At 40.4% G+C, this 288,358-nt stretch overlaps 2 protein-coding genes and 4 long non-coding RNA genes across 8 annotated transcripts; 3 read left to right on the top strand and 3 right to left on the bottom strand.

Annotated features, from left to right (window-relative positions):
• Nucleotides 1-109,415: 109,415 nt before the first annotated feature.
• Nucleotides 109,416-147,667, bottom strand: GATA6 (GATA binding protein 6). Of its 2 annotated transcripts, none has more exons than XM_063299176.1 (7): nucleotides 147,548-147,667; nucleotides 145,013-145,993; nucleotides 133,090-133,256; nucleotides 125,895-126,020; nucleotides 123,415-123,502; nucleotides 123,223-123,332; nucleotides 109,416-111,075 (listed from the first exon to the last, which is right to left on the bottom strand). In XM_063299176.1, exons 2-7 carry the CDS (start codon nucleotides 145,926-145,928, stop codon nucleotides 110,905-110,907), a joined length of 1,578 nt encoding a protein of 525 aa, XP_063155246.1. In that variant the 5' UTR covers nucleotides 145,929-145,993; nucleotides 147,548-147,667; the 3' UTR covers nucleotides 109,416-110,904. The 2 variants fall into 2 exon arrangements, with proteins under 2 accessions (XP_063155246.1, XP_063155247.1); XM_063299177.1 differs by lacking the exon at nucleotides 147,548-147,667 and adding an exon at nucleotides 146,578-146,640.
• Nucleotides 147,668-147,950: 283 nt separating this feature from the next.
• LOC134494175 (uncharacterized) lies at nucleotides 147,951-206,839 on the top strand. 2 transcript variants are annotated; one of them, XR_010067645.1, is made up of 4 exons: nucleotides 203,528-204,572; nucleotides 205,433-205,601; nucleotides 206,037-206,102; nucleotides 206,423-206,839. It is a non-coding gene; the product is annotated as an uncharacterized LOC134494175 (long non-coding RNA). The 2 variants fall into 2 exon arrangements; XR_010067646.1 differs by lacking the exons at nucleotides 206,037-206,102; nucleotides 206,423-206,839 and adding an exon at nucleotides 147,951-148,749 and having other exon boundaries at nucleotides 204,435-204,572; nucleotides 205,433-205,934.
• Nucleotides 159,327-161,085, bottom strand: LOC134494981 (uncharacterized). Its single transcript, XR_010067738.1, has 2 exons — nucleotides 160,924-161,085; nucleotides 159,327-159,484 (listed from the first exon to the last, which is right to left on the bottom strand). It is a non-coding gene; the product is annotated as an uncharacterized LOC134494981 (long non-coding RNA).
• Nucleotides 206,840-211,187: 4,348 nt separating the features above from the next.
• Nucleotides 211,188-229,573, top strand: LOC134494980 (uncharacterized). Its single transcript, XR_010067737.1, has 3 exons — nucleotides 211,188-212,924; nucleotides 222,126-222,305; nucleotides 229,503-229,573. It is a non-coding gene; the product is annotated as an uncharacterized LOC134494980 (long non-coding RNA).
• Nucleotides 229,574-237,702: 8,129 nt separating this feature from the next.
• MIB1 (MIB E3 ubiquitin protein ligase 1) lies at nucleotides 237,703-287,919 on the bottom strand. The gene is made up of 21 exons (XM_063299175.1): nucleotides 287,329-287,919; nucleotides 283,346-283,517; nucleotides 283,016-283,145; nucleotides 281,536-281,640; nucleotides 279,098-279,164; nucleotides 277,948-278,152; nucleotides 274,717-274,900; nucleotides 273,856-274,000; nucleotides 271,309-271,442; nucleotides 270,475-270,582; nucleotides 269,199-269,396; nucleotides 265,804-265,955; nucleotides 251,635-251,767; nucleotides 248,248-248,334; nucleotides 247,124-247,285; nucleotides 246,541-246,722; nucleotides 245,541-245,733; nucleotides 243,485-243,563; nucleotides 243,132-243,245; nucleotides 241,483-241,583; nucleotides 237,703-240,336 (listed from the first exon to the last, which is right to left on the bottom strand). Exons 1-21 carry the CDS (start codon nucleotides 287,555-287,557, stop codon nucleotides 240,196-240,198), a joined length of 3,021 nt encoding a protein of 1,006 aa, XP_063155245.1. The 5' UTR covers nucleotides 287,558-287,919; the 3' UTR covers nucleotides 237,703-240,195.
• LOC134494173 (uncharacterized) lies at nucleotides 253,774-260,741 on the top strand. The gene is made up of 3 exons (XR_010067644.1): nucleotides 253,774-254,026; nucleotides 254,318-254,417; nucleotides 260,268-260,741. It is a non-coding gene; the product is annotated as an uncharacterized LOC134494173 (long non-coding RNA).
• Nucleotides 287,920-288,358: the final 439 nt, after the last annotated feature.

Raw genomic sequence — 288,358 nt, 5'->3', positions numbered from 1 at the left:
TGGCTGTAATAGTTGGTAATGAAACTCCCACATCCTCTGCTCTTCCTTGGTTATGAATAATAAAACAGAATGTGTGATGTGACATTATCATATCTTTCCATATCTGCACTGCGTGCAATTGGCTGAAAGGCAGAAAAACTCTCTACATAGTGATGTGACAGTGGTCTTCAGATATTCTGTGGCAAACTGACACCTGCTGACTTCAGCTGAAATTGAGGTAGGGTCAGTCTCTCTCCACCTCTCTATGTTTAGACAATATTCTCTTGAACCTGAGCCTTCTATTCTTTTTATTCTAGATTCTCAGAAAATGGAGAAGGAAGGGCTGCTGTGATTCTCCTCAATGCATCTTATATACTTCTCTTCTAATGAGAAGCTTTGCTCTTATTCTGTATGAAAAAAATACCTGAGATTCATTATTTGCTGAGTTAAATATTATGGAGTAGTTGAATGGCTCTTCATGTCTCGTTCCAGCTATCAACTTTTATTGTAGGTGGGATGTTCCTGGAAAAGAAAAAGTTTCCCGAAGGGAGTAAGCGGAATCCATTGGCTTACTCATCAGTGAGTCAATGTTTGATGGGAGTAGCTTAGGGTGCCTGGCACCAGCTGAAGCAGGAAGGCTAGCCAACAACAATGCCTTTACAGTCAAATTTCATGATCGGTTTAACAGCAGACTGTAAATAATGAAGGGACTTTTTTTCTATTGGGCTGGAAACTGTATATGAGTAAACAGCAAGAATGGCAAAAGGTCCTATTTTGCAAATAGGCAGGGGCATATCCTCAGCTTCTTTTGCACATTTTCATGTAAAATAATCCATGCCAAAAAAGTTTACTACCTTATAATTTTATCTTGCTGTGCTCAGTACTATACATGCCTGTATACATTTGTGTGGTGTGGTTGTCTCCCCCTCCCTCCCTCCCTCCCTTTCAACAGCCCACAGGAGAGATGAAGTAGCAAGACACCTAAAATACATGCCGTAGGGTTGGCTATTCCATCAGCAAGTTCAATTTTGTTGTTGTTGTTTTATGAATTTTGCAAAGTAGTACACATTGTAGCTTGTTTAATATAATCTCCATTCTTTTCTAAAATCTCTCCTTAGCAAAGGGGTCTCTAGACTTCTCGGGCCAGATGGATACATTTGAAATCTTGGATCGAGCATTCTTTTTTTTTTTAATATAATTTTTATTAAGAATTTTGATTAAAATAGTATAAGCTAATACAAACTAAACTTAGAGAAAGAGAAGAGAATAGAAAAAAAGAATAAAAAGTGCAGGAAAAAAAGAGAAGAAAAAGAAAAGAAAGAATATAATAAAGAAAAAGAAAAGAAATATATAAAGAAGTGACTCCCAACCTTCATCCCAAGAAGTATAAACAAATTAGTAACTCTTCACCCCTATAAGTTTACAAACAGATATCTCTTCATCCCATATCCCATCTCTTTTCTATAAACATTTCCATAAAACATCAACTTTTCAGCAAAAAGGTCAGCAAAAAGTCCATAAAGGGTTGCCAAAACTTTGCAAAAAAATATCTTATTTTATCCTCAATCAAATAAATTAACTTTATATTCCTCCCTTTTACTTCTAACAGTCTTAATCTTTAATTCAATCAAATGTTGTCATAGGATTTGATTTCTCTTCAATTCTTCTTTATCCCATTGCACAGATTTCTTCAAAGCTTTAACAAGCCTCCTTTGTAGATCCAATAAGAAAACATTTTCCAGGTCATTCTCTTGGTTTATCATTTGTATTTCCCTTTTAATTTTTAAAACTTCAGCCAGTTTCTTTTGCATATCCAGTAAAGCATCCCTTTCCAAATCATTCTCTTGGCCTGTCATTTGTAGTTCCACTTTTGGTACATTCTCTGCCTTGTTAGATAAATTTGTTCCACAAATGTCATTCCTTCATTAACGTCTTTTGGACACAGACTATCCATAGAAGCAGACATCATTACGGACAGTGTAGATATTGAAGTTACTAATTTCTGGCTCCATTCTTCAAAGATCTCCTTTAATGTTTCTGATGTTATAACGTTTCCTGTCATTTTGTAAGTCCCAATATTAACTGACTTCAAGAACAGACTTGTATTTTTTTTCTTTCTGCTTAGCATCTTTAGTCCCCTCTAGGGTCCAGTTTCTAAAATCATAAAATAACTTATCTTTGTTATGATTTACAATAGCCAGATAGCCAAAATAAGCCTGTTTCCCATGAGAAGCTATTTATTTTTCATAGTTAGTTCCAAAATCTGACAGTAAAAGTCGATATTCTAAATTTATCTGGACCCTTAATCCATACATAACTTTCTTAGATCAAAATGTTATTTAGGTTTTTGCTGTTTACTTCAAATTCTTTATGCTTATAATTAATTTTTCTTTTGTTCAGAGTTGAAGATAAACTTACCTAATCACTTTTCAAACTTCTTGTTCTGAAGGTCTCTAATAGCTTTAAGATGGTTAATAGGCAATTTCTGAAAGTGATTAGAAAGTGAAGCTTGTGAACTTAGTGTCCTTTACTGCGCCTCAGAGATGTCCTCTGTTTGCCATACCTCCCCTGGAATTTGGAATCTCACAAAATGCTGCCACGGGGAGGTGGCTAACAAGAAAACAACTATTTACCAGTTAGGCATTCTTCTAAGAAAGCAGAGGGAAATAAAGTTTATGCATGAAGCAGCTGCTATACTAGCAGCATGCTCACTTTCTATTTAATTCTTAAGTGTGTGTGTGTCTATTCATATGAAATCTAGCAGGTATCAAGGGAGGCATTTGTGGGCACACTTGGACCTATAAGCACCATGTTAGAGATTCAGGGCTTAGCAGGCATCCAGAAATCATAATGAAGGGCCCAGAGAGTATCAATTGGGATGACCATTTTTTTTTTTTGAGTGGGTATATCTACTTGGGAAGCAACAATTGCTGATAGCTTTCCAGAATACACCAGGAGTATATGTGGGACATTTAGGTTTGCTGCAATTTCCTACTTAGGAAATTCAGATTACATAAAATGACTTGAAGACTGTACAACAGAGAAAAATAAATTGAAACCTTATGCAGCTACAGTTAATACTAGACCAATTGCAGGTAGAAATAGTGGAAATTGAAGAAAAGGTGGTTCCAACTGTGGCTAGCCTCAAAAAATTACTCAGGGTCAGATCTTACTATTTAGATGGGAGACTTCTTGGAAATACCACAATTGTAGGCTAGAGTAGAAAATAATAAAAACAAATCTGGAAGAAGGCAATGGCAAACCAATATCGTTGCCGCGAAAAATACATGGACATGTTCATGAAGTCACTGGGAGTGGAGGTTGATTCAGACTACTTTTTATCTTTTTTTAAAATAGCAGTGCCAACTGCTGATCTTGGGCTAATCATAGTTGACATTTGTGGAGTGGTTTCAAAGTTGAAAGCATTTCATGATATTATTTAGTTGAGATCTTTACAACCAGAATGTAAGGTAAGTCAGTATTATTATAGCGCCTACTGCAGATGGAAGATGGAAATCAATAAGGTTGCCTAAGGTTACTTAGGGATTATTTTTGCACAGTATGTTTTAGCTAGTTACTGAATTAACCCATTTTCTGGGTTTCACAATATATTCAAGTATAAACTAACCAAATGGGCTGGGGATACACAACACTAAGACCCCTCCCCCAGATTAAAATTAATCAAGATCACCCATTGTACGAATGCAACCACTAAATCTTTAACTGGCTGTGTTAAGTGTATTGTGTAAACCTAGCTAGTAAGTTCAGAGTATAGGCATGTTTGACACCCAAAGCTTCTTGATTTATAGCTCGATCCCTTATCAATCTGGAAGATTTAAGGATTTCTTTAGGACAAGGGTGGGCAGTCTTTTTCATCCTGGGAGGCTTGCACATATTAAAAAAGGTGTTCCCCCCCCTCTCATTTGGGGGGGATATGTACTGGATGATAGGGTGACACTACCAGGGGATAGAACCAAAATTTCTCGACTTAAAACTTCATTTATTTTTTGCTAAAATAGTAAACAATCCCACTTAAAACACTGAACATTGGCCTTTTTGCTATCAAATGTTAGGACTGTGAAATGCATAAATATAACATATATTTATAAATATAAAAATATAGTTGTGATTTTTAATTCTGGGCAAGCTAAGAGAAGGAGAATGGTCACCTTTTATTTTTAGAATTTATGTCTTTTATTTTTAGAATTTTGATCTAGCCCAGTGGTTCCAAGGACGCTGAGAGTGTAACACTTAAAATGATTGAGAAACAGTGTGTTCCATATCCATAGAGACTGTTTGGTGTTAAAAATTATTTGGAGAGCAAAGGCTTGCACTTGGCTAAGGAAAACAAAACTTGACAGGGGCAAATATCTATCATTCACTCCTGGTGACATTTTAAAGTAGCCAAGAATTAGCGAATTGAAAAAATAGGTATGGAAGGCTGTTGTAAAAAGTCAGCATAAGAGATTTAAGGCCTAGCAGCTGATATGTGAGAGAATGGAATAGAAGACAGTAGGTGATATACAGGGAAGGGGAAGTGGAACAGCTGGGAATGAAATATTAGATACATATCTGAGCATCTTCCTCCCTAAAATGTTTAAGAGAATTCAGACAATGAGCCTTTTGAATACTTTTGGCAGTTAGACTGAATTGGCATGACTTGTATCAAACTTTAAGGGTGCTGTATGGTCTTGGCATGTCATATCCCCAGAGTGTACTTACTCTACCTGTAAACTGGAAATATTGCTAATCTATTAATATGGGGCTGGGCAATCCAGTAGCATTGGGGGCTGAGGGCGCTGAGGGCTGCAGAGGGGATGTGATCTATTTACACTTCTGGGGCAGGTTTGAGAGTGTTTTGAAGGCTTTTTTTGTTTTTAATTTCCATAATTCAGGGCAGGGTTTCTTAACCAGGGTCCCCTGGAAACCTAGGGTTCTGCCAGAGGTCACTAGGAATTCCCTGGGAGATCACAATTTATTTAAAAAATTATTTCAAATTCAGGCAACTTCACATTAAACAGATAAGTTTTATTGTTTATTTTTAGTTTAAGAACACTGTTAATGCATATATACAGGCCTACCCATGAAACGAATATAATAATTTTGTAACTTCTAGCCTATATTTGAGCCTGGATGAGCAGGGGTTCCCCGAGCCCTGAAAAATATTTCAAGGTTTCCTCCACAGTCAAAAGGTTGAGAGAGGCTGGTTCAGGGCTTACACTACAATCCTCATGCACTTCCCACCTCAAAATGGCAGGAAACTGGGCCACCAGAGTTTTAGCAGAGATGGCCAGAGAAGAATGTGAGGGCTGCACTTTGCAGGTTGCCCACTCCTGCATTAAGACAGAGAGAGACAGACAGACAGACAAACATGGGAAAATAAAAACCACTTTGTCAAAAATATCGGCTATGTCTCAAGAGGGAAAGAACATCACCTTTAAGGCTAATGTTAGAATGAGGTGAGGAATATATGGGAAAAGGAGTTCCTTCAGATATCCCCCCATATACCCCCTGAAAATCTTATGTGGGGCCCTCTTTCTCCATCTAAAGCTCACCAATTATAAAATGGTAAGTTTTAAGTAAAAAAAAAGTAATTTGTTAACTGCATTAATTGTAGTTATTTTATTTCAGTTTGGATTTGACCAACTTAGCCCTGCCTATGTGCCTACTTTCTGAAATGCCTGTCACCCCAAAACCAAGTGCTCTCAGCCAAAAAAGGTTGCATCTCCCAAGGGTGTAACTTATGAGTTGTAAGCAGCATATCATTCTGTGCTTCCTGAATAGCTCTCAGTTTTGAGTACTTCGAGCAAACATCTTTAGACATTGTCCAGCTTTGTGGTTCATGTTATCAACTCATATGCTACTATGACCATTTTGGCATTTGGGCAGCTATTGGCCATGTTGCAGTTGTAGTCAACAAGCCATTCAATTGAAGTTGTGAATTTTCCAGGCTTGATCCAAAACAAGTGGATTGTGGAGAGCAGCCTAAAATAAACCTAATGCATCATGTCCCAGCAATGCCTGTTGTGGAAAAAAAAAAAGCCTTCTGACTCCAGCTTTAGTATCATAGGCGGAGAAAATGTGGTCTGTTCTACATCGCTTGTCAAAGCTGCTTGTCTACTACAAAAGCATATTGTTCCATTAAATATAATGTTAGACGCTGAAATTCAGGATCTGGGCTGTATCACACAATAGACAGAACTGAACTGAACAGATCACTAGTGCTCACATTAAGCTTTTCTGAAGGAGAGAAAAAAATCCTTTTAAAACATGTAAGTGAGAAATATGGTATTTCTTTTCTTTCTCTTTTTTAAGAAAAAGGCAAATTTCAGTATTACATGGCTGATGTAATATATTGCTACTAAGGCAAATGCATTCAAATGCCTTCCCAAGTTGACCTAAATCACAGCTGTTTTGTTCAAAGTGATCAATTACATCTGTGTATTGATCAAATACCATAAGTGTTACTTTTCTTCTGTAGTCAACAAGACTCCTGGACGTAGATGATCCATTGTTCCCTGTAATTCGATTGAACTGTTCTTTTATGATGTAATATAGCAGTGTTTCTCAACCTTGCTGGGGAATTCTGAGAGTTAAAGCCTATACTTCTTAAAGTTGCCAAGGTTAAGAAATGCTGTGATACAGGATAGCCCACAGGGCTGAAGCTTTACAAACAAACAAACAAACAAACAAACAGTCACATAGATACAAACGATGGAAGAATGGGGCAGTAAGAAAGCACACTCTATTTGCTTAATTTTGAATCCCCATTAAAGGATACCCTTTACTGTCAAGCCACTAAAATTTGGGGTGTGGTCTGGCCTTTGGACAGTTGATAGTTGCTGTAAGCCAGTTTGAAATGAAGTTGGTCTAGCTGGCAATCTGGCATGTGCAAGTAGATAGGGCAGCAGTTCTGCATGCTTCCAGACACCTCTCTTTGTGCCCATCCTGTCTCACCTGACCTTTGAAAAATTTCTTTCAATAAAAACAGAGAGGAAGGTGCAGAACAAAGCACCAGGCTTTCAACTTACTTAATTGCAGGACCACCTTGGCTCCACAGGATCCCACAAGGGTAGGAGAGACCACCCTGGGATCTCATTTGTCTTTTGGTAATGGGTGTTTTGTGCCTAGCAAGGCACCTTGGCAGCTATCTTTTAAATAGGCAACTCCCTTCCCTCCAAAAGCATTTCACAAATACATCTACCACTTGCTCTCACAGGTTCAGATGTACCCAGAGATATTGTTGAACCCTAAGAATGAGACATAGAATTTTTTTCCCATGAACTTAGAAATATACGCTGCAGTAGTCACTAATTTTTAGTGCCAAAACTTGAAATTTGAAGAGAATAAGAATATCTCCCCATTAAATTTAGTTAAAAATTACCAGAAATCTGTTTTCTGAGCTTCATATTAGCTCCTTTGCAGGGGCATCTGTAGGGAAGGTCAAAAAAGTCCAGACGGTGGCTGCGACAGTACGATTAAAATCCTGGCCCTTTTTACAGGTGTTACTGTCCATTAAGAAAAGGGCAGGGGTTTTGACTGCACAGTTGTAGCCACCATCTTGACTTTTTTGACCCTCCCTGTGTGCCCCCCTCCCGCTCATTAGTGGTGCTACAATACTTGGAATGAAAAAGAAATGAGATCATAATTGGATGTGGGGCGCTCCAATGCAACATGACAACATGACAGTGCCAATTTTTTGTTCGGCACAAGTTTCAAAGAGCGCTATAACCTTTGAGCCTCAATTGTAACGAAATGCTACGCAGGGCCTGTATGACAAATGGCTTTGGGGATTAGCAGCAGGCTGTGGGAGAATAACCTCATGACATATTTTGTTTTCAGTTCAACGTTTATCTTTTTTTTTTTTTTGGTCTCTGAATTAGTTTCTATAAAACCGGCAAGCCTTGAGAAGGACTTGTGGAGCTCTTCAATAAAAAAGTCACTTTAATGTTATATGATAACACTGAACAGACCCCAGACACGCCATTCTCTTATCTTAGATATACACGCAACACAACTCAGGCAAAGTAGAGGAGCTAATGCATCTGTAACACTAGGTAACAGTAGCACCAGTAGCATATTAGTATAGTAATTGTTCTTGCATGTGGAATATCTGAAGATGTCTTTTATTGAATTCGGTTTGTTTAACAGAGTTAAACTCTGGAGATATGAATCTCATTTACAAGATGATGTTGGCAAGGAAGTTGATCATTACAAGAATACATAGGAGATAAGGATGAAACTAAAAGTGAACGATCTACTTATATTATACGTGCATCTTTTCATCTCAACACAGTTGAAGTGGATTAATGGATTGTTCACATGTTATAAGGCAGTACTGAATACCTTGTTATATATTTCACAGGGGTAAATATTCTTTACTTGCTTAAGATTTTTTTTTAATGATCAGGTCTTTTCAGGGATAGTAAATACATTTATATAACCAACCAGATTAGACATCTATATTCCTCTTTTTTCCCTATAGCATGGAATATTCTTATACTTCTTTTCTGCGGTGGTATTTCTTATAATAGGAATGTGAGCAACAAGTGTACGATTGTATGTTATATTTTATTGTAATGACCCACAAATATTATGAGCATTTGGATCCTTATTTATCAAGATGTTTACATTTAACCTTATACTTAGCAATTTGCTGCTCATCTTTGGAATCTTCACTTCATTCATCAATCCAAATTCTCTACCAGCAGAATTCTAGCTCCATTTGATCTAATGCTAATGTGATTATTTGCAGTATAGCCTAGCGACTGAGGTATGGACTGCTTGAAAATCAGTAATATCACTGAAATTTTAATACTTCAGAAAGTGGGGAGGGGAGAGGGATGCTAGAATGAATGCTGGCTGCCTTTTATACTTCACTGTTTTTTAACTTATCATAGAATTTTTAAGGAACCCTGGGGTATTTGGAAAAGTATGGGAATTTTTTTTTTATATTACCCATATTATAAAACTATTTATCTCTTCAGTTATCTTTGGATACATTACTTAGCTTAGGAAAGAAAAAGTGACATGCTGAGTGCAGCTGTACTTGATTTTTCGAAGTGCAGTGTTGCATAGTATTAAAAAGTCTAAAAAGTGAACTCAAAAGGGTATTGTATGTTAATGTTTTCTTTGCATTACATACTCTTCTAACACATTAATTGCATTCTTTGAACATTACAATATGCTTAGAGTCTAAGACTAAGACTGGGGGTAAAAATAAAGTAAAAATGTCCTTGAATTGAGAACAACTCTTGATGAGTACACCCACACAATTATGCGAGGGAGTTTGAAAGTGATCTGTTGCTACCTTTCTCCAAAATGTTTTTCATCATTCTAACCTAACTTATAGCTCAGGGATTCTATTGTGGCCTGCTATCCATTGATAAAACTGTGTGGCAGTGCCCCTGGAGTGTACAAACTCACAGGAGCATCACAGGGTATTTAAAATTTTTGCATTGGTGAAGCTTTTGAGACATCCATGTGCAGCATCGTATCTTTGCAAATCTGGGTTTTTGCAAAGATATGACACTGCAGATGGATATGATGTTGCAAAATATTTTATCACTGTTGCTGTGATAAAAAGCAAGCAGTGCATGAAAATCAGTATGGATCAGGAAATTAGTGGGTGGTGGTATCCATCTGATTCCAAGATTTGAGAAGGGCAGTGCACAATGGTGCTCACATCCCATTAGTAAGTAATTATCGCTATTGAAGAATTAAATAAAATATTTTCTTTCAATTTATGTGTACTATTTTTTTCAAATGGCTCCTAAGTTGTTAGGACATAAACACTTATTAAGTTGTTTGGACCTAACTACTTAATAAATGGAACTATTAGATATTTCTTTTGGCATAGGGGTGCTGTGAAAAAATTACTGAGTCACTAGAGGCACCATGAACTGAAAAAATTTAGGAACCTTTGAGCTACTGATAGTTTGATTATGTGCCATTGGGTCAGTGTCAACTCTTAGCAACCACATAGATTTTATCCATGACAATCTGTTCCTAACCTGCTCCTTCAGGTCTTCCAACGTTGCATCCATTGTCAGTGTAACTGGGTCCATCCACCTTGTTGCTAGTCACCTTCTTCTCATTCCTTCCACCTTTCCCAGCATCGCAGCCTTCTCCAGAGAGTTACAGTAGGTCTTCTCTCGATGTGTCCAAAGTAGGATACTTTTAGCCTACTTTGGTCATTTGTGCCTCAAATGAGAACTTTGGGTTGATTTATTCAATGATTCATTTGTTTTCTTGGCTGTCCATGGTATTCCACTGGAGTTGGGCAGCTCTAACAAATTTGAATACATGAACTAATAAAAATAAAACATTCTCAGGAGTTTTCTTCAATACCAAATTCCAAAAGCATCAATACTCCTTCTATCCTGCTTCTTCAAAGTCCATTCTGAGCTACACCCAATCCTATCTAGCTTCCATGCCTAACAGTGTTGCTCAGGTGATTCTCCTTAGTGAGATAATACTGGGGGAAAGAAGTTCAAATCTTCAAAATTAAGTTCATTTCCTCTGTCTAACCTACCTTGCTGTAGGGGAAGCTCTAAGGAAAAAAAGCATCTAAATTTTGCCTAGCTTCATAGATTCACATGAGAGTGAGAGGTACTGCTTCTGCTTTGCTAATCGAATTGGCTTTAATCATTAGCAGTAATCTAAAAGAGTCCCCTTTTGGGGAGATGGGCAGTGATAGAAATTTGAAAAATAAATAATAAATAATAAAATCAAATCAAATCATCCTGTGGATTGATAGTCCCTGAATGGCTTGCAAAGAACAAACTTTCTAATTCCATAGTTCTGACATTATCAGGCTTTCCTATTGGGAAGCATCCTTAAAACTTCTGGATAGTGTTTTAAAAAATGTCAAGATGCACTGCCTGTTTTCATAAGAATGCCCTGCATATTTATATTACCCTCATTTTTTCTCTCAAGCTGACTTTCTGCCTGACTTTGGTATTATTATGATATGACATAAAATTTTGAAGAAGATATTAACAACAACAATGACCAAGTCCTAGATAAACATACTGTCATAGGCTTACATTAGAAAGTGATTTTGGTATCAATGAAATCATTTTTCTGTGCCAGCATGGCTGAAATATAATCCCAACACGTAGAGAGGTTGGTTAAAGGGTGTGCTCACCTAAAATTTTATGCTCCCAATTTTGTTGACTGCCAAAGTCTGAAGGTCGTTGTAACGGTGCCAATATTAATCTGCTGAAGTCTGGCATGTGTTTGAAATACTCATAATTTCCCATCATAGCTCTAGCTATGCATTATAATGTGGATATGCCTCCAGAAGTTATGTCAGGACAGGGCAAGGATGAGCATCTGAAGGTGGATGGAGATGTGTGTCCAGATGGAAACTGGCTCCCTCCTAAGAACTGCCCTCCTGTAATGGGAGCCAACCTGTGAGGTCGTGTGACTGGGAGAGTTACAGTACAGCAGGGGTTTAGGGCAGACAAAGTGCATGATATAAACTCTGTATATTCAAGGAATTTAACAGGGCAATTAATGAGGACTATGCGGGATAAAAGGTTCGTCAGCTGACTCTTAGAACCTTAGAGGAATGCAGGCATAACTAGGAAAAGTGGCTGCCACAGAGAAACTTTACTGAAATGTAATTCTTGATTTTTTTCAGTAGAGGGTGCTATGAGCTTTAGCTAAACTTCTCCAGAGTCTGGTATCTTTCTTATTATTAAGCAGAATCCCTTTAGAAGTAGCATTTTTTTCCTTCTCACCCATTTCCCCTCCCCCTCTGTCTCTCTCACACACACCCAACAAACATTCATAAACCTTCCCCCTAAAGCACATATATTATTACAATAAACCTCTGGTACCTTTATTTTTTTAATTGGAGAAAGCTCTATCTTCTGCACATTTTTTAAAACTATGCAGCTGCTCAAGGTGTAGGATTTTTGTCAGAAAGAAAAGGATCTGTAGAACCTCACAGAGTAATTCTGATCATTCTGTTAGAGCTTTCCCAGCAGCAAATGTACTGTAACCGTCAACTTTCTGGTACTGAAAGCAGTGCAGATATGGAGAAAGAATAACCTGCTTCATTTATGGAGATTATACACCAGTAGCTTCCAGCATCCCACCTCCCACAGGCAATTGATGACAGTGACTAGGGCTGCCAGATGGATTGCCAAAAATCTAGATGCCCCTAGAGGAAACCACAGAGGTAGCATTTTCTGTATCTCTTGCTCTTTGCGGTACTAAAGAATGGGCTTATGCAGTAAGCCAGTGAAGCACAGTACTGAACCGAGTGCCGGGTTGCTGGCGACCCCTTTTCTTCTCTAACTTTAGGCTATAATTATTTATCTCAAAAAGTGATACTGGCCAGCTGAAAATTCTCACCACCAAGGACAAAGGCCCGTTTTCTTATTGTTTCTTGGGTGTATGGATATTTATTAAAGGAGTATCATGAAGATGGATAATCCAATTGGCTAAGCAGGCTAGGAGAAAAATTTCTCTTGCACCATAAAAAGTTTGTTAAGGTACATAAAATATTCAGAATACAACTGCAGAGCTGCAGCATGCACTTCCATGGATGGTCAAGGCAGATAATCAAATTGGCCAGAAGGACCAGGGCATGAAGAGGCACATTCCACATTTATTGCCTTTGGCCAGGCAAGAATGACCATCAGACTTGTTTCATTTCTCAGGTGTGAGGGATGAATGCGGAAAGATTCTGGTGCTAAGAGATGGGTGAGCAAAAAAGCTTTTTATTACTTTTTGGAACTGGAGACAAGCTGAAAAACTTTAGCCCAATTCTCATATTCTGCAGCACATGTAAGAGTATAGTTTGGTATGGCATGCCTTGGTTCCCATCTTTTAAGCAGTGCTGCCTTATGGGACCCAAAAGGTGTGCCTTCTCTGTAACAGTGTCTGTCCTTTAGAACATCTTCCTGGAGGTTCAACAGCCCCAACCCTGCCTTCCTTCAAGTGAACCATGGAGATCTGGCTGTTTCTCCAGGCTTTGGGCTGGGGTGTATTCCCTTCTATGGCATTGGTTTTGTTAATGGTCAATTAGTGTATGTCTGCCCACCCCCACCCCCCCATTATAGCCATCTTTTATTTTATTTTATTATTTCTGGTGTTTTACTATATTACACTGAGTTGCTGTTTTTAATTCTGTACTTTGCCCATAGTCAGTGATGAGTTGGGAGGCCTTAAAAATCTAAATTATAAATAAACAAATTCCCCCCAAAATTGCTTAAAATATAAGCAGTTTTAGAAACAATTTGCTAATTTACGATCATAATAAAGCCTGATTATATAATGAAATGTCATTCCTCCACCCCCCCGCTCTCTCTCATCCATCTATCTATCCATCCAGGTTAAAAAGTCAAGATGGTGGTTGCAACTACATGATCAAAACCTGCTCCTTTTTTACAAGCATTGTGGCCACCAACAGACACCTCTGCTATCTCTCTGTCTCTGTCTCTCTCTCTCTCTCTACCTACCTACCTACCTACCTTCTCTCTCTCTCAATAGTTGATATACACTATTATATTGGTGGAAAAAAAATCTTCCTTACAATATAATACTTATATTTATGTCTGCTTTCAGATGCTCAGAACCTAGAACAAACCAAGCAAAAGGAATGTGAAGATATTCCACTGGTTTTGCCTTGATGGACTTTTTTTGTAGAAAAAAGAAAGCTGAAGATAATTGGAATCATCAGAAATAAAAAAAACTTCATTATGTATATATTGATAAATATTTGGTGAAAATGGTTGCTCTGTATCTCCACATTGTGCAATCATTTGTACATGTCAAAAGGCTAAAGTTAAAATTAACTTATGAACAAGATGTCAGCTCCAAGTTCACCTGATTTGAATAGGACATTATTCCTTATTTTCTGATGAATGTTGCACACAACAGAGTACACATGTGAGTGGGGAAAATTATTTGTTGATCCAATTTACTGGTCAAATTCAGTAAATCAGAAGGCCAGAAGTAATCAGGTATTTAATTCTTCATCCATGTAAAGGAGATCTTGTGTGCATAATGGCAACACAACAGGGTCTAAACGACGTCCTTGAAACGTGAAAGCCAGCAAAAATTGTGTCTGACCTCTGGTGCTTATCAAGGTTGCCTTCAATGCCATTTGTTATTTTGTATTGGCTTGGGATTTCACTTTCGTAATAAAACAGCAATACGTGCCTATATTAACTGTTTAAGAAGTACATGGTAAAAGTAGAAGTCTATCATTTATGGGAACAGTTGACATGATTCCATTTAGCAAAAACCACTGTTTCTGATTAGCAAATACCACATAAATCATACCCTTGCCCATCCTCCATAACCTCCAGTCATCATGGCCTTCATTATCAGCTGTCTAACAAATATTGGGGGAAGAAGCATAGTGCAAAGAAAACAGGTGATAAAAGACTGCAAAATAATGACTCTTCTTCTCTGATGATCCTTGATCTAGCAGAAGCCACCTCCATGTTTCATTTGTCTTTTACTCTGATTACTACAAGCTAATTCTGCACCCCTAAAAATTGTTTTATGGATTGTCTACTCTGGATCTCCCCAATTCCTGTTTGACTGAAGGCTAAACTTCATGCTGTGCAGATGGGTGTCTGAACTCTGAAAGTCACAGAGTCGCTGCACAGAACAGAGCTGCTGCTTGATTTGAGAGGAGGAAAACGACAAGCACTCTTTGAATTCCTGGGACACAGACATCGGCCAGAGGAGGAGGGAGATTTTGATTAGGAAAACAATGTGTGTGTTGAGCAGGGTAAAAATTAAACACCCATTACCCTCCACTGCTGAGAGAGACAGAGAGAAGTCCCTACAAAAAAAAATTGGGAAATCTATTCCTGATCTAAGAATTATCTCCTGAATGACATGTTGTTTGGCCTTAATCATTTGAGGTAACTAGATGCTTAGATCATGCAGCATATTTAACTCTTCTTAAAATGTGTAAAATCAGATTGACCCTGACTGTGCCTGTGTGTGTGACTGTGAGTTTTACAGATAAATCAGCCTAATGGTTATATCAATTTTCTTCAACCTGAGACCTTTTAGATATTGGGCTATGGAATTTGGATTATGAAAATTGAAATTCTGCACATCTGGGGAACACCAGATTGGGGAAAGCTGATTTATATGTAGCAAATCCCTAAAAGAGAAATGTACACATCCATAAACATACAAAACAAAGCAAAAATGGTAGGGAGTACTTCAGATGGAGGGTTATAACTGTCCTAAGCCGTAAACATTGTGCAGTTTTGCCTTTTCCTTTTAAATGCATTATTTGTGGTAAGAAAAAAGACAGAAGAGTCTGTGGGCAAACACAGGAAGTTTCCAAAGACAATGACTTCTTTTCCTCTCCACATGAATTTCCATTACTGAGGGAGGGGAATTGCTCAATAGTAGTCTGAGAGTACAAGATCATAATTAAAAAAACACAAAACTATTACACTTGCTTAGAAGTATTAACAGGAGAAAGATCTGCTTGCATGTTGTCCACATGAAGAATAGAAGGCAACGGGAGGAAGGGGACGGATACTTCCCATGTCCTAGATTGTCGGACCTAAAATCTTAGCACTGGAATGGATGATCCCACTTCCTGCAAAAGTTCCAGAGATTAAAAAAAAAACCCTACATAGATGTCACTCAGCCTCTGCCAGAAAATCCACTAGCCTATTTGTTGCTCTGTGAATTGATACCTATACAGGAGATTGCAGTTCTAGAGAGTTAGAAACTTGGTAGTTAGTAAGTTGCTCTTCATTGAGGATATTGCTGGAAGAAAATAGGTTCCCCCCTCTAGAGTGCCCTTGTTTTATAGGGAAATCCTGAAACCATAACTTTCATCTTCTTAAAATGGAAAATGTCAGAGTTTTCCCCAAAACAGGAAACATCTCCCTTATTCTTTCCTGTTCTGAACTTTGTAACTTAATTCCCTTGTGGCTAAAACAGCAGATCACTTTTTAAAACCAGTTTCTTCAGCACAAATAAATGTACAGAATTTGACATTTTTAGCCATTAAGCATAATTTGAAATAACTTGTATTCCAATCAAGAAGTCCAAGAATGACGGTTTGGAGCTTTGCTGCTGAGTGACTAATGCATTTCATAAGTTTCCAGTTTAACTGAAAGAACAACACAACTCAGACCACTTTCACTTCAACCCCTTTAGATTACTTATTTCTTCGAACACCAGAGAACTACTTCAGAGAGCTACTTTTCACCTTGTCCAAGATGGACCTGTGGGGACATTATAAAAATATTCCTCTACATCAGCACTGGGGATGGCTCTGGAAAGTCCCTAAGCCCCACACTCCCCTGTTGCTGTCTTTGCAAGGAATCTCAGATGACATTCATCTATCCCATTCTGAAGAAATACCCTGGCAGAGAGTATGAAGCATTATCTATTGCTTCTTCTGTCTGACCAGGACTCTGATGCATCTTCTCTGGTTGCTTGGTTCTGTGCCTCTATTTGTTCTATTCATTCCACATATGACTGCTGAATAGTACTAATTTTGGGGATCACCACTATTATTTGTATTATTATTGTTATGTTATTTTATTGTATTTTATGCTTACTTCTATTTATAGTTTTTAGGTATATATGTTTTTATCTATCTATCTATCTATCTATCTATCTATCTATCTATCTATCTATCTATCTATCTGATATGCATATTTGATGCGCAGTGTGTTTTCTGGCTCTAAGGCCATAATAAAGATCACTACTGAGGGAACCTTTTTCACCCTCCTTTCTAGTGTCTGAAGCAGGGTTTCTCAACCAGGGTTCCATGGAACCCTGGGGTTCCGCAAGAGGTCACTAGGGGTTCCCTGGGAGATCATGATTTATTTTAAAAATATTTCAAATATGAATTAAAGAGATAAGTTGCATTCTTTACTTTTAGTTTAAGAACACTGTTAATGCACATATACAGGCCTACCCAAGAAACGAATATAATAATTTTGTAACTTCTGGCCTATATTTGAGCCTGAATGTACAGGGGTTCCCCAAGGCCTAAAAATTATTTCAAGGGTTCCTCCAGGGTCAAAAAGTTGAGAAAGGCTGAAGTGATAAATGAGGAGAGAAGCTTCCTGAGGTAAACTGCACATAGGCATTTAGACTTCAGGCCGTGTTTTTAGAATGGAAAATAAAGTTAAATGATTGCAATGGGAAATTTGTACTGTGTATTCTAAAGCCTAGCAAAATGAGCCATAAAGTCTCTGGCTTTCTACTTCCTGTTTTGTTTGTAGATGCCTCTGTATCATATGAGAACAAAGAAGGTTTTTCACAAAATTATTCAAATTTCCTTTCTTCATAATTGGATCTTATAGTTAGCAACTTTTGCCCATGAACTGTAATTGTATAGAGCTCAGTTTTCTTTTTCTCTTGTAAATTGCACATATTCTCTGCATTATTAAGTTACAATTTTAGGAAATACATTAACTGGGTATTTAAACTGACATACATTATGCTAATTTTTCCAGTAAACTCTAACTTCAGAATTCACACCAACATTTCTCTGTAACTGATTTTATTGGTTGTGATGCACATGCTGTGTGCTGTATGGTTAATGCTATTCATGTCCATGGAGATTCTTCACTATAAAACGCTGATAATGAAACAACAGTGATGATAAAACAGGCTTCATTATAGCTGAGCTCTCTTACAAATGCTGCTAGAATGTACATTATGTAGTCTTCTTTAGCACTGTTATAACCAACTGGTAGTTTAATAGTTCATTCTAGCACTTCTACTGATTTTATATTAATGCATGCAGAACAGGTCTGCCTATCATAAAGAGAGAGAAAAAAATGCACAGGATTATCAAGCACAGCTTACTGGGAATACATTCTGTTTAAGCCCCATGAAAAAGAAATACATATTATTTTGGGTAAACAATGAAATATTGGCTCTGTATTATCTAGTTCTGCCTGAATCGGCCCTTAACTTAATACTCAGCAGCAGTAGGAAAATAAATATAAGCTAGGAGCAGACATTATAATTAATTTTAATAATAGGTTGAATTAATTGCATTTAAATTTATATTGATTTTCATGCTGATTAAAAACTGTTCATGCTTTTGGGCTTCTGAGTGGGTCATCTACCATGTCATGAGTGCCGTTGAGCTAAAGTCATCAGCGCAATGGCACTCATGACAATGACAAGGAAATAAGTGAAGGGGCACAAGTTAAGTAGCCATCAACCCACAACGACTAACGGCTAACAGACAATAGCTAAACTAATCACGGAGCCACCCAAGCCATCAGCGACAATACAACGGGGATCGCCCAGCTGAAAGCAATCAGCAGAAGAATGGAAACCTGAGGATGGGCGATCCTGGAAACCCTCAACCAATGGCAGGGCAACGCATGGGACAAAGGGGGGTGACGTGACCGTGAGCGAGGGGGCGCTGACCGGCGCGGGGTATTTAAACCCCGCACCGGCGCGCTCCTGTCACTCTCAGCTTTTTTCTACCAACGTTGTACCTAACCTGAAATAAACCAGAACCTGCTTTGCAAACCAGCGTCTGAATGTTATTCAGAGGTAGGCAGCGCATGACATAAAGCTGAGAGTCATAAACTCAGCCTCGCCGAGCCCCACCGGACGACAACGAGCCGAGGGAGGAGTAGACGGCGAGAAGACCAGCAAGATGAGGCCGGAACGGCGCGGGCAAGGAGGGCGAGCCGCGCGGCAAGAGACAGAGGAGGACCGACCGAGGCCAGAGGCACCGCGGACTCCCGGAGCCATGGACGCCCACCCCACCCGACCCGAGCCTCAGCTCCAACCCCAAGGGGAGATGGCGACGGAGGCAACCCGACCGCGGGAGGGAGCAGCACGACTTCCGAAACCAGCGGAGGACCCCGCGCCCCACATCGCACCCCAGCAACGGGCGTGGAGCGACAGCCCCACGGTGCTCAACACGGAGGAGGACGACGGAGACACCCATCAGACGGAGGAGGAAGCGGACCCGCGGCGGAGGGACGATGAACCCCACCGGCAACCCACCCCCGAGGACGCGCCAACGGAACCGGCCCCAGCGGCGGCGCGGGCTGTGGACGAGGAGGCACGAGCTGAACTCGCGGCCATGCGGGCTCAGCTGACGGAACTCCGGACCATGCTCCAGGCGCTTATGCCCCCCACGCCACCCAACGACGTCCCCGCACAAGCCCACACCCCGAGCGAAGCACCGAACCCACACGGGCCAGCGGAGAGCCAGCAGACGGCACAGGCGGCCGACACCACACCCCAGGAAGCGAGAGGCGGGGCCGCACAAAACGCCCGGGCCCCAAAGGACTTCCCCATCTTCTTCGATGGGACCCCCTCAAAACTCTCGTTTTTCATCACCAACGCTAGGGAGTTCATGGGGAGGCACGGACACTCCTATGACTCCGAGGCCGACAAGATCGCCGCCGTGGCGATCAAACTCCAAGACAGGGCGGCGGACTGGTACGTCCAACTGTACGAGTCCAGCTCCCCCGCCCTCGCCACCTTCCCTGCTTTCATCAAAGAGATGAAAAACTACTTCGAAGACCCCCTAGCTAAAGTACGGGCGAAAAGCGCACTCCAGAGACTTAAACAGGGCACACGCACGGTCCCTGACTACGCCCTGGAGTTCAAAGCCCTCGCGGGAAAGGTCTGCGACTGGTCTGAGACCACCCTGCTGGAAATCTTCAAAAGGGGGCTCAACCGCGACGTTCTCCAATGGGCCCTCTACCGCGACGACCCAGAAACGTTACACGGGTGGATCCACCTCGCGGGGAGAGCCGAACACGCGCACCGCACCTTCCTTATGACAACCACGGAAGACACAAACTATGTCGGGAAAAAGGTACCCGCACCACACGGGGGGATGGCCGGCCCCATATACCCAAAAAAGAGGTTCAACCGGGAGCCCTGCGGGAGGTGTGGCAAATTAGGGCACAAGACGGCGGATTGCTTCGCCAACCGACCGCCGACCAGCGCGCCCAAGCCCGCCCCGAAAATTAGCCCCAAACCACCCAACCCGGGGCCGCCCCCTCACCGCCGAATGACCGTGGCCACAGCGACACCGGAAGAGGGCTGGGACGCGTACTGGGGGGAAGAGGACAATACCGACCCCGACCAGCCGGCGGGAAATGCTCCCCGCCTGCTCTGAGACGCGTGGCAAGGCAGGCGGTGGGACAGCAACGCGGACCACCTCAACGAAACGACAAAAGCTCCGTAATATTGGCAGCAATCCAACTCTCTGCCGGCAACGGAGCCACCACGGCCGCGGCACTAGTGGACTCGGGGTGCTCAAAAAACCTCATCCACCCCGACCTAGTTGCCAAACTCGACCTCCGCTGCTTCCCCCTCCCCACGCCGCTGGCATTCCACCAGCTGGATGGCTCTACAGCGGGAGGGAAACCAGCCACGCTACAAACCGAGCCGGTCACCCTGCAAATGGGCACTCACACCGAGCGCACATCGTTCGTAGTCACGCCCATCGGACGGCCCATTGCAGTCCTGGGGATGCCATGGCTCGCGAAAAACAACCCGCGGATCAACTGGGCGACCCGCACCTTCACATTCGGCGACGGCGAGTATCGAGCACCAGCACCAGCTGGCAAAAGCAACCCCACGGTAGGACGAGCGGAGGCGACCACACAAGACAACGCCGCTACCACAGCAGACCTACCAGAACAATACGCCGACTTCTCCGAGGTCTTCGGAGAGGCAGAGGCAGACCAACTACCCCCCCACCGCAAGACGGATTGCCGGATCGACCTACTGCCCGACGTCCCCCTACCTAGACCAAAGATCTATTCGATGACCCCGAAGGAGATGGCAACCCTCCGGGAGTTCATCGATAAAAACCTAGACAGGGGATTCATAGAGCCAGCATGCTCACCGGTCGGAGCCCCCGTCTTATTCCGGGAGAAGAAAGACGGGACCCTACGGCTCTGCACCGACTACCGGGGCCTAAACGCGGCTTCCCTGTCCAACAAATACCCCTTACCCCTGGTAAAGGACATGCTCGCCCACCTCTCCACGGGCAAAGTCTTTTCCAAATTGGACCTTCGCGAAGCGTACTATCGCATCCGAATCAGGGAGGGGGACGAATGGAAGACGGCGTTTAACTGCCCCCTAGGCGCCTTCCAGTACAAGGTACTGCCCTTCGGACTCGCGGGGGCCCCTGGGGTGTTCATGCAGCTCATCAATGAGGTACTGCATGAACATCTGTTTAAAGGGGTCCTGGTCTACATCGACGACGTCCTCATTTACACAAAAACACACGAGGAACACGTAACCTTAGTCAGGCAAGTCCTCGACAAGCTCAGAAGGGCGCAGCTCTACGCAAAGCCTACAAAGTGCGAGTTTCACAAAGAGCGCCTAGACTATTTGGGGTATCGAATCTCCGGGGACGGCATCGAAATGGACCCCGCAAAAGTCGAAGCGGTGCTAAACTGGGAGCGGCCCCGCAACAGACGGCAACTACAGAGCTTCCTGGGATTCGCGAATTTCTACAGGTCCTTCGCCCGGGGGTTCGCTGAGATAGCCCTCCCCTTAACGGACCTCCTCAAAACCAAAGGGGTGGGGGACACCCGACGCGCCAAGAACCCAGGCACAGTGCTGAATTGGACTCCCGCGTGCCAGACCGCATTCGACAAGCTGAAAGCGCTGTTCACGACGGAGCCAATCCTCGCACACCCGGACCCAGAACGGCCGTTCGTGGTCCAAGCCGACGCCTCAGACTTCTCCCTGGGAGCCATCCTGCTACAAAAAGACTCCACGGGGCTCCTGAAACCATGCGCCTACCTGTCAAGGAAGTTCTCCGAGACAGAGAGGCGATGGCACGTCTGGGAGAAAGAAGCCTTCGCGGTGAAATCGGCACTAGAGACATGGCGTCACCTACTCGAGGGAGCCACCCAACCATTCGAGGTCTGGACGGACCACCGGAACCTCGAGGCCCTACGAACGCCTAGACGCCTTAGCCCAAAACAGGTCCGATGGGCCCAATTCTTCAGCCGCTTTGATTTCCAGCTGAAGTTCATGCCGGGCAAGAAGAACTTCCTGGCCGACGCCCTCTCCCGGCTGCCCCAAGACGAAGAGCCCGCCCCAGACACCATTGGGACGGTCCTATCCGCCTCGCAACTGGGAATGGCCGTGACCACCCGAAGCGGCGCACGGAGGCAACTCGACGCTACGGCGCAGCCGACGGCGGGACAACCGGCGACGGAAAGAAGCCAACCGCAACTACCAGGGGGAATGCGCACGGACCTCGCCGCCGCCCTCAAAACCGACCCCTGGTTCCTGGCAAACCCCGACAAGGTAACGATGGCGCAAGACCTGGCATGGGGGGAAGGCAGAATCTACGTCCCGGACTCGCAACGCCAGGCGATCTTGCATAGGTCACACGACGCCAAGCAAGCGGGACACTTTGGGTTCCTCAAGACCCTACACCTAACACGGCGCCAATTCTGGTGGCCCGCGCTCAGGCGAGACGTAAAAACCTACGTGGCGTCCTGCCCAACGTGCGCTAGGGCCAAACGGGCACCAGGCAAACCCGCGGGGCTATTGCAACGAGTGGCAGAACCCTCCCGCCCATGGGAGGAAATCTCTATGGATTTTATAGTGGACCTCCCACCCAGCCAGAAGAAAACGGCCATTTGGGTGGTGAAGGACTACTTCTCAAAGCAGGCCCACTTCATCCCCTGCACGTCGGTCCCATCCTCACAACAACTAGCCAAACTCTTCCTCATCCACGTGTACAGGCTACACGGATGTCCCGCACGTGTGGTGACCGACAGGGGCACACAGTTCACCTCCAAATTCTGGCGGGCCTTCCTGAAGCTGACGGGGACCCAACAGGCCCTATCTACGGCTTGGCATCCGCAGACGGACGGAGCCACTGAGGTTCTTAATGCCACCTTAGAGCAATTTATACGATCATATACGAACTACCACCAAGACGACTGGGCTGAACTGCTCCCGTTCGCCGAAGTCGCATACAACAACGCCGTCCACACGAGCACGGGGAAAACCCCGTTCGAAGTAGTCTCGGGGCGCGACTTTGTCCCCATACCGGAGCTACCTCAACCCCCGGAACCCCAGGTGGACGCCAGCGACTGGGGACGGAAGATCGCGGAAGCATGGCCAGTAATCACGGCGGCGCTAAAGGAGGCACAGGCTGCTTACAAAGAGCAGGCCGACAAGCACCGGCGCCAACAACCGCCGTTCCAGGCGGGAGATATGGCCTATCTCTCCACCAAGTTCCTAAAGTCAACCCAACCCTCGAAAAAACTGGGGCCTAAGTACATCGGGCCGTTCCGAGTCACGCAAATAGTGAACCCGGTAGCAATACGCCTGGACCTGCCACACAACCTCCGGAGACTCCACCCGGTGTTCCATACCAGCCTCCTAAAACCGGCAACCACCTCCCGATGGCACCCAAGCACGCCACAGCCCGCACCGCTAATGATCGACGGGCAACACCACTTCGAGATCAGGGACATCCTCGACTCCCGCAAGCAACGAGGAACTCTACACTATCTGGTCAGGTGGAAACACTTCCCCCACCCGGAATGGGTGGCGGCGCACAACGTTAACGCGCCTGACCTGACCAGAGCATTTCACCGGGCATACCCCGACAAACCGCAACCAAGGTCAGCAAATCCAACCCCCCCCCCGCAGGCCCCCCCCGCCTCCCGTGCCCCAAGGGAAAGGGCCCCCCCCAAGCCCGCGACTTGGGTGGACCTTCCCCCCCCCGGGACTCACTCCCCCCGCCCCGGGCCCACGGGGTGGTGACAAACGATCGCCAGCACCCTCCCCCCGCCCCCCCGGCCGCGGGGGAGTGGCAAGCAAGTCAACAGGGCAACCTGGGGGCAACGCCCAGGAGACACAACAAAGGCGACGCACTCTAAATAAGAAAAGAAGGGCCCTACCTGGAGCTGAGCAGCACCCGACCAGCCACGCCTCTCGCCTCGCCGAACTGAGCCAAACAAACAGGGTGTGGTTGGAGCATGCGCACGCCAGGTCAGAACCCGAGCATGCGCACCATGGACACACCCTGGGAAGGCACGTGGTAGAGGGAGGAGCAAAGGGAGGGGCGACAACTACTCCGGCGGGAACTTTGAAAAAAAAAAAAAAAAAAAAAATGTGGCGCTTTGACAGCTCCACGGGGAAAACCCAGAAACCCGAGGGAGAACACTATTCGGAAAGGGGGCAGTATGTCATGAGTGCCGTTGAGCTAAAGTCATCAGCGCAATGGCACTCATGACAATGACAAGGAAATAAGTGAAGGGGCACAAGTTAAGTAGCCATCAACCCACAACGACTAACGGCTAACAGACAATAGCTAAACTAATCACGGAGCCACCCAAGCCATCAGCGACAATACAACGGGGATCGCCCAGCTGAAAGCAATCAGCAGAAGAATGGAAACCTGAGGATGGGCGATCCTGGAAACCCTCAACCAATGGCAGGGCAACGCATGGGACAAAGGGGGGTGACGTGACCGTGAGCGAGGGGGCGCTGACCGGCGCGGGGTATTTAAACCCCGCACCGGCGCGCTCCTGTCACTCTCAGCTTTTTTCTACCAACGTTGTACCTAACCTGAAATAAACCAGAACCTGCTTTGCAAACCAGCGTCTGAATGTTATTCAGAGGTAGGCAGCGCATGACATACCATGAGTTTCTTCTGGATAAGATGCCTGGATTGAGTGTTGGAAGTACAGTATTGTGTTGCAATGATCCTACCCTGACCTAGATGGCTATTCCAGAAGGTGATGCTGATGGGTTATTCTTTAATTCCTTGGCGGTCGTGCTATGGGTTTCCTATGGAAAAATGGGAGTTTACCGTATCACTCTTTAATATCAGTATGAAGTAGTGAGGCAGGTTATGTGGAAAAGTGGACAGAGACATTAGTGTGATTTGGATAATACTCAATTGTTCATTGTTTTTACAAAATTAGGTGAAGTTGTAGGTGTTCTGAATCTGTGCATTAGGGTGATAATGGATGGAATGAAGGCCTAAACAACCTTCTCCAACTTAGGTACCCTGTAGATGTGTAGATCAACTCCCAGAATTCTCAGCAATCAGCATGTAGAGTAGGGAATTCTGGCATGGCACTCAAATTATAGAATTCTGACCTAAAACCTCTGTTTCAGAGTTTGGAATATTCTATCTTTAACTGTGTTGAAGGAGGCTATACTGAATTGGAACTCTATTTTATTGATTGATTGATTGATTGGGACTCCTCCTATAAACACTGCTGCTACCAACTTTGAAGACTTCACTATTACATTAGACTTCCCGTATATAGAGTACATCCCACAGAACCAGAGCTTGCCTGTCCCTAGTTCAGGATAATAAATGGAGTTCCAATTCAGTACAGCCTCCTTCAATACAGTTAAATATAGAAATACTAAATACTATATTAATAGTATTTAATATAAAACTTATCAAGCAAGATTGTCTCTGTAAGCTCCAAGTTATATTTGTCCCTAAAGTATTCCTAAAATAAATATCCAGAAACAAACACAGGAAAAATAGATTATGTGATAAACCCATGCTTCTGACATGTATTCTGGAGTCAGTAAGGTACCAATTTGTGTAAGAGAGAAGATGGTGGGCTCCAGAATCCCATTTATGTTGAGGATATCAAAAAACCTCATATTTGTGATGTAACTCTGGGTTTAAGGTTAAATGATCTAGTGGAGGTCTGCGAAGTCTGAGCTGGATAAATCACTCTTCCAGATTTAGGAGATTGTTGGTGCTTTTAGGTGAAGGGATTTTTCCATATCAGTGAAATATATAAAGCAGCTACTCTGTCTTTTCCTCCTGGAAAGGGAATTTGCTCTCCCATGTCGGCTCCTAGAAAGCTGACCATCAGCTCTAACTCTGGGTTTGCATGATTATAGGGGAAGATTGTGTCACTGTTAAATTAAGCAATGGAAATTAAAATACGTTGTTACATTTGAAAAGATTAGGTGACTTTATGGATGCACTGTAAATTATTGAGTGTCTTTTATATTATGGCAAGTATAAATCCAACAAACAAACAAACACTGGACAGTATCCCCTTCTATTGTATAATGCTGACAGCAAATCAGTACCATAGAGGTCAAAATACTGCAAGGGAAATAAAATGTGTTTTTTCCCACATGTTGTTTTGCTCATGCCACATGGACCCCTTCTGTGTTGAGAATCCCCCCCCCATATTTGATATATGTAGCATCATAACCTAAGTTAGGCTCCCTCCTTGGGGTTCAAAGTTTGTGCTCCCACGTTGGCCAGCTCTAACTAAGAAATGCATTTGGAAAATACTGAAGATGAACACAAAGAACTGAAAAGGAAGTTTGGTTTTTCAGCAACCTGGGGATAATTTGTAAATGGAAAGCTGCTCAAGAAGTATGTTGCATTTGCCTCTAGTAGTCAGATTCTCATAATTGCAATAATCTTCAAAAATGCAGTTTTCAACTCAAGTATCAATACATGATTTCAAATCTAAATTAAAAGTAAGACTTCCCTTTCTTGTTGGTAATACTATCTTTTTTCCCCCTGGAATAGAAATTAAGGATGGTTTCTCCTCTGTCATTTATTATAGTGGTATTTTTGCGAGGAGCCCCAAACAACCTAACCTAAGCAGGCTTTAAATCCATGATGCCAAACCTAAGACTAATTTGCACCATCCTGACATTATAAAGTGAGGTTTGGATAATCCTTGCTGATAATCAGTTCCAGCTTAATCTCCCCATACACACAACAGATCCATTTTTTGTTTTGTTTTTACAAGGGCATCCTGGGATCATCCTGAAATGTGGTTCTGTGAGTCCCAGATATGATCCTGAAATTAGGCCAAGTCAAAGAACTAACTAACTAACTAACTAACTAACTAACTAACTAACTAAATGACACAGTTTAAATGAGCAACAGGGTGGTTAAATCAGTGAGGGCAATTAGTTTTAGTTCATTTCTAGGCAATACCATGGAGGCCCTCAGCCCTATTAATCCAGAATACGAACGTGTGTGCGTGCACACGGATGGACATTACTTTGCTTGCCTCCCTCTGCGTAATTAATGTAGCCCTACAAAGCCTGCTTAACGGAATGCCCGCTCTGGCTGCCACAGGAATACTAATGGGAGAATAAAAATGAGGCATGGAGTGAGAACTCTCTATCTTAATGCCAGAGGCAGCTTGTTCCCTCCCTGCCTTCTTTCGCAGTGCCCCCAGGGATGAGCCTGACAGAAGGATAGGCAAAATGCTGGGCTCAACAGTGCACAGCTAGCAACGAGGTCTGTTGTGGCTCAGAGTAAGTCTCCTTGGCGGTGTTTGTTGTTGTTCGGATGGTGCAGGGAACTTGGCAGAAGCGGAGCAGCCTGTTTCCCACTTGGTCCAATAGTCAGGAAAATCTCACAGCCTGTGGAGGAGACAGGCTGACTGAAAGGGCCAGCCAGCTCCACTGCAGATAAGTTAATGTACACAGAGTGGACATAAATTACCACGACCCTCAGCAGCAGGACATTGGCCAGGGCCTGTCAGAGAGAGGACAAACGTCGGCAAGCTGTGTGTCTCCCTGACATTTACCTCTAGATAGAGCTGCGTGTTGCCCTACAAGGAAGGACCTCTCGGAGCCAGAGTTTCCTTGAAAACAGCTGCGTGTCCCTGACACCTACAAGCTAATGCAATTTTAATAAGGGGAATTAATAGAGGGCACTGACTGTTTTTCCAAGCTATTTGCATGGAGGCAGCAAGCATGTTCCCCCACTTTGTGACATTATTGACAATTCCACTATGTGTCTTTATCTGAAGCCCATTTTTCCTTCTCTTCCTCTCCAGAGATCATATTTTCTTTTCATCTCCACCCACAGACCCTGTCCTATGCTTTATGTTTACACAGTGACATTGGAAATGAAAGTTTTTTAATATGTAGAAATTAATAAATCCCAAATTAAAATCAGGCAATAACCTTGATGCGTGGCCGGTTTATAGTTTGCTCTGAGTTATGAAGCATATTTCTGGGTTACCACGATGTCCTAACAGCCAGGAAACACGCTGAGACAAGGAACTGGTCTCTAATGTTTATTGCTAGTACATAACAGGAATCCTAACAAACTGAAGAAGTGTGGGAAAACCCAGACATATAAACCCCAAAGGTTAAGGCGGTCCCGATCTGTGTCTCTTTGAATGGCTGACCAATTCCTCAGTGCTACGCATGCGCTTAACAGTCTGGATGGGAGCCCCCTGCTCGCCATCCTTACTCATGACACACGAGCTGCATAGTCAATATGCTATGCTGGTTCAGTTGTACAGTACATTGCTAGTTGTCGCTATTGTTTTTAATAAATCATTCTGCCTGAGTTGTATTTATCTAGAAAGGCTAGTAAAGGAATGGAACGCTGACCGAGAAACGGCCTACATCATTATCTTTACCTGACTTGTAGATAGCCTGGTGCAATCTAAACTTTACAGAACATCAGTGCAACTGCAGAGCAATTCACAAATAGTCCAGTGACCCTAAAAGCAAAGGATGCTTCCTGGAGCCACATTTCCTAAACATATTGATAATAACTTTCACTGGTTTCAGCATCTGATGCAGAATGAAAGAAATCAAAAGCTCTACAGGTTCTAGTATATATAGCATGTAATGATTGCTCTGTTCTTTTTGGAAGATGATTGCAGAAACCTGTGAAAGAATAAGCCATCAAAAATCCAGATAATGTAAAGATACCTAAGCACCCACTGAAGCAGATTTGTTGCAAATTCAAGTATCTGAATGTAAGGGTGGGAATCACTGTATGCGTACTTATTACATCAGCTTTTCCCAACCCAGTACCTTCACACATGGTATCCTGACCCAGTACCTTCAGACCACTCCCATCAGTCCCACTCAGCACAGCCATTAGTTGTGCTGGCAGGGGATGACAACTATACTTCAATTTAGTTGGAGGGCATACCTGGTTAGGATTTATACATAACCCTGAGTGCTTTTCCCCACTGATGCATTGAAGTGCTATCCACCAATCCCTGAGTCAATCAAAACTATACCAGAATGAAATATGCTAACCTCATTGGTGATTCTTATCCTGCTTCTATTAGTTCTGTCACCAGTGACCATCTGTCACCTAACTTCCCACCAAGGTGATGATGGATCAGTTTAATACATCTTGAGGCTGACCTTGTTGAAATTGGGAGAAAATGCTACTTTAATACTGATCCAGTTAAGGATGATGCAAGCCTGTCTCACACATGGGCTGGAGGTGAGATGAAAGGACACAGCAGGAAAAGAAAGGTGTTGCCAGGGTATATTTGTGCCATGGTTGGGGAAAAGCTGCTTAGTGACAACTGATTTGAAAACCATTTTAGCAAATTAATGTTCCAGTGTTCTGTGTTTAAACAGGGTTTTCCCCCAACTTGTTAATAATTAACTCATTGCAAAGTTATTGTTATCAAATCTATCACTGAAGGTCATGGAGAGAATAAAACACATATCTAAAATGTAATAAATGACACAGCCATAGCTTACCTCAATGAGACTGTCACACCTTAACACTATTTCAAGATTTCTTTGTTTTCTGGCAGTGTAAGCAAATGGAGCAAAGCTGTTCCTTTGGCGCCAGGTAGTGAAATGCAAGAAGGAAAGTGAACCTCAAATGACCCTTTGTGTTGCACATGCACTCCAACTACATTAGGAAGCCTTTTGTTCTAATATTTAGACAATGACCAGAAACAAACGTATAAGGTTATCATTCAAAGGAACAAATCAACTCTTTTATGAAACTTGGTGGGGCTTGTTAATCTCCATAGGGTAATTTATGGGCAAGGCTTTTCTACATTTTCTGTTTTGGTTTGATTTTGGAGTTGCATTGTGTATAGTCTCTACTATTCCAGTTTTGCAGTTGTGCCAACATATTCCTTCAAGGTCATGTACACAGACCAGGTATGCCAGTATCACAAACTTTTTATGATAGGGTTTAGGCAGGCAATTTTTAAAATACTAATAAAAGACATGCTCCTGGGCAAATGCTCCTAGTGCTAAGAGTCAAAAGACAATATGCGGTATTTAGGCTTAATGGATTTATTTTTATTTTTCCTGGTAAGAAATGCTGAGAAAAATTGACATACCAAATTCTTCCCAATGAGCTCATAGTTGAGCAGGACCAGTCTTTCAGGCGTACATCCAACACTTTTGTCAGTGGACCAGGGGATAATGTATATACAGCAGAGATTCCAGAAGGAGACATATTTCTATCCCTTCCAAGAACTAAAAGTGCTTTCTTAGCCAAATATTAAAGTTGTTGCTTTTCATTGCACAACCTCTAGTGGCCAAAACCTGTAAAATCCTGTGAAAATAGAGTGCCCTTAGTTTGGGTCACAGTCATTCATGTGTCCCTGTTCCATTTTAAGTTTTCTCATCGAACATCACAGAACGCATTTGTTTCTGATTACAGGACGCAATGTAATAGCTAGCACTGCAGCCTTTTCCCCACTATTGAGTAAAATCACTATCCATCCTCCATGTGTCAGCAAAAAAAAAAAAAGCCAGCATAAAATTTCTGTCCCTGTCACAAATCTCTATCCCTATAAAATTCTGTTGTCCTGATTTGTGAGTGTACCCACTATCATAAGTGATGGGATTGATAGGTTTTCTCTTCTGGCTTTGTGGCTATCCCTCTTTGGCACATTGCCAGAGAAAACATTCACTGATCAGGGCACTACAGCACAGAGGGGATGGACGGGTTTAATGTTGTTGTGCAATTCCAGACTCAGCAAGAGCTTCTGTAGGCGGGTTTATCAATCTTTTCACCATCTGGTCATTCCTCAGCATCAAAACAATCTGAATAAAGAAATTGCCTCAGAATGGGAGGACAATCCTGCCCTGTTTGTGCAACTCACTATGGCAGTGTTTCTCAACCTTGGCAACTTTAAAATGTGTGGACTTCAACTCCCAGAATTCCCCAGCCAGCATGGCTGGCTGCGGAAGTCTGGGAGTTGAAGTACAGACATTTTAAAGTTGTCAAGGTTGAGAAACACTGCACTAGGGCCTGTAGGCCTGGATAATTGAAACTAAACCTCAAAAAAACCAAGATTATGACAACCAGCTTGACTGATAACTGGCAAATAGAGGGAGAAAATGTAGAAGCAGTGAAAGACTTTGTATTTTTAGGTGCAAAGATTACTGCAGATGCTGACTGCAGTCAGGAAATCAGAAGATGCTTAATCCTTGGGAGAAGAGCAATGACAAATCTCGATAAAATAGTTAAGAGCAGAGACATCACACTGACAACAAAGGTCCGCATAGTTAAAGCAATGGTGTTCCCCGTAGTAACATATGGCTGCGAGAGCTGGACCATAAGGAAGGCTGAGAGAAGGAAGATAGATGCTTTTGAACTGTGGTGTTGGAGGAAAATTCTGAGAGTGCCTTGGACTGCCAGAAGATCAAACCAGTCCATCCTCCAGGAAATAAAGCCAGACTGCTCACTTGAGGAAACGATATTAAAGGCCAAACTGAAATACTTTGGCCACATCATGAGAAGACAGGACACCCTAGAGAAGATGCTGATGCTAGGGAGAGTGGAGGGCAAAAGGAAGAGGGGCCGACCAAGGGCAAGATGGATAGATGATATTCTAGAAGTGATGGACTCGTCCCTGGGGGAGCTGGGGATGTTGACGACCAACAGGAAGCTCTGGCGTGGGCTGGTCCATGACTTCACGAAGAGTCGGAAGCGACCAAACGAATAAACAACACAAGCTTCTTAACATCCCTGCCTTTTAGTTCACCAGGGAAGTGAAAGAAATTGACAAATACAGGAAACTGGTAAATAGTCAACAGAAGCCTAATTTGACAGCATATATTGTTCTCAGGACTCTGCAATGAGGAAATGCAAGATTGCCCCTTCCTCAGGGAAGATAAAGACCTCCTGCTTCATAGTTGTTCAAGTATGATCCCTCTTCTTCCCCAGATAAAATATTGGAGGCCTGCTCTGCTGTCCTATATTTCATTGGAAGCCCAGAGAAAAGTTTTTTTTAAAAAAAAAAAAGTGGGAGGAGATGACAAGCATGAAACAAACTTAGAAAATATAGCGCTAATGAAGAGTACTGGGAGAGAAATGGTTGTGGCAAATGCTGGCTATTGGACAGACGAAGAGGCATGCCTGTGCCTCCAAATATTCCCCAAACAAATCTCTGATTATACCCACTATTGATCATCTTATCTTGCCTCTATGATAATAGGTAGCAAAGCATCACAGATTTTCTACACACTGAAGCTGTGGTGAGACAGTGTTAGCTTAAGGAGAAAAGACACCTTTATTTAAGTGTCACAAAATGATGATTTATGACTGTTTAACTTAAGGGCAGGGGATGAAATGAGGACAATAATGTGCGATCAAGGGGGAAAACTGGGGTTGTGAGGATTATCAGGGTAGTGCCTTGATAAACTGCCAAAGGAGGCAGGGCTTGAGACTTACCTGATATATAGTCTCTTGATAAGGGAAAACACATTGGGAGGGGGTGGTCATAAATATTGAGCAATTATTTTTCTTAGAAGACTAACATCATCACTCTGTGCAGATATTCATATTAGATATCAATAAACAGTCTGAAGCATTTAAGATAAAATCAATGAATGGAAAAGATGGGCATGGGATAGCTGTTGAGAATATCTCCCTCCTACAGTTTTATGCCTTCAAAGGTGTAAAATCATTTTCAGAGGAGCCTATGAGTTACCTTCCTTCTGGAAAATTCAAAGGCTCAAAATACAAGTAGATGCTAGTTTGCAATCAGCTCTGATTTCTGCCTAGCATTAATGACTGAACAAGGCAAAGTCCTATGTTGTTGTTATCAGAAAACATCAACGCCGCTGAATACTATTCTAGAGAAATTCCTAGTTTTCAAGATCAAGCTTAGAGGCAGCAACACCATAAACAATCTACACAAAATAGACTTTTCATCAGCACTGGAGTTTCCCCTCATGCTTTCCTAGTGACTGAGCAGATAGAAGGTAACCGTGGAAGAAGAAAACAAGACTTTAGCTAATTTGCTCAGTTTGATTGGAAATAATAAAGCTCAGAACCAAAAGGACCTTCAAGTTGATTTGACTGGCTGAATCTGATTCTTGTGAGCAATGGAGCAGATCAAAAATATCTGTTAAAAGGCACACCCAGACCCTATAGTTTGGTAGGTACATGGCCATTTGCAAACTGTAGCCTAAATGTCTAACTACCTGTACATACCTGATGCCAAGAACCAGGTATGTTGCCTAAGACAGCCTGAAAGCTGTATTAGGTTCACCCTAATACAGTAGTCTCTTTCCAGTGGTGAAGTAGTTAGTCATTTATACATGACTCAGAAACTCTCTGACTGGTGAGAAACAGATTGTTATTTTTAAACATTTATAGGACTCATAAATGCTTTCCAGTCCTTATCTGTGCAACAACAGTTATTGTTCTCACTGTTCAGATAAGAGACAGAAAAACTGAGTCAGTGGCTTGCTTAAGGCCATTCAGGGAGTCCTTGACTGGAGATATCTCCATGCTTTGTACAACTGATTGCTGAAAAGGCACCAGTTTTTTGCCACTGTTTCTTGTGGCATAAACTGCTTTCACGCCTTGGGCTAAGATACAAAGCACAATGACAATGGTTCGGTTCAGACAACATGATAAGCCAAATCAAACAAGCCATAATATGGGAATGCAGTATGTGGTCACAGGGAACTTATATTTCCCACCACAGTTTAAAGAGCTGGTGGTTAATTTTAAAATACTAAATCAGTGGTGTACACCTTTTGGTGCCCAGGGTCATTTTCACCTCAGTGGGGCAGGAAACTGCTATCAAATTTCAGCAATCCAACCTTGAAATTTTTCTACACAGTCAAGGGGGTTATTGAGGGTGCAGAAAAGAGGGTTGGGGAATATAGATTGCCTACCCTATCTTAATTGGTTTAAGCCCCATTTACAAAAAAGAAGACCTGGGTCACCTTAACATCTGAAGCTTTTCTGCCTGTTTCAAGAGTGACAGAGTGACAATCAATCAGGACATAAAAATTCTCTTTCAAGTTATAATTCAGTGTGAATTTTAGATCTTTGCTCCACATATTCTCCCATTGATCAAGCATGATATTGTATCCAAAATTCTTTGCCCATTTAATCATACAATCTTTAACATAATTATTTTCCATATTCATTTTCAATAAAAGTTTGTACATCTTAGCAATAACATGCTCATCATTAGTACACAAATCCAGTTCAAACTGAGTTTTCTCATTTGCAAAATTATAAATCTTCTTATCCAAATTAAATCTTTCTGTCAATTGAGCATAAATAAACCAGTGGCAAGTATAACCTTCCACTTCCACTTCTTCTCTTGTTTTTAGTTTGGGTTCTCCTTCAACAAAAGTCAGTAATTTAGCACAAGTCAACCATGTTGGTTTCACTATCATCTCTCTTCTGAAAAAGGCTTCTTGGGGTGACAACTATAAAGGAAGTTTAGGAGACAATCCTGCTTTATATCTATTCCAAACTCTCAATATGGCACCCCTAATAAAATTATTTTAAAAATCTATGTTAACCTTATACTACAAACAGCCATGCCACCCAAATCTCAAATAATGACCTTCCAGCTCCAATAACTTCTTGTTTCTCAAAGTCACCTGCAACCACCATTTTGACTTTTGATGTACCCCCTCATGAATGCCTCTGCTTCTAGAAACAATACATCTTAGATGATGGAAGTCATCAGGAGGTGGTTCATTCTGCATTATCAAGGGAGCTACAGAAAAGATCTCTTCTTATGTCCTGATTGATTGTCACTCTGTCACTCTTGACAGCAGCAAGACTTGTATGTACAAAGGTGGAAGGACTTACAAACTCCTACAGTGGAAGAATGAATGGTGAAATTAATGGGATTGGCAGAGATGGCAAAATTGACTACATTGATTAAAGAGAATAATTTGTCTAACTTTGTTTCTACTTGGAAACCACTTTTGGACTTTTTGCTTGAAACCGAAAAAAATGAAGTTTTGATTTTGGGATTTGACGATTAAGACTGAATAGGAATATAGAAATGTGTACTATAGTTAAAAATAGAGTAAGAGGTTAACGTATTTTTATGTTTTTATCTGTACTGAAGAAGGTCGGAAGTCACTCTTTTTTCTATGCCTCTTTCTTTTTATTTCTGGACTTTTAAATTTGTTCTTTTTGACCCCTACCCTCTGGATATCCATTCAGAATGCACTTGATCATCATGCTAAAAAGGGTTTTTGTTTTTTAAAGATGACTAATTCTGGTTATTTGAAAACTATTTTTCTATACTGTCACTATATCGTTTTATTATCTTTATTTTAATCTTTTAATCTTTTATAATTGTTTGTAATGTTCATGTTATTATGAGCTCACTAATATTCCTAAGGAATATGCAGTGGAGGTGAAGAATAGATTTAAGGGACTGGACTTAGTAGATAGGGTCCCGGAAGAACTATGGACAGAAGTTTGCAACATTGTTCAGGAGGCAGCAACAAAATACATCCCAAAGAAAGAGAAAACCAAGAAGGCAAAATGGCTGTCTGCTGAGACACTAGAAGTAGCCCAAGAAAGAAGGAAAGCAAAAGGCAACAGCGACAGGAGGAGATATGCCCAATTAAATGCAAAATTCCAGAGGTTAGCAGAAGAGATAGGGAATTATTTTTAAACAAGCAATGCGCGGAAGTGGAAGAAGACAATAGAATAGGAAGGACAAGAGACCTCTTCCAGAAAATTAGAAACATCAGAGGTAAATTCCAGGCAAAAATGGATATGATCAAAAACAAAGATGGCAAGGACCTAACAGAAGAAGCAGAGATCAAGAAAAGGTGGTAAGAATATATGGAAGACCTGTATAGGAAGGATAACAATATTGGGAATAGCTTTGACGGTGTGGTCAGTGAGCTAGAGCCAGACATCCTGAAGAGTGAGGTTGAATGGGCCTTGAGAAGCATTGCTAATAACAAGGCAGCAGGAGATGACAGTATTCCAGCTGAATTGTTCAAAATCTTGTGAGATGATGCTGTCATGGTAATGCATGCTACATGCAAGCAAATTTGGAAAACACAAGAATGCCATCAGACTGGATCTGATGGTGGCAAGAAAGTGGTAGGCCCAAGTTATTGCAGAAGTATTCTTTTCATCAACTCTTCTGGGGTGGCAAAAAAAGGATTAAAACAAATGAAGTAAAGTTGAAGAGTGGGCAGTATAGCCTAACAGGCAACAGATTAAAGCTTATCAGTTAGGACCAGGCTTTTATGCCTTGGGCACTAAGTAGAAATAGGTTTATTTCAATGTGCTTTGACTGCATTTTTAAAGTAAAATTCTTTCCTAAAGCTAGATGTCAATAATTTATTTTATTTGTGTCTAGTATATTAGAAGTCACTGCAGAAATATAAGTTTTATAATGTCAAAAATATAATGGTCTCCTTTGTAACCATAAGAGGCACAATAATACACTTCCCTGATGATGGAAGCACTTTTGAAAGGGTCAGGCAGTCTGTGTTTTACAGAGACAAATGAAGCTATGGTACAGTCGCTGACTCTCATGATTTGAAAAATGAAATTTTGGATGCAATCCCACCTTCTAGCTTTATGCCTGTCAGGAATAGGATCTATTAGTTTTTAAAAGAAATAATAATAAGAGTAAGCAGCCAAGGAGAGCCGTGTGAATTGGCTTTCAATCAATGTTTTGTGTTTCTTCTGCTACTACTAGTTTTTATAGTATTTGCTTAATAAAAGAAGTGAGATTTTTCCATTTCCAACTCCCTTTTGCCTTCTACTTTTTCATGGGTTGAGGTTATGAACCTCTTGTGGCTTTCCTTTTCTGCTAGTGGACTATGCCCAAACAATAATCCAGATCTCCCATGGGATGGTGTTCCTCAGTAAAAGAAGAGAAAAGAAAAAAATGAATGCCAGCAATATTTTAGTTTCTATATGTCTTCAAGTGTGTCACAAATGATTTTTAAATGAAGTAGAAAATCCTCAAATCTATAATAGGGCAATATCTGTATTAGGCTAAGTACTTTTGGCCTTATGGCTATAATAAAGATTGATTATTGATTGGGCTGAGCAAAATGATATAAAATAGTATGTTCTGAATTAAACATGTAGGAGTCAAGGTCTTAAGATAGAACATGGAAAGGAATAGGAGGAGATGAGATTAAACCTCATGAGGTGCTATTTCAGGTTCTGTTTGTACCTAGATCTCATACTGTCAAGAAGCTTATGATTGATTCCTCCACCCTCAATATTTGAAAATAAAATCATCTATTGCTACCCAGATCTATCTACACTTAGGCAAAATGTTGGTAACAGAACTAAAGAGGAACTAAATCATTTTGTTTTCATTAACACAGCTGGATATGAATTTTTGGTAGTATAGTAAGTTTAAAAAAGTATTTTGCTTATGGGAATTAAAACTTCCTGGGCTCTTTTATTCAGCACAGTATGATCAATAGGAGCCAGTAAGAATAACACTCACTGTAGACAGTTGAACTTTACTGTAGTAACTTCCTTAGAAATGAGCTCCATGATTTTCAAATCAGATAACATTTTGGTTCCTTGTTATAACGATTTATACCATAATATTTACTTTGGCTTTCTGCTCATCAATGATTCAGCCTCATCAAAATACTTTGATGACATTTAGAAAGGGAATATAAAACACGGGAAGCAACATCTTGCTTATTATTGTTGTTGTTGTTGTTGTTGTTGTTGTTACTTTCCCCCCCCAAAGGGTCTTAGTGATGATGCAAGAATTCTTTGGCTTATCAGAATGATTCCTTTTAATTAGTGAAAGTGAGATGGCTAAATTCCTAAACTGGATGATTTTTTCTTAGTCATCATCTGAGTAGATACTCCGCAGAATATCCTCAAACTGAAATCTATGGTAGTACAGCATCTCTACACAGCCTGGTTGGATGAGTACTGATGAATGAATTGTGGCCAGAACAAGTCAATGATTGTATACTGCAGTCATGCTTGCTTACACGATTGAAATGTTTTCATTTTTGTGGCTGGTTATGACCCATTGTATTCTTGTTTACTTCACATACCATATGATATATATCATCTCATATATCACATATCATGCAGATATTCCTGTACTGACAGTTTTACCCCAGCTCCATGTATTTCTAGACAATATCCTACAAGGAAATAACAGTGCTGATAATGAGTAAGTATGCAAAATGGAGTATGCAAAATGGGGGCAGAGTAGGCAAAATGGTGCTGCCTCTCCCCCAGTTAATAAGTAGAACGTACAACCACCCAAAAACCCTTGCTGGCTGAAACAGCAGAAAAACTGTAATGCACTCATTTGGGACAGAAACAACAACAACAACAACAACAACAACAACAACAACAACAACAATGAAACAGCTGACAAAATCCAGGTCTCATTCTCATTTTTAGGAGAACACAGGGCCAGGTTTAGTGTGCTTTCAAAGCTTTTAATAACAGTCTAGCAGTCTTCTGGGAGAGAGATAAAACTCATGTACATGAGGAGGCTGCATAATGTCTAGTCAAGTATTCTGTGGGCAGAAGCCTCTTTGGTAGCCCAAGCCAAAATGAACACTGCTCAGTTGGGGGGGTGGACATGCTTGCACAGCCTAAAATGGCCAATAGGAACTAGACAGACTCCAGATCCTAACCATGTCATCAGCAATACTGTCAATGAGGTATTGCAGAACGTGTGTGAAGAAGATGGAAAACACTATCTTAACACTGGAACAGCTAAATATGACTTGAAGCTGCCTGTGCACTGGGCTCGGGATGAGTTGAAGGCAACATCATGAAGGCAAGTCTTTTAAAAATGGTCAGTGAGGCATCTTCATGCTGTGGTTAGCAGGATGTGAGATGAAACTTTAGTTGCAGAAGATGGTCTAGGATGAATGACTTAACATATTTTTGCAATTATTCCTGTGTTTGTCAAACAAGCTTCTTTATGTAAAAAGGAGACACAAAATACAACTACTTAAAAAATTGTCCTTAAAATCTGATTGTTATTCAGATCCATTGAATGTGACACTAGTTCACTCTGTATCTACTTAACTCTGTATCTACTTAACGTTTATGCATAATGTTATAGATTCTGTTTCATTTGGCCCATATTAAAATATAATGTCAAAAGGAAAGAATGCCCTCTTGAAAACAGTATTAGATATTTTATCTGCTGGCATATTAAAGAGTCCCTGTAGCAAAGGCCTGCATTAACTTTCATGTTCACAGTTGTATGAAAGCAAAATCTTAACCTATCTTCACTGTTCCTTTCTGTACATATCATCAAAGCATTTTGCTTAGGCCAAGTCACTGAAGAGTGGAAAGCCAAAGTAAACATTGCTGTTTAAGTTACTAGGGCAAAGGGACCAAAATTTTATCCAAAATTATAAAGTTCTGTTCCAAAGAGTTTAGGGTAAAAGGTTTCCACATTTTATGGAATTGGCTCACGTATCAGTTTTGATTATGTTGGTTATTTATTCCTTATTTAAACATAATTTATTCTGTCAGACTATGTACAGTTGATGTTTATAATAAGGAAAACTTAAAGCTTCATGTCATGTGAAAGTTCTATTTCTTACATGTTTTTAAGGGAGTAATCCTATGGCCTCTATAACATCAACCAAGAGTACATATGATATGTTGGAGTTCACCCTCCAAGGTCAAAGAGATACTTCCTCCCTCAGAGGGGGACATCCAACATCAGATTGTCCTCTCAACCTCCTGCCGGACTAAAATCAGTTCTTTATAAGGTTGGGAAAGGTTGATCACTGGACACCCCACAAAGAAGTATGGCAAGAATCTTCACTCCTCTGGCTGTCTGCCATTCTGCTATACACAAAATTTCCTCATAGCTTCTCTGCAAGGAACTACTGGACTTTATAGTTTAGAGCAAAGACAGATAAGGGAAGACTTTTTTTTAAATTTTATTTTCTATCCCACTTTTATTATTTTTATAAATAACTCAAGGCGGGGAACATACTCCTCCTCTTTTCCCCACAACAGCAACCCTGTGAGGTGAGTTGCGCTGAGAGAGAGTGACTGGCCCAAGGTCACCCAGCCAGCTTTCATGCCTAAGGCAGGACTAGAACTCTCAGTCTCCTGGTTTCTAGCCCATTGCCTTAACCACTAGACCAAACTGGCTCTCATGATGTGTGGTATGGAAAATGCAGTAGAGAAATTTTACTACCTTCTCCCAATTTAACACAGGGAGTCATCCCTTGAAATTAAATGTGAGGAGACACAGGACCAATAATAATAAATCCTTACCAAAGGCATAGCTAACTGCAGTTTTACTGCCACATGATGTGGTGATGGGCATGAGTTCAGATATTTTAAAAGGGGACCAGAGAAATTCACAGAGGATCAAGCTATTAATGGTTCTGCGTGTTGATTCACATGTGCCAAACAAAGGTGCCAAACATTGTATAATATCTGCTGGGGAGCAACAGTGGAAGAAAGGTATCTATCTCCTGCCCATTTAATGCATCAGGTTAGCTGCTGTATGCCATAGAATAGTGGATAAGGACAGATCCAGCAGGACACTTCTTATATTCTTGTATAGGGAAATTAATTAGCAACAGAAAATAGAACAGGCAGATGGTGCTCTTCTTTCTTTCTAGTCTGTTATTCATAGTCTGTTATTATATTAGCAAGTAAGAAATTAAGAAATAGCTCCCCAAAATGCTTTATCTGAATAAAGACTCTTCCTGCAGATGCCACTGGATCTTTTCCATGTATGTTCTTCCACTGAGGTGAAACCTTTTTCCCAAAGAGACATGAAGAAATACAGTATCTCTGTTAGGTGAGAAATATGTTTGTTGTCAGAGGTTTATTTGGATCTTGTTTCTTTCCATAAAAAGGAGCATGCATGTGGCTGCAGCACATCCTAAAAATAAGTACTGTATGTTATTTAAATGTAGATAAGGGAAACTTTCAGGGTCATCTGCGGGAGGGGAGTGAGCAGAATAAAAAAAGTGAGGTGTGACTGCATGAGTGTAGCTCCCTACTTTTTATGTGTGTTGCAATGCATGTTAAAAAAGGTGGGGCTTTGATTGCACTGTTGTGACCACTATTGTTCCTTTTTTTCACCACCACTCACCCACCCCTGCACAGATGCCCCTGAACACTCTGCATTATTTGTTAAGGGAGGTTTTTTAAGCAGTTCCTTATAAAAAGTTTGAGACCTCTCAAACTTCGAAAACAATTTCATCATTTCCATCCATGGTTCTTTTTTTTGGCTTCAAGTCATTATATAAGTTAACCTAAAACTGAAACATAGCAGTTCATGATATAAAGATGAGGTTGAATTATATTTTTAAAATACAGAATTTAACATTTTATGAAGATCTCACTTTTGAGCTTGGAGTTCAGTAAATTGATTTATTCCACATAGCTGGAAAGAAATTTACACTCCTGAAGTTCAGGAGTATATTCAAGAAATATGTTCCCTACCAGTTTTGAAATGATATTTCAAAAATGAGAAGATGTACCAATACATTTATATATGATCTAGCTGTAATATGTTAAAGGATTGAGGTAGTTCTGTATGAATATTATATGGATCCCTCCCCCCTCCCTTCCTTTTCTGCTTCAGTTCACTTTAATACATAATAATAAATTATTGACTATCTAATCACTATTTTTCCTTCTGTTTATTATACTTGAGTTTGTCTAGTTCATCCAAAAGGTTAAAAATATTAAAAACTTTAAAAAATTATAAAGCATGAGAAATGCTTATCAGGGCTGGAAACCATTTTTATATAAGAATAGCTACAGGGGGAAATTTCATTGCAATCAAAATACTAGATCACCGTTAAAGCTGGTTTCATTTAGACAATACCATCTGACTACTGCGCAAGAGCTGTATTAGTACAGCATGTGTATTTGTAAATTATTGGAAACTAATAAAGAAACACTTTTGTTTTCTATGCTCCTTTTTGTAATCACACTCATGTAGTGTGTAAAAATAGCACTATGGTGTGTGGCTCCAATCCAGTAAGCAGTAATTGAATTGTGTGCTTTCTTTGCAACCCAAGATGGCTGAGAGTTATCTATTCCCATCCACAAGGTTCCATGCAGAAACAAATTTTATTGAAAGGCATCCTTGGGAAGTTTCAGAACTAATTTATGGTTTAGTCCATGAAGTTCAGTTGGACTTGCTTTCAGTTAAGTGTTTATAAAACTGCAGATGTTAGCTTACTATCTACTATTTTAAAAGTCATGCATACCTCTGGATCGTATTCTGCATCTGATCTGTGCTTGGTTAGGACCCAGGAGTGGAAAACAATCTATAGGTAGAATACTGCTTTTGTGTACATATTTCTCATGCTGAATTGTGTTTTTATATTTTAAAACTGTTGTAGCTTTCTTTTCCAGACTTAAAATGAGCCAGGCTGTTTGTGTTCAAAAGCACATAGAGCTGACAAAGCCAAAAGATTAATATGATTTCTTTAAATAAGAAATTAGGATTGGCAATTCACATCAAGAGAGGGCATGCATTCTTCATAACTTTCATTTGCAGTGACAGCATGAGAGGAGAGAGGCACAGAGAAGGAACGGGGTGTGTGTGGGGGGGGGGGGGGAGAGCAGAATACAATATACAGGAGCCTAGGCTGAAACATCATTTGTCACAGGAAGAAGGCTTGGCACTATCCAGCCACTTTGCAGGGTAGTGTCTCCAATAAAAGTTGGCTGCATTTTCTCAGAACCTGTCTTTTGAGACTCAGTGGCTGCTTTTCTTCCCACAGATTTGATTACACTAATTGCACACTCAAAAAAAAAATACTGGAGATCAGGAGACGATGTAAAATGTTAGAAATCAGTGGCCTTTGTTTTTATCTGCATGTGGTTGTCTTTTGTCCCAACTGCAGTTTGAGCCAGCTCAGAAATGTTTTATAGTACACCTACTTGAGATATTATTTTATGGATGTTAAGGATTTTTTAAAAAAAATAAAAAATAAGGGAATACAAAATTGGCATTATTTGTATCTTTTACATTTGATCTTCCTTTTTAACCTCTTTTTTACCTTTAAAAGTAATTTGACTTTCTCTTCTCGTGGAGAGCAGTTCATATAACCTCCTTTCTTCAAGCATCTAAGGATTCATTTTCAGCACCCGAATGGATCTAGAGATACTTTGTATGACTTGACATTATCCATGACTTCTTCAGTGACATAAACAATTATTTTAAATTTAACAGTTAAAAAAATGTTGCTTTCATAAAAGCTTGCTTTCCACAATTATCTAGCCATAACCTTCCTGTGGCTAATAGCACAATTTTATGCAACAGAGGTAAAGGTCATTGCTCAAGGTAGTTGTGAAATAAGATTGGCAGTATACAGACTTATTCAGATATAACTTTCTTCCAGATGAAAACATCTAAGGGTTAGCACCTGAATGAGGTAGTATTAATTTGTTCTTAGTCAGAATAGCTTTGCCATTGTAGCTTTGGAATAGCGTAGTTCTTTAAAGTTCTGTTTCTCATAGAGTTGGGATTTGGGTGGGTGGGGGACCTGGGTTTCTAAAGGCAATTATATATTTCTCCTACTGGAAACAAGTAGCTGATTTAAGTTATTTATTTGTCACTTCTAAATAGATGTTGGTTTAAATCAAATGTTCCTAACCTCTTCCTTCCAGGAGCCAGCATCATGACCCATGTGGGCACCATACCATACATGTCACCCCACTAGATGGTCAGCTGATGGCTTACTTAAAGCTATGTCTAAAATCTTCCCACCACAGCTGGGATAAAGTAGGAATAGCATTTACCATATGACCAAAAAAACTGGGATCATAGCATTTGTAGTTGCCTGCTTGTCCACAATGTCATATATTTTCCTTGCACTGATGGGCTTCAGCCTGACATTATTTTGCTCCAGTTGATTCCAGTACAATTTCTCACAGTACTGTTTGGATGACAATTTTTAAGGTGGGGTTGCACATTCTTTTACACACCAACATCTGGTTCTGGTTTTATTTTTAAATATATGGCTCTTCATAGCATTTATATAGTTGCATAAGATAAGGAGCTAAAAGTAATGATTTATTTGGACACATCTGTTGGAATCTCACACCAGAAAACTGTCCCTCCAGTGCTAAAATGTGCATTTGAAAAGAAGTGTCCCTTGGCATCAACGGATGTTTCCTCTGAAAAGCAAAATGCAGCTTCATAAAGGGCTCATTATTCTCCTCATCTTCCTCTTCCTCTTCCTCTCCCTCCTCCTCCTGCCATTCTATCTGAAGGCCACTCAAGTAAGAAGTCCCACTTCCCTTTTCCACAAAGTTTACAATTGCAGCTACTATTTAGCTATTCAAAGTGCAAACAATTCATGTAATTCATCTCCATACTACTAAAACTCTCAGTGTTTATTTGTTTGTAACCTTCAATTGGGCAAAATGGTGCATCATAGGACAACAATTTTTGAATCAATGTACCTCAAATGGGCTAACTTAAATAATGCATCCAAAATCCAGGACCCATTACTCCCATGGGATTGAAATTTGGCAAAGTTGTGGCCGCTTCAGTGCCACTGTGCCTTCCTATTATACTTCCCAGAAACCCATAGGCTGCATAGCAGAAGGGAAGATGGGAGGGGTGCATCCCTGCCCTATTTCCTGCATCCCTCTGGCCCCTGCACCAATCATCTGGTGGCAAGGCCCAACAGGCAAGCATTGATTGACTGCTTTGGAACTGAGGCTGAAATTTGAAATCTCTTAATGGAGGTAGGTGGCAAGGGAAGGACAAGGGAGCACCTTGGATGCCTGCTGGTGAGGTGATGCTGGCTAGGGGGTGCCGGTGGTCAATGGGTGAGCCCTCTTCCTCCATGGAGGGAGGGAGGGAACCCTTGGGGACATGCTAGAATGGGGAGTGGAAGTGTGGTTTTCCTCGTAGTCCTTGGCTCCCTTTGTTCCCCCTCCCCCTAGCAAAGTGGCAGGCAGTTCTGTGGGTCAGCCAAGGAGCAGGAAGAGTGATTTCCAATGCTCACTGCCAGCTTCCCACAAGCAAAGTCAATGGGGAAGCCAGCTGGAAGTTGGAAGTTGCTCCTACTCCCCCTGCTTTTTTGCCTGCCTGTGGTCATTCTGTTTCTCTCTTTAGGTAAGGAAAAATCTCTGAAAGGATGACCCAACGGGTCACGGGTTGTCTAGTATCCTAGTTAATTTGCCCCTATGTAGGCATTCTACATATGGATAGAACCAATATACATAAAGGGAGAGAGGGGATTGGGCACTCTTTCCACCTTCTCCACCACCTATCTTGTCACATTCCACAAGATATAGGCAGATACCCATGGCAGGAAGCTTTTTCTATTCTTCATTCTGTCACTTCAGGGCACTGCTATATTATTATTGACATTAAAGGACCTAAAAAGTTTAGGAGTGTGGAGATAGCGATAGCCTTGAAAAAGGTATGCAGCAGCCATTAGGAAAACATCAACTTAACCTGGAAAGACAGGAGTGAGTGAGGAAGAAGCTCAAGGTTGCCCTGCCTTGATTCTCTTTGGTATAAGAAGGAGGGAGAGAGGGAGGGAGGAAGAGAGAAACTCTGTTAGCCTTTCAAGATTCTTTATTATACCCTATAACAATAATGTAGAGTTGCAATAGTTTGTGCAGTGTCTGTTTCCTGACCTGAAGGGCTGATACTAAGTACTTGTTGGAATCCCTCTCCCAATAGATGCCAGCCTGGCCTTGAGCCTAGAAGTGAAGGATTCACAAGAGCCACAGGATTCCAGCTTTGAAATGGCCTGCCTTTGAACACGGGTCAGAAGCATCATGGGTTTTGCCACATGCCCTAAATTGCTATTCTTTCCCATTGTTTTGACCCAATTTGAAATATTGGCAGTTGATGCAGATTTTAAATAAGTTTTGAGTACAATTTTAATGGTTGTTATTTTATAAATTAGCAATTTTATAAATCTCAGCTTTTAAATTTTTTATTTTTAATCTTGCAGATTTATCTGGGATCATTTGAGGAAGGGTGATCTAGCAATTAATTAATATCAGTTAATTAAGACTAATAATTAATATTACTTAAACTCATAAAGCTCATAAAGTTCCTCACTTGATTTGAAACCTAAGAAAATCTGAATAGACAAATAGAAAAAGTTCCATTCTGTCAAAGTGATGTCTCCAAAATGTGGTGATGGGTCCAAAGACTTGTCATTCCTCTTGACTTGATTTTACATACACACTTTTACTCCTAGCATAAGCAACAAAGAGTCTTGTGGTAACATAAAGACTAACTAATTTAATTATATCGAAAGTTTTTATGAATAATACAGTTCATTGGATGATACAGTGTTTACTGAATGTTCACGAATACTGAATTGGTTAGTTTTTAAGATGGCCATACAGTATCACTTCTCGTATTTGTGCCACCGGCTTACCACTTACTACCTACATTTCTGGAAACGGTTATTCCCAGTATTCCATACACATGCAATAATATATTGCAATGCACTCACTAATCCTACCAGAAGCTCAGGAACACAGCCTATTTTCAATGGTTGATTCAATTATCTCAGTTTGTTTTACAGAAGCAGGAAAAAATAGTGAGAGGCTTAAATTCTCTCTACTTTTCAGAGAAATGAACATACAGTATAAACTAAGGAATGATTAAGTGAATGAATGCATGAACTGGAGGTGGATAAATGATGTGGTTTACATGGGGATTTCCATAAAACCAACAGTAGATGACAACTCATGCAGAATGAATACATACCAGACAAGAGATGCAATATCTGCTATTGACTTAAGCATCCAAAGACTAGGGTGTGAAGTTGTGGGTGGGTCAGCCAATTATGAATGGGTTTGCTATTGAATATATGCAGTTGTTATTATTATTTAATTTATTATTCTTCAAATGCTTATGTGGGCTGTATTCTCATTCAGAAGAATCTGTAAGAGGGTCTTACATCATTTATATAAACTACAGTATATACAAGAATATAATAAAGCAATGGTACAATCACACCACCAAAACAAATGAAACCACTGAGCTGCATAAATACTTCAAGGCAGCTACAAATTGTTGAGTCTTCTGAATTGGCAGGGTCTTCATTTGCTGTGAAGGACCAAGCCAAGAGCTCTAGTACCTGGGCATTACTACAGATAGTTTTGTCTCATGTAGCCATTCACCACCGCACCAAAAACAGAGGAATACCTTCAAATATTCAATAGTGTGTTTATCTGTGCACATTCACAAGAGCTTCAACAAAAATCTGAAATATTTACTAAAAACTTGTACATACAGGGACATGATTCTAGTTTCCATGTTTGACTGTAGCTTAGCTCATAGTGAAGACCAAGGACATATAAGAAAAGCAGTATATTATTTTCCTGTTAACCCAAATCCATTTCTCTCCCCATATTTTTCTCTTTCTCCTTTGCTGAATTTTAGGTTGTATATCCCTACTGTACTCTGAAAAGCATCTGACATATTACTATGAGCAAACAGTGATAATAAGGATATCTGGATAAGGCATACTGTACATTAAGTACAAATTTGTAATAACCAGTTTTTAGTAGAAGAAGACTTAGACCACCTTAATACAGATACCTAAAAAGAGGTTTAGTTACCAGAAAATGAAGATAGGTTGAATTAAATTATTTAACTAGGTTTGGATCTTTTAATAATTAGTGACATGCACCATTTGCAGAGGCTTAAATTGATTAATGGAATAGCATGGGTAGTTTGATCAGTTTGCTCTCCTTTTCTTCCAGAGGATATCCATGATCCAGAGCCAGAAAACACAAGATAAAAAGGATTTCAATGGATCTACTCCACAAAACATGTCAGTATTCAAGCCTCAATTCTGACATATCTTTCTGAGTAAGGAAAAAAAACCTCCACAAATGAGAGGGGAACCAAAAGATAAATGTATATACACATTGAGATTAAGATGATTTTCTTTGAACAGGTATTTGGGAGCGGGGAACATTCTTCTTATGAAATGTCACCAGGCAATCTTTCATAAATATTTAAAGCAATGTTAGAGTCTTTGGAATACCAAAGTTCTCTACTCCATCAGTCTTCCCATTTGCCAATAATTCCTGACACACTCTAAAACCAACCCACATTTTGTTTACACCATTCTTAGTATCTTCAGATTTCAATACTTTTAGCATGTGTGGAAATAGAAATCAATAACTCTAGATCTTACAGAGAACACCTCAAGCAACCATGCTTGTACTTTGTCAGTCTGGCCTAGTCAATAATTGTCATCTCAGCCAATCAGCACTGTTTCAGCAGAACAGCCCTGAATGTAGTGCCCCCAGAGCTGCCAGTGCTCCATGAATTAAGAAGCTCCTCTTCATCTTCCTTTCAAAAAGGAGGAAGATGGGGAGGTGTGGGGGGTGGTGAGAAAGTAGGTTTGTAGCATCACACCCTTTTTGTGATGCTTGTAGTACAGTGTCCATGAAATTGTCCCAGTGTATTTCTGAACATTTTTTCTGATAGTTTGCAGAACAATCCTAGTGATAAGCTACTCTGTGTCATGAAGATCATTTTTGAAGAAAAAACCCACTTAATAAATTCCCTGAGAAGCCTCAAAAGTGTTCAGGTCATTATGGCACCAGATCTCCACTGCAGAATAGATTTGTAAAAATGCCATTCTAGTAAGCCATATGAAGTTTGACATGGCAACAAACCATGGGTTAATATCATGCCAACAAAACTGCAGTCAAGGCATTTCCTGAATAGCAAAGATCATGGCAGCAAGTAACCAAATTGAATTAAATGAAATGCTAACAAGAAGTTGAGAAGGATGGGGTTGTGATTGGCAAACCTTCAAGCACAACTTGATAGATCATGAAATTAATCTATTTCTGAAGTGTGTCAGAAAGAATGCAAAAAATATTTTTTAATGTTTGTTTGTTTATAATTTCAATTTCTAAGGCCGCTCACTCAGTAATAACTTTCTAAAGGTGGAGAGACACCACAGCTTTTGGAAATTAGTCTGCATTTCTGCTTATTAAAAGACAGTGTTGTGAGACTGATAAAGGTTAGTGCTGCCCCAAATGTGGGGAAATATCATCTGGAAGTTGTTGTTGTTTATTCGTTTAGTCGCTTCCGACTCTTCGTGACTTCATGGACCAGCCCACGCCAGAGCTTCCTGTCGGTTGTCAACACCCCCAGCTCCCTCAGGGACGAGTCCGTCACCTCTAGAATATCATCCATCCACCTTGCCCTTGGTCGGCCCCTCTTCCTTTTGCCCTCCACTCTCCCGAGCATCAGCATCTTCTCCAGGGTGTCCTGTCTTCTCATGATGTGGCCAAAGTATTTCAGTTTTGCCTTTAATATCATTCCCTCAAGTGAGCAGTCTGGCTTTATTTCCTGGAGGATGGACTGGTTTGATCTTCGTGCAGTCCAAGGCACTCTCAGAATTTTCCTCCAACACCACAGTTCAAAAGCATCGATCTTCCTTCGCTCAGCCTTCCTTATGGTCCAGCTCTCGCAGCCATATGTTACTACAGGGAACACCATTGCTTTAACTATGCGGGCCTTTGTTGTCAGTGTGATGTCTCTGCTCTTAACTATTTTATCGAGATTTGTCATTGCTCTTCTCCCAAGGATTAAGCGTCTTCTGATTTCCTGACTGCAGTCAGCATCTGCAGTAATCTTCGCACCTAGGAATACAAAGTCTTTCACTGCTTCTACATTTTCTCCCTCTATTTGCCAGTTATCAATCAAGCTGGTTGCCATAATCTTGGTTTTTTTGAGGTTTAGCTGCAAACCAGCTTTTGCACTTTCTTCTTTCACCTTCATCATAAGGCTCCTCAGTTCCTCTTCGCTTTCAGCCATCAAAGTGGTATCATCTGCATATCTGAGATTGTTAATGTTTCTTCCAGAGATTTTAACTCCAGCCTTGGATTCCTCAAGGCCAGCTTGTCGCATGATGTGTTCTGCATACAAGTTGAATAGGTAGGGTGAGAGTATACAGCCCTGCCGTACTCCTTTCCCAATCGTAAACCAGTCTGTTGTTCCGTGATCTGTTCTTACTGTTGCTACTTGGTCGTTATACAGATTCTTCAGGAGGCATACAAGATGACTTGGTATCCCCATACCACTAAGAACTTGCCACAATTTGTTATGGTCCACACAGTCAAAGGCTTTAGAATAGTCAATAAAACAGAAATAGATGTTTTTCTGAAACTCCCTGGCTTTTTCCATTATCCAGCGGATATTGGCAATTTGGTCTCTAGTTCCTCTGCCTTTTCTAAACCCAGCTTGTACATCTGGCAATTCTCGCTCCATGAACTGCTGAAGTCTACCTTGCAGGATCTTGAGCATTACCTTACTGGCATGTGAAATGAGTGCCACTGTTCGATAGTTTGAACATTCTTTAGTGTTTCCCTTTTTTGGTATGGGGATATAAGTTGATTTTTTCCAATCTGATGGCCATTCTTGTGTTTTCCAAATTTGCTGGCATATAGCATGCATTACCTTGACAGCATCATCTTGCAAGATTTTGAACAGTTGTTTAACATAACCAGTCCTAACAACAACAACAACAACAACAACAACACCTTAAGGCACAATTTGGCTTTGTATGCACTATACACTGAACCACAAGCTAGCACCCACATTTTAGTTTAGCATGTTGTGGGAATCCACACACAATTCAGTGCACAGTTAAACCCATAACATTTGATTAATGAAATAAACCCTATTTTGTTTAACTATCGGTAAGCATGTTGGCTAACATCACCACTGAATCTGAGTGGATTAATGCAATACGTTACAGCAGATTTTCCTACCCATTTAATCAAAATATTACAAGATTTTTACTTTTCACTTATATATTTTGTATTGTACTGATAGTATATTGATTTTGAATATTGGCCCACAATGTATGGCATGATAAGCAATCTACACATATTTTGAACACATATATGACCTTAAAAAAGTATTTTAATGTCCTTAGAACACTTTCCCAGACTGCTGTTCTAGGACTTCAACATCTATCATCTACTGTCCACTCTAGGTAGAGATTATGGGACTTTGAGTCCACCATATAAGGAGGGCACTAGTTTAGAATTGTTTGTCTTCCAATATCACAGAGTTGAAGACTGCTCCGATTGTGACATAGTACATTGTTTTGTGTATAGAATACTTGATATATTTCTCTTTATTAGGCTCACATACAGTAAATATATACATGAATGTCAGCTTCATGTAGAAAAACAATCAGAGGAAGTCGTTCAAAGAGCCATTCCTCCCCTTTCCCTGTGACCTGTTTTTTTAAAATCAGCCGCAAAGATCAAGAAGTGTCAGAAGATTAAGATTTTCCATCCTCGAGGCATTGTGTGCGCATTAGCAGAATTGCTCTATTTTGTCCATGATTCGTTTTTAATTTCAAGATAGATAGGTGTGACAGACAGAGGAAGAGCTATAGAATGGGAAGTAGGAGAGAGATCGTGAGACAGGAAGGGTGTTGGTTTTGAAACTGTTGGAGATGAAGTTAAATGCGGCTTTTCTAATAGATCTCTAACATCAATCTTAGGCTGTTTTTTTTTAAAGCAAGCTGTCTGAAATTTATCTTTAAAATCTTTGAAACTCCTGTTTCATAAAAGAAGTTTATTATGATGGCTGTCATTTGATTATTATTATATTGGTACATTAAAATAAAATCATGTTCAGACTAATAGGGACAAACTAGAGTAGAAGAATTGGGGGTGGGGGTGGGGGAAGAACTACTAACCCTGATTTCTGAACTGTCCTCACAGTTAACTGCCAAGTAATAAAATGAAAAAGTCCAACCTAGCTAGTTACCTGTTTAAATAGGATCTTAAATTTCAGATCATATGTCAAATTAATTTGAGAAAAAATGGACTCCTGGTTAGTGAGGTATGCTCTTTTGCTCTCTATTTTGAGAACTATAAAATAACATTGTACTAACAATCTGAGCAGTTAAAATTTCTTATAGAATCTGACTTATCCAGTCAATCAGTCCATTCCATTTCTGATGTCAGGAGTCTAATCAGCAAAAAACTGTTACTTGGTGGTTGAACCCATCTTCTCAAGGATACTAAACTTGGAGGAGTTGGTAGTAAAATTTTCAAGCCAGTTATGAACGCAGTTCATATTTAACTAGATTGCTAATCATGGAAAACTTAGTCAAATGCTTTGCTGAAATCAGCATCAGTATGTCTATACAGAGAGCCAGTTTGTTGTACAGGTAGTCCTCATTCAGCAACCACAATTGGGACTGGCAACTCGGTTGTTAAGTGAAGCCATGCTAAGTAAAACCACACCTGTGCTTATGATCTTACTTCAGCTTTCCTTTGCTTTACAAACCTGTGAAGGTTGTAAATATGACGATTGGTCGTAAAGTTACTTTTTTGTCTTTGTCATAACTGCAAATGGTCAATAACTGTCATGTTCCCCGTTGCAAGGCATATGTGCATCACAACGGGGAACATGCACATTAGGTAAGAGGAAGGGATAAGCATAATCCCTAAATCACTCAAGCACCCATAATCCAGAAGGGAACCCCCAACACAATAGATAAGCCCTTCGGACCAAACTTAGCACCCATCAAAAGGCAAGGGGAACGCCTTCCCATTTCCCCCGGGGATGCATTCACACCTCCCTCATGCATGCATATCCACAGAGAAATGCCCAACATAATGGGAGCACCCATCAGGCAGTAATTAACGCCTATCAGAAGATCAGGGAAACACCTTCAGAGGACGCACCCGGTCCGGACGAAGACAGGGAGACAAAGGAGATCGCCGGGATCGCCCATCAGCTGACGCATCGAGGTCTCAAGCACCCATCCGGTCCTGGCCCGAGGGTGGAGAAGCACGACGTCCGCCAGCAAAGTATAAACAGGGCACCCTGTCACCACATAAGGACTCCCGTCTTTCTCTTTGCACGCACACCGTTCAAATAAAACCAGAAATCCTTAGACCTTCTAAGTGAGTCTGAGTCTTATTCTGAGCGTGGCTGCCCTGACAATAACACTGACTTGAAGCACACACTCACGTGTCTATACAGCATTCTTACAATATCAGCAAGTTGTCCAATGAAAAATTAAGATAAGATTTGTCTAACAAAACTTGTATCTGACAAATCCATCCTGATTTCTAGTAGTTATCAAATTGCTTTCAAGGTGCTTATAGATCACTTTGCAGTTTCCAAGAACCTGTTTCCTACACTTTGAAGACAGATATATTTGCCTTTCTCTAGTCATATTGAACTTTTCCCATTCTCCAAGGTTTCACAAAGACAATTTGTATTCATAAAAGTTCAACCATCATTAAGTTCCTTTACTACTCTAAGATTCAAATAATCTGATCATGGAGATTTAAGCTAATTCAGAGTTAATACTCCCTGCCTGTGTTTTCATTAATCTCAAGCTTCAGTCCTGCTCTTCCATTTCGTTTTTCACAAGATAACTTTGAGCCAATCCCTCTCTTCAGCCCAACCTACTTTACAGGAGTATTATTGTAGGGGAAAATGGAGGAGGGAGCTGCCTTGAGTTCCTGGAGGAAAGGTAGACTATAAATCTAATAAACAACCAACCAACCAAATACATACATAAATAAATACAATTGCCTGGTGGAACACATATCTTCTCTTATTGGAGAAGACTGCAGGCAAAGTAGGAGTCAAGTATCTCTGCCTTTACTTTGTTACTTTGTTAGCATTTTGCTATCTTCACTGAGCAACTATTATACTGATTTTCCCCCTTTCTTTTATATTCAATATATCTCAATAAGTTCTTTTGGTTGTTTTCAACATCCTTATCTACCTCAGCCATTTTTGAAGTTAACCTTTCTGACAACATCTCTACATTTCTGGAATACCTCTCTGAACACTTCCTTCTGTATAGATGAACAGTGATCTGGATTTGAAGGGGAAAACGTTATTTGGGCACATCATTCCTGTTTATACCTCCTTAAATCAAACATGATGTGAATGTCCCTCACACATGTGGAATCACTGTTTTCCCTTCTGCAAAGCCCAACAATATATGCTCTTTTTTAATTTCAGATTTTCATTAACGCTTTTATGCAACTATAGTAGTTCTTCTGTTGTCTTCCATTTTTCATTCTCCTTGCAATTTAATATCTCCATTTTAAGAATCCCTAAACATTTTGAGCTTCTTGTCACACATGTTTCTTTTGCTCTGGAAGTTAATGGCAAGTACTAGAACTATAAGGGGTGGAACATATGCTAAGAATATTTGGTTTAGAATCAGTGTATGGAATATCCAAACAGGTATACCTTCTACTGCACTCACATGTCAGGTCATATTTAATAAGTACTTCACTGTCAGGACCATATTTTATCCATTATAACAATACAGATTTTGATGGAACCAAATGACTTGTCTTGAAAGATTCAGCTCAGAGGACATAGAAATTAATGATAGATTTATGGATCCTTGTGAAAATGTTGGATGTTTGCATGGATAACCTTTAAAACAATGCCATGTAGAGGACTGTGTGTATATTCTTTTTTTTAAAGCCACTTTCTTGTATTACGTAGGTAAGTACAACATGAAGATCAAAAACAATCCAGTTATTCAGCATCAATGAGGCATTGCATCCTCTGAGTTCTGGAGTTCATTCTCCCTTTCCATCACAAAGTCAGTGTGTATTGTTCAGTCTCTCTTTCACTGTGCTTTAAAGAACTCTCTGTTTGGATTTGGATCAACAGGCTATCATTAATTTTAATAGCTCTCCTTGGTATAATGTCATTCTCCTTATCTCTCCCTTTTCTTCTTTCCTTTGACTCTGCCTTTGAACATTAATCTGTTCTGTAGCAATTACTATATTCCCACTTGGGTCTGATCTTTGTGTTTGTGTTGCCTGAGCCTAAACTCGATTGCAGATTCCTTCTAAGACAGTGATTTTTGTATCTGGAATGCCAAAAACAAAACTCTACCAAGTTTAGGGAATGTTTAGATCTGGCATGCTAGAGTAAATCCAAAAGCTTTGATGTAGGCTTGAATTTTCAGAGATTCTGTGCAAGTATGCAGAAGTACACACAGTATCCACAATTAGAGACCTCTCTGTATACTCATGTTCTTGTGTCTACAGACTTTCCAGTTAATTTTAGTAGAAAGAGCAAATATTGTGCAATTAATATGCAAATACATTTGCATCATATAGGAAGCTATCATATACTGAAGCAGGTTATTGGTTCTTCTAGATTAGTTTTGCCTTCACTAGGGATGGGAAATGCTGTCTAGATGTTATTGGCTTTCACTACCACTAGCCCGGTCAGGACAGCCAATGCCAAAGAATCGAGGGAATTACTCGGCATTAAATTGCCAGTCCTGACATGTATTCATTTGTATTTTATAATTGGTATTTACTTTGGGATGAAAAGAATATGTTTCCTAATCTGAGCTAAATTTTCTTAATCTTTCTGTATGTCCAGTTTTTCATAACAAGCAATTATAGATGTTTATACTTTACATGCTTAATTTTGAGAATTCTTTTCCATTTCAAAATTCCCTCTTTTCAAAGAAAGGGAAGAAATGTTTTCTGGGATGCATCGTTTTTCATCAGAAATGTTTAGCGGTAATACAGATATTTGGCAGTATTTGGGATGTTGAATTAAGGCATGCCCAAACCTAAATATCTGGTTTAAATATGCTGGGATAATGGGAACGCATACGTAAACAATTCAGCTTAGCCTATAGCAAAGGTAGACAGCTTGCAGCTCTCTAATCACAACTGCTAAAAATCAGTAGCAAGGCTTCCCATCATTTTCAGGCAAAAAACACATAGATTTTTCTTAGAGTTAGCTCTAAAGAGTCTACCCTATCAAGAGGAAAAAATTAAAACAGGAAATCAAAGTGCCACTGATATATTTGACATGGTTCTGCCTGTTTTGCATTATAGTTCAGCCATACCTACCCTCCTATGTTAAGCCTCCAATGTTGCCTGTCTCTGGCTATAGTTCTTAGATCCTGATGCCATGCCTGGCTCATGAAATCACTATAGCAGGCTCTAATGCAGCTGTAGTGCCAATAACAGAAGCCCAGACTGCAGTCAAAATATCAGGCTCATAAAGCACAAAATCACCTTGCACTGCTCCTCAGTGGTGTGATGGCAATGCTGTGATTGCATTAATAACATGAAACTGTCTGCCTTATTTATTTAGGAAATCATTGCCTGGTTATTGATATGACAGCCTAGCGCTCTGTTGGAGATGTTAACAAATCAGCATGCCTCATCAACATATAGATGAGTTGATCTCATGATGCAATTCTCTATGTGCAAGGAAGCTGTTTGTTGCCACTCCCACTTCCTCTCTCTCTCTTCCTCCTTCTTCTACCAACTGAGGAGGCAGCAAGCATGCTGCTCTCTCCCCCTCCATTATGGTCACATGCTTGGGCCATTTTCTGCATGCAGCTCTTAGCAGCTATGAGGGCTAAGAGTTCGTTAAGTTTAGGGAACAGAGGAAACAAAGAATCTTCATTTTTCCACTGAAGATGGATGTAACTGAACCAAGAATAAAATCAGTAGGACTCTTTTTACTTTTAAACCTACTTTGTCTAAGTGTGTGATTCTTTATGCTTGGGAGGGCTGAGTGTGTAAGATCAATAATCTGTATTTCTCTGACGTGCTCATTAAATCTATTTAAGATAATATTCTTTTTTGTGCACAGCTTCTCTGCTGTGTTAAGCTCTGCTCCATTCAGTGGTCCTAGCTGTCCACTAATGGCTTCACACTCAAGATCTAGAAGAATAAATCCAGCTGGTTGATGGCAATCCCAGGGAAGTCCATTTTCTCTGTCATTTGTAAAGGAGAGGGAAAGCAGCTGGCTATAAAGGAGTAAACAGAAAGGCTTTCCCTTTTCATTGGTGCAATCATTCTAACATCTAGGCTGGGACTACTATGCGCCACAGGGACAGGAAGGGAGAAATAGCTTTATGGAAGCAACCACTTGTATTTGTAGTTTCAATGTCAACACGCTGTGCCAAACCCCTCTCTCATTTTCTGAGAACCTGAGAAGAAATGCTCCAGTGCAGGAGATTTTAACTTTGGGAGCTCATGGATCTGTTTGAAAATGTGAAAAATGTCAGAGTGCCACAATAAATTTTTGTAATGGAAGGAGCACCACCTTTCTCCTTTTGTCTATAGGTATATATGTGAGTTGGATGAGTGGGAGAAGGAGGTAGGGATTTTATTACTCTTTCTTACCCCTCCTGTGTTTCCCCTCTGGCATGATGTTCTCTCATTCTTTCATATCACTTCCACATTAAGATTCTACATCTGTTCAAAAGCTCTGCAGCTCTGTGATGTCACCTGTGAGGGCTAAGCTGATTTCTCTCCAGGTCATTTTTGGTGTATTTGAAATCACACTTTTTCTTTTTTTTTGTTTTGTTTTTGGTATGTCTGCAGCTCTGTGAAGCTTACAGGCAGTCCATTTCCCCATCTACAGAAAGGTGTGCCTCCCCCACCTCCCAGAATTTGGATTTTAGATCTTTCAAGGGGGAAAGTGGCTTAACAGTTTTGCAGCTTTCCCTCAGGAATTTCTGGATTTTTTTTTAATATGACCAAACAAATCCATAGTTCGTAAAGTAAGGATGTGGCTGGGGAAAAATGTGCAAACAATTTATTTTATTCTTTTTGTGTGGAGCACAGTTGACGGATGGCTGGCTGGATGGCTGGCTGGCTGGCTGGAGATAGATGATGGATGGATGGATGGATGGATGGATGGATGGATGGATGGATGGATAGATAGATAGATAGATAGATAGATAGATAGATAGATAGATTACTACAGGACATGCAACAGCTTGGAATGGGGCAATAATGCCTGCTCCTGGTTCTCTGGAAGCCACAGCTCACTTGGAGATGATTATAGTCACTAGCAGGGGATAGGGAGAAGGATTTTTATTCATTTGAAATGGAAGATGGTAGGTGCCTCAATAGGCACTGAGGAAGATCTTCAGAAGCAGCACAATTCTAGCCTATAGTATCTTTCATCAGTGGGCTATCCAACCATCCATCCATCTGAAATCTTGAGTGGAACAATTTCCTAAGGCCAGCAGCTGATTGCAAAATGTTAATTGTTATAACCATAGTTCAGAATTCGCTGTCCCTTGCCTCTAGTGTGGATGTCCCATCTCAGAGAATCCATTGTGTAGCATAAATCATATTCCATTCATGGGAAAATTCAGACTCCTATCTGTTTGTTTCAAGTTGCTGAAAAGAAAACCATCTTCTTTTTTTTTCTTTTTTGTTTTTCAGCTTCCAGAGCAGATTGTTCCTACGAAGGGAGCAAAATCATTGAAGGAAATCACATCACCAGTGAAGGGAGCGCCAGCTCCTTTATGGTATTCTTCTCGTCCTGTTTTTGGAGCCAATGGTCTGTCATTCTTCGAATAAACAAGCACCTTATCACTTCATAAACATTTATTTAACCCTATTCACCTGGGTTTTACCAGCTAAGAAAAGTGCTTGATGGGGGTTAGGCCTTTAGGCCTTAGCCTCCTGTTTTCTCTTCTTTATTCTGCTCTGCTTATTACACAGAAAAGCTTTGGATGGAGCTACTGAATTTCACGCAGCTGAAGGAGGGCATTTCCATGCCTTTCTCATAGGTCCTTAATCAGAGACACCCAGCTTCCCAGAAAACATCTTGCTGGTTCTCTCTCCTTGCTGAGGGGCAGGAAATGGCAAGACAGCTGTCGGCATTTCTTCTTTTAACTGATGAGGCAGGACCCAGAATGCAGTTCCAAAGAGTATGTGCACATATATACTCTACACAAATGCACAGACCAATATTCTTTGAGTCTGATATCATCAGAAAATGGAACTGGTTAAGCATGTCCATTTCCTTAGCTCCCACAATATCCATTTTTCTCTCTGTGGACTTGTTTTATTTTTCTTTCATGGTGTTTCTCCCACACAATGAGGCCAATTTTTGTTCAAGACAAAGGAAACATAAACAGACACAGATCTGGAGTTAGCTCATGGCCTGAAGTCAGAAGGCTTTCAGTGGGAGGGGAGGGAGTGAAAGGCGTGCTTGGTCATTGATGCATTTTAACTATTCAACATCTGATTTTGACTGAGTGCCTCTTCTTAAAGGCTGCCACCCTAACGATGCTGCCTTCAAAGCACACCCCCACAATGAAATCAATAGATCTCATCCAAATAATTTAGGGAAACTTCATTAAACCAGAGGGATTTAAAAATCTGTTTGCTTTGGATTATGCTGTAAGCCTTTAAACACATGATAACTTTTACTCTATTTTGTATTTTTTGGCAACCCTTATAAAAGCAGTAGAAGTAACTGCTATCTTAAAAAAAGGAATTTTTTTAAAAAAAATCTCACTTCTTTTCCTTCATTGTTCTTTTTCTGTTGACATCATCTTCCCTGGCAATCATACATGAAATCTTAGTTTTATTTTTTATTCCTCCTGCTCCTTCATTTCAAATGATCAAACAATTTAATAATAATTTAAACTAATTTTTTTTCTTAAAAGTGTATGGGTAATGACCCACCAAGATGTATCCTGTACTTCAGCTCCTAGCAATCCTCTCCAGCATGACCAAAAAGGAGGGATGCTGGGAAATGCAGTTAAGCGACATCTGGGATGGCCACAGCTTACTCATTCCAACATCTGGTCCAATCAGAGTGCACTGATTGTAGTGGCAGACAACTAATTTCTGATTCCTTAAGCTCAATTAGACTTTTGCCTGATATTTTACAGCCTGTTTTTTCAGTGTACTCATTTTTTTCCTTCGTTCCAGTAATTATGATTTCGTATGGAAAAGTCATGGGCATTGGGGCTGACTTAGTTACAGAATCAATTCTGCAACCTTTCTTCCTCATCTTCACCTTTCAGGCTGGGCATGGGGCCCTATGAAACTATAAACAGTGGGAGAGCTTTGCTGCAGCAGTAATCAAAAAGCACATCAGCTCTTGAGAATTGGGAGAAAAGAGGAAGTCTACAAGAGAAGAGGCTGCAAAGATAGTGTTAAAAAACTCTTCCTCTATTCTGATTTAAGGAAAGTGGGCATGCACATATGCACATGTATTAATCAACATTTTAAAGACTGCTTGAGAATTAGGACTCATTGTAAACCTACTTCCCACTTCAGATGCTGTGCAACAATACAAAGCAGCATGTGAAACAGAGTTGCACTAAAAAGTGATTTAGTTCCTCCACTTATGCAGTCTTAAAAGTTCTCTCCACATCTCTGACAACTGTCACACTTTACCAGTGGAATACGATAAGGAAAGAACTCAGCACAAACCATACTTTACAGTATTCACTAACATCTCTCTACCAAGAAGCAGCCAGGTTGTCCAAAAGTACTAGCAAGTGATGCTTCTGGAACAAAAGGGCTTGAAATACAGTATATACTACATCCAAATTTCATCAGACTTCATTATTATCTTTGTAATTTGTTTCACGATATTTGGAAAGTAGGGTTGGCCCTATCATTAGTCAAAACAGCAGGTTTAAGCAGTACAGACTAGGACAGGGGGCAGAATGGGCTGAAGCTGCCCCCTTCCAAAATGAGGAGGAGCCTGGTAGCACCTTCTCCAAGTATCAAATTTTATTAAAAGGCATACATTTTTCTGAGCTGCAGCTCACTTCATCAAACACATAGAATGGCTAGATTGATGTAGGATTTAAACTGGGGTGAACTGAGGGGAAGGGGGAAGGTAGGTTGCAAATGCAGGTTAGATGTGAGATAGATTATAAGTACGTTAACAATTATTTGTAATGTGTTAAAGGCCAGTTAGAGCCAGTTTGGTGTAGTGGTTAAGGCATCAGGCTAGAAACTGGGAGACCATGAGTTCTAGTCCCATCTTAGGCATGAAGCCAGCTGGGTGACCTTGGGCCAGTCCCTCTCTCAGCCCTATGAAAGAGGCAGTGGCAAACCACTTCTGAAATCTTGCCAAGAAAACTGCAGGGACTAGTCCAGGCAGTTGCCAAGAGTCAATACTGACATGAAGGCACACACACACACACACACAAAGTGTTAAAAACCCATTGTTTGTTGAGACCTTTTGAGATTGCCTGAAATATTTTGATGTGTGTGAATTTATCAATCTCTTGTTCAATGGTGTTAAAATCTCGTTTTTCCACTTTGTGGTCTGCAGATGTTTACTTTGCTCCCACATCCACACCAACAGCACTACTACAGGCCCCAACAAGTAACACACAAGATCAGAGAGGCCTTCACATGTTCTTCCTCTAATGGGATACATGCCATAATCTGCCAGCAATGCCCTTCTGGATTCAACATAGGATAAATGGGACAAACAGTGTGAAAATGAAATAACAGACAGAAAATTGACATCAGGACTCAAACAAGGACAATGTAAAATCAAAGCATTTCAACCTCCCAGGATACTCTATTGTAGACCTCCAAATGACCATCTGGGGGAAAAAAAACAAGACTAACAGCACCATGGAGCAAGAGATTGCTGTATTTCAAAAAGCTTCAGGCAATCTCAAATGGTCTCAGCAAACATAATGGTTTTTAATACACTACAATTTTTAATTAATACAATACTTGTACTCTAACGTGATTCAACCACGCCATGAATGATGATGTCCGAGGATGACTGGGAGTTGTGCCAGTTGTGGCAAAACTGCGGGAAGGAAGGCTTAGATGGGATGGACACATCATACGCAGCAAAGAAGACTCGGTGGCAAGAACAGCCATGCTCTTGGACCCTGGTGGCCAGCGGCCCCATGGTAGACCCAAGAAATGGAGGATGGACCACATTAAGGAGGACATGGAATGCATGAATGTCACCCCTGAAGATGCCTTGGATCGAGCCAAATGGAGATGGATATGCTGACAAGCAGACCCTGCCATAGCGCGGGAAAAATGCTAAGAAGACAGTACTTGTACTCTGTCTCACATGTAACCTGCATCTGTATATACATCCTACCTTCTGCCCCCCTACCTCATCCCAATTTAAACCCTACTTTGGTGTAGCCACTCTTTGCATCTGATGAAGTGAGCTGTAACTCACAAAAGGTTATGCCTTTCAATAAAAAAATTAGTTGGAACAGTTATTACCAGACTTCTTCTGATTTTTTGTTACCATAGACCAGTGTTTCTCAACCTTGGCAAGTTTAAGAAGTGTGGACTTCAATTCCCAGAATTCTCCAGCCAGCATGGCTGGCTGGAGAATGCTGGGAGATGAAGTCCACACTTCTTAAACTTGCCAAGGTTGAGAAACACTGCCATAGACCAACATTGGTCTCCTCCTACACTGCCTTCTAACATCTTGGAAGAACTGCTTCCTTTCCCCTACAGAAGGATGCCTGAAGGGAGGAAGGCAGGCAAGAGTCCCTCAGAAACCTGCTCTTTTGTCTTTCTTCCCACCCCACAGAGCCACTGTGGGAAGGATCCTAGATGTTTCTTTGTTTGCTTGTTTTTAAAGATTCTTACTACATTTTTATTTATAATTATTTATATTGGTTGGAAAAGTTTTGGGAGGATTGTAAAGGCAGGGTATGCTGCAAATAGTAATAAATAAATATAAATAATTATCTCTAAGACATGCCTCTCTTCCCCGCTGCCTATGGGCATTGCTTTGAGGGTATCCTTGATATTAGATACTATAAAATGGCAACAAGCTTCTTATACTGATGTTCCCCATGGCCTCTTCCTAATACATTGCCCTGAGGATCAATATGGCATCCATCTGGCTTTTAGCTGGAGGGTGAATAGCAGCTCTGGGAAAGAGCTATGTGGAAGGATCTGTATGGGGAGAAGGTGCAACAGGAGTGGCTGCAGTGGGAAGATGGGCAGAAGGGGGGCATCTCCTTCCCCTCATGCAGGTTCTCTTAAGCCACCCCTGTGATCAACTTTCTTTTTCCATTTCTTCTCCATCGGCTGAAACTCTGTCCAAGATAATGTGGAATTCGTAATTCATGTTGATTCTACTTTTAAAAGCAAGACAAGCAATTCAGAGATCCAAATTTAGAGGAAAAAATGAAGAAATACAGAAGGATGAATAAATAAGCAAGCCAGATAGAAGTAGGTCTGTGATGCAAATAAACATCCCAATGCAGGCATATCCCATAAAATGAAAACAGTATTCAGTATCAAGCTTGTTCCAGCAAGGGAATCCTCACACTGTAGCTGTCCCATTGGGAGAAACAGCTGAAGGGCACTGCGTCCTGCTTATAAGGGCAGCCTGCCAACCTTTTTCAAGAATGTGTGTCTCCCTATTTTTCCTTGACAATAAAATAATAATTTGGCAGAGCCGGTAAAGAAGATAGTAAATCAATACCAGATTGCAGACCTCGTTGAGAAACTCAACCAATTTGTCAAGGAGTGTCAGTTAGCTATGTGAACTGAACCTGGATAGAAGCTTCTGTACTTGCTGAATGCTTGGCTTTAGAACATGAAGGAGACAAATTAGTAATATGCAGGAGGGGATAGCCAGTATTAGCCCACTTTGTACAGTTGTAATAGCCTTATGTGGATCTAATAATACCTGGTAGTCAGTGAGGCAGAACTGATCCTCAGTAAGGTTGAATGGCTAAATAGCAGCAACTACCATGTTACGGGATTATAGTATGAAGGTGGCAAAGTAGTAATGCTTTGGCTTGGGAAAGGGACAGTGTAGTTGTACAGCACATGCTTTTTATGCAAAAGTCACAAGTTTAATACAAGGCACGTCCAGGCGAAATATTAGTTCAGTGTTGACAATACTAGCTTACATAGACTAGACCAGTGTTTCTCAGCCTTGGCAACTTTAAGAGGGATGGACTTCATGGCTGGCTGGGGAATTCTGGGAGTTTAAGTCCACCCATCTTAAAGTTGTCAAGGTTGAGAAACACTGGGATTAGACAAATCAGGAAAGGAGGAAGGGGAAACAAAATAAGTCTTGTTAGAATTCAGCATAATATAAGGATGGAGAAGTGAGGCAGAACACTCAATGTTTGTGTAGGTGTTGTAAACTTTCTAACATTGATTCCTTTATTCAATACTTCTCTTGTATACTACTGCTCCTTTAAAAAGTGCAACACAGCTTGTGTGGGTCTACTTAGAAGTTAACCAGACTTAAGGCTATTTAGTGCCCAGATTATTTGCTTAGGATGCCAGTAACTAGTTGCAGGGATAGGCAACTTTTCAAGCAGTGGATGCCAACAAACTTTCTTCCACAATGATGCAGGTGTCCCCACCCCCCAAATATTTTTTAAAAAATGGCCGAATTTCAGGTAAGAATGCTGAAATTATGAGATTTCAACCATCTCATCCCAGATTTGACACAGAATCAAACAAGAAAACAATCTGACTAAATTCACCTTTGTCTTTAGCATTTAACTTTAGACCTGAGCAACAAATATTAAGTTGCATTTTGTGGGATTACGTATCTTAAAATGTATTCTCAGTGTTTACTTTTCCTTCTACTTTCCTTCTAGCTTCTCTCCTACTTATCAGATTAAGAAAAAAGCACAATTTCTATTTTTAGAATGATGCTTGCATCTAGAACCAATATGGTTAAATAAGTCAGGCACCTGCAGCTTTCAAAAATATTTGTATTGACTTCCATAATATTTTAATGATCAATGTATCAATTACATAACTTACTCCAGATAGCAATCATTATTAATATTAATATCCATTCTAATTTTAAAAATCTATCTATACTTAATTTTGCATTGAGTATAGATTATTTAAAAATTTACACTGCAAAATATCCTTTTCAGGTTTAATACATCCATCATAATTTCTTCAACTTCAGAAATATGTTTAATAATTAAGAGCAAGTTCTCATTTAACATCAAGCATAATCAGCCTAGGCAGATCATTCAGGCAACACTAACAAGCTATTAACCTAATCATATCACCTGAATTCCACAGTATTTAATTTCTTCCAGTAAAGTGCAGTTTCAGTTCTGGCTGGGTATATTTTTAAAACAAACAATTCTCACTGGAATTATTTATTTATTTAATAAATTTATTCACTGCCCATCTCTCCCTCACAGGGGGACTCTGGGCAGTTTACATTTTTAGCATTAGACAAAACTTCTTACATTTTAATCAGTTATTTGAATATTTATATTCAATATAAATTTATATTCTGTACAATTATGTACACTTTTTGCCTTTGGTTATATCTAAATATTTTGAGACACAAATTCGTAGGTGCTCTATCTTTAAATGTTGAGTTCTATTTCTGAATATTTTGTGAACTGTGAAGATTGCTTGGAAGTTGCAAATTGTGTGAATTTTTGCAGCGGACATTCTGTAAATATTAAGGTTATAAATTGTAATTAGCTTAATATGTAAACTAATCCATCTTATTCATTCTGAATGAACAAGCAGTAGGGCCCAGTGTGATAAAAGGTAGCCTCAAGCTACGCCTTCATGTAGTTTTCTTGGCACTAGTATAGAAATAGATTGTCATTGCTTTCATTGGGGATTTTTCTTTACTTCACAGTTTTTCCTTTGTCTCTGGTATTTCCTGGTGGACTCCCATCCAAGAATTACCCAGGTCTGACCCTGCTTATCTTTCTGAGGTCAGTAGGTTGGGGGTGTAAGCTTTAATTAGTTGGATAAAAGTTGTCACTGTATAGAAAGAAACAGGAGCTCAATGGGGCTGATGACCCTGAGAGTCTTAATCAGCATATTTGGTTGGCTTTGGAGTATATGTTGCTTCTGGCCTTTTATTATTAATGGGAATAGAAAAGGAAATATTTTAAATGGTTCAACAGTAAGTAACAGCTCCTGCCCATTGTACTCTAGTTCACATCTTCTTCAACTGAAAGAATTTGCACTGAGATTTAGATAATAAAAGAGGGTGAATATTTAGTTTATTTCATTTGATTTCTATCCTGAGCTTTCTCTAGGACAGCCAGCAAGCTGGCTGGGGAATTCTGGGAGTTGAAGTCCACACATCTTAAAGTTGCTAAGGTTGAGAAACGCTGCTCTAGGGAGCTCAAGGCAGGGATACAGCATTTTGTCCAGCAATTTTACCCTTATGGCAACAGCCCCCGAGGTTGATTGGACTGAAGGATAGCATCTGGCCCAAAGTCATCTTGTGGGGGTAGACTTGAACACCATCTCTCCTGCCCACTAAAGCACATTGGCCCTCCATATCGTTGATTAATTACATGTTTGGGTTCAGTTTTCTGGCCGTGCGTTATCAACACATAATCAAGTTACTTATGGCTACCATGAGCTTTTCTTTGCAGAATTCAGAACCATCCGGAATCTATCAGAACATACCTCCCTGGCAATCACAGCTACGGATGGACGTTGTATTCACTCCCATCCCACACAAAGATGGGGTAGAAGTGACCAGAAATGTAATCTCTGATGAGGCCACAGCCTGCTTAACCACAGTTTTCCCACTCATCCCCAGCCTGAATTTATTCCAAGTGAAACTGCAATGAATCATCCTAAAAGAATATGGCCTTTTTTGTCTCTGCTTCAACTTGGTCTCACTTGTGGAGGATGGAGTCATTTTATTTTCTCGAACTATTAAAAAGTGCTGTGAACAGGCTTGGGAACCATGAGCATTAGGGAATATTTTCAGAGGGAGCCAAGTTTCTTCAAGACAAAAAAGAAGAAAGAAGAAGAAAGTAGGGCTCTACAGGGCAATGGTAACACAAACTCTCACTCACTCACACCCTCTCTCTCACATTAGCAGGATTTTTTTTCTTATCTAAAAGTCTGATAACAAATATTTATAAATGGTGGGCTGAGCTGCTTCTCTTTCATTTTAACCTGAAACAACTTGACTGCTCTCTGTGGAACGAATCTTGTTGCTTCTAAGATCAGAAGCTGGTCTTTCTCACTCGCCGTTCACTCTCGACAAGAAATATCCTTTTGCATTTCCTGTTCTTTTACAGAAATGCCCCTGTCTGGTGTTCAAATTAGGCTCTCCAAACTCAGTTGGGCATCTAACCGTTTCTGGCTTCTTTTTTGAAAAGCATTCTGGGATGGAAGGAATAGGCTATCAGGACGAGGGGAAAAGGAGAGTAGCTTAATATAAAACTTCCTGCCTTCCACTAAGTCCCAGGTTGGGTTCTCTGGCAGTCACAGGCATTTATAGCACAGCCAGCCAACTAAATCTTGATGGCAAGTGATGGAACTTTACTTGCTCTGGGGGTTGCTCTTATCACAACACATTAATCGGGTAAATTAGCTCCCTCTCCACCCTTTGCAGCTTTCACCACCTTGGGATGAAACAAGGCATGTGGAAATTTTGTAAGGTAGGTATCCTGCACCTTCAGAGACATGCTGCATGCATCACTTGCTTGGCTACTTTGTGTCCCTTTGGATCACCAGGGAGATACACAGGACGTGTTTTCCCACTTCTAGGTCATATACAGATGGGTAATGCCTTCATGGGAGCATAGTGATTAACTTCACTGGAGAGAAAACTCATAACTTACTATGTACACAGAACTGTCTGAGTATAGAAGAATCCCCATTCAGACCCCCATGCGGTTCTCCTTAATGCTGTTTGAGTAAACCCAGCTCAATCCACATGACAGCTATGCATAGAAGAGTTTTACCATGCATGGAAGAGTTCCTCATGCCCCTCAGCCAAGCATATGGCGGACATCCACAAAACCATTGCAAGGAGTGGAAAGCGTCCGTGCCCCGTATCCCAACCTATCTGCTTGATCATCAGGAAACAAAAGCCCAGAATGTATATCCTTTAACTGAGCAGGTATATAGGTTCATTAACTACTACAAGATGAAACCTGATAGCCACGCTATGATTTTAGCATTCATTTAAAACTCTCTTTAATAGGCCTCCAAGAACATAATCCTGCTAAACATAAGCTCCCTTAAGGCTACAGACACATGCCTTGCTTGGATCTAGATGATTAGATTATTGCAACATATGTGGGGCTACCTTTGATATATGTCTGAAAACAAGGGCAAAAGTACAAAACCAGCAGCTAATGTGGTATGCAGATCATAGTACATCAATATTGCAAAAGGAGGGGATATTTACACATGGAATTTGCATACTGTAAAGGAAAAAATGAGAATTATACAAGACATCTGTTACTCTTTCTAATAGGCTTCCAGTTTGTTTCTTGCTTTGAGTTTTGAATTCCTCAACAGGGTAGGAATGGATATTTCAAGAACTGCTTCTTCCTATATGAATTTACTCAAGAACTTCGATCAAAGGAGGACAATGTTTGCTTGGCTAGAAGGCCACACTTAAACTGCAGCAGTTAGGGCAAAGATGCAACACAGGCCTCTGTCATACAGGTGGGCGGAATTAGGATTCTTTCTTTCTTTCTTTCTTTCTTTCTTTCTTTCTTTCTTTCTTTCTTTCTTTCTTTCTTTCTTTCTCTCCTATTGTTAAATCTGGTTTAGCATGTACACTACACTTTTTGAAAGTCTCTCATCTCACTTGATGGGAAAGTATGCTATTGTTTTTCAGCAACTGCACTATCAAAAATTGATGACATGATCCAAGATGGCTCAAATCACAAAAGAGGATTCAGGGACCACAATAGCCAAGGAGCCATGGGTTGCCAACACTGACAGTAGGTATCGAAGTGAGGCCATGATGTATGTCCTGCATTTACCTTGGGGAGAAAAAACTTGGCTTTCTTGGACATGCTGCCCACACAGAGGAATTCTTAAATGACTCAAAGTGAGTTTTACATTCTCTGCACCTAGGAAGCAAGTGCAGATGCTACTCTTCTGATTTGCATTTGAAATGCTAGCCCTTTCGTATCTTGCTTTAAAAAAAAACTGATTAGCACTACTATCATACTGCATGCATCACTTGCTTGGCTACTTTGTGTCCCTTTGGATCATCAGGGAGATACACAGGATGTGTTTTCCTACTTCTGGGTCATATACAGATGGGTAATGCCTTCATGGGAGCATAGTGATTAACTTCACTGGAGAGAAAACTCATAACTTACTATGTACACAGAACTGTCTGAGTATAGAAGAATCCCCATTCAGATCCCAATGCGGTTCTCCTTAATGCTGTTCGAGTAAACCCAATTTTCCCTCAGAATTTGTCTTTGGGGAATGTTGACAAAAGAAGTACGATCTCAGAAGGCATTCAGCACTGGAATCTAGTTGCTTGAGCCAGGAGACAGTTTTCTTCTGAACAGGCATTTCTTCATCAGAGAGGAAACTCTTGGAATCATAGAATCTTGGGGTTGGAAGGACCTTAGAGGTCTTCTGGTCCAACCCCCTGCCCAGTGCAGGAACCTCAGACCATCCTGGACAAACAGCTGTCCAGTCTTTTCTTGATCTGGCAAATCGTGTGTTCCATAAAAGTTTTTCCATCAGGGAAAAACAACAATAGCAATAACAATAACAACTTTGCTTTCTTGGTTAAAATTCACGCCTAAGAAATCAATGTGGAAAAATAGAAAGGTTCGGGGTGGGGTGGGGTGGGGTGGGGTGGGGGGAGAGGGTAGCAGGTGAGGAAAACAAAACATGAAGCAATATAATGTATCTGGTTTTTGTTTTAAATGTAAGGCAAGAATAGTACACTTGAAAACTAGAAAGCTATGTGTGTTTATTATGTACATGACTAACAGATTAACATATGTCCACACACTCCAAATTGTAGTGTGCTTTATGTACATGCTTTGTTTTAATAGGTAAAGTAAACTCACATGATTTTTTTAAAAAGCAAATTCTATAGGGCGGATATCTCTTTCTCTTTTTCAGCTTAACGTAGATGATGTATTTTGGATGACATGGTTTTCATTCTCCGTTTGCGGGAAGAAAAGACCAAGCATGTAGTCATTAAGTGAACTACCTCACCCTCCATATTCTGTCTGGCCTGTTGTACCAGATATCCAAGTTATGTACACAATAACTTCCTTCAAGGGGCCATATGGCATTGTGTGATTTCCCCCCCCCTTTCTATATTATATTGTTGATAAGGAAAGACCATCCATGTGTTTTACTTAATGTGGAAATAAGCAACTTTTGCAATGTTCAAATTGGTCCTAAGTGTATCTTCTACTCAAAATAACCCATTACCTCATTACTGAGACATTAAGCTAAATCATATTCTGAGCAAATAGGCCTTGCTTATTTTGAAAATTATTTGGATTCTTGATTGTATTATTGTTCTAAGAAGAATGCTAGAATTCTTTTTTCCTAGCAAAGCCATGTCTCAGCAGGTCTGACTTTGTTTGATTTCAGAAGCTAAGCAAGGTTGGCCCTGGCTAATAGGAGGATGGTAGAATACCTGGGAATTCTCATCCTGTTAAATAGACTTGGGAGTTCTGTAATACTGCCAAGAAAAACTGCAATGATGCTGTCACCAGGCATGAGCTTGATTCGAAGGACTCAAACCTTCACATGTTTTGTCTAACTATGTTGTAGTGGGAACTATTGAACTGAGCTTAATATGAGTCTTCTTTCATATTTTGTTATCTCAACCCAGTTGTTACTTTTATTACCTTATTCCTGCATCTGTCATGTTGTGTCATCATATTAACTCTGGGAATTTGATTGCATATGTTTAAAGATAATCTGTGCTCCCTCTGCTGGTCTTAAAGATACAGGAAGTATAACAACAAAAAAATCAACACCATAAACAGAGTACATTAATTTACCAGAAAGTGGACTAGTACATTTGCTTTTAGAGAAAATAAGTTTGTGAAGAGGAATTTGTAAGGACCATCAATTGCACCTGAACTGCCAGGAAAACATGTAGCTTCAAAAGACTGTCAATTAATAATAATAATAATAATAATAATAATAATAATAATAATAGCAGCAGCATTAAATTAAGATGTGAAAACATAACATACTTTGACTTGGTGTAATTAAAATAGATTTGGATTTTTTGCTGAAAGGCCAGCATGAGAACTGCTGGCTGTATGACTTGGAGAATACTAAATATATTTAATGGTGGGATTTAAATGTATTCAACAGAGGGAAGGGAGATTTTATGTCATCCAAAGCTGGGACTTTAATCAGAGCACATCAACCAGAGAAGTCTTCTCTGAGTAACTTGATGTTTATAGCCAAAAGTTTGCCTGAAATTTTTGTTTCTCTCTTCTTTTTTCACATGCCATGACTCAGTGTCTTCAACGTCAACTCCTCCCCACCACACACACAAATTTTGACTTCATTTGCCTTCCTGACTGATCAAAAATCTAGAAGAAAAGCACTCTCATCAGAACTGTCTGCCAGGTATGGTAAAAAAAAAAAAAGTCAGGATGGCAGCCAGATGCATATGACACACATAAAAAAATGGATGGAATTTTGGTGGCACCATCATAACTGCCACCTTGACTTTCATGACCATACCCTGAGGACACCCCTGTCTCTCATGCTGTGCTGTGTAGCACCCTTTGGGTTTCTCTAATAACAGTACAGTATTCCCATTTTATGAATGGACAGCAGGATAGGAAAAGTATTGACACATTTGAACTTTGGTCTTGGAGAAGACTTCTGAGAATTCCTTGGGCAGCTAAGAAAACAAACCAATGGATCATCAAACAAATCAACCCAGAGTTCTCACCTGAGGCACAAATAACCAGGCTCAAATTATTCTACTTCAGACACATTATGTGAAGACCTAGCTCTCTGGAAAAGGCTATACTGCTGGGAAAGGTAGAAGGAAAGAGTAGAAGAGGACAACCAGCCACAAGGTGGATGGACTCAGTTACAGTGCTGATGATTGCACCATTGGGAGACCTGAAAGAACAGACTAGGGATAGATCATCATGGAGAAAATCCTTCTATGTGGTTGCTAGGAGTTGAAAATGACTTGATGGCACATAATCAATCAATCAATCATATTATGGAATGTGGAACTTACTTTCTAAAGATTCATATGAAGTACATATGAATAGTATGGTTCTGCAGTTTGTATACTTCATATGGTTCATAGTTGAGTATTTCTATCTCTGACCCTTGAGATATGATTGTGTGACTGTGACAAAACCCCTATCTGTTCCTCTAATTTTGTAGCTTGACAGAGGCTTGCCTGTGTTTATCTCCCTGTACACATGCAAGATCACCAAATGTGGATTGCTAACTGCTCAACACCCTTTCAGCTCTTCTATCACACTCATAAGCTGAATGTTTTTATTATTCTTATGAGTGTGGTGACATAAGCGCTATGACCTACAGTGATGCTGTGTACCCACAGCTCCACTGGGAGCTAAGCATTCTCAGAGAATCAGACCATATTTATGTACTAGATGCTTAAATACCATGCTGGGTGCTTGACTGAAGGGAGCCAGCTTGAACCTTTTAGCTAAACACTTCCCCCATTCCCAGGCATCTGAACTATTTCCACTTTCAAGTGGACCACTTTCTCTTGACACTTGTATCATTTGGCACCAAGCACCAGTGGCACTAGAATGCATCTTCTGCACTTGGTTCCAAAAAGCCAGTGAGAATGCCCTGAAGTTGCAACCCAAAAGATGGGCCAATCTCTTCCGTCTTCCCCTCCCCCCTCCCCCTCCTCCAAGTATGCAGTGGGTGTGTATTTTCAAGGAGTGTGTGTGTTTTGGATGAGGGAGAGCATCAGCTGCCTGGTATCAGTGCTCTGGCTCCGGCTGGGCGGGATAGAGTCTGAGCAGAGCCAGGCTCGGGAGGGTCAAGTACAGGTTGCTGAGCAGGAAAAAGGCAGGGGGAAGGGGGGCTTGGGTCACTCCTTTCTGCCTTTCATTTTTCCCCCCTTCCCGTCTTGCACAGTGAAGGGAATGTTGGGTCTATTCCATCAGTGTGGTATGTCTGTATAAACATCATTAGCCTGTATGCACTGACATGTCGTAGATTTTCATTTCTTCTTACAAATTGCTGCTCTCCACAATAAAAATACCAGTTGTATTAGATGGGATATGATGGGGGTGGGGAGGAAGATGGAGATGTTTATTCTTGCTCCCTTTGATCTCGAGAAGAGCTGGGCGCTGACTGAAGCCACTAAACACTGCAGTGACAAAGGAGAACATGTCACCAGGCAGGTTGGGCATTTTTTTCACATCAGTATGCCAAACAGTGGGTCCTGTTTTGAAGACAGGTAGGAGGTATGGCAGATTGATTCATAGCAGGGTCTTAGGAATTATGTAATAAATTATTTAGGGCTAGGCTCAGTCTGGCAGCTGAAAGCAAAGTTGGATCCCATTTGCCTTGTTTCATCAATCCTCCTCCATATAATCCTAATTTAGGTAATAAGTTTAACTAATGGCTCTACTTTCTCAGGAACATCCACTTCTTGGAAGAACTTTGGGCTCTTTATCCTGGGCAGTTGTTAAGATTTCTGTAAATATTTCAGCATTTTCAGGGGAAGGTATGTTAGGGCTTGTCTCCTTGGGAACTTCATATGGTACAGCAGCTTCTCCAACATGGTTCAACGCACAACGTGTATGATCACAAATCACATCATCCTCTGTGGGGAAAAATAGTTCAACTGTTCTGGAGGGCCCAATTTAGGAAGATTATGTGACATAAATAAGTATATAACAACAATGCTGATAGTTAGAATCACTATGTCTTAGAAGGAGACATTATTCCAGCAATTTAAGGCGATAGTTTCCATTTTCAAACCTATAATGCTTCAAAAATGGTTTTAAAATCCTTTCATTTAGACTTCCATAGAAAAGAGAATAGAACAACACACCCACCAGTCTTCTTCCAGGAAGCCTGGAGCATTGGTTGACCAGTTCAGTAGCAAAATCCTTCCTCCCACACATTACAGCTATTAATCATTGAAGGCCTCTGTACGCAATGTGTGAAATGACAATGCTAGGATTACAGAATGAAGGGGAAATGGAAGGGGATTCTTTAAACAATCCTTCATGACAGTGACAGATCATTAATGTAGAAGTGCTGGAAAGAATTATTGTCCCTTATATTAATTGGGATGTACATGTATTTTTCTCTGTGTGGAAGAGCTGGAGGATCATAATCTGCTGTGGCTTCCCAAGTGTGAGCATACATCATTTGTCCTCACGTCTCAAGATCTGAATATAGGCTTCACAATACTTTGTTCTCTGCAAGGAAGCTTGAGAGTAATCTACTAAGTGGAGTTTCTCTATTAAATTAAAATTTGGCCTACACTCAAAGGCACAAAGACATATAAGCAAACAATTAAGCATAGTTCACGGTAAAATAAATTGCACACATGTTTTTGTGCTTGTGTAACATAATGAAATTTTTAGCTTTATAGAATCAGCAATATCTTACTTATACTAAATAATCTGTACACGGTTAAACTTTATGTTTTATATCACTAGCTGTATCTCACTCATCACCTGACTTACTCTTTCACATACAGGAATTTGTAATTACTGTGTGATTTTGAAGTTATGTTTATGCATTTCAGTTCTTTCTGCTTTGATTTATAATTGAATCTCTCTACAATGTTTCACCAGGATGTATTCATGTGAAGAAAGAGTCATATGAACTGAGTTTTCAAGGAATACAGCTGTTTCTTCTCAAGGGCAGAGGCAACTCCTTAATTACTTGAACTGAAAATATTCTGGTTCTTGGGCTATAAAAATAAAATGTTCATGTAAAACATTGTTTGAAATGTTCTTAGGAAATTTGAAGAGTATTGTGTGGCATAATTCTTGCATCAGACTTCTCCTTGGAATCACCATGCCCGGTTTTCATACCATTTGGTGTGCAGTGAAAGACAATGGTGAGTCTCAAATAATTGCCTCAGGGAAGATGCAATCAGTGCAGACCTGGCCATTGGCCTTGTCATGGTCTTTGAATCAGGATGAGCCTCCACAGCTTCTCAGAAATCTAAGGATACAAAATCTAAGAATCCTAGGGTACAAGGGTACAGAGCAGACCACACCATTGATTTGGTTAATGCATATCTGGTTTAAGTTGGCTTGCTGAGACAACAGTCTACAGTTGCCATAGCCAGAGAAAGCTCTAGTCAATAGGTTCATTTGAAGCTGTCCAATGCCCTCTTGAGAAATCTTCTGTATAAGACTTCTGCCTTGACTTTATTTATTTATTTTATTTATTTTCTATCCCGCCTTTATTATTTTTATAAATATGTACCTACCTTAACTGTATTTACCTACTTGATCTTATCCTGTCTGCTATGTTCAATTTATATCAACAATTTTCCTTGTCCTGATTTAAGTTTGTTAGACACTATCCGCTTCTCCTGAAAGCCACAGTGAGTAGTGAAAACCTTAGGTAATAAAACTAGGTGATAGAACATCCAACAATAATTTTTACCAACTTATCTGTGACATTTAATTGTTCACTTTCCAAACAATTAAAAAAACTGTTGTTTTAAATGAAATAAACAAAGGAAAAGAGCAATTAAGTATTCAGTTGCCAGCAATTAGCCTCTGATCTCCAACTCATGCAGACAATCTAGAAGGATTCCATGGTCCATGGTACTGAAGACAACCTAAAGATCTAAAAGGACCCAGGGGGGTGCATTACCCCCATATAGGTCCCAGTAAAGATAATTGACTAGAGAGACCAATGCCATCTCTGTCCTTTGCCCCAGCCTGAACCCTGCCTGAAAGAGGTCCAGATAATTCACTTCCTCTAAGGTACTCTGTAGGTGAATTCCTTTGACCTACTCAAAAATCTTCCCTAAAGGTTTACTCTCCAGTACAAACAGTTGTGTGACCATTTGAAATCAGGACTACTGCAGGGACAAAAGATTTAAACCCCTCTACCCAGCATGCCAGAACCCCTGTCCTCATCAGGCACTCCACAATAAGACGAACAATATCACCTGTAGTTCAGCTTTCACTCATCTCATGACAATTTGTGAGCTATTTCTGCAAATGTGAATTGTGTGTTGTTCAGCTTTGCCTATTACTGTGGCATTACAAGAGGCAAAAAGAACTGACTGGTGCCTCCTCTTCCCATTTGCTTAACCAGCATTAACTCTGCCGTTTGCCTTGTCTTCATTTTCACTTTTTCTGACTTCAGAAGCTCTGTAGCAATTTCTTTTGTTGATGAGATGCCAAATTTACCAAGTTTTGACTGCTCATTTTCCACAGAATTTCATTCAGCCCTCCTCCTCCCCCTGTTCTTTTCTTCCTTTTATCTTTGTTTTTATTAATGTGCTTATCCCTTGACACTGTTTGCTGGAACAAGTACAACAACGTCGCAATGTTTCCCAGTGGTTACAAAGTGCTAGTCTCAGAATGAATATGGCTCAGCAAGACATCTTATGTCACTCTTGCTTATATAGGTGTGAGTACGTGTGTGTGTGTGTGTGTGTCTTAAGTGTAACATAAAGGAAGTTCATTATGTTGGGTTTATAGATAAGACATTTCTTACCTGGATCATAAGCAGCAGACGAGGATATTATATCTTCTTTCCCGAAGCAAAATATCCTGCCTGCTGGAAATAAAAGAAACATCATGCTCTGAGCCTGCTAGAAATTGGAGATTTTTTAGAGATTCTGCCTAGAGGTAGTGCTAATTACAGTACATTTCCCACTACTCCTTCACTATCCCTTTTCAGTCTGAATAACTTTTCCTATATTTATGTTATCTCAATGCTTCTAAAAAATAAAATGCATTTTATTTGCCCCACTGGCAATTGCTTGTAAATATTTAGTTGGTTTTAATATAAATTGTATATTTGTGTGCACTTTTATATCTATCACTGATCTGTATAAAAGCTAACACTGAGCTTGGCCTTTCCCTATGCCCCTACCCCAGAATACCTATACATGCATGTTGTAAGTCCATGCCTGAATGAAATATGCATTTTCTGGGTCCAGGTCTGGACACAACAGGGGTGTCTTGGCCTGGGCATGGGCCAGCTGAAGTCCACGCATAGAATATTTTACACATCCTTGATCTATTCCCCAACTCTGTACTCTGGTAAATGCAGTCTGGGACAGAATGCATTCCATAATAGTTCAACATGGATTGCAGTCTTAAGCACCCTTAAATCTTGTTCAGTTCTTCCAAATTAAAGAGGATTAACAATGGGCTGGAAGAGAGCAATACTGGGAAATTGTCTTCTTCAATCTGGTAGCCTGCAGATGTGTTGGAATTACATCTCCCCAATTTGATAGCCAGAACTTGTGAAGCCTTTAATGTTTTGCCACCACAGATCTACTTAGTGGGTATTTCATAATCACGTAGCTTACATTTTCCAATTGGAAATAAGAAATAAATCAATTAATGCTAATCAGCCAGCTTGAAATCGAGTCAGACCATTTGTCTATCTAGCCACTGTTGCCTACTCTGACTAACAATGTCTTTGCCAAGATCCCAGTCATTGCAGTCCTACTATCTGGGACTGTTCCTTCGAGCATGGAGTGACACAGGGTTCCCTTGCCCAGGAAAAGGGGCTATGTTTCTTTCCAAAGTGCTTGCATGGGGCGTGGCTCCTCAAACGGGAAACGGCATAAAGATCAGAAAGCAGAAAAGGAAGGAGATGCACACAAGAAGAGTACTGCCTCTTAGGCCAAGGGTCAGTCAAGTCCAGCTTTCTGAATCACACAGGCAACCAGAGGCAATCAGAACAGGGGAGAGTCTTCCACTGTGGCTCTCTAGAACAAAAAAATGAAATAGCAGCAGATGGATTTGTTGTGCATTACATTAATACCCTTATCTTATGTACACCGACAAAGACTAAACCCCACTGAATTCAGTGGGACTTCTAAGTAAATACGTATGGGCCTCAGTTCTCCACATTTTAGTGTAGGCTTCTGAACTTGGATATGTATGGGCGGGTGTGTATTAAAACTTTTGGCAGCTTAAAACTTAGAAACTTCAGCAAAACATTTAAACTTTTAAACTCTGAACCCATTTGAACTATGTTTGATTTATGAATTATTAAACGTGGCACTAGAATTGGCTGTCTTCTCTTTTCAGCTACAAGACATTTGAGTTTAAAAGCTGTAGGCTTAAGAAAATCACTGTGTATGTTGAGGTGGGAGTGGGGAATAGAAGACTGACCAAGCCAAGAGGCATTGCTCCTATCTGTTTGGCAAAATCTCAGGAAAATACTAAGAAAGAAGTGTAGGTTAAAGGGATGAAGACAGACAGAGAGAGACAGAGAAGTTCACTCTTATAAAGGAGGTGGATAAATAGACACCATAGGTGGGTGGTATGGAGCATGGGCTTTACACATACATGTTCCAAGTATCTCAAACTACATTCAGCCCAAGCTCTTTTTTGTGTATTTCCAGCCATTGCCTAATGAAAGAGGGGGGTTTTCTTTAAAGCTTTAGCAATCTTTCTCCTCATAATTTCTGCTGAGAGTCTTTAGGTTGGGGTGAGACAGAAATGTGGACACTCAACCAACCAACCAACCAACCAACCAACCAACCAACCAACTCCCAAATGCATTCAGCATCTTCCATACATTTCAATTTCTCTTTTGTCTGGCATTCCAGATTTCACTTGCCCCAGCAGGCAAAGGACTTAAGCGGTACAAAGTCCATCTGTTAAATATATATATTTTTAAAAGACTGCCATAACTAAAGCCATGTAATCAGTGCAGGGCAATCACAGTTTCAAACAAAGGTCATGTGAGCTTTTTGAAACGTGTGCATAGCAGTTAATGTCTCACTTAATAATCACAGAATGTGTTTTTAACAGTATATTATTTTATTTGTTGAAAGCATTCAAAATCAGCAAGTCGTTAGAACCAGCGCTAAATCTGGTTGGATTAATAGTTAACATTTATCAGTATTAGCACTAAATACTATAGCTTTTGGCCAGAAAAGATTTCTTCAGGTGTAGTCAAATGTACTCAAAATACTTAGTCCTCTGTTTCAAACTTGGTAACATGTTGAAAATGTCACATACTGGCAAAACAATCATTTCATAGATAAAATAAGTGAAAATACATTTGGGGCCATTCAGGGAATAAAACTGAGATTTAAAACTCATTTACTAAACCAGATTGACTTTGGAGAGCTTCACTTCTCAGCAAACTTGTTTGCATTATAATTGCTTTAATGCTATGCTCAGATCCATCCTTTCATTTTATGCAAAATGTATTGTAACAAATTACGGTGAATCAGGATACAGTCAGACATATTGTTTGGATACATTCATTGCACTCCAGTATCATTTGATTATTGTTGTGGCACTTAGCTTGGTGTGTGGACAGGGCAGGATACAAAACATAGCTTATTTTAAGACAGTACAGGTAGTCCTCACTTACCAGCCGCAGTACGGACCGGCAACTCCATCACTAAGCAGCACAGTTGTTCTGGTTCTAGCTATTCCTGGTTGTGGGCCACAACTAATTTCCTGTGAATCAGTGTAAAAATAAAATCTTGAACATGAGCTTGACTCCTCATGATTTCATTAATACAGTACATCCACAGAGATCTCTTGGGAACAATATGGAAGTGGTTTGTCACTGCCTTCTTCCAGAATGACTTTCAGGCTAGCCTAAAACTCTGCAGTTCCCTGGAAATTTCCTTTCCAAGCACTAATCAGATCCAACCCTGCTCAACTTCCTCCACCCCACTCCCTCCACACAGCAATCCCATTTATGCAAAGTAATGTTTACTCGTCAGTTCTGATGTTTGAAAATCATTATTCTGGCCTTCTTGTAAACCCTTTTGTCTAAACAGGACTTGTTTTTATTCTGCATTCCCATTTCCCTACTGTAAAGTTGCTTACAATATGGTGTATGAGCTGTGCCGATGTGGGTTCATAAACACTGAAGATACTAGGATGCTAAAGTGGTACCCCACAGCATGAAAGTTAGGACAATGCCCATTTAAATTAGCCGGCCACCAGATGGAGCTCTAGCTACCCACAAGAAATGTCAGCACAAGGAAGCCCAAGCAAGACCAGTTACCTCCCACTGACTTACTTAGAGTACAGTGCAACTACTTTATCCTTGAAATCATTGTAGGAGGAAAGTTAGTCTCTAGCAGTCCAAAATCAGAAGGAGTCTAGCAGTACCTTTTCAAAACAACAAATTTTATTAAAAGGCCCAAAACTGTGTCTTTTAGTAAAATGGTTAGCCTGAAAAGGTGCTACCATTCTTGTGAAACCTAAAATGGCTTAACTGAGCTAGGTTACTTGGTACAGTTTGCAAAAATCTGGCTGATCTCAATATATACAAGAAATATCAAGACCAAAAACTTAGTTGAATATTCTAAGACATCTTTCCTTAGAAAATGTCAGTGTCTGCTCCTAGGGGCTTATCACAAACACTCACACACACACACACAGACTTAAATACTTGGTTGGTTCTTGACTTTTTGACACACACACACACACACACACACACACACTTCTTTTATTGTTGTTATTTTCATGGTACTGCAGCTAACTGGAATTGGCCATCTCTCTTATAAGGTAGTTTCAGATTTGTTTGAAAAGGGATCTCCCCAATTTGGTACTGTACTACCCAGTGCATCAGCTGGGCAGGAAGGAAAAAGGCAGAGGTCTCCTGCTGCTATTAGCACTGCAGACATGAATGAGGGACTTACTTAAAACTGCTTCGGAAAAGAAGATATAATTTGGCCTTCTTCCAACATCTGCATATAGATCCCTGTGCATACCTGCGGTGCATGCGCATATGAATGTGTGAATGCCAGGCTTCCAGCAGATACCTGTTTAAGCTATTTTCAGAGGGCTCTAAGGGGAAATCTTTCTGCTGCTATTGCTAATCATTAGGCAGGAGGAACTGACAGCCACAGGCTGGAAGAAGAAAAACTTGAAATGTGTTGTCACTGAAGAAGGAAACAGAAGATGAAGAGGACCTTTGCAAAGGAAAAGGGGAGGGAAGGATTCAAGGTTTGTTTGCTTGTTTTTTAATCTCCTGAAAACCTGGCTTCAGTGGAATGGAGGGGGAAAGTTGCTGCTTTTGAAGTTTGGATAGGCAAAATGCTGTTCTTTTATCTCCAGCATGCATTTTTTTCACTCTGCTCACATCTCCAACAGTTTGTGACTTCTGACTGATTATTTAACACACAAGGTGTCCCAAGCTGAAAACAATTGTTCAACCTCAGACTGAATCTTTACACTTAATTTTTTAATTCACCAGTTAGACCAGTAGCAATAGAAATGGAGATTACTACACAATTTGGCATAACAATAGCTCATCTCTGCTAACAGGCACGTTTCAATGGACGGATTCCCATCAAGTGGGATTCTTCATGCTCAGCCTTTGCTTCTTGGAGCCTCCTATGATTCTGACTGTCAGATTCTATTCTCTGCAATGAACTGCATGTACTTGAAGACCTGAAACATCTAGTAGATCTTTTGTCTTTGGTGATCCAGTAATCTTGGCCAAGCCAAATAATCCCCAGACCACAGAGTATACGCATATGAAAACTACAAATACTGCAGAGGATTATTTCCATTCATCCAATTCATTTGGCATTATTCACACAGAATGAAAGAGAACATTACTTAGTTTCCTTGGCACTGGAGAATTCTTCAGGTCCTGGCAGGCAGGATTTTTGCTGGAATTTGGAGTTATTTCACTGGAATTTGGGGCTATTTGGGTAGTGGTGGTGGTATGGGGTAAAAATCTAGATGTATTAAGCCTTTGTTTATCTTAAAAGTGTTAAACAAAGAAGATAAAAACTAATGCAAACTAATAAAAAGTAAGAAAGAAAAAAAAGAAAGAAAGAAATCAAAGAGGAAGCTAAAAGTGCAAGAAAGGGGAAAAAAGTAAAAGAAAAATAGAAAAGAAAGAAAAAGATAACAAAGTGACTTCTGATCTTCTTTACAGCAGTTATAAGTACAATTATAAATTTACCTCTTTCTCTAAAGTTACACTCCTGCCAACCTAGCAGTTCAAAAACATGCAAATGTGAGTAGATTAATAGGTACCGCTTCGGCGGGCAGGTAACAGTGTTCCGTTTAGTCATGCTGGCCACATGACCACGGAAGTGTCTACAGACAAACGCTGGCTCTTCGGCTTTGAAGTGGAGATGAGCACCGCCCCCTAGAGTCGGACACGACTGGACTTAATGTCAAGGGAAACCTTTACCTTTACCTACTAAAGTTACAACATGTCTCTCTTTCTATAATCTATCCTATCTAATCATCAAAACCATAAATCATAAGTTCATTTTTTCTGTTTTCCTCAAAAAGTCCATGGGGTTTGCATTCACACATATATTGTCTTTTCTCTAATCAAAGAAATCAATTTGGCCATCTCAATGAGTTCCATCATCTGCACCAACCATTCCTCCATTGTAGTTATTGCTGATTCTTTCCATCTTTGGGCATACAATAATCTCACTGCAGTTATCATGTACAAAAACAAAGTCCCATAACTTTTTTTTCAACTGTTTGTCCATCAGTCCCAAAAGAAAGATCTCTGGTTTCAACTGTATATTAATCTTTAAAATCTTCTGAATCAATGTATGTATTTGAATCCAAAATTTTCTAATTTTTTTTACTTGTCCACCAAGCATGATAAAACGTCGTTTCTTGTTGTACACAGTTCCAACGTGTATTTGAAGTGCCTTTATACATTCTAGACAATATCTCTGATGATATATAGCAACAGTACATCATTTTGTAAAAATTCTGTTTAAGATTATAACACAGTTATAAATTTCAATCCTTTCAACCCCATTGTTCCATCTGTGTATTATAACCAAAATTTGTAGTCCACTTTATCATACTTTCACTTCTTCTGTTTCAAATTTCAGTAGAAGTTTATACATTTTAGCAATTACACATTCATCATTTGTACATAATTCCATTTCAAACTCTGTCTTACAATGTTTAAAACCATAAACTCTTGTCTACTTTAAATCTAACAACTGTATATAAGAAAACAATTGGCAGCTATGTCCCTCTGCTATTGGTTCTTCTCTTGATTTTATTTTGTATTCCTCTTGACAAAATTCTAGTAACTCATGATAAGTTTACCCATTTGTATTTGCCTGTTGTTTCTTATCTATAAAATTCTTTTTGTGCTGAGAGCCACAAAGGTGTTTTCAGGCATAACCTGGATTTGTATCTATTCCGTATTCTCAATATAGCATGTCTAACATAATGATTTTTAAAATCCACATCAACCTTGACTTTGCTGTACCACAAATATCCATGCCACTCAAATCTCATATTATGTCCTTCTAACTCCAAAAGCCTTCAATTTCTCAGCAACACCCACTCTTTCATCCAAACCAAACAGAAAGCTGCAAAATACAATTTCAAATCAAGTAAACCCAATCCTGCTCTTTCTTTTACATCTTTTAACACCTTGAATGTAACTTGTGTTTTTTCCTCCTGCCACACAAATTTAGGTACAGTATATCCTTTTGCCACTGTTTAAATGGTGCATCAGTTGTCAAAACAGATATTGGCTGGAACAAAAACCTCATTCTAGGCAGAACATTCATTTTTATCACAGAAATTCTCCCCAGCAATGACAATTGTAGTTTCTCCCATCTTAACATATCTTTTTAACTTCATTCCATATCTTAACATAATTATTTTGAAATAACTACAGTTCATATTTGTCATAGTTTAACCCAGATATTTTACCTTCTTCTCAACCTTAAAGCCCGTTTTATTCATCGATTCTGTTTGATCTTCTATTTTCATGTTTTTTATTAACATTTTCATCTTCTGTTTGTTGATCTTAAAACCTGCCAATGCACCATTAGCAGTTTTTAAGATGTATTAATCCTACTATGGGTTATTTTATAGCTTTTTAATTTTGGTTCCACTAAAAATCCAGAGTTACGCTTTTGTTGTTTGGTGCTTCGTTGCTTGCATCTTTAGTTTAATTTCTGTTTACCTGGCACAAATAAATATTTATTTTGTTGCTTAGAAATTATGATATGATAGAAGGAAGAAACACCATTGCTTTAGGCCAAGGGTGGGTAAGTTCTTAGTCTTTTTTTCTTTCTTTTTTTTAGATTATTTGCACGAGTTGCTTGTGATTTGAGATCCAATTATAGTATAAGAAAGCTCATCACATTTATATTTTAACTCCAAAAAAGAACTCAGCTACATACTCTCTTGCTTTATTACGATGAAACACATTGGCGGGCCTGCAGGATTCAAATGAAACTTACAGTAGTAAACTCTGAAATAATAAAATCAGCCCAACCTGAGAATTGTTTAAGTTGGCATGGTCTCATTCATTACCAGCATTTCCTTTAAACAGGGCTGTGGATTGAACAGTAAATTATCACCATCCCTCCAATTTTGGTTTTACCAATCTATTTGTCTATTCCTAGGAGACACAAGCACTGCCTTGGCATTTTCTAGAACTGATTAAACCCTATCTCTATAGGAACTACTTGGTGCTACTTTGCATTGATGGATATGGGGTAAGGACAGGCCTGCTAATCAGATATGGAATTTCCCAAAGTCTAGTTTTCAGCAACTGCAATATTATGCAAGAAAGTTGGGGCAGTAGCAATATAACACAACTCCTCTGTAGCTGCCTCTGCCCTGTGGAACACCCTTCCTCTGAGATCTGGCAGGCCCCTACCCTCTTGGCCTCCCGGAAGGCCTTCAAGAGCTGGATCTTTTGGCAGGCAGTAGGGTAGAAGGAGGCTGGAGAGCAGCAAGGTGGAATGCTGATGTGTGGGAGAGTGTTGCTTTGGAGCACCAGGATTTTTTACTGTGGTTGTCTGGTTTGGTTTGGTTTGGTTTTTGATGTTTTTATTGTTTTGTGAACCATCCAGGATTGTGGTTCATAATATGGATGGCTGTGTAAGTCAAACAAACAAACAAACAAACAAACCAATAAATAGCTTCTATCTGTCATTCCATTCACTGTCCCTTTTGTAGTTTACTTCAGACAATTTCAGCGAGTGAATGAATAAATGAATGAAATTTTATATAAATTCTAATGCCATTTTGGCTAACACACATCAACTCTCACACACCTAAACATCAGGTATAGAGGAAATTATGATAACATGCAGGGGATTGGTAGCAGATCAAATAGATCTGAGTACTGTTATCTCTTCTCCCATTTTGTCATTGTTATTTTATTGTTTATAAGAATAACAGAAAAAAGAAGTAACTACATGAATATTCATCTCACAGTTACTCCATCATTCTCACATACAGTACATGTCCATAACATGTTGTAGAATTAATTTGTTTCCATTTAAGCCAATTTATTTCACTTTAAAAAGGGAAAAATAAATAGAAGATGAACCAACTAGAAGCAGGTTGAATTTTTAAATAGTTTTCCAGTTGAGATTCCTTGCAATATATTACTTATTCAGATATTGTATGGAAACATAGATACGTTCTTCAGATCACTGGTGAATTCAGAGAGACTTGGTATCCTTCACTCCATGCAATATCAACTTTTGCACTTTTAAGAGCAATATTGATTTTCTTTTCCCACCTTCTGTTCTGCATGCCCTGCATCAGATGCATCAGAAGTGTTAGTGAAGGGAGGAGGTAACAATCACTATGACACTGCAGTGTTTGGAACTGTACTGTTGTCTGGGAATATTAAGAGTTATCCTAACATATTGTAGGACCCCAGCCTGTGGAAGCCAACTTTCTAGTAATACTCCAAAAGGAATTATTTGTTTGTAGACATCCCGATCATTTGGATGATTCATTTCAAGTTCACAGAGCTTGCAAATGTGAAAATGTTGCCTGAGATGTGCTATGTGCTCACTAATTTCTCCTTTTGTTTCGTTTTAGACTTATTTTTGGAATTCTCCAAAACTAAACAAACAGACCAGGGAAATGCTGAAGCTCAGAATACAACTCAAAAGATCTTTAAAACTAATTTAATGTGAGGAATAGAACAACTTTAAAACAATGCTTTCAGTTGAGTGATAACATGATAAAGATGGAAGTGCTAAGGGAAAAAAAGATGGACACCAGAAAATGAAGACACAGCAGTAAATTAAAAGGCTTTAACCATTCTAGTAAAACATTTTTCATCACTGCTTCCTTCCCTTATGGCAACGTTATAAAAGAACCTCTGTTCTTTTCATTTTGACTTTTAAAGATGTATTTTATTACAGATCAATGCTTCTGGCATCGTATTAATTGTGGAAATGCTGGTGTGTGACTGCTTAAAAAATTAGATGCCACTTTGATGCCATTGAAATTGTGTGCTAAATAAGCCTCCTGAGAAACCTTGGGACTAATCATTTGGCAAGGAAGATACTTGAAACATTGATAATTTGCAACAAAAAATAAATATGCTGCCTGGCAGCTAAACGAGGTGATAGTAGAAACATGGTATTTTTCCAAAATGCTGTGTTTATAATAGTGGCTTAGTCAAATTCATTAACTTTGGCAGAACTCTGGGTGCAGGACTGAGTGTGCGTATACAAGTGAAGCTAAGAATATCCTTAATACTTCAGCCACATGCCTGTTCTCAGCATTTAAGAAATGTATTCAGCAGCTTCAGGAAAATAGAGGCAGGTTTCCAACACGGGACATTTATTACTCTGTCAGTATGTTGATACAGAAAAGTTTATCAAAACTGTGTTTGGGTTCTGTATTTTTACTACACACTCATTGTTGCTAGAAAAACGACACTATCCCCTCTACACCTTTGCTAACACAAGAACATAAAAGGGGGTCTTGGAGATTATTGGGAGTGTAATTACATGAGGATGAACAGTTTGTATGGGATATATAGCAGTCAGTTATAGCAGTCACAGTCAACTTGGTCAGTTAAGAGAAAAACCTATATTCATGTTTTAGGATTAACAAAGGTGTCACAAAGAACTGCTGGAGAACTCAGATGCTTACATCCTCTTTTGCACTCGTTTTGGTTTGTCCTAATAAAGATTTTACTTAATGGTGAACTCTGGACTTCTTGGACTGTATTTGTACCATCACTAAAGTGAAATGGTATTATTCCCTGTTTCACAAGCTGTTGTTTTGTGTATGTTTAAAATACTTGTTTTATTTATTTAGAGGCTAAGTACACACGACTCATTTAGGGAACACCGAAGAATCTCTTTAAAGAAAATAACATCATCATCATCATCATCTACAGAACTGTTGATCCACCTTTTCTGTATATTTCCCAAGTTAAACCTAATTTTGAGATAGGTATGTTTTCCCACTCCAGAACATAATTTAATATGTCATTCTCCAAGGTTTTTAATGCAAGTATTATAGTCAATAGCTCTGTTTGTACAGCATGATTTAACCTTGGCTTCTTTCTCATAGCCAAGTTAAAGTGTGATCCATCTCTCCTTGAGCCAGAAGAAGATCACTCTGATATAATATTTGCTCTCCCATGAGCAATCCCATTCTGGCCATTAACACAATGCTGGCAAATTATACTATCCTTATTTACAGAGCATAGAGCATTTTATAAGCAGGAAATAAATGCTGAATCCTCTGTTTCCTTGTCTTTCCATCAAAAGTCACCAGACAGTGGAAAAACATCCACCAATTCTTCTCCTTAACATGGGTTAGGGCTGGGGAAGAGGCAAGTTTTGACAGATGGCTAGACTGCTGGTTTAGCATTGATCAAACTTGTTCTAGCTTGGCATTCAGAGCTGATGGTTGAGCTTCCTTTGGACAGGGGTATAGTGCTATGGCAGACTGGTATCAACTGATAGTCAGGCTCCTTGAGTACATGGGTTTACAGTACTGCTATTCTGGAACAGAGCTAAACACATGTTCAAAAGCAGCCCAAACAACAGTTAGAGGTGCAGAGAAAGTTGCACTGTGAAGAAGCAGGGAGAGATCTTTAAACCAAAGTGTACCTGTGGCTGTCGTGTCTTAAACAAATGATATTCAGAGTCATGCTGCCTTCTATTCATTGATTACCACCTCCTCCTCCACACATAGATTGCATCCACATTACAAACTTCTCAGTAGGAATTTGTTAGTTTCAGTTTAGTTATAACTACTGGGAATGATGGGGCAGAGGGAAGTTATTTGCATGCAGGTGGGACTACATATACTGGAGGCAGGTAAAGCCAGTAATTAATGAAGTCAAAGGTCATAACAGGCAAACATACTTCAGGAAGGCAAGGGATGAAAAAAACCTTTAAAAACAAGAGCACAAAATGGACTGAAAAGTGGAAAGAAAGGGAAAAAATGGGTATCATTTGGGAAATAGATTGTGAGATGCTATGGCCTTACAAAAACTCAACAATTGCTTTCCCCGTCCATTCAAAACCCAAGTTTAAATTCTTAAAGGAGACAGCCTGTTTTCTAGAGCTTGCTGTTTCTCTCAGATTTTTGTAAGGATTTGGTGAGCACAGGAAGAATTCAAAACCAACACCAAGTACACTTATTGGCTGTGGGCATCCTGAAAGCTTGTCCTGCTCAGAATACCTGGATCTTAATTAGCCTGCAGAGAAATGATCAGATACTGCTGCTACCTAGATTATTTCTACTGAGGATGTCTTAGCGTGGAAGAAGGAAGGAAGGAGAAGACCCACCAGCTTGGTCCCACCCACCCCAGTTGATTAGCACTAATCAAGGTTGAGAGGCACAAAGGCAAGTTCAGGGAGACCAGCACTGAAGATTGCACTTCTCTCTGGAGACAGAATGAGTAATGGGCTCTGCTGGGACTCCCTATGTAAGATATTATCCCAATTTTACTTACTAGTAGCAATCCTGAGAACCCACCAAGACCTTCCAGATTGATTTTATATTTCTGAAAAAGAAAGATCATTATGCAAATATGTACCTTTTTAGGACCCACACAAAATGCTTGTTGCTGGAAATGTTTGTTGAAGGTCCATGAACACAGGAGAAAAATCAGTTGGAGTGCAGTTTCACATATGTACAGATAAATCCCCAATCTGGGATAGGGATGGTCATCTACAAGACTATAATCAATCTGTGATTCCCAAAGCATTTAACTTTTGGTGACCTTATCACATTTAATTAGGTACTTTTAAATGTTTCAAATTGCTTGGCTCATAAAGGAAAGAAGAACCATGTTTTTCAATTGCACTTATCTTTCTCTTCATTCTAGCTTGAGTGTTTTACACAGAAGGCAATAGTCGACCTCTTCCATGATGCTGCCAAGAAAACTGTGTGAATGCAATCCCCAGGAGCCAAGCTCAGTCCAAGTGTTTGTTTGTTTCTGACATTTCTATGCTACTCTACTTCCAGATGGCTCCTATATCTTATCTATTTGAACTCAGGAATTGAGATGCTATATTAATTATTATATCTATTTACTTTTAGTGAAAGTGAAAGCAAATGGTAGTAAAAACATATCAATTGGTATCTCTAATTGGAGATGCTGCATTATGGAACCTGATCATTTAAATACCTAGAGCATTCCAACCTGCCATCCTCCAGTTATTGGACTACAATTCCCATCATCCTGAGGCAACATTTCCAGTGGGTGGTGAGATTATTGGAACCATCTGGAAGGATGCAAGTTATGGAAGGATGGTGTGAAAAAAGAAGGAATCCATTCATGTAGCAAAACCAATTCCTTTCTCCAACATTGTTTGAAGAACTGGGTAGCTATGATAATAACTTCATTTATATTTCTTATTTAGAACAGATACCTTTAAATCTACTGGGCATTGTAGGCAATGCAGGTTGAACATAAGGTAAGTATGTACAAAAAAGGAAGCAAAGAAACAAAAAAATGATGCTCAGAAATATGGCTTGCTCAGAACAGAATAATGAAGTTACCCAATTGTGAGAAGACATGCTTCAACTTGTACACAAGATTGCTCCTTGTCCTCTGATAGCTATCAGGAGACAGGATGGAACATATTCTATCAGTTGGTTACTACTTAGCTTCAAGGCTCAGTATGAGGTGTGGATGCTTTCTTTTGAAGTTCCCTGTGGCCAGGAAGACATATAACTCCAGATCTGCCATTTTCCTCCCCAGCCCTTACATTCTTCAGGTTGGGCCCTGTTCTCTATCCCTTCCCTTGCCCAGCTTTTTCTTTTCCTAAGGCCCTGTTCCTGAGGCTGTAGGATGAACTCTCTGATGAGGTTTGGAATGGTTTTTGTTTCTTCTTTGAGCTTCTCAAAGGCAGTGAGGAACCCCAGTCATAAAAGGAATGCAACAGCTGTGAAAAAATATAGAGGAGGAGAAAACTCCAAGAGTACCAGCTGAGTAGATACAGTTCAGCGAAGAAGATGCCATTAAGTCCCAATATTGTTGTAAGACTAGTGTTTCTTAATCAAGGGATGAGTTTTAATTTGCAAGGCTAGTTGGGCCTTAAGTCACATGTGTTACTTTCTATGCAGGCAGCAGCACTATTGAAGGTGCAGTAAGAGGGAGGCCATGGAGGCAACAGTTCTTACAGTGACATCCTTCCTTCTGTCTCAAGGATAGGGAGAAAGCACATCAACATGGCTGTGTGGATAAGCTCTTGGTTGTGATGCCTCTTCTCCTGGCAGTTAAGCAGGGCATTGTTCTATAATCAGCTTCATTGCACCTATGTTCTTCAGAGGAGAGAATCAAAATATCATTTGCATTAGTTTCCATACAAAGGTAGCAGTTCAAATTATGTCTTCCATGTCCACAACTTTAATGACTGAATAGTGGAACCAGGCTCATCTCTCTCTCTCTCAATCTCTTTCTCCCTCCATACCCACACCCACAATTATTCATTACCATATGATGAAAATTGGTCAGATTAGTGAAGTCAAGGGAACTGTGGGGAGATGCCTAGCTAGGCTAGAGAAAGGGCCAACTCTATATATTAGCAACTTCCTTCCTCTCAGGATAGTACTCCCTCCTGTATATAGAGTTTTGTTGAAAGAATCTATCAGGTGATCCCACTGTGGTGAAGGACAAAGGAAGGAAAAGACTGCAAAGAGTCATTTTGTACACACTCAGAGGCAAAGAGGAAGTGCTAATAGCTTTGAACCGTTAATGTTCTCGCCTCTGTTAACTGTTAACAGAGAAGAAGACGTATGTGAGAATTGACTGCGCGTGGGAATTCCTGCAGTTCTGAAAACTCCCAGAGAAGTTAGTTCTACAGGAGCTTCTCACCTGACTGGATGTTCTGTAATTGAAGGCAGGGTTGTGTACATGTGAAGCAGATTAGCATAGCTTGTCCCTTTCTTCAACCATTTCTGTGATTCTACCTCTGGAAGTGCAGTCATGGTCACAGAGATGTTTGCTAACTCTGTCAGGGACATCCTGGCTCAGAGCAACCATATAGGCTGAACATACATGGAACTTCTTTCCGTATATGAGGCATTGTGTTGGTGGCTGTTTTCCAAAATGCAAGTGACAAACAGTATAGCCTATCTGTAATCTTTATAATGTCAGCATTAGAAACATCCTTGCTAATTGTGGGAGAAGTAGGAGGTACTAGAACAATCATGGATTTCTGACAATCAGTAATTTTATAGTTGTTGACTCTAGTTGTTGCCATGTTTGTGTATGTGTATGCACAAGCATCTAAAAGTCTGAACCATGATTTTGTTATCCCTGCATATTTTAATATGGGTTTTTTTCTTTTAAAAAATTATGTCAATCCCTTCCTGCTCACCATTCCCTTGTGGTAAACAGGGGAGTCCATACTTCATTCTCTTTCCTCCCTCCCTCCCTCCCTCCCTCCCTCTCCCTCTCTTTCTCCCTTCCTCTCTCTGCGCTTGACCCATTCTTTAGCCAATTTCATAAGCAGGATGTCATTCTAATCAGGAAAACCTCTGCCTACTCCATCAGGATGGCTACAGAACCCTTGCTAAGGGTTCCCACCTACCAGGAGGTGCATCAGGAGGGACCCTGATGATGGCATTCTCTGCAGAGGCACCCCTCTTATAGAACCACCTGCCCCTGAAGTAAAGTTAACCCCACTTTTAAGGCCTACTGGAAAATGGTATAGATCTGGCCTTTGAGAAACTGGTTGTGAGCCATTGACTTTAAAATTAGCTTTCATATATAGCTTGAGATAGTAATTCAGTAAGTAGGTAAATAATCTGTTTCATAATCTGTTCTAGTCAGTTTCACTGAACCAAAAGAAAACTTTCTGATTTCATTTCCCCAACCCCCCTTCTTCCATATAAGTAGCAGGATTCCACAAAGTAAGAAAAGTTATACTACAGTTCTGAAACACATTACACTTGACAGCACATGCCACAAAGTTCTGACAAAATAGAAGATCAGTGAGAAAGAGAATACATTGTTATGAAAAAATGGCATCAGGAGAACTGGTTGGAGCTTACACCCGGTGTTGGATGAGTAAGGCAGTTGCCACAATGATAAGGTCAAACATTTGTGTATTTTTGACAGGACCCCTGTACACAGTATACAGTTGTATGTGAGAATTTATTCCAGCCTACAATGGATCTAATGCTCCAGTCAAGATATACAGTACAGTACCTAAACTATAAATTGGCAACTAAGATTAATTCCTGGACTTCAAATTTCTGATTGTTTTTTATGGGCATGAATTCACAAGGTAATTTATTCTACCTCAAAGATACAGAGTTTCAGAGTTCTTCCAATGGCGACTTTTGATAGAAGTCATATTGCCAAACCAGGACTGGAGCAGGTCATGGTTAGTATTACTATTACCATGGGAGTGGAAGGTAGCATAGGAAAGAGATGTGATTACCTTCTTGTCTGGAGCTATTGTGGTGGGTCATCTCTACCAGCCCTTGGTAATTTGCATGAGAAGCAAGTTGCAAGGCATGGCTCATAGTTGAAGGCAACACTCCTTGTGGAATGCAGATGTTCAGCCCATCAGCAAACTGATCTTGTGAAAAGTGTCCTCAGGCCTAACATATTTCACAGTGAACGTATGTTGCTAATGATTGAGCTCCATCTGCTTATCCCCAGATTATCAAGATGCAGATCTACAAGAAGAGACATGGACTGTAATAGGAAGACCAAGACTGTGAGAGTCTGGCAATATGAGACTTTATGTCTGGCATTGCTTGAGAAGAAGGAAGTCTGACTTCCTCTCTTAAACACAAGAAAACATATGTGTACAACTAAAGAAAACATTTGTCATTCACAAGGACCTCTTTCGCTTCTTTAAGCTGATATGCAGTAAATATTTTAAAACATGGGTAACAGAGTAATCATTTTAAGAAAATTTGAGAAGCGGGGAGAGGAAAAGTGCCACTTTCCTTAACTGATCTTGGCCAATTCATCTGAAAATATATTTCTGACGTTTCTGGGAAATGAAGGAAGTGAACCAGTTTTAGGCCTGACCGATAAAGTCATGTTCATGTCCCTTTCTGTCCTGGGTGATATTCTGGGATATAGTGTAGAAACAACTTACACAGTTTGCATTATATCTCAAGTAGAAGTCACTAGTTATTCTTTTGCTTTCAGGTTTCCTTGTGAGAAAATACATTTCTCGTGGAAAAAGAACTTGGTTCCCTATAACGTTTAGGAGAATATACAGACATGAACAGGCAAAATATATCTTGCTTCCTAGGGAGTAGATCCAATGAAAATCTGTGGTGTCTCTTCTGGCTCGGAAGAGCTCCAAACAATATCTTTTAATTGGTAAGACCCCAGCCTCCTCCAGCAGAGCTATTCCAGAGACCAGCAGAATATGCTGTTTCTACTCTATAAGTCATTCTTTTTCTAATTTAATTATGAATCAGTTATGATATCTTGACTGCACATTTTGAACAATCATAAAACCTAATGTTGAGCAATAGCAAAAAATATTGACTGCAAAACTAGAGCCCTTAAAGGTTACCAAAGAATCTTAATGAGAAATTAGAAGAAAGAAGAAAAAATGGAGAGACAGAGAACAAACAAACCTAATGTCCATCATGTGGACTTTGATTGCCAAAGGGAGACTGGGAAATACTGTTTCATAGGTGGGACAGCACTTCTGTCCCACAAAGAGCCCTTGGGATTTGCCACTCTGCTAGTGGACATCTCTGCTCTGTAGATGTCTGGCTAAGAATGTTTGCCAGCAGTGAAGAGAAGAAATATTGAATGAACTACCATTCACAGAGAGGGGCTGACCAAGGGCAAGGTGGATGGATGATATTCTAGAGGTGATGGATTCGTCCCTGGGGGAGCTGGGGGTGTTGACGACCGACAGGAAGCTCTGGTGTGGGCTGGTCCATGAAGTCACGAAGAGTCGGAAGCGACTAAACGAATAAACAACAACAAACAACCATTCACAGGCTGAGCCAATGAACTACAGCCATAGGTCAACCCCCTGCTAGCCAACCAGGTAAAAACAAAAGAGCCTACCAATACTACCCTAGCGACTATCAGCAGTCATCTATTGACTTCATCACTACTGTGCTTAAATGTGCTGAAAACAACAGGGTGAAAGGCTTTTCCCATTTGTTGGTTTGACGTGCTTAAACATAGGTCAAGCTAGCCAGTGCATAAAAGTACCAGCAGCAAGAAGCATAGATTTCTGCCTTTCTTTATTAATTACAAGCATTGTAAAAATTTGATCAAGATGGGCAAAGAAATTGTATGGAGGCTGAAAGATTTAGGAGAAGCCTGAGAGGCTAGATAAGATGATTGCTCTTGGCATGTGGAGTAGGGCCAGGTAATTTTCATTCAGTCTGGTAAAAGAGAATTTCTGAACAATTCTCATGGCCAAGGAAGGAATATGTGTTAAATATTAATGTCTTCCTTTTCACTGTACAACCATCTCTTCAGTAATCTGCAGCCGGCCTGCCCGCCACTTACATCCCACCCTTCAATTAAATCTCAGGAGAAAAGATCATGGGGAACTCCTTCTATTGGATTATTCCAATAGTGATACTACCTTATGTTCTGCCCTTGAGAAATTGTTGGAGATTCTCAGAGAAATACTTTATTCAGTTTCTCTGCTCACACATTTGCGAGAGATTTTAGAAAGCCTAACAATGTACCATTTGCTTCCAAATTTTAATGTGCTGTAAATGACCCTTCTTTCATCCAATAACAAACAGCTTGTGCTTTGTGAGCTCTGTCATACCAATGTTACAGATTATCTCAGTTTTACAAGAAACAGAACTTCACACCACTTGCTTTAAAGGTAATACTTTCCCTACTGTTCTAGTAATTACAATTTTATATTCTTTTGTTTCCTCCTTGCTAATGACCTTACTTTTTTCTCTCTGGTATAGTATCCCATCCTAAAGCACAAATGTATTCCAAACCAAGCCTATAAATCTCTCATTCTAATAAAAGGAAGAACTTTAAGTGTAGCACGTGGGCCTTTCTAACTGTTGGGTCAATCCTGGGCAAAGTACACTTTTATTGGACCAACCTTGTGCAATAAACACAGCTCCAGAGACCTTTGCCCTATGGCTTCCCAACAGAATTTATGTTTTGTTTGTGTTTTGGGGGTGGAGGGCATGTGGAAAAGGTAAGGACTGCTGTTTCACAGTCTTTATATTATACCGCTTATGCTATGAAGGTAATCTCAGAGTAATCTAAGTAAACCCTTTAAGAAAGAGCTGCCTGCCTAATGCACAGAAAAATTGCAAGAAAAAAGTCAGTCCAGTCTGATGTGAATCTTACACACTATTTACAGCAAATGAGCAAGTGGAATCTTGGATGGATATATTGCCCTGTATGTAATTTTTTTATTTCTGAAATTAAGGCCTTGCTCACAGATTATGTTACATCAGTTTTGTGTTGGGTTTCCTTGAGTACAGCAGCAAGTCCATCGTAAAAAAATCCACCAATGTCTCTGAAAATGTTTTGGGACTAAATGGATCCCAACTGGTAAACTGTACCTAGATATCATAGAATCATAGGGTTGGAAGGGACCTTGGAGGTCTTCCAGTCCAATCCCCTGTTCCAATGTGTTCTTGAAAGCCTCCAGTGATGGAGCACTTTCAACTTCAGGAGCAGGCTGTTCCACTACTTAATAGCTCTCACAGCCAAGAAATTCCTCCTTATGCCAAGTTTGGACCTCTGTCTGTTAAGCTTCCATTTATTGGCTCTTGTCTTACCCTTGGGTCCCCTGGAGAATAAATCCTCACCTTCTGACCTGTGACATCTCTTCATGTATTGAAAGACTGCTCCCATATTTGCCTTTAACCTTCTCTTCTTTAGAACTGCTCTTTGTAGGATTTAGCCTCCAAGACCTTTGCCATCATTGTCACTCTTCTCTGCACTCTTTTCAGTACCTCAGCATCCTTTTTGTATTGTAGCAACCAGAGCTGCATACAGGATTCCAGGTGCAGCATAGAGCAGTATTATCACTTACTGTGATCTTGCATCAATACTTTGGTTGATGCAGTCCAAAACTGCATTGGGTCTCTTGGCAACTGCAGCACATTGCTGGCTAATGTTTCATTTGTGGTCTATCAAAGCTCTCAGATCCTTCTTGCAAGTACTACTGCTGAGCCAGGTACTACCTATCTTGTACCCATGCATCTGGTTTATCCTGCTTAAATGTAGAACCTTACATTTTACACCATTAAACAACATTTTGTTGGATAGGGCCCAATGTTCAAGCCTATCAAACACAGGTTTTATGAGCATCCCTTCTATTCTCTCATCTAAGTCATTTATGAAGATGTTGACCAGCACTGGGTCCCAGGAAGGAATCCTGAGATGCCCCACTTCATACCTCCCTCCATGCAAACATGGACCCATTAAGGACTGCATGTTGGCTACAGTTGTTCTGTCAATTGAGAATCAATTTGGCAGTGGGACCATCCATCCCGCATTATTCCAATTTATCAAGGAGGATGCTATGGTCTACTTTATCAAATGCCTTACTAAAGTCTAAGTACAGTATAACCATAGCATTCCCTTGATCCACTAATCAAGTCATATTATCAAATAAAGCAATAATATATTTTTGGCATCACTTGTTTTTAACAAATCCACGCTGGCTTCTGGTAATAACACTCTTATTTTCTAAATGTTTATCAGCCCACTGTTTGACAATCTTTTCAAGGATTTTTCCAAATAGTGATGTTAAGCTGATTGGTCTGTAGTTTCCTAGGTCTACTTTTTTTCCCTTTTTTTAAATTTTGGAATAACATGGACTCTTTTCCAGTTTTCTGCCACTTCCTCTGTGCTCCGGGATTTCTCAAAGATTTCAGTCAGTGGCTCAGAGATGATATCTACTAGTTTCTTTAGCACCCTGGCATGTAATCCATTTAGTCCATCTATTTACTTCTTTTTAATTTATTTGAAATGAAAGTGAAAACCCCACAAAGAAAGACTGCATTTCCTTTTACTGAAATTATGATGGTGAGAAGAAATGAGGCATGTTTAGAAAATTGTAGCTGCCCATGTTTCTGTTATTTTACTGTGTACAGATTTTTCTGACCTTTGGTCTGCTAAGACATATTCCAGAGAGCAAGGACTTTACACTCATATGTGAACATTAGGGGAAAAAAAACGAGTTTCTCAAAGTTGGAATTCCACAGATGTGGCAAGATTCCACCCACCCAGCCACCCACCCACCCCCTTTTAGCAAAAGGACTTAGCTTATTGCTCTTTCCTGCCTGCAATCCAGGGTAGTAACATCATCACTTATTGTCGGCCACCCTCCATCTTCAGGATAAAACTAACTGTACGCCATAGCCTTTCCCAGTCTGGTATCCCCGGGACGTCCTAGATCCTCAGTCAGACTGTAGCCAGGCTGATTGGAAATGATGAGCTTTGCGGTCCAACTGCTCTGGAAAGCATCCACTTGGATAAGGCTACAGGAAGGGCTGTTCTGAACTTTGCTCCTGGAGACATGTCTTTAGTTGTAACCATCTGTTTCTTCCTTTTCTCCTCCTACAGTTTCAGTGCACACATAAAAATGAACTTGCAACAAAGTCTGTCTCCAGAGCTTAAAATAATATTGGGGAAGGTTTCATTCCACATTAGAAAACATGCTATGCCTACCCTGATACCTCCTTTAGACCCATTACCAAGCAAAAAGATGAGGGGAAATGTCTATCTCAGAAGGCTGATGTCAGTAGCAGAGCTAGCACTGGATGAATGGACTGAATGGACTGAATCAGGATACAGAAGCCTTCTTCCAACTTGGTGCTGTTTGGATGAGTTTGACTACAGCTCCCATTATCCCAAACAGGAGAAGGCTGGAAGGCTGGAATAAGGCATAGCCATGTGCTAATAGATTTCTGACATTTCAAAGATGACTGGTGGTAAATTGCCCAATATACGTTTCTCCGTTGAATGTGAGAACCAATTGCTCTGCCAAGCATCATGTCTTAAGGTGCTAAACAATTCTATCTGTGTTTGAATTATTTTATTTTCCATACAGTTAGCAAAAATGTGTCAAGGACAAATTATTCCATGATGTCAGACTCTTTTATCACATGTCCTTCCATTACTCCCTCTTTGTACAGTGTACATATTTGCCCTTTGGTGCCGGCCAAAAAGTGCTTCTGTTAAGGAATACAATGAACCAACTTGCCACAACACTCCTCTCAAATGGAGTTATTCAGACTCCTTGTATGAAGACACTGATTAATACACCCATGAGATCTGCTTATGGGATGGATTGGTATGGAGTGGGTGGATGGAGTGGGGAAATCAGGTTTTCTTCTCCCAAAAGTATTTCTTCTCCCCACAAACTTTAAACCTTATATGTGAATACAGATGACTTACTTAGAATGAGGGTGGATTTGGGTCACCCATGCAGATTTTTGCCTTGAATGGTTGTGTATGTGATAAATTACTTCGTCTACACAGTCTTCCTCAGCTGGTTTCTTCCAGCTGGATTGGACTTCAACTCCCAGACTTTCGTAGCTGGTATTCCTAGAAGGCATCAGAGTGGAGAAAACTAGTCTATGTACCCTGTCATTCAGTTGCCTTTTGGATTCTATTCATTTTGATAGCAACAATCACTTATCTGTCATGCGCTGCCTACCTCTGAATAACGTTCAGACACTGGGTTGCAAAGCAGGCTCTGGTTTATTTCAGGATAGGTACAACGTTGTTAGAAAAAGCTGAGAGTGACAGGAGCGCGCCGGTGCGGGGTTTAAATACCCCGCGCCGGTCAGCGCCCCCTCGCTCTCGGTCACGTCACCCCCCTTTGTCCCATGCGTTGCCCTGCCATTGGTTGAGGGTTTCTAGGATCGCCCATCCTCAGGTTTTCATTCTTCTGCTGATTGCTTTCAGCTGGGCGATCCCCGTGGTATTGCTGCTGATGGCTTGGGTGGCTCCGTGATCCGTTTATCTATTGTTTGTTAGCCGTTAGTCGTTGTGGGTTGATGGCTACTTAACTTGTACCCCTTCACCTATTTCCTTGTCATTGTCATGAGTGCCATTGCGCTGATTACTTTAGCTCAACGGCACTCATGACATACTGCCCCCTTTCCGAATAGTGTTCTCCCCCGGGTTTCTGGGTTTCCCCCATGGAGCTGTCAAAACGCCATTTTTTTTTTTTTTTTTTTTTTTTTTTTTTTCAAAGTTCCCGCCGGAGTAGTTGTCGCCCCTCCCTTTGCTCCTCCCTCTACCACGTGCCTTCCCAGGGTGTGTCCATGGTGCGCATGCTCGGGTTCTGACCTGGCGTGCGCATGCTCCAACCACACCCTGTTTGTTTGGCTCAGTTCGGCGAGGCGAGAGGCGTGGCTGGTCGGGTGCTGCTCAGCTCCAGGTAGGGCCCTTTTTTGCTTATTTGGAGTGCGTCGCCTTTGTTGTGTCTCCTGGGCGTTGCCCCCAGGTTGCCCTGTTGACTTGCTTGCCACTCCCCCGCGGCCAGGGGGCGGGGGGAGGGTGCTGGCGATCGTTTGTCACCACCCCGTGGGCCCGGGGCGGGGGGGAGTGAGTCCCGGGGGGGGGAAGGTCCACCCAAGTCGCGGGCTTGGGGGGGGCCCCTTCCCTTGGGGCACGGGAGGCGGGGGGAGGCCTGCGGGGGGGGGGGTTGGTTTTGCTGACCTTGATTGCGGTTTGTCGGGGTATGCCCGGTGGAATGCTCTGGTCAGGTCAGGCGCTTTAACGTTGTGCGCCGCCACCCATTCCGGGTGGGGGAAGTGTTTCCACCTGACCAGATAGTGTAGGGTTCCTCGTTGCTTGCGTGAGTCGAGGATGTCCCTTATCTCGAAGTGGTGTTGCCCGTCGATCATAAGCGGTGCGGGCTGAGGCGTGCTTGGGTGCCATCGGGAGGTGGTTGCCGGTTTTAGGAGGCTGGTGTGGAACACCGGGTGGAGCCTCCGGAGGTTGTGTGGCAGGTCCAGGCGTATTGCTACCGGGTTCACTATTTGCGTGACTCGGAACGGCCCGATGTACTTAGGCCCCAGTTTTTTCGAGGGTTGGGTTGACTTTAGGAACTTGGTGGAGAGATAGGCCATGTCCCCCGCCTGGAACGTCGGTTGTTGGCGCCGGTGCTTGTCGGCCTGCTCTTTGTAAGCAGCCTGTGCCTCCTTCAGCGCCGCCGTGATTACTGGCCATGCTTCCGCGATCTTCCGTCCCCAGTCGCTGGCGTCCACCTGGGGTTCCGGGGGTTGAGGTAGCTCCGGTATGGGGACGAAGTCGCGCCCCGAGACCACTTCGAACGGGGTTTTTCCCGTGCTCGTGTGGACGGCGTTGTTGTATGCGACTTCGGCGAACGGGAGCAGTTCAGCCCAGTCGTCCTGGTGGTAGTTCGTATAGGATCGTATAAATTGCTCTAAGGTGGCATTAAGAACCTCAGTGGCTCCGTCCGTCTGCGGATGCCAAGCCGTAGACAGGGCCTGTTGGGTCCCCGTCAGCTTCAAGAAGGCCCGCCAGAATTTGGAGGTGAACTGTGTGCCCCTGTCGGTCACCACACGTGCGGGACATCCGTGTAGCCTGTACACGTGGATGAGGAAGAGTTTGGCTAGTTGTTGTGAGGATGGGACTGACGTGCAGGGGATGAAGTGGGCCTGCTTTGAGAAGTAGTCCTTCACCACCCAAATGGCCGTTTTCTTCTGGCTGGGTGGGAGGTCCACTATAAAATCCATAGAGATTTCCTCCCATGGGCGGGAGGGTTCTGCCACCCGTTGCAATAGCCCCGCGGGTTTGCCTGGTGCCCGTTTGGCCCGAGCGCACGTTGGGCAGGACGCCACGTAGGTTTTTACGTCTCGCCTGAGCGCGGGCCACCAGAATTGCCGCCGTGTTAGGTGTAGGGTCTTGAGGAACCCAAAGTGTCCCGCTTGCTTGGCGTCGTGTGACCTATGCAAGATCGCCTGGCGTTGCGAGTCCGGGACGTAGATTCTGCCTTCCCCCCATGCTAGGTCTTGCGCCATCGTTACCTTGTCGGGGTTTGCCAGGAACCAGGGGTCGGTTTTGAGGGCGGCGGCGAGGTCCGTGCGCATTCCCCCTGGTAGTTGCGGTTGCCTTCTTTCCGTCGCCGGTTGTCCCGCCGTCGGCTGCGCCGTAGCGTCGAGCTGCCTCCGTGCGCCGCTTCGGGTGGTCACGGCCATCCCCAGTTGCGAGGCGGATAGGACCGTCCCAATGGTGTCTGGGGCGGGCTCTTCGTCTTGGGGCAGCCGGGAGAGGGCGTCGGCCAGGAAGTTCTTCTTGCCCGGCATGAACTTCAACTGGAAATCAAAGCGGCTGAAGAATTGTGCCCATCGGACCTGTTTTGGGCTAAGGCGTCTAGGCGTTCGTAGGGCCTCGAGGTTCCGGTGGTCCGTCCAGACCTCGAATGGTTGGGTGGCTCCCTCGAGTAGGTGACGCCATGTTTCTAGTGCCGATTTCACCGCAAAGGCTTCTTTCTCCCAGACGTGCCATCGCCTCTCTGTCTCGGAGAACTTCCTTGACAGGTAGGCGCATGGTTTCAGGAGCCCCGTGGAGTCTTTTTGTAGGAGGATGGCTCCCAGGGAGAAGTCTGAGGCGTCGGCTTGGACCACGAACGGCCGTTCTGGGTCCGGGTGCGCGAGGATTGGCTCCGTCGTGAACAGCGCTTTCAGCTTGTCGAATGCGGTCTGGCACGCGGGAGTCCAATTCAGCACTGTGCCTGGGTTCTTGGCGCGTCTGGTGTCCCCCACCCCTTTGGTTTTGAGGAGGTCCGTTAAGGGTAGGGCTATCTCAGCGAACCCCCGGGCGAAGGACCTGTAGAAATTCGCGAATCCCAGGAAGCTCTGTAGTTGCCGTCTGTTGCGGGGCCGCTCCCAGTTTAGTACCGCTTCGACTTTTGCGGGGTCCATCTCGATGCCGTCCCCGGAGATTCGATACCCCAAATAGTCTAGGCGGTCTTTGTGAAACTCGCACTTTGTGGGCTTTGCATAGAGCTGCGCCCTTCTGAGCTTGTCGAGGACTTGCCTGACTAAGGTTACGTGTTCCTCGTATGTTTTTGTGTAAATAAGGACGTCGTCGATGTAGACCAGGACCCCTTTAAACAGATGTTCATGCAGTACCTCATTGATGAGCTGCATGAACACCCCAGGGGCCCCCGCGAGTCCGAAGGGCAGTACCTTGTACTGGAAAGCGCCTAGGGGGCAGTTGAACGCCGTCTTCCATTCGTCCCCCTCCCTGATTCGGATGCGATAGTACGCCTCGCGCAGGTCCAATTTGGAAAAGACTTTGCCCGTGGACAGGTGGGCGAGCATGTCCTTCACCAGGGGTAAGGGGTATTTGTTGGACAGGGAAGCCGCGTTTAGGCCCCGGTAGTCGGTACAGAGCCGTAGGGTCCCGTCTTTCTTCTCCCGGAATAGGACGGGGGCTCCGACCGGTGAGCATGCTGGCTCTATAAATCCCCTGTCTAGGTTTTTATCGATGAACTCCCGGAGGGTTGCCATCTCCTTCGGGGTCATCGAATAGATCTTTGGTCTAGGTAGGGGGACGTCGGGCAGTAGGTCGATTCGGCAATCCGTCTTGCGGTGGGGGGGTAGTTGGTCTGCCTCTGCTTCTCCGAAGACCTCGGAGAAGTCGGCGTATTGTTCCGGTAGGTCTGCAGTGGTAGCGGCGTTGTCTTGTGTGGTCGCCTCCGCTCGTCCTACCGTGGGGTTGCTTTTGCCAGCTGGTACTGGTGCTCGATACTCGCCGTCGCCGAATGTGAAGGTGCGGGTCGCCCAGTTGATCCGCGGGTTGTTTTTCGCGAGCCATGGCATCCCCAGGACTGCAATGGGCCGTCCGATGGGCGTGACTACGAACGATGTGCGCTCGGTGTGAGTGCCCATTTGCAGGGTGACCGGCTCGGTTTGTAGCGTGGCTGGTTTCCCCCCCGCTGTGGAGCCGTCCAGCTGGTGGAATGCCAGCGGCGTGGGGAGGGGGAAGCAGCGGAGTTCGAGTTTGGCGACTAGGTCGGGGTGGATAAGGTTTTTTGAGCACCCCGAGTCCACTAGTGCCGCGGCCGTGGTGGCTCCGTTGCCGGCAGAGAGTTGAATTGCTGCCAATATTACGGAGCTTTTGTCGTTTCGTTGAGGTGGTTCGCGTTGCTGTCCCGCCGCCTGCCTCGCCACGCGTTTCAGGGCAAGCGGGGAGCATTTCCCGCCGGCTGGTCGGGGTCGGTATTGTCCTCTTCTCCCCAGTAAGCGTCCCAGCCCTCTTCCGGTGTCGCTGTGGCCACGGTCATTCGGCGGTGAGGGGGCGGCCCCGGGTTGGGTGGTTTGGGGCTAATTTTCGGGGCGGGCTTGGGCGCGCTGGTCGGCGGTCGGTTGGCGAAGCAGTCCGCCGTCTTGTGCCCTAATTTGCCACACCTCCCGCAGGGCTCCCGGTTGAACTTCTTTTTAGGGTATATGGGGCCGGCCATCCCCCCGTGTGGTGCGGGTACCTTTTTCCCGACGTAGTTTGTGTCTTCCGTGGTTGTCATAAGGAAGGTGCGGTGCGCGTGTTCGGCTTTCCCCGCGAGGTGGATCCACCCGTGTAACGTTTCTGGGTCGTCGCGGTAGAGGGCCCATTGGAGAACGTCGCGGTTGAGCCCCTTTTTGAAGATTTCCAGCAGGGTGGTCTCAGACCAGTCGCAGACCTTTCCCGCGAGGGCTTTGAACTCCAGGGCGTAGTCAGGGACCGTGCGTGCGCCCTGTTTAAGTCTCTGGAGTGCGCTTTTCGCCCGTACTTTGGCTAGGGGGTCTTCGAAATAGTTTTTCATCTCGTTGATGAAAGCAGGGAAGGTGGCGAGGGCGGGGGAGCTGGACTCGTACAGTTGGACGTACCAGTCCGCCGCCCTGTCTTGGAGTTTGATTGCCACGGCGCCGATCTTGTCGGCCTCGGAGTCATAGGAGTGTCCGTGCCTCCCCATGAACTCCCTAGCGTTGGTGACGAAAAACGAGAGTTTTGAGGGGGTCCCATCGAAGAAGATGGGGAAGTCCTTTGGGGCCCGGGCGTTTTGCGCGGCCCCGCCTCTCGCTTCCCGGGATGTGGTGTCGGCCGCCTGTGCCGTCTGCTGGCTTTCCGCTGGCTCGTGTGGGTTCGGTGCTTCGCTCGGGGTGTGGGCTTGTGCGGGGACGTCATTGGGTGGCGCGGGGGGCATAAGCGCCTGGAGCATGGTCCGGAGTTCCGTCAGCTGAGCCCGCATGGCCGCGAGTTCAGCTCGTGCCTCCTCGTCCACAGCCCGCACCGCCGCTGGGGCCGGTTCCGTTGGCGCGTCCTCGGGGGGGGGGGTTCATCGTCCCTCCGCCGCGGGTCCGCTTCCTCCTCCGTCTGATGGGTGTCTCCGTCGTCCTCCTCCGTGTCGAGCACCGTGGGGCTGTCGCTCCACGCCCGTTGCTGGGGTGCGATGTGGGGCGCGGGGTCCTCCGCTGGTTTCGGAAGTCGTGCTGCTCCCTCCCGCGGTCGGGTTGCCTCCGTCGCCATCTCCCCTTGGGGTTGGAGCTGAGGCTCGGGTCGGGTGGGGCGGGCGTCCATGGCTCCGGGAGTCCGCGGTGCCTCTGGCCTCGGTCGGTCCTCCTCTGTCTCTTGCCGCGCGGCTCGCCCTCCTTGCCCGCGCCGTTCCGGCCTCATCTTGCTGGTCTTCTCGCCGTCTACTCCTCCCGCGGCTCGTTGTCGTCCGGTGGGGCTCGGCGAGGCTGAGTTTATGACTCTCAGCTTTATGTCATGCGCTGCCTACCTCTGAATAACGTTCAGACACTGGGTTGCAAAGCAGGCTCTGGTTTATTTCAGGATAGGTACAACGTTGTTAGAAAAAGCTGAGAGTGACAGGAGCGCGCCGGTGCGGGGTTTAAATACCCCGCGCCGGTCAGCGCCCCCTCGCTCTCGGTCACGTCACCCCCCTTTGTCCCATGCGTTGCCCTGCCATTGGTTGAGGGTTTCTAGGATCGCCCATCCTCAGGTTTTCATTCTTCTGCTGATTGCTTTCAGCTGGGCGATCCCCGTGGTATTGCTGCTGATGGCTTGGGTGGCTCCGTGATCCGTTTATCTATTGTTTGTTAGCCGTTAGTCGTTGTGGGTTGATGGCTACTTAACTTGTACCCCTTCACCTATTTCCTTGTCATTGTCATGAGTGCCATTGCGCTGATTACTTTAGCTCAACGGCACTCATGACATTATCTGATACATGGGAGGTTTATGTTTAGCTGTGTATGTTCATTTGCTGCTCTACACTTAAAACAGTTTATTCAGGAAAAAAAATGTTTCCATGCCTACGATAGTACCAATATTTCTGCAAATGATGTCTGCATCTTCAAAAATTAGGGCCTTTGAGAACATGAACTGAGGGAGAATTAGCTCAAGGGCTTGAAAACATTTGTAAATTCCAGCCCCCATCAGCCTCAGCCAGCATCAGCCTCAATGGTTAAATATGATGGCAGGCACATTGTACTATCTGGAAAGCCACAGGTCCTTACTTCTTGGTAGGTGAACCTTTCTCCACCTTTTTGCCAGAGAAAAGACTGTTGTCTGCATGATGGAGCATGCTCAGGAGCAGAGCATGCATAACTTCAGGACATAGTTTGGATAATATTCTAATAAGTTACTCAGGAGGGAGCAACAGTTAGGAGAGGCAAGAGACAAGATCAGTGTATTTTCAGAAAGATTTATTGACAAAGTCTGTCAAACTGGCAATTAAATAGTTGCAGTGACTTTTTTAGAGATTGGAGGTATGTGCAGGGAATGAAAGGTAAAGTGGTGAGGGGCCAAGAACACTGTGCAATGCTCCTTCTGAAGAGGAAAGAAGGACTGCTTTAATGGAAGTCAAGAACCTGGAAGGAGAGACAAGAAACTGAAATAGAAAAAAGATTTTTTCAATAGCTACAGCTCCACTAGAAACTGCAAGGTAATAGAATACAGGAAAAAATATGGTGATCAGTCTATATTTTGTCCAATGAGATCACTTCCGAAATTACTTTAAGGTCAAGGGAAGAAGCAAAAAAAGAGACCACATCTAGGAGGTTTGAAGCCAGACAGCTAGAGGGAGAGTATGCCAGCAGGACTGCCCTCCTGAAGAGGGTAGACATATCTTTCTTCTCACTCTAGATGGCTGTGTTACAGCACTCACTGAAATCTAGTTGATATGTGATGGCCTCTTGATTGAATTGGTTGATGGAGGAAACCTAAGCCTATTTCTATGTCATTTTACAGAATCTGAGTATCTTCCCATATCTAACCTCAATGTATTTTATCCTCATTCGCCCACCCAAAGTTTACAGACAAAATTGAGATTTCTGAATTAGATATACAAGAAAGGACCCCAAAATATAGCCCCCAGTAGTAGAAACTGGCAGTAAATCCCCAATCGGTTCACATTGCTCTTAATGTTAAAAGCCAAATCACTGCAAAGTAGCCACCACACAACAAAAGGTAAGTTCTGCTGAAATCAAGGCAGGATCATGGGACTGAATGACTGCTTTTCACTAGTGACCACTATGGATTGGATCCGCAGGATCTTCTTCAGAAATATACCTAACTCAATTTGGTAAGGGGGATGGGAAACAGAACAGATCATAGGACAAGTCTGCAACCTGAAACCACAAAGTTCTTTAATTCCCTCCTTTGTGGTCTGCAATATCCTCTTCAGTTACAATTTCCAAAAGCTAGAGGGATATTTTCTCATCATTTTGAGAGGAGAAATGCACACAAATGGTAATATAGGCCCTGAAGTAGGCTTAATGTACTTGGAAAAACAAACAAACCTCCCCCTAAGCCAGGAAGAGAACAGAACGTCTTGAATGGTCTTATTATATGGCCCCACAAACTTCACTTTGTTCATCTGCCCATGGTAGTTCTGCCACCCACACCAGATACAGTTTGCTCAACCTGTCATTGAACATTTTTAGTGAGTTGCAATGCTCATTGGCAATGAGTATTTCCATAAAAATGGAAAGCAAGAAGGCATAAATGGCAATGGAGAGATCAGTTATTGGAAAAGGTGTACAGGATCCAACAAATAGACAAAGGAAATCGTTCTCTTTCAAAGTCAGCACAAGAAAACTATAGGATAAGGGCAGTCTTCCTCATTCAGATGCTTTCTAGATGTGTTGAAATGCCTCTTATTCTCAAACATGTTGGGAAGTTATCTTTGGAAAGCAAGAGTTACAGTCCAATACACCTGGGGGTGCCTGGAATAGGGTGTGTCCAAGATCATACAGCATTAGTATAGCAGATCCTAATTTCAGTCTCCCAATCCAGTGGATCACTCTGATAATAGAAAACACATCAAAGTTGAAGCCAGTGACATCTATCTACTTACTTTGCCTATGCAAAATGTGAGATGTTCTGTAGTTTTCAGCATCACCACTGTGCTAAAATGGAGCCATGCATGAACACTCTAACTATAATGACCAAGTAAGAAATGTTCTGGAATGCCAAGGTCTTTCCAGCTTAATTCTACTGTGTCTTGAAGTCAGACATTTTTGGAGGAGATGCCTAAAGAACCCACCGCACATTGGAGGGGATATTGTCAAAAACCTTTAGAGCTTCATTAGTCCAAGGGCATAGTTTTAAGAAGGTGGAGGAAAACAACCCGTGGACATCAAATATTAAAATAGAACAGTATTCCAGTAAAGCCTTGAGCATTTGGGTGAACTGCTCTATTGATCAACATAGAAAATAACATGTTTAATGAAAGTACAATTTGCACTTAGGAGAGCTGAGGGTCTCTGGCATTTCCAGGTAGAGCTGGGAAAGACCTGCCTGAAACGCTCAGAGAGCCACAACTGTCAATGTAAGCTGGGCTAGATAATCAATAGTTATGAGGTTGATTCCTATGTTCCTCAAGTGTTAATTCAGCTACCAGATTTTTTAAAAAAAATCTTAGGGCAGTTTTGGGATGACATAGTAACAGGCTGAAGAAGAAGAATTCAAATATTTCATCATGTATCCTAAAACCACTATAGTACCTACAACAGTCCTTAGATATGTTCCATATCCTGTTTTCAAAGGCCCTTTGGTATTATAGTGACTGGAAGGAAATAATATCACAGTTCAGCAGTATATACACAGAAAGGCAAGCTATTCTGTGTTTAATATCACTTAAAACATATATACCATATATTAAAAGAAACTAATTTATGATATTTAGCTTGCATGAAATTAATATAAATATAATGGATGTGGTGGAGAAAATAGATCTAACAAACAAAATGGATGCTACAGCCTTTTTCCCACCTGTCTTTTGGACATGACCAGAGTCAAATCCAGCTCCTCACTTTGCCTAATCCAATCAGACCCAAATTGACCTTCCCTGCCCCAGACAAAGCTTCCTGCAATCCCATCTAAATTAAAGAATAGGAGCCTTGCTCACCAGCTCACAGTACAGCCCAAGGGCAGCACTAATAAAGGAGCTGCAACATAGTAACAAGGTGAGATAACAAGGTGAGAAACCCCAAAATTCCATCCTCAATCAGGGACACTCACCTGATGACCTCAACATTCCACCTCCGTAACAAGGGACTTTCCCCAGCTCTGCTGCCCTTTTGAAAGGCCATTTTGTATAACAATAGAAGTGGCCCCACATACAGGTTCAAGGACTTGCCTAGCTTCCCCCAAACTAGCCAGCAGATCAGATCCCTAGGATTTCCTGCCTTGTAGCCCTCAACCTCTATAAAAACCTTTGCTTTCCCATTGTTCAGGGTTCCTCTTTCTTTTAAAGTTGGTGCCCAAGGATTGTTGCAATAAATGTGGTTCTTCCTCCTCAAAGTTGCACTCTGCACAATGGATACCCATTATTTATTCATTCATTCATTCATTTATTTAATATCCTGCCTTTATTTATTTATTTTTATAAATAACTCAAGGCGGCAAATATACGAAATACTCCTTCCTCATCCTATTTTCCCCACAAAACAACCCTGTAAGGTGAGTTGGGCTGAGAGAGTGACTGGTCCCTATGCCTACATGGAATTCAACCCTGGTATTTTGGAAAATTTGAGCAATTCACTTCTAGTACTGCTAATTCTACATTTTCAAAACCCGTAGATTTAAGAGCAAGTTTTGGAACTTTTAAAAAGAATCTTTGGTTCTTCAGTCTTTCACAGTCAATAGTGATGGTCAATTTTACCTTTATGATCACAGATATTTAAAAAATTGTACTAATAGAGAAAAAAATAATCTCAGCTCTCAGGATTGAAATAACATTTTATACAAAAGCTCATCTCTTTATCAGACCACACCACTGAGAAGAAATGGAAAACAGAAATAAGCAGATTTCCTGGCATGCATTATATCCCAATGCTTCTTGCCTTGCTGTAGCATTATTGAATAAATTTAGGAATTTGGAAGTTAGTAACTAGCAGCTGGACAAAGATTTTCCTACAACTGAATAGCCCATACTGGTCTAATACTAACAATGAATCCCTAGTGTTGACCAAGGAGGATAAATAAGAAATGTAATATTTACATTTATGAATGGTCTGAATATTCTTTCAATCCTCACCTGAATTTTTTGCAAGCTTACAGGAAGATGCTTCTTGAATATGCTCCTCTATTTTGCAGTATATTAACGAAAAATCACATATAGACAGAACACATAACCCTTTTATTTTTAAACTTCTGGTGAAAACAACTTTCCACATGACATCCCATCATTTGCTTTTGCTTTGAAAAACATGTAAACCAACCTAGCTACAGGTCAGCTATATTCTACAGACTGCATCCAATATTTAAAAAATGCTTCATAATTTTGATGAAGTATTTACATATTTTGCCATTAGGTAGTAAAATTTTATTGCAATGGACACTTTTCTAGCACATACTTTATTCATGGCAAGACAGTGGGGATGACTGTGTATCTATATATAAAAGCTTATGACTAGATAGGCCAGCCTTCCTCAATAGGCTGGACTACAACTATCAGAATTCCCAACCAGCATGAACCTTCCCTTATGCCAAAATGGAATTCTGGGCATTGCAATCCAACTCAGTTGGAGGCCATGAGATTTGTGGAAGGCTGGGTTAGACAGGTCAATCTTTTTTTTTTCCTGAGAAAACTTTTGTTCTTGAAACTTTTGTTTGAAAATCAGAAACACAGACATCAAACATTTTTGTTGCAATAAAAAACCTATAAAGATGCCTAGTTTAACTTTTTTCTTTTAAATTATTTATGTACCATTAAGTTAAAATGTTTACATTCATTCCATTCATTCGTATAAAAACTGTTGTTAAATCTTATGCTTACGATTTAACACTGATTGCTGCAACAGAAATTGCACTTTTCATGAAAACAAAATTGTGTATATGCAAAAGGGATCTCTTTTTTTGAAGGCTACCCTGTTTACAAATTCTGACTGATTACGTACAGTTCAGTCACATCATAGACGCTCCACCTCCTCCATCACAGTATATGTTTAAAGACAATGCAAATATTTTACAGTAAGTTCTTGTTAGCAAGTTCTAACTTGAGAAGGGTGTACCAAACATTTTCCTTCATTGGGCTTTATCGGAAGTTACTTCAGAAAAACTACCCAGAAAATATAGAGCAGAAGGCACTAGCTGAGAACACTGACCTACGAGGAAGATCAGAAACTGTCAAATTCAAGATATGCAGTTACGCATATGGACAAGATGCACACTTGCATTGCTCTTCTACATTGCATTATCCATTATAATGCAAGCTTTGCCTACTTTGTCTACAAAAAGAAAAAAAATGTCAACACCAATCAGATCTTGGATGTTGGTCAAGTGGGAGTGAAACAAAGACACAATCCACAAATACACAAGGCAGCACAGATAGTCATGGCGAAGATCTATGAGCAGTGCAGAAGGGCACTCCTTGTTGAGTAAAAGAAGGAGTTCCAACTCCCTTGATTCTCTTGCAGGCTGATGACCTGGAGAGTCAGTACTGCAGGGAAGAAATGCATCTAGAAGCAGGTCCAATGGACAAGAATGTCCCTGCCATCACTGCCACAGCTTCTTGGACTGCTTGATCACAGCAAAAATATCCAACGTAAGTGTAGCCGGCTGCAGCCCAGGGCCAATATCCAGACCAGGATTGATTTGCCACGCATTCATGCTAGAGCCAAGGCACACCAGGAAGAATCTTGTCTCACAGAGGCTGTCACTTCTGCAGTGGAGGTCAGGCTGACGCCTGAGTAAAGCCCTTCCTGGCCAGAGTATTTGAGTGCGCTAGTCTCAGGACTGGTGCTCTCGCCCCGGCTGGACATCACTGAAGAGACTGCCTGCAGCAAGAAAAAACACAATTTTAATGTTCAGTAAAACTCCAAACAATGTGGGAGGGGGAATTCCCAAAATAGTGCTAGGATAATGAATAATAGAATTATTGCCATCAACTATCCAGCTGCCAATACACTTAACAGAGAGAATGAATATTCAAAGAAAGGCAGGACTATCTGGGGGGAAAAAACTGGTCACACAAACTAATCAACACCTTGGATTGAATCTGGAAACAGATAAAAATGCATATGAATTTAAAAGCAATGGAAGGGGAAAAAAGTCAAAAGCAGTGGTCTACCAAATGTGTCAGTTTAAACCATTTATAAGTTGACATAACCTGTTTTGAGTTCAAAAGACTCATTTTGGGCACAAAATCATTCTTTTGAGTGTGAAAAAGTCAGCTTTGAGCCACTAGAAATTGCTCCACACTCAAAGCACTCCCAAATAGTCAAATCAGCCCAATTTAGATTTGGGATTTTCCAAGATTTGGGATTTTCCAACTGAAAGGGGTTAGAATTGAAGTATTTTGCACACACCTAGTCAAAAGTAGCATCATTTATTCCCAATCTGCCTGTTTATATTATGGTTTCAGAATGTTCACTATTACCAAGAAAAGCAGTTTTGCTCTTCTGCTCAGTATTTCATGTGTTGTGGCAATGAATTATATATTTCTAGGAACATGGGCATGCCTCTATCTAACAAGTATATACAGAGGTCCCTTTATCCCAAGCTGAGAACAAGATTGAAGAACAGAGACTAAAGGGGGACTACAGATGGGGAATACAGACTTGGTTCTCATAGTTCCCTTCCCCTACTGTATCCTCTTGGATAAAATATGCAACTGTGAGGTAGGACATAATGTGGGGGGACCTCAATGGTCTAAATTAAAGGTTGTGTTTGACTAAAGCAGCGGGACGCGGTGGCGCTGCGGGTTAAACCGCTGAGCTGTCGATCGGAAGGTCGGCGGTTCGAAACCGCGCGGCGGGGTGAGCTCCCGTTGCTCGTCCCAGCTTCTGCACACCAAGCAGTTCGAAAACATGCAAATGTGAGTAGATCAATTGGTACCGCTTCGGCGGGAAGGTAACGGCGTTCCGAGTCGTCATGCTGGCCACATGACCCGGAAGTGTCTATGACAACGCCGGCTCCAAGGCTTTGAAACGGAGATGAGCACCGCCCCCTAGAGTCGGACACGACTGGACTTTACGTCAAGGGAAACCTTTACCTTTACCTTTACCTTGACTAAAGCATGACTGTGTTATTGTTGTTCTTCCTTTTCCCTTGGAATTCAGACTATGAGTCTTTTTCCTGCTGGGAAAATGCAACTCAGATATTGCAATTCCAATATTTTGAGTGGCACAAATTAAAACAGACAAAATACAGCAGTTCTTGTCAAGTCAAATTCATATGACATTACTCAAATTATATTTTATAGGGCTAGAGGAAAGCACGATGGAGATTACGATTTCCTCACCAAGCTTGGTCAATCCCTACATGGTGCGGTAAAGAGATAATTTTTTCATGAGGTCTCCCTTAGCAGCACTTCTTTCCATTTTATGATGTCCTGATCCACAGCCCAAGAATCACAGTATATGAATTCATTGCCTATGTTTACAGTACATTGCTGAACCTCACAGCTGATTTTTAGCCTCACAATATTTTTGTTCAGGGGGGGTTACCTAGCTGGCTCGATCAGGTCAGGTTACTGAGAACCAGTTGTTAAATTCTTCCCTTCCTCCAAGGCAGAAACAGAGGCCCAGTGGGTGAAGGAGGAGAGAAGGACTCCTAAGTCCCACCAGCAGGCCCAGCTGATCACCTCCATGCTGTCACTGCCTGTGCCCCTCCCCCCAGCTTCTTCCTCTACAGCCAGGTCCCCCATTGGCATATGTGCTGTTACAACGCATGAACAACAGCGTTCTGATGCTCTGCTATGCAAGATCCAGGGCCTGAGTCCAAAAGACTGGCCAAACTGGAGGAACAGCAGGAGATGCACCAGGCTGAAGTCAGCTGCTTGGAGTCAAATCTGGAGGTGCAGAAATAAGATGCACCAAAAACCGAGGGGGGCATCTAAGAAAGAAACTGTGTGCTGAATTGGAGTCCCCCTCCCCTGCTGAAGGTGGGGAGAGCACTGACTTCTTTGACCCCTTTCTCTAGCAGACCCTGTCCTCACAGTCCCTGTCCAAAGCCCTGATTACCATTTCCACAAAACCAGGAAGCAATGGCCCTAAGATTTTATTACGACAAAAAAGAATGAATCAGGCGCTGCAGAAAGACTAATCAATTTTAGGTTAAAAACATAAAGGTTTTAAGGATGAGCCATCTTGAAATGAAGACACCTTAATGGAAATTGGCATATTACACCAATGAATGAATAAACATTGCTCCCTTCATTTGGACCCGAATAAAAATAAAGGCTGATTTCATATATCAGGTTAGGCCAAAATGTGATTTGTTCCGTTTGGGCTTAGCATTATGAATTAACTCATCAACAATTATGGTTTATAACTCATGGCTTAATGGTTTAATGTGATGTGTAAATCCAGCAACCATAGATAATTGTAATCTTTTAATTATCTGTGGTTTAAGAGTGATTTCATTTATGCTCAGTTTACCATATATTTTGTATTCTTTATATATATTTTTATTAGCTTGAGAATTTCTGCAATAGGTTTTACAACTAGCATCTCTTCTAAGTTGGCTAAAGGAATAAGGGAATGTACTTTTGAATGTCTTTGCACCATTTATGTATATTTATTTTTAGAAGAAATTTCAAAATTATTTTTATTAAGGTTTTCTCTGTGTTTTATACAAGATTATCTAAGATTTGATTTAAATTTATTCCATTAATATGTCTGGGCTGCCAGAGTCCCTGAATAACCTTGTCCGAAACACATTGCGCTTCACGTGCAAACAATGTAATTCTAACACAGCAATCAGCATCCTGTCATCTTTATTGAACTGCCCTTTCAGATGCATAAAATCTTGTTGCAAGCAACTAACACAGTTAATCCTCCAGAAATCCATTATGGGAAGGAAAACTTTCATGTTTCTAAGACTCACTTTAAAACTCTGCTCAGTTTAAATGATATAAAAACCTTAAAATCTTAAAAGGAAGAAATGCTCCAGTGTGAAGCCTTATTTTTGACACACACACACACACACACACAGAGAGAGAGAGAGAGAGAGAGAGAGAGATGCTGATGCTTTTCTCACTGCTCAGATGTCCACTCTGGCATGCAGTTGCATGCGATGATGGACCCATCAGTCTGGGCTACAGACAACCTGGGAGGACAGTCAGTACAAAGTTTCAGTGCAAATTCCAGAAGCTGACCTTGTGATAACAGATCAGCCACTGGAGCGGAAAAACAGACCGACTGCTCTAGACAATGCTTCCCAAACTGCTGTGAATGATCACATCCTTCGAAATTCAGTTCATTTAATCCATGCTTCTTCTTTAAGATGGTTAACTCACATTTCACCATTTGAAGCTGCCCTTTTGGAATCAAGCCCATAATTTGCTATTAGGCTCCAGGAAGCAGCCATTTGAGACACCAGATGGGGGCAGGCAATGAAGTGGGTCCAAGCCACCCCCTGCCTCCCTGACCCACCACCCAGACAAGACATTTTTATTTTACTGCACCCAAAGGAGGCACTTCTCTGGAGTATCATGACTCCTTAGCTGTCAATCCTATGCCATTTGGATGGGGGTCCTTAAGGTGGACTCTGAGGGCCCCTCAGAATGGGGCAAGTAGATCAGCAACTGTCCTGGACAGGAGGTAGTGTGCAGAGAAGAGGACAAGGACCCTCCCATCCCTCAGCATCCCTATAAAAGCAATTTTCAATGCCATGGCTGAGAATAAGGCTAAATGGGAGCAAGAACATCCAGGCAGACTTGAGGGTATTCGGACAGCGTTTCTCTCACTATTTAGTCTCCCCCTATTTACTCACTATGCCCTTGGATGGAAGATTTATGGTCTATAATCCAGTGATGTTTTTAAAATGGCCATAATCAGAGGCCAGAGAGAATGGGGGAAATAGCTCCTGACCAAACTAGTGCCATCTGCTCCATGGCAAAAGCCAAGCTACCTGCCTTCTTGCATACAGAAAATAGGTTGTGCCTCAGTATCCCTTCTGAAGCTTTCACTGTTTGAGGGAATGAAAGTTAGTTTCAGCTGAATATAACTGTTGTCCTTATGAATTTTTGCTGAATCTCCACATTTTTAGTAATGCTTTTGGCACAGTTGTCTAGAAAAATGTAATAAATCATTTCTATCCCAGGAAAAGAATTTGTTTTCTTCAGTCCATTAACAACCTTTCCAAGAACTGAAAAGCACTAGTGTCTGAAACTTCCTTCCTATTCAGCCCTGAACATATCTTTTAACCTTTCCTGTCAATTTGGAGTTTTTCTGATGGGCAAAGAATTACAATGCTGTATGTTCAGCTTCCCCCAACCTGACTCCCTCCAATTGTATTTGACTACTTCTCCCATCATCCCTGGTCTCCAAGTTTGAGCATCTGCTAGTGATGGATAACACAAGAGAAGAATATCACACATCCAGTGAGTGTCAGATTAGAGAAGGCTAATACAAAACCGTTCAGGACCCGCTTTGCTCTACCCTCAGCAGTTTGTTCTTCATTTAGTACCACCAGAATGGGGGGGTAGCTTACAAAAGAGAATTAAACCCATTAAATTTAAAATGCAAAGAAAATAACCACATTATGGAACCAGCACCAGAATTTCAAAAGAGCTTTAAATCCAAACTAGAACACTTTAACCAAATTGCAGTTTGAAATGCACATATCTCTACAGTTATGCATTATACACACCACAAAGCAACTTTTCTGTACAGCAAATCCCCTTTGCTTTCCTTACAGTGCAATCAAACATCAGCTTGACACCATCAGCTCATTTTCATATGATTTGCATGAGCAAATACTGTGAGCTTGGGCAATGCTATTTGTTAATGATCGCCATGAGAGTAACATTAGTAAGTTTAGTTGTAGCAAATGTAGAAACTGTGGAAGAGTATCATCTTTACAAAAATGTTCTGAGCCCAAATGGGTCCTATAAGCTGTCTTAGAAAATAAAATGATGGGTGCTTACAGCCCAGTCCTTTATTTGGAAGTGCATTCTTTGCCTAGAAAAAGAGAAAAGATGAGCAAGGGTAGAAGGCACCATGCAGGGAAATTGGTGTTCTGCAACTGGTAATATCTCCATGCTTCTCATTTTATGAATGGGCAAGTCCATTTAAGCACAACAACCCATATTCAGAATTCCGAATGTGTTCACCAGCCCCAAAAGGTGGGATACGGATAATCTATTTTGTATCAAAGCTTGGGATCCACCAGCCTGTGCCAAGTGGTGTCAGACTCCACAATCAAAGGATTGTTGAATCTTCTGATCGTGTTCATCTGCAATGATGGATCAACACATGCCAAGAAGGAAAATGGGAAGGGGGGAATTGCAAGGAGTGTGAATCACTGTTGTTTGGGCTGGAAAGGGGGAAGTCAAGGTCATGCTGCCAGAGACATCTGCAGCTGGTATGGCTGACCGTTAGACATTGGGTGAGAAAGGGTGATGCAGGAGAAGATGGTCAACTGAACAGACTGCCCGCGAGCTCAGCAGGCAGACCTGGCAGTGTGGAACTCTTTCTGGGGGCACAGACAGGCTTTTCCTGTTGCCCCAGAATGTTTTCATGGATAGAAAACACTCAGAATCACCCCGTTCGTACTTCAGAACATCACCTCGTAACCTGAGGATCGTCAACAGCATTGGCACTAATCCAGTAAGAGGAGTTGGGAGCCGGGGGTACCATTTTCCAGACCATGCTGAAGACCCTTTGGGACACTAGGTCGAGCCTTTCTCATTCCTAAACCACCCAATTTATATATTTTTAAGATTTGTACCTCAAGAGAAACTCCCCACAGCAATGAAGCTCTTGGTGTTAACCGTCGACCTTTCTGGATTACTCTTAAAATCTTCCTCTAAATGCTGGCTTACTTCCCATGTAAAATTTAAGGTGGACTGAGGAAAAAATAAGCACCTCTCCATTCCTATTTTTGTATCTAACTTGAAGGATGTAACTTTCTCCTACATGCTTAATTTGGTGTTTTGAGTTTTCAGCTTTCTTCTCACTTTCCTTGGACGCTGTATCTGCTGGTTTGCATACTTTTTGTTTTGTCAGTATCATTCAATAGCTTCTCGAAGTCCTCCATAGGGAGCTAGATTTTACTTATTGGATTATGGAAGACCTTAAGGGGACCATTTCAGGACTCAGAATTCTCCATGAAACTACTCAAGCTGTTTTGCAAGATGTTAGGGGTATTATTTTTAAAAGGTATCAATTGGCTGAGGGCTTTCTGAAAAAAGTAGAAGAGATATATCAAGAAGGAGGCATATTTCCCGATCTTAAGAATCTAGAATGTGAAGGCATGCTAACTGATGGATATGTGCTGCTCAGGAAGGAGCTGCAATTCCACTTGCAAGATAATGACTGGTCTGTTTGTCTCAGGGTTTGTTTCAAGAACGGGATAGCTCTGGTTAGGCTGACCATATGTCCCATTTTGAACAGGGCTGTCCCGTTTTTTTAACATTTCCTGACTGTCCTGTCATTTTAATATAAATGTCAATTTTGTCCCGTTTTTAAAAAACGTCGGAGCCATTATTGGGAAAAGCGGGAAAAAAATGAAAGTGCAACTGAAAAGGAGGCTGATTTGGCAGTAGTTCTCAATCCGGTGGGAAACCTAGAGCAGGAACCACAGGAACAGCTGATTGGTGGTGAGCGAGAGGAAGTTGTGGCTGCCAATCAGTGTAGTGGAAGACGGTTGGAAAAGCGCGCCCAGCAGAAAAGAAGCCAAGTGGCTCTCAGGCCAAAATGGCAGGAAGAAAATAAAATAAAAGGGTGCACCAGAGAGGAACAGGTTGTCAGGGACAACCATTCACTAGACTCCTCCGTTCCTGTCCTCCTGTCCCAGCTCGCTGCTGCCCTCAGCCCTCTGCTTCTCCAGCCTCCTGCTTCCTCATTCCTGTCCTCCTGTCCCAGCTCGCCGCCACCCTCAGCCCTCCTGCAACCTCTCCGCCCAACGCCACCCCTGCACCAGCCTCTCCAGACCCAACCATTGCCATACCTCCCCCTCCCGCACCTTCCCAGCTTATTGTCAATAACTTTTTTTATTGTCTTTTTCATGAATACGGAATATTATATAAGTTTAACCCCGTCCCGTTTTGCCATCCCAATGTCCCGTTTTTGTCTCAAGGAAATATGGTCAGCCTAGCTCTGGTATGGGGGAAGTTTTTTGCAGACTTTCTAAGGGGGGCACTCGGACTCCTTGATTCATTTATAAAAAATGTCCTGTGTATAATATGAAGACAAATAAATGTCCTTGTTTACTATGAGGTGGGATAAGAAATCAAGAATAAGTATGTGGATTGATTTCAAGGCTGTATGATTCTATTTTTCCATAATGATTCAACGTTGGTTTGATTTTTTTAAGGTATAATAGAGGCAAAGAAGATGAATATGTTAAAGATTGTATGATTAAAAGGGTTAAGAATTTTGGGTACAATATTATGATAGAACAATGGGAAAACATGTAGAACAAAGGTCTGAAATTCACTTGGAACTATAAACTGAAAGAGAATTTTTATAAAATGCTGTACCATTGGTATTTAACTCCTGATAAGCTGTCTAAAATGTATAATGGGATATCCAATGTCTGTTGGAAATGCTCACAGGAGGAAGAACTTTCTATCATTTATGGTAGACTTGTGGAAAAACTAAGAAATCCAGGAACCAAATATGTAGTACTATTCAAAAGATTCTTAAAGTGGACTTACAGTTAAAACCAGAGTTCATCTACTAAGTGGCACCAAAGAGACACCGACTCTAATTCCTTGTTCCTATCTAGTGGAAGTCCAAATGTTTGGCAAAATTTATGTTTTTCCATCCACTACCACTGGTAATAGATGTTAAATGGTACTGTACTTAACAATAAACTCGTTAGAACTCTGTTGGACTTAGTCCAAACAAACAGGCAAAGGATTGCATCATTTCTTAGCTTTTGGTGACAGAAATACAACTGGATGGCCAGCCAGAGCCAAATGAAAACACACTGGAATGGATAGCTATATATTTGCAGAAGGACATTTTCTGTTTTACGGCGCATGCAGATACTTGATCAGAAATGCAGATGAAAAGGAACTGAGTCAGGGAACATCAAGATACAGTAAAACCCAGTGGATTATAAGAAACCTTTACAAAACTGACTAAAAAGCAGCCCCTTTGAAGAGCTCTTTAAGCTAATTATAGTATGTATGTATGTATGTATGTATGTATGTATGTATGTTTTGCTGCAAACCGCCATGATTCAATTCACTGGAAATCAACAGTTGAATAAATAAATAGCACTTTTTAAAAATTGTAGTTCTGTTGTTAGAATATCACCCTTTTCTTTAGCATACAAGCCAACAAAATGGAAATCTTCATTCCTAGGAAATACACATTATTGGATTAGTAGTGGAGCGCTCACAAATGTAACAGTGACCTCTATAACTAGGTATTGAATCTGCCTACTTCCTCCCTTCAATTTCCCCTTGTATACTGTGTGGAGGGAATAATGGGTGTACATGTTGCTCATGCAGTCTTGGAGATGTATGTTTTGAGAACACCCTGCCTTTGTATCTGGGAATGTAAGGATAAGGAAAGATTTTGTACAGAACTGAATTTGGTCAGAGGAAAGTTTTGTTAGTATGTTTTATTTGTGGACATTTCTAACAGGACTGTGCAGAGATCTGGATTCAAATGGCAAATTGTAATTTTGGATGGGTGCAAGCTGCCAAGAACATCTTCAAACCAGATGTGTCTTCTCCCAGGATCATGGAGGGCAGCTGTGTGAGTTCAGGAAAAGATGCATTTACTTCAGAGTCTCTCCAACAGGAATGCTAGGCATGCTCACATGTGCTCTGAATCAATTTTTGTCCTTCAAATTCAGGTCCCAGCACAACCCTAGTTTCATTCTGCATGAATTGCATGAATGAACAATTTTTTTGATGGATGGATCCACAGTTAATATGGGGGTGGGGTGTCAAGGGTGGACGTGGCAATGATGCCAAGTGGGAAGGAGTACATTCATAGACAACACTGAGATCTTTATTTTTCTGGAAAGAGTTTGGTGGAGTTCTTTGCTTTTTCACTTATGCTAACCCAATTTCAGAGATTACACCTGAAGTTATCTTGTGTTTTCTGCTTCAAAGTATCTGGAAACCACGTTACTAATTTTCAACAATACTGTAGTTAGGGGGGTTTCTGAAGATGAGTGAGGTTTTGGAGTGCAGGTAATCCATCTCTGCATTAAGTTCTTATGAGAATAGTTTTGTTCACAGGGCCAGAATGTCCAGAAGGCAAGTGATCCAACATTTTGGAAGCCCAGTTGCCCAACATCTTGGCTTCAATATTGTCAGGGTAGGCATAGTTTAAGAAAGGATGCCAAACTTGTGTTCTCATCTCATCTCTCACTGAAGTCAGTGCATTGAAAATTTAGGAAGGCTACCCTTGGCTTGACCTCCATCTGTGCCAATAATATGGGTGGGTCCCTAATCTGGAAGGGCTTTATATGTGGTTTGATTTTCTCCTCATCCTGCCCTGTCTCAACTTAGTTCTGTTTTCTCTGCCAGCATGTTTTGGCCAGAGATGAGGATTTTTCTGACAACAAATCTTTAGGGTCAACCAAAAGAAAGAGCTTCTCACAAGCAGAGCAGGATCTTTGCCAACTTGTGCCTCCTCCCAGTCTCCTCCAGACAAAGCACTTTTGATTTAAGGTCTCAGTTTGTAAATTAAGCAAATGCTCCTCACCACTGATACTTTGAGTAAATATTTCTAACAACTCAGACTAGCTTTCATTGTTTTAACGTATGGACATGTGCACTTAAATGCAAGCATATCTCCTCATTTTTAGATGGTCACCAAGGAAGGAAAGTTTCTTTTCTGGAATATGTCAAGGGGTAAGATTGCCCCCCTCATTTGTTGCAATCAGTGACCCTCCCCCCTTGTTTCCTGTTGGGAATTCTAATATAACAAATCTGAGCTGACATACTTAAGGCTATTTTAATTATGTTCTGTTATTGTAGCAGAAAATCAAAGTGGAAAGTATTGAAAACAATGGAATGAATCCAGATAAATCTAACTGCATTTTGATCCTACTGATTAATGGGAGAAAAGTTACCCATGACTTAATTTAAGCCCTATGTATTTAAACTGGACTGGATTCAGTCCAGCAAACTCGCTGAGAATGGCGATTGACATATCAGGTAGAGATCACCAGGGTAGTCAAGTACTGAACTGTCATTTAAAAAAACAGGCAAGTTTCTAGTTCTTGTGGAGTGAGGTGTACAATCCCCAAACAGGAGGGGAACAATTTGCTTTGTGATAAATGGATGTTTTGTGACAAGTAGCATCCAGCGTGGCAGCTATTTTGTGAAAAGTCAACTTTTCCCATGGCAGTCATTTTGTAAGAGCACCCGTAATATAGTCCTAACGTTTTTCATGTGGCCATTAATCCAAAAAGCGCTAATCCAGTCTCTTGGTGGGGCGGCAGAGGGGGGGAAGGGAAGGTTGTTTTGTTTTGTTTTTTTAGGAAAGTGAAGTTGGAATAAGGGATTCTTGTTAAATTTGTTAAATTTATTGTATAATCACTTTCTTGTACACAGAGTAAAAAAAAAAGAGGATTCTCAGGGGTAGGTTGTTACTAGATAAATTTCCCACATTTTCATTATTAAAGAAGTCCAGGACAGGCTAAGTATCACCTGAAGAGATTAGTTTTCACTATACTGAGATAGTATAGTATAGTGTTATATTTCTAGTTAAATTATAGCTATTTGTATAGGTCACCTGTATAATTTGTCTTCATGTGGTGATACATAAGGCATTTTAATCTTTAAGGTCATTAATGTGTTAGCTTTAATTCTTATATTCCAGTGAAACTCTAAGTACAGTAAAACCTCAATTTAATGTATCTCCATAGAAATTAACAGACAAAAATAATTCAAATTTATATTTTTATTGTGGGTTGAATAGAGAATCCCATCACAGAAAATTTGATTGCTTGTTCTGTAAATTAATGTTGTGTTTTGGTACAAAGTAGTAACTTTAATTGGATCTTGTTAAACTGCTTTATAGTGGCTTCTCTGGTCTCAAAAGCCTTCTAAACAGATATTTTAATAATATTTGAATGTACCATAGTATAAGAGATCTGATGACTACTAAGCTAAAAGATGTGGTATGGGGGCTCAGGGGTCGGACGATGGATGGGAAGATCCAGATTCACTTGACTCTAAAGCTCACTCAGTGACTTGGGCCCAGCCACTATCACTTAGTTCTTTGTATGAGAATATAATCATTTTCTTGAGTTCCTAGAGGAAAGGTAGGACGTTATATTATTACTGTTGATGCTGCTGCTGCTGTTGTTATTATCATTATGGTTCATAGCCTTGGAATAAGCTAGCATGCAATAATTTGAGCATGAATTCCTTCGCGAATTTCGTTTCTACACACTTGTATGTAAAAAAAATCAGCTTGCTCCTTCACTACTCCACCAATATAAGAAAGGAGACTTCCTGAGGGAATGAGTGAGACTGAGGTGTTATATGAATTCAATTACTGTACCTTGTTTAATAATTATCCTGAGAATTCCCTCCTTGGCTTGGTCCCTGAATTTGAATGATTCTTGCTGAACAGAGAAAGGATGCAGTGCGTACATGGATAATGCTTTAGCCTGTGAAGCTTCCCACTCGGGATCAGAGCCAATGTTTACTAGACAACTTAGTACAATGTAATATATATTATACAGCACAATGTAATATATATTATACAGCACAATATAATATATAATACCCAGTAAAATATAATATATAATCCAATATAGTATAAATAAGATACGTGTGTACAAGCAAACTTTTAATAAAGATGTTTGTAAAGTACTTTAGATTTACACTATGTTTGCATTTATAGGCAATTTCCTGAGACATTCCCACTCCAGTATCAGCTAACAAACAGAACAGTTTATTTAGATTACTGTTATAATAGTAGATAAGATGAAAGTGGAGATAACATGAGCAATGGAAATCCACTTGCAAGTATAGATATTATTTTCTCACTTACCCCCGAGGCTGTTGTTTGTGTGCTGGGTGAAGCATTTTTTCTACAGTCATCTGAGTTCATAGAAGATGTGGAAGTTGGAGTCATAGGAACAGCATTATTGGTATTATTACCTGCAACAGTAACACCCTGCATTAGAACGACGGCACCCCAGAAAATTCTCAGTCCCTGTTCAAGCTCTTTGAGTATATTTACCAGAGCATGATTTTGTCTTAGCTATGTTCTTTGGTTTTCTTTTCCTGGTTTGAATTCCCTCTTTTTTCATAGCAAGAGGTCGGGGCACCTAATGAGAATGCAAAAACATAGAACATCAAATTTCAGAAATTATTTCCTCTTAGAAAATTCACCAGTCTCCAGCAGAGCCATCCTGCCACAAGCAAAATTACACCATTATGTTCAGCAGAGTGATCTTAAGCCCCAGATTCACTGGAAGGTACCCTATTGTTCATTCTCCCCAGTGTTTCCAATTATAATAGTTTTATTTTCATTTTAAATTTTAAAAATAATTGAAAAGCAAAAGCTCTGCCTCCCCCCAAGCTTTTGGGATTAGCAAGCCATTCAATGTTTTTGTCTCTTCCTCCTTTCTGGACTACTTCCTAGTTAATTATACAGCTATTGAGTGTTCATGCAAAATGTCCTGTATTTCACTAGACTGCATCTCCTATCTGCCAGGAAGAAGATCAGGGCAACAAAGAGGCCACCTTGGCCTTCTACATCAGGCAGAGAAGGATCAGCTTGCTCTGCCTCCCATGCCAGAGAGAATCTCAACTCTGGCTAACACTGGGATTAGGGAGCGCTATAGAAGCACATTCTAGTCCCACCCATTGTCCAAGGGAACAAGAGCAGCATTCAGACCAGAGCTTCAGGAAGAGACTGGCCCACCTTGAACTGCACATGAATACCAGCAAGATGCTCACCATACTTTTAGGCTTTGAAGAAGACCCATTCCCCTCCACTTCCTGCCCCTTGCGCATCTTGTTTGAAGGCCTGTCCCACTTTTTTAATTGATGTAATTGATATTTATTTATCATTTATTTATTGGGTTTATTTATATTTTAAATTTCTAGGCCTCCCAATTCCAATGACTCTGGGTGACTAATGTGTCATGAGTACTGATGGCGAGCTGGAAGGGGCCTCTATCCAGGGGGGAACACGCATGCGTAGTACTGAGGAATTAAGCAGCCATTCAAAGAGACACAGATCAGACCCGCCTTAACTTTTGGGGTTTATCTGTCTGGATTTTTCCCACGCTTCTTCAGTTTGTTAGGATTCTGTTTTATGTAGCAGTAATAAACACTAGAGACCTACTCCTCGTCTCAGTGTGATTTCTGACTGTTAGGACATAATGTATAGATTAGTTACATTAGCCTTCACATCTTATGTGCTCTCCAGATGCATGTGCAGCTTCTAGAATTCTCGATAAGAGCCTAGCAAAGTTGGAGGACTGGAGATTGAAGTCCACACCTCTGGAAAGCACTCAGTTTTGGGAAGGCTGCCACAGAAGCAGAGTTACTTTATAAGATGAGGTAGTGAAATAGCAAAACTCAATACTACAATGTTCACTTTATACATACTCAGCTGCATAGCCCATTGCAATGAAGCCTACATGTTCAAGACCACTGTAGGCATACAACTTCTGGTTCCATGTTGCTCATCCTTAACAAACAATCTGAAGTTCTGAGAATGCTGCTCACCTTTGAGCAAAGGTAGACTCAGTGGAACTGAAACCCATCGATCCTAACTGGTAATTGCTTCTGATTACATATTTGATCTTCAGGAGCTTCATAAACAGAGACCCTGAAGTTTGTGCCACAATTTGTACATTGTCCTTATCCATAGGCAGGCCTTTGTAATAGCACCTGTTCTCAGTCATGGTCTTCCCCAACGTATTTGGGAAATGTCTAGAATTACACCTTTCAAGCTGTTATTAATAAACCATCTATTTATTTAGCCCTTCCCAGTGTGAATGCTATAGACAAATTTTGTCCCTCCCTCCCTTCCCACTAGAGATAGATAGATAGATATTTTAAATCAACAATTTTTCATTCACTGCTATTTTATTTGTAAATATTTTATAATAATTTTCTCTAATGTAGCATAAAAAATACCAAATAAATAAGCAGGAAATGCATGGACAGAAACAAGTACTACATAGCCCATTGCAAAGATATTCCTCTTGGCTTCTGAAACTATCTTGTCTGTATATGATAAAAAGTGGTCCCTCTAAACTAGCCTCCTTTGCCATTTCTCATTTGTCAGCATTTAACAGGGAAGCTTATTTATTATTAGAATGCTCCAAAATGAGGGATACTTTAGAATGGAGAAAAGTTCCCTTTCTTCTTATCACTTGTAATATATCAGGCCTGGCAGATAATTACTTCTGCTTTGTGTTTGGCATAGCTTCGCTGAAACCTTATATATGAGGGGGGGGGGGGGGTGACAGAGAGGGATGCCGTTTGTCTGTTGACATTCCCCTGCATCTTTTAGCTGCTGGATGCAATTGGATGCAAAAACATGTAAAACAAACAAGCAACAAAAGCATTCTTATTCCTCTGGGATTGCTCTGGCAGGGACAGATGTGGCCTTCTGTGAATCGTAGCAAGCGCTCCCCCTGAGGAATAGTCACAAGGCAAGGTGTCCGTGAAATTGAAAGAGCTCCTGAAGCAGCTGCTTACCCCATGAAGTTTCATGTACAGGCCACAAGCATTGCACACGGGCTCTCCTTCTGCATTCCTGCGCCAAAGGGTGGTGGTTGTAGTATGACAGTTGGCACAAGACAAGCCCAATCGTCTGGAAGAAGGCTAGGGAGACAAAAAACAAGGGAACGGAAAGCATCAACGGCCCAACGTGTGATCTGACCCCGCTCCCCCACAAGCAGCTGCAGGAATTTATAAAAGCGCCTGTGAAAAGAAGAGGAGGCACCAGTAAATAACAGGTAGAGAAGGCAAGGCAGAGTCTCAACATTTCGTGAGAATAAAGGTTTTTATAGCCTAAAAGCACTGAAACGCGTCTTCCTCATGGCCGTGAACCATGTTATGTCTTCAGCCATGCTTACGCATTTGGTCTCAGAGCTTATCTGACTGATTTCAGTCTAAACAGGTTGCTTTTAGTTCCCCTTGACAAAAATAAGGCCTCAGCTTGGGCATGATTAATTTTTCCCATTGAGATCCTTTTAAGTCAGTGAAAGGTGCAAATCGTATAGACTGCAAGTTGTGATTAGTAATAAGACAAAGATAAAATCTTTGGACATTTTTCTCTTTTGGAATGGTCAGAACCATCCAGCTGGTTTTGATATCTTCAGATAAGGAATATAGCTGTAAAAGAACTGCAGAAGCATGGGAGAATATCTAGATACGTGTCTGAATTTGGAAACCTCATAACATAAAATTTGGAGCATGTGCCAGGCCTTTTTTGTCAGTTGTTGGAGAAATATGACTCAGGACCCAAACCAGTTAAAGACTGTAGGATTAAATAAATGCAGAATTTCGATACAATAATCGCTATGCAGTCATGGGAATTTTAGTGGGGAAAAAAGTTGGTAGGAATGTAAGGTTTAGTAATATTTAAATTTTAAAAACAGCAGAATGTATTATTGAATTTATTACACTTTGAAAAAATGGGTATGAGTTCTTTTATTACTGATATATTACTCCAGTTCTGATTGCCAAAATGGACAGTTCATCCTCTAACAATTGTTGGAAATGTAATTACCATTTTTCCATATTTGGTGGGAATATTATACGCTCAACCATTTTGGAAAATGACGCATAACAGAATAAAACAACATTTAAAAGTTGAATCTCCTTTACAATCTACTGTTTTTAAAAATTAAATGTTACTAAACCTTACATTCCCACCAAGTATATTGATTTAACTTTGTACATAGTAACGTCTGCAAAGATACTCTACATTTTCTATTGGAAAGTATACATGGTTCCTTCTGCAGAAAAATGGCTAATTAATTAAGCTCCGGGAATATGCCTTGAAGTCCAAAACAACTTTGTATTTCAAAAGTAAATCTGACACAGAGCTTCCTGAAGCGTATGACGCCCATACTTGGTACCAACTGAAGCAAATATCTGTAGCTCAGAGTTGAGCTGTTGGGTCCTTGGTGTTTTCTGCAACGAAATAACCAAGCTCAGAGAGGACAAAGAACCCAATAGAGACTACTGCAATTATAAATCTCATTTTATGATTAAACTGCACTGATTATTGCTGATATTATCTGGATTTTATCAATGATTTGTAGTTTGTAATACATTATAGTACATTAAGTTATTTAAAACTAATCAATGAAATACTTAAATTTTTTAACCTAATTTATGGTACTTGAAAATTCTGTTTATCTGTTTCCTGCTTTCTTTTTCCTTTTTTGGCTCTTTCTTTTCCTTTTCTTAAAAAATGCTTAATAAAAATATAATAATGAAAAAATATAATGAAACATTCTTACACACTATGTTGTGCATTTAAATGGCCCTAGAATATTTTTAAACGTGCTGTATCACTGAAACCTTGATTTGTGTACCTATTCTTGTGTCATTTAATGTTAATTCTTCTGCACTCCATCTTTTCTTAGCTCTGTCAGTATATATGCTGGTCATTAAAAGAAAAAAACCACCTCCCATTTCCACAAAATAACGAATAAAAGACGATAAGAGTTGTGTCTAAAAAGAATGTCTTCTGAACCACGATGGTTTCAGGAAATTCTACCCAGTCTGCCCCCACCCCAAAATTGTTTTGGGATCATCTGAACGTATAAATCACTTCCCACTAGTCTGCGAGAGTTCTGTGGAATAAGTCACATTCCAAAATGTTTTGCAGAAGTGGGCTTGCGTTGCAGAGGGCGAGAGGGGAAGTATCAGTAAGCTCACGCCGAACAGAAAGACCTATAGTATAAACAAGTCATTTAGGACTGTCTTCTGTGATGTTTGAAGCCAAGAAGAGACAACTTTCCATCAGAAATAATTATCCAACGATTACAGAGCTTAGACCCAAAAGGGAAAGAGTCCCCATAAACATGTAAAGTGAAGGTGACGGGGTTATAACATTTTTTGCAGCAATTGATCTCTTTTACATTAATCACAGACAAGGCATTCCAGCTATATCATAAATCTGCTGTTTTGCAGAAGAATTGCAGCATTAATTTTTAAAAAAAACAGCATCTGAGTAGAGCTTTGCAAGCATGCAAACACAGCACAGAAAATGTCATTCCAGGAAGCTGTAGTTGCCTTCTTCAAGGTTATAAAAGAATGCACTACAGCAAACACAAGTTAGCTTAGACAGCCTCATACTTCTTTCTGCAGAAGGATCTATTGGCTAGCTAGGAACATTTCTGAACTGCTGGTTCTGTTAACCTAGCCAGTATAATAAAAACAAAACAAAACTTGTCTGGCACTGTTTCTTTTTTATTATTACAGACAAAATTGTAGCGGCAGACTTTCCTCATGCAAAGAACTATTTCCTTTTATTTTCTTTTATGGGCCCTCCAGGTCTGCTATGGAGGATAACCAAACTTTTTGATGCAGTTCTGGGGGCTGCAAGGGCAACCACAGTGAATAGATATCACTGGATACAATCATAACATGTTCTTTTCCTGCTGTAATCAGGGCTCCTCTTTGTGTATCTAAAAATGCAAGTTATGCTCCTATTTAAGTATGTTTTGACAGATCATCTAGGCTGATCTTGAGAAAACTAAGCCGAGACAGGCCTGGTCAATATTTGAATAGGAGACCACTCGGAGATCCCAAGTCCCACCAATTAAACAATGTCATCCAATGGCACCCAGGAAGTGGGAGTTCTCTGTCACAGCACCTATCCTCTAGAACAGAGGTCCATGTGGCCCCACCCTTACCCTATTTAAAAGGGATTTTAAAACATGGCTATTTACTTCATTAATTAATATGCTGCCTGACTCCCAACAACTCTGAGCAGTCAGCCTTGGCTTAGGGTGGGTGGCCAGCCTCTCATAGAGTTCTGCATGCTAGTTTGAATGTTCACTTCTGGACACACCTCATTCTTGCCTTTGTTACACTGTTTCGTGCTGTTTTTAATGTCATCCGCCACACAAAGCCTTCCTGGAGTCAGACAGCCTTATAAATGTGACAAACACAATAAATAAGGCTGTAAACCAGACTGGCAGGTAAGAAAAGATCCCAGAAGAAGCAAGCCAATTCAATAACACAGCCAAGGAAACAATCTGCATATATCTATTCCGACACCAGGAGTCAACTGAGGGAGACTCCTTTCCTCAAGCAGCCCGAACAAATTAACCAGGATCTTCCAGGCTGCAATCCTGCCTGAACTCAGTAGACTTCTATACAAAAGAAATGTGTTGGCAATGACTCAAGAGAACAAGGTAATCTTTCTGATTTAAGGATAATGTTCCTTACTTATATTGTTTACTATTGCCTTATAGCTAAAGGCTCTCGTTATATTTTACATGCACCAATAAAATGTATCTAATTAAGATAACAATAATATAATAAACCCATCCATTAAAATGTTGCTCTAATGATAGATATGCTATATAAGCATAAGGTTTTGGGAAAAAGAAATAATACGAATTGCTAGATATTCAAGCTTATCAGGAGCAGATCAGTCAGTGTTCTAATTTTTAAAAAAATGGCAAATGGTTTTGTAGATAAATTCATTCTCTGACTGTGTTTAGGGCTGGTTGTCTAGCAAGTTTAAGCTCCAGCCAGATGTACATTAAATGGAACTGTTAATAATGAATATCATACAGCCATAGTCATTTGCAAATTCTATTGAAAGTAATGTAAATAGACTTCTCACAGATATAGGTACAAATTTATACCTACTTATCTGAGTGGAAATCTCCCTTAATTCAGTCACCTGGAAAGTGGGTGGCCATAGATATTGAACAAGTAAATAAATACATACTTTTACATGGAAGTAGTTACAGAGAGAATTTTGACTGATCTCAGTATGACTATTTTTTTGCTGGATTATACCCAGTATACAGCCACAATATTACCATACTTCCAATTTAAAAAAAACTCAACAGAGTTTCATTTTCCAGACTCCAGGAAACCCATTTAAACTGGCATATATTTTCCCTTGAATTTGGGAATGATAGATTCCTTTCAACCTATTGCTACCGATAGTTCATTCTTTGTAGCCTACAACCAAACTATTTTTTAAAATACACATTATTACCATGGGAACACAGCATGGAAATGTGTATCATATATCTGTTCCTGAATTTTAAGATGTCCACAGATTTTTCAGATGTGGGAAAGACACATCCATGATCCCTCTTGCTCGCTTGTTGAAATGCATGGACTGCATGGACATAGTTTTAGGGAGCACCACGCTATAGCTGTAAACTCTACAGTGCACACTAAGGCAAAGAAACTGGAAGGAAAAAAATGACAAAGCAATCAATTCCCTTCATTCCTCCTAATTAGGTTATGCTGCACATAATGAAATTAGGGAGATAACCAATTGCAAAACCCTGGCAGTGATTAACTTTGAAAAGCCTTCTGGTTTAAGGGTACTTCTCTGAACAGATTATAATCTCATGAGGAAAGTGTGACTTTTAAAAATACATTGTCTCTAACCTGAGGGCATTATTTGTTTGTTTGCCCTTCAACAGATTGGCAGAGATGACACAGCTTAGATAAATAAGAATGGAAACAAAGTGCTGATTATTTGTATTACAACATACATTAAACAAAGTTAACCCAATAATAGCTCACAGCTGGAAATAAGCTGAGGTGAAATTGAAAGAGTTTCAAATGAAGTCTCTTAGCTCTTTGTTTATAACTTCATGTGTTTTAATATTTCTTTTGGGAAATATATATTAAAAAGTTAAAATTAGCATCTATTATCCTACAAGTATCAGCTCATTTTAAAAACAGTGTTTAGCAGCAAAACTTCAAACTACTGCTGCAAAAATGCAGCATTTAAATTATTTGTTCTCAGTGTTGTCCTGCACAGATTTTATTTCCCATAGGTAAGTTTTTTTTTAAATACCAATATATAAACATTTAAGTTAATGATACCATTATATTCTATGGTCACCCAAAGGTAGGATATATAACTGACCATATATCCCTTATCTATTCGATGATGATGATGACGATGACCACGAGGACAACAACAGCTATGGAAGTGAAAGTGAAATAGTTGGCGTACAGGAGTAAAGTACTGGGGGATAAAGTTTCTTTAGTCTTTTGCTGCTATTCTCTCCCCCCAAAATGAATCCTTGGGGGAGGATTTAGACAATGGGGATGGGAAGCTCCCTGCTTCCTTTCTTTGCTCTGAATGTTAATGTCCCACCTGTCAAACTGCACAGGGACACTGAGGATTTATTGCCTTGCTCATCTGCCATTGACAGGGAAAGATTGGATCAGTCATATGGCATGAGATTTTTTGAAAAGACATCCCCTCCTTAAAAATTAAGTCTAATTTAAATCCCTTAAGAAAGAATGGCAACATTTAGGGCTTACCCATTTCCTGCATCAATTCACTTAGAAGGCATTAAAATAAAATTGTTCAGCAATGCTTGAGCTATATTTTGAAGATGGTTTCATTCTAAGGAATTGGTGGTTTCTAATCCTTATGCATAAAGACATATGTTAAATTCTTTAAAATCCATACTTAAAAATCTTAAGGCTCGCTTGGTGGGAAGTGAGCATCTCAGTTTTGGTTTTGAAAGCAGAGCTTATTGCCCCAGTGGTCTGCAAATGAATGCTCATTAAGAGGAGAGTGTCTATATTCTTTTACTGGAATAAAGCAGGCAACAAGTCTATGTGCTAAACTACAGTTAAGGCCATTTGCCTACTGTTAATTACCAAAAAACTTGCACCTAAAAATGTAAAAAAACCCTAACTTATCAGGTTTCTAAGAGGGTTCAGGATAGCTTTGAAAGAGGAGAACCTTAAGCATGGTATATTTCTGTATATTTCAATGCTATGGAAGGGGCAGGGAATTAATGGGGTAGTCTAGTGGTTAAACAAAGCACGGAGTTGAGTTCTTATTTCATTGCTGTCTTCACATGCAACCCTTAATTATTAATGATTTTAGAATCAAAGTCACACCTGGTGCTCCTTATTATCAGAGCACAAAAAAATTCATGCTTGGACATGCCCAGTGTAGTGTTCAATGTTATCACTGATAAGTAGACAGCAGCCCACTTCCTCAGATACATCATGTAAATGAGGAGGTCAGTTAATCAAAGATGAGTAATGTGACCTCCCATTGTTTGCATTAGGACTTGCAATCTTAAATATTTGCAACACTGCAATTGTGTCTACTAAATCTTATTATTTTCAGTGAGGTCCTACTTTCAGGTATGGGCCTCTCAAAGACTAAAGCAGAAAGGCAATTGCCAGATTTTGTAAACTGTATATTTCAATCCTATGGAAGGGGCAGGGAATTAATGGGGTAGTCTAGTGGTTAAACAAAGCACGGGTATAGAGTTGAGTTCTTATTTCATTGCTGTCTTCACATGCAGTCCTTAATTATTTCAGCTAAGGGTACAGCAGCTGCATTCACACAACACAATAATTATTTTATTTTACTTTATTCTACTTTTGAGTGGCTTAAAGTGCCATGGGAAGCCAAAAAATTAATTCAGTAACCGCTTCATTCATCCATCCATCCATCCATCCATCCATTCATTCAATTTCTGTAGCCGCCCATCTCAGATAAGTGACTCTGGGTGGCAAACAATCATAAAATCAGTTTTAAAAACTCATTAAATGTGTTGTGTAACCCCAGCTCCTGAGTTCACACTAGACTGGTTTTTTAATGTTATTAATAGACAATTTATCAGTACAACTTTAAACAGGAGAGGAAACAGAACTATAATTCTTTTACCTCTGCACCATCACCTGTACTACTTACCACTCTCTTCTGAGGCTTGATTAGGGGCCTACTGAGGCCATTCATCTTGGTATACAACCCACAGGCATTGCAGAGATAGTTGCCAGTCCCATCTCTTCTCCACAGGGGGGTCTGGATGGAGCCACAGTTGACACATTCCCGGCTCTCATTCAGATCATCCAGGAGATCTACAACAAAGGAGGGCACAAAGGCTGGATTAGCATAGAAGTCAAGAGGGAGGGCCAATTGAAGCACTTCTTGGCTGTTTTACCCCTCTCCCAGCATCCTCATCAGAACTCTCCCTCCAAATGCAAAGAGTAGACTCCCATCATCCTGCCATAGAAAATATTAACTTTATCCCCAAATTGTTCCAGTCGCAGCCAAAACTGCTTCAATGGGAAATCCCCATGAATTTCCATGCCACCGAACTCATGAGGGGAGGCCAGTGACAACACCAATCCAGCTACGAAGTAGGAGCCCGTTATGCTTCACGAGGCAACCCTATTCATGTTTTCCCAGGACTAAGCCCTGCTCTACACAATAGGAGTAACTGTAGCTAAACATACATAGGTTTCCAGGCTGAGTTCAGCAGAACTGACTTCTGAATAAATAAGAGGTTTTTTTTTTAATCTGTTCAATGGTGTCCGATTCTCAGAGACTGCCTGGACAAGTTCCCTGCAGTTTTCTTGGCAAGGTTTTTCAGAAGTGGTTTGCCACTGCCTCCTTCCTAGGGCTGAGAGACAGTGACTGGCCCAAGGTCACCCAGACAGGACTAGAACTCACAGTCTCCTGGTTTCTAGCCACTACACCAAACTGGCTCACAAATAAGAGTTAGGATAAACCTATTATTAGCCCCTGTTCATAAAGGTGCAATTAATTAGTCTATGTAACCTGGTCATTTTTATCACACATTAATTTATTACAAATGAACAACAGAAACCCTATTTAAAAGTTGCCATATTCTTTCCCCTGCCTTGACATGACTTGATGGGATAGATACTCCATTCCAGCCCTGTTCCACCTCCTATCAGACCCTCTGTATTCATGCCTCAGAGTTGTTTTGAGAAACTTCCCTGTTTTTTTTCCCTTCCCACCTTTGCAACTTTGGGGTTTCCATAACTACACTGATACCCCACTCAGCCCCACACTCCAACTTTGGCTATGCAGCAGCCCAAATTCAGCATCCAGATCCTCTCTCCTGCCCTCATTTTAGTAGACAGAGGGTACCTGGCTCAAAATTGCGGGGAAGATGAGTGGATCAGCTGTGCCTGGTATCTTACTTAGACCAAAAGGGCCCCATTTCTCACTTCAAGTCATGCATATTTAACTTGCAAAGTGTCTTTTATCAGCTTTGAATTGTTATCTCTACGTTGCTTTCTTCTTTCCCGGTCTCCATAGCCTGATGCTGTGTGGAAGTGTTCGGATTCCCGTACCCAGTGTACCGGTAGGTACAGACAGATAATTTCCCCGGATTATCCGCTTTATCTCCGCGTTTTTAGGGAGGGAGGAGCGACCCGATGAGTCATTGCGATGCGCGCGGGGGGGGTGTCTTTCGCAACGGAGGGAGCATCTTCCCCCGCTTTCCCTCCGCCGCCAGAAAGCCAATCCCGCCGCCAGGCGTTATCGCCAGGAAATAGGAGGCAAATCCCCCCCTCCCCGAGCCGCCCCCGCCGCCGCCCCGGAGCCTTAGAGATCTTCGCGGGGCCGCGCTCTCTCCAGCCCAGCCCGGAGGAGCCCTCGTCGTCTGCCCCGAAAGCCGCCTGGGATGGCTGGCGACTCTCCTCCGAGCGGTTCTTAAATCTCTTCTGCCGACGCGGCGGCGGGCTCCGAAGGGCATCGTGCCAAGGTCCGGCCGACCGAGCGGGCGGCGTCGCCAAGATTTGCTCCTTTTCTGCCCCGCAGCTGATCGATCTGTCTCAGATACTGGGGTCCTAATCTGAGCAGAAGCTGGGAACGCAACAGCTGATGCGCTTGTTACTATTTTCGTTCTCTTCGTTGCCACCGACTTGGCCTGATCCACACGAAATGCACGAGGTCATCCGAAGAGAGTCCCCCCTCCCCACCCCCAAATGTCATTAAGTCCAGATCTAAAGTCGCTTTGTTACACCCGGGAGAACTGGATTAAAAATGAGGATCCTTTTTCCCCAAGGCCGAGGGCTCCTAGATCCGGGCTACAATTCAACGAGCTACTTACCGCCATCTCCCGGTTGCCCGATTTATTGCAGCCCAGATTTAGGAGCCCTACGAAAGCCGTCACCCTCCAGGGGTTCGGAGCTCCCACGCGTCTCCATAAGCTGCGGACTATGGGAGTTGTGGTCCAAAACTCGGAGGCCACTAGGTGTGTGTATGTGGGTGGACTGTGTAGTTAGGAAAGAAAGAAAGAAAGAAAGAAAGAAAGAAAGAAAGAAAGAAAGAAAGAAAGAAAGAAAACCTCCGCGCCTGCCTTCCGCGAATACACTGGCCTCCATAAGGTTTTCTTCCCCAGGAGGGAGGGCGACCAATGGAGCCTGATTTCTGTCTTGGCCACTCTCCCTCTTGTCCCGGCAGCGGATCTCGGTTTCCCTACGCTCCGAGTTGCCGGCCGGCAGCCAGATCGCCCCTCAGGGCAACCGAAAAGCTAAGCCAGATCATTGGTCTCATGCCTTAACCAGGATCCCTTCAACCCTGGGCAAGCGCTGCTTATCAAGAACACAGATAAAGAGGCTTAGGCTCAGGAAAGGCAACCGACTCTCCGTTGGGACTAGGCCCCCCAGCCCAAGGGAGAGTTGAGCTGCCGGGTGGGGGTCTTTTAATTCAAGCAGAGTCAAGCCTCCACCGCCACCGTGAGCTGGAAAGGGACCGTCAGTTCGCCATTCCGTGGAGATACGCCCGTTCTCCCCTAGCTGGAAGGAGGGCTGAAATCGCACGAGCCCTACCCTGCTTCGGAACGGGGTGTTGCGAACTCCCCTCCGTTACAATGTGATGGGTTGGCTTAAAATTCAGTGTGTTATGCGAACCCGCCAGGCAGCTGCGTAGATTCACGAAGCCACCGTCCGGTGAACCACGAGGGACCCCAGCCAAGGCTTCTGACCGTCCCGATGCCTGGCTCTGGGGCCACCAGACGCTGCAACTCTTCCCCCCGCCTTTGTTTCATGGAAAACGACGCTGGGAAGGAACTGGAACTCACTCCCAGTCGATCTGGAATCCGGTTCCATTGACTTCAGGCTCCAGGGGACACCTGGTTTGAAACCCTCACTTTAAGCTCAGCAACCTCTCCTGGGAAGAGAGGAAGTTTGTTTCCCCAACAAACTCTACTAAACATAGCAAGAGGAAGCGCGGGAATCTCCGTAGCTCACTTGCGAGCGAGCCTGGCTTGCAAAGCTTAGGGCTCTCTTAGACCCAAGTAAAAGTTCGAGTTAATTTCGAGGGAAAGGTATTGTCTGTGGCCCTTCCAAATGGAATAGATCGGCTGGTGAGCATGGGCTACTACATTTGCAGAACGAAGTCCACACAAGTAATAGGAAGGGGACACACACAACGCCCTTAATTGCAACCTCGTGGTCATTTATTTGAGAGTAAGTCCCACTGCGTTAATTGGAGCGTGGTATTAAGTAGATAGATACGAGATTGGAGGAAATGGTCTACATCCCAAATAAAATGATTGCACCCCGGTTCACTTATGTAATTTTGGGGAACGAGGAGAAAACAAAGCGAGTTCCCACTTTGGTCTAGTGGTTAAGTTGCTGGGCTAGAAACCAGGAGGCTTTGAGTTCTAGTCCCGCCTTAGGCATGAAAGCCGGCTGGGTGACCTTGGGCCAGTCACACACTCTCAGCCCAACCCACCTCACAGGGTTGTTGTTGTGGGGAAAATAGGAGGAGGAAGGAGTATTAGGTATGTTCCGCAGCCTTGAGTTATTTATAAAAATAATTTAAAAAGGCGGGATAGAAATTATCTATATATCTATATCTATATCCCAGCAGCCCTTACTTCTTATGGCAAGCCTATCAGTTTCCCCTTCTTGTCGCACACACCCTCGGGGTCGGCACGGCGGCTGAAAAGGTGTCCGGAACACATAAAAAGCCGGGGAAAATGCTTCTTTTCCCCCTCAGCGGGCAGGTCCTACTCGGACAGAGACCTGTTCTAGCCTCTCAAGCAAAAGGCTGTTTTCCTCCAAGGCAAGCGCCTGGGCGCGGCCGGGAAGGGCTGCCCGCAGCCCCCCGAGAGGGGTGGGGTGGGGTGGGGAGGGGAGGGGAGGAGGGTTTGTGTCCCGCCCGGAGCGCGGTGCTTTGGGAGCCTCTCCCGTGGAATTCAAGGGCTGCGCTCGCACCACACGACAAACCGTGGTTGATGGCGTTCTCCGCCCTTCCTGATTCCCTTGCCATAACAGAAGGCCGGATGGCCACCTTCGTGTGTAACTAGCCCGGGGTGCTGAGCCGGTCTGGCTTGGCAGGAGCTCCGCCTCGAGGGAGAGCAGCGCGCCACCCAGCACACAACGCCGCGGCTTAAGGCTCCCCACCGGCTTCTTTCCCCGCGCGCTGGCCCTGCCCCTCTTCCTTGGCGCACCAGGCAGCCAAGGGGGAGTTTTGGTCTTTCCCGCATTGAGGACAGAAACAGGGACCCGAGTCCCCCGGACGCTTCCGCCGCTCTGAGCATCGGCGTTCGGGAACGGGCCAGAAACAGAGTCGCGGACCCGCCGCTCCCTTCTGGGCGACGCTGCGGGCGCCTGGCGCTCGCGGACTCGCTTCTGCATTAGAAGCCCCTGGGCTTCCAGAGGACCTGGGGACAGTTTCCGGGGCTATATAAAAATGGTTCATCAAGGAAATAATTATTTCCTCTATTGGATCATAATAGCCATCCATCGCCATCTCCACCCAAGAGCTTTAAATGTTGATCGGGTTTAAGTCCCCAGCTCTATCAGTAAGCCACCATTAAAAAACTTTACAGAGAAGACTCCAGGAAGTTACTGCTGGAGTTAACTTTCCAGATCCCACCATAGCAGGCTTGACCATTCACTAAAAGTAATGTCAGTTACTTTTAACTATTGAAGGGAATGTAACTGCTGCTTCAAGTTAATGCATATCCATTTCAGTACCAGGCATACGCTATCCTAAAACAAAATAATTCTTCTTTCTTTGGGTGACGTTTTTAAAGAGCACCAAAACAATGATCTATCAATAATTTATTGCAAGTTTTCTGAAACTGAACATCTCCAGAGGTGAACCACAACTCCCATAGTCCCATAGATTATAATGTTACAATAACTTGATTAATCCAATAATTTGTATTTTAGTCAAAATCCACTTCGTAAATTGTCTCAATTTTCAATTTATGCACATTTCTTGAGTGCACTTTGGGTGATTTGTTATGAATTATTCGGGCCAATTAGTCATGAAAACCTGGTTTATTCTTTCAACATCTGTAAGCTGATGCCAGTGCAAGTACGTATTATTTTGGTGGTGGTCACTGCAAGGTACAGCAGTGTTGGCTTTAATCATCTGGCTGATAGATGGCTTAAGAATCAAGTCAGTGAATTGGCTGGTACCCTAATCTAAATGCTGTAAATCAACACAGCTCTTAACACAGAAGCAAGTGTGCCTAAGGGTCACACCCTAGAAGAACTGTATGTAGTTAAAGCCAAACATACTAAACCACTTTAAATCATTTTTCAGAACTGTACTATTGGTACATTTTAAAAGAAAAATATCTAATGTGGTGAGGTTGTTGTTGTTGTTATTATTTTACAGGATTTTTTTAATCCATTCAGTTGTATCCAATTCTCAGCAACTCCCTGGACAAGTCCCTGCAGTTTTCTTGGCAAGGTTTTTCAGAAGTGGTTTGCCATTGCCTCCTTCCTAGGGCTGAGAGAGAGTGACTGGCCCAAGGTCACCCAGCAGGCTTTGTGCCTAAGGCAGGACTGGAACTCACAGACTCCAGGTTTCTAGCCTGATGCCTTAACCACTACACCAAACTGGTTCTCCTATCATTACTTGATTTTCATATATTTCCCTGAAGGATTCAAACAATTGTCACAACAACCTTGTTCGGTAGACCACTATGATTTGATTATTCGTTAACTGGGGATTCACTAGGCTAAGACCACTGATTACATTCACAATTCATTTTGACTGAAGCCAGGGCCTTTTGGCTTCAGACGACATTTGCTATATCCTATCCCAGCTACAGATGTAGCCCTGCCATGTATTCAGACCTCACCACTTGACCCTTGGGATTGTAGCCTTGTATGGAGAATGCCAGAACTATTTATTGTACCATGAATGAGGTCTTGTGGGTTAACAAGTGACTTGGTCAGATGCTCTGAGAAGGTGACAAACATTGCTGAAACAAACCAACCTTGAAACTTCTAATTATTGTATTATGTAAGTACAGTATAGGGCCTATAGCTGTTAAGAGTGAAATATAAGTAGTAAATACATTGTGACAGTAACAAACCACAGGCTCAAGTTCTTGGCCGTTCTGGGGGCATTCCCCAGAGAATTTTCAGTAATACCAAACTTCTATTCAGAAGTTTAGAAGCTGAGAAAGTGTATGTGGCAGCCAACTGCAAGAGGAAGTAAATCCACAGTCAAGTCCCTCCAGCTGATATGCTTCAGTTTGGATTCCTAAAAGCTTTGTGGCCTCAGACAAAGATTTCTTTTTCCATATTATTTCCAGATCATTTTTTTTAAATGGTCTGGAGCATGTTGTACTTTTGGGTTGTAGTTTAGAGAGACAAATTCTGGGTGCCTTAGTAATAAGAGATTTTCTTAACCTTTTCAGCTGCTGGAGTTGTTTCATACCTCAACTAACACAGTAAAATGTTTCATCAGAATCTTCTTGTCCAGATGTCTCTGTTTCTAACTACTGCAGGAGAAGACGGGGGTGTGTATGTGTCCAAAAAATCCTAAATAGTTTTAGGGTCTCGGGTTTTTTGGACACAGAATGGAACTGTGATCAAGCATATATCAGTCTTCTGTTGTAAACTATTTTCAAAGACAATGTATGAGTTATGTACCTTATCTATTTAAAAAGGGTTTTTTTTCATTTGAGGCAGAATTATTGGTTATTAATTATTTGGGAAATCATCCTGAAAGGCTTTTCTAAAAAGCAAGCTTGGGCATTGAGAAACAGTAATGTTTGTTTTAAAAGCTTACTCAATCAATCCATCTGCTAAAAAAGCAGGCGGTTCACTCACTGAACTTTAACCAGTCAACAACAGCCTTAGATTTTTGTTAGGGACACGTCGCCTAATTGTGGGAGAACTAATTAAGACCCCCTCCCCCACGCCAGGAGCCGAGGTGGAGGTAAACTGTTTACGTGTGAAACCTTGACGACCTGCAGCCCTCAGCTGGTGAAACCCCTGCCTGGCTCCAAGCGTGGGGCAGAGACGACTGCGGGAAAGAAGTGGAGATAAATCTGGGGTTTCCAAAAGGGGGTTATGGAGCCTTAGGCTGAGCCAGGTTGGGAGAGGGGAAGGAAGCCACCCTGCCCAGCAAATGCCTCGTTGCCGCCCCATATTACAGCTAGCCCCGGTCAAGGGGACATACCAGCCCAGCCGCTCACATTAAGGCCTTCGGCAGGACCACGTTCTGTCCGGGGAAGAAGGCCTCGCGGCCTCCCAGGTTGATAACGTCTGCTTCCTCAGGAGTAAATGTGCTTGTATTCCTCTAGGGCTTCCTCCCAAGGCAAGAAGTATGAAGCCCAGGGACTTCAGGTTCGGGGGCTGCCGCATAGGCACAAAAGGCCATCAGGACTCAAGACAGATTGTGGCTTAGCGGCTCCAGTGGCCCTGATCTTTGGATGTTCCGTATTCTTAGGCTGAGAGATGACATCGCTCTAAGCCACGATCAGATAAATGTGATTTGGGGGGAAGCTACCACTGCCTGGGTCAACAGTAGCTCTAGGCCATAAACCGTGGTCTAGGAGCCAGAACATCTGGGCTCATGCAAGCCTTGTGTTGGCTCAGCGCCTCGTGTTAGCCTTCTAGCGAAGGGGGCAAAAAATGGGGACTTGATCATGCCATTTCAAATCGCAGTGTCAGCATTGATCCTCTTAGCAGCCCCCTCTTAACATTTAGGCCACCTCGCCAAGGCTAGGATGGCGCCTACCATCCTGCGGCGACCTTTGCTGCACTGTCGGCAATTCTGCGGACCCGAAGCCATCTGTTTGCTGGCGGAGGGGGCATCTCGGAAACGGGGGGAGGGAGGGACGGGAGGGAAGCGGGATGGGAAGAAATATACCCTGGTTAACATGCGCTTGCTTGCTTGCTTGCCTGCTTGCTTGCTTGCTTGCTTGCTTTTTTGCCTTCAGTAAATATTTCTATGTGGCTTTTTTTCCTTATTTACTGAGAGGGAAAAAAAGTACCCTAGTTGCAGTCTAGCTATTTCGGCAGGGAAGTCGATGGGATTTTCAGTTTCGAAATACATTCTTTAATTTCTCCGATAATGAACAAAACCACTTCCGTTTTAGTACTACCAAGAGTCATGTTGCACCGTAAAGATTAACATTATTTTAACACACATAAACTTTGGCGGGTCGAAGCCCAATAATTTGGAAGTCTTGGAAATGCCATCAGATGTGTTGCAAAATCCTTTTCAAACACCGACACAGTGTGTATGTGGAAGCGGCATTTGAAGATTGGAAGTTATCCCCTCATTCCACCTTCAATTAACAATTACCTCGTTCTGATTAAATTTCTGTGAAATGCACTGGATGCGCCATTTCCCACCTTTCTGTAAAAAACTAAACAGTCCCCCGTCCAAACATTAATAGCAGTTTCCCATTTGAAAAGAGGCTGGGGAGTGAACGCTGACCTTCGATCAGTAAAATATAGGGGGTGGGGCTGGGGCTGGGCCTGGGGTAAATACAAGTCCTGGAGAGTGATAATGCACCTTATTATATATTATATATTACATACAATTATATATTACATATGACAGGAAGATTTGCTTGTTTTTTAACTCTGCTTTTAAAAAGTATATTACTGGAACAAAACACTCTGCCAGGGGCTGCCTGGAGAAATTCAAGGGTGTAGATTTAATCAAAGCCTTGTTAACTCAACCCATTTAAAATAATTAATTGATTATCACTGACACTCAGGTTGGAGCCTGAAATTTCTGAAAGAAATTATGTCTCATTTCCTTTCTTATTTATAAACAAAATGAAATTACAATAAAACATTAAACCTTGAATTGATTCCTCTTAAATCTATCCTAGTACCATCATTTTGTCTTCTGGCAGCAGGAAAAGGAAAGTAATTATGATACAGTATTGAGGTATCTGCTTTTCACATGAGGAAATCAAAGTAGAGATTTGTCTCTGATAGAAACCTCAAATGCCCCAGCAGTTTTATTAATTCTCATTTGAATATTGTTCTAAAACGAATAACTGGAGATGCTCAGAATTATTTAACAGTTTTCTCCCTCTTGGGATAAAAAACTTTCTCCCACAAATTATCCAATTGCTATTTAATTTTCTGGGTTCTTAATCTTAAAATAAAAGGACATATCCTAACAGATTCCTAAGATGATTAAAAGATTTTCAACAATAGGCTAAATTTTGGTTAGCAAAACACAACTGCTTACCTCATACGCTAGAATAGAATAGAACACATTACTATACAGGGTAGCATAATGGGAAGGCCTGTTCCACACAACATGCTGAAGCGACATCTGCACTCCCACATCATAGCTGAACCACAAACTACCCAAACACATTTTCGTTTGGTACAACAACTTGTGTGGACCTCCCAGAGGTGGGTTCTTCCGGGTTCCTACCTGTCTTTTGTGGGCAGTAAGTTCAACTGAAATAAGTATACTTTTACTAGATTATTTGCAGCTTTGTTGTAATATTGCCTCTGTGGATATGGGATTTTTCATCCACACAGACCACAGGACCCATAGTGCTTCTCTCAAGTCAACTCATGTCAAACCACAGCCTTCATACTCAGTTCCAGGTCCTGAAATGCCTCAGACTGAATGCCAGGGCACTTTGAATATCAGTTTAATGGGAGGCCTCTTATCTGGGGAAACAAGCAAAGCACACACTATCCTATGCTATCACCTCCACAACTCAGTGGAGCCCTTTGGCTGGGGAGGGGGGTGTCTTTCCAAATATTTGAAAGAGAAGCCAGACCCCCTTGTTATCTCTGCTGGCTCCACCAAGGGGACTCAAGGGGGAATCTCCCTAAATTTCCTCTCCACCCCTCACCCTCACCCCACTTAGGTTGGTTTTAAAAGAACAGGTAAAATCCCTTCTGCATTGCTAGTCCCTCCTTTCCTTAACTTTGGAGCTCACTACGAGGTTTGCCTCCACAACCCCATTCCCCACACCCCACATCATGATTTGTTCTGGAAACCTAGTGGGGTAAAGGCTTCTTTGTGGTCTTCCCCTGAACATACACACTCCGCCTTTTTCTTTGTACTGCAGGTCAGGTTGGCACTCCAGGATGACGTCAGGCTACCAGTGCCAACACCTCCTCACCATCTGCCCCAGTCACCCTTAGTCCCAAGTCTGCATATGGGGGCAGGGAGGTTCTGTGAGGACAACGTTCTTAATTCCTTCCCCGCTTTGCCCCTTCCTGGGTCTCACTTAGAGGGAAGGTGTTCGCCCAGGGTTCCCCAGTCATATATTTTTCATTCACTTCAATAAATCTCATTAGTTAAAATACATATACAATCCCAAAAGTTGTTCCAGCATTTTGGATCTTTCCACACTCCTGTTTATTGGATCCTGGGCTTCAGTGAGGAAGGGAAGAAAAGGGAGAAAAACTACAGAATGAGAATTGGGAGGTTCATATAAACATTCTGCCTCCTCCAGGACCTCTCAGAGGCTGGGCACATACTACACATTAAGGCATAATTTGTAGCTCAAGGTTAGTGCATTTTGTGAATCACAGTTAATTATGATTAACTATGCCTGCAGGCACTGTGCAGCCAAACTGTTAAAAATCTCCTCCCTGTTACAAATTTCCTCTTAGAAATACCTGTAGCTTTACTGAGTTTCAGACAGTTGTTCCTCCCTCATCTCTCCACCTATTTTTGCTTTTCCATAGACACCATTCCACCACCAAAAGTGCCATCCCAATGGCTTTGCTGACAGGAAGGGGATTTATCCCAATCACTTATTCCCACTTCTGACAATCTAGAAACCATGTCTATAAAAAAGGGATTCAAAATACTTACAGACCTCAACCTCCTCCCACTCCCCAACCTTTCCTAAAGAGACACAAAGACATGATCCAGCCACTCTTAAATGCTTGCTTCGAATCTCAGCCAAGAAAAGCAAAGGGACCTAATTCTGAAGCAGGTTCCCTGAGTGGGAATCCAGGAAAGGCTGGCAGTTGCCTTCAGATGAGTGAAAAGGCAGACATTCCCAGCTACTCCCAGCAACAGGTCTCCACTGTGACTGCTGAATGCAATTCGGTCACCAACTTCAGAGCCCCTTCGGGTTGGGGCGCTTCCCATATTGGCACCACTGTGGCTCTGCTGAACCCAGTGCCCTCCTCCACACAAAGAGCGATGGATACACACCCAGAGCTGATCACACCGTGTAAGTCTTTTCTTTTCATGCTCAAGTATTTAATGAGAGTGGGTGGGGGGGGCTCTTTCACACCACTTTTTGAGCAGTTTTATATCCGCTTAATTCTCTGCAGATTTTGCTTCCATTTTTCCATGCTTTCTACAATGCCTCTCCTTTATCCAGCCATGTTTATAATAAAGGAAACAATGATAAAAATAGGAACAATCCAATAGCGAAAACCAACAAAACCCTGAAAAGCGGCATCAGTAAAATAAAACCCATCAGCCACTGCCGGGCCCAAGAGAGGGACTCTGCATTAATTGGCAAGCAAGCAGTTTTGTCTGTCCCTCTCCGCTAGCCTCGGTTCTTTCCTTCTGCAGAGAAGCTTCCCCAAGGGAGGGCTTCCTCTGAGGCCCTGCCTCGACAGCCCTCCAGCCTGGCTCTTACCTGCGCTGGACGGTCTCACGGCGAGGGTGGTGGCTCGGCTGGGCAGGCAGTGCAGCAGGGAGTTGTCGAAGGGGCTCGCCCAGCCCGGCGGGCTGAACTGGGCGCCAACGTAGGGGCCGTAGTAGGATCCGTTCAGCGGCCGGAACTGCTCGCGCGGGCTGTAGGCTGCCGGTTCCCGGGGGCCGCCGTTGGAAGCCGGGGGGCTGGCAGCCGGGTAGGCGAAACGGCCCGAGGCCGGGTGGGCGCATCCCCCGCCGCTGGCGCCGTAGGAGGAGGACGGGCTCTCCGGGGCGCCCTGTGGGGGCCAAGCCGACGGTCCCCCGGCCTGTCCGGCGGCCGAGGGGTTCTGGAGGTAGGGCAGCATGGACCCGACGCGGGTGGTCGGCACGTAGACAGGAGATCCAGCCGTGGAAGGCACGAAGCCGCCCCCGCCGCTGCCCGGGGACGCTCCGTCATAGGTGCCACCCTGCAGGCTCTGGGGGTGGGCGTGGGCGTGCGGGTGGTGGTACATGTCCTCGACGACTGGCGGCGGAGGCGCGGGATCGGGGCTCAGCTTGGCCGAGGCGCGGCTGGACCAGATCAGTTTGTTGGCCTGATCCAGGTCCGCGAAAAGGAGCAGGTCCTCCCAGCTGGGCAGACTCGAGGGCGCCGCCGCCGCCGCCGCCAGAGAGACAAAAGGGCCCAGCAAGGCTCGGCCTTCGGCCAGGCCTATGGGCTGCGAGGCCGAGAGCGCGCCTCCGGGCTCCTGCTTGAAGCTCCTGACACTGGACGAGCCCCCTCCCCCGCCGGGGGAGCAGCCCGAGGACGAGGAGGGTGACGGCGAAGGGCCCGGCGCTTCCCGGGGCGCCAGCGGACAGGACGAGTCGTCGGGACCGCAGCGCTTCAGCAGGCACCAGCCGCCCTCGGCCAGGGCCATCCAGCCCTGCGGCACTCAGCAAGCCTCTCGCCGCTTGGCTGCCGCGGCTCCGTCAAGACCAACCTCTGCGAGGGGGGAGAGGGAGAGAAAAGGAAAGACAAGTCAGCCCAATCCAGCAGCCAGCCCACTTCTCACTTTCCACCGATCCCCCATTTTGCCCAACCTTCTATATGAGCACAAATAGAGTCTCTGAACATGTGTGGAGTGCTTTGCTCTCGCTATTCGGATCGGTAAACAACTCCCGGGCCGCTGAAAGTAGGCAGCTGGCGGGGGCAAGATGTTCAAGGTCCCTTTGGCCTCCTCCCAAACCCCCTTGTGCTTCAGTCCATATCCGTTGGTGGGGCTGCCGCAGTCCGCGGGAAATCTAACAGCCAAACTTGCTTCTCAGGCATCTCTGGGTCGTTTCCTGCCTCCTTTTAGGGAAAGGGGAGTTCCGCTTTGCTGGCGCCTCTAAAGGGGGCCCCGGTCCACATCCCTTCCCATTAGGTAGTCCCGAACACTTCCCTCAGCCTTGGTTTCCCCAACAGTAAAACGGGGCGAGGGATTTTTCGGGGGCCCTCTGGCGCAAAACCCCGAACACCCCATCGATCCGGAAAACGCGGCGTCCCAGCCTGACCAAAATCTAGAGCCAGCCCTTGCCTTGTCCCACCTCTGGATCTTCCAGGACCAAGAATTTCCCCAGAACAGCCTGTCTGCCTCCGAACGGGCACTCCCTCCTTTGACGTTGCTTACAGAGCGAATGAGTGACAAAAGCGTGGGGGGGGGTGTCTGGGCCTTGGAGCGCCTCCGGTAGGACAAGCCCCGCAGCCCTCCCCGCACTGGCCGCGCTCCTTTTCGGTTTCAGCTAATGACTCACTGGATTTCGTTCCAGAATGAAAACAATTAGCAACGCAATTCAGGGGGCGGGGAAGGGTTTCAGGATAGCCGGAGAGGCCGAAATGTAGCCCCCGACGGTCAGGTAAAGACGAACCTTTCCGGCGGCGGGGGAGACCACACGCTTGGAGGGAGACCAGCGACCCAGGCTGGTTCGGTTGTTCTCCTGCCCTCGCAGGATCGCCGCTCTCTCTTTGGATCACGAGGGGGAGGCCGCTGGTGCCAGTCTGCCCACGTTTTCCTCGCTCCCTCCCTCCCCCCTGCCCAAGTTGACCCGGCCAGCTCCAAACCCCGCCGCGCTCCGGCACACCTTAGAAATGGCACCCGTCCACAATCAACAGAGCGGCAGCCCCGCTCCGCGTCTCCTCCGCCCTGCCCGGCCCTGCCCGGCCCAGCCCAGCCCGGCCCTACCCGGGGACCTCGATCCACCCGAGGCGTTCTTGCGGGCGATGCGGAGGGGAACGGAGCGTCGGCCGCGGCGCCGGCCACCTCGGCAAAGCCCCGCGTCGGCCGGGGCTGCACCCAGTGCAGCGACCCCCTTCCCCGCTCTTCCTGGCGCCCAAGTTCCACCGCGAGAGGCCCTACAGGCGCCTCGCGAGCCCTATCGGAGGCGAGATAAGAGCCCGGCCGCGGAGATAAGGAGTCCTGGCGGAGGGGAGAGGCGACTGTCCCCGAGGAGGGAGCGGGCGGCTTCGTCGGCCCAGGCGCGGGCTCAAGGAGCGCTCCCGCGGCCCAGTCGCACCCACCTCTTTGGCCGCGGCTCCGGAGGGTCCTCTTTCCCGCGGCGGTGGCGGACTGCAAGCGGCCGAGGCAGAGAGCGGCTCGGAGCGGCGCCTGACAGGGAGTAAAAGGAGAGAAAGAGCGAGCGAGAGAGGGAGCAAGGCGCCGCCTCCAGCAGCCGGGCCGGAAAAGTGCAGCCGGCCAGCCTGATTGGCTCAAGGGGACCCTAAACAAACACCCGCGCGCGAGAGAGAGGCGCGCAGTGTCAGCCGCCAGCGGGCTCTCGGCGGGGACGCCAATCCCAGTGTCAGACCCTCCCCGGGAAGGCCAGCCCGGCACTGGGAGGCGAGGCAATGCCCAGGCCAGCGGAGCTGGGAGGAGGGGGAGGCACCAACGCGCGCGCGCCGAGGCAGGAAAGGGAGGGCGCTGGGAGCGCAATTTACCTAAAGGCGACGGCAAGCAGATGCCCCCCCATGGTTTTTTTTAAGTGTGGCTCCTGCAGGTCCCATTGGGTGGATCCGTTGTTTTTAAACAAGAAAACGCTCTTTTTATTTGAGCTTTATTTCATAGTTTTAATTTTCTGTATTTTTATTCCCTCTTCTCCTGCTCCTGCGCGAGTTTTTCTTATAAATTAAAATATGAGGTTTCTTCTGTTTCGTTGATGGGTCGGATAATTCCCCATTTCGTTGCTGGCCTTTTTGCAAACCTCTTACTCCACCAGTCCTCCCCAAATACGCTGCTCTCTTGGTGTTTTTGGACCACAACTCCAATCATCCCCAGACGGCGGGGCGTAGTACAACCCATCTGAAAGGCTGTCGAAAAGGGAGAAAGGAACCGTTTCTGGGGAAATGGAGCTCCCTCCTCCTTTGAAAGTTACCAGAGTTTGGGGTCGATCCGCCGTTCAGTTCTGTGCGTTTCGGAAGGGGAGCGCAGCTGTAAGAGTCCCGAAGCCTCTCCGGCTCTCCCGTTCCTTGCCTGCGTCTCTCCCTCGCTCCTTTCCTCTCTTATCTTAACTGCATACAAACTGATATAGTACTTGTCAGGAAAGTGACTGGAAATTAAAAGAACTTACTCCCTCTGAGGTGATCAAGGAGATGTCTGTCCTCGTCAGCTCCTACAGAAACTGATCCACCGGTGTCCAGGGTCGGCGGCTTTTCCGACCGGCGCAATTCCGAATTCCGCCGAGCGTGAGCTTTGGTGGAGAGACGAAATAGGAGAGGCTCGCCAGGTGAGTGAACACCACCCTGCGCCCGCTCTCGCACCCAATCTGTTTCGAGTAACCAGGAATAAAGTGTTAAAAATAGAACGGACGTCATATGTAAACCGGACCCTTGCATTTGGTGGGTGCGTGAGTGCCTTTAGTTTGTTTAAATGGTTAAATTACGTGTTTCTTTCATTACTGCTCCGCTGAAGAAATTATTGTATCTGAGACCACGTCGCACGAAGTCTAGATAGACTTAAGGAACGGCGCATAGGACGGCAGTCTTTGGGAAAAGAAGCGCAGAAAATTCCTTTCCGATTGTACTCAGAAAAATAAGTTCCCAAACCTGAGGTCGCCAACACCTTTATTAGGACGAAACCAAATAGACAGGAAACAGCGGGCTCATTTTCTTTACCTCTAGTCCAAACAAAATGTCACAAAAACGGAGAATCAGTGCCTAAAACCTTAGAAAGATCTGGAATACACAGCCGGCCTAGGAGGTGGACTAGGATGCCAGAACTGTATATTTTAAAATCAGTTCCTATCCCGCCCCCACCGGCTTTTCTCCAGCTACTCTGCTCAGACGAGACTCTGCCAAAGAGCAGCCAGAGGAAAGAAACGGAAGGCCGAGTTGGCAAAATCGAGCAGCCCCCAGGGCCTCCTCTCCGTGCCAGCCTGCCCCTACCTCGGTAGTAGTACCTGAAATGTTGGGCGGGGAACCAGGGTTCAAGTCCATCTTCAGCCCTGGAAGTTCACTGGGAATTGGGGGCAAGTCACACTCCCTCTTAGCCGAGCCGAGCCTACCTCACAGGGTTGTGGGCATAAAACTAAAAGTTTTTTCCATGCAAGCTGCTTTGAACTTCTGGGAGAAAAGCAGGATACTGTATATATTTAGCAAAAAAATATGAACAAATTCCCTCCTTTAAAAAACAATGTTGCAATTAACATCCATATTTCAGGTTCCTGGAGCTGTGTCCCCATGCGCAGTATTCATTCACGGGATTGGGCCACCCTCGCGCTCTGGTGGATTCTGCGTTCCTAGTGCTTTCCACTTTGAAATGAAAAATTGGAAAGAGTGCAGCAAGAGGAAGGAAGGAAGGAAGGAAGGAAGGAAGGAAGGAAGGAAGGAAGGAAGGAAGGAAGGAAGGAAGGAGAGGGGGAAGGAGAGGGGGAAGGAGAGGGGGAGGGGAGGGGGAGGGGAGGGGAGGGGAGGGGGGAGGAACTCGGACTGTGCCAATGCTGGCTCGAAGGGAGCTACTTCTGGGGTTTTCCCCCCACTCCTGCGCGGGTCTATTTTCCAGACAAGCGACCCTTTTCTCTGTACTTTCTCGGGGGGTGCGGATGAATCACAGGGCGCTGGCAGGATCTTTCGCCCCCGCCGTCCACTCACCCGCTGCTTTCAAATCACTCGCCTAAAATCAAAGGTGAACCTTTCAGGAGCAGAATCTCAGACTGGCTGGAAGGAGCGAAGGGCGGCCGGCGGTCGCAGATCGGCTGCCCGGCAATAGGAGGGAGTTCTCCCGGCAGACCGGGCGGAGGGAGGGTGCGCTGGGCTGTCGGGGTGCCCACCCCATTGCAAGGACCTGAGAGAGGATGAATAAATTGAACTCCCCGAGCGCGCTTCCCCGGCGCTTTCTAACACCGAATGAACTCAGAATCGGGCGGTCCTTGCACGAGACTTAGGTGCTGGGCACAAGCTGAGGCAGACACCTGCACATTGAGCAGCCCTGCCGGACGAGTGGTCGGTCTGCCTAGCCCACAAGTTATGGCGTCATCTCTCCTCACAAAAGCGCTTGCAGGGAAACCCCATCTTTTCTCGGAGTGGTGGGTCCCTGAGAAGTAAAAATGTATCGTAGGCACAGTCCCAGCTTTCCAGTTTCACAGAACCCTTCATCTATTTGCCCAAGAGACCCACCAAATTCCTTGTTTTGCAGACTGGATTTTTTTCTCTCATAATCAACTTTAATTTTTAAAAAAATTTAAAAAATTCAGCAGCAAAATGTGCACTCATGAGACCCTTGGGCCAATTGATGGTCATCCTTGGACTGGGTCTGCTTCACAGCTACAAGCTGCCAATCTGTGCTTTAAAGCAGGGGTGAGAGCGTTAGACAGCCTGAAGTTCTAGGACGACATGCAGCCCTGAAGCTTGTCCAACTTCCCTGCAAAGGACTTATAGCATCCTGAGCATTATCCAACTACCCTTGTAGCGATATAAACCCTGTCCTCATTAGTAAGCTAGCAGAACAGGGAGTTACACGAGTTATAAAGAGCTATAAATCACAATGAAGAAATGGACTGTACAGTCAACAGTCCAATAAGGAGAAGGCAGAAGGAGGGAATCATAATCCACTATAATCCCAGCTCTTTCAGTCTGTGATGCTTTTGGCTGTTTATTTTGTCTGAGGTTAGACACACATCAGGTTCCTGCCCTTTCCTCCCTTGCATGTGCATATATATGCACACACACGCACACATGCACACAATACATGTACAGCAGTTTGAACCATAACTGGAGAGGCAGGAATCAGTGTGTCCTCTTGCCAGTTGATTTCCTTTGGCTTCATAAATTGCTTGGTTTTGCAGATATGCACAGGGATGTGGATGTGTATATTCTGGTTTGGCAGCCTCTTACAATAAGTGAGCAACAGTGATTGAAAACACACTCATATGCAACTCCTCAAATGTAAATCCTACTTTGTTGGATAGGATTTAATCTTAGTAACACTTTTTTCCCAGTAGGTTCATATCCTTTTGTTGCATATACAACCACTAATGGCATTTTTATTCTTTCGTCCAACCTGTACTTGGAAAGATTAAATCTCTGTATATTTTTTTAAATTGATCAGTTTTATTGCCTAAATCAATCTATTGGATTATTTCCAGTGCCAAACCATTTGGTATTCAACCCCCCTTTCTTCTCTGGGGCCAATATCCTATATCTGCCACCCCTAAAAAGAAAAAAAGGAAAAAAGATAAAGGGCAGAAACAACAATTAAGCAAACAAAAAAAACAAAACAAAAAACAAATCCGATGAGATATTCAGCAAAACCTTCAGCAAAACCGAAAAATGGGCGTGCATTTCCTTCACATGTCTGTATGAATCATCCCTCATTTTGACCAGGAGACTGGAGTAGCTTTCAAACCATGACAGGTTTTGTTTGTTTAATGTTCTGGGTCCCAATCAGGGAGAGAGAATGTTCTCAGACGTTTTGTTCATTTTTATCTCAGTGGCCTTTTCAAGGTCAGGTTTCTAAAACGAATGAAAAGCTTAGACTCCCAAAGGGCCATTCCATTGGGGCACAGAGAGCAGAAAGTTAGGCGACCTTTTAAAATCACACCTGGAAAGTTTTTGAGACTTCGAGTTAAATCATCCTGGGAGGAATTCAGCCAATCCTGCAACTCTCCACCCTCTTTAAGGCTTATTGATATGGTAGTGATGGGGAGGGCCTCCAAGCTCAACAGGGATGAGATCAGTGAGACGGAGCATGGTAGCAGATCTGGGATGTGCTGTACGGGTGAGACTGGCATCCAGAATTCTCTGCTTGGATGCTGGTATGGAACGCTTCCATTCAGAAAATTGGTGGCACTCAATTTCTAAATTAGATGACAGCATCCAGCAAAGCAGGTTGAGAAGTCCTCACTGGGCTTGTCATATATGTTGGGCATGCCTGAGAAACTTGGGAGTTGGAGTTTTGCCAGAGAGGCTGTTTTAATATATTTGTTCTAGAGCCACTCAGGATAAAATCCCAAGGATGTCCACTGAACACAGCGGGCTCTTTTTTTGCCCTCAACATACTCAGATTGTTGTTGTTGTTATATCCAGTGTTGAAAATTACTAAAACTTAAGTCTCACAGATTTCAGAGAAAAAGATCCCACTAACTTGAACCCAATCTTATGTGTAGCAACCGGCTGGAGTCAATCTCCCACTGAATTCGACGAGGTCTACTTTGGAGCAGACTTGTTTAGACTGGCATTTTTAAATCCAAATCCAACCCGTTTATACCATCAGAGCGCCGCTGAAAATCCAAATTCGTTTTCTTCTCAGGCAGCGGCTGAGCTGTAATAAACAGGGCCGCTCGAAGTTCGGCTGACTTCCCCACCCGCTCGCCCCAAACTCCAGGGTAGCAGCCGGAAGAGAAACGTCACGGGGCGCGCCCAGCACGAATATAGAAACGCCGGGCCCGGCCGCGTGCAGTTCCCAGCCTTTCGTTTAGTTTTCTTTTTAGCCTGCCCTTATCCGGACTATGTTGATTTGGAAATTCGGTTCCACCAAATCCACTGAGGTTTACTCCCAAGTAAACGAGGCGGTGGAAAAGTCCACCCCTGTTAAATCTGGTGCAGCAAAAAGGAAATCGAGTGACACAAGACGCCTTCTTGGTTTGAGAAAAAGGCGCGGGTTCGTTCTCTCCCGCTTGGCCAACCTATTACAATTCTCGATCCCCGAACGGGACGGAACAAACTATTCGGGACTGATCGCTAAACAGACGCATTGCAAGATGGTTTGTTAAACAACCCGCGGGTTGGAGCTCGCCAAGTTTTTACATGCACTTACTTGGGAGTAAGGAGGCCGATGTTTTTGGCATTCAAGGGTACGGTGCACAGAGGCCCGTGAAAGGTGGGAGCTGTTTTCCAGTCGCTAATAGCAACGGCCTTGTTACACTTTTGCCCAACAAAGTTTCTGCCATAACTAAAGTCTCAATTCAAAGTCCACAAGGAGTTGTCCGCTGGGCATGGTCATAAAAGTCAAAATGGCGGCCGCGAAGGTGCGATTGAAGCGCTGCCTGTTTTTATGCGCGTCGCGGCCGCCATCTTAACTCTTTTTTTTACCACACTCCTGTCCACGGGACGTTATTGGCTGAATTCGTCGGATGTGCTGAGCCATAAACTGGCCAACCACATTCCACACCATGCGTTGTGGGAACCCAGCCTGGGAGGTTAGATTGTGATCGTTTCGTTAGAACCCAGAAAACTGGATTTATTAAGTTAGGACTTAGTTAATTAACCACAGCTGAGCGCGTCTTGCCCGTGCAGCTGCTTTGTGGCTTTCTTTTTCCAAGGAGGGGAGGGACCCGCACAACAACTTTGCCCCTGACTTCTTCCCCATGTGTGAAATGTGGTTTGTTTTAAACCTAAATAGGACCCCTTTCTGCCCAACTTTTATTCCTAGTGCTATCCCCACGCAACACACAAACTAGGCTAGAAGAAGTAATAGTTGTTTTTTAAACTATAACAAAGGGTGTTTGGGAAGCTTTAAGATGACCGAATTTACGGGGCCTTAAACTTCGGTAAGTCGCGGCGCACTCCCGGTTGCTAATCTTCCTTTGATCTCCCAGACTCCGATCCATTAGGGCAAGTTTACACGCGGGCCTGTTCATACTCCGGATTTCTCCCCGGGGAGCCAGCTCGTGTTTCACCATTATATTTTAAATGAAATAATAATTTAAAGCGACCCCTTTATTATCTTGGAGATCACTCCACGTTATCTCTGGAGCCATTTGGGGATGTTGTACCCGCTGAGCTCCAGCGAATTACAATAATTCGCTAGAAAGCGAACAGCAAAAAAAAAAAAATGCTCCGGGTCGGCAAAAGGATTCGGAACAAAACTCCACCAAAATCTCCCGCAGTAAGACGCGGGTTTCAAGGCTCTGGGAGAACTGCAGCTCGTCTTATCCGGATGGGAGATCGCGAGTTACAAACCTCTTTGCAGCTGCTCACGGGTGCTAATGGACAACCCACCCGATCCGCGTTTAATTTTATGTACATTGAATAATTCCGAGACACGTTGAGGGTGGGGGAAAATATTCCAGTCCGGTTATTTGCTTTTTATAAATATTTCTGGGTCAGTATTTTTCTGGGGCCCGATTCGTCTGAAACGTGACAGCCCTTCTCTCCGCGTTTGAATTGATTCCACTTTTTCTCCTTGAAACCCAGCATTCAATTGGGATCCGGACAGGAGAGCCGCCAGAGGTTCTCAGGGTGGGCGGCTAACCGTGTGTTGGCTTCTGAATTGCAGAGCGGAGATTGAACTCCGCTACTTTTATCATTGTCTCTGTCAGAGCCGTCGTCGTGCCTGACTTATGGATCCTGCTCCATTGTCATCCAATCACAATGAACAGAGAAAAGCGCCTTTAGTTGAATATGTGCAGAGGCTTACAATCAATGCGAAGTTTCCTTAGCCGAAGGCGACGAGCTTTGATTTGGCTGCCCTGAAAGTATCTCGGGTTTCTCGGGCTGGCCCGGACGTGTTCCGGGCTTGGCAATCTGCTCTCAAAGGTGCCGACCTGCGGATGGACCGCCGCGCCTGCCGGAACCGAGAAGACAATTCAGGCTGGATCGCGAAACGGAAGGAGGCTGCTTTCGCTCCTTCTGTTTATGGGACGCGCCGGCAGGGCCGCAACTGGTGTGGGGGGGGGGGCGCCAAATGAGCGCTGGGTGGGTGCCAAAATGGGCGTGGAATCCATGTTTGCCCCGGCTGACACAGACCCTAGTTGCGGCCCTGCGCGCCGGTCGGGCTTTACAGGCGCTGCTCTAGGCCGGCGGCCTGATAGGAGGGAGCTGCTGAGCCCAAACTCCCGGCCTGGCCCGCGGGCTCCCCTCCCCCTCCGCAAAGTGAGGTTATCAAGGCCGGCCGTTTGAGCTGGCCCAACACCCACCCGAGCCAGGCCTTCAAAGGGATGGAAGCATGTTTGTGTTCTCTGTTGAGCTAAATTACCGTCCCTTAAAAATCAGACTCGTTTTGATCCTGGAAAGTACCAACCAGGCTCAGCCACCCACCAAAAGTAGCAAAAGGAGGGTTTTCTGTTGCTTTTCGGTATTGTTTAACTTTGGGATGTACTGCAGAAGGAACTGACAACAAATGAGTGATTGAAACAGAAAAGTTTGTCCTCCAAATGCAGGTCCTAATAGCCTTGCTTGGGGGCTGGATGGCCCTTTGGATTGCTTAGCGCACATTGGACAAGACAACTTCCCTGTATTAGCCTGATTTATCACCTCTGTTTTTTTCCCCGTAGAAACTGGTGCCTTGTTCTGATTTTTGGTTGATCAGCTGAAAAAAACTCCACAATTACTCAAGCTATTCTTTATTCATTACAACATCCTCAGTGCTTAGTGCCTAACCTACCAAATTAAAATGCAAGGCAACAGGAGCAGGTTTAGGCTTTCTCAAGAATAAAGAGGTTGTCTTGAGGGGCTGGCCTTGGCATGGCACTCCCTCATCTTTTTTGCATTCTAATTGCCTTTCTTAGCACCAAGTGCTAGCATGGCAAAGTGATTAGAACAGACCAATGTTTCACCACCTTAGCAATTTAGCATGTTGGCTGGGGAATTCTGGGAATTGAAGTCCACACAACTTAAAGTTGCTAAGTGTGAGAAACATTGGAATAGATTGCCTAATTAGCTCTAGTGTGATCAAGGTTCAAAATCTCGCAAGATGGTTTGGGCCAGTTGCTATCATAGATCTTAGCCTACTTCACCAATTTGTGGTTATAATTAACCAACTAGTTGTGGCCAGGGGGGAGAACGGCCTGACCTACCATGTGGGCTTCTTGAAGAAAGTATGAATTGCTGGCATCATGCATCTAAGCACTTAAAGTTGAGTAGGATGGGAGACCACCAGGATTGTAAGATTGACTGGGAAGTGAAAAACATTCAGGAAGAAATGGTAAACCACTTTGGTACTGCTGCGAAGAAAATTCCATGAAGAAGTCCCTTGAGTCACCAGGAGTTGGGCTTAACTCAGAGAAGACTTTTCTGATTTAAGCAGACTAAGGAAAGTGGGGAGGAAAGGGCTCACCCTCCTCTTCTGTTGGCCTTTCTGCAGATTACAAGAGTTTGTAACCCCACATTTTCTTTTGGTGAGACCCAAGTCTAGTTGATTTCAGGAGCATGTATTGCCACATAAGCTCTGCTGAAATTTCCAGAGAGCATTCCACAATGTGCCAAAGCTGAGAACCGCTGATGATTTTAATCATTGAACTTTATAGGCCTGAATGGGTTTGAAATGTTAGCTCTCCTTATCTCACCCATTGTGTGGGGCTTTATTCCAGACTTGTTTTCATTTTTAGTTCAAATTTCAGCTTAAGATGAGTACATTTTTTCCCACTAGCTTCATCACAGACTGAGAACAGCTCTCGCAGTCCAGGGAAGCAACCAACCAGCTGACCACTTGCTTCAAATCAGCGCACAGAGTGTAGCTGAAACTGATCTGCGGAGTTGAAGCCCCTCCCCAGGTTATGGCACTTATGCCTCTGACCTTCTCCCACCACACTAAATTACTGGAGACCCTTGCTAGAGGCCAAGCCATTGACCACACTGAAGTACTGCAAAGTCTGAGCCATACCTACTTTTCAGAAGGGGATAGGACAGAAAATTGAAATATTTGTTAAGTGATAATCACCTAGTTTTAGAAAATATATATTTTTCATGGTAGTCCCAAATAATCTCAGAATAAGTGCATGATCACAAAAATATTTATAGCACAAATGTATATGTCATTATTTGGTGATTTCATCCTAGCTGTATTTGATTTCTGGGCTCACTGAATGTTGGGAGGACCTCTGCCACCATGGCTGCTTAGGTACGCTTCCTAGATAGAACTGGGCCAGTCTGAAAAGAACCCCTGAACACATTTCACCAAAGGCTCTATACCTGTGAATGACTCCATTATGCCTCCATCCAATTGTGTGAAACTTATTTCAGGCTGAGGCATGGGGTCAGTATGCATCACCTTCCAGAGCAGAGGAGAGTATAGAGAACTCTCATTAGAGCCATAAGGCTTTTGAGAGCAAGTTTGGTGGGGTGGTTCAGGTGCTGGCCCAGAAACCAGAAGACTGTGAGTTCTAGGCCTCCCTTAGGTGTGAAAGTTGGCAGAGTGACTTTGGGCCAGTCGCTCTCTCTCAGCCCAACTCACCTCACAGGGTTGTTGTTGTGGGGCAAATAGGAGGAAGAAGGAGTATTTGGTATGTTTGTCACTTTGAGTTACATCATGATGATGATGATGATGATGATGTGAAAGAGGCTTAGAAAGGCCTGGGTGTGAGGCTCACCAGGCTATCTGAGGCCAAATATATCAGTATCGGTATAACCCGCCAATTTGCTTGCTTCAGGCTCCTAATGGTTTCTATTGTTCTTCCTTGCCCAGCTCCAGGCACAGAAGAACACCACACAGCACAGTTTGTGTGGGGCTAGGCAAGTTTTGCACTCCTTTCAATCATGCCCTAGTGTCTTGTGGTCGGTGGATGAGTGATTTTGATAAGCAGCTATTCCGTCAGGAATCTTGATTCCCATATTACTTCCCCACCTCACCCCAAACTCCTTGCTGGTTCCTTATATAAGTTGCCCCTCTTCGGGGTTTAGCTTTGTTATTTTGCACAGTTGTCCTTTTGATTTGGACTGGGTTTTTTTTCTTTTGCAAATGCTCAGAGACGCTGGTGCTATTGTTTGAAATTTGAGTTGACTCACATTGGTGGCCATTTTTATCTTGATTGCTGAATCTTGTGAGTATGACTGTCACTAAGGGCGTAATTGCACATTTTTGTTATTGACATCAATTATAAGTAAATGTTGTGAGTTAAGTTTATCTGAGCTCACATGTTTCTCATATTTATTTGTTCTCCACTTGATCATATTTTGACAGTATGATTGTTGGAATTGCACAATACTTTAATCCACATCAAATGAGCTTATTATTTATTGAAAGCAAGCATTTTACCCCACTATTTAACTAAAGTGATTCTCATAATGGCTGTAGTATATCAGTTGTAAGACAGTTCTTGCCCTCAGACCTATAATCCAAAGCAGTGTTTCTTAAACTTTTTTCTCTCAGGATCCCTTTCCACTTTTAAAAATTATGGAGGACCCCAAAAGAGCTTTTGTTTGTATGGGTTACATTTATCAATATTTACCATATTAATAATTAAAATTAACACATTTTCTGTCACTACTGCTTCTCACAGTTGTTTGATGGGATTTTAATAATGTCTTATTTTCCAGCATAGGCTGGCAAATAATTTTGATTTTGAGGATCCCTGAGAGGGTCTTGAAGGACCCTCAGAGGTCCTAGAAACACACTTTAAGAAACACTGATCTAAAGTATATAACAAACAAGGAAAAATGAATGGGGAGGAAATGGGGGGGGGGAAGCAAGATCAGAAGCTATAATTCTGTTTTCATGTCTAAAATTCTCAGAGGTGTCTGCAGGGTATGGTCAAAAAAGTCAAGATGGCAGCCAAAACTCTGCCTGTTTGTTATGTGTGTTGTGATATACACAAAAAACAGGCAGAGCTTTGATCACACTGCCATGGCCACCATCTTGACTTTTATGACCATAGTCTGCAGATAGCCCTGAAGCCTCTTAACAAACATATTACCAGTCAGATCAGCAAAGGGTAGGAATTTCCTGTTTCAGACAGCTGTTTCACAGGGATACACTTTCTTACTTCTAAGCTGTATGTTGATGGCATATAGTAGATCAGTTCATGGAAAGTTATATAACAAATCAAGACTGCTTCCACTGAAGATCATTACTCTGATCCTTAGATGCAGACAGACATAAAACTATTTTTAAGGTTCCCTGAAAACAGAAAAAGGGAATAGGGATTTGGAATTGTAGTGGAATATTCTTTTATTCAGTTCCCCCTCAATTTTTGCACTTTGATTTGATGAAAAGGTTACTCCTAATTGTCACATAACATCTCATCCTTCCAAAGGGAGGTCCAGCCGTGGGCCAGTACTTTTGGGTGATTTCCACTTAATAGGAGGAATCTATAAATGATCAGATAATAAACCAGATGAAATAAATATATCATATTATTTATCATATAGACACTCCCCTTTTGACTATTTTCCTTTGAAAAAAGAAAATGTGAAGTCAGCCAGGGGTTTAGTTTATATGAAAAAAGGAGCAAAAGCTGTTAAGAGGATAACATGGTGATTCTTCTTAATAATAATGCAAATAAGGATAAGTGCGAGTCCAAAAGGACAGATTAGCATACTTGTGCTGACAGCATTACACTGGCTGCCAGATTGTCTTTAGATGACATCCAGAGTATTGGTTATTACTTCGAAAAATCTGTATGATTTTTCCATTCCACATAACTGCCTAATCTGAGTTATAGAATAAATACTTTTTATTTGCATACATTAATTTATTTATTTAAAATATTTTTAGGCTGCCACCAAGGGCAAAATGCCTCCCAAGGGGGTTTATATAAAATAGCTGGAATAAAACATTAATAACCTTATTGTTTAATATATAAACCATAGGCATATGAATTGAACTGTAGTATTTCTTCTCCGTCCCCCCATCCCCCAATCCCAGCATCCTACTCTATGTATTATAAAACTCTGGTTTCACTGAACCTGTACTCACAAAGTCAATCTAGTCTCTCCAAATACCTTAGACAAGTGTTTCTCAACTGCAGCAACTTAAAGATCTGTGGACTTCAGCTCCCAGAATTCTCCAGCCAACATGGGCATCCTGGGAGTTGAAGTTCAAACATCTTAAAGTATACAAGGTTGAGAAACATTGCCTTAGACTATAACTTGGTTGTTCTGTTTTTACCTCAGCTGCTGATTGTTTGTATGTTGCTTATTATTATTCATAAGGTTTATTGTGTTTTTTAACTGTTGTTAGCCATCCAGAGTCATGACTTGAGGTGGGCAGCCCTATCAATTGAAATATAAATAAATAAACTAATCCTCCATCATCATGAGCTAACATGGAAATAACCCATGCAATTGGGACAAGGGGAACTCAATTCACTGGGGGAGGCCAATTTAGAAAGGGCTACCCTAAGATATATACAGCCAGCTAAAACAAGCATTTATTTTAAAAAATAATATATGCCTTTCCAGTCCTTTCCATTTTTAAAAATCTTTTATTTATTTATTTATTTATTTATTTATTTATTTATTTATTTATTTAATTTTTAAAAGATTTGTATGGCCACCCATCTTAAACAACTCTTGGCTGTTCACAACAGGAAGGAATCTAGGAAGCTATCAAGAAAGGAAGCAGGCTGCTATCTCTGGACTCCAGAAGGTTTTCCCCTGAAAATTGATCATATATGCCTCTAAAATCCTGCCTCCAAAGTCCATCTTTTTCTCTTTCCCCTGCCAGCACAGCTCTGATCTTTTTTCTGCTTGATTTATTCAGCCCTGTCACCTCTCTGCTCTTTACTTTCACAGTCACACATTCAAACCTGCTAAAGTTCAAGACCTCCAAATGCTTCAAGCGTTTCTAGATTTCCAGGTCTCAAGCTGGAAGCCTCCTGAGTTGCTTCAAGGCTGATTGAATCCTCATGGATTTCTTAAGAGGAGTAGAAAGGAAAATTCAATCCCAAGAAATGGGAAAACAAAGAGGTAGTTTCATCGTCTCAGTTATGACTGTCCATCAAGACAGCTATTCAGAAATAGCAAAAAATCCCTGTCCAGCTGTATGAAAGTTCCTCTTCTTGCTAAAGAAATATTTATTCTGGTTTATGTCTTTAAAAATGGTATGCTTAATCTAACAAGATCAATGAATCTACAGTCTACTGTTGGGCAATAATTTAAATTTATTAGGACTAACTTCAAACCATTTTATTTTATATTTTATATATATATTTTATTTTATTTTAATAATACTATAGTATACATGACAGAGCCAATTGATGAAATATTGGGAGCTCTTCTTCCTTGCCATGGTGCAGGGCATCTTGTGGCAGGGGGTGGGGGGCAGCTCAAAAAGGTTAACAAGGGGCTGCGACTCTGTGATCAAAGTCCCACCTTTTTTTTTATCTGCATCACATGCATCACACATGCAAGAATGGAGAGGCTCCAAACAGGCAGGGGTAACTGCCTTCTTGACTTTTTGGTATCCCATTCCCTACAGATGTTCCTGCAGTGAGGTCTGATGAGAATGCTGGCAACCATTTCCACCATCTCTTAATGTTGGCTTTGAATTGTGACTTCTGGCTGCTCTGAGCTACAAATAGCATGTAGATGGAGCATGAATTCAGCAGTGAAGATCAGGCCACACCTTAAACACAGCATTTGCCCCACTTCCCAGACAAACAAACAGGCATTTCAGAATCAAGTGTATTGCAATGAAGATTTGGATTTGCTGCATATACAGGTTATCCTGCTGATTTCAGAGGAGCTGGGAACTTTGTGAATGGAAAAGGATATAATGTCTGCGTCAGCGTTTCTCAACCTCAGGAGCTTTAAGATGGGTGGACTTCAACTCCCAGAATTCCCCCAGCCAGCATGCTGGCTGGGGAGATTCTGGGAGTTGAAGTCCACCCATCTTAAAGCTCCTGAGGTTGAGAAACACTAGTTTACATAGTCAACTCCCCATTTAAAAACAAACAACAACAACAAAAATGACTTTGGAGCTCATTTAAACCCAGTCAATTACTGTGTTAGGACAGTATGTCTTTAGTACAAAGCCACAAGAAATAATTGGAATTCCAAATGCTTTATTGTTTCATATAACTACTGCATAATTATTGCTATTGGGGCTTTTAAAATCATCTTTTGGGATAGTATTCTCATCAGTCAGTTTAGAGGAGATAGCAAACTAAAAATGTTACACAAGCCAGAACACAGCATACAATTTAAAAACTATAGGAGCACATAAATAAAGCAGTGAAAGAAAAATGTTTGCTGCAGATAACATTTTAAAAAGGGCAGGGACTAAAACACTGCCAGCAGTATAAATAGTTCAAAAGTGACTCAGATAAAAAAGAGAGGAAAAAAAAGACCTTAACATTCCCTTGAAGACCGACACAGGTAGGAGGCTCCTGGTTATTGAAATCTCTGTAACTCCTCTGTCTGCCAGGTTTCATTGTATCACCTCTCCAGGGAGCTCTGCTCAGCAGCTTAGTTTCTCAAGTACAAAGGGAGGGAGGCTAGAGGGGGGGGGGGAATAAGTGCCTGGTCATGAGACTCATACACAAGATCGCTGCATCTTACGATGCATTGCCAAAATCTGCCCCAGAACCATCAGAACTATGCAAGGATTTGGAGCATGGCTTTCCATATCCATGCCAATTCATTTACATATTACACTGTAGATGAAGAGCTGTCACTTTCTAGCTGAAAAATATTTGTTTCTATCAACCCTTGGTGCTGCATTTCCTGGAAGGAATAAAGTAGGAATTCAATGATGCCTACTTTCAAACACAACAAACAGTTCAGTCTTCTTTCGTATCACTAAATGCAATAGTACGTTCTGAAAGAAATCATCTTCTGCCCTATCATGTGAATATGCCAATAATTTGCCAAAAGATTGGGGTGGGCGAGGGGGGCTCCATAGCAACCCTCTTGGAAAAAAAAATACCTTCCTGCTTTTTCGACATCCAATGTTCTTCCAAAGTTTGGGGAACAGCGATCTTTCAAAGTTTGCTGCTTTAATAGTTTTACAGTATATTCTGTGAGCTTTGTAAAATAGTCAGGTTGAACCAGCAGCCCTTTAGATGTTCCTGCACTTATAATTTAGCAACATCTAGAAGACCACAGGTTTCCTATTCCAAATATAAGGGAAAGATAAGGGAGAAAATTGTTTTTTCACAGTCTCAGTATACATCATTGTGGCTTATAGCTGCATCTCTTTTATTAAGATAGTGGCTTTTCAAAGCAAACTGTCCTAAATGATTTATTCAGTGCCTAAAATGACTATATGTACAATTTCACATAACTGCTATTAGAGCAGATGTAGATTATCGCTTTTCTCAGCCTTCTTGAATGTGATCCTCTGCATATTTTAATCAGTAAGTATATATTTCCATCTGATAACTTTAGCAGAAATTACTGATGGATGCTTCCATCAGAAATCTTCAAAACAATTTCCTTTCAATTGTACAATGGGAAACGACTTTCAAGAAGTGGAAAAACATATTCATTCTGCTGTTGTTTGCAGTGATGGAGTACTGCTTAGACAGGGAGGAAAAAACTCTGATGTATCACATATAAGAGTTTCCTGTGAAAAGAAACATGGAGAGAATGTGGTGGTGAATTATGATTTCTGCACTTTCAGTAATGGTAATAATAGGTTTCTGGGTACTATAGTGATGGTGGCATAATTTCAAGAACAATGGAGAAGATACCATGAACAAACATATTTTTGAATAAACATATTCCCCAAGGCTGGCTGGGGAATTCTGGCAGTTGAAGTCCACCCATCTTAAAGCCGCCAAGGTTGAGAAAGACTGGGTTAGGGGCATGCAAATTTCAGGCTTTTAAATTCTGCCTCTTTTTAATTTGCTTGAATCCTGAAATCCATCAGCCACCACAGCCAAGTGGAAGCAGCATCATGTTTTTTAAAAAATGAACCAAGCCCAGAACAAAGCTGAACTTACAGCCCTTCTGTGAAAAATCTACCACTGGTTATATCATTTCCCCCCCAGTAATATAATTTAGAGCAAGTGGAGAGCAACTTTACTGCTGCCAATCAGTTGGGAACAAAAAACTCCACTAAAAGTTCCAGTCCAAGAGAAAAAAACAGATCCCAGTCTCAATTTTTCTGATTCCTGATTTGGATTTCAATTTAGTTTCTTACCCACCAGTTTAGGGCAGCCTTTGTAGTTAACAATTATTTGTTGTGTATAAATTGTGAGTAACTAATGCAGTCTGACCTTGTTGAGCTTGTTCTGATGTGGGATCAACTTCTATGGACTTTGGACACTACAGTGAGTATATTGGAAGTTTCAGTAACATTTTTCAGCACTGGAAATAGTACTTTAGACAATTTCACAATTTCTTCAATTGTCCCTTCCTTCCTTCCTTCCTTCCTTCCTTCCTTCCTTCCTTCCTTCCTTCCTTCCTTCCTTCCTTCCTTCCTTCCTTCCTTCCTTCCTCCCTTCCCCCCCCTTCTTCTTTTGGTACTCTTAAAACTTTAAAATTTGCTTCTATCGGATGGTGCACATGTTTACTTGTTTCCCTGCCAAAGTTCCTTTTGAACGTTCTTCTCTTTCTCTGCATATGCATGTTCCCTATATGTGTATCCCATTGCAAGGTATTCTTTTAAGAATCCTTGTTTCCCATCCTTTCCTTTTTTTCTCTCTTTCTGACTTTAGGGACATTGTGGTGGAGTTGGAACTGTAATGCAAAGCAAGACAAATGCCATAGTTTTGACCACAGGCAATGGTTTGTGTTAAAAAGCCATTAAATTTCAGCATGATCCACCAAGCACTCTCAAAATAGAAAAAACACTTTAGAAAGAAATACATCCAAGAATACAGCAAGAACTTTTTACATTAAAAAAACAAGCTGCAAAGAAATAGATTGTTCATAATCCACACTGTTATTATACTCCTGTTTATTTTCCTTGTTTGTTCACCCATGCTATGTTAGAATCATATTTTTGAATAATTTCCCTCACTGGATCCCTTCTAGATGTTCTGAATATCATTTTCCAAAGTTCCCAACCAACATGGAAGCTGAAGGCCATCATATCTGGAGGGTTAGGGAAGTCCAGACAACACTAAAAGGCCTGTTTTTATATCTGTATACCCCACCTTTCTCTCAAAAACTTAAATGTGTGATTCAGTATTCCTCCTGTTCCCCCTTTCATTTCATTCACATAATATCTCTGTGAGATAAGGTATTAGATGATAATTGAGCTTAAGGTGGCCCACTGAGCTTCTAAATGAAGATCTGAATGCAGGTTTCCTAGTGTTAATCCAACACTCAGGCTACCCCACTATGCTACCCCACAGTGACATAAATCTGGTAAAAGAATTTGGCAGTTGAAAGCAGAAATTCAGGAGCATGTAATATTTGAGTTTCATTCATGAATCAAATACGTCAGCCAAAACAAGAAGTTTTAGATCTTCTAATACAGTTAATATATAATTTAGTATGTGAGAATATTAAAATAATATTTTAATCCTGTTTCATGAATGGTTATTTTGTAGAGAAAAAAATGAGTTGGAGCGGGTGGAAAACTATTTTTAAAAAAAGAGAGAAAGCAATAATATTGTTGATTTTTATTGGTTTTTATCTGTATGATCCACAAGATTTGCAAGAGAAAAGAATTCTACATTTCCAGACTAAAAAACCAAAGAAAATAAAAGCAAAAAACATGTTGTGGTAAACTAATAGCTGAATCCTGAATGACATACTATACACCGAAATGCATAAAAGCAGCTTAGCAAGGCTCTATTTTCAAAACACATGAAAGGGAGTGCATTAATCACTGAAATAAACTGTGTGAGTGCAAAATGCCTCCTGTGTTTTAAAAAGAAAATCACTTAATTGTTTCTGTTGATGTCAGTTATTCATTGGGACCATTAAGCAGTAAAAGAGCACAACTTATTGACTGCAATATACATTGGATCTGTGCCCACGCTATCCAATGAAAACGGAGCACTGCAAAAACAATACAAAGAAGAGGTCACTTGCACAGAGTTCATGAGAAGGTATATCATCCAAGAACTGCATGGAATCACTAGGTGTGTCATTAACTATGTGGAACTCACCAGCCAGCCCTGGAGCACTTCCTTTTGTCTGAGCATCTTGGTTCATCCCCATTAAGCAAAGGGCATCACCATTCCATGCATGATGTCAATTTTTTAGCAATGCAAATCATTGGAGTTTGGGGGCAGGGTCTATATTTAAGGTATATGGCCAGAGGTGGGCCACCTGGTGACCTTCAGTCCCTGGAGTTCCTACAGATTGCCTTCCTGGATGAAATTCCTTATTTCACATCTTTTTCCAGGTTTTGCTGCCGCAACAAAGGGAAAGGGATGTGATACTGGCTTTTGTTATTGTTTAATCATTTTTCTTTACTGCTCTCCTTCAAAATTACAGTGTTAAGAATGTTAACGTAACATGTAGTTTGATTCTCTACAGCACCTAATAGGCTGTGTCTGAATCAGAGTTTCTCAACCTTGGCAACTTTAAGATGTATGGACTTCAACTCCCAGAATTCTCCAGCCAGCAAGCTGGCTGGGGAATTCTGGGAGTTGAAGTCCATACATCTTAAAGTTGCCAAGGTTGAGAAACACTGGTGTAAATATATGAAGTTCACTCTTATTTGGGGACTTCAGATTTATTCCTTCCTTTATAACAGGAATGGGGAACTCTTGGCTCTCCAGGGACTGCTAAAATTCGGTTCTTAGCAGCCCCAGGCAGCCAATGGTGAGGATGCTGAAAGTAGGTTTCAGAGGGCTGCCAGTTCTCATCTCTCTTTTATGCAGAAGTCTAAAGCCAATCTACTTCAACCACTGGAAAATGGGGGGAAATATCTTAACTGTTTGGTGCTCTGCTAAATCTTTTTGTGCCATATTCCTTTCTGACCAACCTAATGGTTGGAAAAGTAAAGGAATGAGGAGAAGTGTTGCTAAAGAAGGTTCTGAAGATATCCTCCATGCAGGCTTGGCCCTTCTAGAGTGGTTCATGGTTTCAAGACTTCGCCAAAAGTGAGAGTAATAATTCAAATTATGTTCATCTCAATATTGCAGCCAATGACTTTTTGAACTTCTTTCCTGAGTGTTCTTTGAACATCAGCTTTTTGTTGAAAGGAATGTAAAAAAATATTCTCTCCATTAGGAATCGAATGACACTTTGCATAAATAAAATCCCACATGAAGGCAGTTTATGCACCTTGCCCCGGAAATGGCAATTACTTGATACATTCTATAGGGCATTCAGCTGCCGCTGTGTGATTGGGCAAATTGTAAACTCATCATTATCAATTCAGTGGCCTGGATCTAATAAGAGCCATAATCCCTAATGCCCATTTATAACCTGGCAAAAAGAAACATCACTTTTTAATGCAGGGGATAATGATGATTTTTTTAAAAAAGTGGAGTGAGGGGAACAGCTCCTCAAAAGCAGTTAAATGAAGTCCTACTCCCTCAAGGGTTGCCATCACCTGAATTCTAGAATTATATAGTTACACCTGTATGAATGTTTGGTATGAAAAAAAATCCTCCTCACTTCCCAGGTGAAACATACTTTGTTTTTACTTTATAAATTTATCAATGCAAATGGAAGGGATGTTTCTTTTAAAACAGTTCTTGCAACCTAAATTTCTTAACAGAACTGTTAAGAAAAAAAATCCTGTTTTATCTTTGGGTTGGGGGCAACATGTCTCCACATATCAGTTACAGAAGAACCACAGTAAGAGAGCCACTGTAGGTCTCGGTCTTCTGCTTGTGAACATCCCTGAGCCCTCTAGCTGGACACTGTCAGAAACAAAATGGTGGCGTAATACAGGCCGTGGCTGTCCTAACAGTGAGACACACGCTGAGACGAGGAGTAGTACTCTAATGTTTATTACTGCTACATAAACAGAATCCTAACAAACTGAAGAAGCGTGGGAAAAACCCAGACAGATAAACCCCAAAGGCTAAGGCGGGCCTGATCTGTGCCTCTTTGAATGGTTGCTTAATTCCTCAGTACTATGCATGCGCTTTACAGCCTGGATGGGAGCCCCCTGCTCGCCATCCTTACTCATGACATCGGCCTTATCCAGCAGGACTGTTGCTATGTTGTTCTTATACACACACACAAACATATATAGCAAATATATACACATACTTAAATGTATGCAATCATAGTAGGTTTACTTATTTATATATTCAATCAATCAATTTATATAGCCACCCATCTTGCCATTATGATTCTGGGTAGCAAACATAGGATTAAAACCAACAAACAACAAAAGCTATATATATACACAGTTTCTTTTTTATCCTGAATTTTCTTTTGCATCAAGTGGAATAATATGAATTTAATTCAAATTGTATTGTTCACACCCAGTGTTTTTACCTTATGTGAACTAAGAATAATGAGACAAACATCATTTTTATTCATATACAGTATATATTTACTTAGGAAAAGTCCTTTAGCCTTTATAATTAAAAGAAGGAGGCAGGTATAAGACCATTGTCACATAACCCTCTAGTAGACTAGCAGATTTCTAAACTGATAAGGTGTCCAGACAAGAAGGTTGCTTTACAATCATATTTCTATTCCTCCCCCGCCTCCTCCTCCTCCTTCTCAAGGCTGCACCCACGTATGTCCTATCTAAAGTGCATGTTTAGTTTTTTGTGCACTATAATATTCACAGAGTTGTCCATGTTTGGGAGAATGGTGCTTATTTGAAAACAGTAACATTGTACATTTCCTTCCCCACTTGAAGAGTGTCTCTATTAGGAATCACTCAGATTGGCTGTGATTTTTACTGCCCCTTCCATAGAATCCGGAGAAATTGATCAAGTGGAAGGAAATCTTTGGCAATGTCATCAATGTCTCCTCTGTTTCATTTGCCCCACCTTCTTGATTTCATAAAATTAAAATGATAATCTTTCACAGTTTATTTTATTTTGAATTTACAGGCCATTCTTCTTGTGCTTTTACATCATTCAGGATAGCCACCAACAATAAAAGCAGTACAATACAATACATTTTTTCAGAGAAATAAAGAATATATTAGTAAAAGCAGAAATGCATCAAATTAACTATGAAGCAAATGCCTTGATAAATAAAGTCGTTACTGACTGATGAAAATCTATTTAAAAACTTAACCTTCTGAGGACAGGAGTTCAACAATCTCAATATGGCCTCTGAAAAAGTTTGTTTTGGTGGAAGCCCAATTAATCACCATTAATTGGTCTTCCACCCACCATGTGGGTCACAGAGCTCTCTCTCCAAGGAGGAGGGACAGGTGATATAGAAGGAGGCAGTCTGAAATCTAAGCACTGTTGGAGGCTGCTGGGGAGGAAGGACAAGGGTAAGGGCAGATGGAGTGAAGAAAGGAACAGAGGGATGAAGGATCCTGCTCTCCCTTCCTCTTCTCCATCAAGCCTCCTTGATACTGAGGAGGAGAAAAACCTAGAGAGTCAGGAATTGCCTGGTGGGAGGTGGCAACGGAGGTTATTGGTAGGAATAGCAACCTCGAGATTACTATTTCTACCTCAGCTTAAAAAGAAAAAGAAAAGAGTTGCTGGGAAGATTCTGTTCTTTCCAATAGCTAAAGCAAAAATGGACGGAGAGACCCAGAGTCCCATGGCCAGATGGGAGGGGGTGATCCTGCAGCAGATCCATTGGAGCCTTGCAGGTCACTGACCATCTTCAGGTCCTTCTCCATGCAAATTAGAATGCTCACATAGGAGGCTGCCTTGTGTTTTCTGATGGAAAATACCATATTCCTGAGGGAGTACTTTGATCCAAGGTCAGCTTTCTCTGCAGCAGGCTGGTGCAAGGGCATACATAACACCTTTGCTACGTGAGCTGCATTGGATACCAGTTTGCTTCCGGGTCCAATTCAAGGTGTTGGTTATCACCTTTAAAGCCCTACATGGCATGGGACCAGGTTACCTGAGGGACCGCCTCTCCCCTGCTTCATCAGCCCATCCCACCCGATCATGCAGAGAAGGCATGCTACGAGAATTCCATCTGGCGGGATCCAGGAGGCGGGCCTTCTCAGCAGTAGTGCCCACCCTTTGGAACATCTTGCCCCCGGAGGTGAGATTAGCCCCATCGCTCCTAGCCTTCCAGAGGAAGTTGAAGACCTGGCTCTGCCACCGGGCTTGGGGCAGGGAGGAGAATTGACATACTTGGGGTTGGCTAGTGCCTTGAAGTGCCCCTCCTACATAATGACTGAAGGAGATCACAGCCATATGGATTTTATGAGCTGGGGTAGTTAAGAAATTGTTTTAGAGGGATATTATTAGAATTTTATTGTATATTTATTAGAATTTTATTGTATATTTATTGTTCTGTATTGTAAACCACCCAGAGTCCTTCTGGTCGGAGGAGATGGGCGGTGACAAATTTGACAAACAAACAAACAAACAAACAGGTTAGCAAGCCATCTTGCACCCAGGAAGGGTGTGTGTGAATGAGAGTTGCACATGAAAATCCATCATCATTTTTTATTGCTGAATTCTGGACCAGATGCACTTTCCAAGGTCTTTTCAAAGGTAGTGTTAAATAAACTGCATTACAATAATTTAGTCTAGATATACCTAAAACATATCTTTTTGTGCCAGACTATTGCAATGCACTCTACATGGGGCTACCCTTGAAAAGTATCCGGAAGCTTCAGCTGGTCCAGAATGCAGCCGCACGAGCTGTTTTTGGTGCCCCCAGAAGGGCACATGTAACACTGCTGCTGCGCGAGCTCCTGCCCTGTGGAACATGCTGCCCCCGGAGGTGAGATTGGCCCCATAGCTCCTGGCCTTTCGGAGGAGTCTGAAGACCTGGTTCTGCCGCCTCGCTTGGGGTGGAGAGGGGAATAGATCTACATGGGGATGGCTGCTATACTCCTCCCACACTTGGACTGTTTTAAATTCTTTTGCCACTTGGACTTTTTATCTTTATATTATTTATATTATTTATTATTGTAATTTTATACTGTATATTTTATGATTGTTGTTTTAATTGATTGTTGTAAACCGTCCAGGAGGAGATGGGTGGGGGAAAATTAGATAGATAGACAAATAAATAAATAAATATCTCACCATGGCCATCTGACTCTGTCATGCCGATGTAAACTGAATAAAGGCACTCCTGTCAACAGCCACTACTTGAACCTCCAGGTGACAGCTAAGTTCAAAAGCCCTTCAAAATTGTGAAACTGATCCTTCAGAAAAAGTATTATCCCAAACTGGAGTCCTATTCCAAAGTTTTCCTGAATTCTGAATAGAAGGACCCCAGTTTTGTATTTATTATTGATTTATATGAATGATGTCTTAAGTTTTATATGGCTACTGAAAGTCACAGCTTCCTTGGTAAAAGAGAAAAAAGAGAAATAGAGCCATAGATCATCTGAATATTGGTCATAACACAGTCCAAATCTCTTGATAATATCTCCTTGCAGTTTCATGTAGATGGAACAAAAATTGACACCATCTTCTTAAATTAACTTCTCAGGAATCATTAGAAACTTTGTTAAACAGGACTTCTCTGGTAGATAACTGCAAGACGGGCCAGACAGCAACCCTAGTTGTTAGTATATAACCCTGCTGAAACTTCAAGTACAAGAGTGAGCATCTGGGGCCATAAGATACCTGTGCCCTCAGCTTCCTTTTTTATTGCCCTTAGAACTTCCCAGGACAGTGTCACTTAAAATTGATAGTGTAATTTTCTGTTTTCCAGAATCAAATTTCCAGAAAATTTAAAACAAACTCTGATATCACTAGTTCAGTAGCTTATCTCTTCTGGCCTTTAGATACAAATAATACTAATATTAATACTAATACTACAGATCCATGTTGAAAAAAAATGCCTGAGTTTGATCTGGAAGAGTTAGTTATCAGAGATCAGTTACTGACTACAGTTATCTTAACAAGGTAGAAATATGTCTAGATAATTAGATAATCAACATGTGCTCTATCAACATTAATACTAATAGAGCATGACATACCACACATGGCTCCAGATCTACACAGGAAGCAAATCAAGCCTTCCACTCATCTGTTAATAGTGTCACTGGGCACTTCCATAACTCTAGCGTCTACAAATTACTTGCACTACATCATGCACAGCAGGAAGTAAATGAGCTCTGGCATGATGGGAGGTAGCCTGTGATGCTATTTAATGATTGATAGCATTGGTAGTGGGGACACAATTCCTGAGCTAGTTTGAAGTAACAATTGGTAATGGTCTATGAGTGCCAACCTACACATCAGCTCAGAAGCAGGTTCCACGAACCCAGTGAAGCTTTTGCCTAGATAATGTGCAATCTACCACAAATTTCTTTCTAAACTGTTTTGTTAATCTCAACATGATAAATCATAACAAAGTCCTCAGAGAATAAGTTGCATACAAGGCTGACCCAAAGTATTAAACCATCCAAGCCAAAATATAATCCCTGATTCATACGGATCATAGACAATTGCAACCCTACTTGGAAACAGTTGGAAGAGAAACTCATTACTGCTCCTTATTGCAGACACACACACACACACACACACACACACATTTTATGGACATGAGCAAAATGTTTTAACCATATGTAAACGTGTAATGTGTGAAACAGCCCTTAAAAACAAGAAGTTCAGATTCTCAGTCTTGAACACAAAAGAGCCATCTGCAAAAATTGCAGAAGTAATTTGACCCCAACTCATGTAGCTTTAAGGATCCAGACGAATTTATTGGAAAAGAATAAAAGTTAATGATTTATTGCTAGCTACTTCAAAAAAATATCCATGGATTCTTTTTCATGGCAGAACTCAGAAGCAAAGGTATTCCCACCCACCCCCACACCCATCTTGTAGAAACAGTTAATACATTATAGCTTTGTATAACATTTGCTTTGAAAAAATAATGCTATAAAAATAGTGTTATTAAAACCATATTTTTTATAAAGTATCTAGCAGTATCAGACCTCAGATCTGGCAGGAGGCATCTAGTCTTAAAGGTGTGGCTAGTGCTAGCCTTCTGGGATGTTGTGTGAAGCCACAGTGTTACATGGCTCCCTGAAACAAGAGTAGTAAGTGTTAATACACTTTCATTGAAAGAAATCTTTTTAAAACTGAAGTGATGTTTAAGCTTGGCTATAGGACTGGAATAGATGTTCTATAAAACATGCTGGGATAAAGTGATTGGGCATATTCCAATGTGTTGGTGCAGAGGTGAGTAACTAAGGGTCAATTATATATACAAATATATATATGCAACCAAATATGCAGAACTAAGGTGGGGGCACTTTAAAGAAAGATTAAAGAAAGGTGTCTCTGAGTCTCTTCACATTTAGAATGTTCAGCGTCTGATAGAAGCAAAGTAGGGAACTTACAAATGCTTAAAATAACTAGCTTGCCTTTACCTTTGGAAAATTAATCTAGTCATACAGCATGTTTCAGCTGTGGATATTTGTGGTTGTACTTTTACGTTTTAAGGTTTGATCATTATCCTTTTTTTAGCCATGCATGCTGAACATTTGCATAATTCTAGTCAAAACCCTTTTGAAAACGGACTGTGTAATGTGATTTGTGCTTGTAGGTACTCAGTGAAACTTTCTCACTGGTAAATACTATGAATGGGTCAAGTTTAACTGATTGTGGGATGAAAGAGGGAAGCATGTCCCAGGGACTAGTTTGAGAATCAGAACTCGAATTGAAACTAACCGAAGATACAGCACTAAAATACTACAGTATAAGATTTTTTGTTCATGAAGTTTCCATCCTGCTCCTGAGAACAGCCATTCATCCCTTTCTTATCCCATACATGTCAGCTCAAGTATTAAAACAATGTATAGGTGGTGTCTTGGTTCATCCAATGGAAAAAGGGGCAATATTTATTTTTTAAATTCTGCTCTGGCTCTTGGCATCTCCTCAAGAAAATAAAAATTACATTATATGAATTTCTCACTATTGTGTTCTTTCAGTACACACACACACACACACACACACACAGATGTGTGTGTGTGTGGGGGGGGGGTTAGATGTAGATATATAGACAGATTTTGTGAGTGCCTCAGCATCAAGTAACCAAAAGGTTTTTATAGTATTATATGTTATTGCAAGCATGGCCACAATTTTGATTCACTTTTTTGAACTTCCAGGTTTGATCTACATGAAATCCACTATAAATCTATAAAAGCTTTAGATTCAATGCCATTTGCTGTCTAAAAGTCAGCATCCACTACACATAGCCCTGCCAATGAACTGCCAAAATAGGAAATGTCTGGGCCAGAGCTACCTACTGTGGAATCTATGAATAGGCTGACCTTTCTGCCATTGTTTTTCCACTTTCCATGTGGAAAACAAGACAGGTTGTAATAATATTATTTAAAGGCCCAAGGTGGCACCTGATTACTCCTTCTGTTTGTTACATATTTAGAACTTTAGCAACCTGGCAACCCATGGTTGGATAAATAAAGGAAATATAGGAGCTGAGTCAAAGAGAGAAAGAAGCTCCACATTCTGGGATTAAAAATCACTGTAAACAGGGCTTTCTTTTCTTTTTAATCCCAATGAAGCATGAAAATGCAAGGTGAAATTCTATTCCAGGTCTTTGCTATCCTGAAAAGTCTGAAAAACACATACAACTTCTTGTTGTGAAGCTGTAGAGGGTGAGCTTTTTGCTTCTCTTGTGCATCAGGATGGTACAGACAGGGCCACAACTGGGGCGGGGGGCAAGCGGGGCATGTGTCCCAGGTGCCACGCTGGGGAGGTGCCAACATGAGCGCTGGGGGGGCACCAAAATGGGCGTGGAATCCATGTTTGCCCCGGGTGACAGAGACCCTAGTTGCGGGCCTGGGTACAGAAACCCTCTATCTGGATTTAGCCCACTGTTCATGTGCAAAACAAAATTAGTGACAAATGATTATTGAGATGAATCTTTCTGGAGTCTCCATTTGGAAGGAAGGGCTGCATTCCTAAAGGGAAAAAATATAATAACAGGATTTTTTCTTTTCCTCAGCCACAGATTTCTGATTGTTTGTCTGGAGGAGGAGGAGGAGAAGGAGAAGGAGGAAGAAGGGAAGAAGGAGGAGAAGGAGAAGGAAAGAACAGCTCATAGTTATTCCAAAGAGCTATACATTTCATATGTAAAAGGCTGAGCTTGAAGCTTACAGGGCTCCAGACATGGTGGCCCTGACTGCACGGGAGAACAGGATTGGATGTTGCAAACTGCAGGGTGCCAGGTTTAGGCAGGCAGATTTAAACAACTGTACTGTAATCTGAAGGGAACTCAACAAGCAAAGGAACCTAATACATAATATACACAAGAACAGAAATGCCTCTTCTTGGTTCAACAGCATTGGTTGATGTCACTAACAATTTTCCAATAAATATAGTAGTCAGAACATAAACATTAATTTGCTTCTGTATACCATAATTCACACCAATGGTCATATGAATTGTTAATCTGGCCATAGGTGTCCTTCCACAAAAAACAAGTAGCATAATTAATGCTAACTCCAGTAAATTCCATTTGGCAAAATTATGCGGTCACTAATGGTATTTATGGTATTAAGCAGTCACCGAACCTTGGATTGTTCTAGTTGTGAATATTAATTACTAGTTAAAACAGGGCATTCACAAGCCTCTTCCCCATATTTAATAATGAAATTATATACTGCAGAAGAGGCATTATGGAGAGAAGAGGTTGTGGAATGGCTGTTAAGCCATACTATCATTCTTTTCTCAAAAGAATGCTTTAATAATGCTAATCTCACCCCTGTGCTTTGACAGAAGTTTTAGTTTCCTTCCTTTTCTGCTTCCTAAAGCTGGATTTTTAATACAGTTTGTTTTATGGGGAGCATTTGTATTTGACTAGTTACTTCATCTTCTGAGAATGAATTGCTTTTATGAAAAGAAAAGAAAAGAAAAAAGAAAAGAAAAGAAAAGAAGAAAAGAGAGAGAGAGACATTTAAACACAGAAAGTTTTGCTGTTCTAGGATTATCCAAATTGCTAGCAAAGATGGAAGCAGTCTAAAGCTGTAACCCTTAACCTGTCTGATCCATGCAGCACAATACCTTTCAATGGCTTGTATAAACTCCCTCTTTTTCCTGGAATTATGAGAATACACTCAAATGTTTCCTACCTAACTTGGAAAAGTATGTTGGGGCATAGTTCTAAAAGGGAAGGAATGCCTTGTGCTGCTATTACAGTGGCTGCCGGTAGCATTTCTATTAAAGATAGTAACAATGAACATAATTCAGTTCCAGATTTCCTTAGGAACTGATAATACGCTTTTATCAGGAGGAACTGTTTAATCTTCCAAGTACTGGTCCTGATCCATAGAATTTCTTCTCACACCACTCTCATAGAAATGTTGGTGCAGCTGCATTTGCTTTGTTGGTGTTACAACAAACCAAATGCAGCAAGTCTTTCATTTCTAGACCGCTGCAAATGGAAACTCTGATTCTGGGGTCCCCAACTGCCAGAGTCATAACCCCAAGAATCTATTTAAGAGGAAACTGTTGTAATCTGTTATCTAAGCATGCCATGAGTTCATGCAGCGGGGGCTCATGGCTTGGATCCTGATCAAATTAATTGCACATTGATATTTTATTTATTTATTCATTTATTTATATTTCAGATTTGGTCACCACCCATCTCCCTCAAAAGAGGAAGATATGTTGAAATCAAGGTGATACCATTATTAACTTAAACCCCAGAGTTTTCAATGAGTCCTTAGTGCACAACTGACTTAGTCTAGATCCAGGCTATAGCAGTTTGTGTTTACCTGTTGAAGCTGTGCTTTCAAGGATCTTAACATTGGATGGACTGATTTTAAAAAAAAAAAAGTTCTTTATAGCTTTTGCCTCAGCCATGTCATTCTGAATGTGCTGAGAACATTAATAAAATCATTTAAAAATTCAAATGTAGTATTTATGGAACCAAGGGTGACATGACAGTACAGTATTTCCTTTTTTTTTTTAATCTGTTCAATTGTGTCCAATTTTTGGAGACTGCCTGGACAAGTCCCTGCAGTTTTCTTGGCAAGGCTTTTCAGAAGTGGTTTGCCATTGCCTCCTTCCTAGGGCTGAGAGAAAGTGACTGGCCCAAGGTCACCCAGCTGGCTTTGTGCCCTAGGTGGGACTAGAACTCACAGTCTCCCAGTTTCTAGCCTGATGCCTTAACCACTACACCAAACTTACTTTTTAGTAACTATCTAATTTCAGTTATTATAAAAGGGTTCTAAGCACTGTGCATATCACATGGCATGGAAGTACCCTACCTGGAAGGGGTGGTGAATCTACTCAGGATATACTAGGCACAGCTGCAAGGAAGGCTCTTTTAATAAACAAGTTGTTGTGACACAGTAGGCATCTCACTCAAATATTCACTGCTACATATCTTCCTTGTAGAGTGTAATTATGACTGTGTGCACTTGCGTACACATGCATGCAGAAAGAAGCTTTTAAAAAATCCTTCATGGATTGCTTAATTCTCTAAACCATGCTAAGTTACCTGGAACTGGGGCTTAACCAACCATTACAGCTACCAAGTAGTCCAGCTGCTAAAAAAATGCTTCCAAAAATCTTGTCTTCTTGAAGCAGCCTCTTTAATCTCAAACTACAAGAACACACAAAAGATACCACTAGCTGATGACAGATATGAGGAAATGTAAATAATCTATTAAAGCAAGGTGTCTGCTCTCAATTTTTTTCATGGTTAGTAGTACATAGATGACATTTGTAAGCAATTGCCAGATTCTGCTTTCATGATGACAGCATTTGGTTGTCAGCTGGTAACTTTATGTTGTTTCAGTTTTGGAGCAGCTTCCTTTCTCTTTCTTTCCAGTTAGAAGGGGCATTGATTAGATTATGATTAATGAACATGAGAAGTTATAGGGATATATCAAAATCTGGAAATAAGAGGATATATATGAGGGTCACTGTTGTTTCAGTATTTACTCTTCCAACAGCTTGAAATGCTAAAATATATTTACTTTGAGCATTTTAATTGTTTTAATGCAAATATAAATGGTATTTTTAGATGTAAGTCATAGTATTGTTATCCCACCCCTTAAGATAGTAAACTGAGGCTCAGTGCAAATGACATCATTTGGACTACCTAATGAGCTCCTTTGAACTTAGGAATTCTTTTGCTATAACTCTGTCTCTTTGACACTACATAGTACCAGCTCCATCCAAAGTACAGTCAAGAATAATGATGCCTTGTTTAAGCCACTAAGATTTAAACTCATCTAATGTTGTGCTGTATTGTTCATAATAATACTGAGTACAGCTATCTGGACCCTCTACAACATTTATGTTAAGAAATTCATTTGTTTTTTGTCTCTCTGGGAATTAAACTTTCTCCCTACCTGATAAAGAATTATATGTAACTTGAAAATTCTCATGGCCACTGCATATGAGAAAATAGTAGTTATTCCAAAACCAGGAGGCAGCATTTCAGTCTTTTGGAGGTTCTGCTGCTGACTTAAAAGTTGCATTATTCGATAGAGAAATTTCAAGGAGGCTGAAACAGATGGACTGAACTAATCATGGTTTGTTTGTTTGGTTGGTTTGAACATGAACATGAGGCAATGGTTCTCTTTTCACTTGTTTAGCCTTTCTTGAGATATTGTCACTGAAGACTACTTTTTTGAGTGGTCACAGTACTTATTCTACTTATGGGTGACCTCTAATTGAATTGCCATTGGCATATACAAATACAGATATAGATACAAATATCCCTACACACACACCATGGCCACCTGATTCTACTTTTACAGTGGCTTTTTCTCTGTGCTCATAGGCACTTAAAATTCTAGCAAGTTAAGATAACACTAGTGGGTTACAATCCATGAAAGCTTATGCCAAGAGCTAGAAGGCTCCATTGTTTATTTGCTGCAGGAAGATTAACATGGGCCCTGAGCTGGAAATTACTCTATGTTGCATTTGTGATTTCTCATGGAGTCAGAGGAGAAGCCAGAGTCAGCCTTTAAGAAGTCACCAATTCTTCTCCGTTAAAAAAAAGCAACCCATAAGCACACAAAGGCACAAGGAGAATGTCAGGGGGAGGTAAACTAGTACAAAATCTATTTGCTAAGGTATTTAAAGTATTAAATGGGCAGGTGTGTCATTATAAATTTACAGTGTTGATGCTGTCTTGAGAAAAGAGTTACATTTATTGATCTTTGAGACTTCTCTAGCCATGTCACTCTCTCGTCTTGTGAAGCAGTATACCAGGTGTAGGACAGTCCTTTAACATGAGCAATTCCCTGTATGTTTAATCTGAAGGGTGGGGTACCCTTTAACATTATATGACTTTTCTGAGGGTCATATCTTCTGGTTAGGTTTTAAAGACAGGCACATTCTTCCTGTGACACACCAGCCTGAAAACTACATGCTGAAGAAAAATGATGGAAGAAGAATTGGGAATGGTAGTGCAGAATGAAACTGCTCTGTTCTGTTTTTTCAAAGACAATCAATGTATCATGAGACAATCCTGCATCACATGACTTCTGGACACTTGTTCTGTGTCCTTTACACCAAGCAAGCAGTCTGGATGTTGCCATGCAGAGTCTGTAGGAACTCCAGAAGTACTTAAACCCTAAAGAACGATCTATAAAACCTCAGCCAAGTTTTATAAATTAATTGCGTAATTATTAATGCATTTATTGATCTAGATCAGTGGCTGGGGAATTCTGGGAATTGAAGTCACACATCTTGAAGTTGCTGAGGTTGAGAAACACTGATCTAGATAGCAACTATATAAGCCTGAATACAGAGGTAATCACCAAGAGGAAAAAAATGTGTGAATCAAAGACTCTATAGTTTTTTCCCTGGGGTATTGCCATTCAGGTCACAGCAGGAAATAGTGTCTAACTAACCTTGGCCAATCTTGAAACTGTTAATCAGGATTGTATCTGGTTAGTCCTGATCGAGAGACCACCAGGAAATCTGAATGCTGCAAAGTTGGAAAATAATGGCAAACTACTTCTTACTGTTGCCAAGAAAACAACATGGACATTTCCATGCACTCCTCAGGAGTCAAGCTCAACTCAGGAAGACTTTTTTTTTTACTGCCAGAGTTTAGTCTAACATCACATTTTGCAGACAGCTAAATCTAATCCTGTTTCTCCACAAAATTCTTAACAAAATTCTCCACAAAATCCTTGCACAAAATTGTGCAAAGTGGTTCTTTTATTTATACATTACTGAAGTTACTTTTATGTCTTCTAATGAAAGAGCTCTCAAAGTAACTACCAACAAAATAAAAATAAGCTTATATGCAGTAGGATAAAGCAGCGTAGCCCATCAAAAAAAACCACATCTTTAAAATGTAACTTCAAAAACAGCATCTGAAAAAAAAATTACATAACCCCCAAGTGCCTATCAAAATATCCCCCCCCCAAAACCACACCAACATTTTGAACAACAGTCCCATGGGAGTGGGAATTTTTCATTTTAAATGCCCAAATAAGGAGAGAGGGTTCTGCAAAAGAAATGGCTGGAACAGGAGAAAGGTTGCTTCTCCTCTGAACAGAGAAGATTTATGCTTCCATTAGCATAAAGGCAAAAGTGAAAAGCAGCTACACACTACAGCTTTACTCTGCTGTGTAATTTAGCTTCCATCCATATTAGGAACATAGGGAACTGTGTTACACTGGGCCAGGACTGTGATCTACTGAGCTCAGCATTGCCCACCCCAGGCTGGCTGGCTTCTCATGTGGGCTGGCAGGATGACACAAGGAGACTGGGCTTCAGAGAGATGAAATCTTGACCTATCATCCACAAGAGGTTTGCACCCTTTGCATCCCAGCAAGGAGACTGGGGACTGCCTGGCCTGCAGGAAGAAGTAAGGAGCAATGGCTCCTTGTCTCCTCCTGGCAGGATATTGGTGATCTTCTGTTTCCCATCTCATAAAGGTAGCTCTGCTTTGGAAGTCCTGCAGGATGAACCTCTGCACATTTTTAAATGGGCTGCATATGCTGGCTGGCGAATTCTGGGAGTTGAAGTCCACCCATCTTAAAGTTGACAACATTAACAAACACTGGTCAAAATAATCAAGAACTGCCCTTTTGAAGCATTCCTTTTGGAATTTTTGGCCACTCTCCACCTTCCCCACTTACAGAGTACACAGAAGGGTGGAGCAAACATCTTTTTCATCTGGCAGTGATGGAGGAAGAACAGGAACTTTGGGGCAGAGAATGAATTGTTTCAGGACCTCGTGGGTCAGATAAGCCAAGCTAAAACCACAGACAAGATCCCTGGGCTGCCCCTTTCATGTACTTCAGGAGCCTTTCCCTACCCAATCAGGAAAGGCCTAGCTTTGAGCCTGGCACGCTCTGCATGCAAAGCTCCTGCTGAACCCCTGAGCTCTTCTCCCATACTGCCCTGAACATCAGGTCCAAATAAAGAATAATCCATGAGAAACCTATTCTGGGCTGGGGAGGGGAAAGAAAGGGAGAGTGAGCCACTCAAGACTCTCCCCCACCCACCAGAAAGGCTGGCTGACCAGGCCAACATTAATGTTGTAGGGAGGAAACCAAGCACCTTTGCACATTGGAACTGCTTACAATGACTTTTGTTGCTGATGGCGCATGTTTCGGTCTCCTTGTTAAATGTTGTTAAGCAGGAAACAGGTTTTGAGGCAACCGGGTCCTTGGGAGTTCAAGCTCCTGCCTCAAATGTTCTTACAAGAGGCACAGTTGGCATTGACTTACAGGAAATATTTAATTAGAAACGGAAGGTACTGGCTCCACTGACCTTGGATTTATACTTACTGTAGATGGCTTATTACAATGACTTTTGCCGAGAGTTTACATTGGTGATTTAATTCTACCAACCCGCGGAGAATGTGCAGAATTAAGGAAGATGCAAAGAGGTGGTGGGGGTACCCTGGGCCAGGGCAAGGGAGCAGAAGGGAGGAAGCTTGTAAAGGAGAAGGCTGTGAGTCAAGAAGGGAGGAGAGTGACATATTTATGAGTCCAGTATCAGTTGCCTGCACCGATAAGCCATGGTAATTAAAGGAAGGAAAAGTCACCTTTGTGTGTATAAAATATGCACCACGCAGAGCTTGAAAAGAGTGGACAGGAAAGCATTGGGTAAATAAAGGATATCCCATAAAACATAATATGAAAATGAAATTACCTCACTAGGCAGGAAAACTGTCCATCTAAGTGGTAGAACTTAAGGGGAGGAGAACATTTTACATTTTTATTTAATTTTTTATTCTGCTTTCCTCCAAGAAACTTCAGATGATATCCTGAATTCTTCCCCTTCTCTTTTTTAATTCAGGCTCAGGAGGCTCTATGACTAATTTAAGCAATGAGCTTCTGCAGGGGAATCCAAAAAAGTCAAGGCAGCTGCTGTGATCATGCAGTCAAAGCCCTGCCCTTTTTTGACAGGCATCACATATAAAAAGGGGGTGGGACTTCAAGCACACAGTTGCAGCTGCCATCTTGACTTTTTTTACCATCTCTATGGATGCACTTGATCCCAGGTCTCCTTAGTGCTAGTCCAACACTGTCTGCACTATACCACTCTTGCAGTTTCTTTGATGCTATATAACCTTTTAATAAAGTCTTATATGAATTGAAATAATATTTCTCATATGATTGCTATAATCTCTCACATAATAGTTTGATCTATCAGCCTCTATCAATTGTTAGTTGAGCACCATTCATAGAATCTGCAGAATTTATTGCAAATTAAATATAAACAAATAATATAAACAAATAATCTTTTCGTTTCCCTTTTTTTACTGGCCTAGCCAGTGTCCTGCTTCCCACAACTCTGATTTTTTCCATCCAAATCACATATAATTTTCAAGTGTTCTTTAATTCCTGCAAGATATCAGATCTTCTAAATTTCAGACAGTTTACTAGGCAAGGATTTCCCATATTTTCAATCATTATCTTAGAATAATCTGTCAGTGGTAGATTCCACTGTATTTCTACTTCTAATTTTTGTGTTTCCATCACATTTATTTATTTATTTATTTATTTATTTGTCGAATTTTACAACTGCCCATCTCCCCCCAAAAGGAGGGACTCTGGGCGGTTGGCATGAAATGGCCTACTATCCTACTATTACCTACTATTATCCTACTAAAACTGTTCTCAATTCTTTAGCCTATTTAAAAATCTGCAGGGATGCAGTTATTTTAACAAAAGCTTCAGAATCCATCTATTCACTGATCCCATGTCCTCCCCTTTCCTTGCCCTTGCTGTGGACTGTATACCCTGTGCATCTAGTAATGCAAAACAGTGCCTCAAATGCAGAATGTCTAAACACGAGAGGAAACAAATGGTGAACAAAACAAATGAAACTTTGTTTTCATTCTATTAATTTTTCTGTTTTTCACCATTAAAAATGAATGAAGCAAATTGGATTTTTAAAATTTATTTCTAAAACAAACACACACACCTACTGCATGAATCTGTCATGTTCTTAGGGGCAGATGGGCAGTGTATAAAACTGATAAAATAAATAAACAAATAAACCAGCATGCAATTGGCTTATTTCTGCTGTGCTGCCGGAGAGCGGGTGCCCCAATAGCTCTTGTCACTCAGGACAGTTTTGAGCTAAAAGAGGATCAGGCTATGTGCTAATGTGTGCATTAGCAAAACTGTTAAGTTAATTAGTTCACTGCTGAACTCAAGAGGGATTTAATTAATAAGAGTATTAATTAAAATTAACATATAAGACCTTTACTCTTAGGTTCAAACATCTTATATATTAATTTTACTTGATACTCTTATTCTTTTGAATGGAACCCTATTTTTTTCTTTAAAAAATCTATTTAGACCATGTTCAGTTTCCTATCTCTTTCAAGAAACAAACACTGGATTATTTTGGAAATATATATTTAATTGATATTGTAGATTCAAGAAACTGGGCATAGGGCTTTAGAATACGAGAAGTTCCTCTGGCTGATCTCTGAACCCTCCAGTTAATAAATGCAGGGCTTCACGTCATAAAACCACCGTACATAACTCAGAGCCATATGTTACTGATGGCAATTTCTGTGGAGGGAGACCAGCAAACAGGCTAGGATGGAAGCAGGATTACCTTCCACTCTCATGGTGCATGATTTCTGCCTCGTTAGGAAAGGGGTCATGGGTAGGACAATATAAGGAAGGTCATGCAGAGCCACTGAAGCCATAATTCCATGGGCTGATTTCATTCCCTTTTCTGACAAGTCATCCCTTATTTTCCATGGAAATTTCTGAGCACAAGGTTAAGTAGTTTTTTCTGAAAGAAACATTCTTAAATAGGCCAACATGCACTTGATGCTGAAGGCTACCTGTCAGAGGTGAAAGATAGTATGTATGTATGTATGTATGTGTGTGTGTGTGTGTGTATATATATATAAATACACACACACACACAAACATACATACATACATACACGTACAGATGCACATGCATATCATGCATACTGAATTGCCTCCCTTTCCTAGATAATTATTGGCACTATTCCTCTGCTGTGTTTTGGCCACAGATTGATAGCTTGAATAAAACTGAAGTAGTAAAAACAAAAACAAAACAATATCACGAGATGATCAAAACAGGAACTGAGTAAGACAGCCAGGATTTTACTATGAAACCAGCTTGAGGAAATTTTACCCACCAAACCAAGAAACCACATTAAACTGAACAATAAACCTCAAAAACCACAATTGTACAGAATAAATGAATACAGAAGAGGGGAAATGTAAAGACAAGGAAATGTCTAGGCAAGTAAAACAATTGTAAGTTGCTGTAAGTCATTGCAAGTAAGTCAATAATTATTAACAATTTTATGCACAATTTCTTGGGCCTGTGCTTCACTGAACACAAATTGAATAAACATGCAGAGAACTAAACTGCATACTAATATATTAGCATGGGACCCACAATAAAGTTCATTTTTTGATAGATGGTATTCCTGGAGGAGGAAGAACAATTTTGTCTTGCTTCATCCTAGTAGTTTCCCATCTATAGGTCATTCATACCATAGATAAACTTACAGGTACGTGCAACCCATAAGGAGATGAGTTGTATATTCTTATGTCTGTTATATGGTTGTCAGGCTGGATGGAAGATTATGATACAACATGTCTTGAAGGCACTGGTATACTTGTTTTAGGAAAGAAATTCTGTGGCTGACAATGGCCATAGAAAATATGAATGTTTTTCTATTCTAATTTCTAATTCATTGCAAGCTCTTGAAGACTAACTAGTAGACTTGTCTAAACCTTTTGAAGTGTAGCCAGCTTGACTGTCACCACTGAGCAAATCACAATTCTATCTGAGCTTACACAAACAAGAACATAAAAGGTGACCATGCAAATGACTCAAGTGCCTACTCCAGTAATCTTAGAAAGAGAACAATAGAGCCTGAACCTCTTATCCTTGTCAAGAAAGAAGATAAACCTAGTAGCAGAGAGGATGACAAGCAAAAGAAATCCTTGCTCTCAAGCTTCATTGGAGAATAAGAAGAATAAGTTGATGATTAATGTCAGTAGGTGCAGTCCAGCTCTGCTGAGCTTTGCCATTGGTGTTAGTAGAGAAAGATCTGCATCTACTCGAGAAGAGCATCAGACCACGAGGGCACCGAATTATACAAGTTGAAGCCAACTCTTTTAGGGGACAATTCATTGCTTCTATCCAGCCACACCTTTGGAAACCAGTTCCAAAATGGAACGCTTTTCCTTTGTACAAACATTTTTATCCTTTGCCTTCCCCACCACCAATTTGCATATTAAACATTTGTGTGTGGTCATTCAAGATTAGAAACAAATAGCAAGATAATGAACAATTACAAATCTGCAACACTGAAACTGCCTAAAGCAAGAGAGCAATGCACTGTGCATAACATCAAAAACATTGAAGTCAGTATTTTATTGGAGCATCCTTCAGGAAATGCCTGTGAAAACAGCTATGGAAAGTAACACCCCTGCAGACATTTTTTAAAGCAAATACATTACTAAATTCCTAAGCTTCAATCCTGCTTAAAGTCAATTCTGACTAATTCCTACTTTATCTATTTGACTAACAGACAAAGAAACAGAAGAATGTAGGAAAGTAATGGTAGGAACATACCATCATTAAATAATCAAACAGGCCATCCTCATGTCCTGTAATTGTGGCATGAACATGCCCTGATGACCATTTCTTATGCAATAATCTCATATTGTTGTTTTTGACTCTTCACAGGCCATATCTTGAAACAACTTAAAGTTGTCTCTTTTTTTCTGCCTTTAAGTCAGTGCTGACTTCTGGAGACTGCCTGAATTAGTCCATGAGGTTTTCTTGGCAAGATTTAAGAAGTGGTTTGCCATTGCCTTCTTCCTAGGGCTAAGAGAGAGAGACTGGCCCAAAGTCACCCAGTTGTCTTAGTACTTAAGGCAAGAATAGAATTCACTGTCTACTGACTCCAAGCCTGATGCCTTTAACTAGTACACCATACTGGTTCTTGCAAGTTGTCTTCAGCTATTTACAATTTAAAGAAGCATTTTCCCTCTTCTCTCAACATTATCTTTGCTGTGGATATGGTCTGGCATTGTCAGCCCTTCAAGATAGACCAAACTAGGAAACCAAAGTAATGAATGATAATACCGTGGCAAGTTCTTAGTGGTATGGGGATACCAAGTCATCTTGTCTGCCTCCTGAAGAATCTGTATAATGACCAAGTAGCAACAGTAAGAACAGACCATGGAACAACGGACAGGTTTCAGATTGGGAAAGGAGTACAGCAGGGCTGTATACTCTCACCCTACCTATTCAACTTGTACGCAGAACACATCATGCGACATGCTGGGCTTGAGGAATCCAAGGCTGGAGTTAAAATTGCTGGAAGAAACATTAACAATCTCAGATATGCAGATGATACCACTTTGATGGCTGAAAGCAAAGAGGAACTGAGGAGCCTTATGATCAAGGTGAAAGAAGAAAGTGCAAAAGCTGGCTTGCAGCTAAACCTCAAAAAACCCAAGATTATGGCAACCAGCTTGATTGATAACTGGCAAATAGAGGGAGAAAATGTAGAAGCAGTGAAAAACTTTGTATTTCTAGGTGCGAAGATTACTGCAGATGCTGACTGCAGTCAGGAAATCAGAAGATGCTTAATCCTTGGGAGAAGAGCAATGACCAATCTCGATAAAATAGTTAAGAGCAGAGACATCACACTGACAACAAAGGTCCGCATAGTTAAAACAATGGTGTTCCCCGTAGTAACATATGGCTGCGAGAGCTGGACCATAAGGAAGGCTGAGCGAAGGAAGATCGATGCTTTTGAACTGTGGTGTTGGAGGAAAATTCTGAGAGTGCCTTGGACTGCCAGAAGATCAAACCAGTCCATCCTCCAGGAAATAAAGCCAGACTGCTCACTTGAGGGAATGATATCAAAGGCAAAACTGAAATACTTTGGCCACATAATGAGAAGACAGGACACCCTGGAGAAGATGCTGATGCTAGGGAGAGTGGAGGGCAAAAGGAAGAGGGGCCGACCAAGGGCAAGGTGGATGGATGATATTCTAGAGGTGACGGACTCATCCCTGGGGGAGCTGGGGGTGTTGACGACCAACAGGAAGCTCTGATGTGGGCTGGTCCATGAAGTCATGAAGAGTCGGAAGCGACTAAACGAATAAACAACAACTACTTTTATTATAGGTTATAGTAACAAAACCTTGCAAGTTTGAATGCACTCCCCCCCCTCCCTTTAGGTAAAGGTAAAGGTTTCCCTTGACATTAAGTCCAGTCGTGTCCAACTCTAGGGGGCGGTGCTCATCTCCGTTTCAAAGCTGAAGAGCCGGCGTTTGTCCGTAGACACTTCCGTGGTCATGTGGCTGGCATGACTAAACGGAATGCTGTTACCTGCCCACCAAAGCGGTACCTATTAATCTACTCACATTTGCATGTTTTCGAACTGCTAGGTTGGCAGGAGCTGAGACTAGCAACGGGAGCTCACCCTGTCACGCGGATTCGAACCGCCGACCTTCCAATCGGCAGGCTCAGCAGCTCAGCGGTTTAACCCGCAGCACCACCACATCCCTCCCCCTCCCTTTACTTTCATGAAAACTGGGGAGGGTCTTGCCTGAGATGCTTTCTCAGGTTACAATTCTGGTCCGGACTCAGATTTCTTTTATCAGACCATTGTCTTGTTAGCGGCTGTTCTTCCTGGTCCCCAAGGTTATTCCTTCTGCCCATTGCAGGCATGTTTCACCAACAGTGTAATTACTGATGTCATTGGGGTGATACCTGTCTAATTCCCATTGGTCATTTTAGGCTGCTCCAGACATACCCCTCCAGACATACTCCTCCCTGGAGTGACCAGACACTTAAATTCTGCAGAGGCATCTACCTATATTATGCCTGACCCATACTTTCCAAAGTACTTACTGGGTCTTTTGTGTGCTCCTTATAAACATGAAAGAGTGCAAGACCTGATTTTTAAAAATCAGGTCTGCCAGTTGTGTATTGCCAGTTCTCTCACCACTGCTGAGGTCTCCCATGGCTTCTACCAAAAGGGAGTTTTGCTTTTTACTGTTTTAATGACTTGGGGGGCATAATTTTGCTACTCCATTCCAGTTCCATCACCATCTAGAAATTCTTTTTGGGTGCTGCTGACCACAAGGACAGAAATGGAAGCAGTGTCATTCCCTTCTAGCAACAGTCAAGGGTAGAGCTCATTTGTTATGTAGCTCCCTTCTGCTACACCTTGGACCCCTTATCTAGGTCTGCACCTGTCAGTCAAGCTATTTTTGGGCATGGTTTTAGTGCTGTTTCAAAAGAACTCTAGAGCCATGCTTGGAAATAGGTCAACTGACAGGTTGGAGTGCTGGAGTCTGAAAACTATTGGCCAATTTCATAGATGGTTAAACATGCCATTCACGCACCTACAGTACTTACAATTGCCCCACCTATTTAGGAAGAGTGATTTGGCAGGCAATAATTGGTAAGGGGAGAAACAAAGTTGGGGCAATCCATCAATCTCTTTCCTTAACTTATTATTCATTAAGTGAAGAGAACACCAGTCGCTGGCCTCATTACTGTGGCAGAATAGGGTTTGGCAATCAGGGCAGCAAGTTTTATGCACTTAATCATCTTACCCAAAGGAAAAGGCAGTCTTCAGATGGTAAAATGTATTATTTCTGTTTTCTTCAAAATGTCGGAACAGGTCAACCTTCCCCACGTACAGATCCAACTCTGATAGGGTTGAAACAGCAATGACAGAAGAATACATAAAAGGACAGAGGACAAAAGTTAATTTATAAAGTTAATTTCTACTAAAGTTTTAAGCTTTTAAGAACATGGTCATTTAAAGTCCAGAGTAAATCAGCATCTTTGGGTTCATATAGCCTACTGTGGCAAGCATATGGAGCCAGGGAGATTTGCTTCTTATTTTGGGTACTTTTTTTTTTCTACCAAGAGGTTACTATTGTTCAATATATTTAATAAGGTTTTTATTCCTAAGAAGCTTTCCTTCATCTGCTCTGTTGTTTACTCAGGAGACTTTGGAAACTATCATTTTATAACCACAATTGCTATAGTTTTTCAACCCGTTTATAGCTAAATATGTTTGTGGAACACTTCACCTTACTGGACTCTGCTTCATTCATTCTGCTAACAGATTATACCAGATGTTTTGTCAAACCATTTTTCTTACCTAATTTCTCTGTTGATAAAAAACTGTATCAGAACGTCACTGCACAAAAAGAAGAGACTCAAAATTAAGTCATCAGCAATCAATAGCAAAACTCTTAAAAGTTGCTCAGAGGACACTTGAACAAACTAACCAAAGCCTTCAGAAAAGAAACAAAATAATCTCTTCTTTTTAACTGAAATTATTTAGTTACAGCAGTATTTGAAATTTGGTTGCTACCCACTTCTTTTTCCCTAGAGTGACAGAGAAAGCAAGTGGAGGATCAAATGGATTAGACACTGAGCAAAGCACTTTGGGGACAGAAGATGTTTGAAGCCAAACCACAGACCACATTTGTCAAGCTCTTAAGAAATAAAAATGAAGGATCAAAGCAGGAGCCTTTGACAAATATTAACATTTGTCACCTACTATTACTTTTGATGTACTTCTTTTTGAATTTGAGCCAAGTTCTACAAGAATGAATCTTTGCACCTTCAGAAAAATAATATAATGGCAACATCACTAAAACAAGGAATCTAAAATGAAGATAAGGAACTCTGAAAATCCCCCCCACCCCAAATTAAGCCATTGATTCATAAGGTTGATGTAAAGCCATCTCCCTGAGTCTACAGCTATCCAAATGTATGGGATTTGAAGTACAGCAAATCTGAAAGGAAATGGGTTGAGAATGACCAGCATAAAGTATCTCAATATTATCTCAGTAAGATTCTTTTGTTTAATATTTATTTTGTTGTTTTCTAACTCTCCAATATCTTGTTTAATTAATAACAATGCAACCTTATGCCCTTCTACTCAGAAATAAATTCCAAAGAGTTCAAAGGGACTCTTTCTTTATATGCATATATAAGATTGTAGCCTAGCAGTGCAATCATAGGGACAAACTACAAATTACACCATTTCATACATGGGGTGTAGCTGATTTTAAGAGACGTTTTGTGGATGCACTATCAGGACTACTGTGTATGACTTGGGAAGGCTTAAACGTTTCCCATCTGAATTTCTTGCACAGTTTCCATGCTGTGGGAGGTCATTTTTCTGCTTTTAACTTCAAGGGAGGGAACTTATAAATTAAGCAGTTTAGGAAAGGACAGGGTAAGGATGCCCCCAACCCATGCACAGACCTGATCCAGATTGGATCTCCACAAGCAACCCTTGCATTAATAAAATCTTTCGAGTAAATGTACACTCTGTGAATTAAAAATTTCCAAGTAAGTATACTAGGATTAAACGCAGCACTCAGATACAGAGCTGTTGATCTGATTAATAAATATATTTTGACCACATCATAAATACATTCATTCTCAAGTAAATGTGTTGATAATACTCATTTTTCTGCTTATCACACACATGATGTTTAATAATTTTGCTACAGCAATTTTATTGTAGCCCTGCTTATCAAACCATTCATATATCCAATACCTATGCTGAGCATCTACACATGAATATCTTCTTTTATCTAATATTCTGAGCACCTGAATGCTACAGGCATTTCGCAAGACAGTTAGATCAATGAATTTACAGTATTTTGCACTCTACAGAAGATTGTGTGTATTATAGCCAGCAAGATTAGAATCAAGATTGGCATCCTTTTTTTTAGAAAAAAAAAGATTTTAAGTTGCACAATTCTTTCTGTTTCTAAGCTGAAAAGCTAAAAGAAAGATTCAAAGACAAATAATTGTGACTGGTTTTATTTCAGTCAATTGTGTATTTCTTATTTGGGCAGACTAAATATGAGACAGAAAGACAGATAATTTCTAGGCTCAGAGATGTGCCGAAGTCTCAACCGGCCGGGCGCCAGTTCTATTTTCCTCACCCCCTCAATCAGGTAGTTTTCAAGCCCATGCTGACATCCAGAGCAGCAGAAATCCAATTAGGAGACTGGGCTCAGCTGCTTGTTTTATGAGCAACTTGATCCATACTGAAAGATTTACAATACATGGTCTAGGTCCTAGGCATCGCTCTGCATTTGGTGAGATGCATAATGGCAACAATAGCTTAGCCTCAATTCAAGAAATCAAGTCATTGTCAAGTGTGGTAAATCATCTTTAAAACAAACACTCTTAAAGTTTCAAGATAAAGTTCATTCCCTTGTAATGATGTGGTAAGATGGAATGCCATGAGGAACTGGGCAGGGATTCAAAGCAGTAAAATCATGTTAGGTAAGATATAGCAGCCTCTTGTTGATGGGATTTCAGAGAATGTTGGCACCAGGATGACATGCCAGATTATCCTTAACGGGACAAGTGTGTCCTATACATATTCTCACCTTCCCTTTTGAAAAACCTAACAATATAGCCTTGCAGCTTCCCTAACCTTTCACTGCAGAATTAAATTGTGGAGCAGGGACTAATGAGGGCTGACCTGAGTTGGCTGGATACAATGAGTGTACAGCTGCATAAAAGGGAATACTGAGGCACTCTACTAACTGTAACACCGTTTCACATGCTGCTAGCACATTTTGAGCTTCTTTTGATAGTATTTGGAGAATTACCCCTTCCAAGCATATCTTAACTTGAAAGAACAGATCCTGTTAGATTTCAAGTCAGTGCAACATGTGCTATTGCTGAAATTTTCATCATTATCTAGTGGAAAGACATTTCAACAGTATGTTACAGTAGGTATGTGCAGGAAAATGCTTGAGAAGTATCATCAGGACTTTCAGGAGTATCCACAAGAGATATTTTGTTGTTGTTCTTGGCATTTCAGATTTTAAAAAAAAGGGGGGGGGCTTAAATTCTACAGTGATGGCCAACCATCTTGCCTTTTTTGACCCCTCTCTGTGGACTCACTGAGTCTTGGACATGGCGATTTTCTCTTGTGAAGTATCTGAAGGCATGATTTGGAGTGCTGCCACTGCAGTAAGTCAAATCATTAAAGCAGTGTGTCTTTAAAGCAGCAGTATTTTTTTTTTAAGGCTCATGGAGAAGCCTGAAAAAAGCACACCTGTTCCAATTGAACAGCACAGCGATACTGCGCAGTGCTCATGCCCATGTGAGCTCCAAAGCACATCTTCTTAATCACGTCTGTGCACAGCCCTAGTGATAGTAATCAAAGCAAATGATCCTGCTATTATTATTAAAATTGCCAATGTTTGCAATATCTCTGGCCAGTTAAACAGTTCTCCTTAAAACCCCTTTTTAACAAAGGAAGCATCTTACTTTTTCTGAAAGACAAAGTATTGCCATGTTTTCTATTGGAAAATGTTTTTTCCAAAAAGATAGGAAACAATCGTAACAACTCTTCTTCAATACTTTGGTTGTTGTATTAATTTGGGTAGGTTCACTGAGGTAACGATACAAACAGGTGTTTGTACTGCATATGATCCAGTGCTAGAGTATTCCAACTGGGTCCAACATTTTTCCATATTTCATCTCTCCATCTCATAGATGATCAATCTTGCAAGTATATAAATTTGTAGAGACAACAGTATGTGGTCTTTCAAGCCTTTCTGTTGCCTTACATGGGTATGACATGTCCTGCCTGTTTGTACAGTACTTTCATTTTTGTGCCACTTTGATGACATCTTTAAGGTTAGTTGTGCAGCAAATTTGTGCCTTTCAGATTTGGTCTCTGAGGAAATCTTAATACTTACTTTTCCATTACACACTGTGTTAATCACAGCTTCTCCACTTCCTGCTTTCTTAGGTTCCACCCTTTGCAGCCATAGGTTGTTGCTGGTTTAACTGTGGTGCTGATGGTGCTCATTCTTGCTTCGGAGTTTTTCATCTGTTGGAAGATTGGTTTTATGTGGTTAAAACTGAACATGTGATGTTATTCTGCATGATATCTCTTGGTCAACTGTATGCATGGCATTGATCTCTTGGCCAAGGTAGATGTAAGAATTTACATTCTCTATTGGCTCATCATCTGGTTTCATTTCATGGTATGGGCAGAAGTGGTTTCGCAAGCTTTGGGTCTTTTTCTGTTGATTTTCAGGCTGACTGCTCCGCTTGCCATATTGAGCTGATGGGAACACTGTTTGGCTTTTTGGACACAGTGGCTGATCTCTTTTCCTGGGCCTTCAATTTTAGGTTTTCTCCCATTATTACTGAATTCTGACCTAGGCAGCACCAGATTTTCTTTTCTCCTTCGAAAGTCTCTATATCATGACACCTTCCTTGTGATATCACTTAGCCCTACCTTTGAATCTCGGACTTTGCCAATCTGGCAGTCCAATCCACAGGAAGATTTTTCTTCCTCTGTACCATGGCACCTCACTTTCTGGTCATTATGCAGGAATAGGATACAATATTATTGGTGCTACTTTTGGTCTAGTGTGAATAAAGCACTAAGATTTTTTTTTAATTTGAAAAGTCTTCTATACATAATAGAATTTTAACCTGATTTGTGACCCCAGTGCTTATAATTTCTAAATACCAAAATGAAGCCAATGTGATCATATTCTTAAAGACCTCTCTCTTTGTTCAGATTCCCTTTATTAATATTTGGCTGATTCTGGATGTAATCCTGTGCAAGCTTGCTTCCAAGTAAACATACAGGTGATTTTGAATGAGTTCTTTATCTATATTTTTCTTAATGAAAAGCTAAAAGGAAAGCAGTAGAGTAAGTACTTAAGGCATACTGGTGGTTAGAACTGGTTATACAGGTTTTATCTATCTGCCCCTGCACAATGTTGCCCTTGTAAAACTTTGTACTATAACAGGTGAACTTGCACTGCCCTCATAGTGTTAAGTTCATTTCCTGGGCAGCCCATTAAAATGGTTTCTTCTAGATTGTAAATAAATAAATAAATAAATAAATAAAATGGAGCTCTAAGGAGACATGACTCAAGATTGTTCTCTTCAAGGGAAGGCAGGGAATGTAGTCATAAAAGTGCTCAGAAGCAAATAGCTTGAAGGAAGTATCTGAATATTTGTTTCACACCTGCACAGAGAGAATAAAGTGACAACTGAGTTAAAATATTATTTTCCATTTAAAAAATAATGGTTTATAATAGGAGAGTTGTGAATTGACTAAAATGATTGTCATCCAATATACTACCTACAAATCTTGCTTATATGGTAGTCCTCGTTTAGTGATCACCGTTGGGACTGACAACTTGGTCATTAAGCGAAGCAATTGCTAAGTGTAACCATGAGTTGAATGATCTTACTTCAGCTTTCATTTGCTTTACAGACCTGTGAAGGTTGTAAATGCAAGGATTGGTCGGAAAATTATTTTTTCATTACCATCGCAACTGTGAACGGTTGCTAAACAAGGCAGATGCTAAATGAGGACTACCTGTAGTATAAAAGACAAGGTTCCTATTTTATACATTGTGAATGTGCTTTTTATTCTTAAAAAAAAATCTTGGGAGATTTGTTTGTTTGTTTGTTTGTTTGTTTGAAAATTGGCTTCCCACATTTTGATGTAAATAAAGTAGTTCACTCTACTGATTAAAATACATTCTGTTCTACTTCACACCGGCAGTTTCAAAAGGAGTCTGCCCTATGGGATTTGATGGGATGAAAGAGAAGGAAGCTTATAAATCTTGTTCATGGAACTCATTTTATGTAGCAATTACCTTGTACCTCTCCTGTATTTTGTAAACCAAGAAATTGGTTGGGTTTTTTTTGAAGAAGTGTAAATAAAACTTATTCCCAGGTGGTTGGATTTGCCCAATTCCAGCAAATCAGTTTTCCAAAGGTAAGAATCCAGCACAAATGAACACATACAGGAAAAAAGAAAATGTTTTGAGAAATTATTTCACTGCAGCCCTGCCAACTTCATTTGAGATTCTGGATTTATAGTTGGAGGAACGTAGTTTTAAGGCAAAATATTTCAATAGTTACAGGGAAACACTATGCTGATCCATGAGATTTTTTGAAGATAATGATACAAACAGATAAAAGAAAAAAGTGGAAGTTGAATGCCGATATAGTAGCAATGATCATTTATCATCTGTTCAGTTAACATCTTTGCAAGAGACACAGGGCAAAATTTTGCATAACTTTTCAGCCAGCTGCCTTGATTTTGCCATTCTGTAAAGCTGCAGCTTCAGAATACATCTAATACTCTTCCCCATTCCTCACTCCCTTCCAAGAGTGGGATAAAAGTGCTTTAAGTCGTTTTTCAAAAATCATGTTAAGTAAATATTAGGGCTCAATTACCTAACTTTTGAAAAAGCATTTGAAAAATGTGAATTAGTAAGAGTAGACTAGTGTTAGAAAGAACCAATAGAGAAGGGACTGTGATGGTTTGTAGTGGAGGCAAGAAAGGAAGACAACTTTAATTCTTTCTTTCCATCTTTCCCATCTTGTGTTTTTCATTCTCCATCCCATCTGCCCTCTTCCTCTGTTGGGTAGCTGCACCAGAATGCGCTGTCTTTAGCAGTGCATACTGGATGAAACAGGAGGACTATCTGGCTGTGATTTTGCTCCAGAGAGGTAATCCTGCTCTGATGACCACATTTCTGGTTGTCTCTGGTGCATCTAAAGCCCACTTTTTCTGGCAAGGCTTGGATTTTCCCTCTCCCCACCCTTAGTTCTTATCCTCTCCTAAAAGTAAGTCCAAATACGTGTGACTAACCTGAATGCATATACTACCTACAATCTCTGGAGTGAGGCAGTTTATAAATCAGACGTGCATCATAACATACATGAATATTCTTCCTCTGTGTATGTGAAGCATTGAGAACTGCAGACTGGACAACCAACATGTAAAAGGTATCTCAGCTCACAGAAGGAAGGAGGGCATGGGAAACATTTCAGGTTTTCCAGAGAGTAGAAGGAAAGAAGGGGAGAAATACTTTCAGTCTTGCAAGATTCTGTTAGTATAATCTTACATTAAAGATAGAGCTAGTATCTATCTTTACTCCTGGTTGTGCTTCTTGTCTGGACTACCTTGCAAGTCTAACACTTAGACATGAAGCCAGCTTGGTGACTTTGAGCCAGTCATTCTTTCTTAGCCCTAGGAAGAAAGCAATGGCAAACCACTTCTGAAAAAAGTTGCCAAGAAGATTGCATGAGTTTGTCAGTGTGGTTGCCAGAAGTCAAGACTGACTTGAAGGCACAAAAGGAAAAACAAATCAATGGTTATAATGGGAGAGGAAAGGTAAGTCCTATGGATGTTCCTTTTTGAGTTTTGCACAGTTCAGTTATCACACCCTTACTCTTTAATTGAGGAAGTCATCTGTTGGTTCAGGATGAGGTTTCATCAGTATGCTGGTGATAACCCAGCTGTACTTCTCACCAAGGCAAGATTGGAGATGCTATGGAATCCTTAACACAGTATCTGGATGCTGTGGGGGCTTGGATGGGATAACACAAGCTGTAGTTGAATCCCAACAAGACAGAGCTGCTGTTTATCCAGAAATCATATGGTTCTCTGCTTCAGTTTTAACTCTGAATGGGTGGCACTTCCATGAAGTAGCAAGTCCATAATTTGGGAGTTCACCTAAACTCACTGGTAGTGCTGGATTTGCTGGTGGAAGCCTTGGCTAGGGGCTATCTTTGCTTAGCTTCAACTGGTGCACCAGTTGCAGCCCTATCTAGAGTGGGAGGCCCTGGCAATAGTAATTCATGTCCCCATCATCCCTATCATCACTAGAGTATTGGAACACTTCTTACATGAGGCTGCCTTTGAAGACTACTGAAACTGCAATTCCTGCAAAATGCAGCAGCCCATATGGTGACGAAAAGAGCTGCTGCAGCCACATTGCACCTGGATTCTGGGTATTGCATTGGCTTCAGTGATAGGTTTCCAGAAACCATCCAAAGTGTTGGTTACCTACAAAGCCCTACATGGCTCAGCTCATAGCAGTCTTGAAGATCTCCTTTTTCAGGTGGAACGGGCCTGCTTTATGCCCAGGTGGCTTGCTCACTATTCTATACATTCTTAAGATAAGAGGGCTGGAAGCCTGAAAATAATGTTTCTCTGTGGTGGCTCCCATCCTGTGGACCAACTTCACCCAAAGAATTGGTTGGCACCTATCTTGGCATCCTTCTAGAAGGTGGCTTGAAAAGAATTCTACCAGAGGGCCTTTGAGTTATAACTTGCTGCCATGTAACTAAGATTGGTGCCTTGAATGCCATTTCTATTATTTTATTATCCTATTGCTTGTTTTTTAATTGATTTTAAGCTTGAATTGGATTTTATTGTATTTTTGGTTTTATTTGCACTGTAAATTGCTCAAGCAGCCACAGCTTTGGCTGGCAACCACAGATTCTGAGCATGTGCTGTGATGAACCAATCAAGAGAGATCTTGAAATGTCATTTTCATCAAAGCAGCATGACATGCCTCTGGAGGATGAAACTCTTTGGGAAGGATAAAAACAACAATAACAATAGCATGCATAGAAGTATGCAAAACATTTTAGATTCAGACTATTGAAAATTCAAAACACTCTATTTTGAGTTCGAAGTAGTTGTTTTTGCCCAACCATTTGCAGAACTGTTTTGAGTTCAGCACCCATCTAGAATGATCAGAACAACCTGTACTGAACACAAAATAACTCTTTTTAACTCAAAACAGGACATTTATGCTCGAAGTCTGGATCCTGTGTTCTCAGGTGTGAAGAAGTGTTCAGGGGAGAATAATTACAATTGCCCACCCACAGGCCATTGAAGTGACAATATGAAATGTGTTATTTCCAGAACAGAAGTACTTCCAAAATGGAAAATATATACTGTAGTTCAGTGCAATCAATGAACCAATGAACATAAAACTTATAAAATGACCATGAATTTCAGCAAATTTGGTATGCCATTTTAAAAACAAATAATATACAGCAGATCATTTTTATCTCATCCAAATCTACCTAGTTACTTTAGGCATGTAATCCAGTCTGAAAGCACTGGAACACCTTCTTATCTTTAATATATTTACACTCCCATTTTACAGATAGGGAACTACTAGAGAGAACAAAAGTTGTATTTGGTTGAAATAATCACTGCATGGAAATGATGGTTAGTGAATGCTTGTTGGAGAGAAAAAAAATAAACATCCAATGGCAGTTTCAACATTTTAATAGACCCTTGATTTTTTTTTCAGTTGGTCAGGTCAGGGAAGTGACAAATTCTACTATATCTATACAAAAGCTATAGGAGAATCTCTTTGTGGGAATAACTGACAAGAGCATTTAATCCACCTTTTCTTCACACATGAGTTCTGCCTGCTTCTCTTTAACTTTTTAAACTGAGTTAGCTTAGCCCGCCACTTCTCTTGTAACCTCATTCATGTTATGAGCAAAATTCTCTACAGATGGCTATTTTCTCAAAAAAGTAACAAATGAAAGAAAAAAAAACAAAGAGAAAGAGAAGAGAAAGAAAAGCTGCTTTAAGAGGCATTTGCAAAATTGGACAAGAATTTCCCAACCAGCTTGCATCTCTGAAAAGATAAGCTCTGGTCAACTGAGCCCCAATTCTTCTGTCTCCACTTTGTGATATGTTTTATGATCTCAGACACAGCAGATTGTTAGCCTGCAATGTTTGGAAATAGTAGATGATTAAACCTTCTGGCCAGGTGTAAATGCAACCTTTGTCTTCCTCAAGCTGTATGAGAATTACCTTCCTTCTCAAAATTCCCACCTGGCATTGGCACCGTGAGCCTTAGAAAATAACCTCATCATAGAGGCAAAATCTGACCTTCTGATGTTTCTAATTTATTAACATATCAGTTTGGGTTATCCTGAGATTCAGGAAAAGTGCTGAGCAAGCCACTGAAAAAACAGAAAGAATGTGCCCTCGGAGTTGTGAACCCCCTCCTCCACTAGGGAATTTTGTTCCAGGTAAATAATAAAAAGTGTAATGATTTACTAGGCTTTTAAAGTGAACTGAAGGTAAGTTTTCATTGCTTCTCCATCTGAATATTCACTCTGCCCCTTCCCTTCCACCCCACATATACATCCATCATTGTCATAAGACATACTCTTCCTAATCTTAATGTATTTTAGTTCCTTAAGATTTTGGCAGCATTTAGAATCTTACCTTGAAAGTCAGAAAACAATTATGCTGTTTCATCCAGAAATGTTGACATAGACAATACAGGGTAGTTACATGCCTCTGTGTAAGGTTTCTTTCTTTTCACCCTTCAGGTAGATGTATCTTTAGCAGTTGCATGGCAGAAAGATCTTCGTGATTTTTTTCTCCTTGAAGTGGGTAATTCCATGTTGGGAAAATTGTATCTCTTGGAACCGTGCTTGTCAAGGCTGGTATTGCACATGAGGAGCCCTGATTGTATTGTTGGGGATAGGTCAAAAAGAGGATTGGCAACACCATCTTTGGTATGATGGTGTATTGATCTCCTTCTGTGATGTTCTCCTTGAATACAGGCATATGAAACCAGTTTCACAGTATGGTTTCACAAGTACAGAAATGGTTATTCTGTGTCCATGGCCTGTCTCTGGCCTTCAAAGCAACCCCAAAGTGTATGGCAGCAACATTATCAGAGGGGTGCTTTTTTGTATTGGGATGGCTGTAAAGGGCAGTGTGTAGCTTAAGGCACCCATTTTGCCCTTTAAATCACCTTCAAAGCCCACAGTTCTTACCAGGCTGCAAGTGTTGGCCCAAACCACTTTAGTTATGTATATTATGACATCACAGGCCACCACCCTGCAGCACTCAAAGGCCCAACAAATTAGAAACGCAGTTTAAATCTTCTCTCCACTGTCATCCAGATAATTTATAAACATTCCAGAGCTCAGAAGACAGTCCTTGGGCTTCCCATCCAAGACTTCTCTCAAGGCTGATTCAACCAGTCATTAGATGTGGTTATTCAGTCAGCAGTGCTTTTATCTAGCCTACACTGCAGCAGTCTGTCAATAAGGATATCGTAAGAAACTGAAGCCCCCAAACTTTATGCATCCCCATTCATCTACAACCTCTCCCCTATGGTAAATTGTGTCTTCCTCTGCAAATGCCCAATGATTCAGAATTTCAAGCATTTTGCTAGCATGAAATAGTAAATGGAAGCAAATGAATGAGCACATAAAATACAGCTGAGCAATCTAAAAGCCATGGTGTTAACCATGAAATGGGGCCCTTCCCACACTTGGGACCCCAGGCCCAGGCACAAAGCTAGGTTTTCAAGGCCTTCCAGAAAGCCAACAGGGTCAGGGCCATCCTAATCTCAGAAGGGAGGATGTTCCAGAGGGCAGGTGCCACAGCAGAAAAGGCACGCTTCCTGGTCCCCACCAGCCGACATTCCTTGGCTGACAGGACCTGGAGCATGCCCATCCTGCTGGACCAGATTGGATGGGCAGAACTAACTGGGAAAAGACGGTCCCTAAGGTAACCTGGTCCCAAGCCATGAAGGGCTTTAAAAGCGACAACCAGCACCTTGAATTGCACCCGGAAGCACACCGGCAACCAATGCAGCTCCCGAAGCAGGGGTGTTACATGTGCTGAGTAGCCGACACTATTTACAACTTAGGCAGCTGCATTTTGTACCAGCGGAAGCTTCTGAATGCTCTTCAAGGGCAGCCCCATGTACAGTGTGTTGCAGTAGTCCAAATGGGAGGTCACGAGGGCATGAGTGACAGTGAGTAGTGCCTCCTGGTCCAGGAATGGGCACAACTGGCACACAACCCAAAGGTATGCAAAGGCCCTCTTAGCCACAGCTGCCACCTGCTCTTCCAGAAGGAGCTGTGAGTCCAAGAGGACCTCCAAATAGCACACCGGGTCCATCTGGGGCAGTGCCACCCCATCCAGGACCAAAGATGGAAAAACCTTGGTACCAGATGGCCCAAACACCCAAAGCCACTCAGTCTTGCTTGGGTTGAGCCAGAGCCCATTACGCCCCATCCAGGCCACCACAGCCTCCAGGCACAGGGACAGGACATCCACGGCATCACTCAGACAGCCCAGGGTGGAAATATAAAGCTGAGTATCATCAGCATACGGATGATACCTCACCCCAAACTGTCAGATCACCTCACCCAGAGGCCTTATGTAGATGTTGAATAAGCGGGGCAAGAGAACCGATCCTTGTAGCACCCCACACAGTAGGGGCCAGGACTGGACCTCTCCCCTCCCACCAACACCAACCGGAACTGACCCCGGAGAAGGAGGAGAACCAGCAACACACAGTGCCACTTACCCCCAACTCCTGAAGCTGGTCCAGAAGGATACCATGATCGATGGTATCGAAGGCCGCTGAGAGGTCAAGGAGAGCAAGGATGGCCGCACTGCCCCCATCCCACTCCTGCCAGAGGTCACCCAAGAGCACGATCAATGCTGTTTCAGTCCCATATCCCAGCCTGAATCCTGACTGAAAGGGGTCCAGATAATCTGCTTCATCCAGAGCCCTTTGAATCTGCTGTGTGACCACTTTCTCAACAACCATCCCTAGAAAGGGGAGGTTGGAAACTGGACAGAAACTAACGAGATTGGATGGGTCGAGCGATGGCTCCTTCTGGAGGGGTGCACCACCACCTCCTAAAGAGCTGGCAGGACCATCCCTCCCTCAAAGAGAAATTAACCACCACCCAGACCCAATCATGTGTCTTCTCCCGAGCAGCCTTGACCAGCCAGGAGGGGCACGAATCTAACACAGAGGTGGCTGAACTAACAGCTACAAGAACCCTGTCCACTTCCTCAGGTTCAATGGGCTCGAACTTCTCCCAGATAACCATGCAAGACTCAGACCCCTTAGCCCCCACTGGCCCTGCATCAAGGCTGGAGTTCAACGCAGAGCGGATGTGAGCAACTTTACCTGCCAGATGCTCAGCGTATTCTTCACGACAGGTCTGAAGGTAGACCCCCGAACTACTCCCTCCAAGGAGAGTCTGGGCCACCTGAAACAGGGCCGCTGGGTGGCTATCTGCAGATGCAACAAGAGTGGAGAAATAGCCACATTTTTCCACCCTTACTGCCACGAGGTAGGCTGTAATAGCAGCTCTAGCTTGTGTTCGATTGTCTTCACTCCCCATCTTCCGTCAGTGGCACTCCAGGCGTCTCTTAGCCCTGTTAAGCTTCCTCAGCTCCTCCATAAACCATGGGGAGCCACGGGAGCCATGGGCACGGAGAGGCCACTCAGGCACGATCCAATCCAAAGCTATGGCTACAAGAACCCTGTACAAGCTACAAGAACCGCTGTCTCATTCCACGCGGCCACCAAGGCCTCGGCTGGACCGTACAGCAGACTTCCCGGAAAAACCCCAGGCTCCCTCTAAAACCCAACTGGGTCCATCAGTTGCCTGGGGCGGGCCGATCTAACAGGCCCAGCCTCCCTGTGGAGGGGGGTGGTGCCAGAGAACTGGAGGCTCACCAGGAAGTGGTCTGACCATGACAGGGGAGAAACCTCTCATGACATAGGAGAAAACTCCTATGGCACCAAACAAAAGCTGCAACCCACAGCATTGCTATAGGGCAGTGTTTCTCAACCTCAGCATCTTGAAGATGTGTGGACTTCACCTCTCAGAATTCCACACATCTTAAAGTTGCTGAGGTTGAGAAACACTGCTATAGAGCAATGGCTTAAAATACTTTTTTTTTAATGCCCTATGACTGTACCATTTCTGCTTTGTCCTGGTCCTGGTCCTTGGATCCGGTAGACCCATATAATTCTGCTAAATGCATTTAGAACAGTGCTTTTCAAAGTTGGCAACCCTAAGGTGTGTGGCCTTCAACTCCCAGAATTCCCCAGCCAGCATGCTGGCTGAGGAATTCTGGGAGTTGAAGTCCATACTTCTTAAAGTTGCCAACTTTGAAAAACACTGATTTAGAACTTCTCTGATCAGCACCCAGTTGTTCAAATTCACCATGTCCCGTTTTTCTTAATCCTCATCTTCCACCATCTTTTTCAGGTTACTTTTCCAAGACTACCGACTGCTCATTGTCTTGGATACCTCAGTGTTCCCTACTCCATTATTCCCTGACTCTCAAAGGCATTTTCTAACACCAGCCATCTTCTGTGTTTTAAATCTAAGCTAAAGTGCCAAATTAAGTTCCCTCACTGAACATCTCTGTTATTCCCTCAGCAAATGAATATTCCAAGCAGCCAAACAGTCACTCCAACCAGTCAGTATTGGAAGGTTCAATTTCATATCTGAAAGAAGAAGTAAAAGAAGGATTGCCCCACATGGAAACTACAGAAGCAACTGAGACCGCTCTTAAAATGGCTAGCTGAAAGCAGACGCAACCTGGCTCCATGTTACATTTAGGCCACAATTTCCCTTCTTCTTAATACAATAACCTTATTAATTGTTAAATGAGCCTTGTGAACGTTCTTCATAGTTGAGAGGAATATATTTTATGCTATCTGAACACCAACTGGGCATTTAGCCATAAAGGGTGAGGGCAGTTGCAGTGCAGAGTGAGTTTTCCATCTCCTCCAATCCTGCAATTTGGCTCCAAGTTTTTAATCTACTCTTTGCAAGTAAGCAAAGCAAAACTAGGCAAATCTGAATGTTGAAAGCTGTCAGCTACATGAGCAATGTCAGTGGGGGCCAAGTATCGTGGGGCTGACAGCTTGTCAGAGTCAGAGGATATATTCTGGGCCAGTAGTCAAGTTAGTGAACATTCTCTACAGCTCATTGTGTCCTTGGCTCTTGTGATAGCAGTGAGGACATTCAAGGGAGCCAAGCCCTCCAGTTGAACTAGGCAGAGCATCCGTATATGTCTTTATTAGCTTCCATCTAGCCTTCCTTTCCCCTTAAAAAAATGTGCAACCAGAATCTTTCCACTTTTCCCCCTTCTTCCCTCCCAAACCACTTTTACTTTATTCTTAAGGGGGTTATATACATGTGTTTAAAAGTTTGGTTTTTCATTTTTATCTTGGCAGCAGGGCAAAGTGCTGGTAGTTGTACCATGCTTTCACTCCCAGTGAATGAAAAACATGCATTGTCCTGATAAGAGGGTGGCTGAGGAACCCTCAAAGGGAAGCTGAACAGAGCCCACATGGCCTGGACTCTACTGGTTTGTGAGAACAAAATCCAGTATGTCAATCTGACAGAGTTTCCTTGCAACGCTGAGGCTGTTTAATGGCAATTTTCCTTCTGGAGCAAATAGCAACCACGAGAATCCTTGATTCATATCAGCAAAGGACTGGAGAAGACCATCTAGTCCAGGGACTGGCAGAATTGTGCTTCCCAATGGTTTGGAATACAGCTCCCACCATCATTTGCAATTAGCTAATTGGTTGAGGCTGATAGATCACCCAGGAAGGGCTCCAGATTGCTAACCCCAGTTCTAATCTAATCCCCCTTCACAAAGCAAGAAATCTAGAGTAACTATCTCTCCAATATATGTCTAGCTTCCACTTAAATGCCTAAATAATGTGATCTGGCACATTTACGCAAGATATATTGCCGTTTTAGTGGCTAGGAGAAGCTTGATCAAATGGGTGATGGCAATTATGAATACACTTTTGATATTTTCCCAGAGCAAACTGGAGGAAAAAAAAATCACTCTTGTGGATAACTCCTGGCCAGTCTCTTATGATGAATTCTGGAGCAAGGGTTCTTTGGTTCACAGTGACAATTCAGCTCCAAGCTTTCCTTTCTGTGGCTCCCATGGATCCTTGTTATATGGCTTCAGGCCACATTTAAAGATTAAAACATCCCTGGTCACTTAGGTCAAGAACTAGGCTTGGGAAAGTATTCCAGGTTCATTTAAGTAGGAACAGGAAATAGAATGATGAATCCTCAACAGAAGCACTTCAAACAGCAACATTTTACTGCAGATTGCATTTAATTACTAATACTATTTCCTAGGACTTAGGTTTTTGTTTTTATTCTTTTAATATCATTAATGTGATTGTTTTAATATAACCCTGTTTAGGCATAAGAAGAAGCTAGCAGTCCCTCTGAAGCAAAGTTATTCATCAAAGGCACCCCTGCTTTTCAGTAGCTGGTATCTAGTATCTTCCTGCATGTTTGTTTTCAGAAGCATTCTACTCTGTGAATGGAAGAGGACCCCAGTTAACATGAGAAAACTTTATCTTCCTTTTGTGAGATCCAGTATACATGTTTATGACTCCCTTGTCAAGGTGCATAAATAGCAGCCATCTTAACTACTGATCACAAAGGAATATTGTTATTTTGTCAGTCCTGCATTTACTGCCAAGCAGTATAATTGTGACTCCAAATTATAGCATTTTGGAAGGGAGAAGAAACAAGGATGCATTTACACACAAAATCATATTATTTCTTCTGAATTCAATAAGGATCAAATTACTTGAACGTAAAAAATTGTATTGCAGAAGGCCATTTTTCCTTTAATAAAATGAAAATAATTTAATTAAAATGACCAATTTTAATTAAATTAAAAGGCAATCAGACAATAATAAATACAAAGTGTGTGAAAAAATATACTAATAAATAACATAGAAAATGTTTATAAATGACTATTTATTTATTAGATATATTTCTCAACTTCCATTCAGGAACTCAACCGGCATGTAGCACTGCCTCTACCTATTTTTTCCCCACAACAACATCAACCCTCTACAGTAAGTTGGGCTGAGAGAGAGTGACTGGTCCAAAGCCACCCAGAGATCTTTCATGGCTGATGTGGTCTAAAACCTGGTTCGCTCTAGTCCCTGTCCAACATTTTATAGCCATTTTAAATACCATTATGAGTTCTGTTGACTTCTAATACATTACAAGACAAAGAGAATTGTACTCTTTGGGGGAAGTGCTGGGAAATTTCATAGGAATCCTTGAACTCTCCCCGAATCCTTGAAAAATCCTTGAATTTTTATTGATTATAAATATTTCAATAATTTCTAGTACCTCTTGGTAAATTAATCTTCTCACATGTTTTTTTCAGTGCTGTCCTGTACAACTCTTGCTGTTTGAGGTGTGGGTGCATGTGGTGCCCCTGAGTCTTCTTTTACACTTGCCGCTTGCTATAAATAGCACTTTTTCTTCAAACATTCAACTTTCTCAGGAGATTTTGTTTACAGCTCTAAACGTTTGATAAAGATGTTGGGTTAAATGCAGAACAGCCAGTTTAAATACCAGAACATGTCAGTCTTGTAAAAGTATCTCACTCTTTATTAGAACCATCAAGTGGAAACAAAACATTTAGAAGTGTATGCAATCCAGTAATGTAAGCTTTCTTAAAAACATTATATAGATATAACAATGAATTACAGTATTTGAGAGTTGCTGTTAAAAATCTGAAAAAAAAGCAATGAACATTACTGTAAATGCAATGCAGCTTGTAAATGCCATTATCAGAGTTATCCAGTTTTGTTATATAGATTCATAGATCTCTATGCATTATTGTTCATTATTGTTCATATAATACTGAGACAGCATGTACCAATACATCAATATTGCCAATGGAGATGAAGCATATTCAGGTAGACAAATGTTTGGGAGAAAAAACATGGAATTCAATCCCAGGCTAGACATACTGAATTTAAGATGGCACTGGCAAGGAAACATTGTGGAAGAAATAGTCCATAGATGGTGTGGGTGAAACCTGAGAGGGGAGAGTAATCTGGAGCAAAGTGCAACATCTAGATCAAAGCAACATCTGGAAATACGACTACATGGAACAATGATACAGTTTAGAAAGTCAAAGGTGTCTTAATATGCTAAATAAATTACTTGAATGTACTTTCTACTCTTCAGATAATTATTTCATTCAAGTTGAACATGAAAACATTTTGTTGTTGTTTATTCATTTAGTCGCTTCTGACTCTTCGTGACTTCATGGACCAGCCCACGCCAGAGCTTCCTGTCGGTCGTCAACACCCCCAGCTCCCCCAGGGATGAGTCCATCACCTCTAGAATATCATCCATCCATCTTGTCCTTGGTCGGCCCCTCTTCCTTTTGCCCTCCACTCTCCCTAGCATCAGCATCTTCTCCAGGGTGTCCTGTCTTCTCATTATGTGGCCAAAGTATTTCAGTTTTGCCTTTGATATCATTCCCTCAAGTGAGCAGTCTGGCTTTATTTCCTGGAGGATGGACTGGTTTGATCTTCTGGCAGTCCAAGGCACTCTCAGAATTTTCCTCCAACACCACAGTTCCAAAGCATCTATCTTCCTTCTCTCAGCCTTCCTTATGTCCAGCTCTCGCAGCCATATGTTACTACAGGGAACACCATTGTTTTAACTATGCGGACCTTTGTTGTCAGTGTGATGTCTCTGCTCTTAACTATTTTATCGAGATTGGTCATTGCTCTTCTCCCAAGGATTAAGCATCTTCTGATTTCCTGACTGCAGTCAGCATCTGCAGTAATCTTCGCACCTAGAAATACAAAGTCTTTCACTGCTTCTACATTTTCTCCCTCTATTTGCCAGTTATCAATCAAGCTGGTTGCCATAATCTTGGGTTTTTTGAGGTTTAGCTGCAAGCCAGCTTTTGCACTTTCTTCTTTCACCTTCATCATAAGGCTCCTCAGTTCCTCTTCACTTTCAGCCATCAAAGTAGTATCATCTGCATATCTGAGATTGTTAATGTTTCTTCCAGCAATTTTAACTCCAGCCTTGGATTCCTCAAGCCCAGCATGTCGCATGATGTGTTCTGCATACAAGTTGAATAGGTAGGGTAAGAGTATACAGCCCTGCTGTACTCCTTTCCCAATCTGAAACCTGTCCGTTGTTCCATGGTCTGTTCTTACTGTTGCTACTTGGTCGTTATACAGATTCTTCAGGAGGCAGACAAGATGACTTGGTATCCCCATACCACTAAGAACTTGCCACAATTTGTTATGGTCCACACAGTCAAAGGCTTTAGAATAGTCAATAAAACAGAAATAGATGTTTTTCTGAAACTCCCTGGCTTTTTCCATTATCCAGCGGATATTGGCAATTTGGTCCCTAGTTCCTCTGCCTTTTCTAAACCCAGCTTGTACATCTGGCAATTCTCGCTCCATGAATTGCTGAAGTCTACCTTGCAGGATCTTGAGCATTACCTTACTGGCATGTGAAATGAGTGCCACTGTTTGATAGTTTGAACATTCTTTAGTGTTTCCCTTTTTTGGTATGGGGATATAAGTTGATTTTTTCCAGTCTGATGGCCATTCTTGTGTTTTCCAAATTTGCTGGCATATAGCATGCATTACCTTGACAGCATCATCTTGCAAGATTTTGAACAGTTCAGCTGGGATGCCGTCGTCTCCTGCTGCCTTGTTATTAGCAGTGCTTCTTAAGGCCCATTCAACCTCACTCTTCAGGATGTCTGGCTCTAGCTCACTGACCACACCGTCAAAGCTATCCCCGATATTGTTATCCTTCCTATACAGCTCTTCTGTATATTCTTGCCACCTTTTCTTGATCTCTTCTTCTTCTGTTAGGTCCTTGCCATCTTTGTTTTTGATCCTACCCATTTTGGCCTGGAATTTACCTCCGATGTTTCTAATTTTCTGGAAGAGGTCTCTTGTCCTTCCCATTCTATTGTCTTCTTCCACTTCCATGCATTGTTTGTTTAAAAATAATTCCTTATCTCTTCTGGCTAACCTCTGGAATTTTGCATTTAATTGGGCATATCTCCCCCTATCGCCGTTGCCTTTTGCTTTCCTTCTTTCTTGGGCTACTTCTAGTGTCTCAGCAGACAGCCATGTTGCCTTCTTGGTTTTCTCTTTCTTTGGGATGTATTTTGTTGCCGCCTCCTGAACAATGTTGCGAACTTCTGTCCATAGTTCTTCCGGGACCCTATCTACTAAGTCCAGTCCCTTAAATCGATTCTTCACCTCCACTGCATATTCCTTAGGAATATTAGTGAGCTCATATCTAGCTGATCTGTGGGTCTTCCCTAATCTCTTTAGTCTGATCCTAAATTGTGCAAGAAGAAGTTCGTGATCGGAACTACAGTCAGCTCCAGGTCTTGTTTTTACCGACTGTATAGATGTCCGCCACCTTTGGCTGCAAAGGATGTAGTCAATCTGATTCGGTGTTGTCCATCTGATGAAGTGCATGTATAAAGCCAAAAACATTTACTGTTGCTTTTTCCCAATAGGAAGGTGATTTTAATGACAATCCTCCCCCTCCCTCAAAAAGACATCCTTACCTCCCTTACTAGGTTCTCAACTAATCTAATACCACCTTCCTATTTCAGTGGTAAATCATTTGGGGGGAAAATCACTAGTCTTCCTTTCTAGTTTATAGACTGGAAGCCTAAAATATCAGTATCATTTTTAGCAGTCTGAAGGAGTGTCAGAAAATGTTAGTTTGGGTGGAAACTCAGGCTATTCTTCCAGAATTAGAGGCCCCAACCAAAATAATTAGAATATGCTTAACATAATGTGACAAAGAACATTAGAATGAATGAATGAATTGGAATGAATGAATGAATGAATGAGAAGGAAGACTGAAGTCACAATTGGTAGAAAAGTGAACAGAAAAGAGGGAGCCCAGTGTCTCAAACAGAGCACCCAAGATGCCAGATCTGATGCAATATTATTGTTGTGGGCTACTCCTCTGTCTTCACTGAGGAAATTTTTAAAAAGCATCCCCCAATATCATAATTGCCCAGCTGCTGAGCTGAACTTTTTTTAGTATTATCCTATAATTTCATTAATTTTGAAGAACAGAGGTTCCCAATTCATTTCCAGGTACTTTATTTCTGCTTTCTTGCCTTGAATTTGTGCTGCCTAACTGGCCCATAATAATACTTCAAAGATGTTGACTTCTGCAGTAGTTCAGTAGTTGTCTCCTCTTTAATTTAAGATTGAAACCTTGGAAATACATTATTTGCTCCCCGCAAGAAGAGTAGCAACAAGTCAGGCAAGGTCAGACATCTGCTACTTTCTCTACTTCTTATCCATAATGTTGCAGGCATCAAGGTCTTCCTGCTCATGAGCACCACCAAATCCTTGAAGATGATACAGGCTGACAAATTTTCTCGTCTAGTCATAATAGATGTCCCGCTGCTGGAAGAGGAGGAATGCAGTGCTGTTCTAGCAGAACCAAAGGGAATGCTGACATTTACTTCAGTTAAAATGCCGGCTCCCCTGCTCTGTAACCAAACCGGAGGCACAAAGGCTCAAATTAAGAATTAATACAAAAGCTAAGAACTTATACAAATACATCTAGCAATTTCACTATGTTCTGATTCACTTCAGCTTTTGTGACCCATCATAAGACAGAAGAGGTAGAGAGAGAATCAGACACAGACACACACATATTGTAAATTATTAAAAATAACTTCTATTCCAGTCATTAAACATGCTTGTTTCCTGTGCCTTGCCCAATTTCTGAAAAGGAAAACTTTGGGGTCACCATCAAGAATGCTTCTTTGCATGTCAGTTTTGCTCAGTAAAACACAAAAAATGGAAGTGGCTGTCAGGACTCTCCCATTGCAACCCTTTAGAGCTTTTTGAGTATAAACCAGTTCTCTAGGAAGGCAACTCAGATTTGGGAGCAGTGACCAGCAAAGCTCTTAAACAACATAACCCAGCCAGGAGTGAGTGAATTCTGTACTAATTCAGTCTTCTGTTCCCAGTAACATACTTTGCTGCCACAAACACACATCACACGTACACATGAGGGGTGTGTGTGTTGAAGATGGAGGGAAAAAATTACCCCTGAGATAATTCTTTTTCTTTTTCTTTCTCCTTCCTCTTTTCTTCTCTCTCTCCGATTTGCTTATTCTGCTGAAATTCAGTTACGTTATTAGATAGTCAAAGAATCTAATGTGGGACAGAAGTGAGTTAGAAGCAACATTTGCGTTTCTTTCTCCATTGGCTTTTCTTATTCCTTTAAATCAGTGTTTTTCAAACTTGGCAACTTCAAGGTGTGTGGACTTCAGCTCCCAGAATTCCCCAGCCAGGAAGGCTGGGAGTTGAAGTTGACACATCTTAAAGTTGCCAAGTTTGAAAAACACTGATTTAAAGGAATCCTTACTACTGAAATCAGTGAAAAACCTGTTTGAAAACATATTACAGTCCAGGAAATATGGAATCTAGCATTGCTGTGGCCATACATCCTTTTCCTCTTTGAGTATTAGAGTAAGTTTGCCTCAGAGGACACTGTGAATAGCGAAAGGAGATTCTAAAGTCAGATTTCCCCCTCCAAGTTCAAAATATTTTCAGCCTCACAATGGAGGCAGAACCCTTAAGAGATCATAGGATTAGATTCTTAGGCTCCATAAATTGATCCCCTACTTAATGTTTAGGACCATTTATTTGAATTGTGTTTCTTAGTCCGAAACTTACAAAGGGAAACAAACACAAAGTTTAATGTTAATAAAACTATTCATGAAATCTAAAAAAGTTTAAGATATGTTAATTGCACTGTGAAGGATTCGTAAAGTATGCCCACATCTAAGTTCATAGTTTTTGCTCCACTCTAATAAGCAAATAAGTAAATTAACTTAGCAGAAGACTGTAACTGGATTTTTACATTTCTGATAAAATGAAAAAGAGGAGCAGGAGCAGGAGGAGAACACAGTAGAATGACAGTGAATCTACCTGCAATTGGAAAAGATCTGTCAGTGTTTTCCTTTCTACGTAATACATGGGTTGGTTTGGGTGTTCAATACCAGTCCGTACAAAGGCCTTGTAGCTTTCTGTTTCAATGGCTTATTGACATAAGGTGGAGTTCGGGGCTACTGCCGTGGAGGCAACTTCCTGCCACAGCTTCTAATAGTCATAAATCAGAACAATAGGGCTGCCCTTTTTGTTCATAACACTAAGTATCAGGAGGAAATTTTTGAAGAACTTCATAGAAGAAAATAAAAATAGCCCTAACCATCATAATAATTCCTTCTAATAGTGCTTCAATTACATTTTAAAGTTAGTTAGCAGAGAATTCATCCGAAGTTCTTCCTTTCTTTCTTTTATGGAACAATACCAAGCTAGCCAGTCATGTGTCAATACTCAGAAAGTATATCAAACCTCTGAAAATGTAGTAATTCCATTTTTTAAAAAGAAAATTTATTGTCTGGGTTCACACACCTTTCAAAGCTATAATATGATTTATTTGGTTCAGTGTGGTGTGATATGTGAATTCAACCTTTATAACTTATAAACTATGGTTTATGTTTTAGTGTTGTATGAACCAGGCTACTGTGATTTATTCAACAAATAACAAACCATGTATTAAAATGAAATAAGAAACAACTAAGTATCTCCATTACATTTCCTTCCCTTTCCTTCTCCTCAAATGGCACCAGCAATGTCCAGATATTTTGAAGTTAAATCAGTTATCTTATTTACTCAGGTTTTTTTTTTAAGTCAGATTGCTCCTCATACTTCAAATAATGGAAATTATTTTCAAGTTGCTTTACATAAACACTACTACACCTTTCATATTACAGGGCAAAAGAGAAACGCCAGTTCATCTGTGGAATTCATTTATTTGGTCAATATTGTCCTTTGGTAAGTAACTTTCACAGACAATGGTTTTTAAGCTCTGTAATTTTATGTGTTTACACGTTGGTAAATACTTAGCAATGTTTTTTAAGAAGAATACCTTCTACTGACTTTGCATGTCTTTAAAGAGCTAATCTCTGAGGTAAACTGAAAGAAAAGCACTTCTTACCTACTAGATCTTGTAGGAAAAAGCAGCAATGGATCTGGAGGGTAAATACATGTAAAGGGCAGTACTAATTTCATGAGCTTTCATCACAGGACAGATTTCAGTTCCATGTTAGGAGAAACTTACTGGTAAGTAAGAGTAGGTTGATAAATGAACCAATTCTCAATGATGGTCAGTTTTTCCTTGCTGGAGATTTTTAAGGAGAGGCTGTGGGAATTCCAGATTTCCTGCAACGAACTGCATGAAGTAGATAGATGTGTGACCTACAAAATGTTGCTGAACTACTGCTCCCAATGTCTCTCACCAGTGGTCATGCTGGCTAAGATTGCTGACATTATGAGAGTCATAGGTCCTCCATGCTTGGTCTGAGCAAAGTCCTCTTGTGTGCATCACGAAATATGAGGAGACATAGACTTGCAGAAATGGCTCTCTTATTGTGATCATGAAGTCATATATACACCAGCCAATGTTTGTTTCAGATACGGAAGCTCTGGTACTGTCCTGAAACTTCTGAACAGCTTCTTTATTGGTTTCAGTAAATGAATAGATTTTGGGAAGCATTACTTTACATATATGGAAAGACCTCTCCACTGAAATTAATAGCAACCCACCCTCTGCCAAAATAAGAATTCTTCTATCTATCTGATATCTCAGTTCATGAACTAAGGATATTAAGTTCAGAATCAATACAAAAGACCTTTAGTGTTTATATATAATTATTAAATATTTAACTTTTATGAGTTGACATTTATTAGGACAGCTAAATTTGCTCTAATATTGTTTATTTGTGTACATGTTTGTCTATAGCTATATTTATCCCATATTTGCTGTATACAATTTAATTATGAAAAGTTTGTAGAAGAGTGAATTCACTTTTTTTTTTTACTTTAGCCTTTCCTTTTAACATAAAAGTAAGATAAAATTTAGCCAAAAGATCTGGCCTGAAAATTCCCAGCAAAGTTTGCATTGATGGAAAACAAGGGAATATCTTAATGGGGGAGGGGCTGCATGTGAAGTGGAGATCCAACAAGGAGCTACTACGGCATTCAGAGAACTCCTTCTCATCTTGTGTAACAACACAAGTGAAGGAAGCCTTCATATATATATGATTGGTTTTTCCATGTGAGCTGAAACCCTCACTATTATGCCTGCATGCAATCCATAAAAAGAAGACCTCTAAGAGACACCCCTTTTTTCTTTTGACTCTCTCCCCTCACCCCTGCTAGCCAGGCTGTGTGTGCAACCATAAATATGAGACTCATGGAGTGTTTCAGCACTCTTTGTCTTTCTCCACTGGGTAAATAGACAACCAAAATATCCAGATCTGAGGCATCTTGGCCTTTCAGTGACCCTTCACCTGACCTATCCCTAGTCACTCTCACCAAGAGTTTTATTTATCTTGGGTCCTTGGTGCTCTGAATGCTAAGGCACTAGCCTTCTCCAGCTGCATCTCCCAGTTCCAGTGCAACTATTTACCAGTTACAGCTGAAGAGTATGCAGTCAGCTGTACAAGAAACACAGTGTTGAGTTTCCATTGCTGCCTTTGATATTCCTGTGGGAAGACGATAGCATTTCCACTGTGGTCAGGACCCTTAAGTCCTTCCATCTGTACTACTCCTCTCACTGCCAAGCCATTATCTCTGTTATCATGGCTTCTGATTAGGAGGCTGTTTCCCTCTCACTTGACACACTGAATGCATACTCCAGGGAAATCCTAGGGCAGTACCTGGCTTCCCAGCATGGAATGCCTCCATTAAAATAGCCTTCTTATAGCCACCCAAGATGGTGCCCTGTCCTGGGATGAGGTCAGGAGCAGTGAAAGTATGGTTTCATAGCCCAAGCTACAATTCCAGAAAGTATTACTCACAGTTAGAGAAATGCACAGAAGATAATAAGTCAGCCCAGAAGTCCAAAGCTAAATGAGTCCAAGTCCAGTCAGTGTTTCAGAGAACAAAGTCAAGAGAGTGAAAGTCAGGTTATACTGATCTACCAGAGCTGATATACCAGTGAGGCTTCAAAACACAACAGTTACTGGGCATACAACCAGTAGACTTTGCTTCCATTCATGAGTTACCCTCAAACAGAGAGCTTCATATTAGAATCTGTAGCTATCTCAACTTAACTCAGAATTTAATCCTGATCTGACTGCAAGGCCATCCAGGAGTACTAAGTTAACAGAATTTACTCAACTGGGTCTTGTCAAACTTGATCTGGATTCAAGATAATTCAGGCATACTCTCAGCTACTTATTTCTCAAATCACTCTCCTTTGCAAGCCTGTATTTTGGTGGCTCTTGCTTTCTGATACCCAACCAAAGGGGAGCATCAGTCCCAAGGGTTTGCACTGGTAAGTCTAGATCAGAGTCCTAGGCAGAGTCCTGAGCTATTGGAAACTCATTCTGGCCCAGGTTTGTGTGAGGGTCCATCCAGTGCAGAAAATCAGTGGAATCGCTTGGCCCTATTTTCCCTTCTGAGAAGTCTTCCTCAGGTGTAGCCATGACACATGGTCATTCAACCAAAAGATCTGGCCATGTAGCTAGATATTATTTTTGACACCCCCCATATGACTTCTCCCCTCAAAATGGAGGTAGCACTTTCTTTTTAAATAATAGCTTTATTATTTACTAACATTCTAACATTTATTCCAATATTTCCTTCAAATTGATAGAAATGGGACCAGTCGTATAAAGCCATTTAGCTGTCAGAACAGCTTCCTATATAATAAGGGGAGGGCAGACCCCAAATTCTAGTATTTTTGCAACATTACATTGATACTGAGTTATTTAAACAAGAAAAGGACCAGTTGTCTTCAGTAACCTGGAAGGCTGCTGCAAACATCCAGATGATCCCTAGATGGCAGAAAATGCTTAGAATTATACTCATCTTTGCTGGAATGTACTGTAGTGGTCATCTAGGTTTTTGCAGCCCAGATTTCATAGCTTTAATATAATACAACCTAGCTGTATGTTATTGGCTGGAGGAAAATGATGTTCTCCTTCCATGACAGTAGGTGTCTTATCAGAGAATGCTTAAAACATTAACTCAGGGAGCATTTTCTGATTTTAAAAAGAAACCAATATGCATGTTTTTATCATTATACATATGATCCTGAATATTTGTTGTTTATTTGTTCAGTCACTTCTGACTCTTTGTGACTTCATGGACCAGCCCACGCCAGAGCTTCCTGTCGGTCATCACCACCCCCAGCTCCCCCAGGGATGAGTCCGTCACCTCTAGAATATCATCCATCCATCTTGCCCTTGGTCGGCCCCTCTTCCTTTTGCCTTCCACTTTCCCTAGCATCAGCATCTTCTCCAGGGTGTCCTGTCTATATGATCCTGTCTATATGATCCTGAATATATGTATATTAAAAATCAGCACTGAATTAGCTATAGTGCAGCTATTGGTATACATGAGCATATGACAATTATATTGCACCAGAATAACTGATCAAAGCATAAGATGCTGGATTGGTTATTGTAAAAGTCACAGAGATGATCTTGGGGAAGTTAGGCAGAGGCCATAATGGCTGCATAAACAGAAGTATAGGTAGCCCTTGACTTACAACCATATGTTTAGTGACCATTCGAAGTTACGACGGCGCTGAAAAAAGTGACTTATGACCAGTCCTCGTACTATGACTGACACAGAGTCCCTGAGATCACATGATCAAAATTCAGGCACTTGGCAACCAGCATGTATTTACAATGGTTGCAGCATCCTGGCATCATGTGATTGCCATTTGTAACCTTCTCAGCCATCTTCCAACAAGCAAAGTCAACAGGGGAAGCCAGATTTGCTTAACGACCACATGGTTCACTTAACGACCATGGTGATTTCTTAATGACCATGGCAAAAAGGGTTATAAAATTGGGTGTGACTCGCTTAATGACCTCTTCACTTAGGAATGGAAGTTCCTCTCCCAGTTGCGGTGGTAAGTTGAGGACTACCTGTTTTAGGCCTGGGCAATAGAGAAAGTATGAGAAAGCAGCTCAGAATGAACTCCTTCCTTATTCACTATAGTATAAGAGGGAGGAAGGGAGAGGAGAAATCAGTCAGGCTTTTACAATTCTGTTTCTATAGCCTATGTCAATAAAATAGAGTTCCAGTCTGATTTGTGGAATCAGTTTCCTGACCTGCCCTACCTCACAGGACTGACAGTTATTCCATTTGCATCTGATACAGAGAAGCTCTTTCTAAGTCCTAAAAAGCCTCTTTCAAGCTAGTTTATTCTAGATGTGTAAGACTTCAAACCCCTTCATCCATGTCAGCCTATGATTATGGAAATGGTCCTCAGAAATGGAAGATACCACATGGGAAAATCTATTCTTGTGTTTCATAAATGACCAGGGGACACTCTGGTCAATGTTTTGGCAAATGTGTAGCTTTTTCAATAATATGCTAAAGAAATATATTTCAAATATTCATGGCTGAAAAAATAAATTTAAAACAGACAGGCTTGGGCCATGAAAGACTGCCTATTCTTTCTATGTACTTTCCACATTCTACCATCTGAAAGCAGAGGGTTGCTACTTCATATTGCCATGCTACCCCCTACCCATAGATCTCCAACAGAGAGCAGCCTTAGCCTACTCACTCTGTATAAAGATAAGGGGGTGGAGAAGGAATATCACGTCAGGGAATGTCTGTTGTCTAAATAGTGACTAGAAACATCCCATCTCAAATACAGGCCCATTATCAAGCCCAGCTTAAATAAACTTCACTGTGCATTCAGTGATCAACCTCCCTCAGAGCTGCTGGCTCCATTCATCACTGCCACCTTTTCAAAGTGGCTCAGTGATGGCTCATGATCATTAACCTAGTAATGGTGTGCTTTACATTAAAGTGAAGGCACATCAAACAACAGGCCCTTCCAATGCATAAGGTAACTAAATGATAGAATAGACATTCCCAAGCTAACAACATACAGATGCTAACAAAAAGCAGAGGAATGGACAATAATGATTTGGGGACAGCAGACATGCCTGCTATTTATACAATCCTCCATTGTTTTCCTTACTTGTTAACATTACAATGATTGATTTGGTAGGTGAAAATTGGGGTATGTAAGATTGATTTAACTTATAAACAAGCATGCTGGAGATCAATAGCTATATGAAACACTACCGATAATGGGTTTCTTAGGATTCTAACTGATACAGGTCGGATAATAGTTATCATAACTGGAGTCTAAAGAACACCAAGAACTGTTCTAAAACCTTTCTATACACATACAATGCATTTCCTAATTTAAATTTCTGGATCCACTGTCACACTTTGCAATGAACACTACTTCAGCTGGTCTATAAGTGATCAACGGTGGCAAAGGGCGACATAGGGAGTTATTACAGACTGGGAGATTGAAATATCCTCTGTATATGCTGAAAGCCACACTAATGTTTTTGAATCTCTTCTAAATCTACCAAGCAATATGCACATTTTCAAGATTCTCATGGGATCAAGCTCTAGTTATGGCCCTTATTTATTTTATTTAGCGTATGGCATACAATGCCAGGGAGTCTACAATGTTTTTACACACAGTAGATGTTCTGGCGCTGAGAGTTGCTAGTTCTTTGTTGCATGGGTGCACCACAAGAGGGCGAGCCAACTTCGCACCAGCTGGCAAGCAGCGTTCCTAGGGAAGTTGGCTCATCCAGGGCTTTTTCTCCACCAATCTTCCGCCATTCACATCCAGGCAGATCCAGTGCCAGTTCCTGCTCCTGCACAGAGCGCCGCCAGCATTTTCCCCCACCAAAATGGGGGTACCTATTTATCTACTCGCAGATGGTATGCTTTTGAACTGCTAGGTAGGCTAGGGACAAAATGACAGGAGCTCACTTCCGTCACGTGGAGCTGGGCTTGAACCATTGGAGTGTTGACCATTTCTGGCCAGCAAACTCCAGCGTCATTAAGCCGCTGCACCACTGCGTCCCCCTACTAACTAGTTACGGCCCTACTAACTGCATATAATGTTTAAATGAAATGCATATTCTACTTAATATTGAGACAAGATTGATGGCCAATTCAGTGAGTTTGGGATGGCCAACCTGAGGAAGGTGTGCAACAGATAATTGGACTGCTTGTACTGTATAAAGTACTAGTAAAAGTGGTAACAGAGGATTAAGTAGCAACCTTTTCGCTGAAATTAAGTCCTCACTTCAGTACTTTGCAGATCAGCAATGATATTTGCAAGACGTCATTGTTTTTAGGAAGAAACATCTTTGAGCTACCATCTCGGGAGGGAGGGAGGAAGAGAAAATGTGTTTGAGAGAGAGAGAGAGCGGGAGTGCACAGCCCTTCTCAACCACTTTGCCTTTCATTCTTCAACATACTTGCTGTGCATATTAAAGTTTGTGGGGGAAAGTTTCATTTAAATTACTTTAGATGCATCCAGATAACTAGCAGCTTGAAGACTGGCAGCAAGATTTCAAATGAATTTGTGCTGTAACATTCATACAGTGCAAGCCAAATGTGAAAATCAACAAAAAGGGGAAAAAATTAGAGACAACATTAAAGGAAAAAATAAAACACTTTAAAAAAATCCTGAAGTAACAAATGGGCCTTAAGTTCACTAGAAGGAAACATTCTGACCACAGTGTGACTAAAAATTTGCACTGTGCTCCGGAAAATATATTACAGTGTGCTATAAGATGATATAATATTAAGGTCAGCCTCAACAGAATCAGGTGGTCATTTCCAGCAGATTTAAAGCTTGATCTGCTACAACGGGCATGGGAATCAATAAGTGGGCAATAGAAAAATCAGTGAAGTTAATGAGCACATCCATATCTTCCACTGCAGGCAAGTAAATATCACCTTTAGCCTAATTTGTGGTTGCTCAGAATACTAAAGAGAAACAATGCAATCCTAAAGGAGGAGTGCAGATTCTGCTTGTCTGTCTCAACTAGGAGCTTAGTTTAGCTTCTCTTGCACATGTCTTTTGTGGGAGGGCCTCCACTTTTCCATGCTGCCCTACACCATTTGGACTCTCAGATGCAGAATTTGGACTAGGCCAACAGACTGGCACACGTTGCTGTGAACAGAGCATGAATTGGTTGGGATTAGCTTTCCAGTTAAGCTTTTGGGCACAGCCCTGTCTCATAATGTGCCTGCCACAATAGGGGGTCTGTTCTCAGCAGGGGAGGAACTGCAACACAAAGTGGGATTGGAGTTGATTGTTTGTATTGTAGGCCTCTGATATTTATTTCATTTCCCGCTCTCAGCTTCCCCTGGATTAAGCCTTGCTTAAACAATATAGCCCACTTTGGCATTTTTGGTTAGATTTGAAAGGTCAGTAAAGGTCTTGATTTCCCAGGAAATCCTCTTTCTTCCCCTTCAACACTCAGCACCCCTAGAGTTTCTCTGGATTCCGCCAGCCAGTCCCCCACAAGGCATCTCCAAAGCAGGACTAGTATGAAACTTTCCTCATGCCTTTCACCAACTTAGAACAGTCTGAAAGTTCTAGATAGCATTTGAAGTTGAACATGTCCGCCTTCCCCAATCTGGCACCCTCCAAGTTGGAGGACTTGAATTCCCAGAATTCCCCATCCAGTGTGGTCATAGCTGAGAATTCTTGGAGGGGATCAAGGTCTGAGAGGACTAATCTAAATGGCTCTTCTTCCACTCAAAGGCCATCTGGCCAATTTGCTTCCTACCTGTGTAGAAGTGGAAAATTCCTAATATACTGTCTTTTTTTTTAGAAGGTGGCAGCAACTATTAGTGTTCCTTTCTATTACTGGGTTTGTCAGAATCATGACCATGGCCATACTTGGAGAACACCCACTTGCATCTCTGCCAGAGTGACTTATACCCTTGTACATGGTGATTGGTTGCTTCACATGCTCCTAGATTAAATGTGCATTGTACCCATGAAATATTAGGGTAAGAGATATATTTGTTTTCAAAATGCTCTTACACATGATCAAATGTGAGCATCTTCTGTTCTCTCTCTATAAAGCTCTTCTAGCAAATATGTTTAAGCATATATAGCAGCCTTCCCAACCTGGTGTTTACAGACCAAGTGACTATGACTCCCATTACCCCCAGACTGGCAGAGGTTGGAAGTTGTAGTCCCAACACCCTGGTGGTTGGGAAAGGAAAGGCACAGCACAGAATAATTAAGACAGAGAAAGGGAGCAAAATGGAGAGAAAAGAAAAGAAAATTCATGGAGGACAAGAGCATCAGCAGGAGTAAATGGAAACAATATGATCATCTCTGCTGCGTTTAAAGTTATACTATAGCTCTTGATGCAACTCTACTATCTCAGCTTTGGAGTCTATCAAATTCCAGAAGGGATGGTCCCTCTTTCCAAACTGTTCACAGATACAATCTGGTGATGAAAATTTCATGGGTCTGACATAGATTATGAAAGGTGCAAACCGTCACAACTTAGAGTCTTGGAATTGCAAAGATCAGAGGTTGTGTTTGTTTTTGCTATGATAGGGCTAGCAAAAAGATACAAAAAACTAATTCATTGCTACATCTAGTCGCTGTTCAGATTTCGGCAGCCCAGTTTAAAATAGCACTATGAGATCAAGAATTCGATTTTGAGGTGGCCAAATGATGAAATTCCACTCTTCACTTAGTGAATTTTATAAATTCATTCATTTAACTAAGTTCCTGCATTCAGAATTAAGCTAGAGATTTTCAGATGCCATTTCATGGCCCTAATCAGAAATTTGCAAGGAAACCAAGACCAGAATCTTGTTCAAAAAGATGTGAGGGTGTACAGCTACTGTTACTATTTCATAGACAGTCCACCATTTTGAGATGGGATATATATGAAAACTGCTATATAAGCTCTAAGGTAGGCATATCACAATTAAAACAAAGAAACCACCCCTCCCCAAACAGTCCCCAACAGGGTCCCACCCACTTTATAGTCTTCAGCCAACCCAGAAAGGTGGTCCATCTCTGGAAGAACCATTGGTAAAAAGCATATCTCACTTCACAGGGATACAGAGTCTTTTTCTAACAGGTAAGGAGTTATACAGGTAATTACATTATAAAAGTGAAACCTTTCTCTATCCTCCCTCATCTAGTGGAAGACACACTGCTTCATTGTTTTCTAACAACTTCTAGTAATTCTACCATGGCCAATACTTGGCAGAACACCAAGGTGCTGCTTTCCACAAATGATCAAATACAACGACTCCTGGGTGAACATCCAAGAGAGTGGAAGGATTAAAACAAAAAGAATGAAACCTCCTCTGTACGAGCAGGTGACCTAAGCTCATTATACTCCCTTATATGTCAATTTACAAGGACAACAACATGTATAAATGCAGCTATTGTTAACCCAAAGCAACCACACTTTAGGGAGCATGGGGAGAGGAAATTGTGAAATAGCTCAACTGAGTGCTATTGTTTTGATGTTCACTCACTGATGTAAATTTTTTTTTTAAAAAAGGTTGTCTCAGTCTAGATGAGCATGATCTGTTTTACTGAGGTGGGTCCCCTTACTGAACCTGCACAATAGTGAACTATCTAAAAGGGTCCCTCCTAATTTCTTAAGTGTGGCACAAACATGACCCAATAACAGCTTTTTTCTGCCATGTCCTCATGATGAAGTCTTTATTTCATCCCCAACCCACATCTGAGCCAATTGAGTCATCATTAGCTGTTCTAGTTTTCCAATGGAGTGTTCTGTCTTATCCTGACGTAATTTTTGCCATGGACATGATCTGGCAGACATCACCAACAATGTGGTGCTGAAACAATCAGGCCTTGAGATCTGGCAACATCCTATTGGCCATTTTATGCTCCTGCAGAAACGATCCCACCTTCCAGCCTCTGACAACTGTTTTCCATGGCCATTTTGGCTGGGCTACAGGAGAGACCAGACCTCTAGACTCTGCAGAGGAATCTGCCTGAATAATATCTGATTAGCACTTTCCAATATACTTGTCAGCTCTTAAGTGAGCTCCTTGCAAACACAGGTTTAGCGCAGGGTTTAGCACTCTTTCAAAAGTGCACCAAACCTGCTAAGAAATAGCCTGACTGATAGGTTATGAGTGCGGAGCAGTGATCAGGAGAGCTCCCTCTTGCTTCATCCCAAGCCCCTCCTCCACATCTGTGACCTGCCAGATAGGCTATTTTTGGATATGAGTTTAGTGCTCTTTCAGAAGTACAGTAGACCCATGTTCAGAAGTAACTCAACTGATAGGTCATAGGAAGGCTTGTCCCAAGCAGGAGCACCAAGAACTCCATCCTGCTTCATCTCCCACACCCTTCTGTGTCTGAGACCTGTTATTCAGGCAGCTTGCCAGATGATTAAGCCTACCATACTAAGTCCTGCCCAAACCACATTAGGGAGGGTGATGAGTGACTGTTTCCTTTAAAAAAAAAACTGAAAAACTGAAAAAAGGGGAAAAAAGAAATGGAGAGAAGGAAAAAGGGAAAGAAAAAAACATTAAGGATTTACATATTATAAAAATTACATGAGAATTCACAAAAATTTGAAAGAAAAAGAAAAAGATTCATATTTAAGAATAATAAATATAGCATTATGTTGGAAGAAATATAAAGGTAATCCAATCTGAGTTTGGCACTTTAAAAACTACTATAATCAAATCAGAAATTTACAAAAACAGTCAAATTGATATGAATTAATAAGAATTTCTAACTAGTTTGAAGCAGTCCACCCTTAACTTTATGACCAATCAGACAGAATTGAATGTTTTAAAACCTTATATTGAGAGCAGGCTGATTGTCTCCTGCTACAGATGGAAGGGCACATGAAGCCAGGAGAATCCACCAGCCCTTTTCCTTAATTTGACCCACAATATTCTAATTATGCTGGACCTGATTTTTGAGGGTGGGTGTGGTGCATTTAGTTTTGAATAGGTAATCCTGACATTGATAGATTGCTCTCTTTTAAGATTTTGTCGGGGTATCTCCTCCATTTTAATTTACAGTGGCACCTGCAAGGGAGCAAGGGGTTCAGAGTGATGTGAGCAGCATCACAAAATTGCAACGCAAGGCCACCTGTTTTCTTTGTTTGTTGTGACATCACGCGCATGCTCCAAAGAAGCAGAGCTTGCATCACAGCATCACAACACTGCCTTTGTCATTCTGATGAAAAGGGAGAATGATGATGCTATCCATTCAATCGTGTCTGATTCTCAGCAATTCTATGGACCAGCTCTCTCCACGTTTTCTGATCTTGTACGGCTTCTTTTAGTGGTTTTATGCTCTGGCTGATGTCGGCTCTGATGGTGTCTAGCCACTGTGCTTTTTGGTGGCCTCGTTTCCTTTTACTGCCGACCATTCCAAGCATAACTGCCTTTTCCAGCAGGTTTGATCACATGACATGGCCGAAATAAGTAAGGTGGAGTTTTGTGATTTTGCCCACCAGTGATATGTCTGGTTTTATACGCTTCATAACTTACTTGTTTGTCACCTTTGCTGACCAAAAGAGAGAAAAGAGAGAATACCAGGAGTTAATAGAACCCCCTTCCCATCTTTGAAACTGAAATTAACCAAAAGGAAAGCTATACAATGGGCATTTAAGATGCTTGTAGTTAGTAAGCCTGTTGGTATGGTCAACAGGAAGAAATAAAATAAGAATCTTCATGCAGAAAGATTTTAATTAATTAAGATACAAGAATCCTAAAAAACCTTGACAGAAGCATACCTAGTGGTTAACAGCAATTTAATTGCTAAAAAAATACTACAAATCATGAGCAATGTCCTCATCAAAGCAGTTCCATTGTTTTTCAGATGTCTGCAAAACAAATGTTAATTGGCACAAAAATTTGTTTTTGGAAACAAGAATAAAAATGTTTGAGGTAATTTATAATGCTGGACTCAAGTTTCTTGGATCAATTTGGAAATCATAACACATTATACCTTAGGCCAAAATGTATACATGTTGTCTTTATATGCCTTTTATATTGTGTGTATGTACTCTGTGTAAAGGCATATGTATGTATGTATATTGTATACTGTTAAAGACCTGTTTTCCAAACCTGCCCTCTGCAGAGACCCACTCTTAATGCTCTAAGAGGCATAAACCAGGCCAATTTCAGTGTATGACTGGCATCATCCAAGAACTATTTAGTAATTTCTTAGGGTACAGCTGTTCATGCTTGCTCAGCCAAGCTCTCTTATGTGAACAGGGCAGAATATAAGCAGCACTGAAGTTAAACAAACTCTAGGACTGATTTACCACCTTTCATGGCTTGGCACCCCTGAGATGTTTGGGGATAACAACTCCCACAATTTCCTTCTGCATGTCAGCTAGGAATTCTGGGAGTTACTGCCCTATCACAAATGGAAGGCTCCAGGTTGGAGAAGAGCAATATGCAGCATGTAAATTCCTGGCAAGAACAACAATTCTTCAGAGCATTCGCCATAAGAAAGTCCTGGGTTTGTTTGTTTTTGCTTAAGATATTTCTGCCCCACCTTTCCAGTTCATATCCCAAATGCTCAAGCTGGTCACAGTAACTCAGTCATATAAGACATGACATGAATAGCACACTTTCTCAGCCCTAGGAGGGAGGCAATGGCAAACCACGTCCGAGAATCTTGCCAAGAAAACTGCACAGACTCGTCCAGGCAGTCGCCAGGAGTCAACACTGACTTGAAGCCCCCCTACAAAACATCCCCAACCCCACAACCCAAACCCCAGAGCAGTACACAGAGCACATAAAAAAGGGAAGGGCTTTGATCGTAAGGTTGCAGCTGCCACCTTGACTTTTTTCACTCCCAGAATTAAGAACAAATCATTAACACATCAGTAAAAGCAGCGTCAAGAAAGCAACAGACAAAACCAGTTCCAAAAGATGAAAAAGGCAGGCAGAAGTTTAAAAAACCTCAAGAATCAAGTTTTGCTGGGACAATCCCTTTTCAGCTACAAATTGTTGCCACAAGAGAAAGTGGGCAGGTGGGTGGAGAGGCGGGCATTGTCAAAGGAAAAGGATCCTGTGGTCTCACCACCACCACAGGAAAGACCCTGTAATGGTCTCCTATGAGAAATAGAGGTTCTAGTGCAAATCGTAACTGGATAGCAAATGCCACCTGTCCCCAGGGTCCCCTGTCCTCAAGCTGTTCAGGATGTTAAAGTAAGCGTTTCAGTTGCCCTGAAAACACAGAGAGAGTCTTCAGACAATGTGGTGAGTCAAAGTCCGGATAAACTGTGAAAAAGCACAACGCTAGAGGTTTCTCTGATTACACCTGCTGACTCTGTGCACATGCACAAACATTTCTTCCTGGACTTCTGGGAACATGAAGCAAAGCGGCCATCACTGAACATGCATGATGTGTAGATAGCCTGGGAACGCTCTTGAAGCAGCTGCACCATAGGTTAGGGCTGCCTCAGTGCTTCCAGGACCAGTGTTTTGCTCTCACCCATGACTTCTGTGAAGTGTAGACCAGTCCAAGTTTCCATATCATTAAAAAAAAAGTCAGAACAGTACAATATTAAATGTAAATATGGTAACCAGCTGAGCTAAAGCAAAGAGTTGGGCATAGGAACTTCAAAAACTCCCTTGGATTAATCTTCTTATGAATGTAGTAGGCAAACAAGAAAGTAGTGAATATTAATATCAACCTTGTGCCATCTAAGCAATAGTGTTTTCATGAACCTAGAACACAGCTTTATCAGTCCTCATAAATATTGATTGAACATACACTGATAAGGTCTGTTTAAACTGTCATCATCATGATAACAGAGAGAGAGAGAGACTTGGATCTTAGCAATGGCCACTGCTTAAAAAGCATCTCTAAAAAGTGCAGGTCTCATTATGAAATGTGTATCATTTAAACCATTCAGAGCTTCTGTGCCTGATTTGCTTGTAGGGCTATGGGTGGGAAGGTGGGAAGGGTTATTAAGAATATGTACTGTGCATTTTTGTGGCAACAGCTTTATAGGTCAGTCTCTTTAGAGTGAATTTTGCTCTGCTAAGGGTGTAGTCTGAGATATGTAGATGGGCCCTTTTAGTAAACTTCCTTCACTCACAATGGATCAGCAAATATGGACAATTTTAAGCAGCATACTCAATGTTAATGCATAATAGATCAAAATAGCCCAATTTATGCTCATATCAATGGAAAGGATGGGGGGGAGAACTTTGAACCACCCAATTTTCTTTTCTTTGAGTTCCTGCTCAAAATCAAATGTTAGTATAACTGGGTTTGGGAGTGTGTGTGTGTGTGTGTGTGTGTGTATTCCATTCTCTATCATACCATTGTTGAACTAGGAGTACTTGGATTTTCCAGTTTTCCAAATCCAGTGACTACAGTGACACCCAATGGTACAGAAAGGTAAAAACTCATCCAATAGTTGCAGTACAGTAATATATTTTGGGGGATCCCAGCTCTTGTTCAAACAGAGAACATTAGAATACATAGGCACCAGTGAAAATTGGCACAATGGAGCAACCAAGGATTTTCTTCTCCTGTCCTCCATATCCAAGCATTCATAGCCTGGAGCGGGAAGGAGACGCAGCAACACTTTGCATTTGTGGCCTGGTTTTATTTATTTATTTATATTTCAAATTTCTATCACCTGAATGTTGCATGGCAACACTGATGGGATTGCATTGAATTATTTGCACTTTTTCAATTAAAAAAGAGAGGGGACCTCTTTATACCATTAGTTGGAAGAACTATATAGCACAGGCCATAACTGTAGACTGTCCTAGGTATATTTATTCTGTATAATTTCTATTTCCCTTCATTAAAATTCAGTTCTACTTTCTTGTGCAGCCAGACAAGCAGGGTATTTTTATAAGTTTCATATTGTTGCTTAAAGTCAGAGAATAAGGATATTTTCCTAAGGTAATTTTGAAAATCCCCTGGCAATTTTAACCATTTTTATCCATGTTATTCTTACCAATCTATTCAAGGCATTGAAATAAATAAAACATTATCTTAATAAAACAATGCCTCTATTTTTCTTTAAATATCAAAAAGGAAGATAATGCAACTTTTAGAATTGAATTGTTAATGGAAATATAGGTTTAATGCACTTAAATAGAAAAATATTAAAAATGAAAATTCTGGAGGAACAAAGCTTGGAGAATAGAAACAGAAAAACAGGAAACTGAATACATTTTGAAATGTGTACTTTTTTATCAGTATGAAAAGAGTAGAACTCAGCTAGAAAGCCTATAGGAACTTGATGAGGCCTTAACAGTAGGCCAATGCCATTCCCTGAGTAGTAAAGAAATGTTGCAAGCTAATTTGTTTCTTCTCACTACATATTGCCTCCAGTTCTTGGGTGCCAAGAAAGGTAATCACCTCATCACAGTTTTTACAGAAGAACATGCAGCCTAAGAGTCATTGTCTTAACAGTTTTCAGAACATACTTCAAGGCAAAGAATAGTCTCTGGAATAGTTCTGCCAGAGTGGAATTGTCCATCTGGTCAAGTCATCAAGAGAAGGACTGTTGAAAGTTCTCTCGCCTCGTGAGGTCCACAAGGAGTGGGTAAGGCGGCAAGCTTTCTCTGTTGCCATAAATGCAAAAGATGGAGCCCAAACCTAAGGAGGAAGATCTCACTTTATTGAAACAATTATTGTTGGGTTCCAGCTTACAAAGAAAGAGAAACAGAGAGTAGAAAGGAAGATCTTGAATAAGGATTTCGAGTTGTGGGGTGGGAAATTCTAGGGCTCTGATTTATTGTCAGGATCTTGGGGCCATATAGAAAAAACTGGGTAAGTTTGTATAAGGAGAGCTGTTTTTTGGTTAAGAAACACTGTGCTTAAATAGCCATTGTTTCTTGTTAGCAAGCAAGAAATATTGATGGGATTAAGTACCTATCTCCAAGTTACTTTGTGCAATTTCCTTATTAGATTTGGCTTAGTCAATTGCATGAGAATGGATCTTCACTGCCTCTGGTCAATTTTGTTTTGCCTTTGTAAATGGTGAGCAGTATTTCTTTCTTTTCAGCAAAGAAAGAGGGGGGGGCTTTGTTAAATTCCTTTGGGTCTGACAGGATGATGTCAAGTGGGGAACTGAACCTGGTCCCTGCCGATTATGCTTGTAAGGTCAAGGAGAGAGGTCCTAGAAATTTATTCTTATCTCATTTCAGCTGTAACACCGTAAGAGCCCCGACCCTATGAAACACTCACAGAAGTATGTGCAGCCCCCATCTTGCTACGGTACCAGAAACAGACCAAAACTGTTTCAACATGCTTTTGGTCCCAGTTGACTGACTGTAGGCATCTATCATGGCTTTTATTTGGGGGTTATCTTTGTTTGTGATGATTTTTTTACATTGTTCTGATTTGCTTATTTATTATGTTTTGGGGGGTTTTTTTGTTGATATATTCTGCCAAGAACCCTTTGGGATTGAGAGGGAATATACACAGTGTTTAACAAACAAATAAACAAATTCACAGTGGCCCCACAGGTATGTAGTTTCATATGTGAAAGATCTTGTAATTAAGGGCCTTTTTGCATATCATTTGTTGAGGGGAAAAATTAGAGGAAAATAGAATGGATATGGAATTGGAGGAATCTAACAGAAACAGTGCTAGGAGACAGCTAATTAAATAAATTAAATAAAATAGAATGCACAAGGAACTGTTGTGTCTATTGATTATCCTGGCTGATGGGAGAAATGAAGAAGTTACATTTTTTCAGCTTGGGAAAAGCAAAATGGAATGCCACTAGACAAATTTATGCAAGAAATCTGCTCCTCACTTTGCCTTGTGATAGGATTTGTCTTAGCACTAGAGTGCACTCCTGGCCTCTAGTGGATAATACCAATAAATGCATAGTCACGGACTACCTGTTGAGAAATACTGATCCTTCAATCAAAACTTGAAGGCTACCAAACTTGTCAAGTTCTCAAGAATGTAGGAGTGACATTTGGATACAGCTATGATAACAGTTTTCTCAGAGCCGGGTTTTGCAGGTCAGTGGGATACGTGTGCACTAGCAGACACCAAGGCGGGAAAAAGTAGATTTGTGGGAAGACAAGAAAAAATACAAAGGGGAAAGGTTTCATGTTCAGAATAAGGATAATGTCATAGTCTTCATCCATATGAAATTTGAGAAATAGCTTAATGAAGAAGACTTAATGATCAAGAACAAAATCTAGTCCCTGAAAACAGTACCCGGAAGTCTGCCACATTTTCACACTAAAGCTAAGGTACATTATTTATTAATGCTGTTTCACTTCTAGTGCAATGTTCATTGGTTTTGCTCTTTCTTCTATCATTTGAAAGCATTTAACATTTAGACATGCAGTAACTAAAAGTAAGTAATTCCATAGTACTGGCCAGAAAGAGTTAAGAATTTCCAGTATCTCTTTGTGGCCAGCTAGTGGCCATCTGGTGCGGTGACCCTTTCTTACCTGCTGCCCCAAAGGCTTGTAGGAGTATCCAGTGGAAGCCACCCTCATCTAAATGGGCCCCGCCCATTACCATTGCAAACCTGAGTGCTTTCTGCTGCGCAGACACCATGTTATCAGCACTGAGCTCTGAACCACGTGAGGTTTCTTCTTTCAGTGGATGGATAGATTCAATCTGCAGATGCAGAACACCACACAAGAAATGTCATTTTGCAAATTAATAAGGAAGCCCTTGAAGCTTGTAGATCAGTGTTTCTCAACTTTAAGATATGTGGACTTCAACTCCCAGAATTTCCCAGCAGAGCATGCTGGCTGGGGAATTCTGGGAGTTGAAGTCCACATATCTTAAAGTTGCCGAGGTTAAGAAACACTGTTGTAGATGTTCATAACATGGCAATGGGGCAATATTTGCAAGGAGTGCAGTCTGGTTAATATTGCTAAGTCATATGCAGTGGATAAAATGCCAGTTCTTAAAAGAAAATCTAATTCATTGTTCCTGAGGCAAGCAAGTTTGTTAAGATTTCAAGGCAAAAGGAAGAGGGGCCGACCAAGGGCAAGGTGGATGGATGATATTCTAGAGGTGACGGACTCGTCCCTGGGGGAGCTGGGGGTGTTGACGACCGACAGGAAGCTCTGGCGTGGGCTGGTCCATGAAGTCACGAAGAGTCGGAAGCGACTAAACGAATAAACAACAACAACAACAAGTCATACTTGTTAAAGGCTTAATAGAAACTTGAGAACTGGCATGAATTCTTGCAACTAAACCAGAATTTCTCTTTAAGGTTTGTGGGTTTGTTTTTTTGTCTTGTACTTTTAATTAAATTTTTGACTGAAGTGGCCTATTAGGTCAATTAAATGAACAAACCATCCTAGTTCAAATATTTTTACAGCATCATCTCAATATAGTATTATCCATATTTTTGTGTGAGATTTCTAGATGTGGCAAGAAATCCTTGATTACATTTAAACCGACGATGAGGATGATAAGGAGCTGAGAAACAGAGTGATCTTGGTCATGGCCATGGCATATTGTGAGGAGTGGAGCTCCCCATACAACCTCCTTTCTAATTAAAATAAGCTTTCAAGCCTTTATTTGCCGAAGGAAGCACAAATATAATTACTGTATGCTTTTCTTCCAAAGGTAAACAGGGACCTCAGGGTGAAGATTAATCTTTTCTTCCAGTCTGAGTTTCTCAGTTCAAATTATGCTATCTTTTTCCATAGAAAAATGCTATGTCTAGCTTGATGTTCCATCTTCCTATTCAAACGTACATGGAACTGTAAGAACTGACACCATTAGTCCCAGTATTGACCCAACTCATGCACAATTGAAATATGCAGAATTCAGGTTTATTGAGAACAAGTGTGCAGAACAAAAGAAAGCTGTGATTAAAAGATTCCCGCCTAAACTCACTCATTAAAACTTTCCAATGCCCCCTCCCCCCTCCTGTCTCTTTCTCACCCAAGCTCTAACGGTCAGCCAAACCAACCACTGATGTCTCTGGCAGTACAACCTTGACTCCCCCTTTTCCAGTTCAAACAACAGTGATTCACACTCCTTGCAATTCCCCCTTCCCATCTTCCTTCTTGACACATGTTGATCCATCATTGCAGACAAACACAATCAAAAGATTCAACAATCCTTTGATTGTGGAGTCTGACAGGATCAGATGATGAAATTTTGACATTCACTGTACCATATTGGTTTAGCATCTATATTCTATTTAGAGATCCACAATCTAAAATCAGTGTTTGTCAACCTCAGCTACTTTAAGATGTGTGGACTTCAACTCCCAGAATTCCCCAGCCAGCAAACTGGCTAGGGAATTCTGGGAGTTGGAGTCCACACATCTTAAAGTAGCTGAGGTTGACAAACACTGATCTAAATTCTGGAAAAAAATGGTAGGGAAAGCAGCTGAGCATGGCTTCAGGAATTCTTTCCAACCTCTTTACCAGGGAGATTTCAGAAAGTTACCTACTGATGGATAGACATACAGGTAGTCCTTGTTAGAGACCACAATTGGGACCGACAACTCAGTTGTTAAGCAAAGTGGTTGCTAAGTGAAACTATGACTGTGCTCATGATCTTACTTCAACTTTCCTTTGCTTTACAGACCTACAAATGTCATAAATGCGAGGATTGGTTGTAAAGTTACTTTTTCATCACTGTCGTAACTGTGAATGAGTCAATTGCTAAACGAGGACTACCGGTACTAAGTCCATATAAAATAAATTATATGGAAAAGAATTAGTTAGTTATACAAATATTAACTGACATTGCCTTCTTTTTAAAAGCTTTCTGTTAATACTTATGATCAGTTTTCCTTGCACATTTATTGGCTGTATGGAACAATGAATTGTTTGCATGACAGGATCACATTTATTAAAAATAGTAAGAGAAGTCTATGTTGTATCAGCTAACTTGAGATATACACATGTCAGAACCAAGCCTGCCTCTGACTGGGAAAGTGAAACTATTTCTGAGTCAGAGGAGGAATTGGAAACTTACAGGGCTGGAATCAGAGCAACGAAATTCCAGCATGAGTCAGCAGAGCGGGAAGAATCCACAACGCTGATCGGGCAAGATCCGGAGGAGGATTTGAATACGCCAATCAGCGCACGCCAGAGACAGGCTGAAAAGCATGTGAAGGAGAAGACAGCCTGATTGGCTACAGGAGACTCCAAGCACACCAAAGGTTGGGATAAAAGGCAGCAGTGCAGAGAGCAAGCTGCTGGAGACAACCAATCCTCTAAGCCTGCAGCTTCGGGAGAAGAATCCTTACTGGCATCGGAATCGGCATCTGCTGTCGAAGAGGAACCAGAGCCCAAGTTCCATTTGGAAGAATCGATTTTGCATCTGCTGTAATTGAGGAACCAGAGTCAGCTGAGCCCAGTAGCCTGAGTTTTGCATCAAGCCTCAGAAACCTGTGTTCTCAACAGTGCAGTCGAGAGATTTTCACACCACTGCTTGTCCGCAGCTCTACGCAATCACACTTTGCAGACTCCCGCGTGTTTCAGAGTTTCACACCTATCTGTTCAGGATCTGGACTTGTGGCCACCGCGGTCCATCCAGCCGAGTCCAGCCTAGTCTAGGGCTCCCAGCTGAGTCCAGCCTTGCTCCAGTTCCAAGCCTTGTCTTCAAGTCTTCAGTTCCAAGTACCCAGTCTGATCCAGAAACCCCAGCCAAGTCTAGCCTTGCTTTGAGTTCATTGCTTAAGTCTCCAGCTCATCCCTGTATGCTGCTTGTAATCCTTTTAGATCCAGTGAGTCAGCGATTCAGTTCCACTGCTGTTTCAGTATTGTTCCAGTTCAAGAACTGCTGCCTCCAATCTTGGTGCCGCTGCATCCAGTCTAACCCCAGTGGAAGTTCGCTCCCTGCCTGTTGTGACACAGTTGAGCTTGTTCGAACAGGTTTTGCATATTGAGACTGAATTATTCCAAATAGTTCTTTAATAAAGAAAATTCATTGAGAACCTGTCTGGTGCATGGTCTGAACAGGACAACACACTAGCCCTGGCCTTTTTTCCAAGGGTCAGAATGACACAGGGGCGAGTAAAACCACAGTGGGAATATTGTTTCCAACAATTCCCAGTAAATAGCCCCAGATAAGTTACTGAAATAGCAGCACCGTCCCTCTCCATGTCATCAACAGATTTGTATCACCGTCTGTATATGGGCATGTGTATGTATGAATTGTATGTGTGTGAAATGAGTGTCTCTTGTCCCTTTCCACTGTACATTATACACAAAGAAATAAAAATTGAAATTCCTAGTTAGGGCATTGCACTGTTGATCTTTTCACACACTAGCTGTGAAATAGTGCCAGCCATTCTGTAAGCTTTTGCAACCAGTTGTCCCTTTCAGTTCCAGTATATACAGCTGCTATAAAGCATTGGCACAATGTAAAGCAGTAGTTCTTAAACTGGGGGTAATTACACCCAAGGGGTAATTTGGGCATATCCAGGTATATGTAAAGGAGCAATCTGTAATAGATTGTTTGTGAGTTGAATACAGTTTGGGACTGCTGCTACTAAGACACTTGTGTAAACACCAGATTTGGGGGCGGGGGGTTGTGAAGGTAATGACATTATTTGAGATTGGGAAAAGGGTTAATTGAATCAAACAGTTTAAGAACTACTGGTGTAAAGCACTGGAGGTGTCATGTAACATGGAGATCTTGAAGGAAGCACACTGTATTCCACTTCAAACTCCTTCTCTGATCGTTCTGCTGCCATAAGGTATAGTTTCCTGACAAAATTATAATATATATTTTTAACATAGTTTGATGCAGCCATCCATTTCAACTTTCAATCTGCATTTTAATAAAAGTATAAATTCAAGTGCAACACCTGGTTTCATATACTACTATGCTTTAACAATTAAATACATTATATAAATGTTTAAGAAATCTATTTAACTACTTAAGAAATCTCAAAAAATGTTGTCCTCTGCTTGAACATTGTAGCTTAACATAACATCATGAGAACTAAAAGTTAACACTTAATATAACTAATATACTCTATTTGAGATCAGTACAGCACTTATCCATTCCTTCCAACACTGAATAACACATGTAACATTCATATATGTATGAAAATAAGCCTGATGAATGCAAATGGAATTACTTCCATGTAAATTTGTAGTTGACTGTAGCCATAGCTACCTGTAATCCTACATACAAACTTCTATAAAAGTATTTGTAGAATGGGGTAGGATGTTTCAATTGATTTCATTCAGATTTTCCAATTGTGTTTATTGATTTACAAAATAAGTATGCTGCTTCAATCACAGATTCCAGGTGGCTTCCAGATAGTACAATAAAACAGACATAGTAGAATAACAACCATTAATAATTACTGAACTATCACATCACTTACAGTATCAAGTTCAAAAAAGTGACCAATTTAACACAATCCCCCTCATAGGGCTTCACCAGGTAACACAACAAGAATTCCCTAAAAGCTCTTCAGAGAAGCAGCATTTTAACTGCCTTTTCAATACTAACAGGGAGGGAGCCATCCTAACGGTGTTCCAGAGGCAGGGCCACATATAGATGGTAAAGCTCTAAGCAACAGGAAACTGTAGAGGCTCCAGTTAGCAAGTGCTAATGCAGGATAAGGCTGTGTAACAACTGAACTTGTCAAGAATGCCACCAAGATGTACAACAAATCCATGATGGGGTAGGGAAGGGCCATCTTTGAACAGGTGTGAATGCATGAAGAAACAAAGCATATCTTAATCAATAAATGACAATCATGTAAGCCATACAAGAGGGCTTAATTTATGGAGACTTTCATATATGAAATTATAAAACTGTAATGAATGAAAAAGAATTGGAAATTTTGAGAGGCTCCTTCAGACAATGAGGCCCTAAACTGTAGTCTGCTTAGCTTATGCCTAAGTCAGGCTCTGGGTTGGGGACCATGACAGAGAGAATTCATTTCCAGGCCCGAAGGGTGTAGACTGGCAATATGCCCTTTCTGGTGGTACGAATGGAACAAGCAGATTCTAGGAATAGATGCTGTCAAAGATGCCAAGGACCTAGCCATATTGAACTTGACAGGAAATAACCAGCCCTTGAACTGCACCCAGAATCAAAATGGTAGCCATTGCAGCTCCTATAGTAAAGAAGTAATGTGTCCATAACGGCTGCCAACCATTAGCAAAAGGGCAACTGCACTTTACACTAACTGTAATTTCCAAGTTACTTCAAGGACAGCCCCATAGAGAGTGAATTGCAATAATCCAATCACAAGGTGACAAGAGCATGAATGACCGTTGCTATTCCCAGTCTATCCCATTCCAAGAACAGCTGCAACTGGCATACCAGTCAAAACTAGGGAATGGTTCTCTGGTCATGGCCTCTACCTGCTGCTCTAATAAGATTAGAGGCCCCTCTGACTACGGACCAAAGGAGTACAAACCACATCCAGAGCTAAACATGGAACTGTCCTAGGATTAGGAAGCTTCTGAACTGACAGCCATTCTATTTGCTGAAATAGTCTTAGCCTGTTTCTCCCCATCCACTCTCTAACAGCCTCCAGATATTGGGTCTTCTACTGCATCTCATGTTCAGCCTGAGGCAGAGATATACAACTGGGTATCATCTAAATATTGATGCCTTATTCCATGCTGACAAATAACTTCTCCCAGCAGTTTCATGAAGATGCTAAGCAATATGGGAAGAGGTACCCAACACTGTGGAATATGTATGTGGAATATGAAAGGAGTACAGCAGGGCTGTATACTCTCACTCTACCTATTCAACTTGTATGCAGAACACATCATGCGACATGCTGGGCTTGAGGAATCCAAGGCTGGAGTTAAAATTGCTGGAAGAAACATTAACAATCTCAGATATGCAGATGATACCACTTTGATGGCTGAAAGCGAAGAGGAACTGAGGAGCCTTATGATCAAGGTGAAAGAAGAAAGTGCAAAAGCTGGCCTGCAGCTAAACCTCAAAAAACCCAAGATTATGGCAACCAGCTTGATTGATAACTGGCAAATAGAGGGATAAAATGTAAAGGCAGTGACAGACTTCGTATTTCTAGGCACAAAGATTACTGCAGGCACTGACTGCAGCCAGGGAATCAGAAGACGGTTAATTCTTGGGAGGAGAGCAATGACAAATCTCGATAAAATAGTTAAGAGCAGAGACATCACACTGACAACAAAGGTCCGCATAGTTAAAGCAATAGTGTTCCCCGTAGTAACATATGGCTGCGAGAGCTGGACCATAAGGAAGGGTGAGCGAAGGAAGATAGATGCTTTGGAACTGTGGTGTTGGAGGAAAATTCTGAGAGTGCCTTGGACTGCAAGAAGATCAAACCAGTCCATACTCCAGGAAATAAAGCCAGACTGCTCACTTGAGGGAATGATATTAAAGGCAAAACTAAAGTACTTTGGCCACATAATAAGACAGGATACCCTGGAGAAGATGCTGATGCCAGGGAAAGTGGAAGGCAAAAGAAGAGGGGCTGACCAAGGACAAGATGGATGGATGATATTCTAGAGGTGACAGACTTGACCTTGGGGGAGCTGGGGGTGGTGTCAACCGACAGGAAGCTCTGGCATGGTCTGGTCCATGAAGTCATGAAGAGTCAGAAGCGACTAAACGAATAAACAAAAATGACTGTGGAAACAATTAAGTTAGAACCATCTAGACCACTTTGCAATTCAGGACCCAATTTCTCAATCAGAACAAAAAAGCATGTTCAGAAAATGTATAATATTGAGTATGTTTGACCAGAAAGTCAATATAAAACAATCACAGCTGTGTTGGTTCATGGGAAAAAAAATAACCAAAATCTGTAGCTGGGGTAAATATCTTTATTACAACCAAAATGCCATAAAAGAGTATGCAAACATTTGAATTCTCCAGAACTCTTTTTCACATAAGATGTTACAAAAATTAGGAAAGAGAGAAGCAAGAAAACCCCATAATTAAGCTATGAGGTCTATACTTCAAACATATGAAGTTATAGACTAAATGGCAACTGCAGCTAGTATTCAGGGATGAAGGAAATGTCTTTTCTCCCCCTTCCCCAAGCCCAGTTCTGAAAGAACAAAATTCCCAATCAACTCCTATGAACATACATGCCTAGGCCGAGGAAAGAACAGCAATAAAGAAATAGTATAGCCATTACAACCGCCAACTTAAGAGAGTGATTTTTGTTTGGGTTGTTCACTGATTTAACAGATTTATACTTCATTCCAAAACCCATTTCTCTTATGCATCCTTTTAAAAACTGGTATGATTTAGTTCTAAATGCCTAATAACTTTGATGCAGCTAAAAGAAGGGTATGCTGCACAATCATACGTCAGTCTTATCTATGTTTATTAAGAACTAATTCATAATATACTCAAAGGGATTTATTCCAAGTATTCCAAATTTGTATGTATGCAAATTTCATAATTATAGAAATACAGAAATCTGGACATCTGACAATTCCAAAAATTAAGTCTTAAAACACTTTCATTAGCAAAAATATTGAAAATATATGAGACATTTTACTAAGTGAGTCTCCACAGCTATGTATTGGTGTAGTGTTCCAAAATATAAAAGGAAAGGGCAACTTCTTCACAGGTTGGAGCTGCACTTAAAAAAAAAAACTGCCCTCCAACAGTTGCAGAGATAGAGATATGTCATTTCTGGAGAGAGCAGAGCCAAAATATTAAACCCAGATTAGTTTTAGGAGGGAGATGCTGAAAATAGATGTGTTACTGCAGCCTTAACAGAGGTGTAACATACCTATTTTCAAGCTTGTTTTATGTTTTAAGAAAAAGAAGTTTAAAAAAAGCCATTGAAAATTGGTGATATGGGAAGGCTCCAGGACGAGGAAAAGTTGGTATAATACATGATCAACACTGTTCCAAGGCAATCTGCAGACATTTGCAGCAGCAGCAGCAGCTAAACAAACAAACAAACAAAAATCTCAAATCTTGGCAATGATTGCATTCACCAAATATAGAATACTCCCACAAGCAATTTTCTTAAATAATTTTTGTACTAGTTAAGAGGAAAAGCAACTCACATGCTTATAAGAATCCACTGGCGACAAATACAAGGACTGGCACTTCTGTCAGTTATAAATGTAAAAATCATGCATCATCTTTAGAAGATAATTTAATATTTGGTGCTCCATGTGTAGCCTAACAGAGTATTCATATCAAATTGTTTTCTTATCCTTCCACATTATTTATTTTAAAACTTAGGTATTAATGGAATGATCCCAAGTTCCAGAGGGACTGATAGTAACGGAAGGTGACATATATTGTGAAATTTGCAAAAGGCATGAATATTCTAACTACAGATGTTATATGATCTTGATATATATTTGCTTTTTGCAAAGTGGTGCTAATGTCTAGTTTACTAGACCCACTATGATTTTGACTAATTCAGGATTCACTGACTTCAGCAAGCAAATCTAAATATGTCTAATTACGAATGCAACCCTATAGCTAGAATACTTTTTAAAAAAATACCTATCTAAATAATATAATGTATTTTGTCACTGTTCTAAAAACTGGTTCTTCAGATGAGATCCAAAATAACCTTCAAGCATAAGAGTTGCTTGTGAAGTTCTCTTTTTTATTACTAGTAACACCTGTATTGTTTTCAAACACATCTGGAATGTCCCTGAGTTTTGGAGAAAGTATTTCTGGTAGAGGATTACAGAAGGAGCAATGTGTCATGGGTCTGCTTGATAAACTACTTTTGCTCTCATTTTTCTTCAAAAAACACTGACCATGCAGAATTAACAGCTTTCAGATTTTAAAGGCAATATATAATACTGAAATGCTATTTAGTTACTGTGCCAAATGTCTTAATTCCTGAACTTAGCTAAAAGACTTAGCTTGTTGTAGTAACTATGACTGACATTACTATGAAAATATTTTAAAATAAACAGATTTTAGAAAATTAAAAATATTTGTACATGAAAGCAACTGACAGTATAAAAATTAATATGGTTGAAATTAAGAGTTTATACATGCAAAATAAAAATGCCAAGCTAGAAAATCAAGATTATCCCTTTAACATAAAGGGGCTGGGGAGAAGAAGACAGACAAAATATATAAACAAACTGCATTGTTAACTAATCTAACCTTACTTTATATTTCTTTATGGTAGAAGTTGACTGTGCAAATAATAATTCTATGTTGTAGACATCCACATTTACAATGTAATTCTTCCTGTAATGCTAGACATGTCTTCATGACAACCTTTCATACATACTAAAATTTATGGGGATTCAAAAAGCAAAATCTAGTAGTAATGTGACAAGCAACCATAAGACACTTGAGATTTTAATACAAAAGAATCCTTCGTTCAATAGCCTTTCGACAGATAGGACATTCACTCATTCGATCACCACAAAGCTGACATGTTCCATGACCACAGAGAAAGATCATATTCTTCAGACGGTCCAAACATACAGGGCACATGGTCTGTAAGAGATAAAAAAGGAACTAAATATTTCCTTGGATAAAACGATAATCAACTACAATACTTAATCTTCTACGTATATTTCCAGAAAACTCAAACTGCAGAAACAAATGTCAAATATGAAGGACAGTTAACATCTTTCTATCTAAAAGTAATTTAGCTTAGATTTCATGCACTATTTTAATACAATATTATACAGAATTTAGAGAACTATCAAACAAGAAATCACCTAATGAAGCGCTCACACTATACTATGGAGCTTTCAACTGCTGTAGGTGGCTGTGCCACAAAGCAGAAATGGGTGGAGAGAATGAGGGTTAAATAGATATGGACATTATCATGGATGGAAACATCCCCAGATAGTAGCACCATCCTAGGACTTCTTCACTTCCCTAGTTCAAAAGGGAATAGAGTTGAATTTAACACTGCTGTCTATTACAGCTTCAAAGGAAAGCCTCAGAAACTCTGTCTACTTTCTATTTTGTTTCTGACTGGTTTATTTCAGGAAAGAGAGAAAGTCAACTTCTTTATGGATGACAGTAAAGTACAGTGAAAGTTGGGAGATATCCCAGTCAGAAAAAGTTGATCATTAATTGATTATTAATTTTGGACCCCAGCTCTAAGGAAAGAATACTGTCCAGAAATGTTTTATTTTAATCTCAGGCAAAAATATGTTTACTGACTTTACACTTCACAATTTCAGTATCTTCAAAGATGTTTGTCCATATAAAATAACATTTAAGATTTAATGAAAGTAATGCCCCAGAGTCATTCAGATTTAATCTTCATGCCAGCTGTACTTATGCAAGCAAGTTCTGCCTTTACATTTATCCACACTATGCTTTTCTGAAACTTAGTTTATATTCCTATATATTTTATACAAAAATGGATGGGAAATTATGTCTTAAATCTCTTTCTACGCTTTATTCAAATAGTATTTATTTATTTATCTAGCCTCTGAGTCAGTGTTGACTCCTGGTGACTGCCCGGACAAGTCCCTACAGTTTTACTGAATCGAATAAATTTGAAGCATATTTTGCACTCAATATGTATTATTTTTATTTTTCAATATATAGCACTCATCCTGAAAATATTCACATAATGGTTTTCTAACGAAGTGTATTACTCTCGTATTTTATTTATTTTACCTGTTCCTTTATGTCCTGCAACTGCTGCTGCAATTTCTGTACATCAGCATTGACATTAGTATTATCCTTGTCCTTCTGCAGAACAGGAATGTTTCCACTTGCTAAAGAATGCAGGAATGCACAGAGGAGGAAATAATGACAGGCAATGATTGAATCTTCATCATCATCATCCAATGTTATTTAAAACATTCATCTAGCCTGCTAAATATATTTCCATTTGTGAATTTTAACAGCTTTTGTTAAAGTTGATAATTAAAAAAACACAAATACATGTATCCATCCTACATACAAATCTTCTGAATTCTAAACAGTACCTTCATAATTCAGCTTCGATGTGTGAATGTAAACATATTACTACAAAAAACCAACAATCTTCATAACTGAGTAGTTAAAGCAATAAGTATAAATCTGTATTTTATGTATTTGTTAAATTTACATCTGTCTTTCTCGCAGGAGCTCAAGGCAGTCTACATAGTGCTTCCTCCTCTCTTTTTCCCCTACGGCCACATCCTGTGGGGTAGGTCGAGCTGAGAGAGAATGATTGGTCCGAAGTTACCCAGTGAGCTTCTGTAACTAAAGATGGATTTGAACCTGGGTCTCACCAGTACCAGTCCAACTTCTTAACTACTACACTATACTGGCATCATCTTCCAATCTTTAGAAGATATCACAACTTGGGAAATGATACATAAACAAGCAGTTTATGCGTTTCCCTCGTGATAAAAGGCTGAAGGATGTGAAGCTCTATGTCCAAAGTGCTGGGGGCAAAAATGGAAACTCTGATGCCTTCATGCATTGCTTTTCAGTTTCTCAGAACTATCTGGATTAAGATTCAACAGGCCTTTGATCTGATCCATGGGTTTCTTACTGAAGCATGATGCATCAAGATCCAAATTCCAAAGACTTCTGGCTAAAACACTAATATGGTTGTGAATATCATGTATACAAAGTTATTAGGTAAAGGTAAAGGTTTCCCTTGACGTAAAGTCCAGTCGAATCCGACTCTAGGGGGCGGTGCTCATCTCCGTTTCTAAGCCTTGGAGCCGGCGTTGTCATAGACACTTCCGGGTCATGTGGCCAGCATGACGACACGGAACGCCGTTACCTTCCCGCCGAAGCGGTACCTATTGATCTACTCACATTTGCATGTTTTCGAACTGCTAGGTGAGCAGGAGCTGGGATTAACAACGGGAGCTCACCCCGCCGCGCGGTTTCGAACCGCCGACCTTCCGATCGACAGCTCAGCGGTTTAACCCGCAGCGCCACCGCACGTAAACAGCATTAATTAACTAGTCACACACACTGTAATTTACAGAACTGTAATTTTTTAGTAAGAAATATAGTAGCAACTGCCACTGTATTGTGCCACTTCTTGCATTCTTAAAACACTTAGACATTGCCTTCCAGGGAGATCCTTCTCCCACTAATGTATGTTACTGTACTCTCACAAAAAAATAGGCCATGTACTGCAGAGAAAATGTTTCTACTTCTGCCTTTATCCATTAAGACAGAGGGAGATCCCTAGGACATAGTGATATGAGGCTTTTTGAATTACCCTACTAGAGCAATAGATAGAAGAAAAAAGAAACGATTAGACAGGGGAAACAAGGATTTACTACAATAAATTTGAAGAATAATAAATAACTCACTAATGTCATCTATGGTATCTTCTGTACCTTTCCCACCACAACACATAATAAAAGGAACTCTTCGTTCTACCACTGCCCGACACTGAACACATTTTTTCATAAGGCTGGCACAATCTGCAAAAAAAAAAAAGTTTTAAGATTAGTAAATCTTAAACTTAAATTCAACTTTAATATATAGGAAAAAAATAAGTGAGACACAATCTTAGGCAGGTAACTGAAAATAAGGTTACTTCGTTGCCAAATATGGCAAACTCAAAAATCAGCTTTTATATGATAATTACCTAATGAAGTCAAATCAATTTAAATAACTTATTATATTACTCTTAAGAAACAACTGTTGGTATATTACTTACTTTCACAAGCACACATGTGTCCACAAGGCTGAAAGAGTACTGCAGCTTTTTTATCTGAGCATACAACACATTCTTCAATCTGTAAAAACAAAATTAGAGTAGCTTTATAGCATTTAGTTCTTCAACTAAATGTCTGTTAGCTTAATATCTATTCTGGGTGAAGTTGTAGGAAGACTTACTAAGATAACATCTGGTACATCGAAAGACAATCTTCCTGATGAATCAATATTATTTCTGCAAAGGTAACTTTGGAAGTTTCAAAAATGGTAAAGAGAGGATGGTCTGTTAGACACTGTATATTTTTATGCTTTAAAAAGTGCCTCATTGAAGACTCCTGAGTAAACTAAGCAGTAACTGAGTTAAGTGATGGATTGGTAACTACTGCAAGAAAATAAATCAGCTGACAGTGTTCAAAGCTAAGTAAGTTCCCCACATCCTACATAAGGGCCATCACTTTATAACTTGTTCATAACTTATTTGGAATTAGGAATAAACAGTGAGGCAAGTAAATCTGCAAATTACTGAGGAAAGAAAAAGAGCTCCAACATTTAAAATCCAATCTAGGTGAACTAACAACACACTGACAAATGTGATTCAACATTCATATATGTATACACATACACATCCCTGTATATCCTACTGTATATGTATAAACTTCATCTATATCTATTTACAGTGCCATGGATTGGGGCAAAAATATGCTGAGTTATAGACTGAAAAGCTGGCTCAGACAGTGTCTTGTGTTAAGAAAATCAACAAAAAGTGGATTTTCTGTGTAGCAGCTCTTAAAACGGTGAGCCTTCCACCACAAATTATATTTAGGAAAGGATGAAAATTACACTGTCAGTACTCTCTGTTTTTATAGTAATTGATGCTTAGGCCACAATGGAAAATCGAAAGGAATACTCTAGAGCTGGTAAAATGCAACACGTGATGAGGGTTGGAACATCTTTTCAATGAGGAAAGAGTACAGGTAGCCCTCACTTAATGATGGTAATTGGGACCAGCAACTCCGTCACTAAGTGACATGGTTGTAAAGTGCGACGTCACATGACTGCGCACTTACAACGGCAGTTGCAGCAGTTCCAGTTGCCATTGTTAGGCAAATTCCACATGGCCACAGTGTCCTGTGGTCACATGATCACCATTTGCAACCTCCTGCCAGCTTGGCTTCCACATTGACTTTGTTTGCCGGAAGCCGGCAGTGAAGGTCACAAATGTTGATCCCATGACTATGGGATGCTGCAATGTTGTAATTGTGAGCTGGTAGTCAAGCGCCCAAATCATGATCATATGACCAAGGGGATGCTGTGATGACTGCAACTATGTCATAAGTCCCCCTCATTCAACATCGTTGTAACTTTAAACAGTTGCTGAACAAGCGATCATTGAGGACTACCTGCGTAACATTTGGACTGTTTAATTTTATAAAATAGAAAAGAGATAATAGAAGTTTACAAAGTGTATATAGTATGCATATACTCTACAGATGATTTGTCTCTCTAAATATTTGAACTCAAGATCATCTCTTAAAATTTATGGCCATAATGTTCAGGACAGAAATTACTTCATATATTAATTTGCAAAATTTGCTGACTCAAGTTAGAGAGGTTTTATCTAACTTTAATTATTTTATATGAAAAATCAGAAAATCTGTAGAGGAAGATACATTTATCAAACTATTACAATTCATTATCACAACATGAAACTTCTAGATGTAGAGACACAACATCAGCAAAACCAAGAAATGATTATTGCCTTTGCTTAAAAAAGGAATCTGGTTGCCATTTTGAGCAATGGGATGCTGAACCAGATGCTCTGGTGTCACTAAATCCGGATTATACATCCTAGATTTAATAGAATACATTATGAAATAAGATTATGGGGAAAAATACTGTTGTAAAAATAAATTAATTCCTCCTGACAAAAGAGTCTAAACTGTGAGCAATTCGATTCTCAGGTCTTTGTTTATGCATTTACTGTATGTTTTGTTTTAAAATTAGAGCACTATACAGTATTTGACATACTGAAATGATGAAAAAAATTAAGCACACACCTTTGTTCTTGATTGAACATGCTCTTTGCAAATGAGGCATTTCTTGACTCTTGGTGAACAGAGGGAACAAGTAGCAATGTGCCCACATGGGCCAAATAGAGTATCTCTCTTCATATCAGAACATACCATACATTCTTCTAAGGTTTCTGAATCATTGTTGATCATAGAAGGACTTCGGGAACCAACCTGTCCACTAAACACAAGCCTACATTCAGACATTTATGTACGCACTGAATATAATATCCAAAATTAGGAGCATTATTAACATTTGTGATTATTTGTGTGACTACAAATTTAGGAGAATAACCATATGACCCTTCCTGACAATTTTACAGAAAGCATTTTAGAAGGTGATGGCTATGTCTGCAAATTTATCTACTGACTGGGAAGCACACCTTGGTGAGGCCAATAGGAATTTTCATCTCAGTGTAAACTAAGTTGTGGGCAACACCCGGCTCACTTAAAACAACCAAATCACTTTGAAGATACAACAGTAGATATAAACATAAAACTACACAGTGTCTATAAAACATCCTTGACTTGGTTAGAGAAGTAAATCATTTTCTGAGTTCCCACAACATATTTAATCATAAACTAACCAGAGACAATATGCTAAGGCATAGAAGCCTAACCTAGGTTCAAACTAATCAAGCTTAGTATGTTCTGTGAATGAAGCTGCTAGTTCCTTAACCCAACCAGTATGAAAACAAAAATATAAACTTAAAAGTATAATGAACAAAATATGATTTTTTTAAAAAAAGTAGAATTCAGTGCTGGTTAATGACCAAATTAAGATACAGCAGAACTGGCCTGTGGAGATTTTCCCCATTTAATTTATACACTAACCTCTCAATTTTGACAAGCTGTCGTAATTAAATGGACATGAGAAAACCTTAATTAATTTTAGCTCAGGTTAAAGTAAATCACTAACTGCCTAATCTATAGAAAATAGCAGACTATGTAGTAAAATGTAAGTGTAGTACTTTGTTATAATACAAACCTGACTTTTTCTTTATGGCATTTAGCCAATGCTTTACAGAGGCTAGGATCAGGACACAAGTCAAGGGGTGACTGACCCTTCTTGTTACGAATACCAAGGTCAGCTCCATTGGCTGCCAGGAAACAGGCAATAGATGCTGCACTTTTCTTCTCTGCTCCCTGAGTACCCAATCCCATTATCAACTGAAAGAAAGTAAACATGCAACTCATTTGAATTTTTATTCATGTACCTAAAAATACCTTAAAAGAGCAAATAAAATTGATTAGATGAGGGTATAATTACCATTAATAGATTTTAGCACAGGTAGTCCTCGAGTTACAACTGCATTTGGGACCAAGATTGCCATCACTAAGCAATGCAATCATAAAGTGTGACATCACGTGACCACGTTGTTTAACGGTGGCAATCCAGGCAGTCCTGGTTGTCATTGTTGTTGTAACCCAAGACACGTAGGTCATTAAATTGTTTTCAAGTAGTATTTACTTATTGGCACAATATCTTTAAATAATTGTTTTCAGAGAACAGAAAGCAGATCAAAGCAAAGAGAAAATGTAACAGAGAAAAAATAAATCAGTTTTCTTACTGTATTCTTGGAGGGCTCCCAAGCCGTATCTACCTTGCCCACATCTTGCATGTCTTGGAGCTGGCGAAGCTGTGACAAAGTATGATGGCGCAGGGCCTCATGCAGGGGGGTATCCCCATCTTTATCCTGAATATCCAATTTAGCTCCTGCACGAACTAGAAGCTGAGAAGAAATAAAAGTGTCGAGATTTTGAATCCTTTTTACAATAGAAATAGACTTATTAAAAACATCTGAATGTTAAAAACACCTCATAAGTTTAGCTGTTCAAGGCCATTACATCAGTTTCTACTTAATTATATTTTTTGCAGCTTATACTTTAAAATTTATTTTCATCTATTGCTATACTTGCTGAACATAACTTAGTAAATCATGGTTAAACGGTAAGCAGGTAACAATGGATATCCAAAAGAAAGTTGCTCGAACACACTGTTGTTGTAAATACATGAAAAATGAGCAAACTTGACCAATATAATTTTCAACAGATAATATGTTGGTATAATGGTATTATATGCAAAAACTCACATTCAAAAACATAAGCTTGAAAGTAGCAAAGGAAGAATATGAGAAGCAAATTTTAAGAATGGCAATGTGATATAACAAACATTGAACCTAACCTTTGTAAGAGGTATCTTGTAATCAAAAGTTGCAGTGTACAGTGATTTGATCAATATTCAAACCACTGCATTCCTCACCCCCTTGGTTTCCATTTCATCCAGTTCCTTCTCTCTAATAATTTAGTTCTTCATCTACTCTCATTTTCCATCCTCTTCTCTCTTATCTCCTTATCATTTTTCCCCACCCAATCACCATGTTGTGGTCATAGGGTAACAAAATTTACTTATATACTTCTCGTGCATGAAAGATTAAATCAGAAATAGAATAAATAGTCTGTGTTTGAATTCTGATCAATATTTAATATATTTAAAAATAACTTAAGCATGATGTATAAATGGAAAAGGAACCCATCATTTAAAGAGGCTACATTTCCTGTCAACTTGGTGGAAGGAAAATAGAGCATGAAAATGGGGAGAAAACCTCTTATTGTGTAATCCTTTTAGAAATACACTGCACTACAATAGCATAGTTGAGAAGTACATTCTTATGGTATATTACTATTACCTTACCCGCACTATTTGAGTATGCTGTCTTTCAACAGCAAGGTGCAGTGCAGTTTGTTGGTTTACATTCTGGATATCCAAGTTAGCATTGCCCTGAAAGAGAAATTCCAATTGTTACTCATTATAATAACTGAACTGAACTATCTAGGTACTCATGGAAGAAAGTATATGATAGCATAGTGAAAAAGATTAGACTACTTTCCCAAACTTCTACACTGCTAAAATCAACTGAAAAATCTATACATACATTTTAATTTTTGAAACTAAATTTTCATTTTATTTCTATTTTGCATTTATAAGTATTTTCCATGAATCAGTATTTGATATAGAAAGTTTATAAAATGTTTTCAAAATTTAAACAACAGAATTTGATCTGCTGAAATAGCTTAATATTTCTTACAGTACAGCCACTCCTCATTTAGCAGCTACCTCATTTAGCCACCATTCACAAATATGATGGTAATTTTAAAAAATCATTTGCTGACAATGTGTGCATTTACAACCCAATTCCAGCAGGGCCTGACAACAAAAGCCTTCAGTGTGAAACTGATTAAGGTCTGCTCAGTTTCAGGCTGCAGTGTGAGCAGGAGATTTCTAATCAACTAATTAAGGTCACAGCTTTATTAGTTGAGCTGAATTGAGCTTGTTAACTTGCAGTTAGCACTTTTTACAGAAGTGCTGTACTGGGGAGAGAAGCAGCTCAGCAAGAGAGAGCTTGTTTAAGCAATCTCTCTGCCCTGCAAGGGGGCAAAAACAGGGGAAACAAACAGATCAGACACAGGACACTGTATGAAAGAACTTTATCTAAATGAGATGGTAGCAACCAGTGATCTTTGTAGCATCTGTGTGTGTGTGTGTGTGTGTGTGTCACACATGTTCACTTAGTGACCATTTCATTTCTGATTTAAGGAACGGATTGTGGTTGCTAAACAAGAAGATGGTTTACTCAGTACTGAGACAATTTATGCATAGGAGTTCATAAGCTCCACATATTGGATGGTTATAACCAACTTACCTCTTTGGCCAGTTCAAACCTATTAGTTCAAACATTTAAAAAGCAACTTTCTGCTGGCTTAGGACAAAATATAGCTTCTGGATGAAAAGCTAATATAATAATAATAATATATTAAACTTGTATGCTGCCTGACTCTCAGTGACTCTGGGCAGCTCACAAAAATCAAAGAAAGAAATTACAATAAAATCAATAAAAGATCAAAGACAGCAAGTGCGATGGAGTGAGAGGTCTCACTCTCCCTTGCCAAATGCCTGGTGAAGAGCCAGGTCTTCATGGCTCTTCTAAACAACAGCAGGGTGGGGGCCATCCGAATCTCAGGGGGAACCTCATTTCAGAGGGCCAGCACTGCTACAGAGAAGGCACACTTTTTTTAAAATATAATTTTTATTAAGAATTCTAATTACAATAGTAAAAACTAATACAAACTAAGCTTAGAGAAAGAGAAGAGAATGGAAAGAAAGAATAAAAAGTTCAGGAAAAAAAGAAAAGAGAAAGAAAAGAAAGAATAAATAAATAAAAGGAAAAGAAATATATACAGAAGTGACTTCCAACCTTCATCACATCAAGCATAAACAAATTTAGTAACTCTTCATCCCCTATAATGTTAAACAGATATCTCTTCATCCCATATCCCATCCGTTATCTATAAGCAAATCCATAAAACATCAACTTTTCAATCCTGGTGTCAGCAAAAAGTTCATAAAGGATTGACAGAACATTGCAAAAAAAAAAAAAAGTCTTATTTTCATCTTGATCACATAAACCAACTTTATATTTCTTCCTTTTACTTCTAACAGTCTTAATCTTTAATTCAGTCAAATATTGTCATAGGATTTGATTTCTCTTCAATTCTTCTTTATCTTATTGCACAGATTTCTTCAAGGCTTTAACAAGCCTCTTTTGTAGATCCAGTAAGAAAACATTTTCCAGGTCATTCTCTTGGTTTATCATTTGTATTTCCCTTTTTAATTTTTTAAAACTTCAGCCAGTTTCTTTTATTATATCCAGTTCAATTTCACTACGTTATTTCCAACTGATATCTCTAATTAATTAAGCTCATTTATTTTTGTCTTCTAGAATATTAGCTAGCCACCTAATTAGTTAGCCATCCAATTTTATGACATTATTACACCCCATTCATTGTGTGTATCCAGTATGATAAGAAACCACTTATGAACAGTGTTCAAGTATGACTTTTTGATCCAGCTAAGTATCAACTAAATGGTCATGCCATCTAGATTACAATTAAGCAGTTTGCTAATCAGACTGTCATGGGATACTCTGTCATATGCTCTCCTTAAATTAAGATATATTATGCCTATAACATTCCCAAAATCTAAGCTGCCAGGCCAAAAATGAGATTAATTAATTTAGCAAGACTTCTTCTTAAATATGGCTTGATTTCTGGTAATTATTGCATTGTTTTCAAGGTATTTACAGATATTGATGTTAGATTGATTGGTCTAGCTCCCTGGATTCTCTTTCTTTCTGCAGTTATCTGGCATTTCATGCATACAGTTCCTTCAGTAACGTAAGATACAGTTTATCTGATCCTACAGATTTAAACTCATTCAAAATAAATAGCACTCTAACTCTTTTTCTACCAGTGTCAAGCTTCAATTCTATCCATTCATCTGGCTTTTCATACATGCTGTCTTGCTGCAGAAGAGCGAGCGAAGCTCCTACCAAGTGGCTCCGTTTTGTTACTTTGTCTTGGTTACTGGTTACTATTTTGCCATCATCCCAAGGCTAAAATAGCTGGTATACTGTTCTTTTTTCCTTTATTTTATTTTGAAGATAGTTGAACTTTATTTACTCATACATTCTTTTTGCTTAGATAAGCCAATGTAAACACCAAATAACTCTATCATTTTATTAGTTCTTCTACTTGCTTTAACCCAGATACTCTCTATAGTATTGCCAGGTTCATTTATTTCTGAGCAAGTATAAATACTTTTAATGTCTGAGCAAGTATGAATACTTTTTAACTACAGTGCAACTCCTTTCTTTGAATAAACTATATTTTTCAACTGTTCAACTCAGGAACCTATCCCACAAGGTTGATGGCTATACAAATTAGAAAAAAAATGGAATGATATGTGCATTTTCAATATTTCAATAAAATATCCAATATTGCATCTAGAAACTAAAAGATCAGATAATGGATGATATTAAAGCCCAGCTCCTGAAACTTGTGCTACTTCCATTGTGCTATCAGTGGAGAACCAGTGGTAGCACAGGCAAAACAGAGGTAAATTTCTCAATGATTAGTAACAAATACCTTTACTTGTATGTAGAAAATGGCGTGGAAGCCAATGTATGCACCTATTTTTAACAGATAATATTCTGGCATGAAACCAGTTAATAAGAGACTTTACCTGATGCACCAAAAGTTCTGCTACTTCTACATGATTATTAAGTGCTGCCAAATGCAAAGCAGTATATCCATCATCTTTTTTTTCATCTACAATCCATGGTCTTGGAAGCTTAGAGAGTAACACTCGCATTGCACTGAAACGGACAAAAATGTAGTGGATATCAGTATTAACGTGTAGTAGGAACCCAATCCACCATTCAAGTATAACATCCCAAAATTCAGTGATTAGATTGCCTGGAGTCTTTTTTATTATTGTTACTGAAAAACTTATTTTATATGAAATACTAACTGTTCTATTAAACCTTATCATAACAGTCTTTCTCAATGAAATATAAAAATACACAGACATTTATGACAGCTTATTTACCATGAGTGGGCAGCTTAGAAACCAGAGAAATAAATAAATAATTTTTAGTAATGGTATGCTTTGAAAATGGGAAGGAAGACTCTAAATTCAACACTGTCCTGAATCTTAATGTATTTTTCCTTTCTCTCCCTTCCCCCTTGCCTCAAGTATCATTACTTCATGTTTGAGAATTATGTTCATGCAGCTCATATACCACCTGCTATGCTTCAATCTACCATGCTGACACTACATACTTTCTTTCCCCTATTATATATGAATGGAATTTTGTATGGGAATTCATAGCAGCAATATGAAGTGTTGTACTTGTATGTAGCTTGGGGTGCCTGTGTATAGGATATGCATGTGTGTGTACTTACGTGTAGCTTGGAGCATGTGTATGTGTTTAATGGGAAAAGCAAAGTAGGCATTAAGCTAATCTTCCCCTCTTAAAAAGTCAATTTACCCTTCAAAACTATTCTTCTGTTTTAAAAAAACAGCTTCCAATGCTTCTAAGGCAGCTTCCAATGCTTCTAAGTTCCTTATTTCACCAGAATCCTTTTACGTTGATCAAAATGTAAGAGCCTAGAAGAACTAGGGACCAGAAAACACTGATGTAGTTTGCTATTTAAATATATTTATATCTAATCTCAGAAACATTTTTTCAAGGTAGTTTACATATCATTAAAACCCATATAATAGATTCACTAAAAAGGTTTTTGAAAGATAATAGTCTTTTTTTTTTTTTAAAAAAGAACAGTTAATAGAACAATAAACACAGTGGGGAGGGGAGAATCATATACCTACCACCTAATGTATCCATTCCATAGATGGAGTGCCATAGAAGAAACTCTTTCACTAGTAATCATTTAAATAATGAGAAAATGGGGATTGCTACACAGATTTATCAATGGAAGGTAGGCTTATGAAAAAATTACAAGTCTAGAGATACATCTAGATGTAAACTATTTGTTCTGGATGGATAGTTAAAGATAATTAACAGAGGGATCCAATAGCTTACACTCTCTCATGAGCAATGAACTACCAACCACTGTATCCTTCTACCAATCATCAGCCCTCCCACAAATGGAGAGCCATGTTATAAAAGGGCTATACACTATAGAACGTTTTACAGATCATCTCTAATTGTTTGCAATAAGACATTTTGTCCAGATAGGACACAAACCACATTTAATGTACAAATGAAATTAGGAAACCTCTTAAAATTGGTTTTTAAAAAACAAGTACATTAACCTTAATACAGACACATATTCATAAGATATGCTGTAGTTTCCTAAAATAAAATGCTGGTTTGAAGTTACAATTGCAGGTTTAAAGTTAAAACTAAGAACATAGTTTCTTCCATCCTAATTATTAAAAAGGCTTGATTCCTTGCTCCAAACTGTATTTGATTATTTTTACACAAAACAAAGATTTCTAAAGTTAAATTACTACCTTATTGAAAAGTTACTTGCTCTTTATTCTGGATTTCCTCTTATTACCTTGCTTCTGTTTTTATCTCTAGTAGAATAAATACAGTGACTGAGATATCAGAATTTGAACATCAGTGAAAAAAATTAGAAAAACTTAAGTTGAAAGACAAAACCCAACTTTATTTGATATTGCTAAAATATATCACATATATAGGAGTGAGCAGTAAAACTGCAGGATGAACCATCAACAGGCAGAGTAAAAGACAGAGGCACTGTCTGTTCCTGGAACAGCAACTAACAGTCGAGATACTATTTTTTGCAATGGTTGACTAAATATGGTCAGGGAAGAGAAAGGCAGAAGACAGCCTGGGAGTGGATGTTTCAAATGCCTAGCTGCCTATAAAGCTGAAATAGTTTTGCTACTGCCCTGAGTAGCAAATGGATTCATACTAAATAGCATGCATGTGGAAGCCCTGACCTCAAAAGCAGCGTTTGACCTCTGAAGATGAAAAATAGCTACAAGAAACCTGTCTGGGAACTAAAATACAAGCATGAAGAATCCAAGTGCCCTATCTATGGAAAAAGAAGCAATACTTGAGAAGGGGGGATGGATGAAGGTGTATGCTGATTTTTTACAATCTCATGAACATTTTTCAGTTACTTTCAATTATCTAAACAAGATGAGATTATCCTTTTTTGGGTTTTCCTAGCATCTACCCTGGATATGTCTGTTTTTAGTCCTGCAGGTTCAAGAAACTTAGTTCCATGCAACACCACCTTAATGTTTAGGAAAACACAAGAGATATCTAATAAGATATCTGCTCATATTTTAATTATACTTATTTTATAGAGTGAAATATGTATTCATTTTCACCTCTCCATTGCTTCCCCCCTCCCACATAATGAAGAGCTGAATCAGCGATAGAGTGAACATTCAAGATGAGATGGCTGCTGCTGATGTCTCTCTCTAGGTCATCCAACTGCAAATGCTGCATGATAAGCTTACAGGTAACAGAGCATTAGAAGTCCTGAATTATTCCACATATTTAAATGATTCATGTCTGCATGTATCTTTAAGTAATTTGTGTATTTGTTATATTAATCTCAGTTGCAGGTTAACACATTACCAGTGTGCTTAAATATCAAGTATTTCTAGTGTAAAGTATTAATTTCAAAAAAAAAAATCAGCTTTAATTGAGTGATATTATAGCTGATAACTTGTTGGACAAGAAATTTTGTCAGTTGTATTTTAAGTATATCTACTAATATTTTAGCATTTCTAAAAGTATTAATTTTACAGAAATTCATTACCCCATTCTTTCTTTCAAATTATATTCTGGTTCCATTTCATTATACATAAAAGGTAGGATGATAGCATGGTTTAGTTATAAAGTACTTTTACCAAGAGATTAAAATAATTTATTTTAGAACATGAGCAGTATAATTCAAATTTGAAACAAGCAAGTTGTAATTGTTCTGCTGCATTGCTGTTTCTTCTTGTAGAATTGTGCTAGCTACTGCTAGTCTCTGATTTGCTCCCTATGAGCTGCACTAGCTTTTTCTCTCGAGCTGCAGAAACTGAACAATCGGTTTTCTTCAAGATGATCAACTTGAGCTTTTTTTTATAAATTGATTTTAAACATATGTAAGTATTAGATGATTTTTCTTGTTCTGATTATAAATATACTTTACAAATGGATTTATGCATAATTTAAAATGAATATCTACATACTCCTTGTCTTTTTTTTAAAAAATCCTTTTTTTTGCAACCTGATCTTGGGTTTTTTCTTCTGTCTTATGACTAATATGAACACAAAGATAGATTATATCAGCTAACTAAACATATTAAGATATACGAGCTAGTAAACTTACAATGATTTTGACATGAAACAAGTAAATTATTGCATGAACTTTTCTAATCTGCAAATGTTCAGTAAAAACTAGCTCACATTGGTCTGAATTAGAAGTAAAGGCCAAATCCTCACCTTTACAACTTTTTTTTCTTTCTTGGAAAGTAATCGGCTTTTTATTCAGTTATATTCTCAATAATTATAAAATACTACAATTGAAATTCTTCCTGAAGACATACATCATCATGAAGACTATTATTTCCACTTCAACAGACACTACTATAAATATGCTAAAATATGGGTGAAGACCAATGGTAATGTAAGCTCAGAGTGAACTACATGAATACATACTACCATTTCATGAAGATATTTTGTATAATCAAACTTTAGTGAAATCACGCTGATCATCAGGCTTAATAGACAATAAAAAGCAACAGAAACCTAACAAGTACCTGGAATCTTCATGAGAGAACAATTGTTTTTATTATGTTTTAAATTATTACACAAGTAAACTACAGGATGGCTTTAAATCTCAGCAATAAGACCATATACTAAGAAACAAGAGCAAAAATGTGTTCTTAAAACTCAACAGGAATCACTATTTAACAGTTTAGGATAAAAAGTGGGAGAAATGTTTTTCAGTTTCATCCAGCAGATAGCAGCTATTAAAACCTGCCCAGAGCACATACTTCTTTATGTACCCATATGAAGATATAATATTATGGAATGTAAAGAAGTATGTACTTTTGGCAGGAGTGAACTACCAGTAAAAGAAAAGTAAACTATATTCCACATGAAAGTCATGATATTTTTAGGTGAAATTAACATGTAAAAGGATCAAGTGAATATTAGTGTAGAAGAACATACTGGGGGGAAGGGAGAATAAAGGGCAATTGTTTAAAACTAGGATGTTAAACATTATATTTAAAGGCAGCAATGCATTGATACTAACAATATTGTCCAATCATTTTTTAAAAAAAATTATTGATTCAAAATCTAAAATAACAACAACCATGCCACAACATATAATGCAATCACACACACATTAAAAACAATTACAGAACTATTTCGGGGTCATAACTTTGAAGACCACAATAAGTATTGCCTCTGAAACTTAAAAAAGATTCTCAGTGTGATTATCTCTTGTCTAATCATCCAAATCTAATACTAAAAGGGTTGATCAAGAACATTTTTTAGAATATGAAGCTGTGAACATAAAATCTGATTTAAAAACAAGGTCTTTTCATGTATTCTAAAATGGATAAACTCAACAAATTACCACAAAGACTTCTCTCTTTTTCTACCTAATCTGCCTGAACTTTTCCATTAGAAATCTGCCAAGCATTTATTGCATATTAGCACCTTGGCTGCGTTTAGCATATTTCCCAATTGTATGTGCCTGAAATTGCCTTGTTTCCACTGAAGATTCAATGCAGGAGTTTATGAATATATTTAAAACCAAGTTACACAGCTCAAACCTTACCGCTCTTGACTTTACCTCAATTCTTGAGGCCCAAGAATTATGTACCATTGCATGTTTATTTGTAAAAAGTGTTAAGACAAATATAGAATTAAATATATACATGTACTGAGGTAGTACAGGCAAAGTGGGATACTATAATCATTCCAGGCCTTTAATTTTCCAATTTGCAAGCATGTCAAAAGATTTTAATTGGCCTGATCTATGAGGAGATGCAAGTTGCACAACTAAGCTGAAGCAGGGCCAGGATTTTGCTCTTTTCACATCTTTTCAGGGACATAATTAGCCTACTGGATGCTCAACACCCTTATTTATTTCATTTCCTGAAGAAAATCTGTGGGGAATTGTGCTGCTATTTGGCAGTGCAGTCCTGCGGGGTATTGGCACCTCAAAAAGAAGAGATTGCTTGCAACCCATGGCTTCCCCACATATTTTAAATCAGTGCTACGGCTGGAAATAAAAAAGGGTGATTTAAATAAAGTTCCTCATTATATTAAACGTATATTAATCAAATTGAATATATATTTATTTAACAAATAGAGTTGTTATTACATTCGATGCAGTAAGTTTTATTCTGTAACTAAGGCAATCTTCACCTGCATTTATATATTCAAAGTGGGGAAGAAGGATGTTTGCCAGATGGTAGCACCACACATGCCAGAAACCTGTGGTATTAGACAATTTTGTATTTTAATTTTTCTAACATTGTTCCTTTTTGCTTTGCTTTGCTTTGGCCTATCACTATAAAAATGATGTAGCAAACAAATTAAATATCAGTAATTTGTATGTCAAAGTAAGGATGGACAGTGTGTATTTTGGAAGTTTATTTCATCAGATGAAAATTAATGAAATGCTTTAAATATGGCCAATACAGTATCATTCATATCTAAGAAATTAATAAAGTTGTTCCTCTATGTAGAAAAGTTTTATTTCATTCTGTTCAGAGAATAATTTAACAGCTAAAATGCCAGGATTCCCATTATTTAATATTAACTTAATTATTCTTTAGGAGAACATCAGCATTTTCTTTTGCTTAAGTAAATCCTATTTTTAAAATATCTCAATATTTTAAAAAAGTTTGATTTTAATCCATCATGGTTAGTTACATGGAAATTCTATTGGTTGTACAAAGGATGTTACCATGTAAAATATATGATAGTTTTCTAACTGAAAATTCAAAGTAGGCTAAGTGGGATTAAACTTTATAGTACGTGGCACCTAGGCTCTTGGGCATCATATTTTAAATTTAATTTCTAACAGCCATCTCTTAAGATCTTATTCATTTTATTCATATACAGCACTTTTCTGCCAGAAAAAAGATAAACCATTAGTTCTTAAGAATTTAAGAATACATCCGTTATTTAAACATAGAAGAAACTAAAGTTTATCCTGCAAATAAATTGTTCTGTATCTTCACTAAACAATTAATTATAGTTCATAGAGTAAATACGTAAATTAGAAATAAATGTTGGTATTGTCATTAACACACATTTTATCCTACAATCAACAGATTGATGATCAGAGAACAGCCTTCACTAGCAACAAAGTTGGCAAACCTGGCTGAATTCTATGAAGCACTGCCTATTTCTAATAATAAATAATCAGAGCAATAAATTAAAAATTAACTTTTGAAGGGTCACATTTTAGAAACTAAGTATAGTTTAAAGTGAATCATGTACTTTGTAACTGTACCTAAAACATTATTATACACTAGCACTAAAGCAAGCCTTAGACAAAATTATGTATGCAGCTTTATAAAAACTCATCTTAATACTTCTCTTTGAACACTGTCAGTCATGCTAAAATGTCACCTCCCTTACTTATGTCAGCTGCTGAATTCTAACTAAGTACAAACTGAACTCTGGACATCTGCTGACACAGTTTTAACTCAGACATCTCAACCATTTGACTGACAAGGATAACAGATGCTGACATTATCAAATGCTACTATACTTCTTTCCATGGTCACTTTTTGCCCTGATATGGCCAGTACATGAAAACTGTTGCCATCCAAAAGAATACTTGAGCAGCTGGACCAGTGCAGTTCCATATTACTGACAAGAATAGATAGAGTTTTAAAGCTACCTTAAATGTTCAAGTTAAAGTTTCATACATGATAAATTTCTATTAAACCCAAAGCATAAATATATATTTAGAGAAATCTGCCTTTGCAACAAAAGGTATCGTATAACTTATGCATTATTACTTTTATCAGATACAGCCCAAATTAATATTAACCCCAATTTAGAATGGCCCACTGTTCACAGGCCTTCAAATAAAATACTAATCTACACTTAAAAAAATGAATGTCATTTTATTAACTAAACACAAATGCATATTAAATTATATGCTGAAGTATGATAACTATAACCCAAAAATAGTGAAATAATTGTTCATAAAACAGATATAGATAGAATATGCATAGAACAAACACGGTAACAGAAAAAGCCTTTTCAAAATAAAACTCATCTTGGAAATATTAACCAGGGCTATACTTGAGAACAATTATAATGTGACAAGAAAGACTGCTCCCTAACTAGTTATTTGCAGTAAAACTCTATAAATATATTCTATAAATACATTCTTTATAAATACATTCTTTCATATTCTCACCCAAGAAACCCAAGTAACCAAGAAGGACACTTTTTATTATGTTATCAAGATAATCAAGAAAAACACATTATTGATATTGTAATAGCTCAACAATCCCAAGGAAATTGGCTCAGTTTAAGGCTCTGCCCTAAGATTTGCCATCATTAAAGTTACTACAGAAAGATATAAAAGGAAAATATAAAAAATTATTGCTAGCCATAAGAGTTTTCCTCTATGGCTTAGCTTTTCAAGTTTAATTTTTTCTACCTTTAATAATGAGAAAATGAACTATTCTAAAGAAAAGTTAAAAATAGGAAAGTATATGTTTCCCCATATCTGCTTTTTACATAATATGGAAACAGCTACTTGCTTCCGAAACTTCCATTTATTTATTTAAAAAATTTATAAGGCCACCCATCTCATATACTGGGTGGGTAACAGTTACAATAGGATAAAACCAGATTAAAAAAGAAAAACAACAAAAATTAGAAACAACAAAAAACATAAAATAGCAGCTGAGAACACTCATGACATCACACCTTCACTATAACCATGACCAAGAAATGGGCTCACCCATGCCATCAGGGCCCCAGGCTTGATGGCAGAACCAGGTTTTCAATACTTTGCTTAAGCTGGTAAAATGGAATCAAATCACATGTTTAATGGATTTGGTCCCCTTCAACCAGCTGTAGCTGTGTATTGATCACTACAGGACAAGAGGTTTTATCAACAGGTTATTTTAATAACAGGAATATAAAAACAAAGGGAGAAGAGCTTCTTAAAACTGACAACATCAAAATTACAAGCAACCTGTACAAAACTGACGATCAGTACCTGTTCTGAGGAGATTAACAGTAACTTTGTTCCTTTTCTTTTATTTATTTTTCTTTCAAGTCAAGTTTGATTCCCAAGGATTTTATGGATACATTCATTTAGTTTTCTCAGCAACAATACGGAAGTGGTTTGCCATTGTTTTCTTCCAGGATACTTTTTCAACTTCCCACTGCAGCCTACAGCTCAGATATTTCCTGGCCATTATCCATCCAAATATTAACCTGGTTTGACCTTGCTTCAATTTCTGCGACCAGCCAAGTCAGCTGGGTACTGCCACCTAGCTGGGTTGTTAGATACAAATGTTTCCAAAAGGAAAGATATACATTAGAAATTGTGCATGTAGGAATTTCTCCTCTCCTCTTCTATGCTCTGAAGTGACTGGACCAGAAGCTAGTCTAATTTCAGCACTAGTGATGAATCAGCATTCTCCACCTGAACTTAAAGAACTTTGAAACTACTTAGACAGCTGGTACGGCATGAACAGTTTTGCTATCAACAGAGGGAATAACCTGGAAGCACAGAAGGAGCACCTAGAGGAACTGCTGTTGGTGGTCTACACTCACTCTAGTATTTACTACCCAAGGTAATAATCTGTAATGGCTGAAACTGCCATGGGCCGAAGAGCAGACCAAATAAGATTCTATCAAAACACTGCACAGGTGCCCTCAGAAATGGGCAGGAAAAAGTCTGCTGCTGCATAAAGATAGAGAAAGAGACACAGAGCTTAAACCCTGAACCTGACATATTAACACAGTTGGATTAGTAAAATCTGCAGTAGTTGATCTTTGTCATTAAAGCAGCTTCTTTTGCAGTAAAAGCAGTTTATGTATTTGAGCCTTGTTCTTGAATCTTTCAGTGCTAAGCTCATGATGGCATGTTTGCATTCCTAGAAATTCACTTCCATGCTCAGGATAAAGCTGTAACAAGAATCGGCAATTCTCAAGTTAGACAAAATCATTATATAAACAAAGAATGATGTTTCACAATCTCAAGTACAGTAAGAAAATGGTCAAATTGCTGTAGATTCAAAAAGGCAAAAGGGAAAAAGCCTAGAATTTAAAACCTGGGGGGGTGGGGAGAGAAAGATCTAAGTTCTGTAGTACATAGATTTTCTCCACACAAATGGCTTTTATCTTGTCTGCAATAAAGCAGTTTATCTTGCGATGTTGTATTTGTGAGCTTATGGGGTTAAGTACTGTATTTGTAGAGTCAATATTTATTGCTGTGTCTGGCGTGAGGTCTAGTACCTTCTCACTCTGATGAAATAGCCAGCAAATTTCATTAATTTAAGAAAGCAAAATATGAGGTAGTGATCACTAACTGAAAGAGTTTTTAAAAGGGACAAATTTATCACTGGCTATTAGCTATGGTAGCTTAAGGGAATCTTCAGGCTGAAATGCAGTTTGTCAGATACAGAATGAAATCAGGCAAGAGAATGATATTTATGCTCTAACTATGCATTTTCGGGAATAAGAATTGCAGTTTTAATAGGTTTTTGATCTTATCCATTACAGCACACAGATGGCCATCTCACAGAGACATTGTTTATATATCTTCTACAGAAGCTCAGTATATACTGTAGTTAAAGCTGATTTCTGCATACGCAACACAACTCAGTAAAGGATTAAATTAGCAGCAACTACAAACAGGGTGGCTAATAAGTTTTGCTAAAAATGTATAGACTTCTGCTTTAATACTGTATCTATTCTTTTTCCATTAAATTAAGATTTTAAGCTATTTTAATCACTGTCTGTCCTAAAATGTAAATTAAGATATAGTCTGAATAAAAATAAGATTAGACTACAAGACTTCAGTGAATTACTGTTGGGTAATGTATTTGCCCATCTATTACTTTATAGTGTTCAACCCAAGTTCTGAAGGTCAGTTTGAAGTAGAGTTAATATGCCAACCCGAATCCAAAATTACTTACTGCCAAATAATTACAGATGCCATTAATCCTATTTCCTTTCATAATTTAGATATCTGTGATAGACATTTTTTTCATCTAAATACAGACCCTCAGGCTTCATGATTACTAGCATTACATTGCTAACAGCATTCACGTTACACTTAACCACAGAATGGTTAAGTAGCAAATGTACTAGCCAAAGCAACTGCTAATGGTTGGCCAAAGATTAAGTATGTCATCCAAAGTCCAATGCACAGCACTTTCAGACACTGCAAACCATGTATTGTTAATTATGATTGTAACAGACTATTTAAGGTCACGGACGCGGTGGCGCTGCGGGTTAAACCGCTGAGCTGCCGATCGGAAGGTCGGCAGTTCGAAACCGCGCGGCGGGGTGAGCTCCCGTTGCTCGTCCCAGCTCCTGCACACCAAGCAGTTCGAAAACATGCAAATGTGAGTAGATTAATTGGTACCGCTTCGGCGGGAAGGTAACGGCGTTCCGTGAGTCATGCTGGCCACATGACCCGGAAGTGTCCTATGGACAACGCCGGCTCCAAGGCTTTGAAACGGAGATGAGCACCGCCCCCTAGAGTCGGACACGACTGGACTTTACGTCAAGGGAAACCTTTACCTTTTACTCTACAAAAAATAATGACATTCTGTGAACAGGCACATACTCTTCTAGAGGTGAACAGTATTCAGATCCAAAGTGGAAAAGGTGCTTCAGATTTGGCATGATCATGCTCACTGAATCTTTCAGTGGCACTTTAAAAGCTTGGTCTTTTCCTCGTCTCAAAGTATGCCAGTTATGCTACTACCAGGTACAACAGGCTTGTCTGTGCCAAATCCAATATACCTTTCTCACTTTGGATCTGAACACCAGTACATTTCTATCATCTTAATTCAGGTACTGTACTAACTTTCAATATACATTACTCAATTAGGAGAAAAGTATGGATACAGTTTCTAAATGAATAAATAGTTAATGATTAGAGTATTTAAAACAAATTCTGCCAATAGCCCTCTTCATACGTTCAGTTCAATTCCCTTTTGGGCAAGAGCAATTTTAGCTACACCAATATCCCAGCAGTCAAGACATAAATTATAGCTTGTAAGCTTAATTATAAGTTGTTATTGTAAGCTGGCCAAATATAAAAAATGGTGTAACAATTCAAACATCACATAAAACCATAATTAAGTAGTCAGGTCTAAAGAGAGCCCCTGGCTGAGATCACACAATGCATTATGCTATAATACGCTTCACAGACATAAAAAGAGCCACACTGAATTGGGCAGTGGCCTGTCTAGTCCAGCATTCTTTGTCCCACCATGTACAGTGACCAACCAGATGCATTAGAAAGATCTGCAAACAAGAAAAGGAGAGTGATAGTTCTCTCCTGTTGTTGCTCCCTAGCACAAGACATTTAATATATTGGTCTGCAAACATGAAAAGGAGAGTGATAGTCCTCTCCTGTGGTTGCTCCCTAGCAGAAGACATTTAATATATTGGTCTATGATTCTATTTCAGCAAGTAGCAGTATCAAGACTCAGAAGACAGGATCAAAAACCCACAAAAAATACCAGGGCTGTAAGCTAGACTGGAAAATCAAAAAACACCCCGGAAGAAGACACTCGCAATCCACTTTTGCTTTGTTGTTTTTGTTGCTGCTGTTACCAAGAAAACTATACAAATTCATCAGGAGTCAAGCTCAATTCAAGGGCATCTTTACCTTATCTGCAATTCCAGAAGAAGCAAACAGGCAACAAGAATAGTAGCCATTGATGGAATGATTTTCAATTTTTAAAACTATCAGCCATCATATCTGATGGCAGCAAATTCAGCTTTGCAAAGGGTTTGAAAGAGAGGCTTCATAATACATGTAAGCACACATGAAGCACTTATTCGCAAATCATCAAAGAAGCCATAAGGTTTGCAAGGCTCATGCAGCTGCTTTGAAAGAGGCAAAAGCAAAGCAAAATGGCTGTGTATGATCACACATACAGAAATAGTCAACAGCAGCTGCACAAGCCTTGCAAGCACTGCTTTAGCAATTTGAAAAGAGGTGCTTTGAATACATGTCCACATGTTATGAAGCACCTCTTTAAAAGGCTTTTCACAGTTGTTAATTATTCATTCTGTAAAGTAGTCAGTAGTGTCCACAGAGAGGACAAGGGAAGATCAGACTGATGAAAGCCCACCCTTTTTCTTCATGTGTTATAATACTGGTTATGTACCCAAAGAGATGGAGCTTGCAGCATAACACTACAATCATTCTGACAAAAAGAGAAAGATCCTGTGGATGTGCTGAAAGTAATACTTTGTTTTACTGGGCTCACACATCCTCCATAATTACTTTCAATGGGTGATTCTGAGTTTTAACATCACAAGAGAGAAAGAAAAATTTATACTGATCCGCATTGGTTTGGTTGGTTTTGACTTTGCAAAATTGGTGAATCCATCTACTTTCATTTGTAAACTGTGTTTATTTGTTAACACCTTGCGTGAGCCCATAGTGTGGCTTATTCAATAAACCATAGTTAAAACAGCCTTACAAAATATGAATCCAGCTTTTAACTCTTCATAGCAGAAGACTGGGCCTATACAAACCCTTCTGAATGGGTAGTATAAAACTGCTGTAAAATAAATAAACAAGCAAGCAGAAATGTTAGACCTACTGTAGAAAAACTTCCTAATAAGACTTGTGTCTTATTAAAGATGCACAGAAATGACCCTGGGGCATTAGTATTGAAGGTAGCCATGTAACCTGGCTATGTAATAATAATATACAATGATTATGAATGCATGAAACATTATTCTGGAGGATTCTGTTCTTCTTCTGGACCAGTTCTGAAGGTGGTCCAACCATTTTCCAGAAGTAAATCTTCTGAAACAGAGAGTGTTTGAGGTCCTCCAGATGTGGCTGTTTCAGAACTGGTCAATTTTGAGAACACCACAATCCTCTTCCTATTCTGGAAGGTTTACTTCTCAGACCACCTCTAGCACAAATGGATCAGCGTAATTAAAAAGTAGCATTTTGCTCATGTCAAACAATCATTACTGACTTAATGAATAAACCATTCATACCATTGTTAGTTTTTACTGACACCTGAGCAGCAGCATATGTTCTTAAGCAGCTCCAGTTCATTACCTGATATTGTAAATTTATAACTAGCTCTGTGAGGACGGGGGCACGGCTTTGATACATTAATTAAAATGTATATTAATTATAATATCAGCATTGTTATTTCACAAGCTTTTATCCCATTCCTCTGCACACTTTAAATAGCATACCTCAAATTTCTCACTTCTTAGTCTGTTAATAAGAAAGGTGATGGGGTAGAACTTGGGCATATACCTAGTGTCATACATGCCACTTCACATTAACCTTATATATGCACATTCACACTCTTTATCTAGTTTTAATCTTTCCAAAATGCAAGTAAATGTAATTCTAGATTGGCTCATGATGCCTTTACAGATAGTGGTTGCATGGGAACAAATATCTGATTACACACAGAACATTTCACTATATGGAACAATTTAATGTAACCTGCATTTGTTCAAATACTCACTACATCAGTTTTGCAGTGCACAATTATACCATTTTAGTATTTCAACTACTGGGCAATAGAAAAATTTATGTTCAAACTCTTCTGAATTACTGTTAATACTTTTTCCTATAATATTTTGCTTATCGTACATTAAAAAGAAATAAACTTTTACAATACCTTGGATTTCCCCTTAGTGCAGCATGATGAAGAGCGTTAAATCCATTGTTATTTGTAATAGTAACATCTGCTCCAGCTTCCAGGAGGACTGCCAAAATATCATCACGCTTTTTACTTATTGCATCATGAAGAGGTGTATCACCCTCAGAATCCTAGAAATAAATATTAATCAATTTATATCAATTTCTTTCTCTCCCTCCCTAACTACCTATCCATCAAGAAAAAAATAGCTGGTTATGATAAAATTACATTGGTGTTAGGGCTGAATAAATCTGTATTATTTTGAATTCTTAATTGAATTAATCTTAAATCAGCACAACAAAATAACCACCTCCTCTTTGTAAATGTTAAGATGTCTTATAGCATGAAAGGCATCAGTGAAATGCTGCTTCTCCCAAATCACAGAGACATTAAATTAGAAATGCAGGAAAAGAATTGCTCTAATATGTTTTAAGCTCACTAATTCATAACTTAATATCTTAAAACACAACTGATCTGATATACCTTTTATCACTGACAATTCAAGCTAGTGTTGATATGGGATACTGTTGAAGAACATTTTTGGCAAACAATCCCAACAGAAGTGGAGAAGGCTACTGTTTCAGGCCATAAACTGTAGAAGCCGCCTCAAGCACAGAAACTATCAAAGACAGAACAACTACAGACTTCCGGTGAGAAATGGAGAACTAATGCCCTGCATTTTCTCCACTCCGTGGATCATGGGGGAACATTGTGGACAAAAAGGCAGCTGGATGCAGGATCTGGACTGCTGAACTTTCTCTGGATCAAAGAGAGAATTTGAGATTACCCATATATACTCCAGACAGCTGTTTTTTGTGAGTAAATGGCAGAAACCGATGTTTCAGTTGTGATCAGCTGGGAGTCACAGGTTCCATCATGCTCTGAGCTGTTAATGCATCCTATCATGGACTCAAGGTTCAACCAAACCTCATCTTTTTAATCACTTTGGAGTTTTATTTTTAATTGTTTCTTTAAGATTGAAAAACCTTCAGAACTGCAAGTTTAGCATTCACTGGGTGAGTCACTCTTCAATCCATTTAAAAAGAAAGAAAATTATGTGTTTCCAGCTTTGTTAGATCTTTATTTTTTGTAATATATAGCAAAACGGTGATTATAGTGTTATGGTTTTTTTGGAAAGTTTTTAAATGCTAAGGGCTTGGATAAAATTGATTTAATGAAAAACTTTGAAGTACATTGGAAAGATCCTCTCGCATGTTTCTTGCTTACATTCCAAGCTGATAACAAGACTTTGAAGGTTGATCACTAGAGGGCACCAGACGGCTACTTTAAAAGAAACGTTTGATATTTTGGCCCAAGGACTGCTTGAGTTACTTAACTCTATACTGGAACCAAAAGTTGTTATTGAAGAGGAACTTTAAGGTGGACTTAAAAATTATAACTTATAAAAAAGTGATGGAATTACCGGATTTACAAATGGAATTGGATGATCATTTAAAAATTAAAAAAGACACACAAATAATGTATCAAAAGAGCAATGTGAATTACCCTTTCAAATGGTAATGGAATGGCATATAAGAAATCTACTGAAGTTACTACCCAGAAATTACAAGAATTCCTAGGGAAGAGACAAGAATAGTAGAAGAAAGCAGAAGTTAGAACTTTATTTATGGGACTCAGGGATTTTTATATATATATATATATATATATATATAAAATTTGTCCCCGCCCATCTCTTCCCATTGGGGGACTCTTGCTGGGGGGAAGAAGAAAAAAAAATACAAAATTGGTTTCTTTTATTATGGTTAAATAATGAGTTGCTATCTGTTGATGCTTAATGGTTATCTTGACTGGATAGTTCTTTTTGGAAATGTTCAACTGGGTGTAATGAATTAGTTTGCAATACCTATTTACTATTTTTGATATGTAAATAAGGGGTTGCTATTTCTGGTAATGTTTAATAGTCTTTATAATTTTTTGTAATGTTTAATTGTTAATTGGGATTAGGTTTTGATTAGTAAAAGAGAGGGATTAGGGGGATTTTGATTAAATGGAAAGGGGGGCTATATACTTTTGTTGTTAGGTATTTCTGTTAACCTTTACTGGAACTTTGCTGATTAATAAAGCTGAAGATTTAGAGATGAATTTATAGAAAATGGGATGAGGTATGGAATGAAGATGTATTTGGTTGTATTTTAAGAGAGTGATAAGTTGTTAATGTTGAATATACTTGCTGGGGATGAAGGGGAAAATTTCTTCTTTCCTTTTTTTTTCTTTTTTCAGTTTTTGGCATGGTTCTGCACTTCTTTAATATTTGTTTTCTTTTGTCAATGTATTTTTGTATTAGTTTTATCTGTTTAATTTAATTCTTAATAAAATTATTGGGAAAAAAAGACAGAACAACTACAGAAAGTATTCCTGGGTACATTCTATCAATTCAATAAGAATTATATGCCTTTCAGAAAACAGAGAATGTCTTGAAAGCATTTTCAGAGAGGGTTCATTTGATGCTGCTCTTTAGAAAGAACTGCCACTTTAGTATGCCAACAAAAACAATTTAAAAAATCAAATTAACATACAACACAATAAATTTCTATAAAAATAGCCATTTTTAACCCACTAAAAATACTAAAACACAGCCTCCCCCATCTACCCAAAAGAAAATCCAGAAAGGTTCATTTAAAAAGAAATATCTTGATATAAGAATGTAAGAAGAACTTTGCTGAATTTGGTCAATAGCACATCTAGTCGTGCGTTCTGTGTCACATAGTGACCTATCAGATGCATTCAGGAATTCATAGACATGGACAACAGCTGTTAATTCCTGGCAACTGGTATTCGAGGTATGCTGTCCATAATTCTGGAGGTAATGAACAGCCATCATACAGGTCACTAGTGACAGCCTGATCTTTTATGAATTTCTCCATTCCCTTTTGACAGACATCTACACTGATGGTCAAGACCATGTTGGATGGTAGCAAAGGCAGATATAAAAGTAACAGGCCAACAGTATCACAAAACTAAAAGTCCATAAAAGCATTCCTGGCCATATGAAGCACAGCTAGGTCTACTAGTATTCCTGTACTGAAAACTGGTATTTCCAAGGAAGTACTTTTCGAAACCTAGAAGATACTTATTCCTCAGACTTTATAACAACCAAAACCATTGTTCTTAGTTTGTTCATCCACATCACATCCAGTCTGTCATTGCCTTCAGTGTATTCAGTGCTTCCATACATCCTGATAGGAGGAAGGGAAAGCTGAACACTACCATGTTCTGACATTGCATTTCAAATTATAACTTGGAGGCTAACCTTATTTAATATTTTAAAGGTATGTACATATGAAAGAAAAATGCTCAAATTGAGTTCATAGTAAAAAAAAAAAAAAAGAATAGTAAACAACAAGTTAAATTACCTGGAGACTAGGATGGCAACCAAAGTCCAGTAAAGTCTTCACAACTTGGAGATGACCTTTATTCACAGCAATATGTAGTGGTGTCTGTCTACGCTTATTGCGAGCATTGAGATCTGCGCTGCCTCTATGCAAAACTTCTATCACCGCTCCTTCATCACCAAAGGCTGCATGATGAACAGCCCTGTCTCCATCTTTGTCCTAAATAATTAATATTCAGCTGAATAACATTTTTGTTCTCCAATTTAGTGGGAGATTTTTAAACTGCTGTATATAATTAATAAAAGGATGCAGTGACATCAAGTATCATTAGTAGATGATGTGTATGTATAGTTCTACTTCACATTGAGAGATAAACAGAATTCACATGTAGCAATTCACAGCTAGCAAATTATTTTGCTGTTAGATATTTGTTACAAGTCACAGTCAGATGTTTACAAAAGTGGAACATCACTTATAAACTGTTCTACTAATAGCTTCTGATCCACTTCCTGGATGCAGCCTGGTCAAGCAGTAACTCAATTTCTAGTCAAAGAACCATGGTGCAGCAGTAGCATAACCTGCAAAATCACAAGTTTCTTCCCATTTATGTGTAAATATCTAGTAATCCTGCTTCAGTAAAATATATCACCATTGTTAACTGGTTAACTAGTTGAGTGAGTATACCTGCATTTTACTGTCCTGACTTTACTCTACATTAGGGAATGATTTTCTTTTAAAAGTATGAAATGTTTAAATAACCTAAGACCACTGGTTATTATCAAAAATAAATCAAATGAATGGAACCTGTTCAATAAACAGGTTAAATAATTACATAACTAGCAATAAAAGAAACATTATCAATTATATTCTTACAAACAATAATCCATGACAATATTAAACAATTTTATGTTTAAAAATATTATTTAACACACACACACACACATATTTAACTAATGTATGTAAAATTGCAGAGTTTTGTTGTACAAATTAAGAGAGATTAAAAAGGTAATATTGAATAACACTCTGGTGCTTCATGTTGGACTGTTTAATATGGATTGGAGTTTGCATGATAAGGTGGCTCCACTGTTTGTGATATCTAATGCTCTCCCCTAAATTTTTAATAATTAAATTTTTGTATTTGTTGCACGCTTTTTAAAATTGTTTTTATGGATTGATTGTACGCCACCCAGAGTCACGTTTCATGAGATGGGTGTCCATATAAATATGATACATAAACACAAATATATGATAAATACATTCTACTAGTACTAAGCTAAACATTTAAACTGTAAGATACCTCTGCTTCTACATCCACATTCTGTTTCAGAAGCAATTTCAAAATGTCAACATGTCCATTCTGACTTGCAGCTTGCATAGCTGTGTGTCCTGCACACTGTCCATTCACCTGAAATATATTGTTAATCAAATCAAGGAAGTTTAAAATTAGACATTAATTATATGCCCATGCTCCTTAATAGCATTATAATGTCAAGAAGAAGAAAAAACAGTTGAAATAGGTAATATGACATACTTTACATTTTAAAAATGTCTCTAGAGATCTGATCAATTGTCTTTCCAAGCTATCTTTAATTTACTAAGTACAATAAAGGAGGAACCATATCTTATGTCTATTAAAAGATTTTAAATTTATTCATGCTGCCATAAACTATAAAAGAAAGCCAGGATACACACACATTAATTAATGAATTAATTGAGTACTGAAATGTTAGTTTTAAAAACCTGAATGGAAAAATTATCTGGGTGCCAAGGTGAGGGCAATTTGATAAGATTGGATTAATTACCTGTTTCTTAAAACCTTATCTTTATGTCGCTCCAAAACATAATTATTCACAATACATTATAATGTAAAGATCTTGAGAAGCAAAATTTTGAAGCATTTGAGGAAAAACATTGCATAAAAAAAGCAATGAACCAAATGTTGAAGTGGGTAGGTTCTCTTATTTTTAAGCATACTATAATTAACTTCCTATTTGCAACTGCAAAGATTGTGAAAGAAAAGGCTATCTTTGTTTTGACTACAAAGTGTTCTGACTTTCCAAGAACCTCTAATTATTGATCAGAAACTCTTACTTCCTTTTATTTATTAGGAATTATATAATTAAATGCTCACATCCACATCAGGTCTCTTAAGCAAATCTTCCACTTTGGCTACATCTCCATTAGCAGCTGCTTTAACCAGTTCTTCATTAAGATCCCCCGATTCTTGAGTTTCAAATAATTTCTTCAACAACTGGGACAATCTCTCTGTGAATATTAAATGAAACAATTAATTTTACCAGATGTATAGTATCTGAATGTAGTGCTGCATTTGAACAAAGTATTTTTTACTTAAGTAATACCACATATAACACAATGGATCAATATTCTAATTCTGTTTAAAACTGCTTTACCATTTGCTACGTGCCTAGCTCATGATTGCATACAGAAAAGCAGCAAGCATTTCCTACAATGGAAACACTATGGTGGAGCAGATATCCATGAGTCTACCAAGAGCAAACTTAAATGTTATTTGTCATCTGCCAGGTTATGAAGATTAAAAAAGTTACACCTATCTCAGATAGGAGGCATGGTCAGGGAACATATAGTATTGCCACGGGGATGGGGGGAGTAAAGTTACATAAATCTGTGAGGAATAAAAATGAACGAAGTGGCAAACAGAAGGTAGGAAAAGTCAAATTAGAACACTTCATCATTTGAACAATTACACTAGGAATTAGAAGATGACAAAAATGGATGTGCTGTAGCCAGGAGATCCATAGGATTATCTGGCTGCCTCATATATGATAGACCATTTAGCCACGCCCAAAAGTCTTAGGAAGCCCAGGGGACACCACATGGAGGCAGTCTATCAATTGTATTTTCTATATAACTTTTTATATTCCCATTTTTTAATATAATATATTTGTAATATATATGATGTGCTGCCACACAATAAATAAATAAAGAACTAGGAATAATATGGCTGAACAGAAATTGATGGGGCCAGAAGAACAGGGAGAGCAGCTGGAGACGAAAGAGAAGAATGAATGCTGAGTATGTATACAGGTAGTCCTTGATAACTGACCACAACTGGGACGGGCAACTTGGTCATTAAGTAAAGCTGTTGCTAAGTGAAACTGTAACTGTGCTTACGACCATGCTTCAGCTTTCTCTTGCTTTACGGACCTGTGAAGGTCATTAATGCAAGGATTGGTTGCAAAGTTACTTTTTCATCACTGTCGAGACTGCAAATGGTCATTTAACAAGGCAGCTGCTAAACGAGGACTACTATAGTGCATTAAGAAAGAATCTTAACCTTCTTACAGACATGGGACAGAAAACAAAGGTATAAGAGCAGAATGACTACAGGAGTGAAAAAGAGCCTTCTCAAACCAAACTCTCTCCAGGAAATTTCCCAGAGAGATATTTCTGATAAAGCAAGACACCCTCTTATCATCCAATCACTTAGAACTTAAAGAAGATGATCATAATGTTCCTCTTCTAGAAAGTGGAGGGGAAAAATATCAAGTCATGAACAATCCTGAATTCTTCTTTTGTGCAAGAAAAAGTTACTGTTAAATATGATATGAACTGTTTAGGATTATGTTTTATTTATTTATTTATCAAATTTATATAGGTAATTAATTGTTCCTAATTATGAATTAATTAAAAACTCTTATTTGGGTTCTCATCCAGCTTTTCTTTTCTCCCTCCTCAGTCCACAATTACATTTTTCAAGTTTTTCTCCTGTTCATCGAAACAAGCATTTAAAAATAATTTCCCCATACTATTTAACTGAATTAATAGCTAGAATTAATTCAGAATTAAAAATAGAATTAATTTTTCAAGTAGAAATATATATGCTAAAGATTTGAAATAAGCATGTCTATAGACAACATGCTTTCAGAATCATTTAGGAACATCCATATTTAGCTTTTGGACGAACCTATCAAACAAGGAATAAACTACTAAATTTTGACACATAATCTATAATATACCCAAACTCTAATATCATTAATACTGTAAAGGGCTTTCTGCAATGCTTTCATACCATTTTCAGCCTTGGCTATTGCTTACAACATAGTAATAGCTTGGACCATTTCTAGAAAATGACCCAAATTAAACAACTTTAATAATTAGTATTATGCAGTTGTCAAATGTTTATCCAATTTGGAAATGGAATGTAGTCATCAAATATTATGTCCATGATTTCTATACACTCAGGAATAGGAAAGGGGAAACATTTTAATGCAAATTTATTTAATTTTATTTTGTAAACCAATAACAGAGAGTATGTGTTGCCCTTCTGTAAAGCCTTAAACAGCCTGTTTTTTCCCCTGGGCTTGGGAGATGAACCATTCTGGTAAATGGTTTTGGAATGAGAACATAATGCAATTGGCCCCAGATGTGGTGTATGTTCATTGGTTCATTTTGTTCCATGTTTAATTCTCTGTTAGTAGACCACAGTTGCAATTTGTGAGTTGGGAGGTAACGTAAATTGATTAAATAAATGAATAGTACCACAATTAATTCATGTATCTAGCAAAACATTCAAGAGTAGGCAGCACTGTGTATTTTAAAACTATTTTAAATTTAAAATGAAAATGTTCTTAAAACTAAGCAACAAAGCAGACTTGAAAATTTCAATTCATGTAGAACTTATGAGCTTCTAACTTACCACCAGATGCATTGCTTATAGCAGATCCTGCTGATGCTACCTTTGACACCGCAGCGGGATTATATGTCCAAGAAGTTCCACAAACCTCTACTTTTAAGTCACTATCTGAGTAGATCTGCTGGACCCTTCCAACTTTACCTAAAGTCTAGATTGAAGAAATCTATTATTTATAAAACCACTATCTTACATAGATACTTTATTGTATATTTCAATAAAGCTCTGTGAATGTTGACTTAACAATGAATGACTGCAGATCAATCACTGCTGTATAAAAATGAAACTATTTAAAATTTCTATTACGATTTCAGTAAAATATTTGTATTATTTTTCAACAGATTCAGGAATTAAATAGTCCAACTCATTTTGGTTAAGTGATCATCTACTGGATGATCTTCACATTTTTAAGATGACTAGAAATTTATTTTTAAGATTGTACAAATGTGTAATCCTAGAGGATAAAAAGAAAGGTTGGCTGGTTGGGAGGATGAATGTTCTAATTTGTATTCAATAATATACATATTCAATATTCATATTCAATAATGTACATCCCTAAAAACTAGGTGGACTTAATTTCTCCATCAAGCTTCATTCCAAATTTATTACTGTCCCTTAGTTATGTCATAATGGTAATTGTTAGAGTAAACCAACCAAGCAGAAAGTCATTTCCTCCCCTTTGGGTTAATTATACCTGATAATCAACAGGATTTATCCAGAAAAAGAAACTTATCTCCAATGGAGATAAATTTACATAATTCTCTAAAATTTCACTGTCATTCACTGCAGGATTTCCGTTCAGCCCTGAAATAAACTAATCCACATTTTAATTTGAAATGACATAACAACATATTTATATAAACTTACAGGAAGCATTGCTTCAGCCCATTCACCATGTCCTCTTTGAAGCAGCTTAATTCTTTCTAAGTCATAACAAACTTGGACAAGATCACCCACTTGAAATTGTGAAGTACCACCTTCAGCACCTTGCACAGCATCTCCACTTCGGACAACATTGGCTTTAGTAAGAACAGCAGGGTTAAAGGTCCATCTAAAAAGTAACAATAACTTAAAATATTATTATGGCAAGTGATTTTATAGTTTTATGAAAACATAACTGAATAGTTCACTGTTGCTCAGTTTTGCTCCACATTTGCCCCACATTTGCAAAAAATGCTTGATTCTGAAATAATGCATTAATGCTTGCAGGGTGAAGACTATTAGCTGAAGTGAGAATTATTCATTTTTTTTTTTTTAATCAAGCAATCTAAGGGCAATCCAGTAATTTACAAGTCAGTTACGTTAAGGCTTATTCTGAGTAAACTGGCTGATAAACTGGTGAATATCAAGTATGTAGTAGAACAAATCTTATAAAAAGAAGAAGAATCATAGTTCTCAAAAAGGAGATCTTACCTCACTACGGATCTTTCAAAGCATTACTAACTATGTAGTTAGGGCGAGCTGACAGATAAAGCTTATTTGAATGTTCAAAAACTTTTGACAGTTTTTACTAAAGCAAACTTAATAGTCATGGACAAAAAGGAAAGGTTGTTTCATAAGATGTTAGTTGGTTTAGAAGAGAGAGCACAGGGTAGGAATAAATAGGCAGACTAATGGATGGATCTAGGAAACAGAGCTGATGTTTTAAAAATGTGTTTGTACCTTTACTGAAATTAATTTGCTTATCAATTATCAGTAAGCTAGTTGTCTGCTGACAGTACTAAATACCAAGCTAACAACAACAATAATCAGTAGCAAAGTTGTAAAGGAACGTAGAGATGGACTTGGGAAAGGAATGGATGAACCATTAAGGGAGGAGAAACAGCAACTCAGTCCCGGGAAAGAGGAAAACATGAGAAAGAAGTTCAAAATAATCCTGCCTTGATTTTGTTTAGCATAAACTAGGGCTGAAAGAAAATTTGACAGGCTTTTAAGACTCTGTTATTATGTCCTATAACAATATAGCAGCATTCCTGAAATCCCTGTGGTGTCTTTTTCCTGACCTAGCCTATCTCAAAGGCATGTACTCCAAGAGTATGGCAAACTTGGAGAATGGAAATTAAAATAGCAAATATAGTTCAATATAAGCTAGAGGGAAAACAGTATCATAACTTCATACACATATGCGCACACACAAAAAACAGCATGTTAGGTTGTAGTGACTGACTAGAAAAGGAATCTTAAGCTGTAAAACACAGCTGAGAGAACACTGACTCAATGTGTGGCAATTGTGAAAAAAGATAAATCCATGTTAAGTATTAGAGATATTCTCTGAATTCAAAGTAGTCTGTTCCAATTCAAAAAGAAGCATTAAAACTCTGTTTTGACATTACCAGAGCTGTTTCAAGTTCACTCTGTTTGAGCTTGGAACATTTCTAGCAAAGCTGCTGTGAGTTGAAAACAAACTGTTTTAAACCTGAAACAATTGTCTGAACTCAGAAAAATGTCCCCATTGAAAACATTTTGCACATCTCATCTAAAGATAATTAAGGATTTAAAAACATATAACTGCCAATATCACAATCCTGCAAAATGCACAGAAAAGTCAAAGCAAAATTTTCTAGTAACGAAAGCAGTTTGACAATCAAACCAATTGCCCAGGGGAGTGATGGGCTTCTTCACTGGATGTGTTCAAACAGAAGCAAGAGAGTCATCTGGCAGGAGTAGATTAATTTGGATTTCTGCATGAAGCAGGAGGTTGGAATCAAGGGCCTAAATGGCCCCTTCCAATTCCATAATCAAGACACTGGAGCATCTTCCCTTTGCGGAAAGGTTAGAAACGTGGGAATTAAGCAAGTTACTGTAGTATGTTGTAAGGAAAGTAGACAGAAAAAAAAATTGCTTTCTTTGTCATACTGTTAAAGAGGTTCTAAACTAAATGTTTTAAACAGGCACTTCTCCAGTCAAAGTAAGTAGCAAATGTACAAAGCTTTACAAAAATAGAAATAATCTTTATTGTATTATGTAGTATGCAACATACTGTATATAAAACAAAGCAAAATTAAGGAACATGCTATTGATATTTATACTTCTGTTGCAAGAAATAAAGAAATGGGGTGAATGACATAGAATGAAGAAAAAATGGAAAATGTAAAAAGATATTTCTGTGCTATATTAACTATTATGTTCCTGAGAATTCTATTTGAAGTTTTATTTTATATTATCTATATACTACTAAAACTCTCATTGTGTTTATCTGTTTGTACCTTTAAGTTAATCCAAACGGTTAGGGTGCATTATACCACAATTTTTGAATCAAGGTACCTAAAATCCGCTAACTTAAAGAATACATTAAAAAATCTGGGACCCATTACTCTCGTGGAATTGAAATTTCCACAATGTTCAGACCAGTTTTATTCGCAAAGTTGTGGCTGTTGGTGTCCCTGCAGTCACGTGATCGTGATTTCCGACCCTCGCTGCCAGCTTCCCAGAAGCAAAGTCAATGGAGAAGCCAGCAGGAAGTCAGAATTCTCTCCCATTCCCACTGCTTTTTTGCCCGCTCATGGTCATTCTGTTCATCTGTTTAGGTAAATAAAAATTGACTTATTATTGAAGTTCGCCTGCACTACAATTATTTTTGTATTTATGATATATACTCTTTTTAGATGAGCATGGGACAATCCAGCATTGGGGCAAAAAAAATATGGTCAGCCTAAAATTTAACGTTCATTCTGGTCATATCAGACTGCACTACTTTTCTCTCAAAGGATGACCCAATGGGTTACAGGGTTGTCTAATATATTTTGTTTATATACACATATCAAAAGAAATAAACTACTTTTTCTTATATGTTATAGTGTTTTGATGTGTTGATAGCAAAAGTAATGCAGATTACCCACAGTCTGTAGATTTTCAAGCTGCTATTTATTGGTGGAATTATTTCTGGGTAACACTATTCAAGACAATGAATATGAGGTAAAGCTAGCAAAATGTCAGCACTTTTATTGTTGCACATTACCTGGAAGTCATTTCACGAATATGGATTAGTGTTTCCATTCTTGTTTGGATATCTTGGATGACTCAACAGTAAATTTAAATCACTAACTGTACACTTGCATAGTAAGAAAAATTTGCTTTATAAAAATTGAATTAATATACCTATTCCCACTTGGATACTGTACAACAATGTCATGATCTTCATCAATACCACAAACTGTGCCAGTAGTTGTTAAGGTTTCAAACATTCCATCAGTCCATCCTCCATGACCATGTTGCAATGACTGAACAATTTCTAAGTCAAGATCAATGTTCACTAGATCACCAATCTGTAAACCACCAGGATTTCGGTTGCCATTCTGTTCACCTAAAGTTAGAATTTAAAGAGAACGTATGTTTTGGAAATTTCATTCACAAAAAAAAGAAATACATAATTCATTATCATATAAAAGGATATGTTTATATTTTATTTATTTATTTTATAAATTTATTCACCACCCATCTCTCCCTCACAGGGGGACTCTGTTGCTGTTTTAGCAGTCTAATCCTATTAAAGTGGAAACTAAAAGTGCAATCAGGTAATAGTATTATCATTTCATTTAACAAAGTTATGTAATTATAGTCTAGAAAAATACAATAAATATTAAGTAAAATGTTCTGTGGGGGGAACAAATAATATTCTATCCTTCCACACATGATTGCTGTAAAGGATTCTGAATTCTACAGTGTAAGAAGACAAACAAAACCTGCCTGATAACTCTGGAGGGGAAGGACACATATAACAAATATCAGGTTCTTCTCTTTTCCTTGGTGTGAAGGGAATCAATATATTGGCACAATAAAGGATGCTATTTGTTAGAAGGCACTAGTATCAGCAGAAAGGGTAGGCTTGGAGCCTCCTTCAAGAAGTAGAATTTAGAGGCTCCAGGTCATCTCATAGTAAGATCACTCCACGTTCTTATCAGATGCTACATTCCAGCTGCAAAGGTCACATTATAATTTACATTGCCTTTCTAATTCATATATATAATTTCAGAGGGTATATAACCTGTAACCTTGGTGCCTTGGGGCTCGTCTGCATTCCTTGGCTAGGAGCCCAGTGATCAAGTATCTATGCATGCCAATAAACAATACTCATTTGTTGCCTCTATCTTCAAGTGTTATGGCTCCTTATGGAAGCAGGCATTTTTCCTATAACCATTCTCATTAGATTAATGTCGTCAATCACCTATTAGATTGCATACACACATGTCCCTTTACTTTTACACACTAGTTATGTATCAGAATTCAGATTTTGCATCTTCTAACTTACCAAGCACAGGGCAGTGGTCTCGGTAGAAGGATCCTCCTTTTGAATCCTGGACACATTTAAGGTCTGACTAGAAGAAATAAAAAGTCATACAGAGAACTTAACACAGAAACAAAATATGCATTATAATGATTTTGTGAGATAATATTTATTATGACCTGATAAATGGTACTCTTAAAGCTTTCCTTCAGTAATTCATAAGGAAATAATAGATTATGGTACTTTGCCACAGATGTTAAGACTATTCTAAACTATAGATACTATCTGGAAAATAGGCCCTGGTTTTAAGCGGGCATTCATACTTTGCCATTATAACTCAGGACACTGAAAGGTTAGTACATGTTTACTCAGATGTACTGTGTGATTATTTTAAGTGGGCTTATTACCAGTAAATGTGTAAGGAATTATAGCATAACTGCACTAACTCTGCCCCATTTGCTCTATAGTTCAGGGCAAACAAACAAACAAACAAACAAAAAGATTAGGGAACTCTGCCATTTACTCTGTAGTAAATCTACAGAAACTATTTGGAAAAAGACCAATTTGGAAAACTATTTGGAAAAGGATTAATTTCAAATTAAAACTCAAGCTTTGCAACTGTAACTCAGGATCATTAAAACTCCTGGTTGATATGGATATGATTATCAATATTTTCATTTCTTTCTCATTTTAATCATACCAGTTCCTTCTCTGTCCCCATTCAACAAATAGAAGGCCTTGTCCAACTCAGGTACATTTATCCCTTATAAAGCCAGTGATGATGCTGGAACAGACAACAATTTCCCCAAACATTTGGGAACTTGTATGTTTTCAAAGTCAAATAAAATGCATAAAAATAAGGCAACCTTACAAAATTATAGGATATACAGACAAATTATCTAAAGAGTACCTCCAACTAATATACCTAGCAACAAATTCTAATACTTTTCCTCTTTCCTAATAGTTGTTCTTGCCATGCCTAGTCCAAATAGCAGCCATCTGGCTATCTCTGAAGCAACTGCCATTGGCCAAAGGTCATTCAAGGCATATACACTAAAGTAGGAAGCAAACGGAAAGAGAACTGAGTTTTAATTCATATCAACTGAACCTCAGGGAACAAACAAAGGGACAGGTGGTGTATACCCCAACCATGTGCTGCTACAAAGATCTCTCTGTTTCTTTATTATCAGGAGAAAAAAGCCCCAGAAAAGTAAACTGGCAGATGCACGATGAAAAGAATAATAACTTATCCTCTGAATAATATAAATCTATTATACAACAATCTTTAAAATGGAAGACCAGTAACTGATCCTTCCAAAATTCATAACTATACCATACTAGATAGAACCTCTGCATTTGCACATTCGTACCCTGTAATTTTGTGACAGGAACAAAGAAAAAGAATCAAAGCATGGAGGAAAGCATGTACGTACATGGCAAATCACTAAGCTATTTTAAACAAGTAAACTATAGTTATATTTGAACATGCAACACCATGAATTTTGGATGCAAAACTTTTCTAAAAGTGATTTTAAAATCAACAACATGCATTGGCTGATTATGCTCTGTTTGTGTTGCAACAGTAACATGATCAGGATAAAAGCATGTTTATAATTATCCATAATTTTTAATCCAAAAAAGTACATTTTTCCCTGAAAAAAAGGAGCCAACATTTGCATGACAGCATTTTATTTCTAAACAGAAAATGGGAGCAACTTGCATCTTGATTAGGATATACTGCCAATTTTTATAAAGACAATAGACTGTCAATTTTCAGTAAAACCAATTTTCATAAGAAAGGAATAATAATTTTACTAATGCTTAAAAATGCCCATTAACCATACAACTGTACCAATTACCTTCATGTTATATAATACATAAAAGAAAATTGATTTAATTCTTCATTTAAGCAAAGAGGCATATATTCATTTCTGCTTGCAGAAATAAGTCATCTATTTAAAACACACAGACACATGTACACTTGAAATAAAACAAAATAAAATGTTAGCAGTAGTGATTATGCCCTAGCATCACTGAAACCAAAATTAGAAGTTTGTTACTCAAGCAAGAAAATTAAAGTCCACAATGCATTAATGTATCATGAATAATCCAAATATTTAACTACATAAAGGATGAAAATAAACACAGAACTGTATTACAACAATCTCTACAATTAAACATATTAGCTGTATTTTATAGAAATAAGTCATCTATTTAAAAAAGGCAATACTACAAATACAGAGACAGAAGCCAGCTTAAAAATTAGTCTGCATGTTTAATAAACTAAGATCAGACTTATGCATATGCATTAGTTATCCCTACAGCTGTAGGAACAATGAAGTGCCTAATAGCATGCAAACTGACAGAAGGATAACACAAAAGACAATTAACAGCACAGCACAGGCCATTTTTACTGCTTCATCATGAAATACTTTTGTTCTTTGTATTGTTTTACTTCTTACCATGCCCTCAAAGCCCACTCTGTAAAGGTTTTTAGCTCCATTGTCCCATAAAACATATGCTGCACTATGTGGACTTGATGCACTCCAATCTTGGATTTCAGTTACCTAGCAAAATAAAGAAGGATACACGTTTACTGCAGAAAAAAAAAATCATGGCCATCGCACAATCAGCAAAAATAGGATCAGCTTATCCTTCTAAAAACACTGAACTCATTACACCTAAAAAAATCCTGCCAATAAATTACAACACAATTCTATCCTGATTTTTTTTTTAAAAAAGGAGCAAAGAGCAAAAACTATGAAAAGAAAACAATTAAAGTAGCAGTTAAAAAAACAATATTCTATGCCTTTGCATTGATGACTAAAGATATGGGAGACCAATGGAACTCTCCAAAGACCACCAAGTAAAACAGTGACATCCCTCCCATACCCTGCATCAAGTTATTGTATCAACCATCCAAGAATGACCCAAATCATTTAAATACAGTGCCCCAAGTCCTGTCTGGCAAACTGTTAGAAGGATACTATGGTCATAGCTATCAAACACTACTGAGTAATCCAAAAGAATAAGCAGAAACTCACTGTTTATCTATTTCCCAAAGGTCATTCACCAGGGTAACTACATCGATTTCTGTCTTGTAACCAAAAAACAAGACTGCATTGTGACCCAGGATCATCTATGTGTTGCAAGATCATGCCCCAAAGCCTAATCAGAAACTAGCTTAAACTCAGTAAGGTTCAGTGGGTCTATTGTTATTTTTTAAAAGGAATATCAGCACTGCTGCTTTTTACAGGCAGTACTATCTTCTGTCAGTTATATACCACCTATAGTATGTGACCTAGGTAATGAAGTCCCACTCAAATGTTAATTACAAACAGCAAGAATATTCATGGGAGGCCACATATTTTCAAACAGACTGCCCATAAGTTAAAAAGGATTGGGTCAAAATTTACAATACACAGTCAAAGATAGATGAAGGCAACCATAATATTCAAGTGATCCACTAAACATTATTTTATCAATTTGTCTGAGTCAGATTAAATAGAATCTTTACCAAGAAAGAAGTATTACTGGCCATCATTGCAACTGTAATGGACAAACAAGCTTTCTGCCATAAATCACCTCTTAGAAATACACTATAGTCTGGTTTTATCATACCCATTATGAATTTTTTACCACTACCCATTCACCAAATAATTTTATTACTATCATCACCTCAGTGTACTAAAGAATCACCACATTAGCTCAGTGAGTCACAACAGGATAACTCAGCAATCATATCAATTTCTTTTTTAGGGGGATGGGGAACAAAGAAAGATTGCCAGTTAGCAGTCCACAGAAACATCAAAGATTCATTCGTATCTGTAAGCCTCCACTGGTAGGAACACATAATGGATATACTCTGTCACTAGTCCAAATTGAACCAGTTCATGAGCTGTCCATAATAGGGGAGACATCAAAGGTATTCTGAACTCTTACTTTGCCCCTACGTCCATTGCCACCATCCTGATCTTCCCATTGCCAATCAACTCCTCGTACCACCCTGGCACCTGTAAAGATTCCTCTTGCAGTGATTTTCTTTGATTTACGGCGAGATTCCAGCAATACCCTAAAATTTAACATAAATGGTAGGTTAAAGAGATGCCCAATCAAAAATAAGTTTTTAAAAAATGTTTTATTGTCAAAATTTAAGGCCTGCTTTAACTTAAAATAATACATTTCAGTTTAATGAACATTTCAGATGCAGAAGTTTTTCTAAATATTATAGTTTCATAATGATACACATTTGTTAATAGGTGAAACAGTTACCTTTCACTTCCAGGTGTGGTTATTCTGTAAAAGCGGTGTCTTAGATGATGTTTATCCCCATGATAACATACTGTGCATAAATCATAATTTGTACATTCTGCACATTTCCATCGAATACCAATTATTGGTTGCTGGCGACAAGTATCACACATAGTCCCATCATGTTTAATCCCTGCAAATAGTTATACAATTAATGTAACATTTTGAACAGTACATATGAAGCAAACACAAAAAACATATACTGGAGTCTAGGCATTGACTATAATACCATAATTTCAATTACTTTTCAAACCACACTCTATAATGCCCACATTATTCAATTTAATAACATAATAGCTTCAGATACTAATTATGGCAAGTGGCCAAATATGAATTTGTATAAGCTGCTGGGGCTATAACTACATATTAAAAACAATCTGATCTACCAGATAGGCAAATTCAGTACTGTTTAGATATTAGAACTGAACATCAGTATTATTAAAATTTATCATACAAATATATTTAGAAAGCAGTCTATAGTTCTAGCCACTGTATCTCAAAAAAGAATGTAGTCATTTTAAGTCAAATGGGCTTTTCTCTTCATGGCATAGAAAGAACAAGTACAAAGTTTTTATCTCACAAAATAGCAGAACTAGGAATCACTGAATGAAATTAACAAGGAATAAAGAACAAACAAGGTCACAGAGAGGACCAGCATCCTTAAGAGGGCACCTATGACACGTTTGCTGCTTGTGTCTGAATTCTTCTCATCATCATGTGTTCCAATTAATAGGTGACAAGAATGGTCCATCATTATTATTTTGCCTTCCCTATTTCAAAATTTAGAGCTGGGCCTACAAAACACAAATGCTGCATTGAATCTAATGGATAGTTGATCTAGCCTGGGATTTCCTATAGTTTTATGTATTTTCAGTTTCAAGGGAAATGGCATAATTTCCAAATCTGGATTTTCCCCTGCAGTTAACCTCTTCTAAGCAAATAGGTAATAAACTTACAATAACAGAAACATTGAGCCCATATATAAGTTTATGTTGAATTGTGATTGATGAGTCTGTTTTTATGCTGGCTGCTATTTCTTGTGTTTTCAGTTTTTCTGTTTTCTTCTAATATTGTAAGCCACCCAGAGTCATGAATTTGAAATGGGTAGCATATAAATTGAAATAAATAAATGTGTTTGTATAATGAGCATATTTTGTAAGAACACTTAAAGGTTTATTTCAGACAATATATATATCTTTAAATGATAGCTGAAAGCCAACAGACAATTCAAGATTTTTTTCTCACTTAAAACATATTAATGCAATGTATTTTTTTAAGGCAACACTTCCTAATTTAGAGATTATATCAATACAAGATACCTACTTAAATTCCCTTTGGGGGAAATGTTTTTATTGTCTCAAATAATAAAATTGAAGATTATGTTATAACAAGTTCCAATTTTTACTAGACCAAACAAAAAAATTGCCAATTTTGGGATGTATTTTTAAGACTAGCATATCTAAGAATGTCTTATTGAAATAATACCATGCAGGGGATATTTTCTTCTCAATGAAGAGATATTGCCTGTGCTACATAAATAGGGATGTAACATTTAGTTGGATTGGGTATTTAAGTTTACAAGCAATGAGATTTGTTTCTACCTACCCAGCAACTGTTTGTCAGAGGATATATATTATGAAGTTGTCACTGCTAAAACAAGTTATTATGAATATCAGGGGTCAGGCAGGCAGAAATTTTAGGAGCGAAATCTAGGAAATCAGAGGATTCCCCATTCTTCCTTCTGACCTTACTTGAAGCCACTCTGAGGTGAAGAAACCATTTCACCCTTACCAAGATAATACAGCCTTGTGGTAAATTGCCTGAGAACTTTTTGGTTCCCTCCTTGATTTCTGCACCAGAAAGACAAGTTAGAGATCAGTCTGGAGTCCTACAATACTATGAAAAATGTATGGAGTAAAAGGACTTGAAAGTTGAGCAAGAAACTGAGCAATTCCCTGGTCTACCATCTATCACCTGAGATTTTAAACTATTGTTACACAAGAATATATATGGTTACCTTTGTAATCAAACATATAATACTAATTTTATAATCAAATTCCTATAGTATTACAATGATTTGCATAAGTGGTGACATTAATTAAACAATATTAAAATGACTGGATTTTATAACATTATTATTCTAGAAAACTTGATTCATCTGAAACTGCTAAGAACACTGGCCCATAACATAACAAAGATGAAACAACAGATGTTCACCAGCTTCTATATTGTAATTATTTTCTATTCAATATTAATAATACAGTCATTTATACCTAAAAAGGACAATACCATTAAAAACTATAAAATATTTGATCAAGGGATCAAAATGTGTTTTTAAAAGCTATAAATAAAATACTTGATCAAGGGAATAATATCTGATCAAGTATACTCTTACACTACAATCCTATGTGCGCTTACATGAGAATAAGACCCACTAAACTGAAGGGCAACTGGAACACTTGTTTTATAATATGAACATGATACTTCAGTAGTAAACACATCGCTTGCACATTTAAATCTTAAGGGAAAATATGAAGGAACTGAAAGTATGAGCATTAATCTCACCAGTCCTAAGTGCTGTCTTGTATATTTACAATTCTGATACAACTTAATTTGTCTTCTATCTAGTAGTGCTAATTATATTGTTAATTGATTACTAAAAATGTATAGTTTAATGAAATGAAAGTTTTCTACAGAGGTATAAGCGCAGTCTTTTTTTCCATCCCACATCTCTGAGTTTAAACATTGGTTCCGTGTTCACCAATACAATGAGAATCCTAACATGTATCTCTTAATTATTAAAAAATGGAGCTGCCTTCAGTAGGTAATTCTTCAATAATAAAAAGGACAGTCCTGTATATATCAGAAGTATCATTAATTCAGTGAAGACTTATTTCTAGGAGGATTATGTTTTTCATGAACGTTACAATAACTATTATTTGGGAAAACAAGGCCATTAACAATCCACATTTCCTCACTATTGTAAAATAGCAATGTAAACATAAATTTACTTTCCTGTTACTGAATATGCTACAACGGACATCTTCTCCAAGACTAAATATATCTAAGTATTGGGATAAAACTTTCCAAACCTGAATCAAAAACTGTTTTAAAAAAGTGAGTAACTCACAGTGACATAGTGACCTAATCATGAAGATAAAAAAGAATTCTCCAAACATCCAACTCCAGAACTACACTCTTTAAAAAACGATGCTGAAATTGTGCCTGTTGAAACAGGGCATGACTATATTGTAAGACAAAAGACGCCTTACTACTTCTGCTTTAAAAAGTCCTTTTTATATCTCTCCAGGCCAAAGTTGCAGTCCAACCATGCATCTTAGAAGTGTATGTCCCATAGAATAAAGGAGGTCTTTCCCCACTAAACTGAAGAGCAAAACTCCAATTCTTACTGAGAAAGAAGTTCTGACTGAACTTCTTGCATAGAAACTATCCTCCAAAGGCAAATCTATACATGTAGGACTTACTCCCATTATAAGGCAGAGGATGCTCTCCATCACCAATAACAACCTGCATTTTCACTCCACACACTTATGCAGGGAAATAAGTTCAACTTCACTACACCAGACCTCTTTCCTACTAAGTGTGTTCTGACGCTTCGCATTTCTCTGTGCTGACTACTGACTGAGCTCTTATGCCCCCCCCCCAACTTTTGCCATAGGCTTCCCCGTTTACACCCCGCCCGGCAGGGAGCTCTTTAATGACGATTAGAAGCCCCAGGGACAGGAAAGGCCTCGTCTGACAGTCGCCAACAGCCGTCAGCCCGTCTTGGGAAATCTCCGCGCTGGGTGTCCCGATAGCGCTGGCGCCAGCACCCGCGCCAGCGGCGGGGAGCCTCGCTGGCTTTAAGGAGGGTCCGAACCCCGCGCACATCTCCCCAGAGCCCGGCCCCGGGAAGGGCCCCGGCTCTCCCGCTTCTCTCTCACCGGTGGGCGCGCTGTCGAGGATGCGCAGGTCATAGGCTCCCGAGCAGCGGTAGTTGGCGGCCGTGCCGTTGTCCCAGACCACCACCACCTCCTCGGGGCTTTCGAAACTGCGCACGGTGCCCACATGGCCCTCGCCGCCATCCTGCTTCCCCCACTTCCAGTCGGGCCCCCTCACGACCCGGGCCCCGACGCCCTCCACCATCACTCGGTTGTTCCTCGAGTTGCTCATTGTTACTCAGCCGCCGAGGGCACCCCTCACGCAGCGATGAGGCCGGGAGCCGCTGACGCCAATAACGGGAAAACGGAGGCACCAGAGCCGCAGGGATGCCTTCACAGAAACGCCGGCACAACAAAGACCGGGAACCGGAGCCAGCCAGCTGGCCGGCCGGTCTCCTCCAGTAGGGCGGATGGGATGCGGCCTCCGCCAGCGGAGCGCAACGTTCGCGATGAACACTCTCCCCTCTCCCGCCCCCCAGTGGTGTCGCCCAACCCGGAGAAGCTGGCGGCGCTTTCTACAGGTTCGAAAAGGGGGGCGAACCTGGCGCTTCGACTGCTACATCCGGGCACCGTGGCAGTATCACCACCCCGGCCTTGGCAGTGGAGGTAGGGCACAGGGCTCTCCTGCGCATGTTCCGATCCTGCAGCAGGAGAAGGGAAGGGCCCCATTCAGAACAAAGGGAGGAGAGACTCCGTACGGACCTCTAGGGAAACGAGTTGTGTATTGCATCGGCTACGGCCGAACTTCTGGATTTGCAGCGGTTGAGGGCTGTGCCGAAATGTGGCTGCGCCTGAAAGCTCTTTCAGCATAGGAAGTGCCTGATATATCAAGCCGGCAACACAGTGCCTAGCCAGGTGCACTCAGGGAGGACAAGAGCGAGGACTCCTGAAGGGCAGTAGTCTTCTCGCTGTCGCTCCGAGCAGCTTTTCTGCCTGCGTTCCTTTCAAGACCGTTCTTGTTAAATTGTTCGGTCAAGACTCTTTCTGACCGGATGGCCATCATTACCTCAGGACTGTCTATCAGGAACTGCTT

The sequence above is a fragment of the Candoia aspera genome, chromosome 3 (genome assembly GCF_035149785.1).
Source record: "Candoia aspera isolate rCanAsp1 chromosome 3, rCanAsp1.hap2, whole genome shotgun sequence".
NCBI lineage: Eukaryota > Metazoa > Chordata > Lepidosauria > Squamata > Boidae > Candoia > Candoia aspera.
Note: the sequence above shows the minus strand (reverse complement) of the source record. Positions and strands in the feature narration are given on the sequence as shown.

Bases quoted from the DNA above. Each gene is read 5' to 3' on its own strand.
- GATA6 (XM_063299176.1), bottom strand. From the start codon at position 145,928: ATGGCCCTGGCCGAGGGCGGCTGGTGCCTGCTGAAGCGCTGCGGTCCC. The intron at 123,503-125,894 runs GTAAGCAGCTGC...CATTCTCATTAG, and splicing joins TGTACATGAAACTTCATGGG to GTGCCCCGACCTCTTGCTAT. The intron at 111,076-123,222 runs GTAAGTGAGAAA...TTCTTGCTGCAG, and splicing joins CACAAACAACAGCCTCGGGG to GCAGTCTCTTCAGTGATGTC.
- MIB1 (XM_063299175.1), bottom strand. From the start codon at position 287,557: ATGAGCAACTCGAGGAACAACCGAGTGATGGTGGAGGGCGTCGGGGCC. The intron at 274,901-277,947 runs GTATATTAATTC...GTTACTTTTTAG, and splicing joins CAGTATCCAAGTGGGAATAG to ATGGACCTTTAACCCTGCTG. The intron at 247,286-248,247 runs GTAAGGTAATAG...ATTTCTTCTCAG, and splicing joins AGCATACTCAAATAGTGCGG to CTTCTAGTTCGTGCAGGAGC.